The sequence below is a fragment of the Diadema antillarum genome, unplaced genomic scaffold (assembly GCF_040938485.1).
Source record: "Diadema antillarum isolate AM-2024a unplaced genomic scaffold, OU_Dant_1.0 scf00000141, whole genome shotgun sequence".
NCBI lineage: Eukaryota > Metazoa > Echinodermata > Echinoidea > Diadematoida > Diadematidae > Diadema > Diadema antillarum.
In genome coordinates this window covers 2,056,181-2,315,289 of record NW_027271030.1, presented here as the reverse complement: position 1 = coordinate 2,315,289, position 259,109 = coordinate 2,056,181, and the positions used below count along the sequence as shown (strand labels likewise).

At 38.0% G+C, this 259,109-nt stretch overlaps 3 protein-coding genes across 3 annotated transcripts; 2 read left to right on the top strand and 1 right to left on the bottom strand.

The window, feature by feature from the left end:
• Window positions 1–18,177: 18,177 nt before the first annotated feature.
• Window positions 18,178–61,378, top strand: LOC139721361 (complement factor B-like). Its single transcript, XM_071632678.1, has 13 exons — window positions 18,178–18,349; window positions 23,578–23,772; window positions 24,359–24,613; window positions 25,396–25,596; window positions 28,260–28,439; window positions 29,640–29,876; window positions 30,996–31,108; window positions 40,007–40,172; window positions 47,825–47,977; window positions 48,550–48,812; window positions 55,875–56,088; window positions 57,238–57,421; window positions 58,598–61,378. The coding sequence occupies exons 1-13, from the start codon at window positions 18,271–18,273 to the stop codon at window positions 58,848–58,850; spliced, it is 2,493 nt and encodes an 830-aa protein (XP_071488779.1). The 5' UTR covers window positions 18,178–18,270; the 3' UTR covers window positions 58,851–61,378.
• A 17,844-nt stretch (window positions 61,379–79,222) lies between these two features.
• LOC139721360 (complement factor H-like) lies at window positions 79,223–157,331 on the top strand. Its single transcript, XM_071632677.1, has 30 exons — window positions 79,223–79,379; window positions 81,987–82,205; window positions 83,017–83,163; window positions 86,652–86,849; window positions 89,140–89,322; window positions 90,460–90,639; window positions 92,247–92,426; window positions 93,596–93,790; window positions 94,620–94,823; window positions 95,901–96,122; window positions 97,284–97,475; window positions 102,177–102,293; window positions 104,150–104,239; window positions 105,402–105,647; window positions 106,020–106,295; window positions 107,176–107,355; window positions 108,380–108,565; window positions 111,403–111,597; window positions 112,247–112,465; window positions 115,068–115,289; window positions 116,877–117,052; window positions 129,541–129,688; window positions 133,455–133,652; window positions 140,768–140,941; window positions 141,715–141,966; window positions 143,958–144,149; window positions 151,701–151,802; window positions 153,119–153,322; window positions 155,314–155,391; window positions 156,544–157,331. The coding sequence occupies exons 1-30, from the start codon at window positions 79,310–79,312 to the stop codon at window positions 156,558–156,560; spliced, it is 5,262 nt and encodes a 1,753-aa protein (XP_071488778.1). The 5' UTR covers window positions 79,223–79,309; the 3' UTR covers window positions 156,561–157,331.
• Window positions 157,332–161,274: 3,943 nt separating this feature from the next.
• On the bottom strand, window positions 161,275–205,735 carry LOC139721359 (far upstream element-binding protein 1-like). Its single transcript, XM_071632676.1, has 20 exons — window positions 205,567–205,735; window positions 201,691–201,901; window positions 201,401–201,455; window positions 199,722–199,774; window positions 198,202–198,273; window positions 197,342–197,399; window positions 194,244–194,388; window positions 193,569–193,667; window positions 191,996–192,052; window positions 191,469–191,501; window positions 189,183–189,288; window positions 187,085–187,185; window positions 185,516–185,747; window positions 184,635–184,789; window positions 182,767–182,864; window positions 182,235–182,313; window positions 179,660–179,885; window positions 174,962–175,024; window positions 173,862–173,968; window positions 161,275–163,526 (listed from the first exon to the last, which is right to left on the bottom strand). Exons 1-20 carry the CDS (start codon window positions 205,654–205,656, stop codon window positions 163,518–163,520), a joined length of 2,049 nt encoding a protein of 682 aa, XP_071488777.1. The 5' UTR covers window positions 205,657–205,735; the 3' UTR covers window positions 161,275–163,517.
• Between the last annotated feature and the right edge of the window lie 53,374 nt (window positions 205,736–259,109).

Here is a 259,109-nt window from a genome sequence, read left to right as displayed (position 1 = left end):
AGTTATCGCCTCAAGAGAGGTACAGTTTTCGGCTAGCACTCCTAAAGAAAGAGATTAACCGATACTCGGAAGAAATGTCGATTGTTATGTTTTTGCGCGTCACGTTTCATTGCGTCTTTGAACCAAATTAGTGACTTCTATATAGGAATAACTTTCCAGACACCAAGAAGGGAAATAATGTACCCCGAGAAGGTAGCTATGTAATTGTTATTTTGTAATTATGTTTCAATCACAAAGCATCACAATAGAGAGTCAAAAATAAAGTATTTTTTCATGAAGAGGTGAAATATTAGGAAAAGACGGCGATGCGATGTGTATGTTAAGTCGAGAACACAGTAGGAAAGGAAAAAGAGAATGTAGATTATAATTACACGAATAATGTCACGAAAATAATCTTTTGCCCTTTGGTATGGTTATCTGTTATTCTTACTGTCATAGATATCATCATTTTATATCATAATTATTGATATTGGTTCTTCTTCTTGTTTTAATACTACTATACACACAGAGAAATTACGGTTCTATTTAGCACCCTAAAGGGTTCATATCGTTGTAACACCAGCGGCTCCATTTAGGGTTCTATTTTTCACCCCAAAAAGGGGTGCTTATTTAGCACCCTATATTTAACAACATATATGGTGCATATTTGCACCCCTCCATTGAGTTCTTTTTCTGCACCCCATGGGGTGAACAAAAATTAAGGTGCGAATTTGCACCCTTTCTGGTTCATATCGTTGTAACACCAACGGCTCCATTCAGGGTTCTATTTTTCACCCCCAAAAAGGGTGCCCCTATATGAAGGTGCAAATGTCACCCCAAAAGGGGTGCTTATTTAGCACCCTATATTAAGGTACAAATATGCACCCCCATACAGGGTTCCCCTCCTACACCCCATACCTGCACCCATTATGGTTCATATTGTTATTGTTGTAATTTTCCACCCTATGGGGTGATAAACTCACCACAATATAGGTTGCAATAAAATTTGCACCACTATATAGGGTTACCTTTCTTCACACCATATGGTGAAAATTATAATTTTTTTTTACCAAAATAATTATTTACAGGCTGCCTCTACTGACTTCACAAACAATTACCGAAGGTAACACTCCAGATATGAAGCAAAATAGCATTCATGGATTTACACACAATTTTTCCGTCAATTAAATCCACAATCTTTCGAAAACTGAAATCAGAGACTGAATTTCAACAACAAATAGAACATAAACATGTTGAATACAGTGCATACTTACATAGGAATTACTAACATTTTAATACGTTTCGAGGAAGAGGGACAGTTTGACAGCGAAAATTTTGTTTCATGGTATACTTCCAGTGAACATCAAATATACATTGTATTTCTACAAATTTTAATACCAGATGCATATTTTGTCATGAAAAGGACAATGTAAATCGAAAATGTATAACATTTGGTCAGTAAATTAAATAAGAAAAGAAATATTTGTTCTTTCCAACAAATGATAACTTTTTCTTCTTTTAAAGGAAGTTACCACATTGACAGAAAGCAATGATTCTTTTTATAAGAAAATTATCCCTGAAACTTGTGATGAATAATAGTAAACTATGTGACAAATATCTTTCACATTGTCCTTCTACTTCTAAAATGGATCATAGATATTTACCTTGAATTTACCGGTGCATCTTACGGTAATTAAAAGCACCTTTACAGTATGACGCTCTTAGACGTTAACAGCGATATGTTAGCTCTGATTTCTCTTACACAACAAGTTATTGCTAAAACAATGAAGGTTATGGCAACGTTCTGTCATATATTATATCTGAAACTCACTACTTATACTGACATAATCCATCCGACACAAAGTTTGAGAGTTTGCAAATGTCCTCCATTACACAATTCCTATACTTAACATTTTGTTTTTCATGTGCAATTTACATTAAAATATGAAGAATGCGCATCTAACCTCGGTTACCTTTTTATGTACACAGATAAAGATATGTCACAGTTATAAATCTCGGGCAGAATAGCACATCTGAAAACACACTTTTCATTGCATCAAATTAACATGATTAAAAAATTCCACGGAAAATGTTACCTCAGAAAGAGAAATAAACAAACTGGACATAAAGAGGAAGGAATACGTCTTGTGAATCAAGGTAAAAAATATATTATTTTTTATTCATTTTTTTTTCACGATAAAAACAGGAAACACATTACGCTCAGTAGACCATAAATACAATTACACGATGTATGCAGTTTAGCTGCAACATTCAAAATATTGTAAAGAGCAGTCGATTTTGCACATTTATAAAGCAGGCATTGGTATTTGCACCATCAAAAGCATAATGACCAGGAGAAAAATGTGTTATTATTATCATTATTATGACTACTATTATTATCATCATTGTTGTTATTATTACTATTATCATCATTATTTACAGTGATTTATGATCATGCATGAGACATACCTCAAGTGTTGATGTTACAGTCTCAAACCTCTCCCATTCATTTTAACATTTAATTTTCCCCAAACCTCCTACAAAAATATCACTTACACACCCTACTTAGAAGAATGCTTAAAATTATAAGCAGGGTTAGAGGGCAAGTCCACCTTCATATGGACCTACATGTGATTTGAGTGAATGCAGCAATAAGGCAGTTCGGAGATAGCTCATGTGCACATGGGTACAATAACCTTTCATTTTTCTCAATTGGTTAAGCACTTCACTCAAGTCAAAGTGACATAATGCAGCAGCTTGCCCAACATAGCCATTTATGGAACTCATATTCTAACAAATGACATAAAGTCGCCGCTAATAACGTCTGCGCTATCAGTATGGTGTGACACGTTTGACTGGAAATGTTTCGTGGCCTAGAGAGGTCGATCGTTAAAAAAAAAAACGGCTTGTACCAAGAACACAATGTAAATAATGCTAGGTGTTACTTTAATTATGTGGCACATACACGCTGCAATAGTGACACATCATTGGTCTTGAATATTTCTTTTCACTGCAGGAATACAGTTGAATATTCACGTTCAGTTTTCCCGATGATATGTGATTTGCAAACAGAGAAACAATCCATAAACACAACTACATAGCTACGTATTGTTTGCTATACCTATGTGTCGGCAAGAGCCCAATCGACCGCTCCATGATCCATTCATACACGTTCTCTCGGCCGAGGCGCTCGGGAAGACGGCGTACATGTCGTCGCACTGTGTCGTCGCTACAGTTCCCTCCTGATAAGTGTCCGGGTGCCCAGCTACAGCCGGTGGGTCGTATGTGATGTCTGCGAAAGTTATCGCCTCAAGAGAGGTACAGTTTTCGGCTAGCACTCCTAAAGAAAGAGATTAACCGATACTCGGAAAGAATGTCGATTGTTATGTTTTTGCGCGTCACGTTTCATTGCGTCTTTGAACCAAATTAGTGACTTCTATATAGGAATAACTTTCCAGACACCAAGAAGGGAAATAATGTACCCCGAGAAGGTAGCTATGTAATTGTTATTTTGTAATTATGTTTCAATCACAAAGCATCACAATAGAGAGTCAAAAATAAAGTATTTTTTCATGAAGAGGTGAAATATTAGGAAAAGACGGCGATGCGATGTGTATGTTAAGTCGAGAACACAGTAGGAAAGGAAAAAGAGAATGTAGATTATGATTACACGAATAAAGTCATGAAAATAATCATTTGCCCTTTGGTATGGTTATCTGTTATTCTTACTGTCTTAGATATCATCATTTTATATCATAATTATTGATATGGGTTCTTCTTCTTGTTTTAATACTACTATACACACAGAGAAATTACGGTTCTATTTAGCACCCTAAAGGGTTCATATCGTTGTAACACCAGCGGCTCCATTTAGGGTTCTATTTTTCACCCCAAAAAGGGGTGCTTATTTAGCACCCTATATTTAACAACATATATGGTGCATATTTGCACCCCTCCATTGAGTTCTTTTTCTGCACCCCATGGGGTGAACAAAAATTAAGGTGCGAATTTGCACCCTTTCTGGTTCATATCGTTGTAACACCAACGGCTCCATTCAGGGTTCTATTTTTCACCCCCAAAAAGGGTGCCCCTATATGAAGGTGCAAATGTCACCCCAAAAGGGGTGCTTATTTAGCACCCTATATTAAGGTACAAATATGCACCCCCATACAGGGTTCCCCTCCTACACCCCATACCTGCACCCATTATGGTTCATATTGTTATTGTTGTAATTTTCCACCCTATGGGGTGATAAACTCACCACAATATAGGTTGCAATAAAATTTGCACCACTATATAGGGTTACCTTTCTTCACACCATATGGCGAAAATTATAATTTTTTTTTACCAAAATAATTATTTACAGGCTGCCTCTACTGACTTCACAAACAATTACCGAAGGTAACACTCCAGATATGAAGCAAAATAGCATTCATGGATTTACACACAATTTTTCCGTCAATTAAATCCACAATCTTTCGAAAACTGAAATCAGAGACTGAAATTCAACAACAAATAGAACATAAACATGTTGAATACAGTGCATACTTACATAGGAATTACTAACATTTTAATACGTTTCGAGGAAGAGGGACAGTTTGACAGTGAAAATTTTGTTTCATGGTATACTTCCAGTGAACATCAAATATACATTGTATTTCTACAAATTTTAATACCAGATGCATATTTTGTCATGAAAAGGACAATGTAAATCGAAAATGTATAACATTTGGTCAGTAAATTAAATAAGAAAAGAAATATTTGTTCTTTCCAACAAATGATAACTTTTTCTTCTTTTAAAGGAAGTTACCACATTGACAGAAAGCAATGATTCTTTTTATAAGAAAATTATCCCTGAAACTTGTGATGAATAATAGTAAACTATGTGACAAATATCTTTCACATTGTCCTTCTACTTCTAAAATGGATCATAGATATTTACCTTGAATTTACCGGTGCATCTTACGGTAATTAAAAGCACCTTTACAGTATGACGCTCTTAGACGTTAACAGCGATATGTTAGCTCTGATTTCTCTTACACAACAAGTTATTGCCAAAACAATGAAGGTTATGGCAACGTTCTGTCATATATTATATTTGAAACTCACTACTTGTACTGACATAATCCATCCGACACAAAGTTTGAGAGTTTGCAAATGTCCTCCATTACACAATTCCTATACTTAACATTTTGTTTTTCATGTGCAATTTACATTAAAATATGAAGAATGCGCATCTAACCTCGGTTACCTTTTTATGTACACAGATAAAGATATGTCACAGTTATAAATCTCGGGCAGAATAGCACATCTGAAAACACACTTTTCATTGCATCAAATTAACATGATTAAAAAATTCCACGGAAAATGTTGCCTCAGAAAGAGAAATAAACAAACTGGACATAAAGAGGAAGGAATACGTCTTGTGAATCAAGGTAAAAAATATATTATTTTTTATTCATTTTTTTTTCACGATAAAAACAGGAAACACATTACGCTCAGTAGACCATAAATACAATTACACGATGTATGCAGTTTAGCTGCAACATTCAAAATATTGTAAAGAGCAGTCGATTTTGCACATTTATAAAGCAGGCATTGGTATTTGCACCATAAAAAGCATAATGACCAGGAGAAAAATGTGTTATTATTATCATTATTATGACTACTATTATTATCATCATTGTTGTTATTATTACTATTATCATCATTATTTACAGTGATTTATGATCATGCATGAGACATACCTCAAGTGTTGATGTTACAGTCTCAAACCTCTCCCATTCATTTTAACATTTAATTTTCCCCAAACCTCCTACAAAAATATCACTTACACACCCTACTTAGAAGAATGCTTAAAATTATAAGCAGGGTTAGAGGGCAAGTCCACCTTCATATGGACCTACATGTGATTTGAGTGAATGCAGCAATAAGGCAGTTCGGAGATAGCTCATGTGCACATGGGTACAATAACCTTTCATTTTTCTCAATTGGTTAAGCACTTCACTCAAGTCAAAGTGACATAATGCAGCAGCTTGCCCAACATAGCCATTTATGGAACTCATATTCTAACAAATGACATAAAGTCGCCGCTAATAACGTCTGCGCTATCAGTATGGTGTGACACGTTTGACTGGAAATGTTTCGTGGCCTAGAGAGGTCGATCGTTAAAAAAAAAAACGGCTTGTACCAAGAACACAATGTAAATAATGCTAGGTGTTACTTTAATTATGTGGCACATACACGCTGCAATAGTGACACATCATTGGTCTTGAATATTTCTTTTCACTGCAGGAATACAGTTGAATATTCACGTTCAGTTTTCCCGATGATATGTGATTTGCAAACAGAGAAACAATCCGTAAACACAACTACATAGCTACGTATTGTTTGCTATACCTATGTGTCGGCAAGAGCCCAATCGACCGCTCCATGATCCATTCATACACGTTCTCTCGGCCGAGGCGCTCGGGAAGACGGCGTACATGTCGTCGCACTGTGTCGTCGCTACAGTTCCCTCCTGGTAAGTGTCCGGGTGCCCAGCTACAGCCGGTGGGTCGTATGTGATGTCTGCGAAAGTTATCGCCTCAAGAGAGGTACAGTTTTCGGCTAGCACTCCTAAAGAAAGAGATTAACCGATACTCGGAAAGAATGTCGATTGTTATGTTTTTGCGCGTCACGTTTCATTGCGTCTTTGAACCAAATTAGTGACTTCTATATAGGAATAACTTTCCAGACACCAAGAAGGGAAATAATGTACCCCGAGAAGGTAACTATGTAATTGTTATTTTGTAATTATGTTTCAATCACAAAGCATCACAATAGAGAGTCAAAAATAAAGTATTTTTTCATGAAGAGGTGAAATATTAGGAAAAGACGGCGATGCGATGTGTATGTTAAGTCGAGAACACAGTAGGAAAGGAAAAAGAGAATGTAGATTATGATTACACGAATAAAGTCATGAAAATAATCATTTGCCCTTTGGTATGGTTATCTGTTATTCTTACTGTCTTAGATATTATCATTTTATATCATAATTATTGATATGGGTTCTTCTTCTTGTTTTAATACTACTATACTACTACTTCTACTTCTACAAATAATGATTATAATGATGAAAATGATAATTGTCATCGTAATCATCATCATCATTTACAATCAGGATGGTAATAATGATGTTGATGATACTACTGATATATCAGAATTTGACTATTCTAATTATTCTCTTATGCGTAATCGCCGATTTCCAAAAAGGTGCTATAAGTACCCAACCAGACTCGTCAGACACACATTTTTAAACCAGGGTAAAACCTAGAATGATAAAGTTGGTAAAACCATGGACCTACTTCCTTGTTATAACTGTCCGGAGGATGTACGGCGAGACACGAAAAGAAAAAAGAAAAACCTGCCGTTTACGAGACTAGAGTCTCATGCATTACGCCAAGTGATCTAGCACCTCCTCCTGCTCTTTAGTCAAATACATGAAGAAAAAAAAAGTTGTGCAGGTTTCTCTTCCGCTCTTTTTTTATAATCTCTTATCTTTTTTTACTATAATTATGCTAATTCGACGAACCCTTTTCCCGATCATGTCGCAGAAGGGCGGTGAGTTGGCTCAGTCGGTAGCGCGTCTGCCTCACGATCACGCGGCCCGGGTTTGAACCCTAGTCTGGACTGAGCAATGTTGTGTGTAATCATACCTTCCCCTCTAGCAAGAGGCAAAACATTCTGTCCCTCGGATAGGACATCAAATGGAGGTCCCGTGTATGAGAGAGTAACAACTCATGCACGTAAAAGATCCCGCTACATTCATTCATCGCAAAGAGCAGGGTGTTTGACCCGGTGAAGTGGTCAAACCTCACAACCAACTGGACCCCATAGAAGACCAGCTTAACGTATAGCTGAATATGGGCTATTCAGCCATCTTCTCAGATGGAAATGAACAAACAAACAAACAAACAAACAAAAGGAGACGCTGAGACGAGACAATCGGAAAGAGAAGCATCGGATGCAATATTTTTTATTTCATTTCTTGACACTATCATATTATTCTTGATCTCACCAAGGAGGTTCTCACGAGCACAAAAGACCGAAATCTGTAAACACACTGTCAAATTTCCGGACGGTAGGTTCCGGAGCTGCCTCTTGAATTACGTATGGATTAGGCCTACATAGTTTTCATTTTCTGTTCCGGTACCCCTGGCTCGTTACTTGCCCCCCCCCCCCCCCCCCCCACGTTGATTAAAAAAAAATTATTATGATCGAAGAGAGAATGGAGGAGACATGATTGTATCCATGGACGTATTTCCTATCCAGGGTAGTAGTCCTGAAACCCAGAGGGTTTTGATCAAACGAACGAGGTATACCTGGGCCTTAATATAGAGTTAACGGGCTTTAGTACAGAGGCAACCTACCATGTGCAGATATAGACGTCTGTCGTATTGCTTCTGGGGCATGTGTGCCCTGGACATTTTTTTAGGACCTGCCAAAGTGGCCGAAAAATGGCCTTAGATCAAACATTCTAGGTACCACATCAGACCAAGTGGAGATTCGAGAGCTCATCCCACTGAGGACCGAATGGACAGAGCCGGAAAAAAACTGCTGCAAAGGGGCCCGCCAGACGCTCCTAAGTGGGCCCGAAAATGGGCCTCAGTCAAACATATAAAAATTCCAACTGAAACTGGTGCCAAAATTATTGAATTCGGACAAAATTTCTGCTGCAAAAGGTCGGCCAGACGGCCCTAATAGTGGTGGCGCGGAGGACCATTATCGTAGAAAAAAAAGATAGGCAAGACTAAAAATATTTAAAAACCCCACATAAAACCAGGTGGAAATGAGCGAGTTTCTTTAATATATTACAGAATACCCCCTTCCAGACAAATTTCCACTGCCAACTGAAACCAACTGGTACCAACTGAAACGGGTGAAAAATTATTAATTTCCATCAGGAGTAGGAAATGGCTCCTGCCGGACAAAATTGCTGCTGCAAAGGGGCTCACCAGACGCTCCTAAGTGGGTCCCAAAACGGACCTCGATTAAACATATAGCACGTACCAACTGAAACTGGTGCCAAATTATGGAATTCAGACAAAATATCTGCTGCGAAAGACCCTTAATGATGTCCCCGGACGACCATTATCGTAGAAAAAGGGCAAGACTAAAGTATGAACCAACAACAACAACAAAACCCACTTGAAAATGAGTAAGTTTCTTGAATACATCACAGAATAGCCCCTTCTGTAATGCATTAGAAAAACTTGCTTGTTTCCAGTCGGTTTTATGTGGTACTTTGAATATTTCATCTGCCTAATTATACGATTAAGGTCCTTTTGGCCACTATTCAGGACCTTTCAGGACCCTTTACAGCAGAAACTTTGTCTGGCAGGGGCCATTCCTCACTTTGTATAATTAACTCAAAAATTTGACATCAGTTTTAGTCGGTACCTCCTATGTTTTATCGAAGCCCATTTGGAGGTCCCTTTGTAGAAGAGTCTGGCGGATCCTTTGCCGCAGAAATTTTGTCCGGCAGTGGCCATTCGGTACTCAGTGGGGTGCCCTCTTGAATTTCTACTTGGTCTGATGTGGTACCTAGAATGATTGATCTAAGGCTATTTCGGGGGCACCTGGGCAGGCCCTGGGGCCCACATGCAGCATAAGCAACACAGCAGACGTCCATATCTCGATATGTTTGGTGTCCTCTGTAAGTCCCACTACTCAGATATTGGTACCTCGTTCGTTTGATCAAAACCGTCTTGTCTGCCGGACTATAGCCTCTTCAATGTTGGCTCTGCTTTTCCAGATTTCACTGTCATTAACATTGCGTACTCACCGTTATCATCTGAAAAAATCATGGTCATTCTTGAGTTATTGTAATGATTTTTAAGAGGATATTCCAGTAGCTGTATTACGGAAACATTATATTGTTATAATGTTATAAACTTTATATTGTTATGGAGAAGCAAAAGAGAGAGAGTTGTGACGTGATAGCCTCATACACATTTTAGTCTTGATCAATGTCAATACGTCATGGAAACTCCAAATTTCATAATTTCAAAACTTTTTTGAGTGTCAATGCAACTTTATTCCCTTTTGTTTTATAGTACTCTTATGTCTGGATGTCATCTTGCAAATAGAGTTATCATTCAAATGTGGAAATTGCAGTACTTTGCACGTCTTCGAGTGTTATTTGATTAACTATATTCGTTTGCGATGAATAATCATGTAATGAAAATTCTGTAATTTTTTCGATTTTAGAAAGTTTTGATTAACGCTTTAATGCAGCATAGTATACTTGCACAGATATGCGTCGCATAATATTAGCGGAGACATGCACACGACAGCCACAAGCCATGTATATATGATTATGTGTGATGATTATGATGTCCACGCTATTTCATGACATGTAGTTGCGATTATATCCATTCAGAATAATACAACTGATTTCACAAAATCACTTTGAATGTGCTAACAATAAATACGGAACAATTATGATTTTTGTTAGTCAACTTATTGCATATGAACAGTGAAAATGTTTTACATAAGTTTCATACTAAATTATCATAATAAGTATATAGTAACTAGGTAATAACATATCTAATCAAATAACTTTATTGAATCTTTTACCTGAAAATACAGAGACAAAGACCTCCCCTCCCCCCCCCCCCTCCCCCCGCCGCACACACTCACATAGATATCCTAACTTTGAATCCTACTCATGCATTTTCACTCTGGCATGGACATCCCTCCCAACTCCCTTACTTCCTGCATGATTCCAGACATTCTCTGCCCCCCCCCCCCGTACATGCACGATACGATATGTTTTTCAACACACACACACACACACACACACACACATACATACACGCACACACACACACATACACGCACACACACACACACACACTAACACACTAACACACGCACACGGGCGTGCACATACGCACGCACCAACCCAAACATGCAATTACATAATATACACTCGGGCACTTCTCACGGGAAGCTTCTTAAGAACATTTCGGTAAGATTTATAATTCCAGTCTGGTTAAAAGTGCTGCATTAATACTCTGGACGATGTCTTTAGAAATAAGTAATGAGCAAAGGCAAGGGTGTAGGTACCTGACAAGCAGCACAGCCAAATGCATAATTGTAGGGCAGTAAATACCGGCGACCGCTGATTGCCCTCCATATTAACGGGATCTACGAAGCGTGCAGTCTTCAATGGTCAATTTTGGATGTGTTCAGTGCACAATGCAGCGTTATGAAACTCGATACCAAAGACACCATGTATTGCAACTCCTGCAGTGACAATTGACATCCTGAGTTCAGCCTTCCAGCTTCGGCAAATCGCACACGGTCTCTGATTGGATGAGCCACTCCAACTTGGATGAGCTGCTGACGGCATGTACTTCATTGATTGGCTGAGCTCGCCCCAACTAGATAGCCAATCAGCTGAAGACAAGGCCGTCGATCGTACAGATCATTTCGATTTCTCTACCAATGAAGACTGACACGGGCTGCCGAGCATATGCATTTTCCATCCCCCCCCCCCCCCCCCCCGTTGTTCACGACTTCGTCATTCCAAGAAAACAAAAATGGGGAAGAAATGAATTACAGACTGTGTAAAATTACATATTTTGCTTCCTGGAATCATGAAACGTTAGGAAGTTTTTCCTACAAAATTGTTTTCTTTTCGAGTCGTTGCCAAGAATTTGTCGTGGGTATTAAGATTAAAGGTCAAAAGGTAGGGCGCTTTATATTTTAGGAAAAAGAATATTCAATATGTCCCCGCATAAGTGTTTCAAGAATTGTTCTGAATGATCGCTGCTATCATTTGGCAATTTTTGAAGAAGATGAGGATAAATCAGGTATTTTAGTTTGCACTTACCATCACTCAAGACGTATCATTTCCCTCAATGACCATCTCGATAAACCTCCCTCAACTGCTTTGAAGAACTGCAGCTAAGATCTAAAAAAGAAAGATTATACGCCATTACTTATTGGGATTTCTTTTTTATTCTGCATTTTTCTCCGCTACACTAAAACTGCGGTTTACTTATCAAACATTCATGAAATCTTTGGTTGTTGTGTAATCTGTGAATTCAGTTAAAGATGAAATTAGTGAATGGAACATTTCATCTTTCACCTCATGAAATATTCTGTCCATCGCACTCATAAATATGTATAATTTGAATATAATGTATATAATATATTATGTATGTATATATATATGTATATTTATAATTATGAAGGGGAGGAAATGATGGCGGCAACTCAACAACACGACACACATGATTATCTTCAATGACACCAAACAGATCACCACCAAACTTTCTTGAAGTAACAGCAACTGAACTTTATTACTCCCCTCAGGCGCCATAGTCGGTCCGAAAAGTCTCCAAACTTCTCTGCCTCACGTTTGCTGAACACGTTACACTACTTTACATAAATACATTTACATATTCATAAAGATATGAGCTTTAAAAACAGGTAAGATAAAGCGATGTAATAAAGAGAGACAGGGATGGAGGGAGATGAAGACATAGACACAGACAGAAAAAAAGGAAAAATGAAAAACGCGGAGAAGCATCAATTTGAAGATAATATTGTGGTGCTGAAGTATATACCAGTAGAATATAGGTTTGCCAAGTTTGGATTTCACGTTATCCGGGTCAGAGACCACATCTATAGGTCGGGTACAAAAACAGGAAGATACTTACTGGTAACATGACGCCTGCTTCCGGCTTTTCTCTGGCAAAATGTTGTTGTCATAGCTTCTTTACTTCTGTATACACTCCAGGAACTCGGGACTCGAGAGGGAAACCCCCATTGCTTTTCATGAAACCCGCTTCGGAAATTGGGTGCCCATATTTGTTCCGATGATCATCAGATATTTGTTTTATAGTTTGACGGATATTACTTTGATAGTGCAGGGTCCCTGAAAGTACCTTGCTGTATTTTCCATCTGTCGTTTAACTTCAGTTTAGTATAGTTCAATACATTTTTCCATTCCGTCTTCAATATTATATACAGTGTAATTATAACAGAACATAAAGAAATGTCATGAATAATTGTATGAATTTTTAATATGGATCAATAGATGCAATACGCAATAGAGTATAATCGTATGAAGGAAGACATTTGAAGAGGAAAAATACAAAGCAATGTAACAGTGACGATACAGATTACGAGAGCAAACAATTCTAATGAAATTTTGAGAGAGAAAGAATATATTTCATATTATACATTTTTTTGAGAGATTGTACGTTTTACATTATCTGCACACTGGTGTAATGCAGACATCCCACTACCCAACCACTTATATGCCTCATAATGTAATCAGTGCTACCACAAATATACCTTATCCGAAAGTAGACACAATTTCGAAGTTGTTTCAATCATTATACTCTGTATCCAAATATATCATATCTAATGCAGATAGCACTAAATCGGTTATATGTTTGACTCCAATTACAATATGTACTTCATGTTTAAAATGATGGCAGAGTAAATTACTATTCTTCGGAAGTTATGATCATTGGAATTGAATGTATTTATCTGTATTTGTATAATACACAACACGTTTCTGCTGATTAGGTAATCTTATTGTTCTCTCAGTATCAACACTTGAGAAAAGGCGAATCGCTCGAAAAATTGTGTGCCGAAATTTTAGTTCTGTTTTTGAATACAGCATGAACCTTGTTTTAGTTCTGTTTTTGGTGATATTATCACGTCAACACGAGGACAACTTATTCAATATAGATACATATATATATATATATATATATATATATATACATATATATATATGTATATATATATATATATATATATATATATATACATAATACCTATTTGGAGCCTTGAAGACAACAATCTATCTAGAAGTTGTATGGAAAGATTCGAAAAAAGTCATATCCAACGTTTACGAGATTCGACTTTTATGCACTATACCACTCGGATACTATCGCTTGGTGTCAAGTCGTCTGACACGCCCTCCCCTGCTATTTAGGCAAACTAAAAGAAAAAATAAACTAGAAATATCGCTATGACGACTGGTATGCCTCCGCCATACTGCATGGTTCTCCTAATAGGTTTATAGGTCCTCTTGACAATGTGTGATAACAGTTTCACATAATTGGTAAAATGTCAAAATGACATGTTTGGTAAAAATTTGTTGAATATTCACTTTCCTTGGTCTAGGTTTAATCGGCAGAATGGCCATTAGCAGGTATTTGGGGATTTTAGGTTTTTTACTTGACTTTTGGTCCTTCTATAAGTTTATACAGTAAGTAATTTTCAAGGTATGGAGAAAAAGTGTGATTTCAGCAGTAAATAGTAAAATTTTGGCATTTTAACCTAGCGTTTGACCCTTGAACTTTGACCCTATGACATTACAATTTCAAAGAGAATCACTCAGACAGTTTCGTGAAGTTTCATGAAGATACCTAAAGCCACTTGTGAGATATGTCCGAAGGAGTGAAATTAAGCATTTCACCAGGTGAAAGGTCAAGTCATTAAGCATTTCACCAAGTGAAAGGTCAAGTCTTGACCTTTGACCTTTTGACAAATAAAACTTTCTAAGAGAATCATCATTGGGTAATTCATGTATTCACCAAGTTTCAAGAAAAGTCCAGCAGGCGTTGCATAGATAGGAAAAAGTGAAATTGAGGAGTTGCCCTTGTCCTTTGACCCCTTACCTTTCAATTCAATGCAATTCAATTCAAACTTTATTTTCACTTTTTTTTCAACAGAATGTACAAGAAACAATATTATGAGTTTGACATGGGAGTAACAAAATATGCATAACCGGACAGGATTAACAACATGTTCATGTCTACATGATCAGTACAAAAAAGATACATACACTCTATATACACTCTGCGAAAAAAAGTGGTGGTACTCACTCAAAAGACTATGCTTGTATCATGTGGGTACCTCTGAGGGAAAGGGGAAATAAGGGGTAATAACCTTTGACCCCATAACCCCAAAATTCCCTCTATAGGTTTACTAAGTTCCATAAAGATACAGTACCTTGAAACATTTACGAGATGTGGAGAAAAGAGTGAAATTTTAATTTTTCTTGACCTTTGACCTTAATCCTCTGACCTCATAACCTGAAACTCTCTCTCTAGAGAGAATCTCTATTGGGTAGTACATGTGGAGGTACCCACTCAACTATGCTTGTATCATGTGGGTACCTCTGAGGGAAAATAAGGGGTAATAACCTTTGACCCCATAACCCCAAAATTCCCTCTATAGGTTTACTAAGTTCCATAAAGATACCTTGAAACATTTACGAGATGTGGAGAAACGAATGAAATTTTAACTTTTTCTTGACCTTTGACCTTAATCCTCTGACCTCATGACCTGAAACTCTCTCTCTCTCTAGAGAGAATCTCTATTGGGTAGTACATATACACTACGTATCGAGAGATTCATTGCATATCCATGGGGGAAATACTGAAATTTTGAGAATTTGACCTTACCCTCTGACCTTAAGCATGTGCACCAAAAAGTTGGTAGGCTCAATATCGCCCACTCATACATATACATTTAAGTTTCATTGGGATACCTGAAACGATTTTTAGTTTCACTTTCCACAAAATTATTACGGACGGAAGCACAGAAGGATGGACGGACGGAAAACCCGAAAACATAATGCCTCCAGCGACACTTCGTGGAGGAGGCATAAAAACAAACAAACGAACGACAATAAAGCATCTAGTGTGACGTATTCTCTTTGTTTGGTTGTTTATTTGTTATTTTAGACATCTTACTTTATGCTATAGCTCAATAGAACATTTTCTCCATGATGTAAAGAGAAGATGTTGAGACTCGATAATTAAAAAGAGAATTACAAGCAATGTCCTTGATTTCATTTCATGCCTACGACATACTTGTGATCTAACGAACACACTCACACACACATTGCACACACTCTGTCAAACTTCCGCAGGTTCCGTATCTGCTCCGGCCATGACTTGCATCATCAGGATCACAGAGCTTAAAGGATAAGTCCGCTTTCATATACTTAAGGATTGAGAGAATGCAGTAATATTAGTAGAACACATCAGTGAAAGTTTGAGGAAAATTGGACAGTCCATTCAAAAGTTACGAATATTTTAAGTATCTGCACAGTCACTGCTGGAAGAGAAGACTACTACAGTGTATGATGCCACATGCGCACAATTACTATATAGTATATAAAGAAAATAAAAAGAGAATTTCACAAAACTTTACTTTTTGAATAAAGTGCACATTTCTTCGACTTGCTACTGACGTATGTTAAGGGTAACATTATTCCCCCTGCCTTCTGAAAGAGAGAAGTCGAGTGTTCTTTTGTTATGCGAGAAAAATGGAAATATGTTGAATTTTCTTTATTCTTTCTTTATATCGTTGTACTCATGTGACATTACAAGCTATAGTAGTCTTCTCATCCAGCCGTGACTGAGCAGAAACTTCAAAAATTCATAACTTTTTAACGGATTGTCCGATTTTGCTCAAACTCTCACTGATGTGTTCTACTAATATTGCTGCATTCACTCAACCCACATGTCTATGAAGGTGAATTTGTCTTTTAAAGGTACTGTTTACAATTGGGAGCAGTGATTTAAAAAAAAAATCGAGATATCTCATTTGATGCATATTAGTGTAAGTGAGCTGTATCACAAAACATCCTACCATTTACAAATTGTACAATAATGCCTAAAATATAACGAGATATCACTATTTTTCACACTAAACCATAAGTGTAGACGGTTTAATGAAATAACATTTTAAATTAAAACTATTGTTCACATTTTGTATATTTAATAGTACTTATATTTATTTGTACAGATTCACATTTTCACATTGCTTGTTTCTATCCCTAAGTCGCATTCTTTGAACTATTTCAAGCACTAAAGCTAGGTTTTTGCTTCATCTGCAAATGGCAAATAATGCCTTTAAATTTTTGTTACCTATCTTCTCCTAGGCTTGTTATTCGGGTAATAATTGTTGTTTGTTTGTTTGTTTGTTTGTTTGCTTGTTTGTCTTTGGTACTTGGCACATATTGTTTTGCTCAAAACACAGTGAAAGGGGAATTACCACTTGAGTTCACGGTCGAATGGTCTATCCAGGGTAGCCTCTTCAGTGTACGCTCTGTTGATCCACATATCAATTTCAACATTAAGGTCGTCACCGTTTAGCAGATCACTTTCTAGATTTTGTTCTCAAGAGTAAGTTACATCCTGTACAACTGTACTCATTCCCGAGTTGTAATCATGGTAATGGCAATTTTACAACGAGGATATTCCAGTTGCTTAATCATGGACATTTTTCTAGGATTGTGAAATGAAACAAAGTAATGGGAGGTTTATAATGGGAGGATTTTTTTTAAAGGATTGTACAACCACTAAAATAGTCTGAAATGTTTGGAATAAGTTTTTATATACCAAAACAATTGTGAGGCGCTGTTGCATAGTGGATAAGACTTCAAGACGCGAGTTCGATTACCGTTCAGTGCTTACGTCCATGGAGAAGATGTTTTTCCCCACCATGTCCCTCTTGACCCAAGTGTATAGGCCTACTAGTAAATAGATAGGGCCTACCTAGAACGCAACGCTAATAGTAATGACATGGCCCTCTGGTAGAGCAGTGGAAACACTAAAGAGGCTATCCTGGGTAAAGAAGACCTTGTTATCATCATTATCATTATTGTGATTATCAGGTGTTAGGTTATGTAAATAACTTTACTGAATCCTTTACCTTAAAACAAGAGACAAAGACCATTCCCACCCCCATGTAGCCCAACTCTGAATCCTGTAGGGATACCCACGCATTTTCACATAGGCATCGAACATCCGTTTAACTCCTTACTTCCTGCATGAATCCAGATATCAACTCCTTGCGTGCAGGATACAATACATGTTTCAATACACACACACACACACACACACGCGCGCGCGCAATATTAACGCTGTTGGAGTGGCGGTCAAAATTGAACCCTGGTCATGCTGGTTAAATGCACGGTTGTTCTCATAATATTGGGTATATGGTGTGTGAGCCTGCATGCACGGCTACAAAACGGTGACACCAGGGAGGTGAGAGAAGGTGACACCGACGTGGCCGAGGCGAGAAGAGGAAGTGGAAGAGTGCTCATTTCGATGAAAGTCGAGTCACCTTTTCTATGCTTGTGAGTTCGGGGCGAAATATGTGCCGCGTGAACTCCTCCCACTTGCTAACCGTGTACTGTTTTTGTAGCGTTCGTTGCATTCAAGTCGGTCGACATTATTTTCAGCATTTCTCTCTCTCAAAATGGCCGCAAAGCCTTGCATTTTCGTTGTCTGCTGGACATGGATTCTGCCCATTTTGCCGCACATAGCTGTCGCAACAGGTAGGAAGAAATATCCACTATAGAAGTTTAATTACAGTCGAGCGGCATAGTCACGCAATTGATCATTATTGTCTAAAAACTCAAATGTAGATTGATATAGGTAGATTTAGATATTGACGTCTTCACAATTTTGAAGACTTCTCCTGTTGCCACGGCAACGAAATTTGGAAAAAAAAGCACCTGTATATATACAATACTAAAATGTAATAAAGGGTACAAAATGTTTAAGTCCTAGTTATTAAAGGGTCAAATGAATGCTCAGAAATGACCATTGCCATGGTAACTGTTAACTTCCTAGAAACTAAGATCTATCCAAACTGAAGCAATGTAAAAACATAATAGAAGTGTCTGGGAATGTATATTTCAAGCTAAGACTTTGTTTGCCATCTTGGTAATATTTTGTCTATAACATGGTGGTTTGCTAAACCATCGACTTTGAAATTGCTGTCAGAAGAAATAAGAGCATTTCTATCTCCAAACAACACAAATGACTTACATTGTAGTACACAAAGTTCAAAGACTCACTCCCTACTGTTAAGATGTATTTATTTAAGGTAAAGGTAATATCGTAAACGACAGGTGATAAGACAACAAAGCAATGAAAAAGTAGTAGGTAATGGTTTTAAATCAATGGAGTTGTGAAGTTCTTTAACGACAGGAAACATAAATATGCTTGTGCAAAATTTATGGGTGCACGTCACGAGACCAAAACATACGAGTCATACATCCCACGAGTTATACAGCTCAGAAGTCATACAGCCCATGAGTTATGCAGCTCACGAGTCATACAGCCCATTAGTTCGACACTAAGCTGAACAAGGCCCATGAGACCGACACATTAATACCCGTGTTGTATTTGTCAAACTCGTGGGCTGTTTCTCCCTAATGTCGAACTCATGGGCTTTATTTGCCTATAGTGTCGAACTCATGGGCTGTATGACTCGTGAGCTTATGACTCATGGACTTGTTTTTAATGTCGAACTCGTGGGCTGTATGACTCGTGTGTGTCGGTCTAGTGGGATGACCCAAAATATATCATTCTGCGACTTTCATGAAAACTCTTTTCTCTGAAAGCCAAATTTGATTTCTCTCAAGCAACTCGTTTGATTGTAATCAAAATCTCACTTATTCAAATCTCAATTACTACAATCCACGTGGTCGTTATCATGGCAATACAAGGACCTGGGGGGCATTTCATGAAGGAACTTGTCGGATAAAATATCTGACAAGTCAATCATATCCGACAAGTTTTGACAAGTTCTGTAGTCCGATTGGCTGATTTCTCTGAACTTGTCGGATATAATTGACTTGTCAGATATTTTATCCGACAAGTTCCTTCATGAAATGCCCCCCTGAACTCTCATTAATTGATGCTCACTGGGATGAAATAACACAAAAGTAGAATATTGTCTAGGCATTATAGTTCCAATATAAAGGTCTGATCTCCTTTGGAATTCTGCCTCTTCGAAGTCCTGTTTTCTTGCTGAACCTTTATGTCGCTATGACAACAACATTGATATTATAAGTTTGAGGAAAAATAATATCATAATGTAGAGTTTAAGGAGAAAGGCCTACTACGCTTCGCAAAGGTTCATTTTTAAAGTCCACTGCAAAGCGAGAAATGATGGAAATATGCACGAACTTGTGCACCTGGTTGTAAACAATGTAAAGTGAGATTCATTGCATCTGATTGACAAATTGCCCTGCATCGTACGTCGATGCAGGGCAATTTGTCAATCAGTTGCAATGAAAGCATCTCGACGGAAGAATTTCATGAATTTGAATAAAATGAGATTGTTGTGGAATATAATGCAACATAAGTGAAAGAGGGCATACTTGCAACCTCATGCAAGTCTTGCTACTTTCATCATCCCTCTCAATGACACACAGTTTCGTGTAAAATGTTTGATGAGATAAGAGCCTAATCTTGAGTTCTGGTGTTGAGTTATGGTCAACCCCCCCCCCCCCCAAAAAAAAAAAAAAAAAATTAAACAAGCTTGATTGAGAAGAGCTTTCCTGCCAAACAATTCCAACAGAAAATATATCATTGCTGAATAATATGATAATACCCCCATCTCACTAGACGGCGATTCCGCTACGATCATCAAAAATCGACAAAGCGCGGCGGATCGTGGCTTGATCGCTTCAGATCTTCTCCATCGTATCTTGAGTGGTTCAAAGCGCGGAGGGTCGCCACCATCGCCATGGTCGGCGACCTTGCTACGGAAGTTTTGAACATGTCCAAAACTTCCGGAGCGAGGTCGCCGTGGTTTTAGAGAGTATCACAATCGCCTCCCGAGTGCATTAAAAGCGCCACATTCGTAGCTCTGACGGGATAGCAACGCGTAAAGCGTAAAGCGCATCGAAAGCGGCCCCCATCGCCCATGAAAATTACAACTTTTACAGTATAGTGTAACAGGAACCTATCATGAACGAAAGAAAGTGATGCACCAGACCAGTAAGGTTGACATGGAGAAGAGCGTATAAAATCAATTTTTTTCACGTACACTTAATACGAATCTACTATGGTTATCAAATTGTTTGTTTGTCATGATACCATTGCAAGTCAGTGAAAATAAATTAAGTTGAAAACTTTTTTAAATATATCTTCATAATTGTATCATTGTATCATACGATTTGTAGTTTGCTCGTAAGCTGGTTCTGTAATATTATATACACATTTTACCCTTTTAATTGAATGGATGACTTAACTAAATGTAATTTCACATCAGGTTCTGACTAATGTGTTCTAGAATTCCAAGATGTAAGAGGGTGAAACCATATTCTGCATATCCATATTGGTTTGAAACTTGACATCTGACTGAAGAAATTCAATCATGAAACCCATTGTATATCCCGATCGCGTGAGATTGTAGCATGTGCCCGGCGTAATCGTATCACTGTCGCTCCGATCGTATTACTATTGTAGCGAGGTCTTGATAAGCGTACGAATGTCGCAATACAGTCGGTTCGATCGCAGAAGCAGCGCATCTCGTTGGCCTGGAAAAGCGGCAACAACGTGGCAGAGTTGTATTATCATCGTGGCGCTATCGCCTACAGCGCAGGTCGAGCGTAGAGAAACCGTAGTGTAATCGCCTCGGAGGCCAAAAATGGAGACGGACGGCGATCGCGCCATGATTTGTTAAATCGTCAAAGATCGCCATGGTCGCCATGGTCGCCTTCCTAGTGAGATGGGGGCCTTAACAATATCTGTCTGTTTACCATGGTTACCCTCTCATATGCATATGACATATGTAATGACAGTTCAGGTATTACTTGTGACAATAACTTTGGATGACTCCGACTTTGATTGAAAGAGATATCATTTGATACTAACAGGGTGTACGCATTTTTACTTTCATGTTTAATTTAGCGCAAGCACAGGCAAACTGATTTGCTGCCGTGGCTATATCTCTTAGACTTTTACCTGCCATAGGTCTTTCAGCAAACTTAGGACATTAAAGTCAACTAGCAAAAAGCATAATTCATTGGATGACATTATGTCAGAGAGGAAAGGTCATTGCATCAAGAAATATACATTAGCACATGTGGTTCTCATTGTTTCATAAGCCAAGCACACCAACTCTAAATGTATCCACTTTTACGGTGTCGTCATAGCAACTGTTCTATCAGGCATTAACACCTTGAAAACATACACTCGAGATTGTGAGGAGTCAGCGTTTCTGCACTTTGTCATTATGTGTATCTAATCATTTGTGTTACGGTTTGGTACAGAAATGCTCCTATTTCCACAAACAGCAATATCTGCAAAGTCGCGTTACAATGGCAACCACCATGTTACAGATAAAAACGTGGCTTTGCCAAGATTTTGAAGACATTGCAGAGTAGTCCCTTTAATGTTGGAATCCGGAAAACTGTACTCTCGGTATCAAATTTGTTAAAAGTATATGAAAAGGGGAAGTGTTTCGATACTTGCCACGACAGCCTCACATTTTAGGGGACCTCCGGATGGTTTTCAGAATTTTTCATTTGAACAACTATGAATAAGTTATACTGAGTACAGAGTTTTAGAATTTATAGTGATTGGATTGACGAATAAGTATGTTTTCAAAATTTACAACAAATTGCAATGAACAAGGATGATGACATGGCAGCCTCACCATAAGAATGCATTAGTTGGGGCTTAAAGGGGATGGCTAGTAACCGATCAGTGGGAATCAGTGGGAATGCTGAGGGATGATTGTTCCAGTCCTTGTGGGATTCATTTAAGAGTACATTATATATCTACTGTTGTGTGAAAATTATTTGCTTCAGAACGGTCTCATGTTCGAGTAATGTGCAAATTAATGCCCCGTCACTGACCAGGCACGCTAACCTGGAAACATTAAACTGCACATTACTTGAATATGAGACCATTCTGAAGCAAATGATTTTCACACAACAATAGATATATAATATACCCTTAAATGAATCCCACAAGGATTGGAACAATCATCCTCCAGCATTCCTATTCATTCCCACTGATCAGTTACTAGCCATCCCCTTTAAGGAAGCACAACAAAAGAAGGTGGCATGCATAAATTCTACACAGGTGAACTTGTTAAGAAAGTTGTATTGTAATGGAATTATACTGCTACATTTCTGAATATGTGAGGCTCCTATGTCATCAGCACTGTTCAGTGTAATTTGTTTAAGGTTTTTCAGAGTATTGTTTCTCTGCTCAAGAACCGCAATAATTTCCACAAGTCTATACGTGGAGCTGTCGATTTATGTGCCACGTGGTGTGAAATTATGAAAATCGCACGGAATACCCTTTTAAGGGCATGGATATTTCCTGCATTAGATTTTTTTTTTCTTCAGGAGTGGCGTGATTTGGTAGCATGTGCAAAGAATGCTTCGAGATAACATTTCTTTTTCTGTCAACTGATTCTAATAGCCAAGTCATAGCACTATGGAAAACGATCATGAATGATCAAGGATGTTTTATTTTCTGTGAGCTCTTTACAATCGTCGTTTTCACAAAACAAAGACGTAAGGATGAAAATGATTATCGCATCTTGCCAACCATTTAGACTCCCTCCAAGGATTTAGTGTACCACTAGTTAGACAGAGGTTTGATATACCAGTGCGTATACTGTTAACAAATATACCCAAGGGCACCCACGCCCATTTACATTTGTGAAATATAGTGTGATTCTCAAATTGTTAGGTATGTTATCCCTCTCTCTATATATATATAAATATATGATTATATCTACGTCAAGTAGACTCGTGTTTGACGGCAAATCTCACGTTGGAGAATGGAAATTACTTCATACCCGACATGGAAGCCTTGCCAGGCCAGATCAGCGTCACATCGAACGTCAATGCCTGCTGCAATGAAGGATTCTCCCTTCAGGGTCCCAAGTTCATTTCTTGCCTTTCCACGGGGAACTTTTCGTCCGAGAGGCCGACTTGTGAAGGTAGATCAACAATTTGCTGTACTTTCTCGCTAAATGATTATCAAATTAAGCAGCAACAACAATGACAAGAGTGATGATGATAATAATGATGATGATGATGATGATGATAATAATAATAATAGTAATAATAACAATTAAAAGTTGGTGCGTGTATAGGTACCGGGTGCATGTTACGAGGCCGACAACCACGAGTCATACAGCCTACGAGTTAAACAGCCCACGAGTCATACAGCTCATGAGTTCGACACAAAGCAAACAAAGCCAACGAGACCGACACATTAAAACCCTGTGTGGTATCTGTCGAGCTCGTGGGCTGTTTTTACCCAGTGTCGGTTTCATGGGCTTTATTTGCGTAATGTCTAACTCTTGGGCTTTAGGACTCGTGGGCTGTATGGCTCATGTGTGTCAATCTTGTGTGATGACCCCATAGGCACCTTGCAAGAATTGACTCTTCAGTTCAAGGGTTGTCTTTGTGTCCAAAGCATTTTTAACAGAAGGTGCTTCTATTACCATTAAATAATAATGGAATCTGTCGTAGACTCATCCTCCTGATTGTACTCTACTTTAAATTTCCCCTGATCTGAAGATATCGATGAGTGCACGGAGCCATATACCGACTTCGGTGACGAGTTAGCTGCATCCTTTTATAGTGACTACGGCTCTTGGAATGTGACCGAGATGCCGCCGGAACGGTTGGACCAGCGCACGTGTCAGGGCACTGCCGCCATTCCGCCCGACGAAGAACGCTGTCATAGAAACTGGGCTATGTGTACCAACACTGTTGGCTCTTTCACGTGCTCATGTAAAAGAGACTACATAGGAAATGGCATTAACTGCACACGTAGGTCGTCATTATTATCTGTCTTTCCTTTGACAAAAAAAAAAGCATGCTGAAGAATAAAATGCAACTATGATTAAATGACGCTATTTTACAGATGTTACAAGACGGTGAGGGACATCCTTATTCTTTTCTTTTTCTGCAGGATTAAGATACTGATGATAAGAATATCTATAACGATAATAATCATGATATCGGTGCTTTATACACACTTTGTTTTTCAGTGCAAGAGCAATAATATTTCAAATAAAAGAGAATTTTAACTCCCTCTTACGAAACATCTATTGTGGATGAATAGTAAAAATATTCATTACAATCCAAACAAGATCATAGCATAGTCTTGGGTTTGACAGGTTAAATTGATGGGACTTCTGTTTTTTGTTTTGTTTGTTTGTGTGTTGTTTTTTTTTTTTGTTTATCGTCCTGCACGAAATATTGGGGAGTTTTGGATTTTAGACGCGCTGACGTTCAGAGGAAAAAAACAAACAAACTTGTTCTGAGCTTGCGCAGAAGCGCGCGTCAAGTCGATCCCTTGTTAGCTTGCGTCGCCTGAGTCTTTCACTACGTGTACTGGGCTATTTTTACGTTCGCTCAGTTTGCAACGTAGAGAGCTATTTTCATGCACCGATCATATGGGGGCGCGATTTTATTTCTTAGACGTTGCGTCCCAGCGTAATTTAAAGCTACTTTTCAGCACGACGCAGGAGAGAGGAGAACGTCTAGCGCAAGCGTCGTCTCAAACGTCCGCGCGTCAAAATCTAAAGCTCCCTATTGTCTTCATTCAGGTGACACGGAGCCCTGCCCAGAATTGGCCGCTCCGGAGGACGGCTCATTGCGCCTGTCCAACAACAACAGGAGTGCGGAATTCGGGTGCTCGCAGGGTTACATTCTGTACGGGTGTCGTTACCTGCACTGCGTTAGGGGCATTTGGGTCTCGGATGCTGGCACCGCTGACCTCCAGCCATGCAACGTGCCTGTATGTGGATGTGAGTACAGTACTCCGCGTAATCGGGTATTGCTTAAACGGGTACTCCGTTTAATTGGGTAGTAATGTCAAAATCAATTCCAATGCACATTAAAATTACCTGATAATCGGGTTGCCTCTCCGCATAAATGGGTAAACAATTTCTTCTAATCTAATTTCCACCAACATTAGATATAACACTTTAAGAAATCATGAATGTCAAATTTTCCACTGCTAATCGCATTCTCTACTTATTTTGCAAAGAAGACCTATCATTAAAGTTGGGGAGTGATTTAACATGAAAACACATGTACCAGTACCGACTTCCCAAACGTAAACGAACATAGCTGGCACTCACAACTGCATAGACGGACGCAGGAGTTGAACACACTTGCGCTCCTCCCTTGCTCCGCAACAACATTCACAATATGAGAAGTTTGCAAAGAAAATCAGGCCATGCACCAGCTCCATAATTTTGCTTTTCCTCAGTCACTTCTCCGTTCTCGAAGAGTAACTCAACGTTCTACGTAACTAGTGCACGCAAAGAGACGTGTTCATTTCGGAAAACACCTGCGTGTTAGCGAGAAGTCTATAGTCAAATGACAAAGTTTTCTAAAGACATTTGTCCATAAAAAGAGTGGAAATTATTGCTCCTGACTGAGCAAGCGTAAGGTATGTATAATGTGCTGTGCAAGCACGCGTTTTAAGCACACAGTGTAGGTGTTTGGTGCAGTGTACAATGCATGCACATAAACATTGTGTGTGTCAATTGTGAATGAGACATGTTCGGGTACTCCGCTTAATCGGGTAAGAAACGCTCTGCTAGAGCCTACCCGATTGTGCGGAGAGTACTGTATAACCCCACTGCGCGGGACTTATCGAATATAGTATGTCCACCCCCCCCCCCCCCAAAAAAAAAAAAAAAAAAAAAAGACAACGGGCCCATGATATCTTTAAAAATATTGCATCAATCTAAATACAGATTCCGGGCGTGAAACTATAACTCATTGCCCACATCTTACAGAAAATCCCATTCGATTTGCTTCAGTGGTCAAAGAGAAATACGGATCTTTATAGAGGATGTCGGGAATCTCTTCCCTCCAAGTTCTGTCAATTATTCACACATAAGATCATCGAATTGCTAAACTTGGAAGAATCAGACTCATGACATGCTTTACAACAATCAATATTTTTCTTTGACCGCTGAACCAAATCGAATGTGGATTTCTGCAAAATAGAGCTAAAATCTTATATTTTAAGACTCTGAAGTAGCACTTAAAAATTCAATCATATTGGGTGATATCAATGCGACAATCTGATTGTATTTTTTTAGGACATACTGCAATATGTCCCCTCAAAATTACAATTAGTTTTTCAAATTGACAACACCCAATATGATCGACCTGTGTTAGTGCTACTTCTGGGTCTTAAGACATAGCATCTTAGCTCTATTTTGCAAATTGTTGTAAAGCACGTCATGAGTCTGATTCTTCCAATTTTAGCAAGTCCATGCTCTTGTGTGTGAATAATAGACAGAACTTGGAGGAAAGAGATTCCTGACATCCTCTACAAAATTCCTCATTTCTCTTGAACCACTGAAACAAATCCAATACGGTTTTCTGTAAGAATGATGTGGGCAATGAGTTATATTTTCAAACCCTGAATTCGTGTTCAGATTGATTCACTATTTTTAAAGATATCATAACGGAGGGTCCCGTTGTAATTTGTTTTTGGACATACCGTGTATATATATATATATATATATATATATATATATATATATATTTTGAATAACTAACGAATTGATCACAAAAATGATAATGAATAGAAGTGATAGACAAACACAATTGATTTGGTAGTCATCCCCCCTCCCCCTTCTCTCTCTCTCTCCCTCCATTCCTAAATTACTTCCTCTGTCATGACTGATCGCCGCCCCACAGGTTGCTCATTTATGCGGGAATCACTGTCCCTCCTTGGGTTTTCAAAGGTTTCAAGTTTTTTTTCCTTATCTCCAGCGGCTAATATATATTATATTTTATATATATGTATATATGTATATATATATATATATATATGTATATTTATATACCTATATTTTGTAACGAGTTTGTTCTCGCTCACGATCACTCATGAAAACAGGGCACAGTAACTCACTATCTAAATATGACAGCAGATCTCACAATTTCCTGTAAAAATACCAAATAACCAAAGCCTTCATTGAAAGATGAAACTGACTTACTTCAACAGTCGACGTTCACGATTACATATACCCGGACTGCACCTGGCTACTCCTGTTAACATGGTTGCCTATCCACGCTTTCTTCGAATCTCGCTACCGAATCCTGTCCCCCGGAACTCCCCCAAACGATCTGCCCCGATCATTTGCCACCCTCCCGTTTATACCCAGCGCCTATGCTGTGCTCGTACCCTACGGGCGTACGTCATCCGTGACACACGCACATTTACATTGTCTTCTATTTCAAATGATTCTTGCATAATCTTATATCCCATTCCGTGACAAAATATATATGTAAATGTATATTATATATATATATATATATATATGACAGTAAAGACACACATAAACACGCACGCACGCACACACACACACACACACAAACCGAAGCAATGATTGTTTTCTTTTTCTTTTTCTTTTTCAATAACTCTATTTTTTCTGCCTCCAAGCGAGAAATCCTCAACGCTGTCGGAACCTTCCCTCCCCTGCCAACGGCACGGTATACCTCACCGGCCGAACCATTGGGAGCTCGGCATTCTACGAATGTAACCCGGGCTTCAGGCGGCTTGGGGATGGCGAACGCCGATGCCTCAATAGGGGCTGGTCCGGCTCCAGACCCAGATGCAAACGTATGTATACCTGAGTAACAATACTTATGTTTGTTTCAAATTTAGTTCTTCTTTTCCCAAATTTCGATAGAGCGGAATGCTAATCAAAAGTTGATTATTAAAATGACACACACATTTATAAACAAACCGAAAAGAGATGACGGGGACTTTGTGACGAGAGCTATGGTATTACGTCAAACCGGCTCTGAGTGGTTTGTCTTGGCGTAGACCTCCAGAAGCTGTAATTTATCTGGTGCTATACAATTCAAGAACACAGAGGAACCCCCAAATAGTCCCCCACAATTGCTGAATTTTCGGGCGTCATTATTAGCTGATGCCATTGGTGCTTAACTCGAAGTCACTCACCATAGACAGGTTCTCATGGAATTCATGTCGCGCCCTTTTAGAGTAGAGTAGATATATACACTCATTGTCATCATTGCACAAAAAAAAGTATACTACAGTATCGCCATAACTGTCATTATGTTCATGTTTAGCCTGTACTCTATGTAGATACAAAAAGAGAACAAAAACCGGACAAATTAAGATCTTGACGCAATTCTGATTTCAAGGGCCAATGATGGGCGCCAAAGTTTAGCCTAAATGCGAGCTGAAATTAGAGCTCTTAAAGCTTGAACTGTTTACAGTGCCCCCACTGTGAGGACATCCTATATTGCCTCACAGATAGGAAGACAATTGATTCATGTGGCATTGTATCATGACTCGTCACTCTCAAAGGAAGATATGTCTTTATGATGGTACATGTAATTGTTTTCGCCGTCCCTTCTTAGAAAACAAGCGTCACATTAATAGCACAAGGGCTATGGAAAGGGCTTTCGAAAGGGCTATCGAAAGGGCTATCGAAAGCCGTTTAAACAGGGGAAAGTTGATAAACGCAGCCGACGAAAACAAGCGGCACATTAATAGTACAAGGAGTGGACAGGGCTTTCGAAAGGGCTATGGAAAGGGCTTTCGAAAGGGCTATCGAAAGGGCTATCGAAAGGGCTATCGAAAGGGCTTTCGAAAGGGCTTTCGAAAGGGCTATGGAAAGGGCTATCGAAAGGGCTATCGAAAGAGCTTTCGAAAGTCGTTTAAACAGGGGAAAGTTGATAAACGCAGCCTTAGACAATAATTCAAGAACAATTTACACCCGTATTTTATTTTATTAAACTAACGCCTATCATGTCTGCATTGACGTTGTGAATCAAATTATTTTCACAGTCGAACTTGATGCCATTGCCGAGTCCATTCAGAGTAACATAATCGACAACTTTTCCGCCTACACTAAGACAAGCATACTCCGGAGTAGAATTTTACTTAGTTCTGATACTCCAAGCATCGGTTTGGACCTAGTCTTCGCTCTTGATCGTTCCCGGAGCATCACAGACCATGATTTCGAGCTGGCAGTCAACTTCACCAAACTGTTTGTTGAGAAGTTGGGAGTTTCTTACGAGGAAGGTAAGTGATTTCTGCTGAAAATACCGTACCATTCTTCTTTATCGGTATATCATGCAGTTTCACAGACCGTTTTCTACGACTGCCAAACGGCATCTTATTCAGTGCTATTTCTACTCCCATACACAGTTATGCACAAAGTGCAGGTGTGATGGGGATTGGTGCCATCACCTAACAATTATCCCATTCCGCACTGACTTATTGTGTTCTTTGAACCATGGGGAACCGGTGAAAGGAGAGAATAGATGTGACTTGTTGGATTTCACTTTTAGACTCGTTGAACTTGAATTAGCTCCTACTTAACCACAACTAGGTGTGCAATTGCATTGATGTTGAAATGATCTGTTTGATTTGATAATATGCCGGGGTTTTATTATTATTATAATTGGGAAGACATAATCTCGATTGGAACAGCTGTCTTACGCATGCACCGTGAATCGAAAGCTCGCTAATGACAGACGGATTGAGTCGATTAACGAAGGCTGAGCGATCTATCGATTTCATCATGATGCGATAAGGGACCATGGTTTGAGCAGTATAGAGTGATAGCTGAAAGTCCCGTTCACGTTGGGAAACATGGGTTAATCGGTCTCCATTCGCTGCCAATCCGGGTACATTCGAAAACACGAATAGCGCCCATCAGCCACGTGTCAGCGAATATGTGTATCAAAGCGCACGCTCATCGGTAACGGTCGTGACTGCAGTCAAAATTCTTCGGCCGTGAGTGTACTTACATAGGTATCAGTGATAAAGCTGTTCACAATTTGTTACAGGGATTGTCGAATATGTCCGAACCGGGCCAGCCTTCCCACCCCATGAATCCACAAGCTGCCGGGATGTTAAAAAAGGCGGAGGCATCCTAATCGACAATTCGTCCAGTTAAAATGTCCTAAGTTTATTACACTTACGGTGATTTCCATCATTTGGTATCAGGACAATATCACTAAAAGTTATTGTCGTTGTTCTCCAATAGTTTTTACATCGTATTTCATATCATGCTTATATCTACAGAGTATTTGATTAAACATCATATCTACCGGTATCATTATCATAACGATTATCACTGAAATTCATACCATGTGGATTATATACATGCCGCCTTTCAATCCCATCCCCGGACAGGTGGAACACGATTTGCAGCTCTCACATTTGCGGATGCAGCACATATCGCTTTCAATCTGACATCTGGCGAGGACACGAAAGAAAAAGTGTTTGCAAAGCTGGATACTCTGAAGGTAAGCACATACTGAGAGATGCTCGTCCAAGTGTTTGGCAAGTTGTGGTGGAAAGAGAAGGGTGCTGTGTAGTTGAAACAAAACCCCAACAAACATGTGCTCTGAAAAGTCTGCGATGTACGGCGAACCTAATGACAATTTGAGCGTGAGAATACATGCATTAATTGTCCATTATAATGTGTTTTTTAGAATTCATTGTTATTTTCAATGCACGTCGACCCGAGTCACACTCAGAATGCATTGACTATGATATACCTAGACATCAATCGGAATAGAAACTATTCGACTGAATAATTTCTTCAGAATTATTACCTTATACTGAATGTTCCCACTCTAAATAATTAGATTTGGGATGTACATGAAATTTGCATCTTGTATATCTCACCTGTGGATCCAAGCGCCACACGTACCCGGTAAACCACTTCAATTGGCTGGTTAAAACACGTGAGGGAATGGTGTTTACACTGCAACACTGGACGGAAAGGTCCAAATAATGGATCCAATAGTCCGGAGGAGGATTCAGCAGTGGCGAATCCAGAGGGGGCGCAACCTGCGCGCGCCCCCTTTTTTTCGTTAAAAACAAAAGAAATAAAAAGAAAAAATGAAATGAAACCCGGAAGTGGTCAGTTGCGCCCCCTCCCCCTTGCAGAATTCCCGGATCCGTCCCTGGATTGGTTCTTAGTTTGCGGAGTTCGGCTAGCGGTTTTGGCTTGAAGAGAAGATGGTTGCCGCCAAGCTTAGGAAGGCCACTGAAAAGGCATGTTATGAGGATGCAAAAGAGCAATAAATGGAATACTGGAATGGTAAGCACAACCAAGCTTACCACACAAGGTACAATCACCCGAATATGGAACGCTTGTTCCGTTTGTGTATGTGGCAAGATACATGAATTGCCCCATGAACTGAAACGCTATATCTGAGATGTCTTAGGACCTCCTGAAGTCAGATGGACTTGCTTTGGTGAAACGCATATCAAGCAGACCTAAATAGCCATCCGCGTTTGTGCCAAACGTCATAATCTATCGATCATCCAGGTATGCGCACCTACGTCAAGCCATGATAGCAAGGAAACTGAGGAGTTATACGAACGGATTGACTCCATCAGAACAAGCGTTCGAAAGAAAGACGTGCTCATTATCCAGTGAGACTAAAATGATATTAAGGTTGGCCAGGATGCATACCGGATTTGGGCAGGCACAGTAGGAAAATTTGGCATAGGGAAACCAACGGCAGAAGAATGACATTGCTGGAAGCCACAACCTGGCGCTCGCCAAACAGGATGGTCCACAACCAGGTAGATTTTTATTTTGGCCCCACAACGCTACAAGTCCAGTATTAACAAAGCAAACACCAGAACGTTCACAGGCGCCGAAATTGGCAGCGATCACAATCTTGAGCTCCCAACGCCAAATCTTACGCTCAAGCTAAAGTATGATATACTGTATGTCCAGAGATCCCTGAAATTCGTTTTGACCTAGATAAATTAAAGGACTCAGAAATCGCGGAGCTGTTCCAAGCACAAGTAGGTGGGAATATGGGTACACTCAACTTATTGGACAGCGACGTAGACATCCTTGATGAAAACATTACAAACGTGCTAATTACAACACTGGAAAAGTGGTTGGAAAGAAGCGGAAGAAAATCCAACCACGGATTACTAATGACATATTACATCTGTGCGATAAGAGGTGAATAAATAGGTGGATAAACACACTAGGGTGCAGAAGAAAACAGCTAAGGAAAACTGGATAGATCGAGGTCGATTGTAAGAAAATTGAGAAGGGCATGGAAGTAGACAACAACAAGGAAGCTTACAACTCACTCAAGACCCTAAGTAAGACCAACGAACCTAGATCAGAAAGCATCAAGATAAAGATGGAAAGCTACTGACAGAGAGTTAAGAAGTCCTGAATAGGTATACAGATCCTGCAAAGGCATTTACAACTATCATCTCAACCCAGACACTTTCATATTGCAGGACGATCTAAGATCTGCAGACAACGAGAACACTCAAATACTGAAGGAAGAGGTTGAGGTCGCAATATACGGACTCTGAAGACAGGGAAGTCCCCAGGAATGGACAATGTGCCAGCTGAGCTTTTAAAGCATAGACCAAAGAGGTACTTTCGACGCCTCGTCAGAAAATCTGGTCAGAAAAGAGTGACCAGCAGACTGGACTCAATCTTTACCTAAAAATATCAACCTTAAGCAATATGTCATAACTTCATGACGATAAGTCTTATCAGCCACCCTAGCAAAGTCATGCTCCACTTAATCCTCAACCGACTTAAATACAAGCCTGAGGAACTGCTAACAGATGAGCAAGTAGGCTTTTGAGGAAGGCACTTTGGAGTAGATTTTCAACTGTCGAGTCCTCATTGAAAAGCATCTGCAGCACCAAAAAGACCTCTTCCACAACTTCCTCGATTTCAAGAAAGCGTTTAATCGTGGGTGGTACAAAGACCTATGATATGTTCTACGAGGCTACAAAGTTGACGAGGGGCTAGTTCAAGTCATGCAGGCCCTCCATGAACACTCCAGCCTCGCAGTGATCTTAAATAACATGCAAGGACAATGCTTCCCAACTACAGTCGGAGTAAGACAAGGGTGTCTACTGTCTCCAGTACTCTTCAACATCTTTTTCTGGAGAGGATCATGCAAGATGTCCTTGACGAACACCACACCTCCATCAGCATTGACGGCGGGCTAGTTTGCCACCTCCGATTCGCAGATGACATCAACCTCATAGGAGGCAGTAACATGGAACTGCAAGACTTCACAAACAGACATGCCACAAGAGCAAGTGCCTGTGGTATGGAGGTCAGCACAGAAAAGGTCAAAGGTAATGGTTAATAGCTTGACTGGCATCAGTGACAACAACTTAATGGTGAGCCACTGGAAGAGGTGTCCAGCTTCAAGTACTTGGGAGCAGCAATGTCCAAACACGGCACCTGCACAGCAGAAACTCAAATCAGGATTAACTCAGAAACAGCAGCATTGCCCAGACTGAACAGGGTAAGAAAGAGTGGCATAAGTTTGCACATAAAATGCCTGCTGTACAAGTCCTTAGTGGTCTCCATCATGCTATCTGGATATGAGACATGGACGTTGATGGCGACAGAGAAGATAATCCAGGCGTTTGAAACCAAGTGCATGAGAAGACTGCTCTGCATTTCCTTCAAAGAGCACAAGACCAAGGTGGAAATATGAATTGAGATTTAATGGAAGACTTCTATAGGACGAGAGGAGAGCCGCCAGTTTTCCTGAAAGTGTATAAAATGTAAAATAAATGACGTTTCCGTTTCTCTACTCTACGATTCTTTGTTTGACATATCAATTCAGTGTAAATTATGATTAGGACAACTCTAAAATTCATAAGTAGCCTATATGAGATAGAAACAATGATTCCTAACAACACTATAACTGGAATATTGATAATGATAATATTAGGTTACATGAAATTATGGACTACACGTTATGGCCAACTCTGCTCTTCTACAGGGCTCTGATACTCGTTTGACCCTTCATTTCTCATTGGCCCGAATTCACAAAGGTATACAGTCGTTTAAATGTGTCTATTGAAAACTGATGGACAGTGTGCAACTTTCGTCCTCGTAAAATGCGTATGACATGTCATAGCCTAAGAGATAGGCCATGTGCGCGCATCTGCCATTTGTTTTAGTCCATGGATTAAATTTGAATCAGAGATTCGGATCTAATTTAATATATCTTTCAGAATTCGGGACATTATACCCGGTTCTTGATCACGAGACGCGTGATAAACGTGTACCTGGTCACAATCAAGCGGTGCGATTTCTTAACCGTAGGGAAAGCGCTTTCATACAACGTAACAATATAGGTCCAATGACCTATATGAGACAAAATAGAAACAACATCGTGATATAAGACAAGAATAACTGCCACATCAGATATCGCTCAGGCTGTTGTGTTTGGATGGAATTGAAGTGCCTGAATTTGTTTGGCATCTTGGGAAAAAAAGCTCAGCCATTCAGAGCATATGGTATATTGAACGATGCTCAAACCCTTTTTCTGATATACGTCGAGGGAGGGGGTCAGACGAGAATACTGCGCACGAGAGAGTCTCATTAATACACTATAGACCGATTCAATTTCGATGACCTATTCACCTACCGCCGCTAGCGGCGCTATAACGGCCGCCATGACTGGGGGCCAACGGGGGGGGGGGGGGGGGGGGGGGGGGGGATATTTTTTTCGTACATGGAAACGCTACAGGACATGAATTATTCATAAGTTGAGCTGAGAGACTGAAGTGCGCAAGCGCATGGCCTTGGCCAGCTTGGCCAACTTGTACACAAGGAACGGACTCGACTAGTGAGACTCGCACAGCCCTGCTCTCTGTGTACACATGCAGCGAGCTACCTATTACCAGTAGTAGTAGTAGTAGTACCTGTGTATGTGTGTGTGTGTGTGTGTGTGTGTGTGTGTGTTGTGCATGTACATACGTTCGAGCGTAAACATGTCCCTGCACTCACGAGGTTCGTCCGATCTCAATGAACAACATGCAGGAAAATAACTCGCTTGCGATAGATCTACAACACACATCACATTGCACACACATATCACCTTGTACGTCTGATACAATCACGCTGACATATCACCTAACCAATGTTACTTCTAATTAACTGATCCGTTTGAAAAAAACAGAACTAGACTCTACTGAAGTTCGGTCTACTATAATTAGTTTACATGAGGATTTATAATGATCTATGAATATCGTAATTCGAAAGTGCACTCGAGATGTTCGATCTCGAGTCACCATGTTCACTGGCAGCACTGAAAAGTCGATTGTGAATACACGTCCGCTTCATAAATCATAGCCAAGTACAGTGGTGGTACGGAGTAGGCCAACTGTGGTAGCGGTGTATTTACGAATACTAGTAGGCCTACCCGATCCACAAAAAGGGTCGTGCAAAATATTTCGAAAGAGCTCTTATATGGCCATTTATGCATGTACGAATAGTGGTAATGTGGCATCAATTCCACAAGCCTGTGGCTGTAGAAGTTGTGACTTGTAAAGTTCAGTCAGTCCGCAGCACGTATGCTAATGAGCCGATCCGGCAAGATTTATTCAGCACTCTCGTTGACGATCTTTGCGTTCGAAAGGTGTCTCGTCGTGCGAGATTTTGCGAGACTTTGATAGGGCTATGGTTGTCGCAGTGTAGCGACTTGTACATACATTTTTCATGGCTACAAGTCACGGTAAATTGTTCTCCAGACCTTGATCTTTATTTTGATACTAAATTTGCGTATAACATCGGATCTTATCATGACTATATAATCAGTTGAATTTGCGTAAATTTTACCTGCTTTTCACGGAAGATTTTGTCGTCTAAAGTTCCTTTTTGGTTCCTGACCGGATTAAGAAACTGTTGTTTCTGATTTTGGTTTTTTCGTAGAGAGGAAACTTAGATGCTCATCATATATTGGAGTCAAGGAGACGCAAGCATGATTTATACTAGTTTTTCCGTTTTGAAATGTCTGTAAAATTCACTCCCAAGCCGGAAGTATGCTCCACACAAAGTGTACAGTGGCGCGAAAGAGCTCTCTCATTGGACAGTGCTTGCATTCAGCGCTTGAACTACACGCGTGCCAAGAAACCGCAAGTGGCATGAAACCGTTATGTAGCAGCGTAATGACGTAATGCAAGCGCTGAATGCAAGCGCTGTCCAATGAGAGAGCTTACTCTTGAGATTACACGGTTTCAAGCTGATCAGCACTGACATCGATGTATATTTTACTGGTTCCTGACCGGATTAAGCAACAAATTGTCAAGATATTTGCATGGATACAAAGATTAGGAGATGGACTACCAAATAAAGCATTTTCATTGAGACGCAAGGTGAATTTGATATTTTTTTGACGTCTTGAACGTGTACTGCACGAATTACTTTTTTCATCATTTTTCAAGCTCAAATTACGCTATGACATTTTTCATTTACAATGATTTGAGTAACATGTGACGATAGGTTACATATTTTCCTTGAATTTGATACCAAATTTGTGAACATAAGGTGTATTTTTGTTGCCGAAAGCCCAAGGACAAAATCCCCTTACACAGCTCATTACGTATGCAAGCCTAGAGCGGGCTTGCATACGAGTTGAATAAATACGAGCGAATTATCGGGTGCTGCGGACTGACTGAGTTGTACATTTCACGTGAACTACGCATGTACCTGCTCTCGTATCCACGCTGGCTGCCCTGCTGGCTGACAATCACGATCGATATGCTCTCCGCTATAGCTCCCCACATATTTCAATTCCAGCTGGGTTACGTTAGGCGCTCATGAACTGCGAATCGAATATAAACTGAATAGCGAGCACGTACGTACGCCTGCAGTGATCACACGTGAGCATGTATGTAAATAATGTACAATATGCGAGTCCGTTCATCCTGTACAAATTGGCCAAGCCATAGAAATTTAGCTAAGTCCACGCGCCTGCGCACTTCGAAATTTCAACTAAACTTATGAATAATTCATGTCCTGTAGCGTTTCCATGTACGAAAAAAATATTCGCCCACGGGGGCTTCCAGCGAGCTAGCTACCCAGCGAGTTGCACTTGCAGCTAGCAGCCTAGCGTACCCATCGCGCATAGTTAGCAGGGCGCGGCAGCTGCGCGGCGGCCGGCGACCGCCGCGCTAATGTTTTGATTGTTTCCTTACTGTGGAAAAGTTATTCAGCGGCTTTTAATGCCTTTCTTTTGGACAAATTGAGTGATTCAGACATATTGATCTACAATGAAAGCTTCAAAGGAAGGGTCAGGAAAACATATTGTGCAGCTGTTGGGTGCACAAAATGGAAATGGAAGCTGCACGGCAGTGTGTGAAATTCAGACACCACTGACGCATGATGAATAAGCAATTAGAGACAATTAAGTGAAATACAACGGTTAAAAAATGCACAGATTTCGAAACAATTATATTGCTTTCACTTCTTCAATGTTCAGCACTGAATTGACCATGTTCAATTTTGGCCCGGAACCCTGAATACGACTTTTGATAAAGTGATACCTATAAATATAATAAACCACGGATGGTGGCAAACATCCGTTTCATAATCATATTAAAGACTGGTATGATTTGAAAATCACTTTTGTAGATTATGATATAAGGCGTTAGTGTGATGTTATGCAAGGTTACTTAGACCTAAAACAGTAGAAGTTTTGGTTGTAGACATCAGGCGACGTAGTCGTAAATAAACTAGACCTATACGGCTTAGAAACGCCTAGATTTGTATTCCGTTTGGTTTACTTAGTTAGGCTTGCCTGAAGTTATCGACAACCAAAAATGATAAAGGATGTAGGGTTCTAGAATTCAATAGGTCTAGATCAAGTCTGGACTCTTGCCTAGAATTCTAGACAAGATCTAACGTTAGACAGATTCAACCCCGCTGGCCCGAGACTCCCGAGTAAAGGCAAAAGCCTAAAAAGGTTTCAGTTAACTGATATGTTGCAAGTTATAGCGCCATAGCTGAAGATACTTATTCATTATTTGTATCAAATTATATCAGTTATATAACTTCTCAACAGTCTAGGCTTACTAGCAAGACATCTGCCTGCCCCTAGCCATAGAACAGTTCTCACTAGCGGTTTTTATTCTCTTAGACAAATGTGAATATATGGGGCTTACACGCGAGTACCCGGGTCATCGCCAAAGAAATATAGAGTCTACAAACACTCACGGATCGTACCGATATTTACCTTGGAATTCAAGTTTTGGCTACAGCCGTATGTCATCTACCCATTCGCTCATAGTCGGTATGAGTTTTTATTTTTTTTATTTTTTTTTGATTAGCTAGCGAAAAAAAAAAATGTAGACTCTAGTTGTCAGAAAGCCAGATGCGTCGATCGCTGCTAGCGCCAGAGATAGCTAGCTGGCCGGCTGGCGCCGGGTGGTAAAAGCACTGGCTGCCGCTGGCACCGCCCTTGCCGCGCACGCAGGGCGCTTGCCGACCCAGGCCTGGATGCGTTTTTGTTTGTTTTTTTTTTAGACGGCAAAGATTGGGGCATGGCGCGTATTAAACCTATGGGAAACACGTTGGGTTAGGGTTAGGGTTTAGGGTTTAGGGTTTAGGGTTAGGGTTAGGGTTAGGGTTACGTTTAGGGTTAGGGTTAGGGTTAGGGCTAGGGTTAGGGTTAGGGTTAGCAGGGGCGGATCCAGGAATTCCGTAAAGAGGGGCGCATTTACAAAATTAAAGGGGGCGCACGCACCCCTCCCCCCATTTTTTTCTTTTTATTTTATTTCTTTTGTTTCAACAAAAAATAAAGGGGGGGGGGGGCGTGCGCCGGTTGCGGTCCTGCCTGGATCCGCCCCTGGTTAGGGTTAGGGTTAGGGTTAGGGTTAGGGTTAGGGTTAGGGTCCCCAATCAGTGCCGTCTAAAAAACACGCGGCCTGGATGGCCCCCAGTTATGGCGTCAAAGTAAGAAAACGATTTGACATTGAAAGGGGTAAAGCGTACCCGTGACAGAAACGAGGTCCAATTTCATATTAAAGCGTAGTGTCAATCAAAGGATCTATGATTCATATTTAGTCCATGGAATGAAACAAACATGACATACGTACACCTGGCATAGATTGGCAGGGTTCTTTATTGGATGTAAAGGGGGTTCACACCGGGCTTTGCGTAGTGTTGCGTATTATTGCATAGTGTTGCGTAGTGACTACACAGTTATACGCCTCTGCCTAACAGTACATCTCGCGTACTTGTTTTGCGTCGGCTTTCTCTCATGCGCGTTCCCGTTAAACCCAATCTAGTAAACGTTTCGTAATACATTTCGTTACATTTAGTTACATTTCGTTGGTCAGATTAATTTGGGTACCATCGTGATTTCCGTCCTTGGTGTCTTCCTGATACGCAGAACTCATCGGCAGGTGGCACGGGTCTTAAAGAGGGCCTTGAAGCAATTAAATTGCACATATCACCGGAAATGCGAGACTTGGCGAAAAAAGTGGTCATGATACTCACCGACGGACAGCACAACACTGAAGACCCAATGGCCCTCGCTACAGACTTGAAGGAGAACGGTAATGGATAGAAGTCGGATTGGATTATACAATGTGAAGACAGTTCGTTCAAAAGTTACATAATATATTTTAAGTTGTGGTTAAATTCCTGTGTCGTCATCGGTAGATATGAAGATTGCAACAAATGTCACAGAATAACACAGATATTTAGAAAGTACGAAGGGAAATGCACACAACTTTTTTTTTTTGCTTATAAAGTGTACTCTGCTAGATTATAACAAGGCTAGAGGAAAGTTGGGGAAAACGGACCCTTGGATACGACAGACTCACTCCACTATCTTCGCAATTTGATCGCATACTGTTCCTAGATATTAAAGGTGCATGGTCCCGGTGTTTTAGTCAAATGCGTACGCGGGCGCACGGCGCAAGTTTCCTATAGAGACCCATGCTATCGACTTCTCTTGGGCGCTTACGCTTTGGCCCACTTTCCCGAGTCCGAAGAAGTCCGATCCACTGTGTCAGTGGTCCGATCACAGTTCGGCTCATAATTCGGCTCAGGGGGATGACAGCTTTATCAAACTTCTTTTTTGATGTCATAATAAGAAGCACATATGCACGCACCCTGGCATTACTACAGAATGCGTGATGCGCAGAGAAGACAACGAAGGCAACGTTACTTAGCAACACCTACGCGCTTTACTCTTGATGACAGCTTAATTTCGGCAATCTTCGTATCAATGCTAACGGTGATCGGCAGTAGCATCAACAGCGCCATCTACACTGCCGGGACTATGCCCCTTTAAACTGCGCAATTAGTCCTGTTGAAGAAATATGTCGTTTACATAGTGGCTAACATAAAATAACTTGTACCTGATATTTTATGGTCTCTATACCTTGAGGGACATTTTTTTGTGAATGATTTACTATTCCAACTTTTAGTGATACTGTTATCAAACATGAATGCGTTGGGTGATGTAGGAATTCATATCTTGAAATCTTTGAAGGCTTCCGTGGTGGTAGATCATTGGGTGGTAGAAGGCTTCACGGTGCACCACGTATTCTTTCTGGAGTATGTGAGTGGCCCTGAAAAGGGCCTACCCAATCCCGACGTTCGGCAAGCATATGTTCTCGCCGTTCTCAAGGGAATGAGCAAGTGAGAGGAAAATGAAAGTCTTTGATTGGCGGAATGGGTCACAGTAGGTATTAATATCTGGAGGGAAAGTCTTTGCTTGGCTGAATGGGTCACAGTAGGTATTCATATCTGTTACAGTGGGGCTTACTGGGTGTGCGGTATTTCCGGAAGGTTGTTGCGGGGAAAGACGGACTCTTGCCCGTCCCAATGGACGTAGCAATGATCCTTTTTTTTTATATAATTCATGTTCCATATTCCACATTTCATACAAGTTTTATATTCCATTTGATTTGAAGCAGAAATGTTTTTCACACAATGGTCAGTTTGAACCAGTAATGTACTAATGTATAAGGACATTTATAATTGACGTGTAATATGAGGAACCCACTAAAAAGCAAAGCTTGTAGGATGTGGGCTCCAAAAATAAAACATAGGGTTTAGTACAGTATAGCAATGTCAGAAGTGACGTAACATGCAAAAGACAAAATATCGAGACTACTACAAAGTTTACGCGATGTACAAAGTATAATATATAATGTTTATGATTAACTTATGGTATAAATGCTAAGAAAAGTAGCAAGTTGATCAAACTAATGAAGTCATCCGAGCGAGGCATCATTTGAGTATGCAAAATTTTTTTCAAGTGATTACGGCAAAATAATTAAACATAGGATTTTAGAAAATTGGCTTTGAGATTTTTCTTAACGGAGCTTAAAGAACTTGAGTGCAACCGAACCGAATCTAACTCATTCCAAAAAGAAGGGCCGGTCGATGTAATTGTCTTAAGGGCTAAAGCTGTACGGACAGGGAAAAATTATAGGATTCACTGTGTCCTGTAGGGTAAGTATGAATATCACTGTTTTTCACAAACTTCGGGGAAAATATACTAGGAAGGTCACCAGTATCCAACTTATACATGAAAATTCCAACATGATACAAATGCAAATCAGAAATTTTAACAATTTACTTGAAACAAACAATTCATCAGTGTGATAAAAAAATTGTGCTCGATTTATAATCCGTAAGGCCTTTTTCTGGACCAAAAATAACGAATCATATTTTGTCTTTGAGCAATTCCCCCAGGCTAATATTCCGTAATTCAAGGAAGGTAATGATAAGGTTGTATAAAGAGAATGCAATATTGGCTTTGGGAAGAGATATTTCAGTTTGTGAATACAGTAATTCCAACATTCTTGCACAACAATTTACATAAATAATCAATATGTACCTTCCATGAAAGGTTACTGTCAATATAAATACCTAAAAATTTTGTTGAATCTATTTGATTTAACTGTAAACCGATCATTAAAACTATACCTGGAAGAGATTTTATTGTGTTACTGAAAACCATATAATTGGTCTTATTTATGTTAAGCGACAATTTATTTGCCTGAATCCACTCAAACACCAACTTAAGTTCATTATTCAAAGAATCGAGCGAAACATAAGGATCTGAGTGAGAATAAAAGAGACTTGTATCATCTGTGAACAGAAGAAAAGACAGCAGAGAGGATGAGTTCCGGAAGTCATTGATGTATAAAATGAATAAAAGAGGACCTAAGAGGGAGCCCTGTGGAACACCGCAACAAATCGAGTTTATACCAGATTCATGATTATTTACGGAAACAAATTGAGTTCGACCGGTAAGATAACTTCTGAACCACTCCAAGGCCTTTCCACGAATACCGTAATGATTTAGTTTATACAAAAGAATTTCGTGATCTATTGTGTCAAAGGCCTTGGAGTAGTCCAGAAACAGACCGACTGTATGTGACTTTGTGTCTATAGCTCTTACAACTTTCTCAACCAGCAGTAATATCGCATGGGTGGTTCCACGTTTTTTCCGGAACCCGAACTGATTATCAGCTAAAATATCACATTCGTTTACAAATTTGATTAAACGATTATAAACCACCTTCTCCAATAATTTAGAAAAGGATGACAGAAGCGATATTGGTCGATAATTTCCTAACTCATCCTCTCTGCCTTTCTTATGAATTGGGATAACTTTAGCAATTTTCATTTTAATGGGCACAATACCAGTTAATAAAGATAAATTCAAAATGTGAACTAATGGTGATAGTATTTCGTTTACAATACATTTCATGAGGTGATTAGAAATCCCATCATGACCTGTACTCTTCTTGGGGCTAAAAGAATTGACAATATCTAAGACCTCTGTTTCAAGTACTGGGAGAAAAAATAAAGACTGTGGATTGGAATTTAATAGGTAAGAATGAAAGGGTCTGTGTACAGATGAAATATTGCGGGCTAGATTCGGACCAATATTAACAAAATAAGAGTTGAATGCATCCGCAATTTCCACATCATCTGTTAAATTCTTCCCTTCACAAAGGATATTATCAATAATACCCTTATTTACACGTTCATGAATAACACTATTTATTACATGCCAGGTAGATTTTGCGTCTGACTTGTGCTGTTCAAACAAAGAACAAAAATAATCTTTTTTTGCTTTACGCAACAGGGACGTAAGAGTATTCCGATATTTAATGTACTTTGATTTATTCAAAGCTGTATTACGTGATTTATATCTGTAAAATAAAATATTTTTTTCTGTTTATGGATCTAAGTAAAGCTTTTGTTATCCAGGGTGAGCGCGGAACTGTTTTGTAGTTTCCTCTTTAATTTCTCAAAGGGAAATGCAAGTGATATAAAGGTACCAAAATATTCATAAATCTGTCGTACGCATCATTCGGATCAGTGGAGTCAAAAACCTCATTTCAATCAATTTCGGATAAACTTTGTTTGAACAGCTGGATATTATGATCGGAGAACACTCGTGATTGCGATAAATTTTTACACACCTTTTGTTTATGCGATTCAGGTATAGTAGAAATGGAAGAAACTATAACGGGAAAATGATCTGTATGTCCGTAACAGCGATACATTGGTCATCGTAATCATAGCTGTTTGAAAATATTGTAACACAACCGGGACCGTTGTGTATCGATGTCGGGACTCTCCTGTCTTGGCATACATAGGACTCAATTCTCTCTCATATATCACCGCATTCGTACGTACCAGAAATCACAAATAAATACACCGGTTATTGCCACGGTAATTGAATTGTATATGGCACAAGCACTTTATTCTCGGAGATGGACGAATAAAACATAGGAAAGTATATCACGGAGTTGCTCACAGCCCTTCACAATCTCACCGACTGCTCGTATACGGACTACCTACACACTGTCCTTTCCCGGCCGTGGCTAGGACGCAACTGACCATTTGTCAGTTCCCGTACAGACTCTTATTCATACCGCGCGCGTCTAAACGCATGCCCCGTCCGTACCCATATACTCTAATACAACGTGCGTACACGCACTATCGTGACTTACAGCGTGACATCACTTTGTTACAATTATGTTATCGATCAGTGTTGCGGAGGCTCCAAATAATCTTGTAGGCTTGGTGATACAAGGAGTGAAAGAGGATGATACCATAGTATCAAGAAAATCACGTGTTTGTGGCTTACCATAATCAAGTAAGTCTAAATTAAAATCTCCCTTTATGTACACGTGTTTGTTGCGGAGATAGGGCGAATCTGAAATAATTTCTAAGGTTGAGATGAAGTCAGAATGATTACAGTTTGGGGGCTTGTAAATTTCTCCTATCAATACTTTTTTACCACCTGGCATACTTATATCAATGAAAATACTTTTAATTGAATCAGACATATAATTTAGCTGGGTTATCATTTCAAATTTCAAATTATTCTTCACATAAAATGCCACACCTCCACCTCGTTTACAAACTCTGTTATTTGTTACCAGTGTGTAACCATCTAATTGTACAAGGGAAGTGAAATTTTCAGTCATCCAAGTTTCACATAATCCCAAAACTGAAAGTTTTACAGTTAAAGTTTCAAGAAATAATTGTAACTGGTCAAAAATTTTAATCAAACTCCTTATATTATAATGCAAAACTGAGAAAGTATACTCCGCTCTGAAAGACTTAAGCTGTGCTACGTGTTGCGGTAGAATATAACAAGATGTTAGTTTCGGATGGAGTGAAGCGTCATGGCCATCATGAATGAGGTCAAGATTAGGCATATCATCATTAAGAGTATTGATATCATCAATACCGTTGGATACGTTACCTAACATTTTTAACAGACATACATGGGTATTAATTAAAGGTAATAAGGTGGTGAAACATTGCTTGGAATCACCCTCAGAAGAGAATACAATAACATCAGATATCTCAGTTTGCTCAACCAATTTGTTACAATCTGAAATGCGTATGAAGACGCACATAGTACGAGTATCGCAAGGGTGACTTAGCACCATCAGAGCCGTAGGGCAATGCACGCGACAGTATGCACATGTTCCAAAAGAGAAAGCATGAGAAAAATGCAACTTTGAACTATCAATGAACTGACTACTCGATTTCCACAAACATAGACTCAGTATTAAGAATACAGTAGCTGTGAATACATATGACTTTCTAATGAAGCCGAGGGCGACAAGATTAAGGAATAGTAACCATTTGTTTGGTGTGACCGATGAAAAGCTACAACATTGGATTTGGGGGGAAATGGAACAGAACCCCACCACCATCCAGTTCATTAACAAGACAACAATCACTATGTAAGGGGAAAAGACTGGATATGGATTGAGCTGAGGAGACATGGCATACAATTGAATACTTAGTACATGATAAGTCGCATGATGCGCCGCACGGGTGACTTGTGAATACCAAAGCTCAAGAACAATTATCTCGACAAGACGTGATACAAAAAGGGAGGCATGAGAAAAATGTGGCGTACAACTTTCATGAATTCTCAGTTTACAGAGAAACAGACTCGGTGTTGTGTATACACTGACTAACGCTATGAATAAATGGAACAATATGATAAAAGCAAGAGCTACGGAATAATGGAACTTTGAACGCACATCTGGTGTGACTGATATAATGACGTAAACAGAACTACAGGACCAGAGTTGGGCTGGAATGAAATCCCACCACCACCACGTTCATTGACATGGGACCAAACCACATACCAGAGAAATGCATTAATTTACATTCTCTTTCCGCTTGTTCTATATGTACGTATGAAACATGTTCTGACATGGAGAAATGAGAAAAGTCGGCAGTAATATTCAGACGACAAATTCGGAGCAGGATTTTAACCGAATTTACAAACGCATGATTTACTCACAAAATTTCTCTCGTAAAGGTGCTTATCAATGCCAACAAGCAAAAATAATAATAAAAAGGATGATACTTAACCTGAATTTAGATTATCATTATGAATTTATACCAAATGAAAAAACAGATTTGTATTATTTACTACCATACACATTAAACAAGTTTAAGAGAACTAATCTCTGTATGGTTCCCATTTCCTCGTACCTTTTTCCTTGCAAAACAAGACCACGTCGGTGCCGACGACGGCTATTTTCGTTGACAGGTTTTTTTCCTTGCGAAGTGTGAACGCGGTGTTGGCGAGCTTGCTCCGGTAGGGCTGGGGGGAGGTTTATAACATAAACTGTTGCTTCGAGCCTTGATCAAAATTGCAAACAGGTAAATTGCACAGTCGCTCAGAATTAGGTGAAAACTGATCTATACAACAAGGGGTGGGCCCTATTGACATACAGTAAGGTATTCCGTTTTGCGCCGTACACCTCGATCTTTTTGAGCCTGTTAGTATGTTTAGGCCCAAGGTCCGTTATGCAATCCAATAGGTCAAAACCGAACTTCACTGAAGAAAAAGAAAATCGTCACCATTTTCAGGAAATCTGAGGGATTCTAAAGAAAGTTTATACTAAAGACCAATCATGTTGAACAAAAAAACAAAAACAAAACAGAGTAAAAGCAGGCGCATCTTCCTACTTCAGATATTTCACTCCACTTTTCCCTATGGTGACAGTGTTGGACAACAACAATGACCTTCAACGAATTGATCTCCATGCCCTTGTAATGACATTTCATTTCGGTTGACGACATTGGTTTCAACAATAACGAGCTTATTTTGAAAGGGATGGTCCAGTATTGATGAGAATTGGGCTTTTAACTTTTTGCGAGATACCAAGAAAACACTTATGATATAGTACAGAGCAAACCATTTTAAGAGGAATTCAAAGTTTATTTGATGAAAATCGGGTTTGGAATGACTGAAACATCCAAAAACAAAGTAAAACAAAGCGATCGTAATAAAATGTGGATCCCACACTTCATTAGAATCGCTCTTATTTTGGATATCTCAGCCATTTCAAAACCAATTTTCATCAAATAAACGTTGAATTCCTCATAGAATTACATGCTCTTTCATATTTCATAAGAGGGTTTTCATTATCTTACCAAAAAATGTTAGAAACTTGAAATTAGGTCTCAACCAAAACTATATGATCCCTTTAACTATATAGTGATAAGTATTAACATATTCTCATATAACAAGAATAATGTCATTAGCTGGATATGTTTTGAAAACAAAAGTTCGAATCAAAGAGAGAGCACTATATAAGCAAAGATGCAATGGGTTGAAGTGCCTGAAAGCATAGTACTTATGAAATGAATTATTCACGTGTAACTTTCTATTTCCTTTCTGTCACAGGAATGAAAATATTCACAGTCGGTATTGGATCGTTTATAAACGAAACTGCATTGAAGAGGATTGCTTCGTCCCCACCAGCCTCTCATTACGTCTTTGTCAAAAACTACGACGTGCTTGACAGGCTTACCAATTTCATACAAAGTACAGAAGAAGGTATGTATACTAACGTCATATCGCTTGGTTCGGAGTTCTTCTTCTCGAATCGAGTGTATAGGTAAATGTCAACATGCGGACACGTAAAAAAAAAATCACCGGACACCGTTACATCTTACACGTACTTCTGTAAGATTATTGGGAGAAACACACGCTGCACATTATGATTAATTTCTCATGCGTTTAGAGGTTGCATGTTTGACTGTGCTCTTTAACCGATGTATACATGTGTTGGAGAATTACGTTGTTAGGTTATTGTTCTCTGCTTTTGCACTTTTTGAAATGGACAATGAAAAAATAAACAGTAATCGATGTTGTACTTTATTTCCCCTAACAATCAACATCATTCATCAAAGATGTCATTCCCTAGACCTGCACAAAAGTAAATAAATGAAATTGTAGAGCATAAAGTTATGTGATATACTGTGTAACGTGGATACGTACATATATAAATTATATATATATATATATATATATATATGTGTGTGTGTGTGTGTGTGTGTGTGTGTGTGTACAAATATGCACATTATAATGGTGTAATTTCGTTTCGATTCTCTACATCACTTTTGCAGATTTTTCGCAATGCGGAGTTGCCGGAACTGTGTTAGAAGGCGAGGCATTAGTCAATAACTCATTTGAAGCGTCAGAAAGGGCATGGCCTTGGCTAGCGTACATCTATGCCGAAGAGGGCAACGGTAGCAGACAGTTATGTAGCGGTGCGCTGATTTGCAATCAGTGGGTGCTTACAGCAGCTTCTTGTTTCGACAACCTGTTCTTCTTCAATGGCGATTTCGTTCCTATTGGACAAGACGAGGCTAACCCGCAGCCCTTCAAGGTATGGCAGTGCGATGCCTCTCGTTTCTGTAGAGTCCATGAAACTCTTGGACACACGTCATTCCAAGTTCATTCTTCAATAATGTGATATAATATGTTAAGGGTGAAAGGTAGGCTGTCGAAAGTAAACGGTCATTTGACATGTTTGACCGAAAATGTCGTTTCACAACGTCATCTTCAGCAGGAAGAGTCCAATGTCATTTGATTTGACGAACAGGATAGAAATAAATTTGAAGTTATAGCCATTATGCATGAGGTTAACAGACACTCCTTAAGGTAAAAGGTAGAGTTCACATATTATTTGTAGTGTTTGCACGAGAATCGAAAGTCTTCCTATCAGTTCAGTTCAGTTCAAATTTATTTCATATTTCCATTTTCTCAATGATGACATTACAAAATTATTGACAACAAAACAAGAGTACAAAATATATACAATCATGTCTTTTGATTGTAGAAGAAAAAGAAAAAGAAAATATACTTGACACAAATGTACATGGTCACATCGTATGAAAATGTCACTAGTAAGTATAAGAAATATGATGGGGCCTACATAAAAGCTTTAAAGCTTGTAAAACTGTAGGTTCCCGAGTTCATAGGCATATAATTTTACACGGAGAACGGATATGTTTGTCTTGACCAACTAAAATTACACCAGTACAAAAAAAATAGATGAGTAATAAACTAATGAACCACATAGATATCGCACAAACCAGACTGCATACAAATCTCGCAGTGTTTGATTAACAAAAATGCTGTATTATTAAAAGATGTATCGGTACCATGAAATCACTTAAGTAACTTGGTGCTGCGGACAAGGACAAAAGACTGGGAGCATAAAAAGGTTGCTAAAGGCTTGGTAGTGTGTATCCAATAAGTAATAACTGTTTCAATTTGCGTTTGAAGGTGAATAAAGATAAGGAAGAAGTGATATCTAGAGGGAGATCATTCCAATATCTGGGTCCAGTAAATATAATTGTCTTCTTTGCAAAAATAGTGCGAGTACGGGGAAGGTGATAGGCGTCACTCTGGCGAGTGGGATAACAGTGAATAGAACGATTCCTTTTGAACATGTGGATAAAAACAAATGGTAATTCATTAGTTGTTAGTTTATACATGAAAATTCCGAGATTATAATAAAATAAGTCTGAAATTTTCAGAATTCTGTTTTGATGGAAAAAACAATTGGTATGGGCAAAATATCCGGCGTGGTTTATGATTCTTATTGCACGCTTTTGAATACGGAGAAGGGAATCTAGTAATGAGTGAATTGCATTTCCCCACGCCAAAATTCCATAATTGAAGTGTGGAGATATTAAACAAGAATATATACTCTGCAAAATATGAACAGGAAAGAAATGTTTTAGCTTATTCAAAATCCCAATATTTCTAGACAAAATTTTACTTACAAAATTAACATGAGTTTTCCAGGATAATTCTTGGTCAATCCAAAGCCCTAAAAACTTTGTGTTATCAACCTACTTTAAACATAAATCATTTATTTTGATATCATATGGAACAACATTCAAAGAATTACTAAATACCATATAATGAGTTTTTTTCTATGTTCAAGGACAATTTGTTCGCATAAATCCAGGATTGCACAGACCTGAGCTCAGTATTCATCATATTTATTAATGCATTAGGGTCTCGATGTGAAAAAACAAGCTTGTGTCATCGGCGAAACAAATGAATGACAAAATTTGCGATGATTTTGGAAGATCGTTTATGTATACTATAAATAAAAGTGGGCCCAAGAGGGAGCCCTGCGTGACTCCACATGAAATAGGCTTTAATTGCGAATCATGGCTATTGATATTAACAAATTGCTTTCTTTCTGTTAAATAACTCTTAAACCATTCTAAGGGGGTACCGCGGATTCCATAGTGACACAATTTATAAAACAAGATTTCATGATCTATCGTGTCGAAAGCTTTAGAAAAATCAAGAAAAACTCCAATTGTATGTTCAAAACTATCTATAGCATGAGCTACCTTGTCTATAAAAGTAAGTAAAGCATGGGTTGTGTTGTAATGTTTTCTAAAACCAAACTGAGAATCCGACAGAATGTTATGATTTGTGAGAAATTTTAATAATAGTGTGTAAACCACCCTTTCGAGAATTTTAGAGATTGAAGTCAACAAAGAAATTGGTCGGTAATTATTCACCAAATCTTTCTGTCCCTTCTTAAAGATAGGGACAACTTTTGCGACCTTCATCTTATTGGGGACTTTGCCATTAAATAAGGATTGATTGAAAATGTATGTAAGAGGAGTAATGATTTCGTTTAAAACATTTTTTAAAAGAAAATTTGTAATTCCATCATATCCTGAACTTTTTTTATCGTTCAAATTCTTAATGATATCTATAATTTCTTCTTCAGCAATAGGTTCAAAAAATATTGATAGAGAATTCCTATTACCTAAGTATCTATAAAATTCAGTTGATGATTTCGGGATTTTACTGGCAAGATGTGGACCAAGAGTTGCAAAATAATCATTGAAAGATTCCGCCATATTGACCGGGTCGTTAATCTGGCGGCCGTCCACTGAAATATATTTAGGAGGATCAGTATTGTTTTTATGTTTGAGCGCCTCATTAATCACCTTCCACGTACTCTTCACATCAGATTTATATTTAACAAACTGTCGGGAAAAATAATTTCGCTTGGCTATACGTATTATGGATGTCAATATATTCCGATAACGAACATATCTTAATTTGTTTAAAGGGGATGGATCTTTACGATACTTATGAAAAAATTTATTCTTGCGGTTAATGGACCTGAGAAGAGATTTTGTAACCCATGGTTGTCGTGGTACTTTTTTATAATTAGAATGGTGAGGTCTTCGGAGAGGAACACAAGAATCATAATTAGCAATCAAAATATTCATAACATTTTCAAAGGCTAAATCAATGTCGCTTTGACTGTATACGGTGGACCAATCCTCTGAAGTTAATTTCTCCCTAAGTTTATTAAGGTTGGATTCCGACATTACACGAATACCTGGGTTGTGGGTGTGAGAAGCATTAGCAGTCATAAAACTGGACACAAGGGCGTAAATTGGGAAATGATCAGTGACGTCAGAAACTATTATGCCAGATGTAATGTCAGAAAAATGAATCATTTACAAAAATGTTGTCAATAAGAGTAGATACATCATCAGTTATTCGAGTCGGTTTCCTTATAAGGGGAATAAATGATTTCGACAACATAAGATTAAGAAAATCTGCGCATAAGGGATTATCACTGTCATTAAGGAGATTGAGATTAAAATCACCCATGACAAAACATGTCTTACTGTCAAAGTAAGTGTTCGAGATAAGGCCGCAGAATAACTCTAAAAATTCAGCAGGGTTTGAGCTTGGGGGTCGATAAATCTCCCCAATTATAATATTACCTTTGTTTGAAGTTTTGACCTCGATAAATACACTCTCAAATGTATCTGACATCACGCTGTATTTTTCTAAGAAGACACAGTCTAAATTCTGTGACACATAAAATCCGACTCCCCCACCTTTCTTCCATGTTCTATTATTTGTTATGAGTTTAAAACCGTCTATAGTAAGCAGCGAAGAGGGTGATGTCTCCTTCAACCAAGTTTCACTGAGCCCGATAATATTATATTTGGATTTTAATATACTCACAAAAGAAAGAAATTGATCAAAGTTTTTATTTAAGCTTCTGATATTAAAATGTGAAATAAACAGTTGATTTGCGTCGGTATGAGTGAGTGAAGTAAGCTCATCCTCTGTGTGGTAGTGAGTGAATACATTTTGGACTGCTGTATCGCTACAGTCAAAATCCAGTCGTAATTCAGGAGTTTGCATATTTAAGAAAGTGACGATGTCGGAATCCTCACCCTCTTCGCTGTCTACTGAAATTACTGGTGTCATATCAGCAAATGACTGAGGATAAAGGGTGGCAACTGATGCGGCATTCGAGTTTACAGTAGTATTTGAATTCATCATTGTGACTGATACAAGGCAGGTGAATATGAAGACAGGCTGTAAACAAGAAATAACTTCTTAAGAACACATCTGCTGCTTGGTTTTATAGGGAGACAAGTGGGAGAACATTCACCCTGATAATATATGGGAAAAGAATGTCCAATGGCCATACATAAAACAATGCATGCCAAAAATTCAAAGGTAACTGCACCAGTATAGTAAGTAGGGAATGAGGTTGTTACTAGGCTATATGAGGCCAGAATTGCACTGAAGAGTTCAGGGAAGCGAATGCCAGAGCAAACAGACAACAAATAATTGGGGGTGAACAAGAACACTATAGCAACACATTTATGTCTACACAATGATAACAGTTTGCAGAGGGTAGGAGGCAAATTACGTAGAGGAGTCAGAAGGACCGGGATGACACATTTTTGCATAAACATTGATGACAAATCACTGAGAGGAGTCGGAAGTACCGTGGTAACACGTCTTTGCATGTACAATAACAAATAGCTGAGAACAGGTAGTGAATTGATTTGCGAGGTCAAAAACACCGGAATAATGCATTTTTGGATACACAAGGATGACAGATTGCTCAAAGCTGATGACAAATTGATAGCGGTCGAGAGCACCGGCATAACACATTTTTGCATACACAATAGGAAGTTCATTAACACTGTTATGTAAATTTTTGTGAATTTCGCCAGGAGAGAAAGCACAGTGAGCGTGCATAGAACAATGTAAAAAGGTATACCGAGTACTGGTTCTTTACATAGTGGATATGGTAATACAGTTCTCAGTTCAAATCTAAACATACGAGTGGTTATACGTACGTTCATAAGTATGCACTTGGCACAATTGTGAAAAATCAAATTAATATATCCAGGTAAGACAGATTTTGATGTTGCGTACATGGAATGTATGTCAAGGCAAAATGCAAACATTGCTGAGCACATAACAAAATCTAAGTTGAAATGAAAATCAATCGCTGTGTCGTGTGCGTACTTAAAGCACACAGAAAGATACATAATCAATAAAAAGTTACTTACATACATGTCTTCTTTAGACCGTTTTCTCCAGATGTTACCCGCAGCCACCCCTCCCTCCCTCACCTTTGAAAAATCCCTTTGCAATCAAAGTACAGACATTATTGCGATTTACTTCTTTTCGCATTACGTGTAAATTATAATTTTGTTATCATTTTCATGGAATTGTGAAGAAAAAAGACAAAAGGTTATAATAGTTTCAGTCATAACACAGTACAGACTATTTCATGTCGGATATACTATAATCACAGATTGCGGTAAAAAGCATATCACATTTTACATGTTTTTTCTCCAATAGCCGAGTATTGGGACATAATGGGAAAAAATAGAGGAATTAAGAAACATTCTTCCTACCAGTAAACAGACCAAATCTGTTGAACAGTAAATTAGATCATTACTTTTCAATCACATAATTTAAACGTGTTATGAAGTCAGAGGTTAAGTTCCAGTCGTAGCATAGTGCAAGCCATCTCATGCTGGATATGGTAGTCTAAGATTACGAGAAAAACAATTTTCCATTTGCCGAATATTAGAGCAGATGTAGAAGAAAGAAAGAAAATGTAGAGGAAGACGCTTACTTCCAATCAATATATATACCAAATCTGTTGGGCAGTAAACTTCCGAGTTCAATCATTGCCATTCAATCCCATAAACGTATAATGAGCGCACTGTTTATATTTAAAATCAATTCAACCAAAATGAATAATTGACTGTGTGAGCCGCTGCATCGGCCTCATACACTTAGTATAATTGTTGAGTGCTTTGTTTGAATAACATGACATAATGTTTGAATAACATGACACAAAAAAGAAGGAAAAGGAACGAACACAACTCGTGGTAGCTGTTTGAAATTTGCGAGTGGTGCTATATCAGTGAGAATAAATTTACGTAGTTGGCAAAAGGATTCGGAATTGTAACTCAGAGGTGATAACAATAATAATGGGTAATAACGGGTACTTTGGAAGAAAGAAACACTAATGTAACTGATAAGAGCTTTGATGGGTACTAAAGCTTACCAATCAAGTCGCAAGAGGTATTTTAACTTAAAGGCGCACATAGGAGCTGAAGATCGCATGAGACTCGCGGCTTTCAGTTTCAGTCACGGTACAGATTCCAAGTCGCAGAGCCTTTTTCTTTCCATTTAAGGAGTACTTCTGTGCCAGCTAGGTATATCTTGGTAGAAGCGTTTTTTTTTGCTTTCTGAGGTCGTAGGCCGTTTTCGCGAGAAAGCTTCTCCTGGCTTTGAGGGCAGGGGGCAGATCCGTGCGGACCGTGATCCGTCGAGATTCCTGACCGGGACCGGTGTTGGCTCGCGGCTGGCTGTTTTGGCGCTGGCGCTGGTCAAACGATTCAAGAACACGATCCCTGTCGCGAATGTAGACGAACTTTGAAATTATGGCTCGTGGAACAGGGTCTCCAGATGGGGCTCCGTTGGCCTGGCCGGAAGCAGCGTTGGCGTTGTCGCGTCGGGGGAGCCGGTGAACGTTCACGAGGGCAATATTGGCGGCATCATCTGCGTTTATCCCGAGGTAGCAAAACGTGTCGCGAAGTGTGCGCTCAACATTTTCGTTTGGCGTTTCCTTTACTCCGTAAAAGAGCGGGTTTGCGCGACGGCAGTAAATATCCATTGCCGTGAGCTTGTTATGGAGCTTGGTAATTTCGGCAGCCATCTTGCTTTCCATTTCTGGAAGTTTCTTGTTCTCAATCTCTATTATCTTGTCAGAGTTCATGCTTACGGAGTCTTCTAGCTCTGACAGTTTGGTGTTGATTGAAGCAACCTCTCGCGAAAGAACATCAAGAACTCTCGCGAAAGAACTCTCGCGAAAGAACATCAGGCATCGAGGTCAACAGCGTATTACATATATTGCACTTGATATCTCTGGTTATTTTGTGTGTTCTTTGATGTTTGCATGGAATTCTAAAAAGATAAAGTAGTGTCAGTGATATAACAATGATGGCTTTGTGAAGTGCCTCTCATCGTACGTTCCCGACAACTGCCCGAGACTTAGCGAATCGTGTTTGACTAACATAATTTTAATGCTTTCTAACTTCCATTGCTCAAAACGAAGATCAAGGTAGTTCTCGGCGAGCACAACACTTCTCTTTCGGTTGGTTGCGAGCAGACAGCGTCCATTGAAAACTTTGTCCTTCATGATGGCTATGATATATACGCAGAGAAACCTCGACCGTACAACCTGGCTTTGGTCAACCTGACCCAACCTGTCGAGCTTAGCTCCTGTGTCCGAACCGTCTGTCTTCCGCCGAGGACTGAATTGGAGAAAGGTTTTGTATCCTTCTTTGCTTTCCAACCCGAATCCTCCCCCCCCCCCCATCCCTCTCTATCCCAGCTATTTGCAATGTTTGCAGATAAACTGTCAGACATGGCTGAGACACAAGAAAGCTGTGGGAATTGACAACTTTCCAAATTCCATCAATAATAACGTTTGCAAGATATTTTCATACAAATTCTACAAATGTAAAAGGTCCCTCGTATCAGGGGAGTCAATCCTAGAGGACAAGGGCACAAACATGTCATTTTCCCCCAATGATTCCAAAAATGAAGAAAGTTTCTTACTTTTTTAATAGAAAACTCCAAATATTTCACCCACTGTGCAACAGATCGTTGAATTTCAATTCTATAAAATGCGAAACCTCCCTTGCTTAGGAGGGGTACCCCTTCCCACACCCTCCCACGTGAGGTCCCCCTCCTTAACTTAGCTAGTAATTTATCAAAAAGTGTGCGTCAGATCTGTCACTTCAATTTAAATAAATTCCAAACTATCCTCATCCTCTTTTTATTTACCTTTTCCAGCTTGTTTCCTATCCATAAATTTCACCAAAAGTATATGTGCACCAGATCGCTGAATTTGAGGTCTGAAAATGTAAAGTCTTCCTTATGTGGAAGGGGGATAACCCCTCCCACATTCTTCCCCCGCTAGGTCGCTCCTGTTCCTCTCATAGATATTTCACGGCTTGATCCCCTGAGCTCCCCCCCCCCCCCCCCCGCCCCTATGATGGAAACGGATCTACACTACTGCACTGGATAGTCTACTCATGTAACCTTGGTGAAAATTAAGAAGCATGTAAGCCCTTCCCCTCTTACATACCGATTTTCTTACATAATGTTCCTGGCAGTCACGACAATCACGTTTCAGCCCACCACGAACAAAACGGGAAGCCATGAGACAACATGGGAAGGGGGATGGATTGTTTCTGTTCCGATGGTTTGACTGCCATTTATTCACGCTTTAACATGGAATGTCATTTCCATGAAAACCTTGGTGTATATACTTATTTCATTTGTTGTTTCCTAATAGTTGTATGTTTCCTCATAGTCTTTCTCATGTGCCTTTGCCTGTTTGTGTGCATTTTGTCCTGTTTTGTTTTGTTGAGTTCGGTTCTAATGTTCCATCTTCACAATTCCTACACCAGATCTGCATGCACTCCATTCGGACACACAGTGCTACGTCACAGGCTGGGGCTCGTCGGGCCTGCCAAGCCCCGAGCAATCTAGTACGGTGCCCCTTCAGTCTTCAGTGCAGCCACACCAGTGTCGCACACGAGGTAGTCACACAGGGCCTCCTGACCCGGATACCGCTGCCAGACTCACGTGCCCGTAAGAACTTGTAGCAAAAACCCCAAAACAGAGTAGAAGCACAAGAAGTAGAAGTAGTAGCAGTTGTAAAAGAGTACTGTTGGTAGCTAGTGAAAGGAGAAAGTGGAAAACATACGAGCAGCATACTAATAGGGAAAGTTTCTATTGCAAAAGTAATCATAGATGTGGAAGTAGTAAGGAATAGCTGACCGGAAGTAATAATGATGGGGGCTAAGAAGCAGTATTTTATGAAGTAATGAAAAGAGCGGTAGTAGCAAAATTTGTCGCAGTAGTACAATACATGAAGTAATATTGGCGGTAGTCATGGCAATGGACGCAATGTAGTTTTAAGTATTAGACGTAATTGTGATAGGATCTATTTTTTGTGAGACTGCTACTACTACTGGTACATCTGTTACTATTGCTAGTAAAAGTACAAATTGTGTGTCTAGTTTCTCCTATTGAAATTCTGACAATGCTGGTTTTTCTTTTACGCACTAGCTGAAAGGGAATAAAATAAAGCTGACATAAAAATGACTAATGCCTTCATTGTATATAATTGCTTTATCGGCGCCACTTCGCCAAATGGCTTCGCCACAACCGATAAAAAAATTGTCATCTACAGATGGAGCAAGGTGGGCAGACAGACACTAGACATTTGTTGGGTAAGGTTCTTTTTCTTACACATCCAAAATGATCGGTTTCAAGAGTCATTGTCCCTACGACGCGATCAAAAAACTATTAATTTACATATTTGGGCACACAAACACAAAAAGAAATTTTCGACGTGGTTCAAACAGACTGGATGAAGCAAATCATGCTACCCAGTCGGAAATCGCAGATAAGTTCAATTTGATTTGCTCGAAAATCATCTATTTCTTACAAATGAATTGTTTTCTAACCTAGACTTACCCAAGTCGCCCGAGGACATTGTCTGCGCTTATACAGGAGAAGGGAAAAGTGTTGTACTCAGAGTTGGGTCGTCGATGCCCCCTCCCTTTACCCTCCTCTTCCCCCTTCCCTTCCATTATCCTTCCCCTCCCCATCCCTATCCCTTTCCACCATCCCCTCCGATGGGAGAAAATCGGGGTTTTTCTTGTATTTACTATTATTAACATATCTTATCAAAATGAATATTATAACCGAGGAAGAGAAACAATTACTTCACGTCATAATCATTTTCCTTCTCAAAACCAGAGTAAGCGAGAACTTGTACTGCCGAGGCGATCGCGGTTCTCCGCTTTTCTGTCCCAGGTACGACGGGGAGTCGTCATGGTCGCTTGAAGGAGTCGGCGACGGAGGCAAGTGGTGTCCTGAGGACCCCTTTGCATTCTCCAATCGTGGTTACTTCGCCAAGATCGGCATGGACGTCGTCGCCTGGATCAACGATATCACTGCTAACTGCACGGCCAATCATAGGATGAAAGAAGAGCTCGACCTGCAATCGTAATTAAGTTTGGGTTCGCTGAAAAACATCGATAATTAAAAAAGAAAAACTTTCCTAAAGGTTTTTCGTGCAGATTGTGGTACTTTTGTCCTGTAAATTGTTGCCAAAGTTTGATTTTACCTATTTGGTACATTTATTCAGCTTTAGTCAATATCATCGTTTCAATATCACCATCTTACCAGATCATATCGTTGTATTTACTATGTTTACTTTTCCAATACCTGCTAAATATGTCATTAAGCATGTTAAAGATGGATTGAAATCATTACGAGTTATGTAATATGTGACCTTCATGAACAAATCATCGCAGTGGAATGGAAAATGAAATGCAAAATGTGCGTAATGCAATCATTCTTGGTATCTTGGATACACTTGTGGTAAGCATAAATGTTTGTGGGAAAAGGTTATGAAAGAAACATTTTGTAAAACATGATGACTATCATAAAGTTTACGGTGATTATTGTCATTATTGCTGTCTAGTTATAAATGAACACCCCTTCTTTGTTGTGGGGATTTGGGCCAGCTATGCGGTTTACGATCCTTGTTCAATTCTATTTGTCCAAGTTATACATTCATTCACTTGCAAACTCTAGATTACATCAGCTCGTAGCATAAATCTAATGTGCAATATTCATATGCGCTCTACAACACCGACATAGTCGTGGAAGTGAGGCGTTCCATGTTACACCAACACTGAGTTGCAAGCCAATGTATATAAGTTTACTCATGCATAATGCGGCATCATACTACACGATTCAAAAGTCCTACAATCAGGTCTATTTCATAAATCTTTATGGTCAAATAGACACGGGAGAAAAGTATGAACAAGACATTTCAAAGCAAGAGGTTATAATCACTGTCCATATGCCCTGAGGCGGAATACCTGACGCTGAGTCCACTGCGAATGATTTGGCTAGAGTATATTTAATATCAATATGCAATGCAAGACTGGACGAATTTGATGTCATAAATCTCAACAGAGACATGCATTGAATGTATACATACGAGGATTTATGTATAGAAGTTATAAATATAATGCAACAAATTGAAATTTTTAAAGTAGTGTTCATGTACCGAAAGAATCGAGAAACACGACAAGTCCCTTGTGATATTCATTTGGTGAACTGTGAAAAATGGTTAACGAACATAAGAAAGTGAAAACTGTTATTCCCAGACTACAATCTCCGAATATCGTTTTGTACTGATCATTCTTAGTACCTCTATTTAATGTATGTGAAATATCCTACAAATATACACAACGTTTCTGTGCTTACCATTCCATTTTTGCACATCATCACCCTGTCATCATCACAATCATGTTCATAATTTACCAAATCTTTGCTAGTATTTACGTACTAAAATATAAAACGTAATACATTATACAGTTTCAGGTCTCTTTTACCATTCTGATATGAACAAAACTGTAAGCCTATAATTATGCTCCTACCCCATCCTGCCCCCCCCCCCCCTCCATGGGTTCTCTGAAATGCTACGTGTTTAGTCAACCCCTTATATAGTTGCAATTCTTCTTCAGTGATTATTTGCTAATTTGGTAATACAAAATACATTTTAACGGAATGAATGTTTACATTCAATTTCATTCTTCGAATCATGCATATTGTAATCCGTCAGTCTGACCGTATTGACTCTTTTGTGATTTAAATGAAAAGAAATTTGATTTCTTTTCGAAACTGTGTTGAAGAAAATGAAATAAAATAAAAATACAGTGTACGGATAATCATCTCAGCTTCATATATTTTACGGTATCAAACGTCATTGTTAACATTACATCATGCCGTCTTAAGACGCACCTGTATAATGGTATACATTATTCTGTATATTGGTCGGTGATTAGTCAATCACGTATGATGCGACGAGGATCGAAATCGTTGTACAACTTATATTTCGAGCAGTCAGGTATTACAAATCTAAAATTTGACCACCTACCGACCAGGCTAGAACTACAAGATGTGTACCTTTGAGGTCCTATGATTTTTAGAACAAATATTGCCTAGTCTCTGTTGTTGTAATAAATGTTTGTATAGACCTAACTCTTGACAGTCCCTCGGAATTTATGTCTTCTCATAGAGCCAATGTTTTCGCACTCGCCTCGGGAAAATGTAATTCCCGCGGGAAAGTGAAATGTTAGATCTCTAAAAAGTGGATTAATAAACCTCTAAAACGGAAATGCCTACATGATAATACCAGTAAAAAGAAAAAACAATTTAAAGAACACAGCATATTCTATGAAAGGGCAAGATCATTGTGTCCCTTAACCATGCTAATTGAGTTTAACTTCTATTTTTTCTCTTCCTCTCCTCTCTTTCTCTTTCTGGCTCTGCTCCCTAGAACTCTCTCTCTCTCTCTCTCTCTCTCTCTTTCTTTTCTTGTATGGAATTAAGAAATGGTGACGTAATCGTTTCGTAGTTCTTATAATTTGTGTCATTTCCCCTCTCCATTAAAAACAATAATAACCATGAAATTTGCATGTTATCATGATGTTTAGACATTAAACACTGTTAAAAGGGAAATCTGCAGTGTACTTAGATTGTGCCATCATTCAGGCTGTTTCGAAGCGTCATTTTGATTGCAACCACACCAGTGCTAGTGTCGAACTCAACTACATAAACATTATATATATATGTATATATATATATATATATATATATATATATATATATATATATATATATTTATAATTTTCATTCTTCCAAACTTTCTGCTTAGAGCGGTCTTGATGGATGTTTTGAGTAGTTTTGTGTCATTATTGACTCCATAGTTAATCGGTCTACCAATATACATGCATGTATTACGTGTGTTCAACTCTCTATATATCTATTTGTAAATATATATATGTATGTATATATATATATATACACTGTATATGTATATATATATATATATATATATACATACATATATATGTATATATATATATATTCAGTTCAGTTCAAATTTATTTCATATTTCCATTTTCTCAATGATGATATTACAAAATTATTGACAACAAAACAAGAATACAAAATATATACAATCATGTCTTTTGATTGTAGAAGAAAAAGAAAAAGAAAATATACTTGCCACAAATGTACATGGTCATATCGTGTGAAAATGTCACTAGTAAGTATAAGAAATATGATGGGGCCTACATAAAAGCTTTAAAGCTTGTAAAACTGTAGGTTCCCGAGCATATAATTTTACACGGAGAACGGATATGTTTGTCTTGACCAACTAAAATTACACCTGTACAAAAAATCGATGAGTAATAAACTAATGAACCACATAGATATCGCACAAACCAGACTGCATTCGAATCTCGCAGTGTTTGAAAAACAAAAATGCTATATTATTAAAAGATGTATCGGTACCATGAAATAGCTTGGTGCTGCGGACAAGGACAAAAGACTGGGAGCATAAAAAGGTTGCTAAAAGCTTGGTAGAGTGTATCCACTAAGTAATGACTGTTTTAATTTACGTTTGAAGGTGAATAAAGATAAGGAAGAAGTGATATCTAGAGGGAGATCATTCCAATATCTGGGTCCAGTAAATATAATTGTTTTCTTTGCAAAAATAGTTCGAGTACGGGGAAGGTGATAGGCGTCACTCTGTATATATATATATATATATATATATATATATATATATATATGTATATATATGTATGTATATATGTATATATTATATATATATATATATACATATATATATATATATATATATATATATATATATACATATATATATATATATATATATATATATCAGGGCTGCACACTAACCCATTTTTTTCTGCCGGTCCAACCTGTCTCTGTCGGACCGGTAAATGCCCCATTTTAACATTTTTTACCGGTCTGAACAGAAAATTTACCGGTCAACAACGACAACCTAAAAAATAAACTTATTTTCTTGTTTTTTATGGACGTACCCCCCCTACCCATGTACATTTTACAGATTAATATTTTTTTTTAAACTTGCATTATCTATTGCACAAGAAATAAAAAAAATATAGAAAAAAACTACAATGTTTGTTTGTGAATTACAGTGTAAAATGATAATGAACAAAATTAGATTGTATCAAATGCGTTTGTGACTTTTTCTAAACATCGGCGCACGAACTTGCTGCGTAACCTGCTCTTGGTGGTCAATTGGATTGCGACGATTTAATGAATTATTTTAGCTGTGAAATTTTCTGATGCACGCGCTCCAAGGAGTTCTTTATTTTTCTCCCGATAATCTATTCGCATTTGTGCATGCGTTCTTGAAAGGCACACGACATGCAGGGCCGAATTTGCAATCCTTTTTGCGCCCATTTCCACCTCAAATATTAGCGGGATTGTGACGATTTCATAGATTACTTCGGCTGTAATATTTTCTGATGCAAGCGCCAAAAGAGGTTGAAAATGTGTCCTTTATTTTTTCCCGATAAACTCTTCGAATTTCGTAAGTGCGTTCTTAAAAAGATGCACCACATGGCCGAATTCATGATACTTTTTGCGCCTATTTCTACCTCAAATAATCAGCGGGATTGTGACGATTTCATAAATTACTCCGGCTGTAATCTTTTATGATGCACGCGCCAAAAGGGGTTGAAAATGTGTCCTTTACTTTTTCCCGATAAACTCTTCGAATTTCGTAAGTGCGTTCTTAAAGATGTTCCACACAGCCGAATTCATGATACTTTTTGCACCCATTTCTACCTCAAAATATCAGCGGAATTGTGGCGATTTCATGAACTATTTTTTGTGATGCACGCACCGGCTATAATGGTTGAAAATGCGATCTTTATTTTTCTCCCCCATAATCTCTTCGCATCCGTACATATGCGTTCTTGAAAGGTGTACGACACGGCCGAATTCACGATCCTTTTTGCGCCTATTTCTACCTCAAATATCATCGGGATTGCGATGATTTTATGAATAACTTCGGCTGTAATCTTTTATGATAACGCGCCAAAATGGGTCGAAAATGTGTCCTTTATTTTTCCCGGATAAACTCTTCGCATTTCGTAAATGCGTTCTTAAAAGATATCGACACGGCCAAAAATCATGATTCTTTTTGCGCCTATTGTTTCCTCAAACTTCAACGGGATTGCGATGATTTCATGAATTATTATTCGGCTGTAATCTTTATGATGCACGGGCCAAAAGGGGTTGAAAATGTGTCCTGTATTTTCTCCCAATAATCTCTTCGCATTTCGTACTTGCGTATACGACATGGCCGAATTCACGATCCTTTTATCGCCTATTTCTACATTGAATATCAGCCGAATTGTGGCAATTTCATGAATTACTTCAGATATAATCTTTTGTGATGCGCGCACCAACTAGAATGGTTGAAAATGCGTTCTTTATTTTTCTCCCCATAATCTCTTCGCATTCCGTACATGCGTTCTTCAAAGGGATACGACACGGCCGAATTCACGATCCTTTTTGCGCCTATATTTTCTACCTCAAATATCAGCGGGATTGCGATGATTACATGTATAATTTCGGATGCAATCTTTTATGATACACGCGCCAAAAGGGGTTGAAAATGTGTCCTTTATTTTTCCCCGATAAACTCTTCGCATTTCGTAAATGCGTTCTTAAAAGATACACGACACGGCCAAAAATCATGATTCTTTTGCGCCTATCGTTTCCTCAAACTTCAACGGGATCGCGATGATTTTATGAATTATTATTCGGCTCTAATCTTTATGATGCACGGGCCAAAAGGGGTTGAAAATGTGTCCTGTATTTTTCACCCAATCATCACTTCGCATTGCGTACATGCCTATACGTCACGGCCGAATTCACGATCCTTTTAGCGCCTATTTCTACCTCAAATATCAGCGGGATTGTGGCGATTTCATGAATTACTTCGGATGTAATCTTTTGTAATGCACGCACCAGAAGGGTAAAAATGTGGTTTTTTTTTCTCCCGACATTCTCGTCGCATTTGTGCATGCGTTTTTGATGAACAACACGGCATGCAGGACTGAATTCAAGATCCTTTTTGCGCCTATTATTTCCTCAAATTTCAACGGGATTGCGTTGATTTCATGAATTGTTATTCGGCTGTAATCTTTTATGATGCACTCACCAAAATGTTTCCTTTATTTTTTTTCTCTTCTATAATCTCTTCGCATTTCGTACATCATAAGCTTTTGAAAGATACGACGCGGCCGGTCGAATTCATGATCCTTTTTGGGACGATTTTTACCTCAAATATGTAAGCGGGACTGCCATGATTTCATGATTTTTTTTTTTCTCCCTAGTATTATCTCTTCACATTTTGTGCATGCGTTCTTAAAAAGTTCACGGAAGGGCCGATTTCGTGATCCTTTTTTGCGCCTATCTTCATTATGAGACCATTCTGAGCGAATTAGAATATTCATTTGTGAAATGACTGTGTAAAATGAAAATAAAACGCAATCAGATCCATTTACTGTATCGCTGAATATCGAATGTGTTTTTACTTTTTCTAAAAAATCGACACTAGTAAATTAGTTCTAACATAACTGCCACGCTGCAGCGAAGCCGGGATCGGATCGATCTTGCGTTAAAAATCATAAGTAAAATGACCCAGAAATGCATGCGCTTCTCTCAACGCTTCTTGTCTGGCATGACCGCCGATCGCAAGCAAACAAAAAGCAGTTACACTGTACATGCTTTGCATGTATTGCATTGCATGCAGTGCGTGAGCAGCGCCAAATGCGCAAGCTAGCGCGAATAACTGGTCGACTGCTAGTGGTCAAAAACTAATCCCGTTTACTGTACAAATTGCACCGGTAGACAGTGCGATATCTTGCATTCTGTATCTCCCTGATCGGGGCTGCTCTTTTTCTTTCTACTGACCCCACCAATGTTTTTTTTTTTTTTTTTAACTGGTCATGTCGGACCGGTAACTTGTGGATTTCCTGAAAAAGTTACCGGTCCGACAGTGACTTTTACCGGTCTTTGACCGTCGGACCGGCGCCAGGTGCAGCCCTGTATATATATATATATATATATATATATATATATAATATATATATATATATATATATATATATATTCATAGTGGTTAATATAATAGCGTTAAAGACCCGGTGGAGTGGGGTACTTGGATGGTCCCATTCATTCGTTTGCCTAAAGGGGTACGCCATGTTTGCCTTTATTTCGGCGTGTGAGCCAGACATATCATTTAAGGGACTGTACTGGTTGAGGTGAGGATTCAATTTGAAATGTTTTGCGAGATATTTAGAAACCACTCTATGATATGTTAAAGAGCATACAATTTTAAGGGGAATCAAAAGCTTGTTAGATGGAAATCGGTTTTGAAATGACTGAGATATCTAAAAACAAGGTAAAACAGATCCTAATAGAAGTCGTGGCCTGTCAATTTCATTAGGATTACTCTTTTTTATATCTCAACCATTTCAATATCAATTTTATTTATTTATTTATTTATTTATTCAAGATTTCATACGTGTTCACAAAATAGGAATGCATACAAATGTATGCAAGTACATCTCATATAGCCAAGACAGAATATATACAATAAGTATTCATTGATAAGAAGCAGTTACAGGATAGTATATACAACTCCACTAAGAGAGCTACATTATTCAAGGTAACGAACACGCAAAGGAATTGCAACATAAGCTTAAAGCTTGAGAATCGTAGCAACCCCCCGTGCACACAATCTATATATGCTTGCAAATAGTTTAAATGATACTTGATAGGAGTTGGGGGGGGGGGGTATTTACAAAGAGAGCATGGGAACATGAGGGGGAAAGAAGAAATGCATGTGTGGTGCCTATTTGTCCTGTCGGACATTGACAAGAGAGAGCAAGAAAAAGTTTTAAAGTGTCAAGTCATTATAAGCTAATTATACTGATTGAATTGATTAAATTTCTCATAATTCCCATTCAAATGTTGATTTCAGGGGAAATATATGATCACAGCAAGGTTAATAGTTAATAATATCCAGGAGTTCAGCGTGAAGCTGATAATAGAATATGTTTGATCGACCTTTTGAAAGTAACTATTTTTTGTAAATTACGAACATGCTGAGGTAGCGCATTCCAGACATCAGGACCGCTATGTCTGACTGATTTATAGGCTAGTGCAGTACCGGGGTTCACTAAATGTATATCTGATGCTTGTCTCGTGGGATACGAGTGAACTGCACTGTTAAGTTGAAACATTGTCGAAAAAGAGACAGGTAATAGGTCTTGCTTAGAACGAAACATGAAGAGGGCAGTCTGTAGGAAATGTATATCATCTACTTTTAAACATTTTAATTTCAAGAACAATGGGTCTGCATGTTCTAGGAAACCAGACCCTGTACATATGCGAACAGCTTTCTTTTGCAACAAAAGGATATTATCTGTCAAACTCTTTGACGTTGCCCACAGAATATTACAATACGAAATATAAGGTAAGATAAGAGTGTTATATAACATCAAAAGCACTTTGTCAGAAACAAAACTTTTTACTTTATATAATATACCAATATTGCGGGATATCGGTGTAGCGATATGATTCACATGGTCACTCCAATTAAGTTTATCATTAATATATACGCCAAGGAACTTTGTACATGTTTTCCTTTCAATGCGGGTACCATCTAGATTGACATTAATTTGTTGAGCACCTGAGCATTTCCTCCCTTTAAAGTGAATGAAATTAGTCTTCTGCACATTCAGAGATAGTATGTTACTTCTGAACCATGATGTTAGCTTTGGTAATTCTGAATTAATAGTGAGTTCAAGGGTTCGAACATCACGATGAGATAAGAAAACACTGGTATCATCTGCAAATAAGGTGTAGGTCAAGATTGTTGAAACATCACAAATGTCATTTATGTAGATGAGAAATAAAAGTGGGCCTAGAATGGATCCCTGTGGAACACCACATTTCAGATACAGAATGTCAGAATTGCAGTGAGTAAACTGTCTTCTCATTGACAAGTAGCTAGAAAACCACTGATAAGCCACACCCCCTTACACCATAGTGACAGAGCTTAGACAGGAGGATCGAATGGTCAAGTGTGTCAAATGCCTTACTAAGATCCATAAACACACCAATAACATGCTCACGTGCAGCTAGAGCACTAGAGACACAATCATAAAAATTTCAAAAGGGCATGGTCAGTTGAATGAGACCTCCAAAATCCATATTGTTCAGGATTTAGAGAGTTATGTTTCTCCAAGAAATCATAGAGCCTGTTATATACAATTCTCTCTAAGATTTTAGAAAAGGCAGGTAAAATTGAAATTGGTTCTGTAATTCGAGATTAACATTCTGTCATCTTTTTTGTGGATAGGGATTACTTTGGCTAGCTTAAATGAGGAAGGAAATACTCCAGTCACCAGAGAGAGATTACAAATATGAACAAGTGGGGTGATGATTGAGCCAATGATTTGTTTCAATGAATATGTACTTATTTCATCATGTCCACAAGAGTGACTAGATTTGAATGCAGTAACTATTTCAAGAATTTCAATGCAGTCAGTAGGCTGCAAGAAGACTGAAAATTCTGAAGGGCCTTTCAGACATTCCCTAAAATTCAAGCAATTCCTATCAATCTTTTTAGCCTGGTTAGGTCCAACATTTGCAAAATAGGTATTGAAAGAGTTTGCAACGTCATCAGGAGAAGTAATTTCTTGTCCATTTTCTAAGATTTTCTGTGGGGCAGAAGTATTGCCTTGATTGCCTAAAACGCCCTTTATGACCCTCCAAGTGGAGGCAATGTTGCCTGTAGTTTTTTTCAAATTGTGTAGAGTAAAACAGTTTACGAGAGGATCGAATAATTGATGTTAATCTATTCCGGTATTTTTTTTTTTATTTTTCAATGTTTTCCAGAGATGGTTTCTTTATACTTCTTTTATAGAGAGCATTTCTTCTTTTTATTTTCATAAAAAACTTCGAATCCTTCTTGAAATTACATGTTTTTTCATATTTCATAAGAGGTTTCTCATTATCTCACCAAAAATGTTATAATCCTGACAAAAGTACTGTCTCTGAAGCAGGGCTTTAAATTGCAATACCCTTTCATGGATGGATGGAGATGGTTGTCTGTAATGATGCACACTCGTGTGTATGATCCTTTTTAAAGTTAACAAACCTTGGAGTTTACCCTGATAAGCCTGGAAGCACTGTGTCTATCAACATCAACTTGAGACATTGTGTGTGAAACTAACAACTTTTTCTCCTTGGGAAAGACACAAAAATCCTGAAAACATATTTATTAGACACAAGATTTGATAAAGGCGAAACAAATTAGAACTACTTTGCTTAGTGTCCATGAATAAAAGATGCTAATGTATTTAAGGCGAAAATGTGAGATGCATATCAAAGAGATAGTAAAATGCATCATATCTGCTCCAATACCCCAAGGTTGGAAGGACAACACGGATGAGGTCCATCATCCCAAGTGTGTCTGAAAGAGATTAAAGAACATGCAAACAAGCAAACATCATATTTTGGTTAAAGAACCTTCTCACCCCCTATGTGATAAGACAGGATAAGTCTTTCAGAAGAGCAAAATTTTCGATCAGTTTACCATCATAGCGGTTATAAAGAATGTTTTAGATTACGAGAAACTGCAGACAATTGACAAGATTTGGGAGAGCATCATTATCATTATGTAATACACTAGTTGTGCCACCAGAAGAGCACGTGTATTGTTACTGGGCATCAACTGAGATGGACAGGTTAAAAGTTGTCATTTCCATTACTCTAATGCCAGAAGTGGTAGACTTCATCGAGTTGAAAGTGAGACAATAAGTGAAAGATTTATGTCATCAAAATTAAAATCCAAGATGACTGTCACGGTCCGGTTGAGGACCGACAGTAAATCAAGAGGGTTAGAACTAATATTTGTGGACGATCAACACAACAAACGGACTATTAAAGACAAATGACTTCAAATTAAAGCACTTTAATCAAAGCTTCATAAATTCTGAGTTACAGGGTAAATGATATATAAAGCTTTATAACAAACTGTATTCGCGCCCAAATTCTGAATTACAGAGTAAATAATATATAAAGGATTTATGACAAACTGTATTCACGCCCTCTGGGCTATACAGGGAGACAATTATGAAAGTTAAACTTTAATTTTTCACGGACAAGGGGAATCACATACGCAAACATACGGAGTCACACCAATGGAAACCTGAGAATTTGCGGTTGGGGCCCCGTTGTAGTATAACAAACGCGAGCTGGAGGATCCTAGTGCACAACGATGATTGCTGCGTCGGTGCTGTGATGAAATGATAGCGGACTTGGCGGTCAGTAATGATGCTAATGTTGGTGACGAGGACTGGCTACGCTGCTGACTTGCCAGGAGGACACGGCTCTGACGAAGCGTGACATCAGTCCCGAAGTAAAACTTTATATGGAAGAACAGTTATCCAATGTCTTTCAAATAATTTGTTCCGTATAATATTCATTTTGTAATTAAACTCCAATGCACACAACACACACGCATGCATAACAGTCATTCTGTCCGTGTAACTAACTATAATTACAATTCCGTATCACATCTACATCATAATTATTATCAACCTTCCATCATTTAATATAGTATCTTATCATTCAGTGCAAAACATCATTCTATTATAACTTCTTCATTTTATAACATAATTCACAATCTTCCTAATCATTAATACAAAATATATTAATCTTACCACCATAGGTGAGTTTTCCCTATAACATATGGGATGGAAGCTCTGCCACTACAAAGATGAGTTTTCCACACTAAAAAGTGCTCGGTGTTGGCTAAAGCCAGTAGACGACAAGGAATTGTTACAAATGTTGTAATAAATGTTGAACGGGGCAACATACGGCGAAAATAATATGACGGTTGCTTAACGTGGAGACCTCCAAACTCAACACGAACTCAATGCCAACTTAACGGGCTGAAAGCAAAGAATGTAATGACCTCAAAATCAAGTTTAAATTTATTCGTTTTTTCCAGAGTATTATCATAAACATGAATCTCACTTTCTTGAGTGACAGAAACAATGCATGTAATTTGTACAGAGAAAACAATAATAATAAAAGAAAACTAACAGTAGCAACACATTGCAATAGTTGCTGAGGTAACTTGACCTATACCGTGGACTGCTATTATACCTTGCCCAGCATAACACTTTGGGCGTGGCACAGAAACTATACCGCTGACGCTACACGGTAACCCTTTGGGCTCCTAAGCATACACACAACAAGCTTAATACAGAATTACGGTACCGAAAGAGCTATACCAGCGATGCACATATGCCGACATCTAATTTACATGATATCGCTATGGTAACACGCACCATGAAAGGATACATGATAAGGGGGTAGGTTCCAGGGCCCTGTTTCATAAAGCTGTTCGTAAATCAGTTCTATCAGAATTTCCATAATTCAGCACAAGAACTGATCACCAGTCGCTCGTAAGTCGTTCGTAACTTTACGAACAGCTTTATGAAACATCCCCCTGGTGATCGCCGCTTAAGCATGCGGCACACCTGTGCTAGCTGTCACCCGCGAAAACAAAATAAAACAGATTTAAGCATCTTTAAAGCTGGGGGTAAAATAAATGTAATTTCCAACTTACTTGTGACAATGACAATGTTCAAATTAGGAAACGTAAATGAACTATCTGGCTGTGCTGCATTTGATTTGATATCTCACAGAACTTTTTGAGAGAAAATAGTGACCGCTTCTAACCTTCACTCCACTTCACAACTTGAAAAGTATATTGCTGTCAATGACATCCTCAATGAAGTCAAAATCTTTGACGTCAGGATCTTCTAATGCAATGAATGAATTCAATGAAGAATATATGCCTTTAGTGAAGGCAATCCATATTGATCAAACTCTTAATCATCATAAAAAGTATCTAAAAAAATAAATAAATCAGGAAAAAACATGGAGGAAGCCAAATTTGTGAAGTCACACCGGGCATGCATGAAAAAGAAAATTACTTTAAGTATAACGGGATATACTTTTTTTTCAAGTAAATCTGTAAGTGATATTCGGGACCAAACTGACGAAAGTGGTGTCTAAGGTCTCTCAAATCAGCCGCCATATAAGGAAAGAACTTTCCAAAAGCAAACCGTGGTAGTTACCTGGTTTTCAATCTCTCTATGAAATCAATTCTCCGCCAATACTGACCAGCTTTGAGGTGGCTCGTATTTAGAACACAAACCAAACATGTGAAAGGCCAACGCAATGAAGCTGCAAGAAAGACAGTAAGTCTTGCTGCACAGCTTCAAAACTGACCTACAACCCTGATTGACGGCCATATTGAAATTAAAGATGGATGCCAAACCTCATACGGTAAAACTTAAAAAGATGATTTAAATGGTATCTGTGGTATCACAAATATATACACTGTAGATATAATCACAATTTTAAATAATTCTTATCGCTAACAGGTCAAAGTCTGTCTTAGATTGGCGGCCATTTTGAAATTCAAGATGGTCGCAAAACCTGATGAGGTACAACAAAAGTGATGAGTCGAAATATAGGACAAAACCTCTTTTGAATTCTCCCTATCGCATATAGCTCTCTGAATCTGCACGCGTGTGGCGCTCTAATTTTTTTACATTTAATTCTTGGGATATAAACCTCCGGTTACGAACGCGGTATGTGTAAATGTACACTTTTATGGATATTGAACGCCGAAGTACCAGTATTCACAGATCGTATCAAATTCTGTCTTATAATCTGTCGAATAATAGAGTTATTTTCTAATCTTTAACTTTAAATTTGATGTATGGAATTCTCCTGCGAAGCGGCCCAATGCTGGGCCGATGATGCAAAAAACGAAATTATGGAAAATATCCATAGGTTAAGGACGTGACGTGGGTACTACATAGTTATATGGGGTAAACCGCAAAACCGGAAGTGTACGTCCCAAGACGTACACTTCATCGATCAGATATCGGTATCGCAAGGTGATATTGCTTGATATCGGCTATATGCGATAGGGAGAATTGTCGGCAAATTTTGAAATTTCAGATGGCCGCCTTAGCCTGATGAGATACAATAAAAATGATGATTCAAATGAAATCTGTGTTAGTAGAAACATGCCTCATTCTACATAATTTTCATCCATTACAAGTCAAGAAATAGGATAAAACCTATTTCCAAATGACGGCCATTTTGAAATTCAAAATGGCAGCGGAAGATGTGCCCGGGGGAAAAAAAAATCGGAATCAGCACCCCCAAACTGACACAGTTAGCCAATAAAATCAATTTTGGCACGAAAATCCAGCTGTTCACTGTCTGTGCGTGTGAGTGTGTTTGTTTGTTTGTTTGTTTGTTTGTCTGTTTGTTTGATATAGCTGTTTTTCTTCCAACATTATTCATTCATAGATCAAAACCATTTTCGATTAAATCGCATAGATTATAGATTATAAATGCAGATTACAATATACATGATTCGAAGAAGGAAAGTAAATGTGTATATCAATTCCATTAACGAAATATATATCGTATCATCAAATTTGCAAATATTTACCTGAAAGATGTGCAGAATGACTGCCTTATAAGAAGATACTTGAACACGTGTCAGCCCAGGAAACCTATCTACTTATTATACATATTTTATTTAGCAGAATGGAAAAATACTACTGAACATAATACATTATGTTTTTTATATTCTAGTGCATAGATACTTATAAAGAAATAATCTCAAATAAAGATTATGATGATAACAAGTACGTAGTAAGTACCATTCAAAAGAAAAGTACATGAGCCATACATTTGTTGTAATGACGACATTGATTTGTGCAGTTGTTGTTGTTGTTGTTTTTAATGGAGACTTAGGAACCAGAATGTATACCCAAAATAAAATTGAAAAATGCGAAAATGAAAAAAAAATAATTCTCTTCGCGCTCAAACAAGAACAGTGGTAAATACTATTAAGCAAGGAGTTGAAGCAAACAGTAAGCATGATGAACGACAGAGAATTATTAGCGACAGAACTCAGAGAGAGAGAGAGAGAAGTAAAATGGTTTCATAGCGTTTGTATATATGTATAAATATATATATGTATATATATATATATATATATATATATATACATATATATATATATATATATATATATATATATCATACATACATATATTGAATATATCAATGCTCGACATTGATATTATTCCCTTGTTTGGCTACTGAAGTCATTTAATTCAAAATGTTGGTGGCCGTAAATAAAGGGAAACGTAGCGATCTATCATATCTTAGTTGCCCGATTAGGCCACCAAAAGATGTGCTTTTGGAAATGTTGCTGGTCCCGGGCCTCCGGGCCACCGCTCGTAGCATATAAACGTATACATAATTATTGTTATTATTATTATTATTTATGCGATCATTATCATTAATATTATGATTGTCATTAACATTCTTATTTCTATTATTGTATGTATATTATGTATATATGTATGTGCGTGTGAATGTGTAATGTGTGTGCGTATTTATACACACACACACACATATATATATCTATATATATATATATATACATATCAGGGCTCGACACTAACGGTGGCCCGGTGGCCCGGGGTCACCAAAAATGAAAGTCGGGCCACCAAATTTCAAAAAAGGGCAAATTTGGTGGCCCGCCTCGGGCCACCAAAATTTTTTGAAAAGTATGTCAATAAATTCGTAACTTTTTGCGCCGGAAATTAGCAGTTAAATTTGTTCAAAGAATGGATGAAAAGGACTGAATGAATGCCTGAGAGTGAGTGTTGCAAGTTTGTTGAAGTTTGTTTATGAGTAGATATGTCCAACTTCTAATTCTTACTATCATAAATCTTAAATATTTGACTCATTAAAAAAAAAGGACTTTTAATGTTTTTTATTGTTTTTTTTCGGGACACCAAATTTTTCTCTCGGGCCACCAAATATTTGAAATTTAGGATTTTGGTGGCCCCATCGGGCCACCAAACAAAAAAGTTAGTGTCGAGCCATGTATATATATATATATATATATATATATATATATATAACACAACGCCGATTATCCTTCCCTTACGAGAGGAGGAAATCGCGTCCCGGGATGGGCAATGGGTCCGTTAATACATTACCGCTCTCCGGGGTTAGAAAGTTTACATAAACCACCAAATTAAAGAAAGGATTGTTAGATAGCAAAATAAAGGACTTGGAAACTTGCTTTATAAGGTATGTGTCACTTTATTTATTATATTCCAGACAATGGAATATAACCAAAATGTTAAAACATATCCAACAATCACATTTGAATTCTCATGTTCAACACTCGTACATAGCAAATTACTTGTGTCAATAATTCACTAGTGGTACATGTAGAGAAGTCACAATTGTCTTCACCGGTAATATATATATAGGGGGAAAAGCAGGATAGGGAATGGGAGGGCAATTAATATAAATGAAATGGGTTAAAAGGGGTGGATTGAGTACTCACATGCAACGCGAGAGTCCACGTGAAAAAAAAAAATAAATGAAATAATTTGCGAGATGCGCTGCAGTCTTGAACTTGGTTGCACTTAATTCAGTTGGGTCGATTCGCTATTCTGGCTCCTCCGAGGCATTTAGGGCAGGAACAATTCAGGAACAACTCAGGAACAATTCAGGAACAATTCAGGAACAACTCAGGAACAATTCAGGAACACATCGGGAACAAATCGGGAACAAATCGGGATCAAATTAATTTCTGGAACAGATTACTTGCAGGACGGAGACGTATACATTTAGAATTGCACTTTTGCAAATTCACGTCCCGTTTCCTCGACTCGGCGAGACGTGAAAAGTTCCCTCTGTTTTATTGGTGACTCGATCGGCAGGAAAAGTCCCTTTCTCCTGAATATTGTTGACTCAATCGGCGAAGATCAGTTCCAAAACTTTCTGCTTTCACAGGGCGTTACTTTATTTCAGCTGGAGTCCAAAACTTTGAAGTATTTCTCGCTAAGGGGATAGTACATATTACTGGCGATGAAGTAGGTGTAGAGGGCAGGAGATGGGGCGGCCGAGAGGGGGATGAGGGTAGCCGAGAGTGGGAATGGTAGCCGAGAGTGAGTCGGAAGGGGGAAACATGGGGGATTTATACTTCATTATGCATTCATAATTACTCTGCCTTAACTGGGTATATGCAAATGAACTAACTAGTCCTGACTTATTACTGGTTCCCTTCTCCTAAATATTCTTTTGGGGGAATGGTCCTAGAGTGCTGAATTAGAATATTAAATCTCCATTGGTCAGTTTATCATGATGGACATGTCATGTCACGCATCCTTTGTCCAAAAAGTCGTGACTCTTCAAAAATTGAGCTTACACAACATTGTCTTTGTATTCCCATTGTTTTATAAAGAAGAATAAAGCTTGCACAAAACTGTCTTTCAATATGCATTGACTCTAACAGCTTAGCATTGTCCACGTCCGGAACTTAATAGCCGTAAATAAGTCCATTCCCCAACACGTGAAGCAACAACAAGGGACCACCTAGGAAGGGGAACAACCTGAAAACATCATACCGGGCGTATGGGTCTACTGTAAGCATGGGTTGGCTAGGAAAGGTGACTCCTTGTCAGGGCCGGATAAAATCAGCTAAGCCTGTTCACACACTATAACTTTTGCTGCATCCATCATAATAACCTCTACCCTATGTAATTTGGGTGCACTATAGAACATGGGAACATTCACACTTCAACTATAGAAGCCCGATAACCTTCCTAAGTTGGGGAAAAAGGAGTAATAAATGGGTTAATTTTGGTCCTGCTACATATATATATATAATAAATTATATTTACACTCTCAAATCTTAATGTCAATTGTTTCCTCTCGTAAAGTGTACCTTCGATACGGCATTGCTTTAAATGTTTTTAAGTCTGTTCCTCAATACGAGTGTACTCCATTATTTTCAATTCAAATGAAATTTTATTTCAAATAACACATGTTTGTTGTTACACAAATTCAATGCAAACAAAACGTTCAACATACTACAACAAAATCATGCATATATTATGAAACTTATTGTTCAAAATAATTGCGTTGAAGGAAAAGAGGTACCCAAGTAAAAGACAAGCTTGTATGAATGTGGGCCACTCAATACATTAAACTTACAATACAATTAATGTAAAGGTATGGAAACACACACACATGCACGCACGCAACGCACACACACAGGTATAAAGGCGCTCACAGTAAACAAGAACAAAGACAGGACAAACAATGAGACAAAGGGAAGAGACAGGTTAGAGGGAGAAGGAAAGATGTAAGGATGCATAGGAAAAAGTCATACAATTCATGACATTTAGTTAAATTCTGTTACACATTGTATTGAAAACGGAAAGCAGGAATGTAGTGACTTAAACTGAACTGAACTTAAACCACAATTGGGAAAAAGTCGGCATGGTACTTTCAGCGACCGTGCGCTATTAGACTAACATCGGTCGCAGGAAGTTTTCCGCTACACAAAAACTGATGATTATCGGAACAAATCTGGGCACCTAATTTCCGAAGTGGGTTTCATGAACACCGATGGGGGTTTCCCTCTTGAGTCCCGAGTTCCTGGATTGAATACAGAAGTAGAAGCTATGACAACAACACTTTGCCAGAGAAATGCCGGAAGCAGGCGTCATGTTACCAGTAAGTATCTTCCTGTTTTTGTACCCGACCTATAGATGTGGTCTCTGACCCGGATAACGTGAAATACAAACTTGGCAAACCTATATTCTACTGGTATAAAATTCAACATCATATGTGACCCTGCATCACAAAACCAACAAAAAGTCGCCAGACATGGCTTTCTAGTTAAGGGCAGAGTCTACAAGAGCAGATTCTAAACTTTAAATTGATATATAGCTCAATTTAAATGGACTCCCGTAACCTTACCTAAATACTGGAAAAGTGTGAACTGAGAAAAGAGGCTCTGAAATACAGGATCTATTCAAGCGCTTAATCTTAATATATATATATATATATATATATATATATATATATAATAATAATAATAATATATATACAAATTCTTGCTTCTCAGCTTTTTTCTCGTTTTTCCTTTTTCTGTTCTATCTGTTTCTGTGTCATTATTGCCCTCCTTCCCAGTCCCTCTTTATTGCAACGTTATATCTTACCTGTGTTTTTCAAGCTTATTTCTATATCATTTCTCTATATTTCTATTTCCATATTCTTTTGCCAAGGATGCCACAGAAAACCAGCCACTGTTGCAACACCCCTAATCTCTCTCTCTCTCTCTCTCTCTCTCCCTCTTTCGTCTCTTTCTTTTTAACTTCTACGTCGTTTCACTTCTCACGGATCTCGTTCGGAATGAAGCATGGCGTGAAATACTTATATATACCTTCTGTACACATTTCATATTCATTGGTATGTGTTTCTATACATATACATATACATATATATATATATATATATATATATATATATATATACATATATTACAAATAATGGATTTTTATAAGTGTAATGGACAGAATAGATCAAGATAAAATGATCAATTCAAAGAGGCGCAACTGTGTTGAATGGATCAATAATTTTATCTTCCACCGAATTCACACATTACAAAACAACCCAAAATTCCATGAATATTATTTTGATGAAATAACCATAGCTATAATAGGCCTATAGCAGAGAAATGCAGAATGAAAAAGAAAACAAATTAGTAATGGCGTATAATGTTTCTTTCTTTCTTTAAAACTTAGCTGTAGTTCTTCAAGCAGTTAAGGGAGGTTTATCGAGATGGTCATTGAGGGAAATGATTGACAGAAGTCTTGAGTGATTGCAAGTGTAAACCTAAATACCTGATTTATCCTCATCTTCTTCAAAAGTTGAGAAAAATGATAATAATGATCACTCAGAACAATTCTTGAAACACTTATGCGGGGACATATTGAATTTTCTTTATCCTAAAATATAAAGCGCCCTACCTTTTGACCTTTAACCTTAATACCCACGACAAATATTTTGCCAGAGACTTGAAAATCAAAAACAATTTGTAGGAAAAGACTTCCTTTCGTTTCACGATTTCAGAAAGCAAAATATGTAATATTACACAGTCTCGATTTCATGTCTTCCCCATGTCTGTTTTCTTGGAATGACACGAGAATATCCCGAAACAGCAGGAAGTTCTGAACAACGAGAGTGAGGTTGGGGTGGCAAAATGCATACCCTCGGCAGCACGTGTCAATCTCCATTAGTAGAGAAATCGAGGGGATTTGTACGATCGACGGCCTTGTCTTCATTTGATTGGCTATCAAGTTGGGGTGAGCTCAGCCAATCAATGCAGTACATGCCGTTTACAGCTGATCCAAGTCGGAGTGGCTCATCCAATCAGAGACCGTGTGCGATTTGCCGAAGCTGGAAGGCTGAACTCGGGATGTCAATTATCACTGAGTTGTTATACATGGTGCCTCTGGTATCGAGTTTGATAACGCTGCTTTGTGCATTGAACACATCCAAGATTGAACACCGCAGACTGAACGCTTCGTAGATCCCGTTAATATGGAGGGCAATCAGCGGTCGCCGGTATTTACTGCCCTACAATTATGCATTTGGCTATGCTGCTTGTCAGGTACCTACACCCTTGTCTTTGCTCATACTTATTTCTAAAGGCATCGTCCAGAATTTTAATATAGTAAGCGTACCTATAATCAGACTGGAATTATAAATCTTATCATAATATTCTTGAGAAGCTCTAAATTTGTGCGTGCGCGTGTGTATATGTATGTGCGTGTGTGTATGTGCTTGCGTGTATTGTATTGTATTTTTTTTTTTTTTTTGAAGAATGCTATTCACAGCAGAAATGAGAAATTCGAATTGATTTCATAGTGAAAAAGAGCCAGGTATTGAATAAAAAATCATATAAAGAATGTCATAAAAAGTGTGTGTGTGTGTGTGTGTGTGTGTGTATGTGTGTGTGCATATCGTATCATGCATGTACGGGGAGGGGCAGTGGATGTCTGGAATCATGTAGGAAGTAAGGGGGTTGGGGGATGTCCGATGCCTATGTGAAAATACTTGGGTATGTTTGGGGGGTCTCTTGGTTTTCACGTGATACGTTCAGTAAGGTAATTTGTTCACTTTATTTGTTTAATTATACTTTATTACCTAACCGCTGTTTATTTTGATAACTTAATATGAAAGTTATGCAAGAACATTTTTCACCATTCTTATGCAAATAGCTGATTTGTATATCAAAAATATTTTTCACAATAATTGTTCCATATATTTTGTTAGCACATTCAAAGTGATTTTGTGAAATCAATTGTATGAAAGAATGGAAACAAAAAGGTTACCGAAATAGCGTTGATTTCATAATTCTCACACATAACCACAGTCGTGTGTATGTCTCCTCTGATGCGATGCATGTATTTCATATTGAAAAGATTACACAATTTTTATTACATGATTATTCTTCCAAACGAATCTCGTACATCAAAATATAATCAACTAAAAGACAAAATATTGCAATCTGCCCATATGAAAAGTAACTCCATTTCATTTGCAAAAAGACTGCAGGAAACAAAAGTAAAACAAAACAATAAAGTTGCATTGACACTTGTTTGACACAAACAAAAAGTTTTGAAATTTTTCAATTTCTGAGATTCCGTTAGATATTGATCATTAATCAAGGCTAAAGGTGAATGTGGTTATAATCACGTCACAAATCCCCTATTTGTTCCATTATACAAATATAACGTATATAACATTATAACGATATAATCTTTCCGTAATACAGAAAGTGCAATATATCATTAAAATCATTAAGATTGTGATATTTTAAAGGATAAAGTTGAAGGCGTAATGATAATAATGGTACCATCTGGACTAAGAGAGCAAACACTGAAGAGGCTACCCTGGATAGGTAATGCGACCTAGACACATGCTTCTTTAATTTCTCTTCAGGCATATTCATTTTATCCAGGGAGGTGAGAGGAGACTTCCCTGTTTTATAGTATACCAACGTAGGGGGGGGGGGGGGTGGGGGGACGAGTAGCAAACCAGGAGTCCTGGAACGAAAAATGAAAGCTCTGTAATCCATACCCAATTCAAGGCTCAGCTCCGGAACCCAAGTATCTGTACCGGAAGTTTGACAGAGTGTTTACAGATTTTGGTCTTTGTACTCGTGAGATCAAGAATGATGTGACGCTTTCGAGAACTGAAATCAAGAATATTGAATCTGATGCTTCTGTTTCCAATTATCTTGCTTTGTCATTTCTTTCTCGTCTTGCGAATAAAGAGCAGGATGTGTTAAATGACTTGATGTCAAACAGTTTTAACCATGTGTAGTGTGTGAAGCTCTGGTCTGGCAAACAGCAAATTTGTCCTTTTTCTTTTCAAATCTTGCCGTACACTCTCCAGACAGTTATACCATGGAAGTAGGTCCATGGCTTTTCCCACTTTATCCTTCTAGGCTTGACTCTGGTTTATTGATATACGTCTGACGAGCGTGCATGCATGGGGTAATCATAATAGGATCACCCTTTGGGGAATCAGTAATGTCATCACAATCATTATCTTCCTGATTGTAAATGATGATGATGATGATGCATGATAATGATTACAATATTGATGATAATGATTATAATGATAATATTGATGATAACAATAATAATGATAATTATAATAAGAAGATGATGAAGAAGAAGAAGAAGAAGAAGAAGAATGGGCGATAATAATTGTTCTGATAAGAAATTATATCATTTCAGACAGTAAGAATAACAGATAATAATAAATGACAACAGATTATTTTTATGGCATTAGTGGTATAATAATCATAATATGCGATGGAAATGAATTCTTTTCTTCCATTTAATAGTATGTTATCGACTTAACTTTCACTGTAATCAACATCATCTTTTCTAAATATTTCACCTTTTCGTCAAAAGCAGGCAACTTTTATTTTGACACACTTTCCTTTAATAGTCACAACTTGCCATGCATCACTCGATAGTTTCCCATGACATTGTTGGTCACCATTTTGATGTTTTATAAGTGAAACATAATTTCATAATGACAATTGCTTAATGACTTTTTCTGAGCACAATATTTCCCCTCTTAGTGGTTGGAAAGTCATTTCCTAACAATTCACTAATTTGGTTCAAAGACGCATTGAAACGTGACGCAAAAACATAACAATCGACATTCCCCCTGAGTATCGGTTCATCTCTTTCTTTAGGAGTACTCGCCGAAAACTGTACCTCTCTTAAGGCGATAACTTTCGCAGACATCACATACGACCCACCGGCTGTAGCTGGGCAACCGGACACTTATCAGGAGGGAACTGTAGCGACGACACAGTGCGACGACAAGTACGCCGTCTTCCCGCCCGCCTCGGCCCAGAGAACGTGCGTGGATGGATCATGGAGCGGTCGATTGGGCTCTTGCCGACACATAGGTATAGCAAACAATACAAAGCTATGTAGTTTTTTTTTTCTATTTCTCTGTTTGCGAATTATGTATCATCGGGGAATTGAAATCAAATATTCAGTTGTATCCGTGCTGTATTATTCAAGACCAATGATATGTCTCTATTGTAGCGTGTGTGCGCCCTATATTGGAACACTCCACTCTGTTTCCATGCACGTGTTCTTAGTACAAGCCGTCTTCTTTTTAAGCTATCGACCCCTGTCGATAGACCATAAAACATTTCCAATCAGACCTGTCATACAATACTGATAACGCAAACGTTACACCAGCGACTTTGTATGATTTTTGTGTTTTTTTCCACAATTCAAACAGTTAAGAACACTGGAATGAATTCTGCACTATAGAGCCATGACATACCTGCCAAAGTAAAAACTAAAAACCATCGAATAACAAACAACCAGTTATTGATTGGGATCCTGTCCTCTACGTTTTAGTCGACTGTTACTACCAAAGTAAAGCAAAGAGAACAGCAGAATCGGACGAGGAATATGAGAGTTATGAAATCTTAACTTTCATACGTTATGTTTTCACTATAAGGAGTAATATCAGACACTGGCACCTTTTGGGGTGACCCCTGCAATATAACCCCAGCCGTCGTTTGCGACCGTCGTTCTCATTTTGGTCTTTGCTTTGAATTTGAATAAGTACACCTTTAAACTAAACTATTCGCTTGGAGCTATTCTGATGATTTAAGATCTAATATTTATTATGATCACATATAAAGTCCCTGTTTTCTTCATTCCTATCCCTTATCTTTTTTTTTTTTACCTCTCCCTTAGGCAGAAGGTGTCGAAGAGACGATTTTTTCGTTGAATACTTGGGACAGACCTGCACTACGGCGTGTGTGAATAGACCTCGAGGGGCGTGTCCGCGGGGTAAAAGTTGCATATGCGATGGTGTTTGTGGATGGAGCTGCGTAGACATTGGTAAGAAAAAAGATGGGTGTAAACCCGTAGTGTGTAATCGAAAAATACTCAGGGAACAATATTACCCTTATCATTTGTGTGTGTGAGATGTCAAGGAAATGCACACCTTTGGGTGTGTTTTTTTTTCCAAAAAATAAAAATTTCTGAAATTCTCTTATTTTCCTTATATTATGTCGTTCTACGCCTCGGCATTCCTGTAGTGTCTTCTCATCAAGCAGTGACTGCCCAGATACTTAAAAAGTTCCTAGCTTTTGGACGGATTGTTCGATTTTCCTCAAACTATCACTGCTGTGTTCTAACTATATTGTTGCATTCACTCAACATTTATATGACAATGGACTCAATTTACATGTATATAACAATGGACTCCAGGCCCGTAGCCAGGGGGGGTGCGTCGGGTGCGTACGCACCCCCCAAATTCTGAAAGGTCCACTTTTTCATAATAACGGTTTTTAGCAATTCTCAAGATAACAATCCAAATAAATATAAAGACACATTATATGCTACGTAAATGTGGAAGAGTACGTTTAACAATGTTAAAAGTAATTGTACGAAACCCTTTTGTTGTATGAACCATCGGATCGTCCCCATGCACACAAACACAAATGTTATGTATCAATTTGTGCGAGCTACTATTATATTGGCACTGCATGCCATGGCCCTTGGCGCGTGTGACCGGTGTTTTTTTTTTCCACTGGCCGCCCGAGTACGTGCGATTCGTGGATGACATTGAGGTTGACACTTGCATTTTTTCACAGGAACAGAGGTAAGTGGATGAAAATCTAATAGCCTCAAGTTTACATATATGATAAAAATTAAAGAAATTTCCTCGAAATTACTATAATCGAAAACCTGAGACATTTTATATCTACGTCTCACAAAGATATAGTACATGTATATATAAGTACATGTTGGCATGATAATGCCTGGGGATAGATTATTATGTCAACTATTTTCCATTATGAATGCATGCTCCAATCAAATTGTGAAAAGGTGGTCATGAATTAGCATTTCTTACGAACGATCAGGAGAGACAAAACAAAATGAAAGGCCTGTCTTACTCCAGTTCTCTATTAGTTATACATTTTCTCATGTTGTGACAGTTCGATTGGTTCTCATTTTGAAGTGAGCCAAAACCTAAGAACATTTTCACTTATAATTTCCAAAGAGTATTATGCAGGCACACAAACTCAATTTAGTTGTATTTCATTTAAATATAATGGGTAAGAGGGTATGAGAGAGAATGCTGAGCTATGAAGTAAAATGGTAAAGTAAAAAGTTTGTCAGATAGTATTACAAAAGCCTGAATATTGCAAGAGCTCCGGAGTAAAAACAGTCAGGGAAAAACCCTATGTATGATAACATTGTGAGAGCGTTAGACTGCATTGTGACGCGTCGTTATCTAATTTACATTCTTTATTCATATTTTTCATAAAAAACACAGGTAATGAGCCGGATTGGGTTAAAATTCTCACTTACAGCTTTGTAGAAGTCTGAGTCAACAGTATCACACAGTACTTCAAGACGTATTAGTACAAACGATTTCTTGAGCCTGCACCGTTTCAGGCTCTGTTCTGGATACGGCGGTAGAAACTCATTCTTTTTTGTTGTTTATTTTATCATTATTTACTAATCTCTTTTCTAACTTACAGGTAGCGGATTTTTTGCAGGCCAAATTCGGAAATGTACTGTTGATTATTACTTATACATTTTCTCATGTTGTGACAGTTCTATTGGTTCTCATTTTAAAGTGAGCCAAAACCTAAGAACATTCTCACTTATAATTTCCAAAGAGTATAATGCAGGCACGCAAACTCATTTTAGTTGTATTTCATTTAAATGTAATGGGTAAGAGGGTATGAGAGAGAATGGAAAGTGCTGAGCTATGAAGTAAAATGGTAAAGTAAAAAGTTTGTCAGATAGTATTACAAAAGAAACTCATTCTTTTTTGTTTGTTTATTTTATCATTATTTACTTATCTCTCTTCTAACTTAAAGGTAGTGGATCTCTTTGCAGCCCAAATTCGAAAATGCCTAGAGACAGCTAGTAACCAAATATGCTACTATTATTTAATAAATAAGAAATAACCATTCCAGTATGTATCTTAGTGTGCACAGTAAGACAGATCAAAACAAATACGAAAACATCTGAGCACTAAGCCTGAGGTCTGAATTTGCACTCAACTTCTTCCAATGGCTAACGGATGTTTAATTTTTGAATTTCACTGACCTCCAAATTTCACAAAGAAAACCTTCTTAGCATGATGGTTAATATGACATTTGACTGATATTGGAGATGTTTGCGAATCGGATCTACTACCTTTAATATTATTAAATCTAAAATGATTATTTGAAAGTTCGGAAATGCTGGAAATATCCTACCACAAGGAGGCAAAATATAAATGGTTCACATTAACAATTCATTTTGTTTTAAAAATTTTCTTATTTATTTTCGTTTTTGACAAACTCGCATACCAACGGCTGATATACTGTATAGTAAAGTGAATGTTTCATCTTCCAAACAGCATCCAATGGGATGGAAAACTCCAACTGAAAGGTGGACACCGTGACCATACTCGCTAAAGAAAACGCGTAATAGGGGTCGTTTTTTCTCACGGATTAGATGGAAAGTGTGATGTACGAGCGTATATAATCAAAGGGTATCAAAAAGGCCGAAATTTGGGAAAATGGTATATTGTTCAATCATGATGAAGTACTTCTTTAGGGTGCAGGAAACATTTAAGGAATACTTGTTTTTAAGGCCCGAAAAAATCATATGATCATTACTCGTTTAGGGACCATTTTGAAAGTCCATGTATGAGCATGGTGTCCACCTTTTAATTGTCGCCACCCCTCCCGGGACAGTATCAAAGGACCGTTTTGTTAATTAACGCAATCCCCCCTTCCTTTAAAAATCCTGGCTTCAGGCCTGCTAACGCGGGTATATAATAGAAAAAATAAAAGTTAAAACAACACCAAGAAAATCACTATTCTCAATTTTGCGGCGCGCTACGCGCGCAGAGTCTCGAACACAATTAAACTTTGCAACTTCCTGGCAATTGAGTTTTTACTATTTCCTAGATGAAATACCGTAACGCGATTGCATGCAACAGACAAAAATACAAATTTCCTCGAGACTTTAAAACGTCATTAAAACAGTCAAAATTCACAATTTGCGGCGCGCTTCGCGCGCAAATTCTTATACAACTTTTGTAGTTCGGTCGTCCAAAGAATATATATATATATAATTGTGTGTGTGTGTGTGTGTGTGTGTGTGTCATCATTGGTATTGGTACCGAAGGTCCGTTTTTTTAGTGACCGCACCCCCCCTTGAAAAATCCTGGCTACGGGCCTGGACTCAATTCACATTTATATGACGAAGAACATCTTCCTGAAAAGCATTACCGGCACATAGCCAAACACAATGTCATGGTGGCTTTGCCCATATCGTGAAACAGAGAGGTATAATCCGATTTTCCCCACATCCAGATGCCGACAACTTTTGCCCCGAGCTTGATGAGGCCACTCTGAACATCGTGGTAACCTATAACCCACCCGGAAGACCATACGATGCCGTAGCAACGGTTTCGTGCGCAGAAGAGTACCGGTATCTGGGTGGCAGTCTCACCCGCCGTTGTATGAGTAGCCAGACTTGGTCAGGTAGAGAGACCGTCTGTGCACCTCAGAGTAGGTTTCCCCTTTATCATAAATTTCGCATTCTTCTTCATTCTCATCCTTTTCCTTTTTATTTCTCATCATACACTGCAAAAAGTCCGGTGTTATATAGTGAACACCGAGCTGGTGTTAAATTTTCGGTGCTCATTTATGGTGTTAAATTAACACCTCCGGGTGTCATTTCCAAATTTTATACTGTTTTTTGAAGAGTTTCTTAGTAACTGCACTTCTTGTTGATTTTTAATTTAAACAACACGATCAAGAATTTTACACTAAAATACTAGATTTTTGAAAAAATGTGAAAATAAATTTACACCAAAGTAACACCAGCTGGTGTGGTCTCTTATTGAAGCTGGACGGGTGTTGAACCATTGATATTAACACCAACAAATATCAAATCAACACCATGTGGTGTCATTTTTGAATTAACACCAGTACAGTGTCAAAATAACACCAGGTACAGTGTCAAATTAACACCACGAAGTGTCAGGTGAACACTTTTCAACACCATCACAGTGCATTTTTAACACCTGTGGGTGTGGTCCTTTATTGAAGTTTGATCGGTGTTAGATTTAACACCTGTGGTGTTAAGTCTAATTTATGATATCATTGTTGTGATATGATATCATTGTTATTATTCATATAATTTTTATCATTCGCATCATTTTCATTGCTTTCAGTGTTTTCACTATCATCATAATGACCGCTGTATCATTTTGTATCGTCGATGTTATTTTCTTTAATATCTATTTGTCTATTCAAACGCTTTGTCTATTTCTCTAGGCTAGTGTTAACGGATAACCCTTACAGCAGCAGGCCTTTTTTTAATCGCGGATTTTTTCTTTCTTTCTTTCCTTACTATCACCGTCATGATGATTATGTTTTGCTATCACAGAAATTTCTGTAACTTGATTGAGAGAAAAAGATTTTCAAATGCCGCCAGCAGTGACAACTGAATGCAGTGTCCTAAATCTACGGATCAAATCGTAGTTTAAAAAAGAAAATGAATTGTTCAGCAGCTCAATGGCAGGCGAAGAGGATAGTTTGTTCTACATTAAGATTTTTTTTCCCTCAGAATATAGCTAAAAGCAAGTTCTAACATCGATCTACACGGATCAAGGCATTAACTGCTGTTATGTCGGGAAAGTTGCTTACAAGCTCTTGTGTTTTTTGGAAACAATTTAAACTTTAAAGGTATGCATTCATCTGCCTTAATTTTCTTACCAAAATCGCCTAACATGTTTCAATCAACCTTCTGTTTGTTTTATTCAAGTCTTACTTTTTGTAGTTTTAAGGTTCAGTCCTTGTGTGTGTGTGTGTGTGTGTGTGCACGCGCGCGCGCGCTAATGAATAAAGAGTACTTAAAAGTGTGTGTGTGGGTGTTAGGGTGTGTATGTGTGTATGTGTGTGTACGTGTGTGTCTGTGTAAAACTCATATCAAGTAGATTCATACATTACAATATTGTTTGATTTGTTTCTTTATCGTTTGTTCATTCTTCTCCTTCTCAGAAGTCATTATGTAGTGATGGAAAAAGTAACAATATTACAGGCATCGTATCAGCGACAAAATCAATATGATATGCGTGAAACACATGCGTGCATCTACATTTATACTTTCAGGAATAATGTAGATTCTCAATTCATGGATTCATAAAAACTAGCAAAAGGAAAGTATCAGGTAACACTCACATGCCACAGTAATAAGAAAGAAAGAGTACTAGTATACGGAAACCATGAAAACAAAGTTCCGGCCCTGCTTTCGTTATTGTCCTTGTCATAGTCCCTTTTTTCTGTTTGTTTCGCCTGACGTCATGATATCAAGATTTTGCTACATGGAGTCCTTGACGGATCTTGAGATGCCATCATCTCGTAGAGTAATTCACAAATTTTTTAAAGCTATGCTTTTCTTGTGAATTCCTCTTTTCCACATAGAGTTACAAAATAGGATCATATAGCATACTAGATATATATCTAAAAACCAAAGTTGATATTATCATAGTATTGTATCCATGCTGTGTTGAAACTTATGTGATTCAAAGTTCATCCAAATATTATGTACTCATGCAAGCGTTATGTTAATTGTTTTGTATATCATTATATGGAAATATAATCATGCGAATAGAATTGAATCAATGATTATTGACAGATGACGGCTTTACAGTGTGTAATGCACTATTGGTGGGAACGTACAGTGACATACAATCATGCAGGTCTGTGTGTTTGAAAAAGTGAACTTCACATGAACTTCAAATGTAACTTTCCTTGTGTGTGTGTGTCTGTTTGTGTGTTTGTTTGTGTGCAGATGTCTGCGGTGACTTACCGGAGGTTCCGCATGGAATGCCTGCACCAACGAAGCAGCTTTACTTTCTGCCAAATGACAGGCGCACATACACATGCGGGGATGGCTACCTGATCAGGGGAAGTGTGAACTCGGTGCAGTGCAATGCAGACTACACGTGGACAGAACCGGAATTCACGTGCTCACGTGAGTCATAAATTTATAGTCATCATGTACATACTGTTTTTTCCCTCCCCCTCCCCCCCCCCCTTTCTCTTGCTCTCTCACTCTCTCTCTCTCTCTCTCTCTCTCCCTCTCTTTCTCTGTTGTTGCATTTCACATTGTATCAACCTTGTATGTTCAATCTTTGTTATAGTAATATAACAAAAGCTCCTAGTAGGCCTACAATGTACGTAATGTAGGATCTTTGGTATAGAGCCTAACTGAGAAACCAGATTGGGATTTTTGATCAGTTCGTGATTTCCTCATTTCTGCTCGGACTATTTTCTACTTCTTCTTCTTCCTATGGCACAATGTGCCTAGAAAATACAGTTTGCTGGCTATTTCTGGTGACCTTACGGAAGTGAAATGGGTTCTGATAGGTTGTTCATCTCTCCTACACGGAGGGACAGTGTTCTGCCTGTTGCTAGAGGAGACGGCATTAGTGGAACTCCACCCCAAATCTTGCAAAAGCCACCTTACCGCCCTTGCTCGTATTAAGGAGGTAGCTCGCTTACTACCTCCTTGCTCGTACTACTATAGGACAGCAAGACAATAAAAAGCCTATTCGTAATTGCACACTCTCCCCAAAATGTACGAAACAAACGACCCCAATCAACTACAGAAGAATATAGCCCCTGCTCCTGAAAGTCACCTCTTGAAGAGTAAAGAGAAGCCGATGTGGGACTTTAACTCTTAGCAAACTCAAGTCCAATTATGTCACAATGCATGTGTTTCCGTTTCGGTGATAGCGACGCGTCGTCTTCAGCAGATGTAAAAATGATATAATGGAAGTGAAAAAAAATCAAAATTAAGGGATCGGCTACGGAATATGCGGATGAAATTTGATAATCATGACTGTTGTCGTCAACTTCCATCAGTTTCTTTTCTTTTGAAAACATGTCGAACTTGATGGTATTAACAAAAGCAACAGAGGAAAATTAATGTCCATCGTCTTTTTTCAGAAAATCCAATTTATACGTCATAAGGTGATTTTAATTATTTCATTACAAGATGCTAAATCTAACATAAAACTACTTAACAGCGATGTAAGTTCATTTATTTCTTTTCCCTCCCCCCCCCCCCTCCCCACGTTTTTATTCCTCCTGTGAATCTCACGCGCAGCCAGATCCTGTGGCTACCCGGGGCGTATTGCCAACATGCGCATGGTCGACAGTGTGTTCTTGTACGGCTATACAGTGACGTATGCTTGTAACCCTGGTTACGAGAATCCACCCGACACCATCCCATATAGGACCTGTCAGGCGAATGGCGAGTGGACCTCCAACACACCTACATGTAGACGTAAGTAAATATTTTAATCATATTGCCATTTGTCACCATTACCTCGAGAATTCGCATTATCAATTTAAAAAGCTCTCTATAAAAAAAAAAAGTGTTATAGTTCTGATGATTTTTTTTCGTATAGCCTGTCTGACATGAAAGGCATAGGCTTTATCATGCTATTTGAATCGATTTACAACGTGTATGCGAAAAAAAAATCTAAGTTTAAAGGGGAGTGACATCCAAACATACTTGGTGACTGAGGGAATGTAGCAATATTATGAACACAAAAGTGAAAGGTTTAGAAAAATCTGATAATGCGTTCCAAAGTTTTGAATTTTTGACATTTTGGTGACGAGACCGCTGCATCATGACATCGCATATTCCACAAAATGTCATTTCATATGAAAAGTACACAATCAAGTCCTGGACTTGTTACTGACATAAATCAAGGAAGTATTATTCCCCCTGCTTTCTGAAAGATCTATTGCTCTTTGATTATGCCAGAAGACTGAAAATATGTCGATCGTTTTTTTATTTCTCTGTATATCAGAGTGCATGATAATGTGATGCCTTGATCTGTAGTAGTCTTCTGAACCAGCGGTCTCGTCACTAAAACTTTAAATTTTATAACTCTTGAACGGATTGTCCGATTTTCCTCTGTCACTGATGTATTCTGCTAATATATTGCTGCATTTACGCAATCAACATGTATTTTGGGATTTCATTCCCCTTTGAATTCCCCTGTAAATTTGCCGGGAGATTTTTCTTGAAAACAACGTTTTTCACATTCTATTTGCAGCAAAATAATAAAAACAAGATAAACAGCCAAAGTAGTTAAAAATTCCCAATAGTCAAACATTAGTGATACCAGTACTGTCGTTATAATAGTCTTTTATATAGACATTTGATGACATCATTGTCAATACATATGATAAAATTGATAGTGATGACAGATGATGACGTCATTAAGTTTCCACCTTTCGACAGTAATTTACTAGCGAATTTCACCCTGAGGAAGGTAGTACCTACTGACTCCTTGCTATTTCTACCCCTGTTGTCGCTATTACCATCAAGTATTATTCAAGAGAGAAGTGTCACAGTTAAAAGAGTAAAGTCATTGGACAAAATGATATAAATTGTGTTGTTACCCTTGTTTGTTTGTTTGTTTGTTTGTTTGTTTGTTTTTTGGCTCAGCATGTTATTTTACTTTGAGAACAGATATCTTGGACGAAAAAAAAATACCTAGAAGTTTTGACAATATCGTCAGAGGAAACGATATGATGTCTCGCCTTGACGAACTTACAAATTCTTGTTGAATTGTTTGTGAGTGTTTCATTTTTGACGAAAATTGAATCTCCGATTTCTCTACACAATAATATTGTAGGATTGTAACCACACAGCGGCAATGATTTCCATGGGGTAGGGAACTGCATTTTTCGCAGCTTTTGACTAATAAAAAAAGGGGGATAGTTCAATAATAGTTTTGTGTATAATGTCCAATGTTAAAGTATATCATCAACACATTTTTCGTTAAAGGGGCATGAAAATTCACTATTTACGCTGCTGTATATTTGCACATGGAATGGAACTGCCCTTAATGAAACTGTCCATACGTATCCCAAAAGGCATCTCGTGTCCGCCGATCGACAGTCTCGCTCACGGGACGGTAGTCAACTACGACGACAACTACGAGTACGAGAGCAGGTTACGATTCTCGTGCGACGCTGGCTACGGACTGCAGGGGAGCGCCAACCGAGAGTGCGAAGCGAATGGAGCGTGGAGTGGCGAGGAGGCGGTCTGTGTGGGTAAGATGGGCTCCGCTGTGTGACACTACCTACTAAGATTGACTTGTGAAGAACAAGAGTACGTACCAAAAAAAAAAAAATGTGCATTAAGATTTTGGGAAAGACAAATTTCGCTAGTTTTCATCATTTTGATAACAGAGATCATAATCGTGAGAAAAATATGGTAACGATAACAGAAGTAAATATAATCATGAAAATGTAATAATAGTACAGTGAGCTAATAGTGATATTGACAATGATATGAAGAATATCACTACCACCACTACTACATAATTATACTTCACTTAGGCCTACTACAACTGCTATTAGTACCACCAACAGTACTACTACTACGTAGTAGTATATAGTAGTAGTACTAGTAGTAGTAGTAGGAGCAGTTGCAGTAATAGTAATAGTAATAGTTATAATGATAATAATGATGATAATGATAATGATGATAATAGGGATGATAATAATAATGATATTAATAATGATAATAATAACGATAATAATAATAATAATAATGATAATAATAGTAACAAATTAATCCTTTCTTAACTGACATAAACATTTGTTATATATTCCATTCTTTGAAACAAAAACAAAAAAAGTGATATCCTAAGCATCAATGATTTTAATGAATAGGCAATAATAATTTGATGATGACTTTTGAAGAGAGGAAGTTAGTCACAAAAAAAGAAAAGATGTGATCTTTATGACAACTTATACATAAAGTACTTGGTGGGAGACTTTGAGGCACTGGTGTCCCCGCCAAGTTTTTTTACGTGACTTCGACTGTAAGCATCTTTTCATTAAGTCATGTGAAACCTTCGATTTGTGAAGTGTTATGTTTGTTCAACTTTCACTATCACCCTCAAAATGACCTTTTATTTTTCCTCTTTAACAACTCAATATATTGTTATCATCTTCGATACAGAAATTAAGGCTTACATTTAGGCCTAGTTGTTGCCTGCCAGTGCCAAGTGCTGCTGATGGAGCTTGGTTGTTACCTTCGACAATCTTTTTTACTTTCCTCCTGTCATTTTTTCTTTTGCGTTGCTGTAACCGCCCCCCCCCCCTCCCCTTTATCGTCCTGAACACTGCTGGAAGTAAGTCAGTATCATTTCTTCCTCTTCTAACACTTTGCAATTTCTCCACAATTGTTTTTCTTTAAAAATGAAAATAAAAAGAGATTATATGCGAAGATCTGGGTCCACCTGCGAACGGTATGATAAACGAGGGAAACAGAAGAGAAGTGTACAGAGACGGAGATGTGGTTTATTATCTGTGCAACGCGCTCTTTACAATCAGGGGCAGTCAATCAAACCGATGCACAGCGAACGGACGCTGGGCCCACCCGCTACCCCGCTGCATCAGCATATACAGTAAGTAAGGCCATGAATTGCCCCCATTGCTTTAAAACAGCGTGTGCACAGCCCACTCAAGCCTGATTTTGAAGACTGTAGTTCCATGTGGTTCAGATTTATTTCATTTGTACCATTTTCAATACTATTAAAACAAAATTAAACAAAATGTTGTAAAATGTATGGATTGTCCCTAAATACCCATCAGTACATATTATGGAATATATTCACATTAAGGAAAATATACAAAGAGGACAAAAATTAAAATAATGTCATATTGAAGGTGCACTATACGAGAGGGATCAGTTTGAAATAAGTTTAGAGAGAAAAATAATATGTTTAAATGAAACAAAATGCAAGGGGCCATCTTCATAAACAGTGCTTAACTTGGAAGATGGCCTCAGATAAACTAACGACAAAATGAAATAAACTTAACGTACATCATAAATGTCATCATCTACAGGACGAACAACATGGCAGAGGGTGTACAGTGCTTTGAAGTGTGCGTTGTGATTATGATGACGGTGATCTGTAGAAGCATGTTCAGTTGGCCTCTATATGTGTATGTTTAATGTAATTTAATTGTATCATCATCCTAAACTCATCGTTAAAAGTAAATGAAAAAAATGGAAATGGAAAGGTCTCGAACACAATGACATTTTTTTTTTTGATTCAGACCAGTCGTGGGTTTCGATATTCATCCCCCCCCCCCCCCTCTCTCTCTCTCTCTCTCTGCCGGTTCTGCCAATGATACGTGTTCGGAGAGATGGCGACTTCATGAAGTTCGCCATCTATAGTTCATTTACATCCATATGATAACGGTAACGTTTGATATCTTTCCTATACTTAGATGATTGCCAACGGCCACTTCTCAATGACATTCGGCTCAATCCGGCCAGTTTCGACCCGCCACAACCCAGCTGGACAGATATCTCCCACGGTACCCATGTGACGCTTACGTGCCAACGGGGATACGAGCTTAATGGGATATCTGAGACTGTATGCAACAATGGACGGTACAACCCTCCGCTGGGTTCCGTAACATGTACAGCAAGTACGTGGGTACACCTGTCAATAATTGCACCTCTGAACCTTCATCCCCACTTCTTCTTCCCCATCCTAACTCTTTCTGCCCCCCCCCCCCTCCCTCTCTTTCCTTATATCACTTTTTCTTTCTCTCTCTATCTTTCTCCATATAGTACATCTTTCTCCTTTAATCTCAGTGTCCTTGTTCTCTGTCTTGTACTTGTAGGTAGGTTCGTTCAAATATTACTCAAAGACATCAGCATCCTTAGGCAAAAGTCTTCCCGCTGTAATGATTGCAAAATTGCAAGAAAAGGGTCGTTACGCGAGACTAGTCAAAGTCACAAGAGAGAAAAGAGCCAAGACCCAGCCAGATGTCCTTGGTCAGAATGACTAACTAAATTAGTCGGGTCGCGAAAGTACACGAGTGGAAAGGACCCTGCTGCCTTGGGAAGGGGTGGAGGTGAGAGTGGGGTGGGGGCAATGCGAGGCATGATATTCACAAAGACCAAAGTAGAGGAAAGTTGACTATGTGAAGTGTTACGTACCTATTACGCCGAATCGGCCGTGTACTCACGACAGTCTTCTTGACGGAAGCAAGTGACCGCAAGAATGAGAAAAGGAGGTGTTTTGGTAAATCCTTGAATCGAGCCTCAGTTTCAGTAAGCTTTATTTCTCCACTTGTACATAACAGAAGATAAGTATGACAATATCAAACATATTATTCACAAATCATGAAAACAAAAACAAAATGTGGCATTACAAATATATAATCATGTGAAATTATACATAAATATAATTTCAGATCTTTAAGTGTACAGGTAGAGACCGTTATCAATAAGCAAAACGCTTGACTTGGACAACTGCCTCTGAACATAATCTGCCTTATAACCATTTTTATTTAACAATGAAATATAACAATTTTTTATTAATTTTTCGTCGGACTGGCGTAAATAGCACAGTGTTGCGAACTAATGCTTTCTTCTTACAAATCATAGGAAGGGGTTGGTCGTAGAAACTTGCCTCGAGAAATGTTCTTCCTGTTATGCCATCTTGAAATGTCTCGCATTACGGTATCGTCTCCTTGAATACACCATTGTCATTACAGAAACATGTGTTCAAGACACACTCGCGAATGGGAAAATCCTGTACAGAAGTAGTTTGACTGAAGGATTCCAGTCCACGGCCACCCTCTCACAGGGGTCTTTCAGACGTATCAAGTGTAAAGAAGGCTACACTACCACTGGCCCCGTCCGAAGCCGATGTGACGACGGGATTTGGATACAGGAGCAAACTGGCGCTGTTTCCTCGGCACCAAGATGCGATCCTGGTAGGGTGTCCGTGGACGAGATGTTTTTACCCACTATGTCCCTCTCGACCCATGTGTGTACCTGGCAAAGTCTAGGGTAATAATAATAGCAGGGGCCTCTGGTAGAGCAGTTGCAACACTGAAGAGGCTACCCTGGGTATCATATAAAACATTGTTATTATCATTATTAAACACAATAATCATCAATATACAAAGTGCATGGGATTGTTCGATTGTCGCTTACAAGGAATGGGTTAAGCTGAAGGCTATTCTTCTGTATGTTTCATGAAGCACTGCGCCATTATACATAATGAATTGTTATTGTACACACAAACACACGCACACACACACACAGCCAACCAAATTGATATGGTATTCCTCGCGATCACACGTAAAGTCTGTATTGCAACCTTTATGATAATGATTAGGAAGCCACTCAATCAAATCAAATTAAATTCTGGCATATCACAGATTTACCATACACAGATTTCCAGAAATTTCTCTTTTTTTCTGATTGCAGCATTCCATTCTTTTTTAATTTGTAAACTCAAAATCATTGTCTGAGCTAAAAGTGCAATTCTGCACAAAATGAACCAATGAGCAGAATGGTAGGGGTTCATCAAAATCTGCCTTGCGTAAGAAGGATGTAAAAATTTGAAATTTTTTTCTTTTTGCTTTCAAAAAGAAAAATGGCTAATAATCACAAACTTCTCTTGCAAAAGGTGGTGGAGGTGACGCTGCCGTCACTTTCTTCACTAGATCTTCACTAGATTTCCTTTTTCGACTCGACTTCAGTAAGGATTCGTTGTATCCTCCACATCAAATTATTGCAGTCTTGGATTGCAACGTTGATTCGGGCGGAAGGGGGATTGAAGTTGGTAAGATTAAGAGCAAAATTTGTGTGTGTTTGTTTTGTTTTCTTTTGTTTTTTGTTTTGTTTTGTTTTGTTTTTGGCATTAATATTCAAAACAATGATGTTGGGTAGTCATTTTTCGAGTAACGCCATCGAACGTATTACCTTCCGCAAGGCCGTTTTTGCCCTCGTCTCTGGCTAGGACAATAATTATGCTTTTGGCTTGGGCAATACGTTCTAGTCAGCAGTTCATTGTTATTGTGTAGGTCTACTTATTTATTTATTTTCTACTTTTCAATTTGATTCATTGTTCCCATTCTCATATACAGATCCATGTACCGCGATTCCAAACGAGAACATGACGGTCAGTTACGGACGAGATCCCCGCCAGGACGGACTGTACGAGAACGGAACTACGGCCACAGCTCAATGCGACGATGGTTATCACATGGCGATTACCAGCGAAACCTTCGTCTGTCGGGCATCACGGTGGATCCCCGCCACGCCCAAGTGCTTGTTGCGTAAGAGCAATGATGATAACATTGTCTACCACTGCTACTTCTACTGCTACGAACATGATACCTTACCAACACATCACGGCCTATCACGAACAGTTATCAAAATAGCTCTTTACAATTTTGTCATCGTTTTCATTCTAATTTCATTTACCTGAAACATCATGACTGCCATTTACGTGCCATTTCAATATACATTATGAAATTTTTGGAAAAAAGAAGAGAGAATGAGGTACTTGGTGTACTTAAAAAGTAAAGAACAATTTCTCGTGGACCTCTATTACAAACTTAAGGCGCTAAGGACAATATAGTGGACACGCAGGTGTTCATTTGAACTCTGCGCATGGGGTCAAATGAAGTGCTTCTGTATTATTGTCGTCTGAACGTATTGGAAATTAAAATAAAATCTAGTATCAACCGTCCTGGTGGCTTCTTAAGATAACTTTTTAGAGCCCGATAGGTTCTGCAAAAAGAATTCTTTTGCGCAGTGCAGACATTTTAATTTCCATGGTACATGCCATGTTATATGCGTTTTGTCAACTGCAAAGTTTTCACTGTACTGACATGGCAAATGATATATATCAAAACTCAAATTTGCGAAAGTCATTTAGGAAAAGTGCTCCTACTGCATAAACTGTTTTCGATGGTATAAAAGTCTAAAAGCAATTATCATTTTATTACATGAATCAATAAAAATTGATTTAAAGTTGGTCAATGCACCGCCTTCGACCGGTCTATCTATTATTTTCTTGGTATCAGTAAGTTTTTGGCGGCTAATTTGTTTTTTTTTTATGTGATATCTAAGATTGGCCAAAATAGTTCCCCATTGGTTTAAGAAATCGTATTTAGATATTTGGTATATTACATGATGTGTAATATTGTTCAGGAAAAAACTAATCTTGTTGAGGGTTTAAAAAAAATGAAAACAAAAACAAACACAAAGTTATCAAATTTCACGAGCTAGAAAGCTACAGTAGGACCCTATAGACTACCCAACCGGGGGTGGGCTGGGGAGGGGATTCACAAGGAATTTAAGTTGATCTTAGATTTGAACATCAACTTGATTTGATTTTGATTTGATTTTATTGTTCCACATTTCAAAACATCAAACATGATACGATCGATTGAACATAAGATTGAACATAGCGTCGTAATTACAAAGAATACAAGAGAAGACAATTTAACAAACATGAAATGTGGGGACTTACTGAAAACTTAAAATTACGGTGTGCGATGTGTGTCTTAGTAACTTCCAAATAAAAATGACTTCTTTTTTTCATGATGGCATTGATATACAAAAGAAAATAAGGATAAAGGGAATTTCTCTGTAATTTTTTCAGCAAATTCTGATTGTTGAAACATGATAATATATAAAGCTTAAAAGCGAAACCAACAGCACACAATAAAACTTAAGTTGATCTCAACATTTGCAGAATTTAAGATCGACTTAAATTCTTTTTAAAGCGTCCCCACCCCCCCCCCCCCCCCCCCCCCACGAGAAGACCTGCCAGTTTGACGACGGAAGTACGTGATAACAAATTGTCTGCTGACCATCTTAAGTTATCATTTGAAACCTGGGCAACATTTTCATGTCATTATTACGTAATTTGTCTCCAGCGGAAATATTTCTCAAAAGATGACATTTTTATTGATATTTCCTCGTCATGCTAGGGAATTCAATTCAATTCATTAATTTTTTCATTCTTGTTTTTCCAACAAAACATAACGCATAATAAATTTGGAATAACATCATAAACATAAACATTCGACTTTGCAAAAGATAAATGATACAGATAAACAAAAGCATGCATATTGGCAAAAAAGTACAAAGTTATGCTTCAGTTGAAAAAAAGAACTGAGAAGTCCGCTAAAAAGCAAGCTTGTATGTTGTGAACCACTCAAAAAATGAACAAACTTATGAATGACTTATTTACAAATACATATCACAGATATAATTTACGACAGAACGGAACAAGACAGGAGAAATACAAAAGACATGACACGACTTGACAAAAAAAGACGGAAAGAATGGAGAGAGAGAAAGGAAAAGAAAAAAAAAGAGAATGCCTACACGCTGAACTAAGGAAATGGAACAGGGGGTGATTGAGAATGTGCTTCAGAGGGCTGGTACTGCACGCAGCTGTGCAAGGATTTGATGGCTATTACATAATAATCCACGTAATCTATTACGTAATAATGAAGTCAGTGATCGAAAGATTAGTGGATGGATGATGAACCCTGAGGTTGATCAGATCTAATTAATTAAAAAATATATCAGAGAGGATTTAACAGAAATGATAACTTGCGCTTAAAAGAATGCAAAGAAGGGGATTTTTTATTTCACAGCTTAATGAATTCCAAAATCTAGGACCGGTGTATATAAATGTACTCTGAGCTAATAAAGTTCTCAGGAGGGGCAAATGAAACTCATTAGATTGCCTAGTGGGATAATCATGAAAAAACTGGTTCCGTGGAAACATTGAATTGAAAATACTGAGAAGTGCATTTGCATTGTAATTATACAACATAAACTGACCAGGCTGAAAAAAAATACAAATCTTTAATTTTCAAAATCTTATATTTAGTAAAAAAATGGCTCTGAATGGGAACGTGGCGGGACGCCGCAAATAAAACGAAGTGCCTTTTTTTTGCAGTAACAGTAATTTATGCTCGGAGTCCGTAATTAAGAGACGGTAAAATTAGAGAAAAATACAAGGTCAACAAAGAGGACATTGGAATATGAGACTTCAGTCTATTTATGATACCAATATTACGTGAAATTATTGTACTAATGTTAATAATGTGCGGTCTCCATGAAAGTTTGTCGTCCACTGTGATACCAAGAAATTTTGTATGAGATACACGTTCTAGCAGAGTGTCATCAAAAATGATATTTGTGCGCAAAGCTTCTACAGAATTGCTAAAAAGCATATACTTAGTTTTCTAGAGATTAAGTGATAATTTATTAGCTCTTATCCACTGAGTAAATTTTTTTCAATTCGGAATTAACAATGCGTACGAGAGTATCTGGATTTCGGTGAGAAAAGAAAACATTGGAATCATCAGCAAAAAGTATAAATGAGAGTATATCAGATGATCTACAAAAGTCACTGATATAGATAATAAAAAGTAAATGCCCTAATAAGCTACCCTGTGGGACGCCACATTTAATGAATTCTAGATTTGAGTCATTCTCGTTCAGAGATACATATTGTTTTCGATTTTGTAGGTAACTCCTGAACCACTCCAAGGCCTTCCCCCGTATTCCATAATGAGACAATTTATGTCATAAAATTTCATGATTTATCGTATCGAAGGCCTTGGAGAAGTCCAGGAAGATACCAATAAGATGAGAATGATTATCAATAGTATGCGCGGCGTGGTCAATAAACTTCAAAAGGGCATGAATTGTACTGTGTTTCTGACGAAACCCAAATTGAGAATTTGTAAAAACATTATGAAAATTAAGAAAATTAATAGTTCTTACAAACACCAATTTTTCCAAAATTTTAGATAAGGATGAAAGCAAAGAAATAGGTCTATAATTACTTACATCAAATTCATCTCCTTTTTTAAATAAAGGAAAAACCTTAGCTATTTTCATAAATTCAGGAAGAACACCACTTAGTATAGATTTATTGAAAATATGTGAAAGTGGGTCAGCAATTGATGATATAATTCCCTTCAAAATAAAATTACTTATATCATCATAACCAGCACTTCGCTTATTATTCATTGCAGTAACAATATCTATTATTTCATATTTGGTAGTTGGAACAAAAAAAGAATAGAACTAGAATTAGGTTGACCTAAGAATGTAGAAAAAGGCGTATTTGACTGTGATACTTTTTCTGCCAGATTTTCCCCAATCATAGAAAAATAAGAGTTAAAAATATTAACTATATCATTAGGATCTTCAACAATTTTATTATCATGTTTTAACTTTGTAATATTTAATTTCTTTTTTGATATATTCATAGCCTGCTTCAATACCTTCCATGTATTCTTTATGTCATGTTTGTATTTTTCTAACTGAATCATATAATATTTCCTCTTTTCCAACCGTATAATCTTCGTTAAAATATTTTTATACGAAGTGTATTTATTTTTTGACTTCTCAGTTTTTTTCATTTTGAATTTATAGTATAACCTATTTTTCCTATTTATTGAACAAAGAACAGATTTTGAAATCCATGGAAGTTTAGGAGACGTTTTATAATTAATTGACTTATCTTTTAATTTAGGAATATATTCATGTAAATATTTATTCATAATCCCTGAAAAATTTTCAAATGATGCATTTACGTCATCATTATCATAAACACTAGACCAGTCAGCCCTATCTAAGCAAGCACCAAGGCTAGCCAAATTTTCCGGTGAAGCTCTACGTCTAAATGAAGAAAATTGGAACTTATTAACCAAATGTTTAAGATCAAAAACATGTTATAATAGGGAAATGATGATGTCTGCTGCAAAATGATGTCTGCTGCAAACTAAGATAAGTTACTATTGCATTACAATATTGTTACGTTGGTGACAAATGCCTAGACATGCTGACATCATATTATGAAATGAATACATGATTATGAGCAAAGTGAGATATGGGAAAATCATGTCATTTTGGTGATCTCACGCAAGATGATGCGACTTAATGTTAATTTGTTTCTTGTTTGTCTGTTTGTTTGTTGGTTTGTTTGTTTGAGACAGATACAAATCTTGCGATCGGATCAACGCCTTCTCAGTCGAAACTGCGTCCAACTGCTCAACTGGCAATTGACGGTGATACCAATGGATACTACAGTGGTCACTCCTGTACTAGAATAGGTAATCGCCCACCGGAAGGCGTTTTATCTTCTCGGACCAACCAAATCAATACACTCGCCATGGACAGAATAATTATGTAAACAGCTTTCCGATGGCTATCAAAATGTTCAAGGGGAAAGTAGGCCCTTGCCATCACTTCCACCCCCCCCCCCTCCCATTGCTTCCACCAAACACGATAAGCAACATTTTGTGAATTTTATCAAAAGGGTAAGACATACAAGAATATACATTCCTGTGTTTAATTTGTCTCATCTTTGAACTTGTCCACTCGCCGTAGTTGAGGGAGTGTGATTTTTGTCATCTCCTTTTTTTTGTGTGTGCAATTTTCAGGATTAATCAAAATTTTTCTTTATACAGCTCTCTCTTAAGTTTTTATTGTAAGCAGTTTTTTTTTTCATAAATCAGTAATATCATATTATTTTCCCCTTTTTGATACCGGGTTGGAGGGCTTTTTTTCTTTCACCTCGGAATATTTGGGCTTTATCATCCATTATGTGTATCTGATGACGTCGTTTGGAAACAGAAATGACAAATTTTCATTATAGCAGAAATTGAATAATCATTCAACCAATATCCTAAATTACGAAAGTTTAGGTAGCAGTAGATGACAGGTTCGAGTCCCACTGGTTCCTTTTGTCCGACATGTTTGTTAATTTACAGATCAGCAGTTGCGATCTTAACAAATGTTCATTTGTAGAGGGAGACAAACGAAGAAACTCAAACCTGAGCCTTCACCCCTCTGAATAATATCTTTCTTTCATTTACGAAAGTTTAGTTCACAAAGAAAAAAAAATGTCCTTTTAGAATGTTAGGTCAAGTTTACCTGGCTGAATTCAGCAAATTAAACCTATATTTCAAACCTACAAATTTAACAGTCGCACTCTTTATTGCTTCAATGTTATATTATTTTGTGATATCTATCTATTTCTTCTCCAATGTGATTATTTTTTCATTAATTGATAATTGCTCATTTGCTTTCTGTGAATACAGCCATGTATAAGATGCTTGCATAGGCCGCCTTTGATATTGAGCAAGCACTGAAAATGGCGCCTCATCCATCTTTTAGGTTAAAGTTTTTTCAGTTCCTTCAATCAAGAAAAATGACGTCATAACATTTCCAATTTTCTAATGGACAACACTTTGTACCTATTTTTTTTAATCATGCTTACACTGTAACCTTAAGAACAATCAAATGATGCTATTCTTATACGTGAAATGCAGAAATCAAATCAAATTATATCAAATCACATGGTATTCTGCAGAAGGTGTATACGGTTCGTATAATCTTAGCTTGTCGTAAAGTGTTTCTCCCTGTGGCATACTGATATCGTCACACACACACTTCATCAATACGTACATTTTTCCATTTGTCTGTTCACAATGATATTTCGAAAGTAACCAGATCATTCAATAGATTGCATGTCCTGTTTATCATGAAGGTTTGTTAGACGATTTCCTCGCCGTATTCATTTATGATTTCCTAATGAAAGTTTAAGATCGTTTCGAGGCATCGACATGTAATCGGCACAGAGAAGTCCAGCGATTTGCGAAATATAATTCGGGTTACGATGTCAACGATCATAATTATGAAAGTTCAAATCAATATGTATGCTAATCTAATATGGCTGATTGAACTTTTTTTAAAGTGCTTTTTGATTGATTCTCTTTAATTCTTGTTGGGGCGTGACGAAGGGGTCAGATCATGGTCAAAAGTTGATGTTTATGTGATATCGTTGTCATGGCTATGGCACAGAATTTGATGATGCCCGCCTTCTATCAGTCTCTGTTTTTAGTTTTCATTTTTTTTTTTTTTTTAGTTTCATCACGCCATATTTCATGATGTGTGTACTTTACAGGTCCGTCAAAAAAACCTTTGTGGTGGAAAACAGACTTGAAAGCAACATATCTGGTAAACTCAATACGGATTTTCAATGCGTTTGACACTGGTAAGAAAGCACAAATCTTATGAAATCTATAGCTATTGTAACCCATTTAGTATATGTCGTGTTTTTTATGCTTCTATAAAGTGAGTGTTTATGATATATATATATATATATATATATATATATATATATGAATATATGATATTATTATTATCATTATTATTGTTATATATATATATATATATATATATATATATATATATATACTGGACAGCAAAAGAAAGTACCCACTTCTGTCAAAGGCCGCACACAAAAATTCACCCCCTAGAAATTAACAATTTTTTTCTACACAGGTATGCTACAATGCCTCTTACTAATCACATGCACATAAGCAAATGAATGTCTTTATAACAAAGAAGAACTTGGCATGCACAGTATCTTGGTCACTGCATCAATAGTCCCACACAAAAGCACTTTCCACCAATCAAAACGGTCCCTAACGGACAACATATTTAAATAACCAACATTGATCCAAGCTCTGCAGGAGTAATGGACAGAACTTCCCAAGGACCTACGCCAGACAGCTTGTCCAGAGCATGCGTCAGAGATGCCTGTGATTTTGTGACTTTTGATTCAGTGACCAAGATGCTGTGCATGTCATTTTTTTTTCTTTGTAATAGAGATAATCACTTGCTATTGGGTATGTGATTACTAATGGATATTGAAGCATACCTGTGTATTTTTTTTTTAATTTCTGGCTGGTGATTTTTTGTGTGCGGCCTTTGACAGAAGTGGGTGCTTTCTTTTGCTGTCCAGTGTATATATATATATATATATATATATATATATATATATATATATATATAATTATAACATGGTGTTGTTGCAAGTGTTGTGTCACAGTGTAGTGTCAAAAATAAATGTTTGCGATTCCTGCAAGCTGCAGTAATTTTATTTTACCACAGCAGCAACTTGATGACCAAAGCTGACTGGTTGCTTTCTAACTGCTGCCGTTTACAGCTGTTGCAAATTATTTTATAAAATGACTTAAACCTGCTTAGGACACAGGCCTCATACAGATAAGCGATTTGATTGCATTTCAGTCGTTTTTATATATTGATGAGGATGATGATGATGATGATAAAGATACTGTTGATGATGATTATGACGTTCTCGTCTTTTTGCCGATGTTTTGTTTTGTTTTGCTACTGCTTTTTTTATTTAGAGGGCCAACTTACAGGTGCAGCTGTAAGGGTCGGCTCGCTGCAGAATTTTTTGGAAAATCCTCAATGTGCGGGCAACATTACTCAGCAACAGATTTTACAAAGCACTCCAGACAACCATGGGATAAATATCACATGTGAGGACCAAATGACAGGGAGGTACGTCAGTATCGACTTACCTCATAGCAGCGCAAGGAGGAGTTTTCTTCTATGTGAAATGGAAGTCTTTGGAATAGGGCCCGTAAGGGGTGAGTGATGTGTGTCATTTTTTTTCTTTTCTCCACTCATTAGGACATAATGTGAGGAGGAAGGGAATTCTGATCAATCATAGCATCAGATTAGATGCGATAACCGATACAAATATGTACGTCATATTGAGGTGTAAGAGATGAAATCTGGTGAAAAGCAAGGAAAAATAATCAAAACATGTGTGATAATTTAAATGACATCTTCAAAAACATTTGTCTTGTTATATAACGAATGAAGCACCATTGAAAAGATTTTTTTCTCTATCTGATGTTCACCTTACTCTAAAGAATAAAAATGGCATTTCTTTGATTTCGCGTTCAAAGTCTTCAATTATAATCTACCACCGGTCATTTCTTTTCGTTGTTGTGCAGTCCACGGAGAACAGAGTCAGAGTCCCAGTGAACTCGAGGGGTGCACCATTCCGCAGGTAACCAACGCCAGGTTGTCGACTGATCACGCGCCCGGTCAAGTTATCCTGGCGAAACCAACAGGCGGAACTGAAGAGGAAAGAGGAAACGATCTGCGGGGAGTCGTCAAGTATCGATGCGACGATGGTCACGCCATTGCCGGGTCGACTGTGAAAAGCCACAAAATGACATGTCTTAACGTAACGGGCTGGGATTCGGACCCACCGATATGTGTTCCAGGTAAGTTTGAGTGCATTTTGGCTACATGTATGTGGAGAAAATATCTTAGAGTAGAAACATGTAAAAACTGAAGGCCAAATCAACTGACGTTTTTAGTTAAATTGAGGAAGAATAATACGGTCATTACAGTTTCTTATCAGCGATGTTTCCTTCATGAAACTCCAAAGATGTTTCTCGGTCAAGGAACCGTAATTTGACATGGATTTGATTTAGTTCTATCTTTACATTTTTTTAAAAGAATGCAGTGACATATTAAAACATATAAATCATGATTTCGATGATACGGAAAATGTCAATCTAACCTAAATATGTCCTTCCTTATTCAGATAATCACGATTAGCAAAGACAAATCATATCGTATACTTTTTTATGTGAATACATGCGGGGAGGGGGTAAAGTGCAGATATGAGAGACCACTGTTATTTGGAGAGTGATTTTGATGGCAGTCTCAGGGAGGACAGGACAAGGAAAATATGGAAATATACTCATGAATTATTTCAAACGTATATGTTTCTGATAGAATAAGGCTATTTCTGTCTTTGTTTTTCATCCCATGTTTTCCCACTTATCACAACTTTAACGTTTGACAATATGTGCCTCATGAACAACATGACACAGTTCAAGCAGACAATAGGAGACAAATTCAAATTCTACTTCAAATTCAAATAATTTTATTTCCATATAAAGCAATAAAGAGTAATATGCATACCGCTTACATGAGTAAAGAATTTTTAAAACAATTTCCATTCACCCAAGCTTCAATAATACATAATACAATCATAGTAACATAATCTTTGTATTTCGATAAATAAACCTAAGCATTAATAATCAGGAATTAAAGGTTTATTATGTATCATATGTGTATTTCCCCCATATTCAGAGAACTGCACGGCCCAGCCTATTGAAAATGGACGACTGTTGCTATACGAAATTGATGACATCATTCCACATGACAGCGTTGTGCGGTATGCTTGCAATGACGGTTACGAGGGGCCTACGTCAGACAGCGTGGAGTGTAGGCATGGCAACCTGTTTCCGGCAGTCCCCACTTGCTCGCCAGGTGAGACCGAATCTCCATTTCATCGAAAGCAGGCAAAGTAGATGGCCTTTTAATTACTTCGATCTGATTTGTTTGATGAAGAGTGAGCGAATAGCAGATGCATAGCATTGCAATTATTTGAGAGTTTTACCTTTTTTTTCTTCTTCTTCATCACTAATGTATAGTGTGTATTTCTTATGGGCCATACGTAGGACGATGTAATAATTTGCTATGTATTGTGGTAAAAAAAATAATAAATTCCATTTTCTAAACATAAAGAATGTCCCATTTTCACAAAGTTATAACTGACAGTAGAGCGTATCTCTCTTTTAACAACTTAGTTTCTCTAGATTCTTATATCTAATTTTCAATTATTTTTTTCTCTCTCTCCTGAAGGAACAATTTTATACACAATTATTAGCTTTTCAGTAAGTTTCTCCCACTAAAGTCAGGAAGACTTAATTAATTGTATTTAATCCAGACACTTTATCTATGTTTCATTCCCCCAAGTTATTATGTCGTATGTTCAATCTATAAATATTTTATTTATCTTTAATTGTATTCACTTACTTCAAAACTAGTAATCTCTACTTGTAACCATCCTTTTGAATTGTATTTACCCAAGACACTTTATCTATGCTTCGTTTTCCCAAATTACCATGACATTGTGTATTCAATCTACGTTATCTATAAGTATAATAAGTGGGGTATACTTACTTCAAAACTAGTAATCTCTACTTGTATTTATCTTCTTCAAAAAATGATAGTATGTGTGAATCATAACCATTAATGAACCAAACTTAATTGTGTTGAACTTTGTGTCCTTTTACAAGTGAAAATGGATATGTGTGCTTAGAAACATCCGTATTAAGCTGCATATAGATATATTGTATTGTATTATTATTATCATTATTATCATCATTATTACTTTTATTAAACATTTCCATCTCCATCGAAATTCTCCCTTATTCTGTTTCACCCGCTCTTCTTGCACACGGCACTTTCTGGATCGTGCCGGTGGTGCCCCGCCCCTACGTGGAAGCAGCATCCTGCGGGGTGGAAGGTTTGAACACTTCAAATATGGTCGTCGAAGTACGATATGACCACGGCGAGCGCATGGAGCTCCGATGCAGATCTGGATATGAATTGTCGGAGCAGGTACCAAGTCTACAGCAACCTCTTTGTATGTACGGGGAGTGGACCCGAACCCACCTTCCGGCTTGTCGAAGGGGTGAGCTGACCTAATTTGAATGTAAAATATCATTCAGTATAATGCTGACGTTACCTTTCGTATTACATATCAATTAAACCATTCTACCAGACAGGTAACAATTTCATTCAAAGCGCACTTCCGACGAGAAACCAGTTGAGTTTTTAATTGATCTTCATACATCTTTTCATGAAAAGATGATACTGTTCAAAATAATTCTATGACATTTGCTCCTGCGACAATTGCTCCCATGAAATATCTGCACGCTAAGCCAAACATAAAACCTACCAGCAAACACAACGTAACCCCAATCCTAATCCTCATATCATACTAAACGTAAAATCCTTTCTCAACCCAAATCGTAACACTATATTACGTGGCTAATTCGTTTGATCGGTTTTTGGAGATGATAGGACCGGAGCAATAATGAATTGTCGCAGGAGCAAACGTCATGTCACCGTTCAAAAATACTCATGCAAATGAGATGGGGGTAAATAAAGGCGCCATGGTTTCTAAACCCTCCAATCAACGTATTTGAATACTTGCCTCTTAATATGGATGCTTGCTATAGATAATGTTGGAACTGCACTCTCTCCCCAATCAAGTGATAGTTTATGTAGATCCACGTAATGTTGAGATAATTTGCAATAAGGTAGTATACGTATAGTTCCTGTTGGTATGATCGTTTTGTGGAAACATGACGTGTGAAACGTTGAAATTCCATTTCTTGTATCTACGTTTCAGGTCCGGTCCGAATGATGCCTCAGTCATTCTTTGATTTCAAGTGTTGTGTGTGCGTGTGTGTGTTTTGTTTTGTTTTGTTTTGTTTTGTTTCGGGGTTATTTTTCTGAGGTTACTTTCAAATTGGAATTAGACCTACATTCTGGATTGGTATACTCCAGGTTATTACAATTTTCAATATTTTAATGCAATTATAGTTTCATGAATGATTGAATGACGCGATTTGAATTTGTTAACTATATGTGTCACAACAATGAGAGATTTGTGAGGTAAGTAGATTATCAACTCATCTACTTTTTTTGTGAAGTAACCTATGATATTCAACATTTCATAACATTCATACTTTCGATTTCAATGAAACCCTTACGTTTCTTAAGTGACGTTGAGTTCGAGATCGCGTGTTCTCCGTAATTACGTCAGGGAAAAAAAGGCCAATAAAACAACAGTCATTCGTTGGAATATGTGTGTGTGTGTGTGTGTGTGTGTGTGTGTCCGTATACAAATATTGACTGCTCATGAGGATGGTGGTGGAAATTATCATTCCCAAGGTGATTTTCATACCGACCCTTCTATCACCCCTCGGCTAACGCCTCGGGTTGATAGAAGGATCGGTATGAAAAGCACCGAGGGAGGGTAATTTCCACCACCATCCGAATACAGAGCAGTTAATATTTGTTTTATATACATCATCGTTTTAAGACTCAAATCATGCATTATTCAACCGTATTCAACCGGAGACGTATAAACGCTGCCGATGAATATGTAGGCCTATACAAAACAAAAACAAAGACAAAAACGTGCAATACGTGCATGTGCTGCACGCAAATCCGGCTGTAATTCCCAGCTGAATTAGCTGAGTGACAAGCTCCCAAATGCATCTCCGACGAGATCCCGGCTCAAATTCCCGGCCCAAATGAACACCATCGAGCCACCGCCACAACCCTGTACATAGTCCCCGTCCGGCAGGGGTGTCTACACTTGAGCCACCGCCACAACCCCGAACATGTTTCCCTCAGGCAGTGACGTTTGTCTGCACGAATCCCCGACAATACACGTCGAGTACCCCGCAAGTGCCCAGGTACTCAGGGTCCGGAGAAACAATTTGACAGGCGCGTTATCAAAGAGAACCACATGAAATAAGTCATATCATGATGCGGAATGTTTCTGGACATGATCGTTTCAAGATCGAGCTTAAAGGGTCGATGTGCGTTAGATTGCAAGATGAACAGCCATGATCTAAGCCCGCTCCATCCAGGAGTAACAACTATGAAGTCAGAGAAATCATTTCACATCATGGCCGCTCGATTTCAGACATTGTCGAACAGTGCTGACTCAAAAGACTGATGACTTTCTAATGCATGCGACACAAAAAAGCGCACTCCCGGATACAATATGTTTCGAGCATTATGATGTCACTATCACGAGATCTATGAATAAGCAATTGTTTGAGTGGTTTATTCTAACACTGGGGAAAACAGTGAGTAGGTAAATGGGAGGTTCGTTAGTTCTCAGATGTTCATTTTTAGTGCTTATTCAACAACGAAGTACCATGACGTTCCATATCTCCAGAGAATCAGAGACTTTGGTATAACCTTTCAGGACAACACAGCTCAGATTTAATCTTCTCCATCCGACTCGGTCGTTACTCTCCTGTACGTAATTCCACTCCTTCCTTCCAAACTATTATTCTCAACACCCTCCATCACCCCCCCCCCCCCCATCATCAGTTCCTTGAGTTTGATGGAACAATATGATTTAGTCGATAAGTCTCTTGATCCTCAAACAGGAAGCTCAGGGGTTCAAATCTTGTCTGGTGATTATTACGTTCACCTATAGGGCAAGGTGTTTTACCATCCACGATGTCTCTATTTGTCAGGTGTATAGATGCAAGGTAGTCTCTCTGACAGAGCAAATAAACAAAAAATAGAGGTAATTATCGAGTAAGAAATCAAGATCAGCTATAGTATTAGCATTATATAATGTATTCTTTGTGTTATCAGGACCAACTGTTATCATCCATATCACTTTGTTTTTACAAACAATGACCATCAGTGGCAGTAGTAGTACAGCTGTGTTATAGGATCATTATCGTTATTATCGTTACTACTCGAAACCAGTGTCATGTGAGGAGCCTGGACGATCAAATGGCATCACTATTGAAGACATACCTCAGGAGGGCGTCGAAGGCTATGTACATGGGGCTAGGATCCGCTACGTTTGCCCAGACGGTTACATCATGACCGGCGGCAACGCAGTCCGCGACTGTTGGTACGGCCAGTGGAGTGGCAGCGTACCCGAATGTGTGTTCCAAGGTAGGCAGCCTGTAGCGATTTTTGGTAGTTGAGTTGTTAATGTAATCATACTCTCCATTTTTTTTTATTTGTTTCATTTGAATATGAGATGATGACTGGGTAGCCCATATTCAGCTGCACTAGCTGGTCTTCCATGGGGTCCAGTTGGAAGTGTACCCTGCTCTTTACGCTAAATGAATGAACCAGAATCTTTTAAGTACATGTACATGAGTTGTGACTCTCTCACATGGGACCTCCATTTTATGTCATGTCCGAGGGACAGAGTGTTTCTCAACAGAGGGGACGGTACGGTTACACACAATATTGCTCAGTTATAGACACGGGAATCGAAAACCGGGTCCTTTGAATCTGCCGACTGAGAAAGGGTAAAATGGATGACCTATTCATCGTAGGTTACAACGGACGGAGTCCTAGGCATAAACTTTGCCACAAGTGGGTGTGGTAACAATAGCCATGAATTATAGATGTATGATGAACTCATTTTTAGAATTTAGTTTATTCATAAGGCAATATCATGTGATGATAGTATACTAGTATTGCCTTACAGCATGCTTAGTAAGGCTGCTTAACACTTAGTATGACAAACTGTTCATGTAATTTTCATGTATACACTGTAATATACACTGTGTTACTTTCCCTTTGGCTGAAGTATTTCCCCAACACTGTCGTCTGCCGACGGCAACGAACGGCGAAATGTACTCCCTTACGGGGGTACATCCTGGAGATGACGTCTTTGGCCGAGGAGTGCGAAATCAGTGGACAGTCCAAGTCTCAATCTCTTGTTCAAGGAGCGGCTACGTGCCAGAACATAGATGGGTCTCTACGACTTGTATTAACGGCACATTTACGCCACTAGTACCTCAGTGTGGTAAGATGTAGTAAGGGTACTAAGGGTGAGGATCGAGGGAGCAAAGCGACCGATCGACGTGGAGGGTGTGGAAAAACCTAATATTAACGATCTGGTGCACAATTTTTGAGGAACATTTGGAAATAATATGAGAAAAAAAATGCCTAAAGTCTATGGAAGCATTTCTTTTGTTGTGGTGCATCGTTTCGTATGATTATACCCTCCCCCACTCGGTCCTTTTCCAAAGTCATGGTACACGTTTACATTGACAAACTTCCGAATGTATCATCACAAAAATTCCATCAAATCTGTCACTTCAGTTCCAAAACTTCAAAACTTTCTTCATGTGGGAGGGGATATCTTCCTTTCAAATTACCCTTTCCCTTCTTGGTTTCCCTCCATAGTTCACATTGTTCACTTTTAGGACTTACAATTACCCAAATTCCATTAAAATTCAAAATGTGTTCACGAGATATTTTCATTTGAAACCCCGAATACCTGCTCTCTTAAACAATTCAGCTATCCGTCCACTTGAAACTAGTACAAGTAAAGTAAACACTACAGATATTTGTGACAAACATGTCACAAATTTCCCCTTTCTTAATGATAATATACAAATGATGCACAGGATAGAGTGCGTTTAGTGGAGATGTAGCGCACTCGAGGGTATTTACAATTGTGAAACATGCACTACATTGCAAATACCTGAGAGTGAGCTGCATTTCCACTAACGCCACGAAATAATCCTGTGCATCATTTGTTTTATAAAATGGGTCGAAAACTAACAGCATTTTTCACGTACCTTTGTGGGCCAATACCAGTCAGCTACATGTAGCATTCGCTCAAGAATCAAGATGTCCGAAGATGTTCGCCCCAAACATTTACGCACGTCGCACTCGGAAATCCCGCACGTATAAGTACTGTACGTATAAGAGTATACGTACGCCACACATGTTATGCACAAGAAAGGCCGGCCGGCAGCCCGAACTAGACGTTGTTTACAGAATTGACAGCGCGTAAAGTAGCGCGCGACGCACTTGTAACAACTGATTGAGTGCGCACTGCTAGTGTAAACATTGTGACGTCAGGCCGTGAATGTTAGTGAGAAATTCATGCACGCACACGTGACTCATTTCAGCGCTTCCAATTGGCTACATTCTTGAACCCATTTTATAATTATTTTTATCATTATTATTCGTAAATTAGCCATTGAAGTGAAACTGCATGTCGTCACAACATTGTCAAGACGTACTATGTACACCTATTGGGAGAACCATGATAACAAGTTTTATGAAACGAGGCCCAGATCGTTGAAGTTCAGTTCTGAAAGTGCAGAACCTCCCTTATGTCACATGTGGGAGAGGGGATATTACACTCCAAGTAGCTCTTACTGATATATAGAACCTCTTTAATGGCTCCGCTCCCTCGCACGTATCTTCCAAGCTTGCCCCCCCCCCCCCCACCCCACCAATCGATCGAAGCCCCCTGCGTATGTGTAATACAAATTTAATTGGTACAATTTCTCACAGCATTCTTCAGTAAAATTTCAATTTGGATTTACATACATTGTATTTCAATTTGGATTTACATACATTGTATTTCAATTTTGATTTACCGCAACGTCCTGCATGTAGGATTGCAGTGTGTTAGGTAGGGTACTTGCAAGCGAGATAAAGCTGAATTGTTTGTGTTTTCATGCAACCCCACTTGAAATATTACATCATTACATTCCTACAGAAGAGATATCTAATCTATCGACAGGTAACTTCTTAACGTAAATAACTATCCTTATGTTCAAGGTCACTTTGGTAGACAGAATGATTAAATCTAAAATGTTTATGATACAAAGTAATTATTTTATGGAATTTGAAACATAGTTGTATAACATAATTGCTCGGAGTCAGGTACGGGAAGTGGACGATCGAGGTGATTACGTCATCGTTTCACAATTTTCTACTGACTTGGAACTAAAGTTAAAGAACAAGTTAACCCAAATATATTTGTGAATTCAGTGAAGGCAGCAATATTTAGTAGAACAAGTTTGAGAAATATCGGATAATCTGTTCAAGAGTTATGTATTTTTGCAGTTTCAATGCCGCCCTCGCTGGATGTGAAGATTCCAAAAATTATGACTTCACTGCAATATGGAGAAAAAACAAACATATTTTTGTACTTGACAACAAAATGAAAGAACAATTGCCTTAATGATCTCCCGCATTCAAAAAGCAGGAGGAAATACATGTATATCACCACGAAAGTGTCAGTAACAAGCCAAGGAAATCTTTCTTTTTCATTTCATTACAAATTGACATTTTGTTGACTTCTTCTATTGTTTTCCTTATATCAGCCTGAAGTGAAGTGACAGGCTGTTCCTCTGATAAGGCTATATTAAAAACACACCAAGTTGGAGAGTTGTGAAGTTATGAAGTTAATGTCTTTTCTACTTTCTAGATATGTATGATTGTGCCGATATAACTGTTTGTGAAAAATACCAATATGTACATAGAATTAAGATTCACTGAAGATTTCCCTTCAAGAAGTATGAGGACTTTTATTAAATAAAAAATATAAATCTCTTGTCATTGTTCATCCATGTCAAACTGGTTCTGCCTGTTGGACACAGTCGCACGGTCCGGTCACTGTCAAGTCCCTGATCAGATTGATGACGTTCTGCAATTTGTCAACGGAAGAGAGACTCAAGAGCTCGGTAGTTATCACGACAGCAGTCTTCCCAATGGTACGGTACTGGTTTCTCGCTGCACCCACCCAGAGCGCTACGTCCTCTTGGGTGACACGAGAAGGACGTGTTTGAGGAGTCGCTGGACTGGAAGTGCACCCAGTTGTAGTGAGTAGATCGCAACCACCTACAACTTTGGTTTCTGTAGTGAGTCACAACTACTGGTTGTACTATGTCAAACACTTTGTTAGAAGGCACAGTCATGAAGGTGTTCAGCTGACTTATTCCAATAAGCCGCTTTATGCATGAGCAGAAAAATGTCATTCGTACTGACAGGGTATGTTGGTTTTTAAAATCACTGAGATAAGCATATTAGATCTATGATCATTGAAGTAATCCCTATATAAAAATATTAATGGTAGGCCTATACCTTACAAACACAACCACCTGACAGCAAAGTTGTATTTGCAATGTCAATAGATATCCATGCAAAATAATGAAATGGATGCTTTTCCAGGTGTTGACTCTATATCGCAGTTAACTGTGATTTAAAACTATTGAATTTAAACAAAACGTTTGTGGTCGACGTCTCATTAAGATACAGTGTGAATCAATTGTTTGTTTGTTTGTTTGTTTGTTTGACTGATTGACTGATTTCATTTTTCAAATTTCTTGTCAGTAATATCTCAGAAAATATCAAAATACAGATTAAAGTGTACGTGACTCGAAATAAGAAAATAAATGTGTACATCAATTTCATTAATATATAGGCCTATATATATATATATATATATATATACATATACATATTCTATTACCAAATTTGAAAAAGAATGTGCAAATAATTACCTAAGAGTTACGGAAATTTCACGTGTTTACAGTAACCATCATCTTTGCAAAGCAAGGTGGGATGTCATCGTCTTACAACGCTTCCATTTCCCCACATTAGTTCCTTTTTTTCGGGTGCTGTTCGTTATTCCGAAGGTTCGTTATTCCGAAGGGTCGTTAATCCGAAACACACCGATTCCCTATACCTAGACGTTCGTTAATCCGAAAATGAAAAAGGGTTAGTTAATTCGAACATTTGTGGTGTTATCCCGAAGGTTCGTTATTCCGGAGATTCGTTAATCCGAAAATGAAATTCGGAAAAACGAACGAACTCTAACAGAGCCTTCAGAATAACAAACCTTCGGAATAACGAGCTGTAACCCCTTTTTCTGTTTTTTTTTTTCAAATGATTTTTTAAAGTATGTTTTATATAACAAATCGATTCACATTTGCCATGAATTAGACTGTTTTTGAAAGGAGGGGGTTCATATTTGAATAATTCTTTATAAGGAAAACAAAATGCTTGTCTTCCTCGTCAACACTTGAAGATTTCAAGACCTCACAATTACTGCATGATACTCGGTAAAATTAAGTGTTGAATGTTTTCAACTACTTCCTTTCCAAATCTCAGAAGTGAATTTTTAATTTCAATTTTTCTAACAAGTAGATCAATGCGGTTTTGCAGTAGTCCCAACTATACCAACATCCACTTTGGTATGCGTTATAGTGCATTTTAAGTCGAAGATTTTATGTATGCAAAGGGGTATGATGCGTGACCAATGTACAGCAACGACTTCATTGGGGTTCCTTCATGGTTACCTGTACCTATACGCGTATGTATATGTCATAGGTAGGGTCTATTCAAGGCCGTGAATTGAAAATTCGTAATTTTTTTGTTGTTGTTGTTGTTGCTTTTTTTGTTTGCAGGAGAAAGCAACATGCAATTCAGCTTCAGTCATACCCAGATTCAGACGAGGAGTGACGGAACATTCGTCATCGTCCCCAACCGGCCTGTCCACATAGATTGTGACACATCAGCCCTTAACCATGATGACGTCGAGGTCACGGCTGATATTTACGCACCTCATCTACAGGCACGACAGGTATACTACCACTCTACGGTTCCCCTTTGATAATGAGATTTGCCCCTCAATTTTCTTTCCCTGAAAACTTACCCATCCATTTCTCATAATATGTGTCCTTGACCATGTACTTTTCGTGAAAATGGAACTGAAGTAAATTGATACTGTTCTCACTTTACATTCTTATACTCCATGTTCTTTGAAATGTACTATCATGAAGCAACATTAGAATATCATATTTTCTAGGGGTCATGCGCTCACCACCACTTTCAGTGAAAGAGGAAATGAAAATCGCCAGGATTTTGTCTCCTCTTGTCACTGGCATATTTAGCTCTTTACCTGGCCCATCTGCCTATAGCGGTGTTAAACCCACCAATAGTCTCGGGCTATCTGCTGGGTCAGTCCATTTTCTTGGCAGAGGAAGGGGAGTATGTAGGGGAGGGGACAGAAACAGACATGGAAAATAAGGTTAGTTAAAAATGGACGTTGCTTTCGGTTGGACTGAGGCCATGCAATTTACTCGAGAAAACCTCGTATGTGTGATCCTATTGAAAAGTGCTGATACAAAGGTACCATAACCCAATACAAGTAGAAGTTTTCTTTGAGCCTCCCCCCCCCCTTGCAATTTAAATCTACCCTTTATCAAGTTTTACTTCAAACCTCACAGTCGTCGACCAATCTGTCCAGAACGTAGACGACAGAAAACTAACATTAAAATTAATATATATAAACGCAGTATTCTATTTCAATATCTTAGTAAATTAGGTTTAAATATTTCTTTTTTCTTCATTTCATTTCATTTCATCTATTATTTCTACTTCCAACAAAAAATGCACAATCAGAAGCACAACGTCATTGTCTTAACACAAATTATTATTATTATAGGTTTTCCCGGCCAATTTCGCACATTTGTCAGTCCAATTCCTAATTGCTGCATTCAATTTAGCAAAATTTAGCGTAGATGACATGTTCGGTAGTTCAATTTCATGATCTCTTCATTCAAATTCATTTTGGAGCATTCAAATTACCTTTAGCCTCATTCTAATTAACACTTTTTCAATCGAAATTCGTGAAACAAGCACCATTTCGTTATTCGTTCATTCAATTTAGAATGATATGGTCACGTGATCACCGACATGCTGCACTCGTTCATTCGAATTCATTTTTGGGCATCCAATTTAACATATTTTGCAGTCAATTTAGCACGCATGTTTATGCTTTGGTTCTTTCTTATTCTTTTTCAACATAGTTATTGTTTTGCAAACGTCATTACATTTCATATTTTCGTACTCATTTTAGAGATTTTGGCAACAGTTTTTTTTTCTTCAAAGTGCTTAGTGAGTCTTCCAGTCCGAAGATAGTGCATCATGTGGCCACAACTTATTTGGCCGTTGAGCGCTTTATTCCGAGTGTGTCGGCCATTTCTAGGAAGTGGAGGATATGATCATCAAATGTTCCTATAATTCTTTTTCTAACTTCTTGAGAAATACGTCTGTATCTAACTTGTGCTGTCATGACTGTAAGAAGATGAAGTTAATCTGTAGTATTGGTACATGTAGGCCTAAAATGACATGTCATTGTGTGAAAGAAAAGGGGCGTTACAGAACAACAAACTCGAGTCATGTAGGGTCAAAAATATGATACTTTTACTGCTTAACAACGCGTGGATGAAACAAAAAGACACATAGAAATACGCGTTTAAATGTTATCACCTTTTCGAAAAAAACAATCACGTGACGTTAATTTGAATGAACATGTTTGGAATTTGACTGCCCATACGCGAAATTGAATGACTGAAGTACCCCATTCGGCCAGTGTTGGCGAATTTGAATGACTGAAGAGCACGTGCCAATTTGAATGCCCGTTTTACGAATTCGAAAGGCACATGTGCAAATTTCACTGATCGAAATGCTAAATTGAACGACCAACTTGCAATTTTGAATGACAGAATGTGCAGTGACGAGGATTTTCGCTAAATTGAATGAACCTTTTATCAAATGGACTGACAAAAGTGCGAAATTGGCCGGGAAAACCTATATTATTATTTCGTTTTATTTATACAGGGTGGCCCCGTCAGTAATCAAGTGCTGTTTTCCAGGGGGCCCTGTAAACACATACATACAAGGTAACAATCACACCAAATAACATTAACATAACACAATAGGTCGTACATCATACAAAACAGAACTGTTATTGAAAATTAGAGAATAAGGAATGAGACTAAATATATCAATTTACAACAAGGATGAAAAAAAAATCCAACTTACTGACTGGGTTTGTAAAAAAAAATGAACCTTCTATAATAAGTATGAATATACTAGTATATCATATGTATCAAAATATGCGTGCCTAAAAAAAGACACAGCCACTGAATTTTGTTTCTATCAATATACCAAATCAATAACTATTATCTATACTAATCCCTTATTTCACTTATACATTATTATATTATATACTTCAAAATTCAACATTCATTTCTAACAACAAAAATCAATAGTAATCAACGTCAATCATCTTCCTATATTGAACAACATACAATCTGCTTCTTCTACTACCATTCGCTATAAAATAAATCAACATCCAACGACAAAGAAAAAAAAATTATAGCTGTTATTACCCAGAACACCATTTCAAATACTGTGAACAAAAAGCGTTCTTACTCTGGGCATTTCGTACTGGGGGTGGCATTTTGAATATTTACATCAGCTTGTAACTTGTTATTTAATACGGTATAATAACAAACTTTTAACAAAATCGTGTCGAATTATTTGAGGTTGATATAAACAATAGGTAATTTAACCAGCTATTGAAAATAGAGGGGACTGCTAAAAAGCGTTTTTTTTTTTGTATATTGCAGTCCCTGCAGGGGAAAAAAGAACAATCGTTAGCATCCCTTGATATCAATAAAAAGGAAAAACAGTGAGGAAAAATAGCACGCTCTGAAAGTGCCGCATTTATGAAAGTGCAGAAGGAAGAGGTAAAAGACGAAACCTTTAAAAGACAGTAGAAACAAAGGACATACAAAACATTACAGATTCAAGTGCTCCATAATTCAGATAGGTTTGAATCACAGTAGAATGTATCATTGATAAAGCATGCTCAGGGAAACCAGTTTGGATTTTGTACACAATGCCAATGTCGTTCCTAGGAAAGCATGTTCCAAAATGCTGCATGGTAACAATGTTATGCTCTAAAGGGAAAGCTGCATTTGATGTCTTTTTTTTTAATCGGTAATGCAGTGATTGACAGAATCTTGTTAGGGATTTTGTGTGTGTGTGTGTGTGTGAGCGGATCCAAGTTTCTTGAGAGAAATACAATTAATAATCATGAAATACATGGAACACAATGTATTTAGATTTTTTGTCGCATAAGTTGGCCTAATGATCGGGATACTAGTCAAAATGAATTGGCATGCATAGGTAATTTATGTTTTCGTACCCTATATATGAATAGACCACAGTGCTTCCATTGAAAAACATTTCAAGCCTTTTATTCTGGTTACAAGGTATTACAAAAAAATATTTCCCGACTTCGATCCTTAATAGTTTTTTAAAAAATGTACAGCAAATAATACTTACATTGGTATGAGCAATAGCTGAATAGAGTACTATTTTGTTGGAGGTAATTTAGAAATGAAAGCGTGAATCAGTTTCATTAAATTCAAGATTTACTTTTAAGTCAAGGCCGTGTCACACCTTTCCGGGCAAGCTACACCGGCTTGTTGCGAGGAGGAATTTTCCAGCACACAGGCGAATTTTCCGCGGGCGGACAAGATTGTTTGTCCAGCAAGAGTTTTACCCTTGTTTCTTACCTGGTAGACGCGTGCTATTTACCTTCTACATACGTGTATTAAGCGTGACCTGCGTGGGAGCTTTGAAACCGATCCGTTTTCAGTTACGAGCGACTTACGGATACTGAGAAGTACCTACGTTGGAGTTGCCTGCGAGGTGCTGTCGATAAGGGTCTCCTACTGGTGTTCTGTGTGTACCTCTGCGAGCGAACCCTCACGACTCACTCGGAACAAGTTTTGAGCATGCTTAAGGCCTTGTCACGCCGTATCTTTCTTTTTTTTTTGATAGATACTTTATTTTCTGCAAATCAATATACATAAGTTACATAATCATGAAGATGCAGGAAATATACAAAGTAAATTCAACGCAGAGTCGTTTGACTTGCATAAACTACGATACATATGAGTACATAATCATGAACATGTAGGAAATATATAAAATAAATTTAACACAGTCTTTTGACTTGCATAAACAACGATATGAAAGAAATATAATATACAATATGCATGTCTATGCAGCAGTGATAAGAATAACATTTATAGTTAAGAAACGATTATGCAGAGGGTCGCCATTATAAGCATTGCTTGAAAAGATGGCCGGCCCGAGGAAAAGATAAGGACGTACTAGATTCGTAGCAATATGAATTCTGCTGCGAAGGTAGCAGGGGAAAATAAACTCTAGTGTGTGATGGTGGTGGTGGTGAATGTGTGTGCAGGTGCTTGAAGGTGCACAATGGCAGATAGGCTGGAATTTAGAATAATAAAATTGGTTTACTGAAAGAGGGGACGATATGCGTTGTTGCTATCGGGAGACCAACATTAGTTGTATAATTTGTTTGTTTTTAGTTCGTATTTGAAGTATACTGTAATAAAATGTACTTCTTTAAGTTTGCTTTAAATGAAAACAAGGAGGCACACTGTTTCAACTCCTCAGGAAGAGTGTTCCATGTATCCGGACCTTGATGTCTAATCGACTTTTGAGCAAGTAAAAGCTTTGGATTACTTAAATGAAAATCATGGGAACGACGGGTAGGGTATAAGTGAATATGGTCATTGGTTACTAGGGTATTATGAAAAAATGGTAATAAATTTCGAGTGTGTTTGTACATAAATATAGCAGTTAGGTATAGATGTATGGGATCAGTGTGAGCAAAAAAAGATTGAATGTGTGCATATACGAAGAACCTTTTTCTGGAGAAGAAAAATTGTGTTCAGTTTTGTTTTGCTACTGTTGCCCCATACAATATTACAGTACATTACATATGGTAAAAATAAAGTGTTATATAACATAATTAAAGTTTGATCATTAATTAAATATTTTATTCTTCTTAAAACACCAGTTGCTTTAGATATTGCTGTTGTAATATTCTGAACATGATTATTCCAAGTTAGATTGCTATCTAGGGTCACTCCTAGGAACTTGGTTGAATGTTTCTCAGCAATGTTTATATCATCAATAAAAATACTTTGAGGAAGGGTGGGTTGGGATTGCAACGTATGAAAGTGTATAAAACATGTCTTATCAATATTCAATGAAAGCTTATTACTTCTAAACCATTTCGAGATGTTGCTTAATTCCGTATTTAATATATCAACCAGTGTTACAATGTCCTTGTGGGAATAAAAAACATTGGTGTCGTCTGCAAATAAGATGAAATTTAAACGAGGAGAGGAGTTGATAATATCATTAATACAAATCAAAAAGAGTAGGGGCCCGAGGATAGATCCCTGAGGGACACCGCATGACACGTTAGAATATGTTGAGTGAGTGGATTTAAATGCAACATATTGTTTTCGATGACTTAGATAACTTCTGAACCACGACAGAGTAATCCCTCTCACACCATAATTATGTAATTTTTCAAGTAAAATGTCATGATCAATAGTGTCAAACGCTTTACTAAGATCCATAAAAACTCCAATTATGTGCTCCTTTTTAGTAAGCGCATCAATAATATTATCAACAGATTTAATTATAGCATAATCGGTAGAAAATCCTTTCCTAAAAACCAAACTGATTCGCATTTAATATTTCATTTTCAATCATGAACGAGTGGAGACGCTTGTAAACTACTTTTTCTAAAATTTTCGATATTGCAGGTAAATGGGGATAAATGGGGATAACTTTGTCCGTTTTGAAGGAGTCTGGATACTTTCCGTTGAGTAGGGATAGATTGAATATATGGGTGAGAGGGGCTGCTAGGGGGTAAATTATTTTTTTCAACAAATTCACACTTAAGTTATCAGGCCCACAGGATTTACTACATTTCAAAAATCGAACAGTATCAATAATTTCCGATTCATTAATTGGAGTAAAAAACAAAGAATTTTGATTACTTTCAGATAAATAATCTTTATAATTCTTTATATCTTTTATGGGAATAGATGCTGCCAAACAAGGACCAACATTGACAAAAAAAAAATTGTTAAAAATATTTGCAATTTGGTCAGGATTGGTAATAACATTATCGTTATGAGTAATGCTGTCAGGACATTCCGTAGGTTTCTTTTTCAGTATTTCATTAACGGTCCGCCAAAGAGCACTTTTATCATCCTTATTAGATTCGAGTTTATTCGAAATATATTATTTACGTGAAACTCGAATCAAGGTAGTTAGTTTATTTCTATATATTTTGTACCTTTTCACGTTTTCAGGAGTAGGTTTTCTCAGAGATATTTTATAAAGACGGTTTCGAGTGAGAATAGAACATATAAGACCTTGAGTAATCCAGGGTTGCCGAGCTTTTTTCCTTCCATTTCTTTTGGGAGTTAAAGGAATGTGTTTATCACAATAATCTAATAATTTTTGTAAGAAAATTTCATAAGAAGAATTAACATCTTGGAGTTCAAAGACGTCATTCCATTGTTCTTCAAATAAATCTTGATTCAATGAATCAATATTATGTGGCGTTACATTTCTATGCATTTTCAAATATTGTTTGGGTTAGTGGCGTATTGGGGTTGTTACAGATTTATCATTAATCATAAAAAATGGTAGGTGGTCGGATATATCTGAATAAATAATGCCGTTCGTATCTGGGGAAGTTTTGCGGCTTGACTTGCGGGGAAACAAAATTGCTACCCGACTCTCTCCGCAGTTGGTCCGCACCTGATAGTACCTAGCGCGTATCTCGCATGTAATTGCCCGGAGGTGTGCACGCAAGTCCGATCTAACCGCAGTCAAGTTTTGAGCATGATCAAAACATTTTCCGGGTAAGTCGCGGGGATGCCCGGAGAGGTCCACGCAGAACGCCAGTAGGAGGCCCTCAGAGGCAGCACCTCGCAGGCAACTATCACGCAGGTACTTCGCAGTCCTCGTATGTAGCCAAGATAATGACATTCTGTGGGACTTCTGCCATTCCTTCAGGGGAATTCCTTCACTGAGATGTCAGCCCCCACGCGCCTGGCACACAGGTCACACAGTATACCCGCAAGTAGAATTTAAGTACAACGTGCCCAGCAAGTAAGACACATACACTGACTCGCCCAAATCCTTGTCCGCCCTCAGAAATATCGTCTGGTATGCTGGAAAATCCCTACACGCAACAAGCCGCGTACCTTGCCCGGGAAGGTGTGAAAGGGCCTAAAAAAAATATTAAAAAATTGCGTGCGTACCTCCGGGCGACTACGGGTGAGATACGTGCTAGGTACTGTCTTGTGAGGTTTATCTGCGGGGACTTCCGGGTAGTAAGAATTGTTCTTCGCAAGTCGCACGCATGGCTTGCCCGGAGAGGTGTGACGCGGCCTTTAGGTTTGAAATTTTGCTCTATTTTCAACCCTCTGTACAAAACTTTGATTTTGCACAGGGGTCAATTGGACAGGTGTGTATTGAAGTGAGGTTAACACCCAATCAATCGTCCTGTACAATGATCAGGGCTTGAATGCTCCATTACGTATTCATAAAAAAATTCCACTATCACAGCTAGCCTTTATTCATCCTGAATAATGTAATGTATGCAAGAACATAAAACATGTGCCTTTTTTTTCGTATGCATGCATTTTACCTTTATCATGAATTCAGACTAGCAGTGCTTAGGGCAATCCGTCATGAATTATTAATAAAACATGTGGGGTTTTTTTCATATGCATGCACTTTACCTTTATCATCAAGATCATGAATTCACACTAGCAGTGCCCAGGGCAATCCATCATGAATTATTGATAAAGCATTCACGTGCCTTGGAGCAAAAGTCCAGAGGCCTAGTCAACAGAGCTCTGAAAAGATGGTATTCGTGGTATTTATGTCTATTGTTCTGGGTCATTGTAAGCACACACTCACATGCACATCATCGGTTATTGTGTAAAGTCCAATTTTGTACAGAGGGTTCAAACTTAACCATAATTTAGACCTTAACTTTAAAATTTATCATGGATTTAACAAAATTGATTCATGCTCTCATATTCAAATTACCTCCAACAAAATTGTACACTATTAGGTTTTGTGTATAACAATGGCATTGTAATATGAAATATCATAGTTAGATCAAAAGTGGGAATTGTTTCTTGAAACACCTTGTATATATATATATATATATATATATATATATATATATATATATAACGAGAAGCGGGCTTGGCCTCGTACGTGGTGGGTGCTGCATTATTGGGTATATGTGTGACGGGGAATGACTTGCAGTATAGACGTTGCAGTGACGTTCACTATGGCCTTTATTTCCCAAGCTTTCGACTGTGTAACCAGCCTTTTCAAGGGCTTTTAAGGCGTTGGGATTAGCTTGTGTCTGGTTGGTGAACATTCTGCCGTCCATCCCAACACGGATCTTGGTTGAAATTCCGAGATGCGGGCCAAATGCCAGAAGAGTAAGTAGTATAACGAGAACTCATCCCTCTGACACCACACCACACACAAGCAAATCCCAACGCATTAAAAGCCCTTGAAAAAGGCTGGTTACACAGTCGAAAGCTTGGGAAATAAAGGCCATAGTGAACATCACTGCAACGTCTATACTGCAAGTCATTCCCCGTCACATATATGTATATATATATATATATATATATATATATATATATATATTTATGCATAATGTTTAAATGATACGCCGCAAGAAAAAAAACACTTTTTCAAGTTTATCTCTCTCATAGACTATCTGGTTAAAAATTGTGTTTTATATACCATGTTTAAGGTAATTCAATTAGCTATCTACCTAGTAGATAAATGAAATATTATAGTTTCCGAACTATTTAGGATCAAAAGTGGGAATTGTTTTTTTGAAACACCTTGTAAATATATGTTTATATATGTATGTACGTATATATATGTATATATGTATATGTATATATACATTTATACATCATATTTATATATGTATATATATATATATATATATATGTAAATAAGTATAAATTCATATATACGCAGCAAAAAAAAAGTAAACGCTTTTTCAAGTTTATCTCTCTCATAGACTATCTGGCTAAAAATTGTGTTTTATATATCATGTTTAAGGTAATTTAATTAGCTATCAACCTAGTAGATCAATGAAAATGTTAACTTCACGCATGAGTGAACATATTCGTTTTTTCTCTTCCAAAGCACAAAAGTTAAAATTGCAAAATGGACAATTTGTTATTCAAGAGTATTTGCTCTTCCGTATAATGAGAACAAAAGACAAATTCAACACAATAGAAATGCAAATTAATATGCAAAAATCAACATACAATCTCAAAAATGTCTCTGTAACACTTCAAAGATAAAGAAAGGCAAAAAATAATGGAGGAAAATTAAGAATCTTCTGTTGAATCCGCAGTCAAAAGACATAGAGAAAAATTATGGTATCGAAGAAAGTTAAATTTGAAACATTATTCCAAATTAAGAAAATTTGAAATAATGTTTGGTTATTGAATTTGACTCGTGCATTCTTAAATTCCTCAATTAAAAGGTAAAATGAAGAAATTCTGTCGATTTTATCACCTTTACGGCTTACTCCCTATGTCATTTAAAGTTCGAATTCATGGAAAATGCTTATGTTCCACCTCAGTTCCCCCACTATGTTTTTGTTTTAAATATAAAGATAAACAAGGGATTGGAAAGGGAAACAAGGGAATGGAAACTTATTTCTGCTGTTTCATTCATGTCTCTAATTGCTTTAAAGTGATCTTTTGTTATCATTTGCTATCTTGGAGGGTATTTGCAAATGAATTGCAATATGTCCAATTCTGCAATATTTTCTTTTTTACCTTGGAGGACAAAAACGGTTGTGTTCACTCGTGCGTAAAATTTCCCTTTGTATAAACCTACCAGGTTGATAGCTAATTGAATAATCTTTGATTTGGTGTATGACACATCGATTTTTATCAAAATCTACTATGAAAAATATTAACTGCATAAAGTGTTTACACTTTTTCTTTTGCCGAGTTCATATATATATATATATAATATTTTTATATATATATATATATATATATATATATATACATTTATATATATATATATATATATATATATATATATATAAATTTTGTGAATGAAAACCTTGTTGGATCTACAGATGGCGTATTTGAGAGTTATATATACTTGTATATATACTTGAAGCAGGAGTGGGGACAGCAGGAGAACTAGCGAGGTAGTTAACTTCCAGTGCCTTTGATTATATTGTCAAGCTACTGTCAAGTTTGATAGATCTTTTCAAAGCTTTGGAAATTCAACTTTGCGAAAAGCAACCACCTCTTGATTTATTGCTAATACAGCCATGTAGTGGGAGTGCAAGTTATTTCAATTCATAATGCTGTTTTTCTTTTAATATTGTGATCTTGTTAAAGTTTAGCTGCAATCAGTTGGTTTTCGCTAGGCTGAATTTCAAAAACCCTGCAGAGACCGACCAATCAGTCGAAAGCTTGGCGATAGAAGCAATGGAAGTGAATCATCAAGCTATATGAATGTGAAATAAAATGAAATGAAATGTTATTTACCAAACAAGAAACATCGTGAACATCATAGTCAAAACAGTCAATAGTTGAATTACACTTTAGGTTATAAAAAAGCAAAACCGGCAATAGCGTGCAGGCTATTCGAGGCCAGTCCGTTCAATAATATAGCAATATAATCATATGATAATGTATTTGCAATATTTACAGAACCAATGTTATACATGCATATTTACAGGTTTTCATAGGATATCATTTACACATCATTTGATAAGACATATTTTCGTAATATTTTCCGAAAAGCTTTCAGGGTGTTCATTTTTTTTAGATCCTGAGGAATTTCTCTCCAAATTATACTGCCCGCATATGATATTGAGTGTTTACCAGTTTCAAATCTGATTTTTCCTTGTTTTAATTTCATATTTTGCATTTGCATATATATATATATATGTATATATATATATATATATATATATATACTAGGTGTAACAAAAAAAAACACTTTCGATTAATAGTTCAAAGACAATATATATCAGATAACATGACATTGATATGAGCAATAGCTGAATAGTGTACAATTTTGTTGGAGGTAATTTAAAAATGATAGCATAAACCAGTTTCACTAAATTTAAGATTTATTTTTAACTGAAGTTTCAGATTTTGCTCTGTTTGCAACCCTCTGTACAAAACCTTGATTTTGCACAGGGGTAAATTGGTGTGTATGGGAGTGTGTGGTTAACACCCTGACATTATTGGTCCCGAACAATGGCCAGGATTGTAATGCTCTATTACATATTCATGAGAAATTGTACTATCTCAGCTAGTCTTTATTCATCTTGAAATGTAGTGTATGCAAGCACATGAAAACGGTTACAGCTCGTTATTCCGAAGGTTCGTTATTCCGAAGGCTCTTCAGTCCGAAGATCGTTATTCCAAGGGTTCGTTATTCCGAATTTCATTTTCGGATCAACAAATCTTCAGAATAACGAACCTTCGGAAGAACGCCACAAATGTTCGGATTAACGAACCCTTTTTCATTTTCGGATTAACGAACCACTAGGTATAGGGAATTTGTGTGTTTCGGATTAACGAACCTTCGGAATAACAAACCTTCGGAATAACGAACAGCACCTCATGAGAACATGTGCTTATTTATTTCCATGTGCATGCATTTTACCCGTCACCATGAATTCAGACTAGCAGTGCCCAGGGCAATCCGTCATTAATAATCAATAAAGCATTCATGTGCCTCGGAGCAAAAGTCCAGAATCCTATAGTCAGCAGAGCTCTGAAAAGGTGGTATCCGTGATATTCATGTCTATTGTTCAGAGAATTTGTAAGAACACACTCACATACACATCATTAGTTCTTGTGTAAAGTTCAATTTTGTACAGAGGGTTCAAATTTGACATAATCTAGACCTTTACTTTAAAATTAATCATGGATTTAACAAAACTGATTCATGCTCTCATATTAAAATCACCTCCATCAAAATTGTACACTATATATATATATATATATATATATATATATATATATAATATATATATGTATATATATATTATATATATATATGTATATATATATATATGTACATATATATATATATACATATATGTATATATATATATATATAGGTTTTGTTTATATCAATTTCATTGTTACTCGACATATTATAGTTTCGAACTATTTAGGATCAAAAGTGGGATTTTTTTTGTAACACCTAGTATTTTTGTGCATGCATACATAACATTAAATGATATAATGTAATATTATTATATGTGACATCATTATTTCTATATTATAGAAATATACATTTCCCTACCGAAACTCTGTCCAGGTTTTCCCTCACTACTTATCCTGGAAGCCGCTCTCCTTTATAAGGCTAACAATTTCACCCCCGACACCCCAAGACTCTGGAACCTTCACGTGTAGATCTACAAATCTTCGAATACCTCATTTTCACACCATCCATGTGGAATTTGGAGGTAAGACGCATGTAGACCATGATGTTTGAATATCATAATATTATCAAATGATATTACATAAATTTAATAATGCCCCTTCCCTTTGTTACTATTCCTTTACTACAAAGTGTTATCCTATTATAGTTCAATAATGGTCAATTGGTCCACTTAAGCTTTACAGACGCATTGCAAATTATTTTCACTTTCAATTTGATACCATCACTGCAATCGAAGTAAGAACAAGTCGTAACCAAAAAAAAAGATGTCCCCCCCCCCCCCCACTCAGCTGGTCAACTATACATTATGCTTGTTCCAAATTGTTACATTGTAGATACACCCTTTAGGGATAAGAATGGGTTCAGAATATTGTGATACCCCATTTGGAAGAGACGCCATCAAAATTACGCCCTTTTACAGGTGTTTGGAAGGGAATATATACTTACCCCTAATACTAATAGTAGTAATAGTACTAATACGTACTAAAAAAAAAAATAAAATAAAAAAAGTTCCGAGGTGAAGAGCGTCCACAATTTCAGCCCTTGCACGAAATGGAATGTCCCAGATACTTTTCCATGCTGAATATATCAAAGAAGATGTACTTCCATGCGAAAAAACAAAAAATGGCCAGTCCGGTGTGCTTTTCACCTAAACATGCACAGTAAACACATTCGGGAGAATTGGGGCAGACACCAAGAAGTCGTACTACCCGTATTCTAAAATTTCCGGGTTTTTAAAAACTAACCCTGTTCGGGACCATACTTCAGAATTGTTGGGGAAAGATGTGAGAACCACCCTAATTATTTTTTTCAACAATTTCTATGGATTTTTCCAATGGAATTGAGACCCTAAACTGCAACCCTTTTTCCGAAAAAATCGGAACGTTCGCTTGGTACAGAATGACAAATTCCCCTTATCATATTATACGAACTGAATTAAAAGCGAAATATCTGGGTTCCCAGTCATGTAGAAATATTAATGGAGGACATCAGTAAAGTTAAGGTAAATTTGCACTATAGCCGTTGATCAAAATAGATGAATTTCAAAACTTCGTATCGCTGGATAGGAAGGAGTCAACAATACATGACTTTACAATATAACCACGGTACAATGCACAGAGAGTTCCAGAGTTAACTTGTTACTGTTCATGGTTACGGGTACCATAATTTTCAGTGCCTTCAGAAGAAGACAAGTTTGTTTGTTTGTTTGTTTGCATTTATTCTGCTTCTCTCGACAAAACGCGTACATTGTGTTTCTCCTGTTCCGTCCTGTTTTCATGTGCTAAGTATTTTTGATTAGATATTCCCATGGAATCTTTTGAGTGGTTCACAATGAACAAGCATGCTTTTAGTGGACCTCTCACTTCTTTATATTTATTTTTTCTTTAAAGATAACCTTTTTTTGCCGGTACATATAATATGTATCTATATTTGTTAACTATCATCTATCTTTCCCATGGTCTAATGTTTGCCTATGATATTATTCTTGATCCATTCTGTGTTATTTTCTTTTCTCATGCACATTGCAGTATAATTGTAAAGTATTTATGGTTGCATAAATCATTAAAGGCAGTAGACCTACATTTTGATCTTCAGAGAGATCGTCAGCATAGGAATGGCATGACTGGACTGACGACCTTATTGGGAATTGCACCCGCTTTGCCTCTCGCAAATGGTAGATTTTTTTTTCAATAGTACGTCGTGATAGTCAAGAAAAGTCAAGTCAAGATATCCTTCATTATATGTCAGAAAACTGAAAAAAAAGAGAGCTATAGATTTTGACTGAGACGACGAGTGCGCTGGACGTTCTCCTCTCCCTTGCGTCGCGTTGAAAAGTAGCTTTAGATTACGCTGGGACGCAACGTATAAAAAATAAAAATCGCACGCTCATATATTCGGTGCATGAAGACCGTAGTTCTGTACGTTGCAAACTATGCGGACGTAAAAATAGCCCAGTACGCGTAGTGAAAAAATCAGGCGACGCAAGCGAAAAATAGATCGACTGGACACGCGCTTCTGCGCATGCCCCTGAACGTCCGCGCGTCAAAATCTAAAGCTCACTATGTCTGGAATTCTATTCACGTTTTCTTGGTACTCTTTATGATATCATAAAAATATAGCCTTCCCGTCCAGCAATTACGGCACATAAATTTGATTGGAAACAAACAAAATGTAATAATTACTTTTGAATCACTTGAACGATTTCCCCCAAACTTCATGTTGTGGCTAATGCACTCACTGAATTTACATTATTTTGTTTAAGGTTAATATTCCTTGAACATCACAAATTCCCACTGGGTCAGAACATAGTCTAAGTCTTGTCTCATACATAGATAAAAACCAAAGTCTAATTCATTCGCAAATTGAAACAAAGCAGATTACAGTACCGTACGAGGGAACTTGCTTTGTTTCATGTTTCAACAAATTTCTAAAATATGAAATATGGAGAGGAGGTAAACGCAAAAGCATATTTTCTGTCTTTTCAGCAAACCTCAATATTGTCATATATCCTGCCGAAATCCTCATATTCGACAATTTCTCAGCTTTATGGTTTCAAATGTTATCAGGGTTTCATTGTGACTTACGAATCAAGTTTACTCTTGTCGACTATTGACCGATTCGGGTTCGTTGAGGGCAGCAGACATTTTACGGCACAGGGCGCAGCCATAGTGGGTGTATCAGCCGACCCCCCCTGCTCTCCCCCACCCCGGGGCAACATGTTTATCACGCACTTGTAACAAAGGTTCGCGCACTAAGCAAGCATTCGCGCACTCAGTACGAGACGCCTATTGGCTAAAGCAGTTTTTCATTCTGCGCGCGTGCTAATGTAGGGAGAGGGGTAGGGGAGTGCGGAGGGGGGGGGGGGGGTCGGCTGATACACCCACTATGGCTGCGCCCATGCCAAAAATACACATAGCGCGTCACAGAATCGGTCAATACATTATAGTATCTCTTCCTTCCCGGTTTCGTCCACATTATTTAGGTCATAGTAAGCTGAAACAAGGGTTCGTGTCATAAAATTCTTACGAGAGGCTTTTGGCGCATAAGACACACCTGTGAGAGACTTATGCGGATTTGAAAGTGTCTCATAGCTACGTATGAGCCATTCTTTGGCCATTCTGAGATTTATGTTAAGACTTACTAGTGGTGACTTCAAGAAAAGGACCATGGCCGCATACAATTCCGTTTAAGGCTCCGATAGCGAACCAAACCATACCATATAACATGCCAAATTTGGAGCATTCGAGTGCTCTGTGGAGACAGACGGGTCACACGTTTTGCAGGAACCATACAGGGGTCCATAATAATGAGAAACTTTTCGCTCGTAAGACACACTTATGGGAAACTTCATGAAATGGATTTTTCTTCTCTACATAGCTACATGATAATGAGATTCATGTAAAGAATTTTATGAAACAGACTCTTGCATGGTCCTAAACATGGTTACTTACAAGTGTCCCGAACAAAGAAAATCAACTATTTGTATTGTAACACATTTTTTAACGTTTTCTTCTAATGCCAACATCTTGCACGGTACGGTACGTTTTTGAAGCACATCGGGAAGTGGTTCACTATAACATGTATCATAATATACGATGAATAACAGTACACGTTAAAAGCTTCAAGCACTTCTCTGGCATGGGGGTGGTACGACACGGTGAGCTTCAGATGAGCCCTTGTATTAACATCCTGCTGTCCTAAACTATAGTGCAATATGCTGGTTCAGTGGTTCTGTATGGTTCAATGTATCATCTATTCTCTGTTGTTATTTATACCCTCCTATCTTTCAGAGTACCGATGCCAAAATCCCTCTTGGCCAGCCTATGGAAGAGTTGTAGACCCCGAAGGGGGAACGGGTTGGAATTCGGACGGTTATCCGATGACGAAAACGATGCTTTTTGAATGTCGAGACGGATACCAACTGAACGGTGCCAGCAACACGACGTGTGTTCTCGGCGAATGGTCTCATCCGACCCCACGGTGTGAACGTGAGGATGTTTCCATTCATGCTTCGTTTTTGTTTTTCGTTTGGTTTGATAGCATTAGTCAGGTCAGGTATACTGCCTAAACACTCCGTTAGAGTGCCGTATCGTGTTTCAGATAAGTCCTTAATTTAGAAAGCTCTAGTTCATTTTGAACTTTTCTTGATGCCGTCGAATGTAAACCAAAGTTAGAAATTTCGTTTGCTTTGAGATGCAATATATGCAATAAACCAAAAAGGAAAGCCTAGGAATGAATGGTCTTTTTTGTTATTGTTTTTTTGTGTGCTTTTATGGCACTCTTTAACTGTAGTCGCCGCTCAACTACGTATAACTGTATTGCGCTTAGACTTTAAAAGTGACCGAATTTATAACAAATTCGTAAGGAATGTTTAAATCAACTGCATGCATGATTTGTTAGCTTGATTTATAGTCCATTGATTAAAATCATCGCACAATAGGCGTACCTTTTATACGCGCTTGTCAGCAAAATCAACTTAATCCAATCCAAGGACTAAATTTCATAGAGCCCGTGGGGGGGGGAGGGGGGAGGGGGGGGAGAGAAGCTTGGTTCCCCCCCCCCCCCCCCCCCACACACACACACACTTTACAGGGATCGAATGTCCCACTCTTTTGCGTGCAAAGTGGGAGGAAGTGGCAGCAAAAATATGGAGACTTATTGTTCTTGTTTTTGTTTGTTTGTTTGTTTGTTGTTGTTGTTTTTTGCTTGTCAGCCGACTTTCGGCGGAAAGAAGTATGAAGACGTTTTTGTTGGTTTTTTTTCTTGTCTTTTGATGTTCTTTCTTCTTGACTGACAGGCGATTTTGACACCCCCCCCCCCCTTCAAAAACGTAGCGCAGCCCTGAATAATGCCCAAATAAATTCAATAAAATGGTAATATGGATATCCATTTCTTTGTATGTAATAATAACGTAGTACATATTTTCCTGTAGCTATTAATTATATTCTTCAATTTTCTTGATTTAAGTCAATAAAGCAATCATCCCAGGGGCATCGTTCCGTTTCAATGATGGTGGGTGGGGGAGGGACTTGGAGTTGGAATATCTGTGCGAGGGAGCGGAGCGACCTAGCGGGGCCCCCCTCCCACACGAGGAAGATTTTGCATTTTCAGACCTGAAATTCAGCGATCTGGTGCACACTTTTGGTGAAATTTGGGATTTTTTTTTCCTATCAAAAGACAAGTAAGAAAAAGAAATATCCATAGATAATTGAATTACTACATCGTGGTATTTCAGCTCTTGCTCCGCCTGTGCGACATCACTGTGAAGGCCTATTAAATCGTGGGGCCTATCACCGGCGTAGCCAGGATTTGATCTTGTATAGGGGGAGCGGTTATAAAATGTTATCATCTAAATAAACTTCTGGTATTAATTCTAACACTGAATATCATGAATGCGACCGAGCCCGAGCGAGCGGAGCGAGCGAGGGAGGTGTGTGTGTGTGGGGGGGGGGGGGGGGGGGTAGAGGGGGAGGGTGTGGGAGGTGGTGTTCCCCCTCCCATGGTGAGACTGTTGCACATGGTGTAATTTGATACATGTTTTTGCGCGTTCTGTCGACTTGAAACAGTCCCACTTGCTTAAGGTAGCAATATATTTTAATGTCGATTATTTTAAAACAATTTGGCTATAAAATGGTATCATTTGAATTAACTTCTTGTATTAATTCTTACACTTAATATCATGAACGCGACCGAACCCGAGCGAGCGGAGCGAGCAAGGGAGGGAGGGTGTGGGAGGGGGATGTTCCCCCTCCCATGGTGAGAACTGTTTGCGTTTTGATGTTGTAACTGGTGCAATTTGATGTATGTTTTTGCGTGTTTTACCGACTTGAAACAGTCCCACTTGTTTAAGGTAGCAGAATATTTTCGATGTAGATCATCATTGAACAATTTGCCTTTATCCTATAAACTTCTTGTATTAATTCTTCCACTGAATGTCATGAACGCGACCGAGCCCGTGCAAGCGGAGCGAGCGAGGGGGAGGGGGGCGTCCCCACTCCCCACGGTGAGAACTTTTTGCATTTTGATGTTGTACATGGTGCAATTTGATGCATGATTTTGCGCGTTTTGTCGACTTGGAACAGTCCCACTTGTTTCAGGTAGCAACATATTTCGATGTCGATTGTTATTAAACAATTTGGCTATAAAATTGTATTATTTAGATAAACTTCTTGTATTAATTCTTACACTGAATATCACGAACGCGACCGAACCCGAGCGAGTGGGGGGGGGGGGGGGGGAGGGGGGGAGGTGAGGGGGAGGGTGTGTTCCCCCTCCCACGGTGAGAAAGTTTTGCATTTTCATGTTGTACATGGTGCAATTTGATGCATGTTTTTGCGCGTTTTGTCGACTTGAAACAGTCCCACTTGCTTAAGGTAGCAATATATTTTAATGTCCATTATTTTAAAACAATTTGGCTATAAAATGGTGTCATTTGAAATAACTTCTTGTATCAATTCTTACACTTAATATCATGAACGCGACCGAACCCGAGCGAGCGGAGCGAGCAAGGGAGGGAGGGGAGGGGGAGGGGGAGGGTGTGGGAGGGGATGTTCCCCCTCCCATGATGAGAACTTTTTGCATTTTGAAACAGTCCCACTTGTTTATGGTAGCAGAATATTTTGATGTCGATTATTATTGAACAATTCGCCTTAAATGGTATCATTTAAATAAAATTCTTGTATTAATTCTTCCACTGATAAGCATGAATATTGGTGTTCTGCATAAGCTACGTACTATATGTTACCATTAAATGCCCTGCATTCACTGTACAACACCACTATATTACCTTACGTACTATAACTACTGTAACCTCATATGGGGTCGTGCATCTGCCTACCTTTTTAAGAGACTAGTGGTGTTACAGAAACAGATTATTCGTCTTTGCGCTGGCTCACATTATCGTGCGCATACACATGATCTATTTCGACGCCTCGGCGTCTTATCTCTGTCTGATTTGGTTTTGTACAAGACTGGAATTTCTATGTATAAGTTTATTCACAATATACTTCCATCTGTTTTTATAGATTATTTCAAACGTTGTAATGAAATTCACTCAAAAAACACACGGCATCAATTCAATATTTATCCATTCTGTTTCCGAACAACTCGTGCCCAAAAACAGTCAATAAGGCTTCATGGATCTAATATTTGGAACTCCAGAATTCCGGAAAATCTTAAAAAGCTGCCTCTGAACAATTTCAAGAAAAAAAAATTCGATATGCTCTTGCTTTCTCCTCATTTTAGTCAAAATAGGAAATTTGAATTACATTTTTTTATTATGTATTTCAAATGAGCTGCAATCGGTAATGTCTTCTCGTACTATTTACACGTATTTTTGTAGTCTCGTTCTATACCTCGTTCTGTTTTGTTTGCTTTGCTTCATGTGATGTTATTTGTTTTGTTTTGTCCGCTGTCTTAGTATGTTTTATTCTCTCCATGTTCCCTTGATGTTATTGGTAATTTCTGTTAATATCAATTTTGTGGTTGTTTTAATATGCTTCATTCTCTCTGTGCTCCTTTTATCATTTGATAGTTTAATGTTTAAATTGCAATATGTGTATGATTTGTTTTCAAGGGTACATTCTATTTTAACAAGCCTTTGGCTTCCTCAGAACTGTACCTGCTACATTTTGTAAACATTTTATATCGAAGCGATTTTTATTACTGAATAAATGTATGAATTTGAATTGAATTGAATTGAATTGTCATGAACGCGACCCAGCTCGAGCGAGCGGAGCGAGCGGCAGGGGGAGGGTGTGGGAGGAGGGTGTCCCCCCTCCCACGGTGAGAACTTTTTGCATTTTGATGTTGTAAATGGTGCAATTTTATGCAAGTTTGGGTGTTTTATCGACTTGAAACAGTCCCACTTGTTTAAGGTAGCAGAATATTTTAATGTAGATTACAATGAACAATTTGCCTATAAGGGGAGGGTGTGGGAGGGGGAACACAAGACGGAGCTTTTGCGTTATTAGAATTGAAATAAAGCGATCTGAAGCACACTTTTTGTGGAAAATTCGGAAATTGTCATTCCTCAAAGTATACTAAGTCTATAGAGGGGGCCAAGCAATGGGAGGGTGGCAAGATACGTCTCCCATATTCGAGGGAGCTTTTTCAGTTTCAGAACTGAAATTCAACAATCTGGTGCACACTTTTGTTGGAATATCTGGAAATTTGTCAATCAGAGAAGGTGGGAGGGGATAAGCCCTTTTCCCTATTCCCCCTTCCTAAACGAGGGAGATTCTGTATTTTCTAATTGCATTTAAACGTTTTGGTGCACACATTTTGTGGCATATTTGGAAAACTGTCTATGTTCAAAGTGTAACCACAGTCTACTTGTATGCATATAGGGGCGGGGGTGGGGAGGGGACGGGCGAGCAGGGAGAAGGCGTGGGCGAGTGCTAACACCACCCTTCCAGTTTTCTATCAAAAAAAAAAAAAACGCAAGAAAATTTTTCCTCATTTCGGGAATCATTGGGGATCATAATGATATGTTTGCCCCTCCCCTCTTCCCCCGTCCGCGCTCCCCGTCCTCCAGGATCGACGCCCCTGCATACGAGGGTGCTTTTGCATTTTTGGAATTCAGATGAAAATATCTCGTAAACACATTTATGATGTAAACTGGGAAAATTTCAATCCCAGAAGTGTATACTATTTTTTTTTTTTGGGGGGGGGGGGGTAACCCTCCGGTAATTTGAAAGTATCTAGATATCTCCTCCCACCCACGGAACATTTGCATTTTTTAAACTGAAGTAAGAGACCAGGTGCACACTTTATAAGAAACATTTTAAAATCTGTCAATCTAAAGTGTATTAAGTAGAAAGGACTGAAAGGGGAGGGTGTGGAATGGGTTAGGCCTATCCCCCTCTTTCCCGAGGGAGATTTTTTATTTTCAGAATTGAAATTCAGCCATCTTTGGGTGAAATATTTAGACAGTTTTCTATCTAAAAAGAAAAAACATTTCCACATCTCGGGAGTTACGAGGAGGAGCAAAATGATATGTTTGTCCCCAATACTTTTATGGGGGAACCATCCCCCTCCCCCTCCATCGACGCCTCTGCATATGAGGGAGCTTCTGTAAGTGAAAGATCTGCTGCACACTCTTTGATAAAAAATATATAGGAAATACGTCAATCTCAAAAGTGTACAAAGTCTATCGAAAGGGCCCCAGTTGCGGAGCTTTTGCATATTTCTGATTGCAATTCAACGATCCGGTGCATAGTTCTGGCGGTAGTTGGACAATTTTCCATAAAGAAAGTTTGAGATTTGTCCTCGTCTCGGGAATTGCTTGGGGACAAATGATTTGTCTGCCCCAACATTTCCGTAGGTAAGGTAGGTACCGTAGGTTCCCCCGAGATAGATTCGACGCCCCTGATCATCCCTGGGTATGCCTATAGATGTATCAAGAGTCATCATCGTTTCAGGAATGATTCAGGAAATGGAGGGGGAGGAGTTCAATTATGGCGGTATAGTTTTTGTTATTGTTTGTTTGGTTTCGTACATAATTTACAGATGGTCCCGAGTTGCTCGCGTCATAGCATGTTTACATGTAAGCCTATGCTATTTGACGTTGTCAACGTCTGGACCATAATCGTCGGTTGAGAATGATAAGGGCGTTAAGTTGCCACTAAACCCATAGTGTTCAAGACAACTTAAAGCCCTTCTCATTCTCAACAAACGACCTTATGTCGATAATACTTTTTTCGCGAGCGAGAGAAGCGAGCGAGCGCTTGAGAAAATTATGTGTACATTATCCTACAAGATAGAATACTGTTCAGCTCTGTTACCTGTCTGAAGGCGGGCGTACGAACGTCATGCAATATGCCAAAATTGATACAATAACATTTCTGTTTCCTCCATTTTTTCTCAAATTTCAGGGGGGGGATGATTGTACAGGCCATACCCCCCCCCCCCCCTCCTCCATTTCGGGGGGGGGGATATATCCCCTCATCCCCCGGGATTTACGCCCATGACTATGGAGTTAAACCATGGACATGACTTTGACCATTTTCAGACGTACCAAGAGTGCGTAATTTGAAACGCGATTGCAATGAAGCATCATAAGGAACATGTTTCAATTTACACATTTTTTGCAGTGTGAATGCAATAGAAATTTGCGGAGGGTGATTTGAATCGTACTTCCAATTGTGATTAAAATGACAGTTCAGAGATGTTTTCAAATCATGATTCGCCAGAATAATATCAGGGAACAAAACAGTCGTGTGGACAGATTGACCTCAAAATCATGTTTTAGGAGCAAAAGGAGCTCATAAAGGTGAACTTTCAACCACTTCCGCAGAAAAACCACGGTCCTCAAAAGCGTGCGATCTTTCACTGGGTCTATTTCAACTTCGTCTAATAGCCGTTTCGTCTACAACCAGTTTGTTTTATGACCATTAGTTCAATCGTCACTTGGCCTGATTACCAGTTCGCCTACTTTCAGATAAGCTGAACCCATTTCGTCTTATACCCACGGTATTTTTGTTTCCATTCTACGTTCAATTATTATTTTTTAAATGACTGTTCAATTATTGAGTTTCTGCTTTGAACGGTCTTGTATCATCTCATTGCTTGAGTCATTCAGTTTCTCGTTACATGGCGTCGAAGTATTTTAAGATTGCATACACAATGTATAGATATCTACGTTGTATTATGCATCGTATCTGTCCGTGGTGGTTTTTTTGTTTGTTTGTTTGTTTGTTGTTGTTGGGTTTTTTTGTGTGTATGCTTTATTTTGTTTGTGTGTTGTTGTTTTTGAGTGATCCAGGTCGTACAAGCTCCACTTTTCAGTAAAGCACTCTTTTCCACCTCCACATTAACCGGTGGTTTTTGTTGTTTTTGTTGTTGTTGTTGTTGTTGTTGTTGTTGTTGTTACAATTACAGAGTGTGGATTGTTTTTTCGTTACATAATCATCCATGTATATATATATATATATATATATATATATATATATATATATATATATTATTACACTTTTTGGCGGGTCCTTCTTTCAAACCGTTGATCCCTTATATTGGACCCGTACATTTCCACATTTTGCGACTTTCCAGTTTGATCTACATATATTTTTGTTCTTTTCTTTTTATTTTGCTTCCTCGTTGTCAGGGGTCAAGTGCAGAGAGCTGTCTACGCCGACAAATGGCAACATGCACTCTGAAGGCGTGGACGTAGGCCACCTGGCGCTATTCGGCTGCGACTATGGTTACGAGAGAAGAGGACCAGATCTGCTCACCTGTGGATCGAACGGACAGTGGTCACATGAGCCGCCCACATGCCATGGTAAAGCGTGATAGAAAATGACATTACAGCTTTACATTAGTTTGACCATTCGTTTCACCTCCTGTCAGACTGGAGAGTTTCCATACTGATAGATACGACGTTCTACCATGGTTCATTGGGACACGTGTCCTTGTTTTGATGCATCATGTAATTTCAACGCCAAATGTCATAATTGTGGGCATTTCGTACAATTTCCGTATGCTCATGTTAATACTAATGTCTGTGGTGTGCACATGGTATCATTAAGCGGGGCTTCTTATTGAAGAGTGTTTATCACTCACGGTCATCACCTCGCCGATAAAGTGGTGTGAATTCCTGTGGGGATATCAGGGCAATTACCCCCCCCCCCCCGCTAAATACTGGTTAGTGATAAGGTTAGATTAAAGATTAGGGTTAGGAATAGGTTCAGGATTATGATTAGGGTTAGGGGAGGGAGAAAGAGAGAAAAGAGAGGGAGAGATAGAGAAGGGAGTGATAAGTATATTGTATATGTGCGCTATTTTTATCTTTTGTGGTGATATGTATCTGTCTTTGGTTTATATATATAAACACGTACATTAAGATATTTGTAGTATCTCTTTTATGACACTCTGGCACGATTCTGGATGCCTTCTTTTGTCTTCTGCTTATATTCCAGGTGACAACCTATGTATGTTCCATTATTAATGTTTATTGACGTAGTACTGAATGGTGAATACATGATATTGTCATTTACAATGGTTCCTCGTTGATTAACAACACACTCTTTGCTCTTGGCTGCTTTGGAAACGTAGAGATCCCGCCTCCCCCCAGTCCTTGCGACGACATAGAGTGTGAGGTGTGGCAGAAGTGCGTTGTGGACCACGCGGGAGGTGCGAGATGCGGATGTATCAGCCCCTTCGATTGTCCGGAACCCGCTAGTGGAGAACCTGCGGTCTGCGGTACGAACGCGCAGTTTTATCCAAGTCTCTGTCGACTGAAGGCGGTAGCGTGCCTCTCACGGACTGGGGTAGATGTGGCCTCAAGCCCGGATGTTTGTCACTTGGGCAAGTTCTTCTCATCCTTTCTGTCCCTCCTTTTTTTTCCAAGTAATCTTTATTTGATATCTATAGTTTTACATGACAAAACATTCGTCTTGAAGAATGCAATACAATCAACTATTAATGACACCGAAGACATACTCAGTTGGATGGAAGATCAAAAAAGACATCTAAGTTCATACACAAACTTACACGTACACACTTTACCTCTTTACCTACCCCTCCCCCAATGCAGTTGTCGGGTTTGATTGCTCACATCCAAATCCTACACTTTATAAATTATATCTAATAACAAAGAGCAGACCTCCGCCAGGCAGCCGTGATTAAAGTATCGCTGCCATTTCGTACGCAGTATAGGCCTATATTCAACACACATCAGTATCGGGACATCTATACACAATACATATGGTGAACATCTGATTATCAATTCTTGCTTATTGATTTGATTTGATTTGATTTGATTTGTTTTGATTTGATTTGGTTTAATATGACATGATTTGATTCATTGGTTCCTGTTTTATTATTGTACATGCATGCACATTAATATTATAAATCTATTCATACGTTGTTGGTGGCATACATATTCATAGGCATAGGTTATTTTAAAGGATTTTTCTACATTGCCTTTACAATGTACAGAAAACTGTAGTAGCAATACAATGAATGAAACAGAAGGCCTACAGCTTAAGCATAGCTTGATTTGCATGAAGCCCTCGTTCACAATAAATTGTAGGGAAAATAGGAGGGAGGGATGACTTGCGTAGAAATAAGATAGAAGAAGGGAAATGGGAAAGGAGAGGTATGTCGGCTTTCACTAAACAAGTGTATTACACAAAGTTAGATCACCTTGATCACTGATCAGCAAAGCATGGCAAGATACCGTAGTACAGGTGAGATAATAATGATAATAATAATGATAATGATAATAATAAAAGCAGAAGTAGTAATAATAATAATAGTAATAATAAAACAGGTCATGGTCGGTAATTACGTAATAGACTGAGTGCAGCGATGTGTCCACGAAAGAATTTGATGTATAGCACACTTACATAATTATATGGCAACGAAATCACTGATATCCAGCAATGTCCAGAAAGCAACATTATATTTACAGCTTTCTTAAAAGAGTACGTGGACTTTAAAATTCGAATTTAAGAAGGAAGAGAGTTCCAAATATCGGGTACGGTGTGCCTGATAGATTTCAGCCATCACCACCGCTTTTAAGGATTATACAAATGAAATTGATCAGATTGTCTTATTACGTCCTTTATACTCTTATGACCTTCATGACCCCGAATCTATTTTTCCTTCTTACTTCATTTTAAACACTTCCTGCAAGTCAAGTGAAATCCGACCATCCGTTTTTTAGTTATTGGAATATTATGGAGGGGAGAAATGTGGAGCAGGGGGCTTGAAGCTCCTTTCACTTGCCTTCACTGTGTTGACAATATTATGAGCATGGCAGACCTACATACAGTTCGATCGGGACACCCGTTCGCCGTAAGGTGGTACAACATAACATTCCGTAACATTGTATTTGTGAGTATGGTACAATTCGTGACACCCATTTGCCGCAAGGTGATAAAATAGGGAGCTTTAGATTTGGGGAGCGGACGTTTGAGACGACGCTAGAGCTGGACGTTCCCCTCTTCCCTGCGTCGTGCTGAAAAGTAGCATTAGATTGCGCTGAGACGCAACCTATGAAATATAAAATGGCGCCCCATGAACGATGCATCAAGTAGCTCTCTACGTCGTGAATTGAGCGGACGTAAAAATAGCACAGAACGCCTATTGAAAACTCAGGCAACGCAAGCTAAAAATAGATCGACTTTGACACGCGATTCTGCGCATGCTCAGAATATTTTTTTTTTTCTCTCTCCCTTTCTCTCTCTCTCTCTCTGAACGTCCCCGTCGCGAAAGCTCCCTTATATAACATTCCGCATGCGTACACATCCCTGCTATGTTCTGATCAGAAGAAAACGCTTGTCGATCAACAGGAATAACGGAGGCGCCCCTGGAAGTTTCCGCGAGTGACTTGGAGGGTGCTGGCTCATCCTTTTCGTCAAACACGGCTTATGGTCTGACTGAGGTTATCAACATTGAAAGCAGCGAGGTACCTCTTGAATTTTGTAACATAGGAGGCTGTCAGTCCGTAACGGTGCAAGATTCGTGCGAGGACATCACTGCAGGTATATATACGGCAGACATTCTCATATTAAAGTTTATGTATCATTGTTTCATGCAAGACGAACACTAAAAGTATAATTTACAAAAAAGATGGTCGACATTAAATCAGTTATTACGTAGGCCTGCAATGTTATTTGATTAATCTTACTTAAAATTGTCAGTAACTACTAAGAGAAAATGAAAAAATTCCAAATTATGCCTGAAAGCGTAGTTCGGCGAAGAACAGTCACATTTTCACTTATCTATAGAATAATAAACGAGCACGTGACTTACCTCCTTCAGACAGTAAAGACTGGATAATATTACACTCGACATAATCTTATGTCAGTAAAAATCAAGTCGATGAAATGTGCACTTGTCATGATTTTGTGTGTGTGTGTGTGTGTGTGTGTGTGTGTGTGGAATTTTCCGCGTATTTTCTTTATATTGTTGCCTAAAGTTACGTCATGAAGTGTAGTAATCTCCTTATCCAGCGATGATGGTATACCGAAACTTTGAAAATATGTAACTTTTGACTCGATTGTCCGCTTTTCCACAAACTTTCACTGATTTGTTCTACACACATTACTATTAATGCTCCTTTCAATCGATGCTCCTTTGTATTGGGCTTTCGATTTCCTGTTAACTGTATAAATTAATGTAGTATTTAAGTCTATGAAATATGTAATGACTGCGTCTGATAACGAGTACTATGCTTAGAGTTTTTTTTTTTTTTCAAGTCTTCATTATGTAGAGTCAAGTGCAAGATGAGCCATGTCATACAGAGGAGCAAGTTATGATGATTTACCGGCTTGTAAAAGAAGGCAAAAACGAGGACAAAAGCAGACACTTCAGTTTGCAAATTACACAGCTCGTTTCTACGAGAGTTTTCAATGTCAAATGCGATAGCCGTGACGTGTTACCCATAATCATAATCATAGTGACAGCGATAGGCTAACCGGCCGTAGCAATGCACAGGTGCACAAGGTTGTTGTTGTTGTTGTTGTTGTTGTGTATGTGTGTGTGTGTGTGTTTTTGTGGTGGGTTTTTTTTTTTTTTTTGGGGGGGGGAGGGGGTATGGGAGCCATTGTCTTGAAGCAGAAGGTACACGTATTAGTCCAGCGGATATGGAAAAAAAATCATGTACTTATTGGTAAAAGCACCATACTTGGTAAACATGTACATGATGCCAATACAAGTCATTTCTGATATGGAAGCCACTCTGATTCTCCCTTTGGCGACCGTGGCGGCCATTTTTCAAAATGACCGCCATGTGATATAGTAATGCTGCGTATTTTGGAAACTACAAGTCCGATAGTCGTGATTCTTGTACCAAAGTATAGGTTTTGAGGGTCAAGGATTCCAATAAAACAATTTTTGAGGGTATAAAACCATGGCAACCTACTTACTGGCGGCCATTTTGAAAAAATATGGCCACCATGCTAGATATAACATATCCTTAAAATGTATGGACAAAGGGTCATGACTGTGGTACCAACTTATATGTTTTGGGGGTCCAGGATTCCGATAAAATCAACTGTAAGTGAATATGAATCGTTTCATCCTACGTTTTGGCGGCCATTTTAATGAATATGGCTGCCATACAACAGATAATGAATAATCAATATTGTATAACTTCGAACTCAAAAGATATATAATCACGATTCAAGTGTAAAAATATAGTTTTGGGTGAAGGTTTTCAATATAATGATGTCATAGCAAAGTGAATAGGTTCGTCACATCCTTTGTTTTGGCGGCCATTTAATAAGTATGGCCTCCCTCCAGTTATATAGCGTATGAGTGTTATGAAAGCGGGATGCCCATTGTGGACTGATTCTGGTGTAAACGTTTGTTTTAGGGGTCAACAATTACTTGTTCACTCGTTTTTAGTATTCTAATGTGGAACATCTGGGCATAGTTGACTTTGTAAGCATTTTGGAAAATATGCTCAACTTCCTTTATAGGATTTTTGTGTGTACAGTGTATGTGAAAAACATGATCTTCACAATTTCATGTCTGAAGTACATATCAATCAAGATTATACATTTTCTAGAAATATAGACTCTCGCTTTCTCCGGTCCCTGGAACATGGAATGAAAATCATAGTTTCCAACCAATATAGTACATCTGTTTTCCTTGGAAACATTACACTAAGTGTGAGAAAACTTCTAAAACTTCTTGGGTCACTTACATCAAATGTAAACCCACTATTATGTATGTCTAAAAAATCCATGATTGACCAGGCTGTTCTGATACTTACATCTACACTGAATCTTTTACATCAAACGATAAAGTAAATATAATAGGTATTATACAATACATCTTTATAGGTTAACATCTAATTGTCATTTGTAGCTCCACATGAGTCTACTAGCAAAATATAAACTACAAGAAAATTATGCTAATTTATTGTTTAAGGAAAACCTCAAAGAAATACAAATTTTTACGTTCATAATTATTGGAAGATAAAACTGCAGAATAAAATATTCAGTAAATCGATCTTACCGGCACCAGTAGAAATACTGAAGACGTTCTATAAAGCGCACCTGCATCTATATATGCATTCACGTTCATCACCGCTCATCAATGGATGATCAGGAATACTAATTGTTTTGGATTGTCAGAGCTCATTCGATTCCTTCATATGATTCCTTATAATTTTGTGTACTCTCTAAAAAAAATCGAGTGAAAATTTTCACTCTAAAAAGAGTGAATACAAAAAAGAGTGAATTTCGAGTGAAATTGGAGTGAATTTTGAGTGAAAATGCTCATTTTCACTCATTTTGGAGTGACGTCAGGGATCACTCGAAGATTTTGGAGTGATCCCTGACGTCACTCCAAAATGAGTGAAAATGAGCATTTCACTCAAAATTCACTCCGATTTCACTCGAAATTCACTCTTTTTTTGTATTCACTCTTTTTAGAGTGAAAATTTTCACTCGATTTTTTTAGAGAGTAAGTTTTGACAAGGTCATGCTATGAAATAATGAACAAGAACTGAAAACAAACTTTAGAAATCAGTAGGTCTTATAAGACTGCAATAATCATGTCTTTGTGGCTGGAAACTATGACAGTACACTAATTGTCCTCTCCTGTCTATGCATCCAAAATGGGGGGGGGGGGGGGTGAGTCTTCTATTCCATCCTCACCATTTATTCTACCTTTGATATTCAACATAATTATCTTTAGTATTCCAGGTATGCAACAATTGTACTTATGTGATGTTCAATACCTACTTGAACAGTGAATGTGATAGAGGTATGGTCAATCAACAACAATCAATGAACAATAAATATACATGTTTTTGTTGATCATTAATTTCTTACTTTATTTTATCAAAGCTCAGCAACGGAGACTACCCAACTTTAAGGTCAATTTTCGACAATAATCCTATTCAAGCATTCCACATTGTGATGTGCGGCCTCAATTCTTTGTGGTCAGGCGGACGTCCACTTGGGCGCGGACAACCCCCGGAAGGGTTGCGGAAGCAAATTTTGTTATTTCGGCATCCTGTCCGCCACAGACGCGGAATAACTTTGTGAATCGGCTTGTCCTAGGACTGTCCGCGGACTGTCCGCGGACTGTCCGCGGACTGTCCGCGGACTGACTGCGGACATTCCTAGGAATCACTCCGGAAGAGCGCGAAATACCTCGGAATATGCTAATCGTAGCCGGGCAGTGCGGAAATATCTAGGATTACACCAGGAATGAACGCGGACAATCAGGATGCCTTCCGGACAACACAAGTTAGGCATGCGGACAAACTGCGGACAATACCAGGAAAATGGAAAGGTATAAATTTGGCGCTGACTTTGACTTTTCCTCATTTGACTGCTAGCCGTCGTTGATGCTCCCTGTTGTGCTTCCGCAGTAGCGGCTGATATCATATTAATATGATTGGTCAATATTATTTGATAAATGTGACCACCAAAAGTCGAAGAATAGGATTGTCTGCATGTCGGCTGACGACTCATTTTTTTTTTTTTTTGATTTGTCTCATCTGGGAGAACAATTTTTTCTCTGCCTACAGTCACATGGATGATATTCGCAAACTTTTTGAACCATATATATATATATATATATATATATATATATACATAAAAATGTAAATGTATATACATATATATATGTATATATAATCATGCTGATAAGGTAGTCCTCGTGTGGGCAAGATAAAAAGATAAGTAACAAAACTGCAACAAAGTTCATGCTGTATTCACCAACGATTTATTTCTTCACAAGAAATAAACCGTTGGTGAATACAGCATGAACTTTGTTGCAGTTTTGTTACTTATATATATATATATATATATATATATATATATATATATATATTCTTTATTCCCTTTTTTTAGACCTGTGCTTTATCCATCGTGAAGTATATACATGTTTTGTCTGATACTTCTGTAGAGCATGCCAAAATGATCCTAATCATTAATTTTTTTCTTTCTCTGATATTTACCCTTGTGCATCTCTAACCCTCTCTTATTTTGATCACTTTTGAACATTTTCAAGTCCGAGAATTTTTTTTTCATGCTTAGAGCTTACTAGCCTATTGTCAATGAAGTGTAAAAATAGGGAAATATTTTTAACCTACTTTAATTTACTTTTTTTTTTTTTGGGGGGGGGGGTTCAGCTGGGCTGTCAAATTGGACAATCGAGTTTATTTGCAACTAAAACAAAAAGAGAAGAAAAAAATATTAGGTAATAACAACTACGAAAATCATTCAGGTAAAGAATATTTCTGAAATGATTTGTGATGCTTAATGTGTACTTAAATATATACACTCAGCAAAAAACAAAACAAAAATAAGACAGAAATTTAACACTTTTTCGAGTTCATGATTTATTGCTTTTTTCCTCATTTAACTTGAATTTTGAAGTGACAGAAAATTCTTCATTTTCCTCCATCATCTTTAGCTTTCATTGTTATTTTGGGCTTCAAAGATATTACATTGTAATGAGACCACAGGTATATCTTTGCAACTGAATTCATGCTTTTTAGTGTGATGACTTTGTCTTTTGTTCTAGTATGTTGTATCATTAGAAAGCATTTACGTATGAATAACAACTTGTTCATGTTTATATAATACATTAACATTTAGCCAAAAATTCTATGCTTTTTTTTTTCTGAGTGTACTTCCACCTACTTTTGTGATTTTTCAGCTGGGCTGTCACATGGGACAACCTAGTTTGTTTGCAAATAAGATACGAAAGAACATAAAGGAAAATGTACTATAGTAAGTAATAGGAACCAGGAAAGTCACTCAGATGAAAAATAATTTCTGAAAAGATCAAATCAAAACAAACTTACTAGGAAGTTAGGGGGCTGATTTCACTTCTTTCTGGTTGCTTTTGGCACAGTCTCTACTACCTTATTCTTTGCCTTCTGGGACTGGAAATTCCTTAGATTTACCTGTTCTTCATCACTAGACGAAAGGTATGCCTGTGATGGGGATATTTGCAAGGGGGCCCCGCCTCCCTTCTTGCTCATTTTGCGTTTCATTGGCATGACGCTCGCGGAAAGTGTCGACATTTTCGAGTCTGGATCACAAAATTTCTGCATCGGTTCCGGACACTTGCATATATAGATCCGCATCGGCTCCGCGCTGTCCTAAAACATTCCTGGTGTCTTCCGCTTTCATTCGGGAAGCTTCCCCACACCGCGGGATTCTTTCCGGAGCGTGTGCGGAAGGAGCGGAAGGGTTCCGGACAAGCGGGACATCCTCAGGACATCGTCAGGACAAGTCGCCGAAGGTGTCAGGAAGTTCATTTCCGCGTCCAAATTTTGGTCTCGATCAAAATTTGGACGCGGAAATTTTTCTCTCTCCCGAAGGTGCGGAAACGCCCGGACATGTTTAGGACAGTAAGCGGACACGTTCAGGAACGTGCGGACAGGTTCCCGAAGGAGTGCGGAATACCAAATTTGCATTCCGGAGCTTGTCCGCGTCTTGTCCGCGCCCTAGTGGACGCCTGGTCTTAGTCTCCCAAGGCAGTGGCTTTTGTTCGATGCTGAAATTTGTTGAATTGAGTTAAGAAATTTACGCTCGACCCGTCTTTACAAAAACATCTGTAGAATGAAAACTACTCTACCAAATCGGATGATTTTGGTGTCATTCTTCTTCTAGATAAATTCTCTATAACTCTATGTCATTCATTTTGGCATCAAAGTAATGCATTTGTGCAAATATCTGCGAAAACTCGCGTTTCCGTTAATTCTAGTCCACACTGTATATAATGTGTGTGTGTGTGTGTGTATGTGTGTGTGCATACTCTATGAAGTGCGGCAGTCATATCTATCAAAATGGACATGAAAATGAAATGTGTTAGTTCTATTCATCATCACTGGCATAATAATAATGACAGGGCCCTCTGGTAGAGCAGTAGCAACACTGAAGAGGCTACCCTGGGTAAATAAGACCTTATTATTATTAGGCCTATTTAAAACAAATGCTTGTTTAAAATCATTGACCCCAATTAGTTTCAAAGACGTACGGTATAGTAGGCCTATATATTGCGGTGGCCATGTTTTAAAATGGCAGCCAAAACATAGGATGTGATGGTTATATATACACGAAAAGATGTATCCATTTAAATAATTGAACCTCAAAAACATATTTTTGTACCAGAATCATGAAGATGCATCCATTGGTTTTAAAGATATATGAATAGAATGTAAAGCGGCAGCCATGGGGCTTTTTTTTTCTTTCAAAATGGCCGCTAATAAGTAGGTTGCCATGGTTTTATCCTCTCAAAATTATTTTATTGGAATCTTTGACCCTCAAAACTTGTACTTTGGTACAAGAATCACGACAATCATGCTTATAGTTTCCAAAATAAACAGCATTGCTATATCACATGGCGGCCATTTTGAAAAATGGCCGCCACGGCTGCCACAGGTGGAATCAGAGTGTGCTTCCATATCAGAAATGACTTGTATTGGCATCATGTACATGTGTACCAAGTATGGTGTTTTTACCATAATGTGCATGATTCACCCTTATGTGTTCTATATCCAGATATCTGCTGGACTATATCAGGTAGTGTTAAAGGGATAGTACAGTTTGTTTCAAACGATACTTTTTTTTAGTATATTGATTTTGGAGAAAATGAGAAACATCCTATGAAATATGAACAAGATTATTTATAATTCTAAGAGTAATTTTATTTCAAGTGTGTTGAATTTTGATGACAATTGCTTGTGAACTGGCTGATATATATCCCAAACAAAACGATCCTAATGATACGTGGGACCCACCTTTTATTAGGATCGCTTTGTTTTGTTTTGGATATCACAACCATTTTAAACTGATTTTCATCAAATAAACTGTGATTTCCTCTTGTTGTATGCTTTTTAACATTCCATACAGTGGTTGCTAAGAATCTTGCAAAAAGTTGAAAGCTGAACAGTTGCTAAGAATCTTGCAAAAAGTTAAAAGCTGAATTTTAATGCACCTTAACCAATACTGTACAATTCCCCTAATAGCGATACTCGCAAGAGTTTATTCCGGCTTACAGATAATCGTTCATTGCGATCACTTTTAACGCTTTATTTTTGTTTTTCCCCAACCTAGTCCTAATTGCCAGGGCAGATGGGTTTGATTTCATGACTGGCCGAACTCCAATCACGGTGAATAATGTTCTGACTACCGACGGCAACCCCGGTTGGAATGATGGTTTGTAAATTGATACTTGAATATGAATTATACGTATACTGGGCCTGTGTATTGGAAATTTCGGATAAGCCGAAAGCGATCTGGCACCAAAATGATATTTTTTCTGCCTTGTTTGTTATACCTCGTTATATGAGTTCAACTAGGTAATGTCTTAAAGGAACTTCGCAGTGCAAATGCATGTTGACTTGTGCTAATTCAGAATATGCTGTCAACATCGTGGTCTAATGAATATGTAAATACGTGCCAACTTGCTTTTTATTTCATCTTTCTGCAGATTACTTGGATACGCACACACACAATCACACACACACATACACATACACACACACACACACACACACACACACACACAAATACAAGGTTTTGTCATTGAAAATGATTGGTCAAACACTGTTAAGTACTGATATGATTAACAAAAGGCATTGGGATGCACCTTTTCTGAGACTGAACATAACTTGCATGTTTCCATGTTTAGTATACTGATATAATCAATATAAAACATTGCAGGGAAACGTTATACCGAGCATGACCTAGTATATTTGCATTCACGGTCCCTTCAAAGAACTACAATTCATTTTGATCTCATCTACAAAATAATAAAAATGATCTTGCTGGAAATATTGGATAGAATTTGTTTCAATTCAATCTACTTCAGCATCACGTATAGGGGGAGAATACGCGGAAGAAGTAAATGGTTACAATCGAGGTGATGTTAATTGCTATTTTATACACACAGTACGTGTTGCACAGTCGTAACAGTGGTCATAATACTTTCTTCGTGATTCTGTGCAATGCACATTCGAGTATATACTACTAGTATCCTGATTGTGTGTAATAGCTATAGCTCGCTTAATAACTTCGTCTGATATTGTGTGTAAATATATTCATATGTATGTATGTGTGTGTGTATATATATATGTATGTATATATATATATATATATATATATATATATATATATATATATATGTATATATTATAATATACAGTGTACATACACGATAATATGGATTACGTGTGTCATGCACATGTACACGATTAGACCTACGTCGAATTGACCATAACAACACAATTTCGAAATGATGTCATATCGTGTCATGCGTATTTTGACGGATTTTTATATATCTATTTCTTATACAACAGCATTTCATATCACACATCCTGAAATCTACATAATCCTCACAACCATAACTCACACAGAACGTCCACTTTTCGCCTCAACCCCAAGACATTCATATTTTGCGTGCGTCATGGTTTTGGTATCGTGTTTGTTGTTCAACCAGGCCGATATTCGTTCTTAAATCCTGTCAAACACAGTGCGGGAGATAATTTTGGTGGACCCTATTGATGAAGAGCAAAACTGCATCTGTGCCGTCTTTTACATCGGGGCCTACGACATCATGATATTCAGGCGACCTTTACGCGAGGATGGCCGAGCTGAGCTTCACTCCTCCGACTTCGTTCGGCCGTACTCCGATGACCTGAAAGAAGAAATAATGGCGACGTGCTTCGCGTCGAGCAGTAGGTTTTACCGTCTTAAAGGGGAAATCCAGTCCAAATATAAGTTTATCTGATAAGAAAGAGTAAAATATTACGAGTTCAACGTTAAAATCTAGATCGAAATCGGGTGAAAAATAAGGAAGTTATGACATTTCACATTTTTGCTACTTTTTCAGGAAACAGTTCTTGGACAGTCAATATGAATATGCAAATGGAAAAGTGAGCATGTCATTCACTCGCAACTTGTCATATAGTTGGTACATAAAATTCTGAAATTTCCAGTTTTTCATTCAAACGCAATTATGCCCGAGGCTCAAATCCTGGTATACATGTATCCAGCTGATCACTATTCTGAAGTTATTCAACCAGGAGTAACATATTTCAGACTTCAAGGACAGAAACATTTGATTTTCGCAATTTTTTTTTCACGATCAATGGAAAATTGTGAGGGTATGACATGGGTTGGCTCACTTATTTGCATATTCTTATCCACTATACAAGAACTGTCTTGCAGAAGTTAGCAAAACTTTAAAATGTCATAACTTCCTTTTTTTCATCCAATTTCAGTCAAATTTTTACCGTTAAACTCGTAAGATTTTATTCTTTTTATATCAGTCTAAATCTAAATCAACCGAAGTTGAGTGGCCTTGGCACTACTTATACACCTTCAACAAAGATTTTACTCCAACATTCCAAAGGGAAATGGTGTCTGCATTTATAGACAAAGCCTAAAAGCGACATATCGGAAAATCAATATTAGTAAAAACATGCAGGACCAATGTTGAAAGCATTACATAACCTTCATGCTTTCACACTGTATAGGCTTATAGATCGTCCTGTCCGGGATCTTACACAGATTAAAGTCGTTAATTCGGTCCGGTAGACCATTATGTTCGCTAATTGACAAATATTGCTGGGAAAGTCCACCACATGATCCGAGTCCTGTTTCATAAAACTTGCGATAGTTATAAGTTACTGAAATCCTTGCATATGATTGGCTGAGGGCGAAATTATCATAGAAATGTGGCAGTTGTCACTGATAACAAGTTTTGGTTGAGTGAAACGGATAATCACAAAGAATAATGAAGCCATAAAAGCGATGTAAAACGTCATCATGACAAATTTATTACACCATTATCTAGCAATATGATGTAAATGTTCTTCTCTTTTTTATCTCCTCAATAAGATTTACGAAAAGATGTGACATTGCTCTACTGAATGTCTGATTTCAATCCATATTCTACTGCTTTGCTCTTTGAACTGTACGTATAAAAAAAAATAGAAAAAAGCATATATTCGACTCCTGTCAAGTTAGTGGGGCAGATATGTGAAAAAGATGCTCACAAAATGGCGGCCGACCCAGTGGTCAGATCTCTTGGATCCGGCAACTTTCGAAATCTGCGCCCCAAAATACCCCTAAACGCAAAATTTCATACTCTCCGCCGGATGCGAGCATCTCGACCAATTTTTACTTCATATATATCTGCCCCCCATTGAGTGTATCTGCAGACAATTGTTGTTTTAACGAAGTCCTCGGGACCGGCAGTTTCCTTTCGTTAATATCGAGCTTGCGTTGTAGCCGAACAAATAAAGTATATAAAAAGTCATATACATAATAATTTTGGGACCTGAATTTCACATGGTGGTATCCGAAATTTCGTTTACCAGTGTTTGTTTAACGGGAGTGCACTGTACAACCTTGGTTAGTATGTTTTTGTCCACGATGACCCTCTCTACCCAGGTGTAGAAATGGGTACATGCTGGGGTAATAATAGTGGCAGCACCCTCTGAAAGAGAGGTAATAATAATGAAGAGGCTTTGAATACCCTCGATGAAAAAGACAATTACTTTAAACAATAATATATCGAGTTTCAGTTCGCTTGATTTAAACATTGGGTGTTTTTTTTTTGTCTGTGTTTGTTTGTTTTATTTATTTGTTTGTTTGTTTGTTTGTTTGTTTGTTTGTTTGTTTGTTTCAATTAACACACGCCCTACTATTCCAACGTTTTCAGCTCCTGACGCAGGTGAACTTGTCCCATGGTTCAGTTCCGTAGTGACGGAGGAACAATCCCTAGATGCAGAGAACACGGGTAGGTTCCCTTGCCGCCGTTCCCGGCCTAGAAAGATTAAAGGGGATGGCTAGTAACTGATCAGTGGGAATCAGTGGGAATGCTGGGGGATGATTGTTCCAATCCTTGTGGGATTCATTTAAGAGTACATTATATCATATATGTATATTACTGTGTATTGTTGCGTGAAAATTATTTGCTTCAGAATAGTCTCATATTCAAGTAATGTGCCGTTAACAATCGCCCCGTCACTGTACAGGCATGCTAACCTGGAAACATTGAACTGCACATTACTTGAATATGAGACCATTCTGAATCAAATAATTTTCACACAACAATAGATATATAACGTAGGGCCTACTGTTAAATGAATCCCACAAGGATTGGAACAATCACCCCCCCCCCCCCCCCCCCCAAGCATTCCCACTGATAAGTTATTAGCCATCCCCTTTAAATCCTGTGTCAGTCAATAAAACCGAGCACCCAAAATGGAAGTGCACATACCGTACTCATCTAGGTCGGGGAATAAAAAATCAATAGTAACTCACAAACGAATCTCCTAACATGATCCAAGCCGAGATCCCTGCGTTCATTTAATCAAAGAATCTATCATAATAAAATTGTCCGTATCTGAATGAAGACTTAATGGGAAGACAATTGTAGACGATTCAAAGATTCGATAAATTATCAAATAGCATAATTAGTTTCATAGAATTTACAAGAATTCAAAAAATAATAATATAAAGAGTAATTCAGTACAATTTTGTTTGGCGTTAGCTGTTCCTTAAAGTAGCATTTAAAAGCATCGTTTTATTCTGTGGCTGTACAGTATCTTAATAATCATCTCACATAATATACTTCTAAGGAATAGGATGATTAGGAATGCCTTGTTCATCAGAAAGGAAATTATCTAGCCTTGATGCATTACATCAAAGTATGGGATCCAGCATATTTACTGTATTTGTAAAATCAAATTATGTAATGCCTTTCCTTTGCATCAACTGCTATGCTTTCTGTAACATCGTATCTACTCGCGTATTTCTTATTTCATCGTGTGCTAAAGTGAGTCTCATTTTAGACCCTACCTCATTATCTCTTTGATTTGATGCTCTGATTTAGATAAAAATGAGCTGATTTGACTTAAATCAAGACATATCTGATGATTTTCTGCAGCTACTCCAGCAGACTAGGGAGACTTGTGGAGAAATTACCACCTCGGAGAAAAAAGCCCCACGGAACAGGATGAGTCAGCGAGTTCCTAAAAGAAGACATCCGCTCCAAAGTGTTATCAATTTCATAAGAAAAATAAAAATATCCCTGCAGAACAGTGCAAATATGATAAGAATAGAATGAGAAATAAGGAGGTTACGACATCCTAAAATTCAATTTTTGTCTCTCGGAAAACACTTCTTGACCAGTCGTTATGAATATTCAAATCAGGAAGTTGATGATGTCATGCTCTCACAATTTATTCATTTCATATGCAGAAATAACAAAAATCTCATATTTCGGCTGTATGAACATAAAACATGTTTTAAAGGGATGGTGTATGTAGTTTTTGTCGAGACGTGGCTTCAGGTTTTCAGCTTTTTTGTGAGATAATGAGAAACCTCCTATCATAATTATGAAAGAGCATGTAATTCTAAAAGGACTTCAATGTTTAAAATGACGAAAATTGGTTTTGAAATGGCTGCGAAATCCATAACAAGCGATCCTACTGAAAGGTGGGACCCATCTTTTATTAGGATCTCTTTGTTTAACGTGTACTTTTGTTTTGGATATCTCAGTCGTTTCCAAACCGATTTTCATCAAATAAACTACAAATTGCTCTTAGAAGGGTATGCTCTGAACAATTTCATAAGTGGTTTCTCAGTATCTTACAAAAAGATAAAAGCTCACACCCGATCCCTGCCAATACTATACCATCCCTTTACCCCCCCCCCCCCAAAAAAAAAAGAGAAAATAATAATAACAAATAATAAAGAACAAATGCTACCTCGGATATTTTTTGGATGGGAATATACGTTTTTACGTGCATTAGCTAAAAACAACAATTTTTCCGAATTTTGTGTAACATGCAATGTACATGAAAAATTGTGAGGGCATGACATGATCAACTCGCACATATGAATATTCAGAAGGACTGGTCAACATTATGTTTTCCGGAAAAAAAAAATATTTTGGAGTTCATTTATTTTTTGGGTGGATTTCCTTTTTGAATACTGTAAAACGAGGAATTTTCGCGTGCATTTTAATTTCGCGAATTTCGCGAGCGCCAAGATTCACGAAATTAAAATGCTCGCGAAAGTTCTTGTCTACACTATATGCATTGAATGCCAGTGGCAGTTCACGAAAATTTCATGCCGCAAAAAAGGCCGTCGGCTCCAATTCGCGAAAAATTCATGCCGCGAATATATCATGTTTTACAGTACTGGCCACTCCCACCTCTGTGAGAGCGGGAAAATCCCAACCCGAGGATTGAGAGGGCGTCTCGTTCCCATTTCAACGCAAGAGGGCGGTATTTGCATCAATCTTTCAATTCAATAGCATCATGTTTGTATAATTATTAAGACCACAATAATGTATCTTTGCAGACACTAAATGATTTTTCCTAGCTTTAAATTATAATCGTTTAGTATTTGGTTTGTAAGTATATCAAATTTTCCCCTTCCAACTTGCCTTCAGTGTGGGAATATCTATTTAATGTTTTACACTTGTTATGTCTGCACAGTATGATAGCCATAATGTGAGTTACAAGACTGAAATAGAAAAATTAGTAGACCACGGGGGTTCAAGAGATAAGAGTCACAAGCGTTACTGTCTTATTCAATTGAACCCTATGTTCGCAGCCACCACTAAAATATTTGCAGAACGTGCCAAACTGGATCTATATCACAGAAAGGCAAACAATGGATGTAATAACGTCTTACAAGTACAGTATTACATAATGACCAGTCACTTTCTAAGGAAAATATATTTTGTGCTGGAGTGATGTACTGTAATTGCTTTTCGCCATCCGTACTTATAAAAATGCGCGATACACGAAATAAGTAAAGGTCACATAATGAGATGAGGATGCGCTTATAGAAACTGCGCAACGATTAATTAAATGAAAATCAAAATTACTGGAGTGGACATTCGTCCGGACATCCTAGCTGACATGATTAAAAAAACAAACACACACACTATTTGAAGATCATACCAAAGTAAATTCATTCGTCGGAATTGGGCGAAAAAAATGAGTCATAAAATCGGCTTTTTAGGAGGGTACATTTTCACACTTTCACAACATACAACGGAATTGACTTTTGCTTCATATACAAATATATCATCATTACGTAAAATGTGATTTAAATAAACAAGTAAAATATACCCGATATTATGCTAGAATTCAGAGTGAATCTTTTGATTGTTTAGAGCGACGGCGGCCACTCGAAACCTCGATCATCAAAGGCACACAAAAAATAAATGCATCTGTGGAATTCTTTCGAGCATCCATAGAAAACCGATAGCTGTTTGATTAATGGCATATTAATAGCCAGTTAGAACGCCAGCTCTTGAACCTCCTCCTAACGTAGACCCTACTTCTAATATACTATGCTGTATAATGATGTGTCAATGAAATACAAGTATAACCTTGAGAGAACATATAAAGAGTTTGTTTGCAAAAACCGATAAGTCCATATTTGCCAAATGCAAATATTTGCGATTAAGATCAAGAAAAATAAAGAGAATAATAAGAAAATTTTTGCTTCTTTTGACCATAACTTCAAAAATGTACCTTTATATGTAGTGACCAATATATCATTTAAAAGGTATTATTTTGTACTTTATGACAGAGACCGTACTTCAAAATCTTCAAAAACAGACGTATCGGTTTTTTACGAACAAACTCTTCGTATGTTTTTTACGCAATTCGCACTGTCGTGTACATGACATTCTATTCAAGATCTCAGAGGGCAAGTAATCAAGATATCCCTCGACTTGAATAAATTTTAATGTTATAAAAAATCACCAGCTAAATGTACGTTCTAAACCGTTAATAATTATGTAGTGTATTGGGCTCTCCTTTACAAAATGTCATGAAATTTTTGGGCCTCTTCACATAGAGTTGTCCTCTATACATGTATGTCCATTATGCATGTTTATATATATATATATATATATATATATATATATATATATATATATATATGTACAGTATATATATATATATATATACGGTATATATATATATATATATATATATATATGCTCTATATACATATATAATATACATACATATTGGTACGATTTGGGATTTTTACGTAATATATACGTGGATTATTCATTTCAGCTGTGGAAAGATTTTAATGCAAAGAAAACCCAAAAAAACAATGCTTCGTTGAAGACTACTTCATTCATAACTTTTGCCTGGTATATCAATGAAAATATATTTTACTGTATACAGAATTGGACATGCAGATATGTATAATTTCAATGTTTCCATTACTGTCAGTGAGTGGTCACAATCACATGTGCAAATTAGCTCGGGTGACGTCATTGACGAATGGGTCTTCAACTGCTATTAACATACCATATTTTCAATATTTGTTCTATCTTCTATTTAGTGAAATGCACAGCATTTTACCCATCAAATTGAGACTACAGGGTGGCATTCATTGGCATCGAGTTTTAAAGGGGAGGGGTTGGAGTTGCTTAATTATCAGCAAAATAGACCTCATTTTTATATCTGTCCGTACAACATTAAGTGTTGAGAGGCAATAATTTCATCAAGCCAAAGAGAGAACATAGTTATCATCCTAGACACCGTTTCCTGAATCTTTCATATTCTTGAACTTTGTACTTTTTCATATCACATTTTTAGAGGAACTTTTCTTTTGTCGACTAGGCATTGTATTTTTCATTAAGAAATATACACATATATATACATACATACAAAAAAAAATACCCCAATGCATGTATATATAGATATATATATATATATATATATATATATATATATATATACATGTATATATATGAATGTGTTTACATTATACATATGACACGATATTTCACTTCAATGTGTAAATCAATAAGGTTTGTGGGAGTGGGATTTGACTAGTTATTTAGGATAATTAAGATAAACCATCATTTGCTTTGGTTAGGGGGTCGATAGGCTCTTACAAAACAAATATTTTAGTGTGGAGTTGTACATGCTGTATAATGTACTTTTCAACATAAATTTATACTTTAAGGTGGAATATGAGTTATGTTATACACATTTAAGTAAAATATTGTTTCATATGTTAATATATTCAAATGGAATACATGTACTGTATAATGTATGTATTCAAGTGGAATATAAATTCATATTAGCAAAAGTGAATTTCTGGAGAACAGTTCTCGAACAGTTGATACAAGTTTGAATATACGAGGTAGCTAATAATATCATCAACTCACACTTTTCCATCTGTGTACAAAAAGAAAATCACAAAAATTCCATGTTTCTGTTATCAAAGTGTAAAACATGTTATTCCTGGTTGAATAACTTCAGAATAATGATCAGTTATCAGGACTTGACATAGGAAGCCATTGCGTTTGAATGAAAAACTGGAAATTTTCAAAGTTCTTGTACAAACTATACATGGCAAGTTGTGAGGGGACAAATTATCACTATGTAGATTCATATTGACAGTCCAAGAACCGTTTCCTGAAAAAGTAGCGAAACTTCAAAATGTAAAAACTTCCTTTTTTTCATCTGGTTTTGGTCAAATTTTCAGTGGTAAGACAATTATATGCTTTCAAGTTTTGTTTTGTTTTTTCAGACTAACTTTCACCTGCAATGGAATTCCACTTTAATAATGTAACAGAGTCAATAGCCGTTGGTCTACAGAATGACTACACCGACAAGTCAAACAATTTCAATCGACCAGAACTTGTTTTTTTTATTAGGAGTTTTTAAAAGATCAATGTAGCCAATAAAAAAAGGACAATGTATGACATCGTTTCTACAAATATACACTCTCAATCCATTCAAATACTCGAGTACTACTTAGGAACATGAAGAACAGTGCATGATTACGTTACAACAAACTCAATCACTATTATTTATTTCAATGAATTTTATAACGACGAATACTGAAAAAAAAAATACTACAAATGTAAGAGGACAAATTGAAGTTAATACGAACCTCCCTTTTCTATATGGTGTTGAAATCATGAATTAAATAAAGGTATTGCAATGTTACCATCAAGTCTTCAAACTTTATCCAGAGATGAAATATACTACATAAAGCATTTTCAAGTGTCAAGTACAGCATACAATAGAAAGAACACCCATTTTTCATGCATATTGGTACATGTACATAAATTTTAATCACGGCAATCTACCGCACGTAAACCTTCCCCTATTCTCCTTTCATTGTCTCTTGTGTTAAACATGCCAGCTTTTGTTTTGTTTTTGTTTTTTTGTTGGGTTTTGCTTGTCAAACACTACTTGTTGGGTTTTCATGTACGGTACAGTAGGGAAGTAAACTAACAATGTACAAGGCAATAGGCCAGCAAGATGGCTCTGCTTCTTAGGACTACTACCTTACCAGTTTCTTGTGTTTGTTGTCGTGCCTCTCTGCCACCAGATGACATCCAGATGAAAGCTGATTCCTCTTGCATTTTCATCACCAAGTCCATTAACATGATATATGCAACACTTCATACTGCTTCCCTGCTTCATTGTACTTTAAATTTTGTTTTACAGACACTAAGTCTTTATACATTGGCACAAAGCATATCCCTGCTAATGTCCTGAAAATGCAATTATACCATCCACTGTAGAACTGTAAACCAGTGCCACTTATAAAAACATGTGTGTACGATATTTAACTTCAAAAGACAACATAATAAATGTAGAGAAATTGCAAGTCATCTACCAGGATTCAGTTTTTAAGGCGGGCAGCATAGAGTACATGATTTTTTATTTTCAAATGGAAAACACAAACAAAAAATTTATATATTCAAAGGGCAATAAGCAAGATTTCACTTTCCACAATCACACCACAATTGAAAAGGTTGAAAGGGAACCCAGGCTATGGAAACAAACTATCCGATAGAGATTGTCTGGGAGAAAAAAAAAGTTTCATATAAATGTATAGAAGCATAATGTAAAGAGGCAATATACATCTTAGGGAAAGTTTTCAAATATGGGTGGAAATGTGCAAAATTATCAGCCACAAATGCACCATATCCATACACTTTGAAGCACAAAAACAAACTTGAAAAGACACAGGAATAAATTCTATTGACGGTGAAATATCAGTTTAAGTTATATTGACAATCAGACAGTATGCAGTGACCTATCATATATAAATATATAAAAAATGTCCTGTTTATTTTGCAATATGAGAAAAATTGAACATGTAATAATATCACTTTGTATCATTCTATTATCACTTACACACATCTGCAGTCTTGTGTAGTGAAGCGACCATATTGTTTTAGAGTAACGAGCCCCTGGTTCATCTCCTTCTAATTGGGAAAGAACTTTCAAAAATCAATAAATGCAAATATTGTATGCCAAAAAAAAAATTAAAATCAAAATGAAAAAAAAAAAGAAGATATGTTTTGGTATTCAAAAGTGCAAAAGGTAATACAAGGATTTTTCATTTTCAAACAATCAATCATGTACATGTTGCCCTTGTACTTCAACGTAGAAACAACACAATACAAATGTATCCTGGGCCTACAGGTCTACCACACAAGCAGCACTTTGGCATATTATTACTATTACACACTTTCTTATCATGCTACAGCTTTAAGTGCTATAAAGGTGTTGTGGGGAGTTTGAAATCCCTCTCTTAAATACACAAACAAAATTTATTTCATAGGTATGTTTTAAATTTGAATCCATCTGGCACGACATTCAGAAGCAACTGTTACGTAAGAGTGGTCCAATCCTCATCATCCTGATTTTATAAAACCCAGTTACCACCTGAATCTTGCATACTATATTTACAGTGTTGGCATTAATTTAAACAAAAAGAAAAAAACACACTATATCCACTCAAACACTGGAAAATGTGTTTGGAATTAAGCAAGGAACACCAGCAATGCATATAATCAACATAGCGAAGTGATGAAAACGTAGGTAGAGATACTTTTTAACTGCTTCACTGACCCTGTGGATATACAAGAACATGAAACAAACAAAGACACATTGCCATACATCTCATTGAAAAGCCTTGGGTACCTGGAAAAGAAAATTTCATTAATGTTTATTCTATTACAACATCTACAAATCATAAAATGGGATGCATAACATGAAACAATAATATTTGCAAATACAACGACATAAAAATTGTTAACTATGGAAAAGCCAATTGGGCACAGAATCACCTTATATAATCTCACACATCACTTATACTTCTCTACCTCTTTAAACGCAGTCACAATTACATACATTGTACTGACCAAAAAGATATTCAAATTCTATCCCCCATCCTCAACGCATAGGAACCAAACACACATACACACCCCCATACACAGTTTGTATTAAAAAAAAACAATTATAAGCATAAATATTCATTCATCGAGCAATCACATATTCAAGCATGTATTTTCAAGGTTCACACTAAAAAATGAAATGTGAAAATGTGAAAAGATAATTGTATCAAAGCCCGTATTAACAATTTACCAAATTATTACATTTAGTGAATATGGGTTTGGCTTTTATGCCAGCTTTCAAGAAGGGAGAGTGATTTTAACAGTTCTGTCACTAAACTTCAACATGAGAACATTTCATATAAAAGAAACCAAAGTCTTTACAATAGCAACCCACAACACTGAAGAGCAGTATCGTTATTACAACATCTGGTTCAGGATTTTGTGTACTTTTTTTTTTTTTTTTTTTGAAATGTGTACATTAATTATCTGGGACCAGAAAAGCAGGTATTGAATGAACAAAAACAATTGCAAGGGGAAAATATATTATGTTGGCATAACATGTATTTTGCTATTTAAAGGGGATGGCTAGTAACTGATCAGTGGGAATCAGTGGGAATGCTGGGGATGATTGTTCTAATCCTTGTGGGATTCATTTAAGAGTACATTATATATCTATTGTTGTGTGAAAATTATTTGTTTCAGAATTGTCTCATATTCAAGTAATGTGCAGTTTTATGCTTCCAGGTTAGCATGCCTGTACAGTGACAGGGCGATCGTTGATCATTGAACTGCACATTACTTGAATATGAGACCATTCTGAAGCAAATAATTTTCACACAACAATAAATATATAATGTACTCTTAAATGAATCCCACAAGGATTGGAACAATCATACCCCAGCATTCCCACTGATCAGTTACTAGCCATCCCCTTTAATGCTGCGTTTACACCATGTTCCCTGTGGCGATGGCAGCCCCGTTTGCCTGAAATGTAGTGCAACGTGGGCAGGTGGGATATTCTCAATTTTTCTACCCCTTCCGTATTCTAGCCTTGTTCCTACCAATCCTCCGTCCAGTGAACATGTAGCTATTTGACGCTGTTCTCACAACTTCTGGTCAGGCAAGACTACCATGGTAAACATATTTCCCATCGCATTCCACTATGGACGGCCTCCAGGCTATGTTATGGCCTATCACATGATATAAAGCTTTGTTGCATTCACCCCATTTTACTACGGCCTACTAGGTTTCCCATCTGCACTGTGACTGCCATGGCAAATTTTTGACAGTTTAAAAATCTGACAAAATATCCACGGCAATCATGGCCTGTCACACAATTGCCCATCCATTTTGTCCATGGTGGCCAGCAACGTGACTGTCATGGCCACCAGGAACATTGTGTAAGCGAAGCATTAAAGCTTGCTTGTGATCCCATCCTCAGCATCATGTATGTTGTGTTTTACTTGCAACATATAAATATAGGCCAGGAAATGGGTTGTCCAAAAACTATTCATATGAATTAAAATGTGCAATCATCTTCAGCTGCATAAAATATTCTGACTTTCAGTTTCAAGGCACATCTTAATACAAGCTACATAAGTATTTTTATTCATCACATACAAATACAATCATCCCATGATAACAGGGGGAGGAAACTACGCCATTTATCCTAACATATATTCTTGGATGAACATGACGATATGAAAAACACTCAGAAATGGCAATGACATATTTTAACATACTTCAGATTGGAATATATTCTAGTAGAAGTCTGATAATTCAAAACAGGAAGGCAATTAGCTCATCTGATTAACAAATTGACGTATATGAACGTCAATGTACGGCAATTTGTTAACCAGATGCAATAAAAACAGCTTGATGGAAGAATTTCACGAATTTGAATAATTAGCTCATCTGGTGGACAATTTTCTACTCCTTTTACTGCATCTTACATAGCGAACATTTAGAGAAAGCTGAAAAGGGATGGTATAGTTTTGTTTGAGATGGGGCCTCAGAATTAACTTTGTTGTGAGATAATGAGAAATCACTTTTGAAATATAAAAGAGCACACAATTCTAAAAGGAATTCAAAGTTCAATTAATGAAAGTCGGTTTTGAAATGGGTGAGATATCTGAAAAGTAATAAAGGTTGGGGCCCAACTTTTACTAGGACCACTTTATTTTTGGACAACTCAGCCATTTTAAAACCAATTTCATCAAATCTCATAAACTTTGAATTCCTCTCAGAATTGTATGCTCTTTTTTACAAGTGGTTTCTCATAATCTTACAAAAAGTTTAAGGGGTGTGTAAAGTTCTGGTTGAGGTGAGGATGTAGCTTTCAACGTTTTGCGAGATATTCAGAAACCACTCTACAAGATGTCAAAGAGCATGCAATTCTAAGGGGTATCAAAAGTTTATTTGATGAAAATCGGTTTGGAAATGGCTGAGATATCCAAAAACAAGGTGAAACAAAGAGATCCTAATAAAAGGCGTGGCCTGTTGCCTTTTATTATTATCACTTTTTTGGGTATCTCAACCATTTGAAAACCAATTTTCATCAAATAAACATTGAATTCTTCTTGAAATTACATGCTCTTTCATATTTCATAAGTGGTTTCTCATTATCTCACTTAGGAATGTTCAAAACATGAATCCCCACCTCAACCAGTACTGTACAGTCCCTTTAAAATTTGAAGACCCATTTTAACCCAAACTATATGATGCCAAAAAGTCATGTCGAATAAAATCTTCTTTTTCCACTCTCACAGAAGAATAAGATACAGAAATGCACCATTTTAAGCTGTTCATTTCAAGAAAACATGTAAGACCAAAAGAAACACACAGAAAAATCATAATTTGTCATATATTTTGACTTTCAAATCCAGTTTTTCTTTCCTATTTCATTGTGTGAAGCTGATGTTCCACAGAAATACAAGCTACAAAGTGTTTTAAGAGTCTAAATCTCAAAGTGGAATAAAGAAAAGATGTTCATGTCACAATAGGGCAAAAAAGACAGAAAGTAGAAGAAAATGTTTCCTATTCAATCCTACATGTACAGTTTAAGAGATGTCACTTTTAGCAATATTACTATTATAAGCATTTGGTTTCATATCTATCCTCATATCTACAGTGCACTGAATGCAAATGTTTCATGCTTAAGTTGTTTTCTGAGCCTTACTTTTTATTATTTGACAACAATGAATTAGCACCAAAGATCAAAGTCTTTATATCAGATCTCTAACAAGTTTGCACGATACATTGGACTCGTTTGCAAGTTCTGTATTTTTGGCATGTTATAAATTCTTGATATACTGCTATTCAGGATATTGCAAAAATAATTCAGGATATTGCAAAAATAATTCAGCACTTCCCAACAACATGTCAAAAACCCTTACAGACTAACCCAGTTTCTATTTTCTAAGGGTGCGGTCGAGTGCTCTCCAAAAAGGTACATACCATACCATACCATTGCCAGAGCAGTGCTCGAACGCTCCTGAAGTGTACCGTACCATACTACAAGGCATATTGAGCTAAATGTGGACCACTTCCGGATGTGCACCAAAAGCATACCATACCGTATCAAAAGTTGGCGGGAGAAGAATGCGCGTAACACACACATGCGTCATAATGCAAAGAGTCAATTCTCTCAGTTAGGGACACCTGTAAGTCAGGTAACATTAGCATGCCAAGTGCATGACCCTGTTGCTACAAAACGTATGGCCTCCTGTAACTCAAGTCCCAACATAACATGCATGGTACGCTTTCTCCACAGAGCACTCAAACACTCCAAATCTGGCATGGAATGGTATGCACTAAACTGATTCGCTTTGGTTCAATTTTGAGCGCTCGAACGCAGCATAGGTTGCAATCATCGTTTATTGACCCGCCTCATACAGAAAATGGCAAATTTTGAAGATGGCTAAAAACAAAATGTACATATCTTGTAGGCAGAAAAGCAAAACTATGCTTCAATGAAGGAAGATATTCAGACAAGCTAAACAAGGCTTTAACTACAGAGTGTACAATATGTCTGTAAATTGAAGCAGGGGAATTGGGGGGGGGGGGGGGATGGATGTATGCATAGTGGATTTTCTTTGAAAAGATAGGTCACAAATAAGACCAAGATTTTCCTCACAAAATAATATCAACAGTAACTCTCTCTACAAGCATGAACTAAAAATGAAGAGATGAGATAATAGAAGCCCAAAATACATGTGAAAAATTGACATGACTTTTCCAACAAAAAAAATCAAATAACTCAAGCAAACTACAAAGTTTGCATTAAAAAAAAAAGGAGCTGAAACCCACAACAGGTCTAGATGAAATTTCCACTTTCAATCAATTACAGCTATCTTTGGTAATGAAAATATACAACATTTTGCTTTGATATGGAAAAGCTTCAGTGAGGGTTTCATTTTGACCTTTTTTCTCACAGACAGCATCTCAAAGAGATTCAGAAAGCAATGATGTAATGATCACATATGGGAATGGTAATATGTAATCATTAAAAAAAAACTGTCAAACAGAACATCTGTGTTGACAGATTTAGAACAACACAAGGTCTTCAACAAGATTTTGTGGTAAGAACTACATATGGCTGGTCTAACCAAATTCAGGTATTGCTAATGAATTCACATGTACTGCAGTATCAACCCTTCATGCCAATTCAATTCCCAAATGTAACAAATACTTCAAAAAACAAATAACATTAAATTAAAAAAAAGGCAGTTTATCAAAACTAGGGGGTGTGTGACAGAATCAACCATTCCTCTGGAATATTACAGAAATGACGATGTTGAGTACTGAAATGTAAGCTCTCGCAGATATGTACTGGAATTAGATTCTATGAAATGTCCCCCTAAAAACAAAAACAGCACCGTCACACATGAAATCAAGATTTTTGAGGGGGATATTTAGTCTGTTTGAAATATCACTATTTTGTACTTCCTGACTAGCAATGGAAGGAAATTAACTTTTATACGGGAACATCTCAATCCTGAAGTCTCATTGTGCTATGTGGTACACCAGAGTGCTACACAAATTTCAAAATGGAATGCACAAAAAATTGAGAACAAAGATCGCTCTAATTTTGCAATGCATCATCATTTCACGACTGCAGTGTAATGACGGTGAGTCAGAGAAACTCCATGAAGAGCTAGTGAAACACAAAACTTAAGAATGTATTCAACAGCAGCAAACAATCCGCTGTCTGGATATGAATATGCATTGGCAAATCATTTGTGAAATCTTTATCAGTATGATTACACAAACTGACAATAGACAGAGAGAGAAATAAGGTACAAATGCAATCTGCACATTGCTACAATGGAGCAAAAACAGCCCAATGACAAGATACATTATCTTCATGATAACAAGGCACGTCATAGTACCAATATTCTGCGGTACCCCCATCAGGATATACATTTCAGGGAAGTTGAAGGACCGTCTAATAAAATGTGTTGCACACTGTATATCAAAAACACATTTCAAATGTCAACAAATTTACTGCAAAAAGTGAGAAAACTTGAATCTTTTCCCCAATTACCAACATGTGATGCCTAGTTGCTGGTGATACTAATAGTAATACTACTAGTACCTCAAAGTGGTGTTAACCTGGCATGGGGCCATTTTGCAAGCACGGAAAGAAAAGGGAGGGAAGAGAAAGGCAACAGCACAGAGACCATAAGAGAGAATTCAAACATGAATGTTAAGAACATGTAATTACATAAACATAGTGTTCTTTTAAAAGTCTTGACAAGCTATTGCTATAATATCACTCGCATAGTTTTACGTCAGTTTTCATCGTTTGTGTACAAGAGACAGAGCTGCTGAACAATTTGCATTTTGAAGTTTCATCCACATAATCCCACTGTCATTTTCATTCATGCTGATCAACATGTGTGGCAAACTTATCGAAATTCATGCAACAGTCATCATAAAATCAATATCTTTCACATTTTGGTATTCTTGTCGATGTTAGGAAATGGTGTAAGATGGGAGAGAAAGAACAGGGGACAAGTGTGGTTATTCTGGCATTGCACTTGTGTGATACAACTGTAGTATGCTGCCATTCAAATCTGGGCATAGAAGAATGGTATCCAATTAGTATGAATAAAAAAAAAATTACAGCTTTAATCTTATATTGATATGAAGAATCCACTAGCATGACGGAAAACCAAGTGTACACCTTTTCAGTGAGAAACTATACTAGCATCATGTTACACGAGCATGTGAAGGAAAAGATGAGATTAATTTATGATTCAGACATACGGCATGAGACAACAGTAATAAAATCTGAAAATATACAAATATTATCCCCCAAATAATAACTCAATGCTGGTGATATGCGATATCTCATTTTCCTTATTTTCCATCAAAAACAGCTGCAAGATGTCATACCACTTGTTGTTTCAAAGGCAAAAATTTTGCCGAGGCAAACCAGGGAATAGAAAAATAACCTGCGGTACAAAACATGAATCCAGCAAATAGTGCAAAAGAGGCATAATACATAAGTTTATATACATTCACGGTATTACCCTACATGTAGATGATGTCATAAGACTTGCATATGAAATAGTGTTAGATACTCTGTATGATATAAATTCAATGTCACTAGTCTAATAATTAGCCAATGCGCTAGCATTGACAAGCAAAGAAGTCAAAAAATATTCAGATGTGCTGTCAATGATGCAATTTAATAGTTGTGTGCTGTGTCACGACAGTACTGAATAGAAAGTTGTTACGATTACAAGCACCCTATGGCAATATCATACGGAATAAGAACAAAATACAGCAAACGGCAGTATCTCTCGGCAGAACTCTATGAATTATTTCATGTATACAGCGAACAATTTTCAGTCACTTGGTTGAACATCCTACCCAGCACTGTCACCAAAAATAACCACAAGTCATTAACACTATCAAGGAGAGTAGGAAATCTGAACTCCCTATATACCTGTAAGAGATGTCATTACAGCATTAAAGGCTAAATTGTGCATGTAACTCATATGTTTGATATTTAACAAATATGAGAATTTCATTTTGTGGATTAACATCTCATTCAATAATGCATGGAATGCAGAAATAGAAGGTTCCAATAAATAAAAGTCATGTACATATGTATCAAATATAATCAGACTTGATTGTATGACATGTTGATTTAGATGAACCAGTACATCGAAAACATTTAATTCAAGAATCATTAAGGCAGTAAAAGCATGTGTCAATATGCAATCATAAATGCATCATCAAAAATGATTTAAGGAAATATACAAACTTCTCATTTACAGATGACACAGGTAGTTTTTGAAGGTGACTAAGGGCAAATCATGAACAGGTTACACTGAATAGACATAAAGCATGGTGGCAGCATAACCATTGACTTAATTTTAAAAACTTGCTTCAGCATTAGGAAGTCACAGAGTATGAAGATGATAATCTATCCCAGGCAGTCATGTCCTTACCTTTCAGTTTGAACATGGAAAGATGCTGCTCTACAACCTGAAAAGAAGAATCTTCACATGTATAGCAAAATGAAGATTCAAAGTCCCAAATGCCAAGATACAGAAAGATCTCCATAAAGTGAGTATCCACGCCGTAGACAAGAACGATAATTCATCATCATGGTAAATAATCAATGCAGCAGAAACAGCAAATTAGGAACCTTTGTAACCTTTCAGGGGGCATATGCAAAGTTTTATCATCATATGATTTCATCAAGGAAAACAAAGAAAGGGTTCAGATATCAATAAATGCAATCCTTTTTTTTTCAATTCAGAAATGTCACTAAGCACATAAAAAAATGACTGAATATTCATGCAATGAAATTGACAAATTAAACAAAATAATGTCCTCACACAGATAAAACATATACTCAACAATTTCAAAGAATCAGGTGCGTTAAGCTCATTTCAAAGAAATGCAGTGAAAACAATAATGCATTTAACCTTTTTGATACTTGTGGAAATTCAGTTATGTGACGAATCTTCAAAGTTTGTCATTGAATGAGCATTACAAAAACGCAGGATGCAGTACATGTGAATGGTTATTCAGTCAGCACATAAAGTGGAAAGTGACCTTGATTTCTTGTTTTAAGTCTAGAATAATAAATCAATAAAGTCAGATAAGAGTCTGAGTGAGATGTGTTTAGTGTTTGTTAATGAAGATTGAAGCTGATAGAAAAAAATAAATAGGAAAATACAGATTTAAATTCATTTTCCTGGTTCCTCAAACAGAACAAAGATACATTTATTGAGCAACGCCCATTTTCCTTCACTTCATTGCTAGTTGGAATCAATTGAAAATGAAGGAGGCAGGGGTGCTTAAAATATTGATGAATGTCCTTGTTTTCAACAGAAGATACATGGACTGTAGCATAATTGAACAAAGCAGTAAATATGGCTGCTTCGAGATTGTTCATTACAAAACATCAAATGGGTATTTTCTATTGTAGATGATTATCTCACTGAAGAAAAAAAGAAAGTCGATAACAATCCCTCATGAATAAAATTGGAATTTGAATGTCAGCTAATTGTGTGTTCTGCAGGTCCTTTCAAAGCGAGTTTGATGGATAAAAAGCTCATCTTTGCAGACGCACATACAGTTATAGCTGCGAAATGTGTGCTTTAAAAAGTGTCATTTGAGTGCTGCAGTCAGGCAGCGAAAGGTTCTGTCCTTTTTTTTCCAAAAATATGAATAGAAAACGTTTCTTAATGCATTCTGCACTGAATTGAAACATTGATGATCATGCAAAAAGCAAATTACAATGGCCGGTCCAGAAGTGCCCTATCAAATAGTAAAGTATTCCAGTCAATTCCCCTTATATAACCTACGCGGTTACATGTACATCAACATTTCTGAACAACGAAGGCTACATTCAGGTCCCAGAATTATCAATTACATATCTTTGTATGCTTTATTTGTTCGGCTTTAGCGAAATTTTAGCAAAATGAAAGATTACTGCTGGTCTTGAGGACTTCGCTATAACAGGAGTCAACTGTTCTGTTGATGCATCAAGTGATCCACAACCAATTCAACCTAATTTTGTCACGTATAAATGGTACGGCCTCATTCCACTTTATCGCCAGCACAGCATTAGAGCTCTTGATCCAACAAACTGCTCTACTAAGTAATCATTTTGAAGGAGCAGAAATCTAGTAAGTAATCATTTTGAAGGAGCAGAAATGCCATTCAACACACAAGATGGAAGCTGAAGGTACGAGAACCCCCCTCAAGCACTGCCCAAACTTTGTGTGTTGACATTGACAGCCAGTGCAACCTACAGTATTACTATTCCCATCATCCCATCCCACGCAGTATACAGTAACTCAAGATCTAAGAAAGTGCCCTCTTCATCAATTTTTCATGTGGAATGCTTTTAACATTTCAGTTCATAAATCAAAGGATAGGCAATAAACTCTAAATCATCATTCTGACCTGCTAATAACATCAAAAATTATGGAATGCTTTATTACATGAGGTCTTAAACAAACCCTTCTTCCTTGCTCGAGTCAATCAAACATCTACGTCGGGATGTTCAAAAAATTAGCAAAAAATCACACATTGCAATTAAGCAAAACAAACACACATCGCCTCATACAACTACATGTTCAACACAAAATCAATATTCCATCTACTCTTTCATACACACACAACCTAGTGCATACATCCTGTCCATTAGCATTATATCATAACATTTATGTGTAATTCCAAATGCAATTTTATTCTAAAGACAACAGAAAATCTAACAAAATCCTAGACATTTTTCAGAGTTCATTTACTGTATTTCATATATGCATCTACAGAAATGACAGCATGTATACGATAGTCTAAACCATAATACATACTATTCTTTCACAAATGAAACAAAGTTTACTGCTTCGCTTCACAAATCTTATGCTAGCACTGAAATATATCTCCAGCCCTGCTTACCAAAGAAATACTTGCAATGGCAGGAGCTACCCTTTTGTAGACCAAAGAACTGGAAAACATGATGGGTGTCTATCAAGAGAGTTTTCTTCCTTATGTGGTGGGGCAACAGATCAGGGGCAAGCGTTGGCTACTTGACTTACCTGCGCGGGTGTCTGGCCCTGATTCTGCTGGTTCATGTACATAGCTTGGTGCTGGAAGTAGTCCATCCACTGCTGCGTGTAGTCCTGCGTCCCTTGCTGCTGCCCGGCTGTTGCAGCACCAGTAGGGGCAAAAACGAAAAGCAGACAGAGACGACGATGATTTCGCACCGTCTACACAAAGCATGTTACCCCAATGACAGGACATACAGGGCACTCCCGTTCCAACAAACAAGGTTATACAAAATTTCGATACGGCAAAGGGTACGTTTGAGTGCCTCTTGAAGCGTACCAAACCGTACCGTACCCATGCCAGAGGAGCGCTCGAATGCTCTTCAAGTGTACGGTACCATACTGTACCAAGCCAAAAGTCGACCACTTCTCAATGTGCTCCAGAACCATACCAGAAGTTGGCATGTGAAGAATGCGCATACGTCATAATTCAAAGAGTTCACTCTTTTTGTTCAGGACATCTGTAAGTAGTTTAAGCGGGACAGGCAAATGAACCTGTTGCTACAAAATGCGTGACCCCCTCTAAAATAACTCACGAGGTATGCTTTCTCAATAGAGCGCTCAATCGCTTCAAATCTGGCACAGTACGACACGGTTCGGTTCAATTTCATTCGCTTTTGAGCGCTCAAACGTGGTCCCAAAATTATCATTAAAATCTATGGTGCAAAATTGTATCGGGTTTAATGAAATTTCAATGTAACGGAAAAAAAAATGACAGTCCCAAGGACTTTGTTAAACAAAAGTCGCCTGTATACTGCTGCATCTTTTAATAACTATTTAACTATTTCTTTGCATTTTATACTGTAGAGCAAAACATACTCTCTCATACAGCAGGTTCCCCAGTTCCAAGGATTCAGATATTCCATGGCATATAACATGGCCTAAAGCTATCTTTACATTGGTGGATTCATTCATTTCTAGGGGAAAAAAAACAAATAAAATGTGCAGGTATATGACTGCAATGGAGTAACATAAAAGTGTGCATGCCAAAAGATTAGCATCATGTACAAATGAAAATGCCTCAAAGAGACAATATAAAGCTACAGTACAGAAGTATAATACATGTAAAGTTAACATGAAAATCCAAGTACCTTGAGCTCTGTAGTACTCGGCCCATTGCCGCATTAAGTCTTGATTTGCTGCCTGGTTATTTGCTGTTCCAAAAAACAAAAGAAAAGTATTTTTTAGAGGAATACTCGAGAATTAATGGAGGACCAAATATTTTCAACCTCCCTGTTATTCTCTATTAAGTACCTAACTCCAATCACTGAAAATACCAACACACAAATTTAGTGCTTACCATTACCTCCATTGAATCTGGAAGACTGGATTGATTATTCTAGTTTGATTAGATGAACAGCCAGTTGCTCATGCTACCAACATCTCACCTGAAGATATGTCATCTAAATAACAAGAGACCCGCGGGTCTAGCGCTCACCTGAGTATCGCAAGTTCACCTTTCACGCAGTCACTAATATAAATTATTCACAGCTCTACCAAAATTTGACCAGGCATTCTCAAGTAGAAGATGAAAATGTACAATAAGGGCCCAATTTTTTTAAGATTCCTTAATTTGGGGGGGATTGGGGCCCCCTGGGACCCTCTGGGTGGGGCATGGTGCCCATTTTGATAAATTGAGATCCTGACCCCCTAGGGATGCTACCTGCCAAGTTTGACAAAAATCCATCATGAGGTTTTCAGGAAGAAGATGAAAATGTACAATTCAGGCCCCCATTTGGACCCTTCCAACCACCCCCCCCCCCCCCTACCCAAGAGGGGCACCCCTGGATCTCCTATGAACAAACTTGAAACTACAGTCATTAATGTACTCACTCATAATATTATCTCAGCTCTATAACTTCTGATTCTAGAGAAGATTTATAAAGATTCCTTCATTTGGGGGGTTTGGGACCCCTGGGGGCCCCCTGGGTTGGGCATGCTACCTGCCAAGTTTGGTGAAAATGGGTCATGGGGTTTTCAAGAAGAAGATAAAAATGTACAATTTAGGCCCCATTAGGACCCCTCCTCACCCCCTCCCCTGGGTCCCAAGGGGGCACCCCTGATTCTGCCATGAACAAACTTGAAACTACAGTCATCAATGTACTAACTCATAGTATTAACTTAGCTCAATCACTTCTGGTTCTAGAGAAGAAGATTTTTGCGGATTCCTTAATTTGGGGGGGTTTGGGCCCCCTGGGGGCCGCCTACGTGGGGCATGGTGCCCATTTTAACAAATTGAGTTCCTAACCCCCTAGGGATGCTACCTGCCAAGTTTGGTGAAAATGGGTCATGGGGTTTTCAAGAAGAAGATGAAAATGTACAATTTAGGCCCCATTAGAACCCTTCCCCACCCCCCTTCCCTGGGTCCCAAGGGGGGCACCCCTGATTCTGCCATGAACAAACTTGAAACTACAGTCATCAATGTACTAACTCATAGTATTAACTTAGCTCTATCACTTCTGGTTTTAGAGAAGAAGATTTTTACAGATTCCTTAATTTTGGGGGGTTTGGGCCCCCCTGGGGGCCCCCTGGGTGGGGCATGGTGCCCATTTTAACAAATTGAGTTCCTAACCCCCTAGGGATGCTACCTGCCAAGTTTGATGAAAATCGGTCTTGGGGTTTTCAAGAAGAAGATGAAAATGTAAAAAGTTTACGCACGACGCACGACGGACGACGGACGACGGACGACGGACGACGGACGACGGACGACGGACGACGGACGACGCACGACGGACGCCGGACGAAGGGCGATCGCAATAGCTCACTTGAGCCTTTGGCTCAGGTGAGCTAAAAATGTTATACCCTACACCCCCTGCCCAGCACATCACTCTGGCAGCAAATGCTTATGTAAAATGTAAAAAATTGATCGTATCTTACCTGACTTCAGAATTCTTACATTAAAAAAGGAATTTAAAAAAATGGATGATATATTCAGAAAATGCTTACAAACATAAAACCTGTCATGAGAGCTGAGAGCTTTGCAATCACGATCAGATTGCTACTGACTACATGAAAGAAACTATAACATGATGTAAAACAGACATCATATTATGTTGATATAGACCTTTAACTGAACGACAAGAGTTGGGGGGGGGGTGGAGATTCTTCTGGCACCCTCAAGAGGGAGAAAGGTTTGTACATATCTAATCCTCGCACAATGTGGCCTTGCTCGACTTGCATGTTTTGCAAAGCCACTGGGCCGCTATGTTGGCAGGTCTACTATCAAACCCTACCCACAGGATCACAAGGGTAGTGCTAGCGAATCCTGCCCATGATCTAGCATTGCTCTCGCGGACCGGGAGGATCACGAGAGGATGATCCCAGGGCTAATGAGAGATGCACAAATTAAACTGAAGGTCATCATCAGCTCAGTGTCTAGATCAGAAGATTGGCGTGGGGGGGGGGGGGGGGGGGGGGTTTGGATCAGAGTTCGAGTCTACAGACACAAAACTTGCTACTGAGACAACTCTGTTAAAACAATTTTGCTAGTTTGATGCCATTATTTGGCCTGGTTGCAGATTATATTCATGTAAAGCAACTTTCTTTTAAATCTCGACAATTGTTCCAACAGGGTTAGGGGATACTATAATGAATCATAACCTCCGATAAGACCAATTTTACTAGATATATTTCTAATGTGGACTCTTACCACATTGTCCTCAAATCCTACCCCCAACAAGAGACCCGCGGGTCTAGCGCTCACCTGAGTATCGCAAGTTCACCTTTCACGCAGTCACTAATCTAAATTATTCACAGCTCTACCAAAATTTGACGAGGCATTCTCAAGTGGAAGATGAAAATGTACAATAAGGGCCCAATGTTTTCAAGATTCCTTAATTTGGGGGAATTGGGGCCCCCTGGGGCCCTCTGGGTGGGGCATGGTGCCCAGTTTGATAAATTGAGATCCTGACCACCTAGGGATGCTACCTGCCAAGTTTGACAAAAATCCATCATGAGGTTTTCAGGAAGAAGATGAAAATGTACAATTCAGGCCCCCATTTGGACCCTTCCAACCACCCCCCCCCCCCTACCCCCAAGAGGGGCACCCCTGGATCTCCTATGAACAAACTTGAAACTACAGTCATTAATGTACTCACTCATAGTATTATCTCAGCTCTATAACTTCTGATTCTAGAGAAGATTTTTAAAGATTCCTTCATTTGGGGGTTTGGGCCCCCTGGGGGCCCCCTGGGCGGGGCATGGTGCCCATTTTAACAAATTGAGATCCTAACCCCCTAGGGATGCTACCTGCCAAGTTTGGTGAAAATGGGTCATGAGGTTTTCAGGAAGAAGATGAAAATGTACAATTCAGGCCCCCATTTGGACCCTTCCAACCAACCCCCCCCCCCCTACCCCCAAGAGGGGCACCCCAGGATCTCCTATGAACAAACTTGAAACTACAGTCATTAATGTACTCACTCATAGTATTATCTCAGCTCTATAACTTCTGATTCTAGAGAAGATTTTTAAAGATTCCTTCATTTGGGGGGTTTGGGCCCCCTGGGGGCCCCCTGGGCGGGGCATGGTGCCCATTTTAACAAATTGAGATCCTAACCCCCTAGGGATGCTACCTGCCAAGTTTGGTGAAAATGGGTCATGGGGTTCTCAAGAAGAAGATAAAAATGTACAATTTAGGCCCCATTAGGACCCCTCCTCACCTCCCCCCCCCCCCTGGGTCCCAAGGGGGGCACCCCTGATTCTGCCATGAACAAACTTGAAACTACAGTCATCAATGTGCTAACTCATAGTATTAACCTAGCTCTATCACTTCTGGTTCTAGAGAAGAAGATTTTTGCGGATTCCTTAATTTTGGGGGGTTTGGGCCCCCTAGGGGCCCCCTGGGTGAGTCATGGTGCCCATTTTAACAAATGGAGTTCCTAACCCCCTAGGGATGCTACCTGCCAAGTTTGGTGAAAATGGGTCATGGAGTTCTCAAGAAGAAGATGAAAATGTACAATTTAGGCCCCATTAGAGCCCTCCCCACCCCCCTCCCCTGGGTCCCAAGGGGGGCACCCCTGATTCTGCCATGAACAAACTTGAAACTACAGTCATCAATGTACTAACTCATAGTATTAACTTAGCTCTATCACTTCTGGTTCTAGAGAAGAAGATTTTTACAGATTCCTTAATTTTGGGGGGTTTGGGCCCCCCTGGGGGCCCCCTGGGTGGGGCATGGTGCCCATTTTAACAAATTGAGTTCCTAACCCCCTAGGGATGCTACCTGCCAAGTTTGATGAAAATCGGTCATGGGGTTTTCAAGAAGAAGATGAAAATGTAAAAAGTTTACGCACGACGCACGACGGACGACGCACGACGGACGACGGACGACGGACGCCGGACGACGCACGACGCACGACGCACGACGGACGCCGGACGAAGGGCGATCGCAATAGCTCACTTGAGCCTTTGGCTCAGGTGAGCTAAAAATACAGTAACCACCTGATGGCATTGTCCCCTTCATAAAAAAACTTTTTTCTTTCCTGTTTAAATAAATTTCCCCATATTGTGTTAAAGCACAAGTGCAGGGCAGCCAACATTCACCCATGAAAATCAGTGAGATTCCAAAGAGCAATCATTGAGATGCTTGTGTGTTACATGTACCTCATGTACCAAAAGTAATTTCTCAATCGGGGGGATTTCGTATTCTCTTTCTATCTAGACATGAGGAGATAATGACGTTTTCATCAAGTTCCTGCAGAATGAGTGAAGACTTGGCAGCTTTGCAGGTGGTAATTGTTGCAGTTAAAGTGAAAACTATTTGCGGCAAGAGAGCTACCACTTCATTCTACCTTGGCCTTGTTGTGCCTGCGCATCAGTTGACTGAGGGGCAGAGGTGCTTGCCGGGGTCTGGACTGTGCTGGCCGGCTGGCTGGTAGCCTGCTGCTGTTGCTGCTGGGCGGCTGCCTGCTGGTAATACTGGTAGTAGGCCGCATAGGGGTTGTTGGCGTCGCTGTAGCCAGAGGTGTCTGGGGCTTGCTGTTGGGGCTGTTGCTGGGGCTGTTGCTGCTGGGGCTGCTGCTAGAACAAATGATAGAGAGAGTCAATGCATGCTCTCTCTGATCAGAATCTCATTCTACAACTAGAGAGGGGCCGTCAAAGGCGGCAGACCCACGCCTAAGTACAAAGTCGGGGTAAACATAATGTGCATTCGGTCATCTACCAGAATTCGGCCACTTAATTGCCAGTGTGCTTTATCACCAGCCAGTGATTCTACCAAAGATCGTACACTGAAGTGTACGATCTTTGGTTCTACAGTCACATCACACGCAAATCACATCATTACACATACGGTATTAACACTCATTCACGTACAGGAAAGTCCTTAAGTCTCCTCCAAAAATCCATCGAAAATCCCAAATTCCACCGTCAAAAGTGCAGAATCGGAACTTTTCCAAGCGCGCGCGAATTAAGTCCAGTTTTAAGAGTATTGTCTACGCGACGGGTCGCGGAAAAAGCGCTAAAAATCGAGAAATACGCCGTTTTCTTGCGGGATATTTTGATTATAGCAAGCCGAGAGTGTGATGATATCAAAGGTCGTATGAGTGTACGATCTTTGATGGTATCCACAAAAGCAAAAAAGAAAAACAAAATTTACGTACCCCCTAGGCAATTACCCTTATGATTAGTGTCTACGGGAATTATTCAATGCAAGGGTTGAATGCAAATATCTACTGCACCAGTATTCGGCCACCAACGAGCGCCGCAACGTCCCCGGTGCAATTTTGCACCAACAGTGTAGAGCGCGATGCATTTTCAGCGGCCTTGCACACGCATTGACATTGAGCACGCATATCGTGCTGTGTGACTGCGACCGAGCAAAATGCTCCTCCAACGAAAAAAAAAAAACAATCAATGTTAATTTGAAAAATCATCAAATATCAAAGGTCGTATGAGTGTACGATCTTTGATGGTATCCACAAAAGCAAAAAAGAAAAACAAAATTTACGTACCCCCTAGGCAATTACCCCTATGATTAGTGTCTACGGGAATTATTCAATGCAAGGGTTGAATGCAAATGTCTACTGCACCAGTATTCGGCCACCAACGAGCGCCGCAACGTCCCCGGTGCAATTTTGCACCAACAGTGTAGAGCGCGATGCATTTTCAGCGGCCTTGCACACGCATTGACATTGAGCACGCATATCGTGCAGTGTGACTGCGACCGAGCAAAATGCTCCTCCAACGAAAAAAACAATCAATGTTAATTTGAAAAATCATCAAATATCAAAGGTCGTATGAGTGTACGATCTTTGATGGTATCCACAAAAGCAAAAAAGAAAAACAAAATTTACGTACCCCCTAGGCAATTACCCCTATGATTAGTGTCTACGGGAATTATTCAATGCAAGGGTTGAATGCAAATGTCTACTGCACCAGTATTCGGCTACCAACGAGCGCCGCAACGTCCCCGGTGCAATTTTGCACCAACAGTGTAGAGCGCGATGCATTTTCAGCGGCCTTGCACACGCATTGACATTGAGCACGCATATCGTGCAGTGTGACTGCGACCGAGCAAAATGCTCCTCTAACGAAAAAAACAATCAATGTTAATTTGAAAAATCATCAAAATACGGGCCAGTTTGTGATGACGGAGAACGAACTTTCATAAATCTAGAAGGACATAGTCCCTCAAATAGGCCTAAACGTAAATTTCGGAATTCTTACGAACATTTGAGCAGCGAAGTCGGATCGTTGGGGAGTTTATGTGTTCGTATGGTAGCGGAAAATCGCAAAGTGAGAAACGGGAAATTTTCGGAATGGTCACTATACCATGGGGTCAAAACTTCAAGGTCACACAGAATTTGCAAGGGTCAACCGATTATCACCAAAATCTAATCGATTCTTTCCTGTCATTATCCAAACATTCCCTGAACATTTCGTGCAAATCCGTTTACCCGTTCTCTTGTTATCTTGTACACAAACAAACAAACAAACAAACAAACAAACAAACAAACATACAAACAAACAAACAAACAAACAAACAAACAAACAAAAAAAAAACAAAAAAACAAACAAACAAACAAACAAACAAACAAACATACGGAACCCTTTACATAACCCCCTGCCGATTTTCATCGGCGTGGGTAACAATGGCGACAACGTAGACTGAACCCTGCAAATGGACAACTTCTACCACATGCTACAAATTGTGATGGAGTATACCACATAGTCCAGCCAAAGCATCTTTAATCAGAGTGCAGCAACTACAGCTACAACCAATGGGTGAATGCAAGAAACCTCCGTCATAACACCAGACACACCTATTCCTGGCAAATCATAAGTTTTCCCATTAATGAGAGCATCCTTTCACATCACTATGATTCCACTGGAATAGGAATACTTCTCTCACGATTCGGTACTTGCCTGTGGTTGCTGCCACTGGCTGTATGCATTCCATCCTTGCTGATTGTTAAACCCTTGTGGAACAGGGGGTTGCTGAGGCCTGCAAAATAAAAAGGACAGTACCATTAACATTACCCTGGTAACTTCGCAAATCATAAGCCTGTAAAACAATCATAATCAGCACACTTTGACCTACCATTGTGATCACACACACACACACACACACAAAAAAATCTTTACAACACAACGAAAATGACAAACTTCTTTTTCAATGTCACAATAAAAAGAAACTAAATTCTTGCCTCCTATTCAACAAAGGAACTGTTGTAGTTCAACAGATAAGACCACAGACTACCAGTCATGAGGTCCCGAGTTCAAATCCCCCAGCTACAGCAACTGTACCCCTGTGAGGGGCTCTTCATCCTTATTGCATAGTCCCTCAAAGGGGACTGAATTTCATCAGTCCCATGGTTAATTGCTTCCTCAGTGACCACAAAAACAAATCATCATGCAAGTATCACATGCTCACAGTATACAAAGCAATGGTATTTACCCTGGTCCCGGGGGCCCACTGAATCCACCACGATGTCCTGGCGGTCCACCAGGTCCCGGGCCACCACCTGGGCCACCTGGACCTCCTGGGCCTGGGCCCTGATAAACATTAAAGTAAACCAAACATTGATCAAGACAGTTGCAGAATACACACCACTAAGCACCATCTTTCACACTACTAGGCCAGTTTTTTATTGTTTTTCATTGATGTAAAATTATGCATATCTTTCCTTGGAAGAACCTGGTAATTAGCTATACTATCCATCTGCATTAAAATGTATTTTGCATACTTTAAATGTTCCTAGTACACATTAGTAGTACATTCAGCAAATCTAGGGCAAGGTTGAAGTCTTCAGCACACTGTCAGATTGTTGGGAAAAGTCTTATAAAGGTATATATAGAATTCAAATATGTTAATAACCTGGTCAGTTGAGAAGTCGCAGTTAGCACAGACAGGAAAGAAATGTGATTAACGGGAAACATCAAAAAGTAACAACTCAAGTATAAGAGAAGTAAGTCCCCAGATCACTATACCCTGCACTGATTGTAACATTACTTACAGCAGCACAAAGCGTGACTACCAGCACAAGAGCCAATTTTCACACTGTATAAACTTATCATTTGTAGGACACAAACATACAGACAAGGAAAATATACCTTCATACAATGTACATGATAGCGGCCATGACAAACATAACTCATATCCTCAATTCCATTTGCATCTACTCTTATTCAACTGTATTTTTGTTCATCTTTACCAACCAATGCAAGTCAGATGCCATTTTCCTGATAAAATGGGTAAAACTTTGAAGCCAGAATGACATTAGCAGGGCTACGCACATTCACAGGTTAAAGGGGAAGGCTAGTAACTGATCAGTGGGAATCAGTGGAAATGCTGGGAGATGATTGTTCCAATCCTTATGGGATTCATTCAAGAGTTCATTGTATATCTATTGTTGTGTGAAAATGATTTGCTTCAGAACGGTCTCATATTCAAGTAATGTGCAGATTAATGCCCCGTCACTGACCAGGGACGCTAACCTGGAAGCATTAAACTGCACATTACTTGAATATGAGACCATTCTGAAGCAAATCATTTTCACACAACAATAGATATACGATGAACTCTTGAATGAATCCCATAAGGATTGGAACAATCATCTCCCAGCATTTCCACTGATTCCCACTGATCAGTTACTAGCCTTCCCCTTTAAAACTGTGTAGATTCTGTAGAGCCATCCAGGGCATAATTGTGTAGAAGTATTACATGTACCGGTATCTCAACAGGCAAGAATGAATTCCAAAATCTGGGAGCCTTTGCATTCTTTTGTAAGGACATACAAGAACTAATTGGCTTTTTTTCATGAAGCCACCTCCACAATCAGGGAAGTTTGCTAGGCACCATTTCACAATCAACCAAACAAAACCACAGAAAATGACTGTTCCTTTGTGAAAGGGAAATTGTTTACCAAAAACAAAATTAAAGGGATCGTACAGTTTTGGTTGAGATCATGAAAAATTTCTTCTGAAATATGAAAAAGCATGTTATTCCATGAGGGACTCAAAGTTTATTTGATAAAAATTGCTTTTGAGATGGCCGAGGTATCCAATACAGAACAATCATAATAAAAGGTGGGACCCATCTTCTATTAGGATTGCTTTGATTTTCTTTATTTTTGGATATCCCAGCCATTCCAAATTCTAATAAATTCCTCTAAGAATGGTATGCTCTGCATTATTTCCCAAGTGGGTTTTTTTGATATCTCGCAAAAAGTTAACAGCCCAAATTCTCATCTCCACCAATACTGTACCATCCCTTTAAGCCCAGCACTTCTTAACCAAGGTAGAAGCAAGGGCACACAGACTCACTCCGTTGACTTTCTCATCGATCAGGTTCCTGGCATACTCGACTTGATCAGGATTACCAGTGACTAGGAAGATCTTCTGACCGGGCGGATGCTGGCCATGGCTGATTTCCACGTGAGCTCCCGTTTGTTGGATGATGCCCCGAATGTTCTCCCCACCTACACAGCATTGCACGGGGTGGGAGTTGCGGGTACAACGTGGAGCATGTGTGTAGGGTAAATATACAGGATGTGTGCGTGTGTGTGTGTGTGTGTGTGTGTGTGTGTGCGTGTGTGTGTGTGTCAGTGAGAGAGGGATGTATGATGGTGTTGATTTTTTTGTTTTGTTTTCAAGGGGGTCAGGATCCATTTCACACGGCGATTGCGTTCATTGCGTTCATATATCACATACAATGAATGTATGACAACATCAGGCAACGGTTGCAGATATGGCAAGAGAAAAAACAGAAAAGAGCAATGTCAAACACAAATCCATGATCACAATTTCACACACATACAGGTCTACAAATTCTTTCGGACAGATATTTGACATATAAGCAAATACATATATTCACAAAAACATCTGCTTTTTTTTCAAATATTATAATGTAATCACTGCTTGTAATGTATTCACATACACAAATCTGGCCCACTTCAATTTCAGTCTGAAAGTGTTATGAAGTAACAAACAGCGATCCGTGTGCATACGCGCAGTCTCTTTTTCAGCATAAGTTTTTATAATCCCATATACTGGCATGTTAAGTATTTGAGCTGTAAGGCAAACATAACATGGGTTAAAAACAAGTGGACACAAGACATTGCCTACACAGTAGACAAGGTCAGACTTAAGCGCAAATCTAGCCAGATACAACCACACACAAACGCACACACCAACAAACACTTTACCTCTGCCAATGACAAGACCACACTTGTCGGCGGGTACCGAGTGTTCCTGGGGTTCCCCTCGGCCCATGGGACCGCCCATTCCGCCACGGCCACCAAAGTCCCTGCCGCCACCGCCGCCACCCCTGCCAAACGGTGGACCTCCGCCCCCGCGACCGCGCCCTCTTCCTCGCATCCACGGACCACCTGGTCCACCCATACCTCCATGCATGGGACCACCATCCATACCCAAGTCCTGCCAATAACAAAAGCCGTAAAAGAGTAAACATCTATAAATGCTATATCAAAGAATTGTATACTGGTACATTAATCTACCATTACGCCAACAAACTTGCACTCGCCAATACTCGATAGTGATGATTGTATCAGCAATTTTGCCTAAAATGGGACTAATATTGACAAGTTCAGACTAATACAGTGCCACAAGTGAAACTGCACAGAGATGAATGCAAGCTGCGAGCACAATCCTTCTTTTTGCATATCCCTACTTTCATGGGGTCTGGTCAATTTGCAGTGACACGTGTATGCATGGATCCGCAAAGCCTCTCCCACAAAGTCAGAGGTTGAGGCTTCCAAATTGGAAACATGCACCCGTTTTCATTTGGCATCAAGAATACACCCTGCACCCACAAGGAACATTTAGATGCAGGGCTCTAGCATGATGCTGTGTGTGAGTGTGTGTATGTATGTCTGTTGGGGGGATGGGGTAGCAAACAGATCATGCTTGAAATCTTGTTATATGAAAATGAAGAGAATCATTAAACTAGCAAGGAATGCACTGCATGACCAGAAGTCGTCTTGTCTTTCATTTTGATTTTTGGTGTCAAGTTTGGGGGTTTTCTCTTTCCCCTTATCCCTAACAGTTGTGCAAAATTCATAGCAACACTGTGAAATGTATTCACAACTACAGTGGAGTTTGTCTCAGTCATATAACTCAAAATCCCACAGAGATCATGAAAAAACAGTAAGCAATGATCTGGGGGGAAAAAAATCCATATCTACAGGGCGCACACATACTGTCAAGATTGTCTGAAGCAAGATTTTTTGTTTGTTTGTTCTGACTGGTGAGTCATTACATCGTTGACGTGAAGTCATAACACAGTCAAAAAGAATCTATGCATTTTGAGTCGATGGTGAAACCGGTGTCATTCCCTGAAAAAATACAAAGAAATCTAATAAAACAGTATAATGGTACTATTCCACAGACAACTTTTTCAAAGCTCTTGTGATGACAAGTGTGACTTAGTGGGACCGGAACAATAATGATTTGCTAGGGATTTATGCCTTTGCTTCTTTTTTTGGGCATCGGCAGATTAAATGATGATCAATTTCCACACAGGAGCATCTGATATACTGTAAACAAGGAATGTTCCCGTACATTTTAATTTTGCTAATTTCGCGAGCGCCAACAATCGCGAAATTAAAATGCATGCGAAAGTTCTTGCGCACACAATGTGCATTGGACGCCAGTGGCAATTTGTGAAAATTTCATGCTGCGAGAAAGGACTTCAGCTCCAACTCGCAAAATTTTCATGCCATGAATATATCTTCTTTTTTTACAGTAAAACTTACCCTTGCATTAGAAATGAGATCATTGATCATGTCAACGGCTTCCTGGATCTGATTCTGTGCACCTGTGATCAGGGCCACTCTTTCCGGGGCATCCCGGTCCCCTGTAACACAAGAGAGAGAAAGTTCAGTTTGGATGTAGTCTCAAACAGGGAATGTTTTGACACAAGGGCCCGAATTCACGAAGGTTGTACAATCTTTGTCCATGGTTTAAACCATGGACAAAGACCGTAGTTTTGTATGGGGCGCCAAAAGTCACATGGCCTATTTTGTTGATGAAATTATCATTTCGTCGAAGAAATGTTACCATTTCGTTGATGAAATGACTGTTTTCGTAACGAAATAGGCCATGTGACACTTGGCGCCCCATAAAAAACTACTGTCTTTGTCCATGGTTTTAACCATGGACAAAGATTGTTCCACCTTCGTGAATTTGGGCCCAAAAATCTGTCTCAACATGAAGAAGAATAGCTTTCACAACAATGCATTCAGTTCACTTACATTAAATTCTGAACAAACTGTCTGTAATCCAGTTCAACTCGACAAGTGATCAAACTCATGACATGGACCTGAGATCTCGCACTCTTCACTACATTTCGAACCCATGCATGAGAACGGACAACCAGAAAACCAAAACCGGCTGGTTCCATTCACAGCAAAGGCATGGCAACTCATTAATACATATACTGTATACGCTATATATTTCGCGGGGGTTTTATTTTCGCGAATTTCGCGAGTCGGGAGCTATTCGCGAAATTAACAACACGCGAAAATATTACCTTCCAAAATGAATCCCTTGCCTTGATGATACGAACATTTCAGTACTAGAATACCATGTCACGGCTTACCGAACAGACCATACTGGCTAAGCTTGTTTACGCACGTCCACGTCTACTTACGAATACTGTAGAGAGCCAATCCATTATCGCAAGGGGACCACTCGTCGGAAATCTAGCGCAATAGACTTTCCACTTCAAAAATGTTGAATTCTAACTTACTAGTTCGCAGAGTTTGGCAAGTCTTTTTCATGCAGTGTATACTGTAACTAGTATCATTCTTATATGCTAGTAAGTTGAAAATTCACACTTTCTTTGCCACTTCATATTTTCTCTGGTCCCCCAATCGCGAATTTAACCACTCGCGAAAATGTGTGACATCGGCAATTCGCGAAAATTTATGTACGCGAAAATTATAGCGTATACAGTATTATATGCAAGAAACTGCCCAATCTGAATGCAAACTTGCAAACATTTCTCACGCAAAATGTGATGCAAGCGATTTCAGGAAAGCTTATGACATGGACCTGAGATCTCGCACTCTTCACTACATTTTGAACCCATGCATGAGAACAAACAACCAGTAGACCCAAAACCGTCTTGTTTCTTCCACAGCAAAGGCATGGCAGCTCATTAAAGGACAAGTTCACCTTCATAGACATGTGGGTTGAGTGAATGCAGCAATATTAGTAGAACACATCAGTGAGAGTTTGAGCAAAATCGGACAATCCGTTCAAAAGTTATGAATTTTTGAAGTTTCTGCTGAGTCACGGCTGGATGAAAAGACTACTATAGCTTGTGATGTCACATGAGTACAACGATATAAAGAAAGAATAAAGAAAATTCAACATATTTCCATTTTTCTCGCATAACAAAAGAACACTCAACTTCTCTCTTTCAGAAGGCAGGGGGAATAATATTACCCTTAACATACGTCAGTAGCAAGTCGAAGAAATGTGCACTTTATTCAAAAAGTAAAGTTTTGTGAAATTCTCTTTTTATTTTCCTTATATAGTTGTACGCATGTAACATCATACACTGTAGTAGTCTTCTCTTCCAGCAGTGACTGTGCAGATACTTAAAATATTCGTAACTTTTGAACGGATTGGTCAATTTTCCTCAAACTTTCACTGATGTGTTCTACTAAAATTGCTGCATTCTCTCAATCCTTATATATATGAAGGTGGACTTGTCCTTTCATACATCTACTATAAACAAGAAACTGCCCAATCTGAATGCAAACTTGCAAACATTTCTCACGCAAACTGTGACGAATAAAATGTGATGAAAGCGATTTCAGAAAAGCGACAAAGACAGCAGCTCACCTGGCTTGAACTGGACACGTGCCTTGGTCTCTTCCTGGATTCTCTTGATCATCTCCCCTGACCGGCCAATGACCATGCCAACAGCATGCTTTGGGACTACCACTTCCTGTTTTTCAGTCGATATGAAAAAGTGTATCACCCTAATCAATTCAACGCTTCAGAAACATTTTTCTTCTCATCAATGGTGCGTATACAAAAGGAAGGAACACACACGCAATGTTTAATGCACTTAGTTCTGAAACACAGTTCTTCATATTCTAATCAATGAACAACTTCAACATATAATATCACAATGCTGATAAATCTCTGCATGTATTGCTACACTGAATATGAAAGAGTATAATTTTCCTATTTTGGACCAAAATACACTTTTAAATACACTGTTTAACAGCACCCAAAAATGCTATTGAAGAAATACAATCGCAAAGTTTAATATGGAACACACACAAACATAGAAAACAAAAAATTACCCTCCCCCAGACCCGTCATATGTCAAACATGCATGTAATCTACTGTATCAACAGACAGTTCTCTTTTATAATATGACCTAAACAGTTGTCTCAATATCCACAGACCCGTCATATGTCAAACATGCATGTAATCTACTGTATCAACAGACAGTTCTCTTTTATAATATGACCTAAACAGTTGTCTCAATATCCACAGGCAGATTTACTCCCCAACATTCTATTAATGACCTGAAAAGCTCCATTTTATCTTCAGGCAAAGTCATACATACTATGAATGACATTTTGAGAAATCACTAATTGAAAGAAAAAAAGAAATCAAGTTGAGGATAACATAAATTAGAGTGTGGGATTGAGAATACCCAGATGGCTTTCGTATCACGGTTTTTAAAAAAAAATTGTTAAAGTGAAGATAATTAACTAGAAATGTCGCTACGGCGACTGATGCCTCCGCCATAATGCACGATTCTCCCAATAGGCGTATAGTACAATGTCTTCACAATGTGTGATCCATGACAGTTTCACATAACTGGCAAAATATTGAAATGACAGGTCTGTCAGAAATGTCTTGAACTGGGTTTGCTATAATTTTCTAAGAGTGTAGGTACACATATTTGGGGAATTGAGAATTTTTACTTGAATTCTGACGGACCTTTTTATTAGTTTATGCATTGAGTAATTTCCAAGGTATGATGAAAGAATGTAATGATGGTACAAAATAGATTTTTTTTTTTTTTTTTTTTTTTGGGGGGGGGGGCATTGAAACCTGGCCTTTGATCCTTAACCTCTGACCTTTGACCTTCTAGCTGGAAATTTCCCGGAGAATCTTCATTAGGTAAATAAATGCATGTTTTGAAACTAATAATGCAAACATTGCATATAATGAGGGAAATAATAAAATTTTGAGGAGTTGACCTTGACCTTTGACCCCTGACTATTGACCCATGACCCCTAAATTCCCTAGATAATCCCTGCCAGTCAGTACATGCGTATTTACCAAGTTCCACAAAGATACATTGAACCATTTGCGAGAAAAGTGATATTGCAACATTTTCGTCTCACCTTTGACCTTTAGACCTTTGACCTTATGTCATGAAACTCTCTCTGGAGAATGTTTACGCAGTAGTACATGTCCACACCAAGTTTCAAGAAAATACCTTTTGGGCATTGCATAGATATGGGGGAAATTGCAACATTTGTAGCATTTGACCTTGACCTTTTGACCTTTGACCTCTTGCCAATGTCACTAAAATCTACTCAATTGTCCCATCATACATCATCCTTGGACAAAGTTTGGTGAAAGCTGCTTCTTCCAGTTTTGAGTTATCACGTAAACAGATAAATTTTAGGATTTGACCTTGATCTTTGACCTTTGACCTCTGTCCGATTTCACTGAAAAACTAATCAAGTAATTGTCCCATCATACATCATCCTCCAACAAAGTTTGGTGAAATTTGTTCAATCCAGTCTTGAGTTATCGCGTAAACGGATACAATTTCATGATTTGACCTCGACCTTTGACCTTTGACCTTTAGCCGAGTTCACCCAAAATCTAATCAAATAATTGCCCCATCATACTTCATACTTGGACCAAGTTTGGTAAAATTCCAGTAAATATTACTCAAGTTATCGCGTAAACGAAAGTGGACGGACGTACGGACGTACAGATGTACGGACGTACGTACGGACGTACGGACAACCCGAAAACATAATGCCTCCGGCACCACTTCGTGGCGGAGGCATAAAAATCAAATTTGTACAAAGAAAGCCATCATCAATAATATTAGTTCTAAATGACATGCTTCAGAACTGCTATTACCTGAGTAGGACCACTGCGACCGAAGAAGTTGTCCTGTAGTGCAGGAAGAAAAATCAAGGACATTGTACTTTGTGAGAACAAGTACATTTTGACAACCATCGTGTATGACCCTGCTTTTCGTAAAAAAAAAAAAAAAAAATGAAGGGGGGGGAATCCTCATGCATTTCATTGCATGCGCTTGTTTAAAAGTTTAAACAGCATTCATCCTTTAAACATGAGGCTGTACACGTTGGAAGTTAATCCACAAAGAGAAATCAGGGTGGAAAGGGAAGGGGGAAAAAATAAAATGCTCTAAATTTGAACCATAACACACATGTAGAGTTCCATGAACAACTGACAGCAGTAGTTAGTGCATGTAATCACGACTATTAACGCATCAGTGACGAGCACTTTCCTACAGTAAAATCTGTGGCTGGAGTAAAAACTGTGCTCATGGGTTGGAATGACATTTTCAGATTTTCTATTACGTAGTATGTGTTGGGACCAATCTTTTTCTTCTTCCTTATCACTTCAGCAGATGTACTCACCCCTCCTGAATTGCTCCTTGCATTATCCATAACCTCTTGGATCAGCCTCTTGGCATTCTGCATGGAAGAATAAAATTAATTCTAGGCTAAATTGCAATCAGAACAGTATCTCGTTCGGCGAGTTGTGGATAAGAGAGCACATCTCCTTACTGCCAGCTCTGATCCTGCAAGAAGTAAAGATCAGCTCTCAGCTGTTGCACTTGTTTCAGATTGTATCAAGCCCTGTTGCTCCCTAGACAATAATAGAGTCAATATCCACTAAAATGTGTTCCGTAGTGGGTACGAGACTGTTGACTTTCAAACAAAGGTCCAAAGTTTGAGTTCAGCCTCGTGCATATGTCCTTGCACGAGATCTCTTCACCTGTGATGTCTTCTCTACCCAGGTATATTAATGAATACCTGGCAATGCTGGGGTAATAACATCAGAACACTTTAAAGAAGCAATGCCGTGAAAGACTGAAGAGGCTCCCTAGGGTTTAATAAGACCATATCTTTATTATCATTATTTTGCTTCACAGACACAAAGTCATCCACACACACCTACACACTTGGATTTCTGCATGACGTTTCCGAAGTCGCCAATGACTCACACAGAGCTGTAAATCTTCTCTCTGCATCACAAAATTCCATTTCCAAATACACTTTTGTGTCACAAACTGGGGCGAGGCTACCAAAATATGACAAAGCCATTATGATCTAAATTTCACCTCTTTTGTGTTACGAACTGGGGCAAGGTTACCAAAATATGACAAAGCCATCTTGATCTCAATTTCATCTCTTCATTCAGTTTGGACTCTTAAAGGACAAGTCCACCTTCATATACATAAGGATTGAGAGAATGCAACAATATTAGTAGAACTCATCAGTGAAAGTTTGAGGAAAATTGGACAATCCGTTCAAAAGTTACGGATATTTAAGCATCTGTGCGGTCACTGCTGGAAGAGAAGACTACTACAGTGTATGATGTCATATGCGTACAACTATATAAGGAAAATAAAAAGAGAATTTCACAAAACTTTACTTTTTGAATAAAGTGCAAATTTCTTCGACGTGCTACTGACGTATGTAAAGGGTAATAATCATTCCCCCTGCCTTCTGAAAGAGAGAAGTCGAGTGTTCTTTTGTTATGCGAGAAAAATGGAAATATGTTGAATTTTCTTTATTCTTTCTTTATATCGTTGTACTCATGTGACATCACAAGCTATAGTAGTCTTTTCATCCAGCCGTGACTCAGCAGAAACTTCAAAAATTCATAACTTTTAAACGGATTGTCCGATTTTGCTCAAACTCTCACGGATGTGTTCTACTAATATTGCTGCACTCACTCAACCCACATGTCTATGAAGGTGAACTTGTCCTTTAAGAGGAAGCTTTAGCCTTAGGATGTGTGAACAATGCATGGAATTATAAAACATATGAGGCATCCCCCACTTGTTCAGTTCACTCAATGCAGAGTTTATGTGCAGGACAAAACTTCCTCTCAGTCACAAAGTTTCTGATCACATGGTCATGCTTCATTTGATCCGACATCCAGCCCCGACATGGCGAGCGAAACCGTGCGCAGGATACTAACCTCGATCTTGCTGGCATCTCCTGAAATTCGGAGAGGCTTGTCCATGCCTGTGTTTGACGGGCCATCCTGAATCATCACCATCCTCACACCGGCTTGGTCCTGGGGAAGAGGATTCAATTCAGATTTAAGTCATTTATTGTCATGAACTCAGGCATAAAAATCATCTCAACAGTCTCCAAATATACAAACATACAAATGTGCAAAAGGAAATAGAACAATTTAACCAAATGAAAAATACACGTTGACAAAAAGGAAAAAAAGCGAAAGGGAGATAGTAGCTAATATAACTAAATGTCAATAGCAATATAGAAGGTTAAAGGGCTTAAAGCACAGTGAAATGGGCATTGATTATTTCCTGAAGTTTATCTCATCTGATTTATACATGTATCTGCTCTGTGGGGAAGGGGAAACAGTATTAATTCTATGCTGGAAGACTGCACAGAGCTGGGGGAGGTTTCCTGGTGGTGCTATTTTGTTTACTCCTTTTCAGATACAACTGATCACAAATGTAAATGGACAGATCTGGATAGTCCTCATTTCGGCACTCAAAATGGATAGAGAAACAAAGTAGCTCTGCTGAAGTGGAGGCAACTCTGGCCCAGCATGCATGGGTTGCCGAGTACTGTCGTCCCTCGGTCAATTTCGCCCACTAAATCAACAACAGCCATGGCATACCTGCAACTGACGGATGGTGTCGCCCCCCTTCCCAATGACCAGCCCGACTTTGGTGGCAGGGATCAGCATGTCGAAAGTCATGTTGCCTTCCTGCTCGTTCTGATGGGCCTTCTCTACGATGTCGTCAATCAGCATCTTGGCCTCCCTGAAAGATGAACAAAGATGAACAAATTTTTATTTAAAGTAAATAAAGAATGTTTGGTTGTTCACGTAATGTCAAAAATATTATTTTGACATTTCATGCGCTTAACTATCGAGCATTTTCTTCTTTTTTTTTCAGGGAGAGAGCGAAATGTTATTCTCTTTAGCAATGTCAGCCTAGGCATACATATCATATTTGTGACGCAGTTTTCGTTAACACATGAATTGTTCTCCTTCCAGATCAGTTCTTGATTTAGTGAAAGTTAACAATGTTTTTCACATTCACACGAGGCAGTTTGGTTAACCAGTGTTCAGTTCACTGCCAGTGAAATTTCGGAATAAAGCGATGGCCCCAAAACAGTGTTACTCTGAGGGTTCGTTCCTCCGACAGAAATAATAATGATAAAATAATACTAAGATTCTTTATTCTGAAGGTTCGTTAAGCAAAAAATGATAAAGAAAAAAATGTCCGTTAACTTCAAAACGAAATTAGTTTTGTTATTTCGAACGTTCTGCCAGTGAAATTTTGGAATAAAACGACGGCCCCAAAACGGTTACAGTTTTCTTTTACTCAAAGTTCGTTACTCCGAAAGAATAATGATGATAACATATTATAGATTCTTAATTCTGCACGATCATTAATCGGAAAACGATAAAGACAAAATGTTCGTTATTTTCAAAACGAAATCAGTTTTGTCATTTCGAACGTTCTGCCAGTGAAATGTCGGAATAAAACGACGGCCCCAAAACGGTTACAGTTTTCTTACTCTGGAGGTTCGTTACTCAGAAAGAATAATGATGATAAATAATACTATAGATTCTTAATTCTAAATGATCATTAATCGGAAAATGATAAAGAGGATATGTTCGATTATTTCCAAACGAAATCAGTTTTGTTATTTCGGACGTTCTGCCAGTGAAATTTCGGAATAAAAGACTGCCCCAAAACAGTTCGTTTTCTTACTCTGAGGGTTCGTTCTCCGACAGAAATAATAATGATAAAATAATACTACAGATTCTTTATTCTGAAGGTTCGTTAACCAAAAAAAAATAAAGAAAAAAATGTTCATCAATTTCAATACGAAATAAGTTTTGTTATTTCGAACGTTCTGCCAGTGAAATGTCGGAATAAAACGACGGCCCAAAAACGGTAACAGTTTTCTTTTACTCTGAAGGTTCGTTACTTTGAAAGAATAATGATGATAAAATACTATAGATTCTTAATTCTGCACGATCGTTAATCGGAAAACGATAAAGAAAAAAATGTTCGTCAATTTCAATACGAAATCAGTTTTGTTATTTTGAACGTTCTGCCAGTGAAATGTCGGAATAAGACGACGGCCCCAAAACGGTTACAGTTTTCTTTTACCCTGAAGGTTCGTTACTCTGAAAGAATAATGATGATAAAAATACTATAGATTTTTAATTCTGCACGATCATTAATTGGAAAAAGATAAAGAAAAAATGTTCGTTAATTTCAAAATGAAATTAGTTTTATTTCGAACGTTCTGCCAATGAAATGTCGGAATAAAACGACAGCCCAAAAACGGTTACAGTTTTCTTTAATACTCTGAAGGTTCGTTACTCCAAAACTATAACGATGATAGATAATACTAGATACTTTTCTGAAGGTTCGTTGATCGGAAAATAATAAAGAAATATGTTTGTTAATCTCCAAATGAAATCAGTTTTGTTTATTTTGAACATTCATAAATACATAGTACGGACCTTTGTTGTTGTTGTTGTTTTCGATTAACGAACCTTCGAAGTACTCAGTAATGAATCGTTTCACTCTACGATTAAACAAACCAATAGGAATAACGACGATCACTCGTTGTAATCAGGGAGGTTCATTTTTGTATGATACCTCTTTGATGTCAAGGCCAAACTACCACAGTATACCCAGAAAGGAAAGTGCAACATATCCCGAAAGTTCTCGCTTCTCGCGCATCTGCATGCAGTAGGCCTACCACGTGGTCGAGCAGACGGCGAGAAAGCAAGAACACTACACGGAGCGCGTTGTTGCAATGCAGAGACGGCTAATATTGTCACAGTGAAACAGGAAAGTCCTGAAAGAAAACGGAACCTTCACCATCGGCACCTACCTCTCTTTCATTTATTATTTACGAACTGCTGCCAACAAGAGGTATGGAGTTTCTGCATTGTTTCTGAGAGAATATGCCCCTCACAACACTCATTACATCTCCATGAAAATGTCGCATTTAGTGGCATTTTAGCGGCGATTTATCTGTGTTGTATTGAGCATTAGCGAAGGCTTCCGCACCTCGCGCCGGAGGGGGAACCCCCTCCCGTAGGTACCCACCCCCAGAACAGCGCGTCTAAAAGTGCCGATATATATATTATTAGCGAAGGCTTCCGCGCCTCGCGCAGGAGGCGGAACCCCCCTCCCGTACCCATCCCCAGATAAGCTCGTATAAGTGCCAATATAAATATCAATCCCCGACAAGCATGAAGAAATTCCTGGCGAGAACCCTAAATACTAGCGAGGTTATTACCTGTGACCTCCAGCATCAAGACCAATGTAATTAATGAGCCACTTTCTTTCAAACTAAAGAATGACATTCATGAATGTAATGCCCACCATCTCATTTGTACATATTACATATGATTTGAAGAGATGGACAATCATGCTGCACAATAACACTGGCTTAGACGATGAAGCTCTGTGGCATACTTGTTGCATACTTTGTCAAAAGGCTACCAAATTAACCTAGCCTTCAAATAAATCACACTCTTAATGTTTCTACAGACATACTGATTTTAGAATATTTCTGATAAAGCACGTATATTTGCATCTCTGCCATAATTTTGAAAATCTGTTTTACTCGTTCTTGTTTTTTTGTACCTGCAAGAACTGAAAAGCTTTCCCTCTAAAAATCAAGCTGCTGCAATATTTTGAGTTACAGTCAAAAGATAACCCTGCATAAACCACTTACTTCACACTTTCAGGGGTTCCAGTAAGGGTAACTTGTCGGTTCAGTTGTCCTCCACTTTCTGTATAATGAGAACATCAGCATAACACAGTCATCATCTCAAAAATTTTATAAAAACATGCGGGACTTTTCAGCCATTGGGGGCCACAGCCCATTCAGGATGAAATGCAAGAAATTATGAATACGCCCCATGCATGTATGCTTGTATAACCATGAAACCTGAAAGAATATGGCAACATGAGTCCCAGTGGGGGTCTTACTTTGCACAGTACAGGCACTGTTTGCTTACAAATGTTTAAACTTTGAAACATCTGGGCTGCATGATCTTAAATGCTCATACTGCCTTTGATAGTACTTAAAAATGAGGCTACCAGTACAAGAAATGTTAGATTGGAAGTAATAAGATTCAACATTCTCCATTAGTGCCATACACAGCAGTGTGATAACAAAAACAGTTTAAAAGCATGGTGATGTTTGTTCGGCAAAATCTTGATGCTGGCAGCAAATTGTGAAAAAAAAAGAAGAAAAGATGCAGACGACCATATGCTATTACTTTTCACCCATCTCTATCGCACAGCTCAGTTTATAGCAAAGTTCAAATTTGTCAATCCACCATAATGTTAAAACAGAATCTTCAAGGTCAAGTTTGGGGAAGGAAAGGCCCAGCAAATTGCTTACGAAGTGAAAACGAAATGCATGAGCATAGAGAGTATCAATAATATCAGATGAATGCTATGCTAAGCAAAATTAAAGATTCAGCACAATACATGGACACTGTTGAGAGAAAAAAAGAAAAAAAAAGAACAGAAAAAAAAGATTTGAATGAAGTGATTCTAAAATTACTTCTGAGAATGAAGTCTCACCTGGGGCAATTTGAATGTTACATCCGGATTTTGACTGCAGTTGGGATATCTGCTGACCTCCACGACCAATAACTGAGGAAGGAAGAAAAAAAATTGTTCTACCCTGTGAACTTGTGAAGGAGATGCTCATTACATAGATACACTGAACATAGCAAACACTGAATATACTTAAAGGACAAGTTCACCTTCATAAACATAAGGATTGAGAGAATGTAGCAATATTAGTAGAACACATCATTGAAAGTTTGAGGAAAATCAGACAATCCGTTCAAAAGTTATGAATTTTTGAAGTTTTTTTGCAGTACCCGCTGGATGGGAAGACTACTGCAGTGTATGAATAACTTAGATGTCACATGCGTACAACAATATAAGGAAAATATAAAGAGAATTTCACAAAATTCCATCTTTTGAAAAAAGTACACATTCCCCTGACTCGTTACCGATAAATGTTATGGGTAATATTATTCCCCCTGCCTTTAGAAAGAGGCAAGTCAATTGCTCTTTTATTATGCGAAAAAAATGAAAATATGTTGAATTTTCTTTTATATTTTCTTTATGCTGTTGTACGCATATGACTCACAAGCTGTAGTAGTCTCCTCATCCAGCGGTTCCAACACAAAAATTTAAAAAATTCATAACTTTTGCATCGATTGTCCAATTTTCCTCAAACTTTCACTGATGTGTTCTACTAATATTGTTGCATTTTCTCAATCCTTATGTTTATGAAGGTGAACTTGTCCTTTAAATTCATACATTCATGAAATTACAGAATTATGCTAACAGGTGAATGATACGCCATACCCAAACATACATGTGGATTGACTGAATGCAACAATATTAGAGCACATAAGTGAAGTTTGAGGAAAACCGGAGAGAGAGTCTGTTCAAAAGTTTTTTAAAAATTAATTTTTTAAGATTCCGTGCTGCCATCAGTGGATGACTTCTACTGAAACTGCTGTATTCACTCAATCCACATATGAACAAATATTTGGGTATCATTCTTATTGCATGCATAAGTGTTACTTTCCTAAAGCTCTGCTTTTTTTCTTCCTCTCTAAAATTGAAATCCACTTTGCTATGTCCACATTTGAAATGTGCAACTTTGTCAGTTGGCACTTAACGATAGTACAAGCAGGGAGTACTCGGTACAGGAAGAACATGTCTGGAGTACACATGCATACATATAACATACACATATCATAGAGAACAGTGAATGAACTGGTTGAATATATTGGGCCAAAAGAAATGCTTTTTACTACTGAACTGGACTTGAATGTTCTGTTAAACTGGAAAATGCAGGTGTAGAGAGCAGAGAAACTTTTGTGGATATTGAACATGCACAATCCAGCTCCTACAGAATCACCACTATTTACAATGTACATCTGGGCAGCAGTTACATTGTACATAGTGCCTCCCCCCCCCCAAAAAAAAAAAAAAAGTAAGTAAATGAATAAATAACGTACTATACAAAATAAACAAATAAAAAACTTTATAAAAAAAAACTGGCACTGTATACTTACTGAGGCCAACAAGCTTGTTGGGAACAAAGTATTCTTCATTAACAGATCCTTGGCTGCAAGACAAGAGAGTGAGAAAACTGTTATCAAATCACCACTCACCACTGTCGTAGAGATTTGAGAATGCTATAAGGTTTCACACATAAATTATGAAAGGACTGTAACTTCATGGGATAAGCATTGCCCTTATACATGTCTTAATGTGTGAGGAAAACCTATTTAATTCATATCCTATCAACACAGCTTTGGTTCTTATTTCATCTACACTGCAGAAGCAGACATAAGAACATAACTCTAAACTCTTTTCATGTGAAAGCAACATACATGTGTACTACTGAAGCTCAAATTCACAATTTACAGAAGAAATGCATGTTTGATTCAGAGTTTAGCGGGCCTACTGGAAACTTCTGAACTCAAACACCTCAAAATGTACAGCAGACACTACCATCTCACACACTTTATAAAAAAATCAACACATCTCAGGGTGCTACATAAGCACTTGCCCAATTGCCGAGGCAAGTCAAAAAATCTAAGTCGGGCAAGTGTTTTGGAACAATGAGAGTAAATGCTTGCCCGAATTTGGCAAGCAAAACATTTTGAAGCCATCATTACTTCCCAACGCTTACGTGAAGAAGTCCCACCAATCCAACACAAACACTCTATCTCACCAAGTTTTGTTACTCGGGTACAAAATTCTGCCGCAAGACTCGTCTCCCTCTCCAGGAAATCCGAGCCCATAACTCCAATCCTCCGTTCTCTCCACTGGCTTCCCATACATCACCGCATATCTTTTAAAGTTCTTTTGCTTACGTACAAAATTCTGAATGGGCAAGCCCCAGGTATCTCACAGATCTTGTTTTTTTACGTTCCATTACTTCCTCAAGACCCCTCCGTTCCTCCTCTACAATGCAATTGACTCCTGGACCACGTACTTCCACAAAATACGGTGATCGTGCTTTTTCTACAATTGCCCCTTCTCTCTGGAATTCTCTACCCGCCTATATACATCAAGCCACTTCCGTTAATCAGTTTAAGATTTTGCTTAAGACTTATCTTTTTAGTAGATAGTTCTTTGGAATAGTCCAGTTTTGGGTCGGTCAATGGAGGTGCACACTGGTTTTGATTTTCATTATTTATCGTAATTATACACTGTATCTATTTTTTTTTCTTTTTGGTATGTTTGTACTTGTATTTTGGTATTTTTGTATTATTCTGGTATAGATATTAATTTTCCGGTAAACTGTGCGCTTAGAAACATCGGTATTAAGCGCCTTATAAATGTATTGTATTATTATTATTATTATTACTCCCCACATGTGCTTTTTATTCAAATAATCGCATTTTATCAAGCCCTTGACTTTACAAGCGATTTTCTATATCATTTTCTTATATCTTTGGACTTTCTTTTCGGGCAAGTAAAATTCATGTTCGGACAAGTGTTCTGCAAGAATTTGAAAATCTTCTTGCCCAACCTGGCAAGTGGTAACAGAAAGTTATGTAGCACCCTGCATCAGTATCTGTGCACCCGCACTGTTCCACATCAGTGTTTTGGCAAGACAGAGATTTCCGGCTGAAACCATTGGGGACCCTGCATATATTTTCTCTCTTTCCACAACTGCCTCGAGACGCACAATACGTACACACTGCAGTCGCTCTATTTTCGCAGATGAGCAAGTACTTACGACATATTGTTGGCTGGAGAGGCTCTTGGCATTCCTGGCATAGCGGAGCCAAAGGCTGTGGGAAGAGAAGAAAGGGCAAATCACAAATCAATCAATCGTCAAAACTCTGAAAAAAAAGGGCGCATACTCAGATAGAAAGAAGTGCACTTTTCTGCCTCAAATTCTGATAAAACAATAACCTTAGATATGTAACCGAGTTCAAAGGACTTGCGCTTTCTACTGCAGGTGGACTTACTGTAATGTTAAAATGCAACCCGAGGTAAAAATTTGTGTTATTGTTTGATACTCACTCTCGAAGTCATTGTCATTCTGCATGGCTAAATTTTTGGGTGCAGGCTCTGAGTCTGAGACAGTGTCTTCCAGAGGGCGTTTGATTCCACTACCAGCGTCTCCACCACTGAGTGCACCTAGTCCACCAGCAGGGGGCACTCCGCCGACTTCGGATGTACTGGAACCTGAATTCAGGCCTATAGTGCTAGAACCACCAATCTTAGCAGCAATCTGTGCATACATTAGTAGGAAAAACAAAATGGGCAGGGGGATATTATATACAAATCAGTAATGTTCTACTTGTTCACGCGTGTGTATGACTATGAGTCTGGCAACTTTAAATGTACTACACGTAGCTAAAACCATAACAGCCACACATCCATGCACTTCCATGCATTTTGATGGTAAGTGATCACTGACGAATCCGCTTTCGTGCTAAAGTTTCTCATCGGTAACCTGTAAAACACACCACAAGTTAATTTACAGCGGCATTTGTATGCAGAGTAATTACCACAGTATGGTACAACCTTGTAATAGTAAACTTAAAGGCCCTAATTTAAAATGACTGAACTGGTGGTCAACAATCAAGCAGACCATGGGGGCATCTACTGAAATCCTTGCATCTGATTGGCTGAGAGTAAATTTGTCCGACAAGTTGTCGGACAAAATACTTCATGAAATGCCCCCCATGTCACACATGCAAATGTACTTTCGCACCTGTTTGTCAAATGATCTCCAGACATGCACAAACTCACCCTTGTTGTTACTGTACATGTATACGTTGATATTTTCGCGAATGACGAGGTCAAAGACATTTTCGCGAGATGTTGTTTTCGCGAATCGACGCCGACCTTTACGTTAGTGCTCTATTAACGAAGTGCATGTAGACATTTTCGTGTTATTAAATTCGCAATCCAACTGTGATTCGCGAAATTCGCGAAAATTGCACCCTCGCGAAAATAACAGCTTATACAGTATTCAGTGATCTAAAATACTTGCAATCTGAGTCCTCAAAGTCGAATAGACGTTAAGTTTTAACACTTTTAGTATCTATAAGTGTCAGAAAATCGTTGGAAAATCTTGATCACTTGAAATGCTGCTCTGTACACAAGCACAGTACAAATATGTTCAGCACATGCCAGGGGTCGATCATTAGGTCTGAATGTAGTGACACAGCGGCTTTTTCTATGGTGCCGTTGAAAAGCTAAAATTTGTTTTTCTCTTTTCCTCGGCGAAGTCTTGCGCGAGCACTTGTAGCCTCAAAGCGGTTGAGCGCGTGCACAAGTGTGTGCTGCCACTTATATTTTTCTCTTTCTTTTCTATCTTTTCTTCTTTCATTTTCAGGTAGAATCTATACCTAAATTTCCCTTTCCTTCCTATCAATCATTTCTTTGTGGTTTCCCAATTGTTTAACTTTCTCAATTTCCTATTTAATTGTACTTTCTGCCTAACTGTTCTTTGTTTCCTTCATGGGTTGTTTTTCCCTCCACCTACAAGAGTTTTTCCTTTCTATCCTCTCAAATATCTTTTTCTGATGTGTCATTCAAAAGAATCCTTTACTTCATTTCCTTTTCAACCTGTGATAATTCTTTCATTCTTCCTAATCATCTTTGCTTTCATCCAGTTTGGATTCATCTCTCATTCTAAAATTCTACATGTACCTAGTACTTTTCTGTTTTCAATCTATATTTTTACCTTCGCCAAGGGAGGAGGTTATGTTTTCATCGGCGTTGGTTTGTCTGTGTGCAAAATAACTCGAAAAGTTGTGAACGGATTCGGATGAAACTTACAGGAAAAATTGAGAATGACACAAGGAACAGGTGATTAAATTTTGGTAGTGATCCATGAATTGTTGTGGATTTTATGAAGGATTTTCGATATTTTGGCAGGTAGGGTCAACAAACTTGATAGTTCAAGCTGCGCATCTTTGAGGTTTTCATTGACCACTAAAGTGCATGCTCTAGTTTATGCTAGGGCAAGGCACGTCGCGCAACTGGATATTGATGATGTAACAACTGGCTTCTATATTGGGAAATCAGACAACTTACACCATGCATCCACATGCAGGTGGAAATCTCTGATCTCTATGAGAGAACACGACAGTGGTGGAAATGAGCTGCTTGGCGGAGGTCTGTGCTCTCAGAGTGCTTCTCTTGACTCTAGTTCTCTTTGCTTTCCTCTTTTCTTTACAAACATATCCATCTCTCCCTTGCTTTCCTTTATAATGCAAGTTTCTTTTCTTTCTTTCCTTCTATTATCTTTTGGTGAACTCTCTAGAGTAATTGTGGCAGTATGCGGCCGTGCGCCCGTTCACGGCAGGTACAACATACTCGGTAATATACCGCTAAACACAACGGCACACTCTGTACATGCAGACTACACATATGCTCACCTAAATGACAACATATCGCATCAAAAATTTTATTTTCGGTACTTCTTAACATAACAGTTAAGAAGCAAGGGTGTAAGAAACTGGATTTTTTGTTGTTTTCCCAATGTTCATGGATTTTGAAAATATATCCTAACGTAAAATAGAACTTACACAAGCCGATGTGGGCCGCCATTTTTTTCGGAAAGTGGACGTTTCCATCGAAAAAATGAGAAAAACACATGAAAGACATCAACAACACCGCCAGGATTGCGATCCCTGTTTGCAGCCGGTGAATGTGCGCCCTCTATTTTCATGTACTTTCGCAATGGGAATTGGCGCTTACACAATGTTCGCGAGACATGTGAAGGCGTTCAGCTGAAGATCGCGGAGCACGTGCGTATTGCATAGGAATTGTACATCGTGCCGCAAGCAGAGCTACTTTGTACTACGGCGCATATCAGCGAAAATTGTGCAGGGTTTTGCCCTGGTAAATCATGAAAACTGTGTTTGTCATTGGTCAATTTTTTATGATAACAATAGCGTTTATGAATAATCCTGTCTATGATATATGAAATGGTTGAAAATAATTTGCCTAATTTGTTTCAGTGTTGAAAAACCCTAAACTGCCGCAAACGGGGTATTTTACTCTAGACCCTTCTATTTTGTAAACCTTATGTTTAATTTTTTCCAGTTTTTCTTATATCTTTTCTTTCATCTCCTTTTCCCCCTTTTCCTAGGCAAACAGGTGGTTAGCCCTTTTTTTTTTTGGAAAGGCTTTTTATTTTTTCACCCTGGTCTTATAACCACATTTTTCACAATCTTCATTCATGCTCACAATCTTCTTTCATGCACACAAACACGCCCCGGGCACCCTCACATATGCACGCACCCACCATACACACAAACACACAAACACGAACAACCCCAATCCTCAATCAATAACACGAACAACCCCAATCCTCAATCAATCGCTACCGTGACTCGGTCCTTTGTACAAGCTGCTTCTGACCGTCTGTGCAATGCAGTAGGCCTAATCGCAGGGCGAACGTTTAATACAGCTGCTATCAACATATTCCAACAAGTTTTTTAAGTGTCAAAAAGGTGAAAAATTACTTTTCTAATGAATTTGAATGTCACTTGGATATAAAAATTTAAATCTTTGACTTTATTCAAGCCCAGAACAAGGGCAAGGGTGTTGAACTGAGTTTGTGATTGTTTTGGAGATCATTTGACAAACAACAGATGCGAAAATACACTACACTAGCGCAGCTAATTATGTAGGTTTTTCATTCCATGTTAAGGTGGTAAAATTTAAATGGAGTTGCCGTTTAGTATAATAGCAATGCCAAAGGATTTTACACATTGCTTTACAGGCTGTAGGCCCTCTCTACGCACATTGCGTTCATGCGTGCATGCCGGGCACAATACACGTTTTGTCTATGTGTGGTGTACTTGTGGCGAAGTGGCGGCATACGAAAATTAGGCAGCAAGATATTGAGGTGTAAAACATGAAATATGAACTCACCGCTCTCGCCCTTTGTACGGCGTCAGCAAAAGCTGCATTCCCGTCCAGAGTTGTGGATGTTTGAGGCGTTGCGGATGTATAATCGGTCATCTTTCAACCCAGAAAACTGGATGGGTAAAACCAAGATGGCCCCTCAAAAATCATCTCCAGACACGAGGAAAAGCGCAGTGTGGATATTATGCAAATTGGGTTGAAGATTCAGATAGATGATGATAACGCTTGGCTCAATACTTCAAACTGGACTACATAACAAGAGTTGACCTTTTAAAAAAATAATTTTTGAAATAATGTATTTTTAGTTTTTGAAAATCATTAGAATTTATCTAAAATGTGCACATAATTTTTGCAAACAATTTATGTAAATATTCGAGATACGTCATAATAGAGATTGACTGGCGCGTCACCCTTGATCGCACGCGGGGTACGCACGCTCGCTCGCTCCATGCGCTCGCCCGTCGCAACAAGATTGGTCGTATCTCACAGTACAGTACCGTATGTACGCTGTTTGTTCGTCTCATTAGCTCACAGTCCTCCCTGGTACATTGTAACACGGAAGTCCGTGATGTTTGAAGCTCCTTGTATACAAAGAAGAGATCCCACCCCGTCCATGCCTGCTCCGGATCCCACCTCCCTGGACCAATTACATAGAACAAAGGTTACAATAATTGTATAAAATATGGAACACCTATTTACAAATAAAAACAACAAAAACAGTGGAAAAGCAAGAAGTTTACTCTGTGCTTTTACATAGTCCATCAAGACAAGAAGACACTGATATTATATTATCTTATGGAAACAGCTGGGGGGAATCAGAGAGCACTTGCACGCGTGGACGCAAGGGAAAAAAATAATGATAATAATAATTATAACAATAATAATGAGAAGAAGAAGAAATAAATAAATAAATAAATAGATAATGACTTAAATAGGTACTTACACAAAATAAAAAGTGAAAAGGGAACCTGGGACGCGTTTCAAAGAGAGTAACGATTGATCTTACGTTCAATTTATCAAAAATAACTAGGTGAATCGAGCGTAAGATCACTACTGATCGTAAAGTCTGTTTCATAATAGTAGGCCCTAGAATTTGCAGATTCTTTTTTTTTTTTTTTTTTTACTCTTTGGACCCCTTCTTGGGATATGAGAGTACAACAAACATATAGAATAATATAATAACAGATTTATGGATAGTTACAATATCTTGTAGGTAATACATACTGACCAAATTTAACGAAAATAAATGCTTATTATATGCAATTGAATGACAAAATACTGAAATTGGCCGGGAAAACCTATATTACACTTATCGACATTCAGTTATTATGATTCTGACGTCTTCTCCCGTTGTCATGGTAACTTTTTTGAAGGATGCATATTATTTTCATTAGACATTATTAAAATATGTAATGACCGCTGTTTTCACTGAGCAAGCGAATCATTTGCGAAGGACGCGAGTGTCAAGAAAATGGCAAAGTCAAACATTCAGAGAAGTTTTTCCGAAGGTTCGCTTCTAGGCACCATTTCCTTTTTCTTTCATTTTCGGAATACTGAACTTTTATTCAAAGTCATTTTCGGTGCAACGAGCTATCAAAATAATGCCCCATATTCGGATTAACCAATACCCTTTTTTCACTTTCGGATTAACGAACATCAAATGCCCTATACGGAATTTGTGTGATGTTTCAGAATAACAAACCTTTGGAATAGCGAACCTTAAATTTCATTTTCGGATTAACGAACCTTCGGAATAACGAACCTTTTTCATTTTCGGATTAACGAGCCTTTCGAATAACGGACCTCATTTCATTTTCGTAATTACGAAACTTTCGGAATTATGAACCTTCGGAATAACGAAATATAATATTATGTAACCTATACAGTATAGGCTAATATACAGTACTAGAATACTCACCAATTTTAAGCAGAAAAGGTCAGGATTGTCTGCTTATAGGCCTATAGGCCCTAGCATTAACAAAATCACATTTCATTCCAAAGCATGCATTTCTGTCTTTAAGTAGAAATTCGAAGAAGATTACAACTCAACGTCACAAATTATATGCAAGCAGACGACCTTTTTCATTTCCAGGTTAACAAACATCAATACATACAGTACCCTTTACAGAATTTGTGTGTTTCAGAATACTAGTAACTAATCTTCGGAATAGAGAACCTTATTTCATTTTCGGATTAACGAACCTACGAAGTAAAAGAACGAACATCACCCCTGCTGAATATAACGTACATTAAGAATTATTTTGTAATATCGCTTTATGGTACTGTAAAAAAGAGTCTGTTAAAGAGGAAATCCAGTCCAAGTATAAGTCGGTCTGATAAAAAAGAGTGAAATCAAAACAGTTCTTGTACAGCGGATATGAATATGCAAATGAGTGAGCTAACCATGTCAGATACCCTCACAATATTATTTTCCATTGATCGTGTACAAAAAATGACGAAAATTCAATGTTTCTGTCATTGAAGTCTGAAACATGATGCTATTCCCGGTTGAATAACTTCAAAATAGTGATCAGTTATATAGCCTCGGGCATAATTGCATTTGAATGAAAAAACTGGAAATTTCACAATTTTATGTACAAACTATATTGTAAGTTGTGAGGGAATGACATGCTCACTATGCCATTTGCATATTCATATTGACTGTTCAAGAACTGTTTCCCCAAAAAATAGCAAAACTTCAAAATGTCATAACTTCCATATTTTTCACCCGATTTCGATCAAAATTATATCGTTGAACTCGTAATATTTTACTCTTTCTTATCAGACTAACCTATATTTGGACCGGATTTCCTCTTTAATCTTTGTCTATGCCTTGTCTGTCTCCTGCTCATTAAATCCAAGTGACAACCGAGGCGTGACATGTTCTATTGTTTATTGACAAGATGCAGAATGTTGAACACAATTCGCAATACAGTTTTGATGATGATGATGATAAATACAGGCTTCAGAAAATCATGTCTATTATTAGTGCCGTTTCCTTATCAATCGTCAAACAAACAAAAAACAATGAATCGAAATGCGTTTCGTTTAAAGATGAAATGTAATGTTCCAAAATGTTTCAGTCAAAAAGGAGAGCTGAAACTTAATCCTTGATTCTCAAGGGTTCTCTTTTTTCTTTCTTTCTTCTTCTTCTTCTTCTTCTTCTTCTTCTTCTTAGAGAAGAAGCGGTGAAAGTGTCAGGGTAAATAACGTCAGTGGTAAAGATGCCAGAGGGAAAAAAAACAGAGGTAAGCATGCTCAGAGTAAAAATTCCGGAAATAAAACTGTCAAAGGTAATAACTTTAGTGCGGGCTTTAGTGGTTAAATGTTGGAGCTTAAAACAACAGCAATGATTAGAGGCCGCACTTATTATAAGTAGTGGTGATAGTACGTTTAACATTTTATGAATTTTTACCTCTAACACTCTTACCTCTGATATTTTCCCTCTGACATTTTTTTTTTACCCCGTCGTTATCCCTGACATTTTCCCTTTGACATTTCTCTTTCTGTGACGTCTTTAACCTCTGGCATTTTACTTGAACGTGGAGCCGCTCTTCGTTTTGAGAGGGAAATGCACGCAGCAAGATAACTTGATAGAAACGATGGGGAATTATTATTCTAATCGGCGCTCATCCTTTTCCCAGATGGTTTTCCATTTCAATTTTCAGGTTCTAGGTAAAGCAGAGGTACCTCCCAACCACACCGCACGCTTCTACCACGCGGATTTGACATCGTGATACGGGATCTAGTACGGCTTACTGGACCATCTGAAATTTCCTCCGACAGCGTTTCGGGATGACCGACAATGTCTCCTGATGCGCTACACTTTCTCTGTCTCCCCTCGAGGCACGGACGATTTGGAAGGCAGGCGCGGATTTGCGTTCAAAGTTCCCGAATCTAGAATTACCACGTCGACCAAGAAGCGTCAGAGATGCAGAATCAATTCCGGTGATTTGTCTAAACTATCATGGAGGTACGAAGGCATTGCGGATTTATTCCTGGCCGTGGCATAGCGATGGGGGAGGCAGTAATCGCGCTATTACCATAATGAATAATGCATTTGCGCATCAATGACTGAAAGACTCGGACTGGTGTCTGAGTATTACTTGCAGAACATATTATGAACAGTTTTAGACCTTTAATCCCCCTTCCAAATGTAATGCTTCGTTTTATTTTCACGTTCTTCAAAAAAAGAGAGCATGCGATGGTGACGTCAGTTAGAAACAATAAAACATGATTAAACATAAAGGTTATGGTGATGAAAGTGTATATACCCTGCTTTGATATTTAAGATGAACAAAATATTGATAAAAGAGAACACATCTTACTCAAATGCGTTTTTGTATGGGAAAATATATATTTAAAGATATCTAGGTTTATTTGTAAACATTTCTGGGAAGTCTATCACCATCCTTCCTCTCTGCATTTCTCCATACTCTCCATCAAACTATTTTCCATTCACTATTCTTTTCTCTCTTTTTTTGTCAATCTACCTGTACCCGTCTGTCCTTCTCTCTATTCGCTTCAATTCATTTTCAATATTTTTTCCACCAAACATAAAGTAAGAAATACAAATTATCATGGATCATGGATATATGCATTTATTGACTGCAAGATGAAGAACAAGTAGTATTCAACAGTACACAAGCTCTCAAGTTACACTTATTGAATTGTGTTCTAATATATATATATTATTATATAGTATAAATGTGTATAGAGTGCAGTACTTGTACACTGAAGACAACTAATGAAATTAATGAAGGACCTTAAAACTTACTTGAATCCAGAACTATACACTGAGCAAAAAAAAAAGAAAGAAATTAAACACCTTTTCAACTTCATCTTTCTCATAGATTATGTGGCTAATATTAATGTTTTATATACCGTGTTAAAGGTAATTTAATTGGCTATCAACCTTGTAGGTCAATAAAAAGGAAACTTTACGCATGAGTGAACACATTCGTTTTTCTCTTCCAAGGCATAAAAATTGACAAGTTGTTATTCTAGCGTAAGTGCTCTTCTATATAACAATGAAACAAAAGACAGATTCAACACAATAAGAAATGCAAATTAATTTACGAAAATCAATTTATGATCTCTATAATGTCTCTGTAACCCTCCAAAGATAAAGAAAGGCAAAAAATAATGGAGGAAAATGAAGAAAGTTGATAATGATGATGTCAAATCCATCTTCAAAAGACATGAGAGAAGAAGCAATGGTAAACAAAGATGGTAGAAATTTGAACTTTTATTCCAAATCAAGAAAATCTGAAATAATATTTGGTTCTTGAATTTGTCTCATGAATTCTTGAATTCCTTAATTAAAAAAAAGGAAATAAAGAAATTCTGTCCACTTTATCACATTTACGGCTTACTCCCTCATTTAGATTTCGAGTTGACAGAAAATGCCCATGTTCCCTTTCAGTTCCCCCACTATGTTTTGTTTGAGACTATAGAGAGAAACAAGGGAACGAAAACTTCTGCTATTTCATTCATGTCTCTTATTGCGTTGAATTGGTCTTTTGTGACCATTGTTATCTTTGAGGGCATTTACATATTAATTTCATTATGTCATTTCTGCAGTTTTTACTTTTGTGCCTTGAAGGACAAAAACGAATGTTTTCACTCATGCGTAAAATCCCCCTTAGTATAAACCTAACAGATTGATAGTTGATTATAATAACCTTTAAAATGGTATAAGACACCATGATTTTTATGAAAATCTTCTATGAAGAATATGAACTGAAAAAAGAATTTACTTTCTTCTTCTTCTTTTTTTGCTGAGTGTGTGTGATATACATTTTTTTTTTATCATTCAAATCAGGACAGTCATGACAGAGGACGACACAAGACATGAAAATATGACATGAGTATTAAATGGAAGCCCAGAAGGGACATCGCAAACAACCCGAAATTTGAGTCGAAATTCATAAATAATTCACAAATAATTGTAGAATATTAGTTGTGAATTTGTCTACAAGCTGCACTCTCAAAGTTTAAGCTTCATAGTAAATTAAACAATGAACATTTGTTATCATTATAGAAAAAAAAACACTGAAATATACACATCGACACTCACATTACATCACACACCGAGGCGTTGGTTCTTTTTGCCGTCTGTCTCTCCCTCTCCCAGCCTCCCTCCCTCTCTCCCCATCTCCCCCCCCCCCTCTCTCTCTCTCTTGTTGTATCTTCTCACTCTCTCCAAAATTTCTCTTCTCCCCCCCCCCCTTGCTCTCTCTCTCTCTTTCTCACCCCATTTTTCTTTCTTTATTTTTTTGTTCACTTTCTCATTCGTATTCCAATGATGGCTGCATCTATTTAGAAGCAACAATGAGGTTGTGCGTGATGATGAGAGCTGCAGACGACACCGCGACAAGGTCGGCATGGAGACCGGTGGTTTGAGTCACGTGACGAGTAACATCTCGGCGGGCCGATAAAAAGAGGGGCGGAGCCCTTGCGATAAACTTCCAATTTCCACTGCTTCTTTCAAGGATGGGAACCTATTTCAAGGCTGATTAGTCGTCGTTTCCTCCATCAAAGCGCACAAAAAAGAAAAGCGAGTGAACTTTGAATTACCAAAGAATTATCTCTTAAGCGATCCAGGATGAGAGTAATCTGTGGAGATCTTTTGTGTAAAAAGAGAGAGAGAGAGAGAGAGAGAGAGAGAGAAAAGAAAAACTACAACAAAATAATGTATTATACTTCAATAATGCTACTTGATCACATGATAGAGTAGATTTATATTCTACAAAATATGAAGCGGATTTTGAAGGAAATAAAAACAAAATCGTCCAAAATAGGTCACTTTCTTTCCTTTACATATATATATTAGGATATGTGTGTTGTTCCTACGTGTTGCCATGTGATGACTTTTTGTTTTAAAGTGGTGCTGTTTTGTTTACACAAATATTATAGGCGTATATCATATAATTTCGCCGTAAACCATCACGTCTCAAAACGCGCCATGCAATGATCGAGTTTTACACACTGGGTTTACAAACTCGACAATTTGCAATTGATATTGTTCACTTATCCATATCTATATGTCTTTGTTACAACCGCACTTGCAAAGTGTGCATTGTTCTTTTGTCGCTTTTTTCGTTTTAACATCGGAATATGCACAAAGTTGTAATGCCTGAAGGTTTTCAAGGATATGTGAAAGTGTTGTATATGTGCTTGTTCATTTCTTCCTCAAAATCACAAAGATTCGTCGATTAAACCGTGTGTATAGTTGTCTTAGTTCATTAAATGCGTAAATATTTGCTTTCTCTTGATAAAAAAAAAGTATGCCATTTTACCATGCTGAATGAATCAGGATTTAGATTCAGTTAAGTTTTATTCGTTCTAATTCAGTTTTAATTTAGTCTAATTTAGTTTAGTTTAACTGCTTACAGTATAAACGGGAAACATTAGTCGATAGACAAGTAGATTGAAGGAAATAGAGTTCTTCTATGTCCCATATCTCATAATGATGTGATTGTGCGTAAGTTTTCCTCGGAATTATGAAAAAGAAATAATTTCATACGTTGACAAACTTACGCAGGCCGCCTTTAAACAGAAGTTGAGAGTGTCGGCACCAAAGTTAACGCACGATTGGTTCGCTATGGGTCGCCCCGCTGAAAACAAGAGACATATTTGGTAATTTTCATATTTTAATGGCTCCCAGCTGGGCGCTACGGTTCGTTATGACCCGGAAATGAGAGTTTGTTAAAGAATGATAGAGATTGGTGCAAAGTCGCAAAGGAGCTAGTTGCCAAATTCAGACAGTTGAGCAGATTTGGAACATCGATTTGTGTGTGTGTGTGTGTGTGTGTGTGTGTGTGTGTGTGTGTGTGTGTTTTGTTTTGGTTTTTTTTGGTGGTTTTTTTTTTTATCCTTTTTTTTTTGGGGGGGGGTTGGTGCTGGTGGTGGTGGTATTGCTGGATGCAATACGCAGCTTCATACTTCTTATTGAGACAACGTAACAACTGAACTGATCAGGAACATGCCTACAACTTTGTATGATCATATTTTTGACCGAAATAGCTGCTGACACCAGAAGAGTAATAAGGCCAATGACAAAAAAAAAAACCAATAACAACAACATGATCAAAGTGTTGTGCACATCCTTGCATTGTGCGAAACGGGCCTTGCACCAAATAATTTCATCCAACATTGTTAAAACCATTTAGATGTGCAACGGAGCTTATTATGTTTTTCACTATACTCGTGGAAAAAGCTATCTTTATCGGCCTATCTCATGTAACTTTCTTTTTCTGCGTAAAAAAAAAAAGAAATGCCTCAGCCAGTAGGTTTTGTTTTCGTTGATGTTGATGTTCATATGTCGTCGCTGCAGTCATCCTCTCCTTCGACCTTGCTGAATCAGGTTAAAATGTATTTCACTCAACGCTTTGCCTGTAACTAGTTTTCGTATTGGGGTCTCGTACTCGAGACTAAGATGTGCGCTTGACTCTTGGCCCTTGTTCTTTGACCTTGAAAGCTTGATCGCGCCTCGTCTGAAAAGGATTGGCTTGTGCGTGATGTGCTGAAAATTACCGCCTCAAAGGATTGAATGGCAGCAACCCGAGGGAGGCTGCATTCGTATTATCCGAGTTAAACCTGCCGAAGATTTCTTCATTGTACATGTACTCTCTCCTGATACGCACAACACTTCTTCGCTTAAAACCAAGGTCACGTCATAGTAGCCCCATGGTTACATTAGCCGTGCAGAATTGACGACTGTAGATGAAGCGATGTCACTGTTCCTACGGTATGTGAAAAAAAAATATTGTATTATATGACTATCAACGTCATCAGGAACAGATCATCAAATTTCAAAGGTCTAAAATATCATTCTGTCCAGCAAAATGATATCCATTCTATACTTAGCAATGTTCAATTAAGCTTCTGTCGTCAGTGTCGTGGGATGATCATGAGTAAAGAGACATTGTCCTATTCGTGATTTCTTTCCTAAAAGAAAAAAATCCATTGTTCTCTTATTTTCATGCTATGTAAAGGTTACTCCTAACCTTTCTCGGGCATCGCTGATTAACGCTTCAACCTCTAAGAGAGATTATTTGCTCAGGGAAAAAATTGTCATTTCTGGATCTTTGTTTGGGGTTCGTCTGTTTTTTTTTTGTTTATTTGGTTGTTTTTGTTTGTTTTCATTTGTTTACTTGCTTGATTGTTACAGTATATTGGTTGATTTTGTTTGGTTTGGTTTTTCTAAGAGAACAGATTTGATTGATATAAAAATCGCATAAATGCCATCCAATCTGATTTATACATATATTATGCATATTTTCTACATAGAACCAATTTCTCAAAACATTCTGCATTAAATGCCTTATGAATAAGAGGCCTGACATGCAAGTTGACTGTTATATCAATGGTTTAAAATCAATCTCAGAGTATAGAAGGACATATATCATGATGTAAAACGCTGTAAATATGTTCATGCAAATTTTAAAAAAAAAGGATTTTTTTTTTTGCTGATTTCTCAATGATTGTAAAAGAACTGGAATATTCAATTTCATTTTCCCCCTAATGTTATGGGTATGGCTTAGCGGTTCCATTCACTCATCACTTCTTGTCTTCACAATCGACATTGGTTTTTTTTTTTTTTTTGGTCTATTTTCCCATCATGTTATCAGTTCATCTTCATCTCTCTCTCTCTCTCTCTCTCTCTCTCTCTCTGTTGTTTTTTTTCTGTATGACAGCGACTTAGTGTTTTGATTTGACTGGGTGCTTGTCTATAAAGCTAGTTACGTTTTCATTCGTAGTTCGTTTTGTAAATTTAGTTTCATGTACGAAGTAGAAGATCAATGAAATAATATGTATAATTGTTTTACTGTTTTGGGGAATGCACCCTAAAAGCATTGCTTCTTCAGCATTCCTCCTCATCTCCTGCATCTTCTAAAGTTCAGAATGTTCTTTGTGCTTTTTCTTTTGTATAACCATAAATTTCATTTATCATATTTTGTAATATTGACATAATAATATTATGTACTTTTATTTTATGTGAAAAAAAAATGAATTTACAAGTTCTGTTGGATATGAAAAAATGAATGAATGAATGAATGAATGAATGAATGAATGAATGAATCATGTATTTTCAAACTACAGAGCTTACTACCTTTTCAGAACCTTTGAATTAGACAGGTATCAGACTTGATTAGAATTCATGCTACTTTCTAGTACCTTTTATCTTGTATTCATGCATATATCTTTTGTTATGTATAATGACATGTAAACATGTGCATTTTAAAATTGATAAACTTCAACACAACTTCAAACTTCAACTTTAGTTTCAATTTCCCCCTGAACTTCAACTTCAACTTCAACTTCAACTTGTAAGATGATGACATTACCTTCTGATACATGTTAGATCTTTTATGATCATGGCCGTATATCCCTTTAAAAAACTACGGGTCATCCCACGAGACTGACACCCACTAGTTGTACAGCCCGCGAATTCGACATTGGAGAAAAGGTCCCTGAGTCATACAATCCACGAGTCATACAGCCCATGGGTTCGACACCAGGCAAATAGGGCCCATGAGTTCGACACTAATATAGGTAAGAACAGCCCACGAGTTCGACAGATACAACACGGGGATTGATGTGTCGGTCTCGTGGGCCTTGTTATTGCTTAGTGTCGAACTCATGGGTTTTATGGCTCGTGGGCTGTATGACAAGTGGACTGTATGAATCGTGGATGTCGATCTCGTGACGTGCACCCGAAAATACTGCCATATCGAATAGAGATCGTCGCTTGCATAAAGTGTCTACGTTGTCATCCCCGTCTGTATTTTCAGTTATAATAATTGGTGCGGATAGAGAGGTGAAAATTGGCGTGGAGTCGATGGGATTTGGTAGAAAATCCTCTGAAGGACTTTTTTCCCCAGTTCCAGTTTTCCCAGAGTTGAGAGGATATGCACGCAGTCAGTATTTCTGGAACCATCCTCCGATCGCTCTGGGAGTAGACAAGCAGCTTTGTAAAGCTCAGCACAAAATTATAGACACGTAGGACCTATAGGGCCTAAACGCGTCCTCATGCACACTTGTTTTTTCCTTTTTGATGTTTATTGATTTCATTGAAATCGGTCGTGAATTAACCCATTCTGGGCATACCATGAACAAAAACAATACAAATACAATTCAAAAACACAAACAAATTAATGTTCAATTCATACTGGAAATAATCTCTCTCTTATACATGGATAATAACTCACTTAAATCAATCTCACTGGTAAATTCTTCAAGAGAAAAAAATTGACATATGCCAACATTTGTCCCTTGAATATGTTGGATCATATGAATTATATTACACTTAGAAGAACATAAACATGAAAAAAAAACATACATTATACAAGAAATCATTCATAAAACCTATAACCAGCCCTCCTCTTCCCAACCAAACCAAGTCTTCCTCTATCCCATTAATCCTATACCAAATAATATCTTTCATACAATTTATAACCATCCTCCTTCAAATCAAATCCAATCCCACCAACCCCTGATTCACCAATTCGCACAATAAACGCACACGCACACACACACACACACACACACACTCACACACACACACACACACACACACACACACACACATATCTTGATAGGCAAAGGAAGAGTGGATAAACACAATAACTTCATTGGTGAGCACATTCACGGTCTTGTTAAAACAAAGGACCATACACTGCAAAAAGTCCGGTGTTAAATAGTGAACGCCGAGCTGGTGTTAAATTTTCGGTGCTCATTTATGGTGTTAAATTAACACCTCCGGGTGTCATTTCCAAATTTTAAACTGTTTTTTGAAGAGTTTCTTAGTAACTGCACTTCTTGTTGATTTTTAATTTAAACAAGACGATCAAGAATTTTGACACTGTACTGGTGTTTTATTTTTTACTTTTAAAAAATAATTTTACATTAAAATACTAGATTTTTGAAAAAATGTGAAAATAAATTTACACCAAAGTAACACCAGCTGGTGTGGTCTCTTATTGAAGCTGGACGGGTGTCAAACCATTGATATTAACACCAACAAATATCAAATCAACACCATGTGGTGTCATTTTTTAATTAACACCAGTACAGTGTCAAAATAACATCAGATACAGTGTCAAATTAACACCACGAAGTGTCAAGTGAACACTTTTCAACACCAGATCACAGTGCATTTTTAACACCTGTGGGTGTGGTCCTTTATTGAAGTTTGATCGGTGTTAGATTTAACACCCGTGGTGTTAAATCTAACACCGATGTTTTTACAGTGTACTGAACATATTGCCAGCATAGATAATCTGACAAAGGAGAAGCATAAGAATACAATGTCACAGATGATTGATAATCATGACACACAAATACTGATACATCAGTATGATATGAATACTTCACTGTAAAAACATCGGTGTTAGATTTAACACCATGGGTGTTAAGTCTAACACCGATCAAACTTCAATAAAGGACCACACCCACAGGTGTAGAAAATGCACTGTGATGGTGTTGAAAAGTGTTCACCTGACACTTCGTGGTGTTAATTTGACACTGTACCTGGTGTTATTTTGACACTGTACTGGTGTTATTTCAAAAATGACACCACATGGTGTTCATTTGATATTTGTTGGTGTTAATATCAATGGTTTAACACCCGTCCAGCTTCAATAAGAGACCACACCAGCTGGTGTTACTGTGGTGTAAATTTATTTTCACATTTTTTTAAAAAATCTAGTATCTTAATGTAAAATTCTTGATCGTCTTGTTTAAATTAAAAATCAACAAGAAGTGCAGTTACTAAGAAGCTCTTCAAAAAACATTTTTTATTTGGAAATGACACCCGGAGGTGTTAATTTAACACCATAAATGAGCACCGAAAATTTAACACCAGCTCGGTGTTCACTATTTAACACCGGACTTTTTGCAGTGTTGTTTATTTGTGTCTGTATATCGTATGTTTGTAAAAGTAATCATACCTATAATAATGTGGTTGTATACTACCAGTATAAATGTTTTATAAAGTCACACGAATATGCATATATACGGATAAAAATAATGTGCCGCATGTAATTACAATATAGATACATATTGCCGAAAATTGTATATTTGTATATAGGCCTGCAATGTTATAAAAGTGCTGAAAATTGATGTATGAGTTGTGTCATACAAAGAATAGATCAAATAATCAAGTTAAATCAAATCAAATAAACATGAGCATGTATAAAAGGAGAATGACGAAGAAAGACAGAGAGAGAGAGAGAGAGAGAGACACACACACATGATATATTCATCTTGACAATTCTCAACCAAAAATGTAATGAAGTTGCACCGCATAATTATTATTTATCGGACAAGACGCCAAAGCACAGGTACGCCTAATATGCTCTGCTTTACAGCATCGAGTACCATTCATCAATCCTCAACACAACTAAATATTCCCGAAGGATATACACTGTATGCCCAACGGATATATATATATATATATATATATATACATATATATTATCTTTGACAAAAGTATTGTAATACAAAGCGAGTGACTTCTCAAATATCAAAAGAATTGACTATTGTGGAAATCTTCTTTCAAGTAATTAATATTCCTTTACAGCCATATAAATACACGTGTATATACGTGTACTTATTTCTTATCTATTTGTGAACTTATGTGAACCTATTCTCATGTCTAAAGTCGTTATACACATAATGTCCATCAAACATTTTGTTGTATGAAAGGAAATGATTATAGAAATCTTGCGTTTTAGTCACGACAGGGAATTCAGTATTGTTCAGAGCTCTGGGATGGCATTAGCGCTTCTCTGTTGATACATAATTCTGTATGCATGTAAATGTAGTGATAATGTTGTGACGATTGGCTTGTATAATATCAAATTTATCTTTACTACGACTATCACTAAATCTGAAACAGAACTGACAAGTCATGATTCTTGTATCATAGTCAGTCCTTTCTTCTTTGAGTACTTTGTGTCTGTGTTGTGGCCTTTTATGAATTTACTATAAAAAAAAATGCAACCTATGACATCCGAAATAGACGTGCTGTTTAATCCCCAAAGTGTGAGCGTAAATATTTAACGACGGCAGGTCACGTGCCGAGCTGAAATCATCACGTGTCAGGCAGAAAACATCACGTGCCTGGCAGGAAACGTCACGTGCCTCAGCAATGTACAGAAGAAGAAAAGAAAAACCTTTAACTCGATTCGATTTGAGTTAAGGAACGAATCAAACTTTGCTATCATCTTGTCTGATGTCAACTTCATACAGTCGATGGTATCTTCCCCTCTCGTCAACCCATTTCCCTGTCAGCATTCCATTTCGAGTTGCTTCTTTTTTTTTTTCATTTCAGAGATAATAATTCAATGAGTCTTTGATTCGAGCATATTTCTGGTCCGGAATAGAGGCTTATACACTTTTTTTTTTTTTTTGTCTCCGCGGCGATGTCAACTTCGGTCCATTGTAGAGTTACTCGTAATTAGTGCGTGGATAGATAAGGGCGCAAGACGGGCACGCGCCCATTGACTGAGACCATGCTGAGACTTACTGGGGCGATGAAACGGTTTAGTGCACGCGCGTGCACCTGCAACATTAACTGATTCATCCTGCGATACCACTATACCTTCGGCCACTTAACTTCTCCTTTTATCTGTCCTCTGCTGTTTTTTTTTTCATCCTCTGTCTTTCTCCCTGCCTCCCACTATTTCTTTCTTAGTTTCACACATACACCTATATACATACACACATACAAACACAGATATGTGTTATATGTATAATATGTTTATTGTATATAAAACATCTCAAAAGTAGGCACATAATCATGATAATGTTCGCTTTCCAGGTTTTCTTCATATCTCTCTTTCCACGTCCCTCATAAACATATGAAAACACAAATGCAGTTCTCTTTTCCTCTATTATATCTATGTATGTATGCATCCATCTATCTATCTATCCATCCATCCATCTATCTATCTATCTATCTATCTATCTATCTATCTATCTATCTATTATAAGTTCTATTCTTCTATCTACGTCTATCTCCACACCCTCATCATATAGTATATCATGATCCAGTAATGTGTCTATACCTTCAGGCTGCATATCTTGTCAAGTTGCTCTTTTTCTTCACTTGCGTGGCTGTCATGTCGCCTTGACATCACTGTCCCTATAACATACGTATACATGCATGGACCGCATAATCATTTCAGATAAAATTGTATACAAACACCGTGCTTCCTTCGAAAGAACATTAGCATGAGTGAAATAAAACGACATATTATTCATAATATCAAAACAAACAACACCAAAAGTGATCTGTCACCATGCTTATATACGGACGATGACCATAATCATTGTTTAAGGCTTTCCAGAGGAAATGGAAGATTAGTGATGCAAAAGGGAGAAAAAATAGCATAACTCTCCAAAGAAATTGCCGGGGAATGCTTTGACCATGTTGCCTACTTCGGTATTGGCTTTTTCGTTGGAAGCATAAGGCAAAAACACTAAAATCTTGCCCATCGCACCTAAACATAAAAATGTAATAATAAGCATTGTGGAGCAATCCAGCTGAGCGATATGTCCAGTCGCTCGATACTTATTAGCTACACAGCGTGGTAAGTTGTTCCAGTTTATGTAATGGGGAAGGGGTCTACAGTTTTTAATGACTCGTGAGCTGTATAACTCGTGGGCTGTATGGCTCGTGGGCATTATGACTGGTGAGTGTCGAGTTCGTGACACGCACCCGTGTTAATTGCTTGTTTAATGCTGTCCTTTTGTAACTAACTTCATCTCTATCAACCTACTTATAAGACTTTTTTGACGGATATAATTTGAAAAGCATTGCTTTCAATAATGAGGACAATGATATGATCATGTGACACTGTATATGTTACAAGAATATGCCATCATTTTGACGTTTGTATTACCGGTGTATATGTTATAAGAATATGCCATCATTTTGACGTTTGTATTACCCGTGTATATAGTGTGTAAATGAAAGTTAAACTGGAATGAATGAATGGATGGATGAATGAATAACATACAGAATTAACATTGTGCATTGCTGTGCCAAGACATTCAAGGGACATCCTAATCCCTGGCACTTTAATATTTGTTTTGTCTCACTGGAGTTTTCGGTGTTGCACACGTCCATTTAACGTGGTGACGATGCGTAGTTTTTTTTTTATTTATCTTTCCTGATATTCGTTGGTACAAATAAACAAATTGGTTGTTCCAGTGTTCCACGTTCTACAAGCGTGGCTTTTTTAGTGGAACACTGTTTTCCATCATTGTGATTATTTACTATTTTTGTTGCCATGACAAAGTGCATTGTTGTTTTTTTTTACGACATCATCGTGTATAATATACTTTATATTGTATTGAAAAAATCCTTTATCGGACGAGTGTAAGAGAAATGAAAAAAAATGTATCACTTTGGATTATGTCAACTTTTTCTTTTCTTTTCTTTGTGATGATGGAAATAAATAAACTATTGAATTGAATTGAATTGAATTGAATTGAATTGAAAATTGAATTGAAATAAACAATTAAAGGTAGTTTCTTATTGGTTGATATTTTGTTAACTATACAACCCCTTATATAGGCTACGAAAAATTGTCATTGCTACTCTCTAAAAAAATCGAGTGAAAATATTCACTCTTAAAAGAGTGAATACAAAAAAGAGTGGATTTAGAGTGAAATTGGAGTGAATTTTGAGTGAAAATGTTCAATTTCACTCATTTTGGAGTGACCTCAAGGATCACTCGAAGATTTTGGAGTGATCCCTGAGGTCACTCTAAAACGAGTGAAAATGAACATTTTCACTCAAAATTCACTCCAATTTCACTCTAAATCCACTCTTTTTTGTATTCACTCTTTTAAGAGTGCATATTTTCACTCGATTTTTTTAGAGAGTAAGTTATGATAACGCAACAACGACAGCTTTATTCGAAGGACGTGACTTATTTATTTTGATTTCATTTCTGAAAGGGAACAATTTATTGAAGATTTTGCACTTGTCTCTGGATATGGGTTATCTCTATGGCGATGATATCATTACCTCTTCTAATTTGCACATTTGCATATTGCATATTGCATATTAATGAACCGTTCCGTTAAAAAATAAATGTGCAACTTACACCCAAGTTCAATACCAATCTGATTCTAAAATGTCCGGTTTTGATAAAACTTCTATCACTACACTTGTTTGATTTTACTCTACTCATTGAAATATCGCTGTGGATTTGATATTGAGTGCACGCCTATAAACTACATTTACATGCATCAAACGCCAACATACTGAAATCTGCGATAAAATGTTAGTGATTATATATAGATTATTTTTAACCAAATTCATGATTTAAAAAGGGTAGTCCCTCTCGGATCGCTCAACACGTTGAATCACTATAGCAACGACTAACACTGGCAAAAAGAATGATTGCTGAAAGTTAAAAAAACAGACATTATGAAATAATTATGTAAACTTGTTGAAGATAGATAAATGCATTATGATACATCCCTCCCCACACAAATATTGGTATATGGGACTGAAGGTATTATAATTATGCTTGTTATATGAATGCGTTGTTCTGAATAGATATCCCTCTTTCATTATCTCATCTGTTGAAGGTAATATGGGTATATGGCTTTTAAGTTTTATGGTATATTTTCCCTCAGGTGAACTTTAGGAACCTACAATATAGCAAATGTTTGATTGTGAGGTGTTTGGTAACATGAATATTCATTACAAGCCATGAGGGACTTTCCTTCTTCTTGAATACCCCCAAAGACACACAATTTAAAACTGAAGAAAAGGGGTAGTAAGCACTCACAGACTACTAGTATATGAGGGGAAGTATAAAGGGGTGGGGGAGGGGAGAGGGGGTAGGAATTGGAGCGAACTTTCCATAAAGAGACTGTACATAATACCCACATAATTCCGCCCACCCCATTTACAGTGAGTACGCATTCATATATAGAAACAGAATAACAAGGAATGCATGACTACTATTCGGTGCCTAGTTAAAAACATAAATACACGTATAAGAGCATGCGTACAGAGTGCTTCATACAAGTATCCTGAAAGAGCGGAAAGAAAAAAAAATATGAAAAAAAAAATGAAAAGGGGCAGGAAAAGAAGCAATGGATGGGAGAGAGAGAACAAGTTTGTAACGAAAGAAAGAAAAGCTTGGACAGAGGGGAGAGGGTTGGTCCCGCCCCAGGGATATCGTAAATTAATCAAACCCATGCATTTTTTTTTCCCTCATGTATTTTCCCCCCAACGATTTGGCCGTTAACAATGGGTGAGCACCGACCAGAAATAGGGGTGACAAACACCGGGTAGGGGAAAAAATTCTCGCAATAATAGAGTCTGCTGACGAGAATGTGCTGGCAATGTATAATAGCCAGTTAATGAGTTCCTCATAGGTTTCTAGCGATATGCGGCAACTGTCAAACATTTCCTCTTCGCCGGCCCTCTTTTTCCCCCTCTCTCCCTCTCTCTCCCACCCCCACCCACCCCCACCCACCCCCCCCCCCCCCCTCCTTCTCCATCCGACCTCCTCACCAATAGAAGGGGAAATAGATAAAGGGAAGAGGGGAAAGTGCATTGGGAATAATTAGACGCGCTCGTGGGGACGCGCGTCTGCACTTCACTAACCATGCATACTACATCCCCGTCCTATATTTTGATTGTATCTGCCTTTTTTTTTCTTTTTCTTTTTTTTTTTTTGCTATCTGATGACATTGTATGCCGGCTAATATTCATTTTTCTCTACGATTGAAGGACTTTACTCTCTCTCTCCCTCCCTCTCGCTCTTTTTATTTCTCTCTCTCTCTTTCTTGTATGATATCATTCGAAGAACGTGAAGATAATTGGTGAAACACGCAAGATGGGTCGGCCTCGTGTCGGCCAAAAAACCACGTGTACCATCCAACAAAATTTCACACGAGCAATTACGATTTTTTTTTCACTTGTTTGTCATTCATTCGACAACAGACAATTATTTATTGAATTGCGAGAAAGCGAATTCAAATTAATGGGTCTCTTTTCTTTTGCGGACACAAAGACACGATTGTCCATATCGCGTGTAAATGCGTTGTCAAATGAGGGACCTATCGGCCCGATTGAAACCTTAATGCAGCGCCTACGCGACGTCTTTGAATTTCTAATTTCAAAAAGTCATCCAGAATCATTTTAACGCCAATTTAGCGATTTTGCCCCTTAGGAAATGTCACTAAGGTAAAGCAAGAAATTATTACGAGATCTCCTTTCAGACATGATAGATCTAGTCATATAGTGTAGGAGCGCGGTCACAAAGACGTATCAATCTTGTTTCACATCTTTTTGCCCCCTGCATCTACCCCCGTTCCCTTCGCTAAAGGATGATTTTACTATTAAATCGGCCAATGCTTCAGCCACTCAAAGATAAGAAGCATTTTTCGCGCAAGATGTGTTATTATAGTACATCAATTTTGTTCACGGTTGAAAATCAGTCTCCAACAGTCGAACTTACTCACAGAATCCCACCCCCCCCCCTCACTTTCTCTTACTCAAACACCTCATGGGAGTACAGACGTCGTTGTGTTTAGTTAGAAGACGTGCATTCATCTTACTGACGTTTTCGAACTACACGAAACAGAATCGTTCTTGTATTTTCTAGCCTCTCCCATTTAATTGAATTTAATTCATGTTCAGTGTTCCATTCCATGTCATTGGTTGAGAAACGAAATAACCACACGTGTCAAAAGAAAAAAAAATTATTTACTTACTTCTCGGTTATTTTGATAATTATCACTGCTTATCATTGGTAGTTACATGATGATAGTGGTAGTGATAATAATAAAGATGATGGTGATGGTGATGATGCTGCTTGTGATGATGATGATGATGATAACAGTGATTTTCATGTGCTAATGAAGATAATGGTGGTAATAAAAGATGAAGATAATAATACGCAGCAGCACCATCGGAGCTACTTCTTTAAACTAATACTTCATACCGTTTCACTCTACTGCTACTACTACTACTACTACTACTACTACTACTACTACTACTAATAATAATAATAATAATGATAATGATGATAATGATAATAATAATAATAATAATAATAATAATAATAATAATAATAATGATAATAATGATAATAATAATAATAATAATAATAACAACAATAATAATAATAATAATAATAACAATAATAATAATATAACAACTACTACTACTACGACAAGTGTCAAGACCCAAGATGTTATGTTACTATATACTACTAAGAACAAAATCTGATTCTTGACACAGATGACATTCTGACGATGATAAGAGCAATGGAATATTTCTGACAACGACACATGTTATTAATGGTATATGCGAAGTACTATATCATCTGCTACTACTTCTGTGTATACTATTACTACTACTACTACTACTGCTACTACTTCTACTACTATTACTACTACTACTACTACTACTACTACTACTACTACTACTTATGTGTATACTACTACTACTACTATTATACTACTACTACTACTATACTACTACTACTACTACTACTTCTGTGTATACTACTACTACTACTACTATACTACTACTACTACTACTACTACTACTACTACTACTACTACTACTACTTCTACTACTACTACTACTACTATTACTACTACTACTTCATAATTATAGTCATAAATGCTGAAAAAAAATTTACTCAGCGCTTAGTCGCCATAATGCGGTTACTAACTATTTTGCTTCTATTCCCTTCTCGTTTTTCCTTTTCTACTTATTCTGTTATCTGTTTAAAAAAAAAATGAAAATATTGCATTTATTATATAAAGCAAATTTATGGAAAGTGAAGAGGAATTATTAAGTATTACTATGCCAGTATAACAGATAACGCGCATATTCAAAAGTCTGATCATATGAAAAATACTTCCCGAATCTTTTAAGGCGGCCATGTATTCATGATGTGGTATATGATAGCTTTTAGTTTCTCTCTTTTTCTGTGGCGCGTCATACAATAATTTGACAATAATTTAAAGGATATCTCTTCACTATGATACTCAATTTAGATAATAGATTTCTTTCTCTCGAACGCACTCGTGCATGATCCAGTCTGAATTTAACCACCCCCCCCCCCCCCTAATAGGAAAAAAAAATGAAAAATAATACTTGGACTGTTGGGCTGCGGTCAGGAAAACGCGCGACTTTGGTTTACGGGGCGCGGTATATGTCCGTATTAAAGATAAATATTTTCCATCTGACAAAAGAAAACAAGGGGAATAAATTAGCTTATTTCAGTTGTGGCGACCGAATGACAGAGGCATAGGCTACCAGTTTATTCTTTTTTTTTCTTTCCTTCGACTTTTGTTGAAGCCACGGACAGCGGTCAGATATAGAAGAATAGGAAGATTTGGGTTTCGCTCTAATTTTGTTTTCTGGTCCATTGAAATCTGCATTATTCTTTTCCTGTCCTGGTAGTTACTAGTTCATTGTTGCAGAACTAGTTTTTTTTTCTCTCTCTCCCTCTCTCTCTCTCTCTCCCGCTGTCTTTCTTTTTGTTTAATCCACCTGCCTTCCCCCCCCCCCAACCCGGGGGGGGGGGGGGGGGGAACAAGCGACTATTAACTATAATAGCAATCAAGAATTGATAAGAATGCCTACATCCTGGGTATTCTTAGAGATACATTGACATACTTTGCTTTGCATGTTGCTCATCCAAAATGCATTTATAACATCTACACTTAAACACACACACACACACACACATACACACACACACACACACACACACCCTCACACACACACACACACACACACACACACACACACACACACACACACACACACACACACACACACATACCCTCACACAAGGAGAGTAAGGGAATATCACTAGGTCTTTGGCAGTTTCAAATCATGCAGGAATATTGAGCGACCGGCCACTAAGACACCTTGACATTCAAAGTACATTCACACTTAATTCATTAATACACGAAAACACAGCTTAAGGAGCCGTATCTTGTGCAGATAAGCTTGTCAAAGCGTTGGCAATTTGTCTCCACTCAAACATACACACACGCGCACAACTCAAAACAAAGAAATAAACGATAAAGTGATTGAGATGAGATAAGAGTTCCGACCTGTAAGCACGACAACAAGCGGCCGAATGCACCGGCGACTCAACCGTCAAGCTTATGAATCAAAAAAGACACAAAAGAACATCTCGAAAACAATGGCACCCGAGCATCAACCCCCGTGTCGCAGTTGATTTCACCCGTCTCGCTGTCTGACAACAACTTTCACAATTAAACTGCTTTTGAAAGTAAAACGCTTCCGATATGTGACAGTCCAACGAGTACCAACCCAAGATCACTCAAACAAAACACCGGCAACCGTCAAAAAAAATTTCCCCACTCCCGTTGATATATATACTGGTATTTTCCACATCAATTTGGTTGATGCCCCTCTGTGGTCTCTACTCTTGTTGAAATGTCGATGCACATAATTCTCTTCCTTATGTATATATGATTTTGTTTTATATGCATGTGTTTCTTTGCTCTATGTGATCATTATTAGACGTTATAAAGCTGTATGTTTTTATCTCATAACATATTAGCATGCGTTCTTTTTAATATCTTATACTGTACCTCCAGAAAAAAAAACCCAATCAAATTGAATCAAATCAATTCATTCAAACAAATTGATACTTTTCAAAGCACTTCATAATATCTGAGGAACATCGGTCATATCTAAAGGCACCATGAGACTCTCAGGATCTTGCCTGTCCTCTTCGCTAATGGCGTCTGGAGTCATTGTTTCTATGACAGGAGATGGGTGTCAAAGGTCACGGGTCCGGCATCTCGCCGATTCGTGACGTGCAGCGTCTCGCCTTCGGCCGATGCTGACGAGTCGTCGGAACGGACAAGCGGACCGGGGCCTGGCGAGTGTCGCCGACAAAAGGAGAGGAGAAAATCCGGTTGGCCGGAGATTGCGTCGGATGTCTGCCAGTGGTGTACGTGCGCGTCCTGACTCAGTTGACGTACACTCGATGGGATCGGACCGACCACGCGATCACGCCTCGCCGGGCATCAACGACCACGGGTGTTGCGACTCATCTAAAAACCGTAAGTTGATGAAAAGTTGTCTCATTCACCTTTTTACCTCTCTGACATTGATTCGTAGTTGTTTCTTCAATTACGCTTGATGTCTATTTCAATAAAATTTCAAGCAAAAAAAAAGAGAGAGAGAGAAAATGTACATGTAGTAAAGGCATGTCGAAGGGAAAGCGATAAAGAAGGAATTCACTATTTTGGTCATCTTTTCTTCTTATGGTGATTGACTCGCTGCAGTATCAATATGGATAAAATCACAGAAACAGAAATAAAAAAAACTAAGAGAAGAAAGTCTCCATATGTCTGGACAGTAGTCATCTTTTGTTTGTAAACTTCTGTATTTAGTAATCTTAAGTTTAAAACATGTTTGTTTAGGGAAGGACAAATATGGGAACAAATGTTTATCCGTTCCCAGTATTTGGATCTAGTGTAGATCTTCTTTTTTATATATTGTTCCATATGCCACACATCATGCAATTTTACATTCAATTTAATTTCAAGAGAAAATTACTGTTATATAGCAGTAAATGTAAATCGTATGAAAGTGAGATAATATCAATTTAATATTCAAGTTTTCAAGTTTTCAAAGCTAGTTTCAGCAGAAAAATTGAATTTCTATTCAGCATCTTCTCACTTGAACAAAACATTTTTGTCTGCTATTTTTGAAAAGTGTCTTTTTCAATGTTTTGTCTCCAATACAGCACTCGGTTGAGTAAAACATTGCTTGTCCTAGTTTATAGACATTTATCTTTTGATGAAGTAAATTTATTTTGTTTATGATTTTAACATGTTTATTGAAAATTAATGTAAATATGAATATCTAAATAACGTATCCATGTCAAGGCACCGTTCATGCGTCCAAAAGTCCACAGAACAGAAGGCTAACAAAGATGTCTAACCGTTGCCTTTGTATCTAGTATGAATTTGATGTACCATCAAGTCACTTTAATGACAACAAATTTACGGCGCATTATGATAACAAGATGACCTAGCAGCTTTAAAGGTCCTGTTTACCTTTGGGAACAGTGATTCAAAAATGTTCAAGATATCACATTCGATGCATATGTTAAGGTCTGTTGTATCACAAAACATCCTACTTTACACAATTTTTGCAATAAAGTCTAAAATATAGGGAGATATCAGTGTTTTTCTCATTAAACCGTAACTGGACACATCTTTATTATAACTAATGTTCACAGTTTGTGTATTCAACAATTCTTAACATCGATTATACGGATTCAATTTTTTACAGTGGTTGTTTCTTTCCCTAACTCACATTTAAGAACTATTTTAAAGCACTAATGCTGGGTTTTTGTTTCTTCAGCAAAAGGTAAATATAATATTCCTTTTAATATCGAATTCTTGTTAGCCTTCACTATTCGCAGATCCTCAGGTCAATTTATAAACACATTTTTCTGACATGGCGATAAGGTGTACACATGTAAGGGACATCCTGTTACCTTGTTCGCGCATAAAGAGGCTATAGTAGCAATTCAGGACAGTCCAGGTATTCCAATAAAGACTGTATCGGGGGATCGATCGGACTCGGTCTTTGAAGTAGGTCCGCTCCTATGTGGATAAATTCCATAGTAGATGTAAGTGTCGTTGGTTTGTCTCAGCCATGTCATTACGACTGCATGGCTTTGCTCTATATAATGTATAGCATCGCGCACCGACACACGCAGGAATGATTATATCTCTTCTTTCTTCCTTATTTTGGTGTTGTTTAGTTTATCTTTCCCTGTACTTCTGTGCAACAGTGTGGTGAGACATCGATAGCAAGAGTGGTTTCATTCTGAACTGCACTTATAAGTAGCATTCTGGTCATTAACCTTGGTTTCTGATGTACGCTTGACTCTTCTTCATTTGTGTTTTGTTGATTGGGCTGGAGTTGAACGTGTGTTTTATATATATATATATATCGTTAGTTGGCTTGCTGCTTGCCGTCTCTCTCATCCAAATCAGTCAAGTAATTTGAGATGAAGTGGAAGAGGGCTGAAATTTGGATATCTACAAGGGAAATGGGGATTTCTAATCAGCTCCTCAATTCTTACTTTAACCCTTTCTGTGCCGGGTCTTTGGATAGTTCATCATGTTCATGCATGTTCAATGTGGGATATTTGCGATTAAACTTGCTATTAAAAGAGCTAAGGAAATGCTTAGAAAATAAACGATTTTTATTCATAACTTCAAGAATATTCCTTGCTATGCAACACGTGAGGTATCTTTGGAAAGGTTTTATTTTTCTCTCTCTGACGGTGCACTTACGTTATCAAAAATGCTTAAGAATGGCGCTTAAGCCGTTTTTCTATTAAACTCTTCGATTTATTTTTTGCAGAGTATAAAAGTTACTGGTGGCATGACTGACACATGCGGCTTAGAGAATACTGTGAAAGCGTATACGATTCAAGACATTAATCTCTAAATATGGATGGCTAAACTATTAAGGGACAAGGGCTTCAACTCTTTTCTTGTTAATATTAAATTTTACAACTTAATAGTCTATATCAGACAGTATGTGATTTAAAACTGTGATGATTTTTTTTTTATTCTACCTAAGAACAGAAAATGCGAAAATATTGCACTCTGGCGGTTTATCATCATTAGTTTTGAATAGAATAAAGACATGACTCAGCTTTCAAGCAGCTTGACAACGAATATCGCTGCTAAATTCAGCTCCATCATTTTCAAACGTTGATTTCAAACTGATGTCATTGGATTAGTGACGGCATTCAAAACTTGTTGCCCATGAGGATAATAATCTTCTTTATTATTTGTGATTAGAAAATGAAAAAAAAACCCGCAAACACAAGGCAACACTGCAGAAGTACTATGAAGGACAGGAAGAATTTCATGGAATATTCACACTGAAGAGACTGTTTGGGAGATCACTAATGGTCCTGTTTACCTTTGGGAACAGCCATTTAAAGAATTCTCAAGATATGACATTTAATGCATATGTGTAGGTCTGTTGTACCACAAAACATCCTATCATATAAAATTTTCGCGATAAAGCCTAGAATATAAGGAGATATCAATATTTTTCTCAGTAAACCGTAACTGTAGACGGTTTAGTCTGGAAGCATTTTTATCATAACTATTGTTCACATTTTGTATATCTAACAATTGTATATTTAACAATACTTTACATTGATTTTACCGATTCAAATTTTTACAGTGGTTGTTTCTATTCCTAACTCACATTTTATAGCTATTTTAAAACACTAATGCTGGGTTTTTGTTTCATCTGCAAGTGGTAAATTTGGCAGGTCAATGCAAAAGTGATGTGGAGATTTATAAAGAGTATAACCAACTACATGGGAATTGGCTGCACTCTTCTCAAAAACAGTTTCTAGTACCTTGGTTTAGGAAACGACAAATCCATGAATATCCTCCAGAGATGGGGCAGGACTGGAGAGCCTGATTCAGACTACCGTCATAAACTGAGCTGTAGGGGAAATGGAAATGAATAAAGGGGAAAGAAAGGTTAAGCACACATCGGAATTTAATTTTGCTGTTGCAGAAAGTGGGATTTTGTTTTCCGATTAACTCATGCGATCTTCAGACGTGACTTTTGTACCCTCCCCTTATTCTGGTTGTGAACGTCTGTCAATTACTCAACACGTCCCGAAATCTCCCATGCCCTCTGCTGAATTGAACTCAATTCGACGCGTTTTGCAGAATTATGGAATTTTATTTCCGTGTTCTCCTCCCATAAAATCTGTAATCGTGTCTCTCCTCAGGACGGATTACACGCGGTCACACTTGTTATTATTGTCGTGGCGCTCCGTGTGCTGGATTAGAGTCGCGAGGCTTCGGGGGGAACCGGAGTAAAAACCAAGCCACTTCTCCCCCGATACCCTGCCGTCACCGATTGCCCCTTGTCCTGCGTGCTTATGCGTACGTGTTGTCCCATTGATTTGGGACCCCGATTCCCCGGATTTGTCGAGGAATATATACCCGCATTATATATACACCCGTATTTAAACATGAGTACTTCATTGTTCTCTTCTATTTTTTATTACACATGCAAGCACACATACAATGTCGTTATGTTATGAATGTGTGTATCCTTTACTACACACTGTATAATAACAATGGCGACAGGGAGCTCAAACTCGTGACGGGGATGGTATATCAACTTTGTACGTACTTATTGTCGTTGCTATATATACCAACTACACTTTAAATCTAACGAAGGGCCGGGCCCTATAAAACTCATTCCAAACAGATTACTGCATTTAAGGCGACGTCCATTGATGTACGTCCCGTCTATAAGTTTGTTAATGTACATATATGAATGAACAGATATATTTTTTAACCTTCAACCCGGCTATCACCTTCATTCATTTTGTATCTGCATGATTATTCTTATAAGCTATATTGACTGCTTTCTTGGTATCTTCAATTTTTAACTGAATTGAATTGAATTGAATACGTGGTAAAATATAGGGCCTATACCGAACGGAATAACGAAGAGGAAATATACCACATAAAAAATTGTATAAAGTGTTTCTCGTGCAGGGCGACGTCAAATGATATGAAACTTTGAAAAGTGAACATAACGTTACTATTTGTTAATGTGGGTAATGTCAAAAATCGTTGTCATGCAGCCGAATGGAGCCGAATGAAATGCTGCGAGATGGACAGACTCGACGACTTGCTCTTCGTTACGTTTTGTGCTGTAAAAAGTGAATGCACCATTGTCCACCTTTCAAATACTTATACCAGTTCATCTATTTGTCTTGTCGGTAGTTTGATAGCTCAGAAGACATAATTTCACCATTCAAGATTCAAATGAGATTTTATTTCCAGCACATTATTGTTGATAAAAGTTCAAGGGAAGAAATACAAGGTATAAAACAACAGATATGTAGGTATACATGTCATCTTTGGCGGAACATTTTTGTCAGCACACATGGTCCTCGCAGGATGATGCTTGCTTGGGTTGAACGCGCGAACGCAGATCGACAAGACCAGGTAAATACGTCATCGCCTTCGATTGCTATAGCAACACACATTTCTTCTGCAAAAACCTCAAATCTTCATCTCCCAAGCGACTCTGCCCAGCCGGCGAACAAAAGATAATGCCATATTAATTCAACGTATCCTTTCAAAGACTCTTTTTTCCTCCTCACTCTTTCTCCACTGATCAAATAATTGTAAAGAAGGTTTTCAAAAGAAAAGGGAGAAAATCTACTAATTTTACGCCCTGATTCTTGTAGCCCGCGGCAGTTAAACCCTCTCTTTCTCTTTCGCCCCGAAGTGGTGAGAGATTTTCGCGGATGATCTGCAACAAAACTCGCCGGAAGTGCTGATGTTGCGATCTTACACTTGAGACTTCTTTGTGGGAATAAATGGCAGTTGCCGTCTGTTGACGACAAAACAATTCTCTAATTTTGGATATGCTTCAGGATTTTGTTTCTTTTTGTGTGTGTGTGGGGGGGGGGGGGGGGAGGCTATAATGCCGCCAGCGTCATAGTTTGAGGATGTAACCCACTCGAGCAGAAATCTGTTGAGAATGTATACTAGTTAAGCGATGACATTGCTCTCATAACAGCAGGTAGTGTTTTGGGGCAAGAATTTTATAATCTTTCAGCTGTAAATGTTATGCACTACAGAAAGGGGGGAAAAGGCGGAGGGGCGGGATGGTGGGACAACATACCATGCCCCCAAAATAAAAATAGAATTTCAGCGATTTAAATGAAAATCCCCAAATAGTTAAAAGTTAGTCTGAAAAGAAACAGCAAAATTTTATAATCACAACAATAAATGTTTGATCAAAATCGGATAAAAATGAGGAAAGTTATGAAATTGCGAAGCTTTGTTTATATTTTTGCAAAACGGTTCTCGAACCATTGATTTGAATATGCAAATGAGTGATCTGATGATGTCATCAGCATACACTTTTTCATTTGAACGAGTACATAAGTAAATAATTGGACTTCAAAATGATGATCAGCCAGACATAGGACTTGGGAAGGGCATAAATTGTCTTTAAACAAAAACAACAACAAAACCCTGGAAATTTCAAGTTGTGTGCAACTATATGGCAAGTTGTGAGGCGATAACATCATCAGCTCACTCATGTGCAGATTCATATTGAGTGTTCAAGAACTGTTTGTGAACAAACTTCCCAATTTCATTACATCCTTAATTTTTATCTGATTTTGATTAAAGTTTCACTGTTGTACCGTTTTTCTTATCAGACTATAACTTTTATTCTAAGACATTGGAAGAGCATTATTTTGACCTGATGATATAGGTATAACCGTTGTATTAGATTTATAGGCGCTACTATAACTTTGAGAAGAACTGGTGGATTTTTTTTTTTTTTTGCATTTGTATACTGTAACGTAGTTATTTCCGGACACTCACGCACCATTCCATATACCATATTCAAATTCACTTAAAGGACAAGTCCACCTTCATATACATAAGGATTGACAGAATGCAGCAAAATTAGTAGAACACATCAGTGAAAGTTTGAGGAAAATTGGACAATCCGTTCAAAAGTTACGAATATTTTAAGTATCTGCGCAGTCACTGCTGGAAGAGAAGACTACTACAGTGTATGATGTCACATGCGTACAACTATATAAAGAAAATAAAAAGAGAATTTCACAAAACTTTACTTTTTGAATAAAGTACACAGTTCTTCGACTTCCTAATGACGTATGTTAAGGGTGATATTATTCCCCCTGCCTTCTGAAAGAGAGAAGTCGAGTGTTCTTTTGTTATGCGAGAAAAATGGAAATATTATGTTGAATTTTCTTTATTATTTCTTCATATCGTTGTACTCCAGTGACATCACAAGCTATAGTAGTCTTTTCATCCGTCCGTGACTGAGCAGAAACTTCAAAAATTCATAACTTTTTAACGGATTGTCCGATTTTGCTCAAACTCTTACTGATGTGTTCTACTGATATTGCTGCATTCACTCAACCCACATGTCTATGAAGGTGAACTTGTCCTTTAAGTTGAATGATGTTGAAAACTTAACCATACCTCTGCCTCATTGTACTCTATACATTTAATGTCAACTTGAACATAATGGGGCTTGTACTCTTAATTCATGTTCAAAAGGCTACTTTTGTCTACATGGGTTCGTATGATTTCTGGTTACTGTGTTTTGATGACCGTATCTATGATGATATCCACACTATTAGCTCATGTAGTGCTTACTTTTTCGCTTCGAATAAAAACCCATCATAAGAGCCCATAAGCCTTAGCTGGTCATTGTTAGACTAATATTCCTCACCATTTCTCACTGACATATTTGATTTGATTTGATTTGATTTGATTTATTCTCTGCATGGCGTTGCTTCAAAATTCCTTATTTTCAGCAACATCACAAAAACATGATAAGATATACATGTCGTATGGTACTACAATCTATATCAAATTATGCTTTGTTTGTTTGTTTATTCATTTGTTTGTTTGTTTGTTTGTTTGTTTGTTTGTTTGTTTGTTTGTTTGTTTGTTTGAATGATTGATTGTTTTTCTTCTGTTGCGACGTTGGGTCAGGTGCCGGGGTGCACGGTGAGTGGGTACGTTTAAGTATAAATTCACAGGAGTAGATCGGGTTGAGTGAATAGAGTTGACAGATTAAACTTAATCATGAGATAGTTTTCCGCCCTCTACTGTTCGGTGTCATGTAATCCATCCACCATGTCTTCCCAGTCAGTTATCACACTGTTGTAGATCTGTGCTAGTAATACCCCCTAGCCGCCTCCACACTTTCAGATTTTCATCCAACCATCCCTCAAAACGGCTATAAGCACATTTGCCGGTGTACGACATCAACTGACAATCGCTTTCAGCGGTGTCAAGTTCTATAGATAATTCATTACCGCCGAAATTCGACTGCAGTCGTTTAAGCTCTCGGGAATGAATAGCCCCGACGGCCCACGACGGTCTTGCGGAGTCCCGAAGGTGGCGTTCGGGGCGGCGGCCCGGGGGGCCAGTGACCTCTGTTCGCTGAGGCGCTGATCTCGGCAAATCCCAATACTGCCTACCAGCGCGATTCGACGGGTGATTACGACAGACAAAAACTGCGGCCACGTGATTAAAAGTCGATGCTTTGTACGAGAAGCTTTCCTTTCACGCCTGTGACTTCCTAAACGTGTTACTGTTGTTTTTGTGTAGGAAAATAAAGCAGCAGAAAGGAAGGAAAAGAAAGAATGGCAAACGCGAAAGCTGTACGATTTGGTGAGGTTGGGTATCTGATGATCAGGTTGCATTTAGGGTCATGCTGTCCAGTGGCCATGAATGCCTAATGATCAGTGTGGCGTTGGATGCGCCGATGGGCCGTTGCTCTAGATTTCCAACGCTGGATTTCCATAGCAAATGGTCTTTGGCTGTTGTTTGTGCTCGGATGGTATTGCATAAAACATGAGAATTTGCTACATTTTCGTGTCATATAAAGACAGGAGAAAACCATGAGAGGTAACTTGATGATCGAGGATTTTGTGAGAGCTTCATCTTTATCCTCCTCTACAAAAAGAAATATAATTATACAACTCATGTGCGCGCACACACAACATGCATGGTCGCAAACACACACACACACACACACACGCTCACACACGTTTTGTTTTATTATATTCTTTATTTCAATTTCATTCGATATCAGGCCCATGTTTACAATGAAATTGATAAGAACAAAAAGAAATAAGCAGCCGTATTCTTCTCTCTTGTGCTGCTAAATCATATTTTTAAAAAGCATATCGACAGTACAGTACACACACATACACACACACATGCACACACACACACACACACACACACACACATATATATATATATATATATATATATACATGTATATAATCATATATGTATATATATAGAGAGAGAGAGATATTATATGTAATATCATAATTATGTTATATGATATACATTGTATTATACATTATGATGGCCTTTAGATTATCAAAGTAGGCTCTCGACTGTCAGGTTTCACACTATAAATACACAACATGAGAAATCAATAAGCGATGGATCTATACTGGACCTATAATGTTGTATATAATTTGAATCTACAAGTTAGTCAGTTAATGTTGTGGTGAATTGTGGAGATACGCTTAGGTTTTACTTTTGCTTTGCTTGGGTTTTGTGGGGGTGGGGGTTCTGCCTCCATTAACCCAGTCCGGGTCAAAATTCTAAAGAGCATTGTACGAATGAAATACTATTAAATGACTCTTTTCCCTCTCTCCTTTTGCCATCCCCAAGACATGTCTCGTGTTCACCTTTAAATGCATTTGTTTTTCATAATCGCGATGCACTGCGCCAGTTTGTATGAATTGTGATTTGTTGCTGAATCGCGAGAGATGGAACACGGTTATTTTGCCACTATTTTTATTATCATCAAATTTCCTTGACCTTCAGATTCTTGCACACTCTGTAGGAATTTATCGATGTGCTGCCAAACTATTATCAAAGGGGTGCTCCAATCACGCATTCAAACTACCTATAGATAAACTTATCCAGTTAGATACCCTTCTTTACGAGTTTAAAAGCAGATATTGCTAAGATTATATTTTGTACGCAGAAAGTCACTGTACATCATACTCTGTATATTTCTCTCTCTGAACACATTCTCTTATTCCCATTTCCGTCACTGCGCCCTCACGCGGATAGCACTGTTCTTGTTGGTGTTCACACGGATCTGATTCAGTTTAGTTCAGTTTTATTTCTGCATACCATTTTCAATACAGACTAACAATTTCAGCAGAGTGTGGTCATAATAATATGAATTGCATGCGTCAATAGACATCATAATGTAATTCAATCGTATGTAGGGGGAATGTATTAAACGTTGAACTGAACTTGTTTTCCTTCCCTCGGACCTTGACACAGGCTCAGTCTGTGCTTATTATTTCTAAAACCTCTCACAGATAGCTATATAGGTAGGTAGATAGATAGATAGATAGATAGATAGATAGATAGATAGATAGATAGATAGATGGACAAATAAATAGATAGATAGATAGGTAGATAGATAGATAGATAGATAGATAGGTAGATAGACATATAGATAGATAGATAGATAGATAGATAGATAGGTAGATAGATTGATAAATAGATAGAGAGGTAGATTGATTGCTAGATAGATAGATGAATATATAAATAGATAGATAGATAGATAGACGGATAGATAGACCCCATAGATAGATAGGTAGATAGAAAGATAGATAGATAGGTAGGTAGAAAGATAGATAGATAGATAGATGGAGATGAATATAGTGAGAAAGACAAGGGCGTGATGATATCAAAATTTCAATTTGCTTTGCAAAGCTTTGCAGTGCTTTTTTTTCATCTTTAAAGGCATTATTAACAATTGGGAACAGTGATTTAAACATTTTTCGAGTTATCACATTAAGTAGGTATGTGTACTTTAGTTGTATCACAAAACATCCTACCATATGTAATTTCGCAATAATGCCTAAAACATGAGGAGATATGATTATGTTTTCAATAAACCATAACTGTAGACGGTTATTCTAGAAACGATTTTATCATAACTATTGTTCACGTTCTGTATGTTTAACATTGATTATACTGATTGATATTTTTACATTGGTTGTTTCTATCCCCAACTCACATTTTAGAACTATTTTGAAGCACTAAAGCTGGGTTTTTGTTTCATCTGCAAAAGGTAAATTATGCCTTTAAGAGGAGAAAAGCCATAGAGGAATTATTTGTCAGAAATATAAAAGACGTTTGGCGGATCGCTGAATGGGACGGCAGCAACTGTTGCAAGATGTCATCAGCGAAACGTGGCATTATGATATCACGATTTAATTTACAGCCATGCGCACCCAATCAAATCCGATACTGCGTTGCACTGTCTGACAAGCGCCAACTTCCGTTCGTGTTGATTCGGTTGCTGTCGTTGTTGCTGGGGATTTGTTGGAAAAGTTTAGGGTGTCTAGTCTCAAGTGGTTGCGTGTTGTTCTGATACTCTGTGCTTCCCGTCCTGCACTAAGGTCTTGTACGCAAAGGCATAGTACGAATTTCTATTTGTTTTGTGTGTGTGTTTGTTTTTGGGCTTTGAACCACTCCTACCACACCCAAACTATGATATCCTTTCTTCCATTCCCTCTGTGATTGTCTGTCTGTCCCCCACGCCTGCCCCCCCCCCCACCTTTCTCTCTCTCTCTCTCTCTCCCTCTCTCTCTCTGTCTGTCTCTCTCTACTGTCCCTTATTCATCATGTCTTTTTTTTCTTTTTGAGAACCAGTATGTCCTTTCGTGAGGGCGTGTACACTTTTACGCGAGGCGCTCCTGCGGCGTTCGACTGACAATGATCGCTTCCCCAGATCTTAGGGAGAATTCCTGCCATCTTCATGGCGAGTGAGCCCTTTGACTCCGCGGCTCGCCGTTACACTGTTCATGACGACATGCCAAGTGCGCGCGCGCTCATGTGCAAATGTTGCGAAAAGATTTCGCGGAACAACTGTCATCGCTCAATGAGGCGAGGGAGACATTGGGGCGTGAGCACTTATTGGATAAAAGAAAAAGGATTCTTCTTTTTCATCTGGAATGTTCAAACATAAAATACTATAACAATAATTGTTGTGGTTACAAAAACATCTTAACGCTACGTGGCAACTAAAATTGTACCAGAATGAAACAAAAAACGCACTAGCGACCGTCTGAAAAATAGATGAAAGCTACGAGACGCCGGTCTTACAAATGCGAGAAGGTCTGGTGGAGATGAAAAAAGCGGGGCTGTTTCAGTGTCAAGTCATTATCAGCATCTTGTTAGATATTGTAGGGTCCCACTTTCTTATGCAGGAAATGAAAATGGGGAACAAAGGACTGCCGCAGAAGAGCAGTTCCGTCAAAACACATATTAATGCATGTGCTTAATTCTTCATATGACATAATCATGATTATGGCAGAAAGAAGGCTGTGGATCTTTTTTTCTATAAATCTATAAAGAGCGGAGATATACTCATTTATTTCTTTGCTTGGAGGGATAGTTCAAATGTTAAAAGTTCTGATATATCAGAAAACATATACATACAGGGCCTACATATTTACAAATGTACATTATGAACATTATGTGTGTGTTGTGTGTGTTTATTTCATATATAGGCCTATATATATATACATATCATAAATGTGTGTGTATGTGTGTATGTGTCTGTCTGTATGTCCGTCATTTTTACATGAATTGATATGAATTTAGTGCATGTTTTTGTTGTTTAGGTTTGAGTTTGAACATGGTGAGGAATATAAGAAAAAAAAAAACCAATGAAAACAGTTCTTGATGAAAGAGAACTGTTGCTCCACAAACAGTTTCGCTTCTTCCGCAAACTGAAGAACTGTACAGAACTATATTTTATTTTTGTTTGATAATTTCATAGATGATAAGAAAGCAATCTTTTAAGCAAATCAAAGCAAGCAAAGTACGGGAAAAGACCGAAAGGGTCATTCCCGTTGGAACGAAATGTAGTTTCATACCGAGGCCACATTAATAAAGGCATGTTTCTTCTTCGTTATCCGAAAGGGTTGAGAGGGGAGAGCGTGACATCATCTCATTGAATGATAACTCACATGGCGGGATGGCCGTCTTCTAGGGCGTAATCTAATCTCAACAGCGCGAAAAAGATGAGAGAAAATGTTGAGAGGTAAATATACAGCGCCATCTCTTGTTCAGGCGCACGTCAACCTAACGATTCCTCCCCAGCCCTCACTCGCAAAAACAATCCACCAATCAGTGAAAAGTAACCGGTCGCACTGTTCTTTTGCCTAATACTCATGCCGCACGCCCTCAGCCTCCGATTGGCTATCTGTTGGCGACTGTAGTTACAAACAATGATCTTGCATGTGCGTGCACTTCGAACTCTTCACAGCAGAATTGCTTCAAGGGAACGCACCTCTTTCCAACATCTCGGCACTGTGTAAAGTCAGACTTTCTGACATAATCAACATCCGAGTCCACGAAGAACGTTTTTTCCCCCTCTGGACAACAAGGGACACATCCAAGCACCAATCTTATTCTGCACGGCATGCTAGACGACATGGTGCCCTATTTCAAGAATCTGCGTCAATATATGCTTACGTCACGGGGTCGCAGAGGAGAAGTGTTATGAAATGAAAGTAGAAGAAAAAAAGAAGACGAGGAGGACAGGATAAGTAGCAGGAAAAAAAGAAGACGAAGAAGAAGAAGATGAACATAAAGAAGAGCAGGAGGAGGAGAGGAGGAGGTTAAAAGGAATGTAGAAGGAGAGACGGCAGAATAGCAAACATTAAAAATTAACCTTTAACTTAAAAAGCTCATTTAGTACTGTTCTAATGGACCTGTACATTAAGCTGATGGTAAAGATAACGCCAGTCGTGATCATGTGTCGCAAAGCTGTTACCTCGTAACATGACAACAGCATTTGTAACAAGACATTATTGTATACAACGAAATGCAATTTTCCATGTAGAAGAAGAACACAGGTCATATGTTCGGCATCATCTCTACTACCACTTTGCCGCAACCTAACTGGGCGTGACGCACACAGCATCAAACCTAGTTGTCAGCTGTTCTCCCTCAACAACCAAAACAATGTGCGGATCACTTATAACCTGTAGGGATAAAGACCGTATTAATACCGCACTTACGATCGAAAAGGTCTTTCTTGGAATCATCACTGGTATTTCTTTACTGTGACGGCGTCCACTCCAGAGACCATTTTCAAGCAAGGAGCGATATGACAGCGCACATATGCTGCGTCATATTCTCGCTAATCTATTTCGTTTTTATCACGCACGCGAGTATGTGCCATTCCGGCTTTCTAACCTTAACCGTGACATTGTCATCTCGGAGGGACAAAAGCTGTCAGACCTGTGAATGGAAGGCGTTGACACGCCAATGCCGATGTTTGTCATCTTCTCCGAGTGCGATCATCGCTCAACATCTCTTCTCTCTGTCTCCGCTGCTAAAATATAGTCAACACAATGATTTGCCCCCTCCAATCCCTTTTGCAAGCTGCCTGTAATTAAAGAAGGGAGGGAAGGAAGAGGTATAAGGGACAAATACCAACTGTTCCTTCCTACCAATTCATCACTTCCCCTATTCATGGCGACTCATCCACCTCCTAACAGAGCATAAGTCTCGACAATAGGAAGAATCTGTTCTCCCGAAGATCAGAGTGTTTGCTCAATAGTTAGAGTGACATTTACTTAATACATCTGTGTGATTAGTAGATCAGTATAGATAAGCTTGTATCTTTTGCCTTCTTCTTTTCTTCCTCTTTCTCCTCTTTCCTCCACCTTCTTCCCCCATGTCTTATATTCTCTTCTTTGACATTTATCCCCGATGCCACTTTCTACTTCATCTCTTGACTTCCCTTAGACTTGCTTCTTTGTTCTTCACTTTTACTTCTTCTTTATTACATTATTTTTTCCAGCGACGCCCTGCACTTCTCATATTTCCTTTTCTCAATCCCAATGTTTCGTCCGCCATCTCTTCTTCTTCTGTTTCCACTCGTCGCTTTTCCCTCCTTGTTCTCTGTTATGACTTTCTCAGCATCTTTCTTTTCATTTTAATTCATCTTCTCCTTTAAATACTCTATTCTTCCTTTTTAGTTTTTGCTTAAACTATCTTCTCTCTTCAATTCAATTCAATTCAAAATGATTTTATTTCCATATAAAGTAATATAAAGTTATATACATAACGCTTACATGAATACATAACGTCAAAAGGAACTTTCAATCACGTAATTTTCAACAAAACATGAATACAAGTATCATAATGATATTAACGCTGGTTTGGATAAATAAACAAGTAAGCAATACAATCATAATTTATAACTCTACATGGAAAAGAGGAATTCACAAGAAAAGCATAGCCTGTAAAATTTGTGAATTACTCTAGAAGGTGAGGGCATCTCAAGATCCGTCAAGGACTCCATGTATAAGATTTTGATATCCTGATGTCAGGCGAAATAATCAGGAAATAAAAAAGATTATGACAAGGACAAGAACAAAAGCATGGACGGAATAGACAGAAAATAAAACTAAAGATAGGCATGACAAAGAAAGGGAGGGAAACAAAACAAGACAATGTCTGCATTCTGTTATCTTATTCTCCTTATCATCATCATCATCATCATCATCATCATCATCATCATCATCATCATCATCCATTTCCTCAAATTGGTCCTTTATATTCCAACCGCCTTGTTCTCGCTGTCGCTCTTCCTTTCTTTGCATATATGTATATATATATATATATATATATATATATATATATATATATATTCTTCTTATTCTTCTTCTTCTTCTTCTTCGTCTTCTTCTTCTTCTTCTTCATCATCATCATCATCTTCTTCTTCTTCTTCATCATCTTCTTCTTTGCTTCTGCATCTACTCCTGCTCCTCCAACAAAGCTAAATAGCGCGATAAAAACGCGATACACAGACCTAATGTTCAAACGTTTAAATCTGTTTGCAATGTGATATTATGATTCTCAATTTTTCAAACCTTTGTGTATTTTTGTATAATTCTTTTCCTCAATTCTCATTTTGATTTCTTGTGTTAATTGTATATACTTTTTATGTTACACTTTGCATACTTTGTGACTTTTTTCACTTTTCTTTTGGCGTTCGAATGTAATTATTATGGCTTTTATTTGTATTTCTCTTCATGGTATGATTTCTATGTTTTTGTTATTTCACGGCCTTGCTGAAAAACAGCTTTTAGCTGATAGCTAGCTTTTTACCGTGGTAAAATAAATAAACTCAGAACTCAAACTCAAATGGTAGATGATAGTCAGATAGACTGATGATGTTCTTCTCACCTCCCTGTTGAGACCAACTGACAATTATGGTTTTGCTGTGTATTGTGGTGAGAATCGCCGTGCTTGCAGCTATGGTATAAGCATAATTAGTAGCAGCAGCAGAACAATAATTAGTTGGCGCGATTTTTTCATTGTTGTTGTTTCTGTAAGTACCGGAGGATGTATACACCAAGAGAAGTTGCAAGAAATTTTTATATTGTCCAAAAGAGAGAGAGAGAGAGGTGGGGAGAATGAGTTACAATACAATACAATAAAACACAATACAATACAATATAATACAATATAATATAATACAATACAATACAATACAATATAATACAATACAATACAATACAATATAATACAATATAATATAATACAATACAATACAATACAATATAATACAATACAATACAATACAATACAATACAATACAATACAATACAATACAATACATTACAACACAATACAATACAATACAATACAAAACAATGAATGTTTGATACGCTCTTCCCACGAGGCTCAGGGCGCTTGCAGAATTACAAAACTTGCAAGTAAATGACCATGACGAGAAAGAGAATAGCAAAAAGAAGAAGATGGTGAAAGATGAGGATAGAGGTATAAACAGAGCGAAAGGCATTTAAAACAACAACAAAGATAAAACTTAATGAAAAACAAACAAAACAAAGAATACCTGAGCTCGGTACAGAAATCCAAGGAATGGGAGCCAGTATAGTAGGTTAACTGAAATGGCTGACTTAAGCAATCGAGTGTTACACGAACAAACACACACACACATACACACACACACACACACACACACACACACACACACACACACACACACACACACACGCACGCACACACACTCGCGTATTTTCCCTCTTTTATTTTGATCTCTCTCCTCTCCCCCCCCCCCCCACCTTCTGTCTCTTTTCCTTTCTCTCTCTTTCTCTCGCTGATCCCTCTTGCGTCAAACTATAAACTCAATTCATGCGAATACTTTTACGAGTTGGAGGAACGTGCGCCGAACTTCTCCTATTCATGCAAACCGGGGCAGACTCGCTATTATTTCACTGCGCGCGAAGTTGACATACGCACTTTCGATGTCCTTTTGTACGTTATTATCCTTCTTTATGAAAAAAAAAAATCAGGACCATACCCATACTCGTGTACGTTTATTCGAGTAGTAAATTCATGGTGTTTTTTTTTCCACAGACATAGAATAAAATACAATGTACTAAAGTAAAATTTCAATAGTATACTGTAAAAAGTGATTTAAAAAAACCCCGCACCTTATCTGATGTGAAATGATCTTCTGTATCATATTCTTCACGACAGACGTATATGATCATAACGCGCCTGGGTACACAAGGTATACACCAATATTGTCAGAGCAGCGGTGGCATAAAATTTGCAGAGGCAAATTTTTGTGTTTTGTGTCGTCGTCGTTGTTGTTGTTGTTGTTGTTGTTGTTGTTGTTGTTATTGTTATTGTTTTGTTTTATGTGGTCGCGTGTATATCTTCCTTTTTGGTCAATTTTCCTGGCATACCCGGCCAAATAGTGTCTGTGCCATAAATGTGCTATGTTATATAGTTTATATGTTTGCATTCATCGTTTATAGTATCAGCATCATATCAATGAGTAAATGTACAATAGTATATAGAAGAATTTGATATGAATATTATTTCATTGGTATAACAAATTGGTGCTGTCGTTGTTTTATTCTAGTGTTCCACGTCTTACAAGCTTGGCTTTTTAGTGGAACACTGTTTTCCACCGTTATGATTATTTACTATTTTTATTGCCATGACAAAGTGCATTGTGTGTTTTTTTTATGACATCATTCGTAAATATACTTTAATTCAATTCAATTCAATTCAATTATAGTTTATTTCCAATCAACGAAAATCAAAACATAGTACAAAGTATACTGAGTAAATGTCATGAAATGATATTGTTCAAACATTTGCAAAAGATTCATGTAGTATACGAGATAAATCATATAACAACATATATATATATATATACAATGATTAGGAGGAACAATGCATATATACTTCTTGGGCGTGCGGAAAATAAATTTGATTATGGAAAATAGTGATCCACTATTGTATTTGAAAAAAAAATGCCCTTATCAGACGAATGAAAGACAAATCGACAACTTGTACCGCTTTGAATCATGCATGTTCTCTTTTTCTTTTTTTCTTTTTTTTTTGATGATGGAAATGAATAAACTATTGAATTGAATTGAATCGGATTTAAAATTATGATGAGGATGATGATGATGATGATGATGATGATGGTGATGATGGTGATGATGGTGATGATGGTGATGATGATGATGATAATGATGACGATGATGAGATCTAAAATGGTTATCTGGTTACTGCAGTAGAATGAAGAATATCCGTCTGACATATGGAGCTATAATTAACTCCAATTCAAGATTTGAAGACTTTTTGGCATGTGCCTTGACTTTTGTGCCTTGATATTTTTGTTCATCGACCCCTGATCCAATACGAGCATTACCCTCCCCCTCCCACACACCCACACTAAAAAAAAAAAACAACGTTCCGCTACCCCCTATGAAATTAGCGTATAATCATATAAATCTTATAAATAACGTGTGGTATTTTATGCGCGTTTACCGCAACAACCACCAGTCCACATTATCATGTTTTTCCCCTGATAAAAGACTTTTCATCCAGCAGATTTCTATGTTATTGCCAGGCTTAATTAATAGCGCAGATTAATAGCGAGTCGGAGAGCATCCAAAAGACATCATTAGCCGCGGGTTGTGTAACCACACTTGTAACCACAGTCAGCGTTCGCTCATAGATACGTAGCTCGCATTTACGAACTCGTCGCCGACATGCGCACACTCGCGCGCACTTATATCGCGCGGCGCGCGCTTCATCTCTGACTCTGAAAAGGCCGGGTGATGATGAGGAGCGCGGGGAAGGAGAGTGGGGTTGGAGGTCGAGAGTGCGCGCGCGTGGAAGAGGGAGGTGTGTGTGTGTGTGTGTGTGTGTGTGTGTTTGGGATGAAACACACTGTCGGAGAGAGATCCGCGATTGCGATTCACACAATAATAATGGACACACTTAAACTACGATTGCTGGGGTCCGAGCTCTACGTCTGCAAAGGCCGAGCTGATTTGCAGCGGAAGACTAACCCTTTGCTTCTTCTTTTCAATCTTTAAGGCAGACATCAACCGCACTGTCGCAAATTGACAGTGGCGAAGTGGTCGGGGGGGGGGGGGGGGGAGGGTAGGTGATGACCAGAGAGAAGGGGAAAAACTGCTTTGGCAGTAAATGAGATCGCCGACAATAATGTGTCCATATGGAGCGTGCAAAGATAATGGGGATTCACAAATGAAACAAAAATGGAAAAATACACGGAGCGTATATCTTTTCCGGAAACTTTGTACCGTAATGATTATCGTCCATCATCCCATCCTATATTGTGACCACAGTCCAAACAATGATGATGATGATGATGAGGGGTGGACGTGCTGGTGTCATATGGGGCTATACCAACCCCCTATCTCTCTCTTCCCATCTGTTCGTTATACTCTAATAAGGCTGATGCGTGCTCGCGCTGACAATTCGGTCAGTGTTGGTTTTGTAGAGGCCGTCAGAGGTATAGATTATGGATATCAATCTAGCAACGATTACATGCGATCTTGCTCATTATTCTGATCTGAATGTTGACGTATTCAATCAAGGTGATTAAACTGTAAATGCTAAAATTCTCCAGCTACTTAATACGTTCTTCTACGGACAGGTCCAGTGGAATGCAAGAAAGCCGTACATATACATGGACTTTAAAGAAACACACCAATCTATGAACACAACTTGGAGTGGGTGCTGTTGTTCGGATTGAATTTATTCGGCGGGGAAACTGAATAGCTGAATGGAAGTGCATTTCGAAATTCGGAACTCTGTTATGATTTAACGATGATTGATGACGATAACAATGATACTAGACGAAAAATACACGGAGTACAAACCGTATTTACTAGTTTTTGCACACGCATTGGCACGCAGATTGATTTACTGATGTACGTCTTTCAGAAAAGGCAAAATGATAGCATCTAGATCATCATTTGCAACTGGATTCCGTCATGAAACAATTTCATCAAAACGACCGCTATGACAAGGAGTGTTCGAGAGAAAGGACCAAAAATATGTGTCACGGTAGATTGATGGTGATACTTATTATTTCGAGGGACTTCCAGCCTAACATTTCAAAAGGATAGCCTAACACTTCAAAAGGAATATTACATTACTTTTTTGGATAAAATTTGAAAGCGGTTATTCCATCATCAACAACTGCAACATGGGGGATGGTCTTGAAGAAAGGAAAGGTCCACTTTCTACGTTAGAGTGAGTTACATGTCCTGAGCAAACACGATGATGCAAAGTATAATTCACCTGATTATGTGCCTGAGAAACTTAACTTGTAACCCTACAGCGATTATAAAGATTCGGACACTACATCAGAAAGCAAGAAGTCACAGACTTTCGCCCTTCTTCCTTCCTCGATGATACAAAATAAAAAATAAAAGATCAATTTGCGCATGTACACTGGAGACGCAAAGATTACCGTAATTAGGACCAAAGTGCAAAGAGACATATCATTAATAAACTCATAGATGACCATACAAGTATCACAAGCGCATAATTATCGATGTTGCTTTCTTTGCAATATAGCTTTCGTTGTTATAGAAAGTTGGTTGCTGTAGATTTTGTTTTTCATTCATGCGATCAAGAGAGAAACGGAAACTGCATACCAAGTATTCAGCTCAAAATTATCTGACTAGTTTACTTAGAATTAAAACGTTTGTTCAACCAAATATGAAAAGATTTGAGTTTTTCCTCATCGAATGTGGAGGGGGCTTGTCGCAAAGAAGTTCGAACCTCTTGTAGCCGGATTTGGTTTCTCGTCTATGCTGCTTATATGCTTCAGTTCAATTCAGTTCATATCTATTTCACTTTCTACTAGAGCGTGATTTACATCACTTTCTTTGGTAACAGAGAATAATGTAAACAAAATAACCTGAAATGAAAGGAGAATACAGTAACTGTGGAGCCTTATAGTATATGCATTGTCATGAAAACTGAAGTGATCAAACTGAAGAGTGTATTTCAACCCTAGAGTGTGCATAGAGATGTAATGGTCTATGCAATTCTCGGGTGTCCGTGAGTTCCATTCATATTACATTTTCTCCAGCATGTCTACGGTACCCCAGTCTTGGAAGTTTATTCGTTTTGTTCCACGACATTTCCTCGGTGGACAATTGTTATAGCTATATGCTCTTTCATGCGGTATCATGGTGCATTTCGGATGCTCGCTGATTCATTTCTTGAGATTGGCACTGGGGAACTTCAAGAGTTCGTCTTCCGTATCATAGCTACCTTGGAAAACATAGAGCTCATGATGATTAGATAGATAGATAGATAGATAGATAGATAGATAGATAGATAGATAGATAGATAGATAGATAGATAGATAGATAGATAGATAGATAGATAGATAGACAGATAGATACAGTAGATATTCTGGCCGTGTATCAGATGTTTAGCAACTACATCCGTTTAGAGTAATGAGATAAACTGAATTGAACATACACGACAACACTTTTGCTCACACAAAAATTATGATAAGAGAGGTTGTGTTAAAAATCATTATCACTACAACTTTTATCTCGCCAGCTCTTATAGCCCTTTGGAGAGTCTCGTTTCTATCGAAGAGGACGCCCTTCGAATGAGTATGTGATTTTTTTTTCTGTGTTCCACGTACTGATAAACTTTAACCCAGTCCAGTTCTCTCCGCTCGATTCACCTTTCAAAGTCCACATCACTTGTTTTTAGAAGTATTTACTAACAGTCTGCCCCCCCCCCCCCGTAACTACGAGTGGGTCCCACAAAACCGGAAGTTTCAGCCCACACTGCTAACAAGGCGTCTATTTATTCTTTAGTCGAACCCTGTCGGACTCGCTTACGGGTACTCTCTTTCTCTGTCATGGTATGCAGAGATAGCACTGCACTGATGACTTTATGCCTTTATGAAGATATTCGTCGAAAACATTTTTTTTAGCGTCGGAGAAGAATATAGAATACAGTTTGATAGCGAGTTCGACGTGTTCAGTTTCAGAGATCAAGCGCATGGGAAGAAAAGATGATGTTGTTGTGTCATGCGTTATAGGTTTTTCACGTGTGATGTATTTGTGGTGTACGTTTGGGAGGTTGACCCGGAAGCAGAGGGAAATTGTGGGGCCCGGAGTTTACGGCGAGGTCACTCTTAACTTCGAGTTCGTTGTGTTTTGTGTCCACACGGTGCTTAACTACGAGTGGGGACCCCCCGCGGCTCGTGGTTAGAGCGCTAACCGATAGCACTTATTACTGCATTACAAATATTGCAGAATAGCTTTCCATTAAGAGTGGAAAAGTTTACTCACTCCTTGCCAAGAGCTTGTCGCAGGTCATTTTTTTCACGTTATTTTCCTGTCCCTTTGAAAGTGTTAGGTATTCACCAAAAGGTTTTTAAAAAATGTCATGAAACATGCATGTTTGGCACAGATCAAATGCACAGGGCCTAAAGCCGTCGCAGCTCCTCTAACCCTGTATGTGCCTTGATTGTCGGCTGGCACAGAACCCCCTATAGCGTCGCACATAATGTCCAAAATCCCTGGCACAAAAAGGGTTTATCCGCCACCCTCTATGAGTATGCCAGTGGACATGCATGGATGTAATTTTTTACGATTAGTATATGTATATATGGCTCGGTAACATACTATGAAATATACGAAATTCATACAAACTTTTGCGTATCTGCGTCGGAAATTTATATCCCCTTGCGCTGGATATGGAGATCGTTCCACCTTGAAACACATACACACAGACAGAATGCGATGTTACCCACTGGAGTATGTACATGACGTACAGACGTAATGGAACTGGAGTGATGTTGTCTAAAACCGATCAAGGGGGTCATTTCTGACAAGACAGTCACACGGTTAATTGAGACAGAGCACTGCATGTTACCCAGCTTTCTCTTTACGCATGCGCCGTGTTTGCTGGCTTGCATTATAATGACACCTGCGTGAAAAGAAACTGGAAAAGTGAGAAATGCGCAGCGAAACCTTTTTTTTTTTCATGATAATTTCATCCTGGTACAAGTAGCAGAGTAACTACAACGTGACTTGTTTGCATTTTTGTTGAGAGTTTGTCTTAAATTCATAGTATGCTTGACGTCTTACATGGTGACAGCTAGATCAAACTTCAATTCGAAATTCTTCCAGAACTGAGTTCATCCTCGAGCTGTCTGGCTTTCTGCTCTGTGCAATCGAGCAAAACTTTTCGTCATAAAAAAGGAACAGCAAACGTACAAAATTCAGAATGTTGCATCTAGCATTTAACGTCTTAATGGTTTCTGACTTATGACGAGACTATAGGCGATGTCTGGGCGAAATAAGTCGTCCGTGTCGCCCAGGCACTATCATTAAGGGTTGAAAAGCAAACATGGCGTCTTAGTGTATAATGACTTTATGTGTGTGTGCGTGTATGTGTGTGTGTGTATGTATGCATGTGCTCTGAAGATAGGTCATATAGTAGATTGGTGTATATCATGTCTTTGTGTCTGGACAATGGAGAAATAAACACACACGAAGGGAGCCAACTCCCATAACATCTTGAGGTAATACGCCCACTTCGAGTGCTAGCTGTCTCCTCGGGTCGAGCGGGGAGGCGGTGGGGTCTACGTGCCAAGTTGCTTGTCTTCCGTAATTAAGCCGTCGCCTTGGTGCGCTTCACACGGGCTGACTTCGGCTTAGATCTCGCGACCTCTCAGGAGGAAGGGGAAAAGGAAGTAGGAACCTATGGTGTAGACTCAGGGAATGGAAGATAGATATTTCTTGTCATGATTTATATTGACCGCGTTATGTCTCTCTTGGCTTGATACACATTTTTTTTTTCTGGTTACTGAAAGCGGCAGCTAATAATATTTGGTCAGTATTAGTTTGTATCTAGGTGATATGCAGTCTTTGTGTAGATCAACTTTTTTACTTCATTTTCCAGAATCTTTGTTCGTTTTAATTTTCTCCCTATCTATTTGTAGGTGTTTTTTATCTTTGTTTCGTTTTGGGTTTGTTTTCGCTTTTACAAATAAACTGTCGAAATAAAAATTAAAAAAAAGAGCAAACACCTCAATCACCTTCAAATTGTCACCGTTGGTTGGCCGTGGTAAGAAATTGTGAGCTGCCCCTTGAAGATGTAATCACTCAACTGTAACATCATCAAGTTTCCTTTGTCTTGAAATCCCGTTTTCTCGCTTTTCCCGTCATCTCTTGTGGTTTCTTGTACCTCCTTGACCTATGCGATGAGCTCAACAAATTCAGTCCACCTTGAAATACAGAGACAGCTATCATGAGCACACTTCAGAGTTCGTTTGATCATTTGATTGTCTTTGTAGCAGGTCATCTATTGACGAACAGCAAACATCGAGAACAAACAAACAAAAGTATCGTGCCCAAAACGTTTCTCCTGTTTTCAACAAGGTCTTTTTGCATTTACTGTACACAGTTCTATAAGCATGCACAATTTTAACTCTATAAGCATACAAAATTTAAACTTTGACCGTACTCTATGTGGACAATAACAACGCAAATGTGATGTGAGAAGTTGCGTTATCAACGTCCATGGAAACAATGATGAATATATAATAACTTATGTCTGGAATATGTTAATGAAGATGTTATGAATTCCTACAGAAAATCATCTATATATCCGTATTCTCTCTCTTCTTCCCCCTCCTCTCTCACTCACATTACAATGTAATTGATTGATTGATTGATTGATTGATTGATTGATTGATTGATTGATTGATTGATTGATTGATTGACTTTATGTCATCAAGGATAAAAAACCTGTTTTCACCTGTTAGCTGGTCTTCAGCAAGGCCGTGAACATTAATACAAAGCGTGTGTTTACAAACAAAGTAATGATGAATCAAATGTAATCAGAACGTGTAACATGAAAAGTATATACCGCGTCCATGTCAGGATATTTGTTTTGTTTACGTGCCTTCTACAAAGATATACAATACATTACACGAACAGGATTCAAATGGCATGTAAAACGTTAGAAAAATATCGCTTTTGTCAGCATTGTAAAACGTATAAAATATCATACAACATATCTTATACCAATATCAATAATCGAACATCAATGTATTGGTATATCTCGGTATATTTAATCTGTGAATGCAACTAATTCCACTGAACTGATAACGGTGATTTATTTTTTGTGTTTTGAGGGTACAATAGAATAACACATGTATAAAATTCTACGAATCATTTGGTAACCAGATGATATAAAACACAAAGGAATTTTAATAACATGATTTGATTTGATTTGATATGATATGATATGATATGATATGATATGATATGATTTGATAACAAAAATACCCACACAAACAATTGGGCAGGTGACTGGAGGGTGTGTGAATACTCCTCGATTCACATCCTAATGCACATACACACACGTTACATTCTTTCTCAACGTGCTTGGAGTTCATTGAATTTAATTCATTTGCATTTGGTATAAAAATGCCTTGACTATGTATGATATTCATTTCATTCTGTTTATATGAGCCTATCCCCTGCATACTTGTTCCTTAATACTCAATGTTCACATTTAAAAATCCCAAACATACACATATAAAAGTAAGATTAAAAGGTTTTCTATCATCGGGCAAAATTTTAGGTATTGGCCTTGTTTTGCGTTTTTTATTTCAAATTTGCCTGACAATTCCAAAGGCTCTGACTTCAACCCCACATTCCATCCCCACCCCTCCCTCCCTCTCTCTGCTCTCTTTCAATACATACGCACATACACAGACACACAGACATACACAGTCACACACACACACACACACACACACACACACACACACACACACACACACACACACATATATATATATATATATATATATATATATATATATATATATACATATTACATGAATGCATACATGTGCATGCATATTGATACATTATTTCAGAATAGTCATTGTAAGGAACATGTAAAATTCCACAAGAATACATTCATTATGCATATTATCTTTATAAATAACAAAAGACAGATTTTAACATGTTTCTTGTGCTTCCCTGCATTAAGTGATTTGAAAATGGCTAAGTTTACACGACGAATTATAATTGAATTTGCAGATCAGTAGAAATAAATATATGTACACACACACACACACACATTATACATATGTATTCGACATATATCAGACCTTCAACAACTGAATCCGTTTGATTTGAAACTATCAGACAACTCTTTTGCACACATAAGGTGAGAGTGATAGTGTTAAAAATCAACGTATAGATAAACCAGAACTGACTAGACAAATAAATACAGTCACGGCTCGTAAATCAACTTGTGTGACTTACTCAGAGGGTCTAAAGATGAATAAGTTCCAAATAGATTTTTGCTGCCATTTGACATTTTATCATTTACTCGGTGATTGTCAAAGATTGCTATATAGGGTTCGCAGATTGTCTTATTTCATTTGAACCTACAGTCACCTGATGTTCGTAAATTTGCAGCAGATCTCAACCATGAAAATGGTCCAAACTTTTGTGATAGATGATTCTGATTGGCCAGAGAGGAAGTTTACATCGGGTTTTTGAAAGTGGAAAGTTGTTCTGAGCGTTGCTCTATTGCCCATACATCACGGGTAATACAAACAACAAAGCAACATTGTCTAATCATTCACTGTATGTAACTTTGCTCACTTATCTTATGTTATTCGAAAGAAGACGCAATTCTCTTACCGCTAGTTCCTCCTCTCATTATTTGACAAGTTTGAACTCTTTTCCTTAAACTTTATCATTCTTTCCAGCGAGCATATGATGAGTGATATTTGTAAGGGCCAACTTAATTGTCTGTTCGTGTCTATACACTGCAAAAAGTCCGGTGTTAAATAGTGAACACCGAGCTGGTGTTAAATTTTCGGTGCTCATTTATGGTGTTAAATTAACACCTCCGGGTGTCATTTCCAAATTTTAAACTGTTTTTTGAAGAGTTTCTTAGTAACTGCACTTCTAGTTGATTTTTAATTTAAACAAGACGATCATGAATTTTACATTGAAATACTAGATTTTTGAAAAAATGTGAAAATAAGTTTACACCAAAGTAACACCAGCTGGTGTGGTCTCTTATTGAAGCTGGACGGGTGTTCAACCATTGATATTAACACCAACAAATATCAAATCAACACCATGTGGTGTCATTTTTGAATTAACACCAGTACAGTGTCAAAATAACACCAGGTACAGTGTCAAATTAACACCACGAAGTGTCAGGTGAACACTTTTCAACACCATCACAGTGTATTTTCAACACCTGTGGGTGTGGTCCTCTATTGAAGTTTGATCGGTGTTAGATTTAACACCCGTGGTGTTAAATCTAACACCGATGTTTTTACAGTGTACCAAAATACGCCTCCCTTTTACTATTAAAGTCAGATTATTGTAGTGTCTTGATGCACTGCTTGTTTCTATCGTGGTTCACCATTTAGTGAACTATTTGCTTCAGGCTGCACTAAAACATTCTAATATCACATCTTCGATAGCCATTCGTGCTCTGTAATCAGTAATCATGAGTTTATATATGATATATTAACCCGTTCCATACTGAATTCTGAAATCCCCATAGACTTAATACACAGGCCACCAGGTTCCCGTACGGAACGGGTTAACAGTCTTTGCGTAGGAAAACCTCACTCTTCTTGTTAAACTTCACCAAGAGAATGCAAGCAAAGCAAAATTATTTCTTATAGCTAGCAATGTTTAGATTGTAATCCAGGTTCAATCGTCGTTGTATTTGTAATGATTTTTCGAAATGATATTGATAATGAAAAAAAGCGCTGATGCTTACGGGGCAGTTACATAACCAACATGAACTACACATCATAAAACAATAAGAAAAATGAATACAATAACATCCACGTGGGATGGTTTCTCTCTTTAAGTATTATTGCTCACACCCTCTTTCTGTTTCTTTTCATATCTGTTTATCTATCTACCGCTCCGATTTTCTAAGATGCCCCTAATCATATGCTTCGTTCTGACCCAGTTCTGGGGCTCTTTGATAATTGCTCTGTTTTATTAATGCGTTTAATCTATCAAATTGCTCGCGTTTTGCCATTCATCTCCGCGTTTTTGACGAAAACGCGGGAGAAATGTAAAGCCAACAAAACGCATGAATTTAACGTGTTGGTCAATTAATCATGGTTTTGATAATGCGCTAATGTCACAATCTGGACCGCTGCGTGTTTATAAATAAGGGATGAGATTAGAATTGCGATAAGAAATTGCTCCACGGTAAGAAATTGCCCGAACGGTCCTGCACCATGTTGAATTAAAAGCAAAATGTATAAATTCGTACTGAAAAGCTTCGCAGACTCTGTAGCACAAGTCGAAGAATCCAGATCACATCTATTGGATGTTCTGAGTGAGACGTCGAATAATTTGTGTCTGTGTCAGTACCTTTTGCCGTGGATTGTTCATTGGCTATCATCCAGAGATACAGCCTCGAGAAAAGAAGAAAGCTGGACCTGATGTATTCCTCTATCGTGCATTTAGTAGCAGCAGTTCTGTTACGCCACTCATGAGGGAATACAAATTGGTGAAGACTATCAGTGACCAACCGTGGCTCATATGCTGCTGTTTAGCTCGTCTTCGGGATTTCACTCGTTCTTTCATTTTTTCCCGACCTTCTGCAAGAAGCGGACAATAACCTTGTCAAGTTCACTTATTACTTGAAGTCTCTGGAACTCACTGGATCTAAATGCTTTTGTTGTCGGTGCTATATGTCAACTGAATTTAGTTGTTCTTTACAGACAACAACGACTAACAATTATTCTAGTGATTTTATTGAATGTCTACACGCTGTTAAATGACCCCTGCGAGGTACGAGATCATGTCGTACTGGTATCTGCTTCTGCTTCATCGTCAAGCGGGCGACGAGCCGATCGCAGTCTTCACAGCAATGCGGTGTGACTTCAAACGAGCAGTAACAGGTTGGCTTATTGTGTATGGACTATCGGACAAAATGTGTTGCGGCGGGAAGCCCTTTTCAATCCCAGGCAATTAAGGCTTCTGTCTGTAGTCATCTGTAGTAGTATGGAAGTAGAGGAAACGCCTCCCGCTCCACTTTTTCTTCTAGAAAAATCACTGTTATGATTTTTTTTTTCCGCCAGCCACCAGCCATTCGCGCCGCGCGGGGCTAAAAATAATATGTACCATGCCTACAGGGGCTGAGCGGCGCGCTGACCCGTCTATTTTACTACGCGCACCTCTCCCGGCGTGGCGTTATGAAATCGCGAATATTAAATCGCAATTGTGCTATTTAGAACTGGATTAGGCCACAGAAGTGCGTCGAGTTTGGAAGTTTTCCCCCGAAGCATCCGCGAACCACTCCTACTGATGCTACACTTGAACGAAACCGTCGGCAAAATGACACCACTATCTGGGCTATGATAGCGTGAACTTTGGCAAATGCGTTCCCATTGTGCTGCGGTGATTTTGTTGAAAATCGAATCCACCCTCTCCAATTTCCTGTCTGTCTGTTCCCCTCGTTCTCTTTTTCTCCTTTTTCTCTCTCATTCACTCTCCCACCCTCGCTCTCTTCCATTCTTCTCGTCTGTCGTTCGTCTTTGCTTCCACTCTGTTCCATTTTATTTACACATCTCCACCTCATGCCCGTTTGCCCCCTTTAACCTATTTGTGATATAATAAGTCAAATGACTTCTTTCACTGAACCGCCTAATTTGCATTCTGATATTCGTTTTGTCTATTTATATGTATATCAATTACTTTTCCGATATATGAAACAAGCATGCACGTATAGCCTCCAAGCCTCAAGCTTGTATAATGGACAGTTTATTGGAATTGGAAGTGAAAAGGCATATGTTCGTGCAAAGTCCAGTTTTGACAGGGCTTATGATGTCTTAAATCTGGGTTTGATTAATAATGATGAATAAAAGAAATGTCATTTATTTCGGGAAGGCTGGGATTTTTCTTCTGGATAAGTTGATACTACACATGGTAGGTAAACTCTCTTTACTTGAAATTATGACCCTGTCGGTTTGAGTGAATCAAAAGGGAGATATTCCGAGCTTGCCTTGTTTCGCGACAGATGTTATCTTCGATTTCAAATGCTAATTCATATCTCTATTGGAAACCTTTGTGGCTTATGAAAGTCGGTGATTTGTCATACTTTTGCTGACCGACTGTCAGAGACTGGCCATTATGAATCCTCTTATTGATGTACCCAAGACAAACAAACAAACAAACAATGATGACATTTAGCTTAAGAGCTTCGAAACGTCCGTGGCAAAGTTCATTATTTGGGACTGGGCCATTTTCAATGATGTGCAAAGGAAAGGGCCCTTCGGGGCAGAGGGAATAGAACAGTAATAATACAAACAAATTGTATCCATTGCCTTATTTTGATGTTTTGTCGTTTCTTACGTATGATAAAATGAGGACAACGTCGTCGAACAAAGACTTTATGTGTGTTAAACAGATTGACTCTTGAACACAGACAGGCTAATTAATCGAATCTGATGGGATATATGCATATATATA

Bases quoted from the DNA above. Each gene is read 5' to 3' on its own strand.
- LOC139721361 (XM_071632678.1), top strand. From the start codon at position 18,271: ATGGCCGCAAAGCCTTGCATTTTCGTTGTCTGCTGGACATGGATTCTG. The intron at 23,773-24,358 runs GTAGATCAACAA...CCTGATCTGAAG, and splicing joins CGAGAGGCCGACTTGTGAAG to ATATCGATGAGTGCACGGAG. The intron at 31,109-40,006 runs GTAAGCACATAC...CCTGATACGCAG, and splicing joins CAAAGCTGGATACTCTGAAG to AACTCATCGGCAGGTGGCAC.
- LOC139721360 (XM_071632677.1), top strand. From the start codon at position 79,310: ATGGAGGGCAATCAGCGGTCGCCGGTATTTACTGCCCTACAATTATGC. The intron at 94,824-95,900 runs GTACGTGGGTAC...TTGTCATTACAG, and splicing joins TTCCGTAACATGTACAGCAA to AAACATGTGTTCAAGACACA. The intron at 141,967-143,957 runs GCAAGTTCTTCT...GTCGATCAACAG, and splicing joins CCCGGATGTTTGTCACTTGG to GAATAACGGAGGCGCCCCTG.
- LOC139721359 (XM_071632676.1), bottom strand. From the start codon at position 205,656: ATGACCGATTATACATCCGCAACGCCTCAAACATCCACAACTCTGGAC. The intron at 193,668-194,243 runs GTATGCCATGGC...CCTCTTCCCCAG, and splicing joins ACACCATCCGTCAGTTGCAG to GACCAAGCCGGTGTGAGGAT. The intron at 179,886-182,234 runs GCAAGTACCGAA...TTGTTCTAGCAG, and splicing joins GCCAGTGGCAGCAACCACAG to CAGCCCCAGCAGCAACAGCC.